The 288358-nt window shown below is 44.1% G+C and overlaps 1 protein-coding gene across 2 annotated transcripts; it reads right to left on the reverse strand.

Moving 5' to 3' along the window:
* Positions 1–22525: 22525 nt before the first annotated feature.
* Positions 22526–169000, reverse strand: ADAMTS18 (ADAM metallopeptidase with thrombospondin type 1 motif 18). Of its 2 annotated transcripts, XM_059876726.1 has the most exons (24): positions 168771–169000; positions 167902–168538; positions 167703–167793; positions 164479–164795; positions 98057–98339; positions 95306–95499; positions 94964–95047; positions 93288–93447; positions 92337–92442; positions 89997–90134; positions 87765–87918; positions 80242–80337; positions 77117–77265; positions 69704–69876; positions 66589–66719; positions 65624–65747; positions 63333–63577; positions 44960–45101; positions 42392–42518; positions 38561–38765; positions 36915–37100; positions 32363–32575; positions 27678–27825; positions 22526–24516 (listed from the first exon to the last, which is right to left on the reverse strand). In XM_059876726.1, the coding sequence occupies exons 1-24, from the start codon at positions 168998–169000 to the stop codon at positions 24401–24403; spliced, it is 4449 nt and encodes a 1482-aa protein (XP_059732709.1). In that variant the 3' UTR covers positions 22526–24400. The 2 variants fall into 2 exon arrangements, with proteins under 2 accessions (XP_059732709.1, NP_001179415.3); NM_001192486.3 differs by lacking the exon at positions 168771–169000 and having other exon boundaries at positions 24401–24516; positions 167889–167978.
* Between the last annotated feature and the right edge of the window lie 119358 nt (positions 169001–288358).

Consider the following 288358-nt stretch of genomic DNA (forward strand, 5'->3'; position numbering starts at 1 on the left):
GCCCGTCAGGCTCCTCTGTCCATGGGATTTTTCTGGCAAGAATACTGGAGTGGGTTGTCACGCCCTTCTCCAGGGGATATTCCCAACCCAGGGATGGAACCCACGTCTCCTGTGTCTCCTGCACTGCAGGCAGATTCTTTACTGCTGAGCCACCAGGGATGCCCATACAGATATATATATCCACTTTTTAAAAGATTTTTTCCCCAATGTAGGTCATTCCTCCAGCTCTTTGAAAAGGGGCTTCACTTCACCCACTTGTGTCGATGCCAGCATGATGTCATCTTCATTCTTGGGGAAAATGTCCTTTCTATTAGGACAGCCTGTGTCCACTAGATCAATGGCCCAGATGGTAGTAGGGCTTTGGGTGGTTCTTCTGCTTTTTTATATTGTAACAAAAGAAATCCTAATGCAAACCCTAATTTAAGTTATGGGAAGGATTTTGTTTAATCCACAAAAGCAATGAGAACCAGACCGGGGCCTGCAAGGAGGGCCAGACACAAAGGCTTAGGTTAAGGCAGGGGGATCAGCTTCAGTTCTGAGGTTAAAGATTGCGCTCTCTTTTGTGGCTTGGGCAGGCTCTTGACATCACTTAGGCATAGCGGACGCGTGGGGGAACTGAATCCTATGAATGTGCATGCTGGCTTCTGTTTCCCCTAAACTGTGATTTCAAACAGTGGGCTCAAATTCCCTGCACTACAGCACAGAGCTCCTCTCCCCAGAAAAGGCCTGAAGTGTTGATTCTGAGGTTGATTGGTCGACACACTGGAAAAGACCCCAATGCTGGGAAAGACAGAAGGCAGGAGGAGAAGGGGCAACAGACAGTGAGATGGCTGGATGGCATCACCGACTCCATGGACATGAATCTGAGCAAACCTCGGGAGATGGTGGCAGATGGGGGAGCCTGGCGTGCTGCAGTCCATGGGGTTGCAAGGAGTCAGACACGACTGAGCCACTGGATGACAGCAACAACTGTGTCCCTCTCCCCGCTCCACTGGCAATCAGCTAACTAAGCCCTGGTTGGGGCTTGTCTGGATCACCGCAGTAACTTCCGGTGGTGGTGGGGTCTTCATGCATTTGCCGGTGGAGGAGCATCAAAGATCTGGGCTGCCTCTGGGTGGTTGGTGACTTCACCACCCAGGGACCGTGGACCAGACACTTAACCCCTCCTGGCCCTGCTCACCGTCCTTTCCTGGGCAGCGGGTACAGAACCCCTGCCGAGAGCCCCCATGGGTGGGACAGCTCTGCTGGGGCCTCCTCCTCCCCTCACCTGCTCTATAATATCTGCAGAGCCTTGTGACTCTGTCTCACTCCGCCTTGCTCTCTGGCATCTTGGAGACGTGGCAAGAGCCTCCCTCTCTTCTGACAACATCCTTCCTCTCTTGCTTCCTGAAATGTACTCTTTCTTCCAGGCTCAAATCAGGTATTTTCACCCTAGTAGTTTTTCTTGATGTTCCAGGCTAGATTTCCCTCCTCTGTGTCCCCCTTGGACACCCCGGATTTACATCTCTCATAGCACTTAGGAAACCCCAAGTTTCCACCCCCAAGATGCCCATAGACCTGTGATTTTTCTACAGTCATTTCCAGGGTTCATTCTCCTTAGGATGGTTAATGTTAGTCTATGACATGGCAACCCACTCCAGGATTCTTGCCTGGAAAATTCCATGGACAGGGGAGCCTGGCTGGCTACAATCCATGGGGTCGCAAAGAGCTGGGCACGACTGAACTCTCACACATGCATATTGTAGTTGGTGAATGGACATGGTGAAGAATGCATCTTGTTTTTTAAATTTGATTATATTTAACACCAAAAACATTTTGTATTGGGGTAGAGCTGATGAACAATGTTGTGAGAGCTGCAGGGGAACAGTGAAGGGACTCAGCTGTAAAATAAGAATACGTCTTGTTTTTATACACCAGTGGTAGAGAAGTTCTTTCTAGTGAGAGAAGGAAAAAGTCTTGGTCTCTCATGAGCCAGGATAATTTACATATTCTACTCCATTTCACCTCTTCATTCTGATGATGTCTATGGTAACGATGTGATCTTTTGGTTTGATTACTATTGGAGTATAGTTGCTTTACAATCTTGTGTTAGGTTCTGCTGTACAGCAAGTGAGCCAGCGACATGTGCACACACATCCCTTCCCCAGCAGCCCTCCGACGAGCACCGAGCTCGGCCCCCCGTGCTGCACTGCAGGCTCCGCCAGCGATCCATTTCACACATGCTGCTGCCGACAGGTCAAACCTGACCTCCCAACTGTGTAATCTGAAAGAGGGAAAAATGGAGTCGCAGAGAGCTTAACTGATGCTGTCAGTTGGATCCTTTGGGAAGGAGACACTGAGAGGGAATTAGCAGTGCAAGTGCTTTTGTGTGTGTGTTTGTTTATGTGTATGGTCTGGGGGGTGGGGCAGAGGCTTTGACAAAGCACGGCCCGATTCACCAGGGAGCCACACAGCAACGATTGCCCGTGAGGGATGTCCCACGTTGAGCAGAAACGGTCCTCCCCCCGCCTCCCTGCTGTGCTCAGAGGCTGATGTGAGGAATGAGGGTCATCCCACTGAACGTTCTCTCCCATCTGTGCTCCCACCATGTTGAACCCAGATGTCCGAACAAAGCCACAATTTGAAACTGGGTCATTCTGACTTTAAAGTCCATTTTTTTTTTTTTACTACACTATACTTCTGAAATTTAAGGGGCCTCTTAAATATTCTGAAACAAAGTTTCAAAAATCTATTGGTTGACCAACATCCGCAAAATACCAGCAACAAACACGACACGCGAGTTTAAGCACCCATGTAAAAGAGCAGGGTGACCTGCTTGCTCACAATCTTGCTCCCACTGCTTTGTTTCTTCTGTCTTGAAACTGTGTCTTGGCAGGACCTACAGGGATCATATAATACACTGAATGGTTAAAAGTTATTAAAACTCCAGATGACTGAACTTACTGATTAAGCAACTGTATGGACATCCAAAGCACTTAGCAGGCCTCTCTTGGTGGCCAAGTGTTGTAACCCTGGGCGGGGAAGCAGGGGACTGAACAAGAGCTGGGATGCTTCAAGTCCTGATTATCCATGACCTCATCTTCATCACAGGCATCCCGGGACTGCGGCCTTCCCGCCGCCTCTTTGCAGGCCCACAGGGGCCATCAGAGTGAGAGGCACGCGAACTGTTACAGCGTGAGCTCTCGGGAGCACTCAGAAAACCACACATCGATTCAAAGCCTCATCTTTCAATCCAGTGCTTCAAAACAACTGCAGTGAGATGTGGACTTAGAGTGAAATGGGTTCTGCTTTCCCTCAGAGGGTTCTATGGCTCAGTCTGGGGAAGTCAGGTCTAGAAAGGGTAGGCGTGGCCAAGTCTCCATCACTCTGCTTCTCAGACCCCAACCTAGAGTTACTGAGTCCCTCTGGGGTCGGAGGCCATTATTTTTATTACTCATCTGTTTCAGCTCATCTCAAGCTTCGCAGGTGGCCTTAGTGGTAAAGAACCTGCCTGCCAATGCAGGAGACATAAGAGATGTGGGTTCTATCCCTGGGTCAGGAAGATCCCCTGGAAGAGAGCATGGCACCCACTCCAGAATTCTTGCCTGGAGAATCCCCAGGGACAGTGGAGCCTGGCAGGCTACAGTCGCAAAGAGTGAGACATGGCTGAAGCGATGTAGCATGCACACATGCAAGAGAAGGAGCAGGCTGATGGCAGGTCCTAGAGTCTTGAACACCATCCAAGTCTACATTGATCTTAAGAGTTCTAGTCCCCAGGTCACCAGCTGTTCAGTGGGAGAGACAAGCCTAAATCCCAGCCCAGTAGTCCACTAGAACTGGACTCTTCAAGTAGGCGGTCAGAGCTCTTCAAAACATGTTGGCAGCTGACCCAACTGGTGGTGAGCTTCCCATCACTGGAGGTAATAAAACAGATACAAGAGGTTATCAACAAAGTAGGCTATAGATAAGAGTTGTGAAGAGGGAAGGAGGTGGGAATCTGTAAGTTTGCTTGCAACTCCTCTGGAAATCGAACTCTCATAAAGGTAGACACAGACAATCCAGTAGGAAAAAATCATCGCAATAATTCAAGACTAATATCATATGTGCTATCACATTTCTTCAGTTCATGCTCGGGTGCCTAAGCATTCATTTTTTTTCTTTTCTTTTTATCATCTTTGGCTACACTGCACAGCGTGTGAGATCTTAGTTCCTTAACCAGGGATGGAACCCACGTGCCCTGCATTAGAAATGCAGTCTTTTTTTAAAAAACTTTATTGGGGTGTAGTTGATTTACAGTGTTGTAATAGTTTTCCTGGTGGCCCAGTTGGTGAAGAATCCGCCTGCAATGTGGGAGACCTGGGTTCAATCCCTGGGTTGGGAAGATCCCCTGGAGCAGGGCATGGCAACCCACTCCAGTATTCTTGCCCGGAGAACCCCATGGACAGAGGAGTCTGGCGGGCTGCAGTCCATGGGGTCGTAAAGAGTCGGACACGACTGAGCAAGCAAACAGAATGGTTTCAGGTGTACAGAAAAGTGATTCCGTTATGCACACACATATATCCACTCTTCTTAAGATTCTTTTCCCATTACAGAGTATGGAGTAGAGTTCTCTCTGCTATACAGTAGACACTTATTTATTTACTTATGGCTGTGCTGGGTCTTCATTGCTACACAAACTTTCCTCCAGTTGCGGTGCACGGGCTTCTCATTGCGGTGGCTCTCATGCTGTGGAACACAGGCTTAGTTGCCCGAGACATGTGAGATCTTCCCAGAGCAGGGGTCGAACTGGTGTCCCTTGCCTTGCAAGGGTGACTCTTAACCACTGGGCCACCAGGGAAGTCCCTAGGCATTTACTTTCTAACTCACAAATCCAGTTGCATCACTTCATTGCTAAAATCAACAACAGTCCCCTCTTAAATTTCCCTGTGCTCCACCCCGACTATAAAATCTTTCCAATCAGATCATCCCTTCACGTTTGGACTCCATCCCTCACCATTTTCCGTCTTATCTTAGAGGATGACATAAACTTGGATGCCACCTAAATGAACTATCTATTACAGTGAAGCAAATTACACCCAAATAAAGCGACTCTCAGCAATAAACACGTATTATCTCATAGGAATTCAGAAGTGGTCAGCAGTGCGGTTCTGGTTTGAGATCTCTCATGAGGTTGTGGGAAAGAGGTCAGGCCGTCTCAGTAATCTGAAGGCTGGGCTGGGGAATCAGCCTCCCAGATGGCTCACTCACATGGTTTGGGTTATTAACAGGAAGCCTCAGGCTCTTCATATCTTCATGGGGTCTTCTCTACAGGCTGCTTGAGCATCCTTACAACATGGGTACAGACTTCCCTCAGAGTGGGATCTCCAGGAGGGACCAAGACAGACGAGACCATAGTTCACATGGTCTTGGAAATAGGGCTTCCCTGGTGGCTCAGCAGCAAAGAACCTGCCTGCTGCTTCAGGAGATGGAGGTTTGAACCCGGGGTTGGGAAGATCCCCTGGAGAAGGAAATGGCAACCCACTCCAGTATTCTTGCCTGGAGAACCCCATGGACAGAGGAATCTGGCAATTTACAGTCCATGGGGTTGCAAAAGAGTTGGATGTGACTTAGCCATTAAACAACAATAACAACAAGCCTTGGAAACACGCATCATTTTGGCAATAACTTATAGGCTACACAGGTTGCGTTTTCTCGATGGAGCGGGAACTATAGAAAAGCAGGGCACTGGGGGCTTTCCTGGAGGCGGCCACCTCGCCCACAGCACTGATTCGCTGGTCTTCTCAGCTTACTTCCTTTGCCTCTTCTCCACCTATTTCTCTTCCAGCCATCCTTCTGGAAAGATCTCAGCTCTCATCACCTTCGTGGACTCTCTTCTGAATCCATTAAACCCCCAATTTTTCTTTTCTGTTTTCCCTTAACTGCTGTGTTACCTCTTATAAAAAGATGCAATTTACTGTAAAGTATTGTTTTCTCTCTCCACCAAGAGATATATAAAAGACAGAACCAAAAGGTATGTAAAAGAAAGGACCATTTCCTATCTAGTGTTTCTAATATTGAGTTACATTTTGGCAAGTAATGGATATTTATGGAATATATCAATGAATTAGTAGTGTTTCCTTCATCTTATCATCTCTAACTTACTTTTGGGGGACAAAATTAATACTAATGAAGGAAAGTACAAAATAGCACCTAATACACAGTAAAAGGCACCAAGTATAATTTTTTAAAATGTAAACCCTAAACCTAAGTGAAAGTGAAAGTCGCTCCGTCGTGTCCGACTCTGCGACCCCATGGACTATACAGTCCATGGAATTCTCAGGCCAGAATACTGGAGTGAGTAGCCCTTCCCTTCTCCAGGGGATCTTCCCAACCCAGGGATTGAACCCAGCTCTCCCACATTGCAGGCAGATTCTTTACCAGCTGAGCCCCAAGGGAAGCCCAAACCTAAGTGTAGTTTTAATAGGAAACAACTTTCTATAGGGAGAAGTTGAGGTAAAATGAAAACTAACTGTTACAGGAGGAAAAAGCCCTTTAAGTTATAGTGTCCAAGTTTGTCCTTTTGCGTATGGGAAAAGTTGAGGCCAGATTTTTCATGTCAGGAACTAGAGAAGAGGGTTAACTAACCTCGATAAAAAGAGAATTAGATCACTTGAGTAGATTTTTATTCCTTCATTCTTTTCATATCCAATAATCTCTAATTTCATCCCCAAAAGTTATACTTAAAGAAGAGAAACATAGAGTGAATTAAACTGAGTGAGTCAAAAGGGACAGGTAAAACAGATATGAACTCCAAAGCATTAAGAGAAGACTCAAGGGTTTGGTACTCACCTTAGGTAGAGAAAAGCTCTTAAAAAAAAGAGAGGAAAAAAAGCTTGGAGTTGTCCTCATTTGCCTCTCCTTTGAGCCCCAGTGTTCTCTGTTTTCAATGCAAAATCCTAACTTCCAGAGTGGGGTGGTTTTTCTCTGGAGAAAGAAAAATAAATGCAATGGCAGAGGCTTGCTAACTAAGTACTGAAGATCCATATTCAACAGTAAAACTGACTTTTTGAAGTAGGGCATCAAGGGAATTGGAAAGAGGACAGAGAGAGAACACTAACTTTTCAAATTCAATCCTAAATTTAAGCTGTATTTCCCCCCCTCATTTATGTCCCTGTCTCATTCCTCTGCGATTTTCACTATCCAAGAGTGGTTTCAATAGTTCTCATTGTCAAAAGAGTTTTGCCAATATCGATGTGAGTTTTCAGATGTTCCTGAATGAGAAGGGAAGTAGGTGTTTGTGGAGCTAGCGAACTCCAGTACTCTTGCCTGGCAAATTCCATGGATGGAGGAGCCTGGTGGGTTGCAGTCCATGGGGTCGCTAGGAGTCGGACACGACTGAGTGACTTCACTTTCACTTTTCACTTTCCTGCACTGGAGAAGGAAATGGCAACCCACTTCAGTGTTCTTGCCTGGAGAATCCCAGGGACGGGGGAGCCTGGTGGGCTGCCGTCTATGGGGTTGCACAGAGTTGGACATGACTGAAGCGACTTGGCAGCAGCAGCAGCAGCAGCAGCAGCAGCAGCAGCAGCAAACTCTAGTGCCCTGTGATATCAAATGTACAAATGGTGTGCAGGCAGGGTGTTTGCTGCTGGCTTCCTAGCAACAGTGACATACCTCTGAAGAGGCTTTGACATTGTTTTCCAGCAAGCTCCCTGAGGACCTCTTTCTCCCATCCTCACTGTGTCCCGTGTCACCACAGCGACTAATACTCAGCTCAGATGTTTCCAATCTTTGCTTGCTGAACCCACCCGGGGCAGATAAATAAATTTCTTCACCAGTTGCACTTTCAGGCCATTTGCACAATAGGCTGAAGTCATTCTTAGATTTTCAGTGAGAATGGAAACCATCGTAAAATTAGGGAAGATTCAAGGGCTTGGAAGAGCCCTTAAATGACCCATCTACAGTGTTGTCGGAATTGCATCAATGGTTCCAAGTCCCACCAAATATAAAAATAACCTGGGGAACTTGCAGCTCTATCCCAAATCAGTGGAATCAGAATCTCTGGAGGTGAGGCATGGGCATCACCTTTTTTACATTCTCTCCACCTTACTGCAATGTACATCCAGGGTTGGGAATCATAAGAGCTAATGATATCCTGGGTTCCAGAGGGTATGAAAATAAGTTCATGGAGAGAATTAATGCAGAGTAAAACCTAAACCCTAGATTCTCTGGCTTCCAATGTGGTCTTCCTTTCAATGCACTATTGTAATATACTTAGTAATTAATGCATTTATTAATGTCTGTTTAATTCAGGGCATTGAGACAGTAAATATTAAGAACTCTTTCTTAAAGCAGTGAAACTCAGGGCTTCAGAATCCTCAGTCACTAGAATATTGGATTCCATTATTTATAGTTGAGAATTGGGCTGAATTTATTATTTTTTCAGAAGCAGCAGAGCACTTAGGAAGCATGTTGGACTGCAAGTCGGGTAAACCAGTTTCTAGTGTCGGTCTTGCTATTCTCCGGTTTTCCGGTGACAGTTGCTCCATGTGTAGATGTGCTTTTGATGTTTTTGTGTGGGGAGGTGGACTCTGTGTCCAACAACTTTGCCACCTTGATCTCTTTTCACAGGTCAGATTTGTTGTGTCTCTCTACTGTCAATAAACTATCTGAAAAAGAAATTAAAAAAAAAAAATTCTATTCACAATACTGTCAAAAGCAATGAAATACTTCAGTCAGTTCAGTTCAATCACTCAGTCATGTCTGACTCTTTACAACCCCATGGACTACAGCACGCCAGGCCTCCCTGTCCATCACCAACTCCCGGAGCTTATCCACACTCATGTGCATTGAGTTGGTGATGCCATCCAACCATCTCATCCTCTGTCGTCCCCTTCGCCTCCTGCCTTCAATCTTTCTGAGCATCAGGGTCTTTTCTAATGAGTTAGTTCTTTACATCAGGTGGCCAAAGTATCGGAGTTTCAGCTTCAATATCAGTCCTTCCAATGAACACCCAGGACTGATTTCCTTTAGGATGGACTGGTTGGATCTCCTTGCAGTCCAAGGGACTCTCAAGAGTCTTCTCCAATACCGCAGTTCAAAAGAATTAATTCTTCTGTGTTCAGCTTTCTTTATAGTCCAACTCTCACATCCATACATGACTACTGGAAAAACCATAGCTTTGACTAGATAGACCTTTTTTGGCAAAGCAATGTCTCTGCTTTTTAATATGCTGTCTAGGTTGGTCATAACTTTTCTTCCAAGGAGCAAGGGTCTTTTGATTTCATTGCTGCAGTCACCATCTGCAGTGATTTTGGAGCCCCCTAAAATGAAGTCTGTCACTGTTTCCACTGTTTCCCCATCTATTTGCTATGAAGTGATGGGACCAGATGCCATGATCTTAGTTTTCTGAATGCTGAGTTTTAAGCCAACTTTTTCACTCTCCTCTTTCAGCTTCATCAAGAGGCTCTTTAGTTCACTTTCTGCCATAAGGGTGGTGTCATCTGCATATCTGAGATTATTGATATTTCTCCTGGCAATCTTGATTCCAGCTTGTGCTTCATCCAGTCCAGCATTTCTCATGATGTACTCTGCATATAAGTTAAATAAGCAGGGTGACAATATACAGCCTTGACATATTTCTTTCACAATTTGGAACCAGTCTGTTGTTTCGTGTCCAGTTCTAACTGTTGCTTTTTGACCTGCATACAGTGATCAAGACCATCCACAAGGAAAAGAAATGCAAAAAGGCAAAATGGTTGTCTGAGGAGGTCTTACAAATAGCTGTGAAAAGAAGAGAAGCGACAGGCAAAGGAGAAAAGGAAAGATATACCCATTTGAAGGCAGAGTTCCAAAGACTAGCAAGAAGAGATAAGAAAGCCTTCCTCAGCGATCAGTGCAAAGAAAGAGGAAAACAATAGAATGGGAAACACTAGAGATCTCTTCAAGAAAATTAGAGATACCAAGGGAACTTTTCATGCAAAGATGGGCTCAGTAAAGGACAGAAATGGTATGGACCTAACAGAAGCAGAAGATATTAAGAAGAGGTAGCGAGAATACATGGAAGAACTATACAAAAAAAGATCTTCATGGCCCAGATAATCACGATGGTGTGATCACCATCCTAGAGCCAGACATCCTGGAATGTGAAGTCAAGTGGGCCTTAGAAAGCATCACTATGAACAAAGCTAGTGGAGGTGAATAAAATACTTAGGAATAAATTAAACCAAGGATGTAAAAGACCTGTGTGTTGAAAACTGTAAGACATTGATCAAAGAAATTGCAGATACAAATAGAAAGATATCCCATGTTCATGGATTAGAAGAATTAATATTGTTAAACATGTTTATTCTACACAGAGTAATCTATGGATTCATTGCAATCCCTATCCAAACTCCAATGGCATGTTTTCCCCTACAGAAATAGAAAAAAAATTTAATATTCATATGGAACCAAAACCCCCCAAAGAGTCAAACCAATCGAGGAAAAAAGCACAAAGCTGGAGTCATCAGTTTCTGACTTAAGTGTATCACAAACTACAGTCATCTCAATTGGTTCAAGTTTGTTGCTTCTTCCTTTTGCCTTCTCAGATTTGCTTCTTAGCCCCTCTAGTAAATTGCTTTTCATTTTGGTTAATGGACTATTAAAATTCCAGAATTTGATTCTTTTTTGGTAATTTCTATATCTTTATTGACAGTCTCTATTTGGAAATTGTTCTCTTAACCATCAGTCTTATGGTTTTCTTTAGTTCTTTCGGCATAATCTTCTTTGATTTTTAAAAACACTTGAAATAGCTAATTTACAGCTTTTGCTTACTAAAGTGAATATCTGCATTTCTTCACAGAAAGGAAAGGAAAGGAAGAGAAAAGAAACTTACGCCTTGGCTATTGGCTTCTTCGTGCTTATCTCTCCATGACACTGTGCCTGTGTGTGTTTACTCTCAAGATTGTCAGGCAACTGATTTTCCTATTTCATCCAAAATTTGTCTGATTGAGAGTTAGTCTTGAGGAGACAGATCATCATCTTATAAGTGGAAACCATAGGGCAATTTTAAAACAAATATTATTGGCTTGTTTGTTTTTTTTAAACAACATTCCTCTCTTTTCTTCCCAGGTGGCACCAGTGGTAAAGAACCCACCTGCCAGTGCTCGAGACATGAGAGGCAGGTTCGATCCCTGGGTTGGGAAGACCCCCTGGTGGAGGGCATGGCAACCCACTCCAGTGTCCTTGACTGCAGAATCCCATGGACAGAGGAGCCTGGCGGGTTACAGTCCATAGGGTTGCAAGGAGTCAGACACGACTGAAGCGATTTAGCACACACGCACCTCTCTTTCCTAAGTGGAAAGATTTTTATTACCTGAGACAGACTTGTATTCTAAACCCAAGTAATATCATGTTTTGCTCTGTGACCTTAAGAGAATTATTTACCTTTATCAAACCTCAATTTCCTCATCCTTAAAAGGGAGGAAGTGATAATAAGGGATTTGCTGTGAGAATTAAAGGAGAGAATGCAGATACAGAGCCTGGGACAATATCTGGCACATGGTTGGGGCTTGGTAATTATCAACCCACTTTTCTCTGTGCAGCAGTAAAGGCTTTGGAAGGGAACTGAGCTGGTTGGTGATGATTATCTGGCTACTGCATTTGAAGGCTGTAAAACCAACATCTGAGTTGATAAGATTAACTTGATCACTGCTAAATCTCCCTGCCACTTGGTACCAGGGAAACTGAGACGCCTAACTCCTGAACACCATCTTCCAAAAAGCAGGTTTTCACAGGATAACTCTGAGAGACGCTTTGTGCTGGGAAACAATACCCGGAGTGTGCCTTCCAGACAGAGAGTACAGTAAAGGAACACATTAATCTGCCCCCAAATCCTATTTCATGTCTTCCGGACCTTGCACAGGGGAGATGGGTGGAAACAATTGATCCATTGAGGATCGCAGGCTCACCTCCAACTCAGCTCTCTACCTGGGTGAGTGGATTTGGATGGGGAACAAGTGCTTTGGCCTCAGCCAAAGGTGGTTTCCTGCTCCTTGGCTAAGGCTGGCAGTTCAGTGACGAGATCTCGTTAGCAAGGCTGCCACTGGAAAAGACGTTAGCAGTGCCCACCCGGTCAGGATTTAATTAATAATCACACAGGAACTGACTTCCTCCCACTCTGGGAGAAGGAGGAGTTGGGCAGCCGGCCATCCGCAGGCTGCCAGCTCTCAGCATTTGAGGGCCTCAGCTGTGCACTTGTGCCAGGAGGCGGGCAGCTGAGGGTCAAACGACCCTGGGCCTCACGAAATCTCAGTTACGAATAAACGTGGTTCTCAGGTTGTTTCCTGGAGAGCTTCAAAAACCATAAACCTGCCTTTTACCCTTCAAATCTCCTTTGCTCTGGCAAGAAGCATCTGTTGCCTTCTTTATACTGATTCTGTCTTCTTTTTCTTTTTTTAAGTTTTACTGAAATATAGTTGATTTATAATGTGTTAATTTCTGCAGTACAGCAAAGGGATTCAGATATATACATATATATTCTTTTTCTAAATGTTCCTTTCCATAATGGTTTATCACAGAATACTGAGTATAGTTCCCTGTGCTATACAGTTGCTGTTCAGCCGCTAAGTCACGTCCGATTCTTTGTGACCCCACGGACTGTGTAGTCAGCGTGGCTCCTCTGTCCATGGGGTCTTCCTGGCAAGGATACTGTGTGGGTTACCATGTCTTCTTTTTCTTGATTGTCATTTGTTTAGGTACCAATTTGTTGAGTATTAGGGTCCAGGCACTCCCATTTGTATTGTGGGAGTATTAAGGGCACAATGCTTAACTGAGCATTCAAACAATTCTAGTTGCTATAGTTACTCCTGATTAGGTCAGTCACCAATAAATGAATGACATGTGGGTTGAGAGTCTGTGCGGGGTTGAATTGGGGAGGAAATTTCCAGTGGTTTTCTGTACTTGCAGGCAAGGTGGGTGCAGACTGTGAGAGCATGACCTTAAAAGCAAGAATGCAGGTGCTGGCTTTGGGAACAAAATCCCACCACAGACTGGTGTGGGAAGAAGCGACTCAGGATTTCAAGCACGTGGCTAGAACAGCATGTCGTCTCTGCTGCAGCTCTATGCCTCTTTTGCTGAGCACTCATCCTGGTTGTAATTTTTTGGGTTGGTCTGTGGGATGTCTTGGTTAATAGCTGTCCTTATCCATGAATATAAACCCAAAGAGAGCAGAACACTGTTTCTCTTCAACCTTGCAGGATCCAGCGCATGTGGTGCCAACTTTCACTGAATACATGCTTCAATGCCTATTCCTAGATATGGAAATGGAAGCACAAAAGAAATCAAGTGATGTTGCCTGTAAGCAGATGGGTACTCAGAGGGAATTTAAGATTTGAATCTGAGGTGTGTGTGAATGCAAATTCTTTGTTCTTAATCAACATAAGGGTGTCCTTGTGAATATAATGCCTCTGTACAAAATGTCTGTGAGCCTTGGCTCTTAAGAAAACCTAGAAGAGTTAATAATAATTATCTTACATTGTTGTTTTAAGATTCAGATAACTACAGAAATTGAGATTAATATATGGAAAATACCGAGCACGCCCCTTGCACGTAGCAACTGTGTGTTAATGTTCATTACCATCATCATCATCGCCGATTCATCATTGCCTCTCCCTGCTGTTCCCACTTGATCATCTTATTACATTGTTGTTTTTGGTTTTCCAAGTAGGTCCTAGGAAAATTTTATGAAAATAAGCAAAACATTTACTTTTCATCAATCACTCTTAATACATTATGGACCAGAGACGTATTACAGCTATAGGCATTAACTTCTGCAAAAATCCTCCAGTCAGTAATATGTTAAAACATTTTAAAAGATCTGTTTCATGGAAAGCACATGATATGAAAGAATACTGTGTCCAAAATACCTTCCCTGGGGTATACCTCTTTTTCTCTTTTAATGTGTGGGACAGAAGGGAGTAACATCAAATTCATTTTTTTTCTTCCTTCCACTCTCTCCAACTCCAGCCTTATCATAATTTCGGGGGGAATGGCTGGAAGTGTCAGATGTAGCCACGCCTGCCAGACTCTTAGAGAGTTGATTGAATGAGTGAGGCAAAATGCCATGCGCAGCCTCCATCTCCCTGTTTCTACAACTAGATTTCATAACTTAAAAAAAATATATGTATTTATTTGGTGGTGCCAGGTCTTAGCTGCTGCATGTGGGATCTAGTTCCCTGACCAGGGGTTGAAAACCGGGCCCTGCATTGGGAGCATGGAGTCTCAGCCAGGGGACCACCAGGGAGCCCCAGATTTCAGAACTTCAGCAATGCTTCCCATCCTACTCTTGCCCAGCAGAAACAGACTAGCTCCTGATAGGCCCTTATCCTTGAGTGACATCCCACCAAAATGAAGGGCTGACTTCCAGTCTGCTTAATTTCCTCACACAATCCAAGCAGGGACAGGGGGGTTTAACTATGGTTACTTCAGTTCTTTGTTTATCAACAGGTCAAACACTCTTTCAGCATATACGTCCATTTTAAACATATTGATTCATGATATTTCTTGGGTGCAAACATGCTTACTATCTGTGTTCTAAATATTGATACTGTGAATGTTTCTCCTTTTGGATAGAGCGTAGGGAATCCATTTAGAAAATGTTTAAAATAAACATTAACATTGAGCTTATCCTTTTCATCTCAGTCATCAAGGTAAACAATCACAAAAAAATTAGAAACAATCTGATTTAGTTCTCTTTTTCTGGCTCCACAGAGTTCTCAGTCATAGATTATTTCAATCCTATAGTAAAAGTCCTATTGAATTTTCTGAATCCCTAAAAAAAAACCAAAAACCCTAGACTACAAGGGTGAAGAGGCAAGAGACTATGTCTGTCATGTTCCCCCATATATCATCCACTCAAGAAATGGTAGGTAAAGACAATACCACACTAAACAAGACAGAAAAACCCCCTACCCTCATGGACCTTCCATTCTAATTGTGAGTTCAGTACCAAGGACAGTGGCTGAAGATTCCCGTTCTCTGGTTGAGTGAAATAGCAGACGCGTGAATGAAGTTGCCCCTTGTGTACACAACATTTGTTTGGGGCACTCTTGAACCAGGGAAATGGGGGCATGAACAGTACAGGAATAGTTAGTGCTACATAGCAAAGTTCCTAGGTGATCACAGGTGTGATCAAAGACAGTCCTCAATTCAAGCATATCATTATTCAAAGAGATTTTTATATCTCAACAAAGAGGTATAATCTACATGCCATAACACCCACCCATTTAAAGTGTTCTATATAAGGTATTTTAGTGTATTTATAATACAAGGTTTTGTCACATTCAACACCTTTCCTAATTTATGACTCAAAGCAAAGTCCCTGAAGATAGCAGCCTTTGGAAAGGAAAGCGGTCAGATATTTTAAAGAACTGGCTCTTTCATGAGGTCGCCTTTGCCCTGTGTGCAGAAAGCATGACAACATTTTTATGCTGCTTATGGTCCCAGAGTATTTCTTTTGAGGAAGGGGAACTTAATATCATATGAACTTGGCAGTGTTTCTTATTAGGCTTCTATTTGAAACACTACTCATTAGAATTACTTCTTCCCAGGTGGCGCTAGTGGTAAAGAACCCACCTGCCAATGCAGGCAACATTAGAAACGCGGGTTCCATCCCTGGGTTGGGAAGATCCCCTGAGGAGGGCATGGCAACCCACTCCAGTATTCTTGCCTGGAGAATCCCCTGGACAGAGGAGCCTGGCGGGCTACAGTCCACGGGGTCGCAAAGAGTCAGACACGACTGAGTGACTGAGCACAGCACAGCACTCATTAAAATTCTCTGATGTCTCCAGAGTACTTGTTGATAAAAGCATTTGCTTACCAAGTGAAAAATCAAATATAATACAGTTAAGAGAATACTTGCCAGAAAATGACCATATCTGACTGTACACTTGGACTTACCATTAACTCTCTGGGTAATTTTAGGAAAGGCCCAGGACTATTTGGGTCTCAGTTTCTACATTTGTAAGGGAGAGAGAATGAAACGATAACTACCTTCTCTTCCAGGTCATAACTTTTATACATTTATTTGAAAGCAGAGTACTCTGCTTAATTAAAATTGGGCGATTTTATTATTTTAGGACCCCCCCCTTCACATTCACATGATCCTGATTCGCATTATGTGATATTGGCAACAATACAGGGAAAACAAGCATTTTCAAAGGTTGAGTGGGGTGAATGTAAAAGTGAAGACGTTTTTAAAACAATCTTAGGACTCTATGACTTTGGACTATCGCCAGATTGCTTCATGAATGAACATCTCATATTTTTTAAGAATCAGTCCCTTTGGGTAAAGAACAGGATCTGTTTCCATTCTCAGCCCTTGAACTGCAGTAAATGCTCAATAAATGCTTGTTGAAGAATGAATATATTTTAGATAGCAAAAATGCAGGAAATAATGTTAGTTTAGGCAGAGCGAACTATATAAGAGGGTCCATATGATTGTATGTTAGAAACTTAGTGAGACCACAAATGCTAACTCCCACGACAGTGTGAAAAGTTTGCCTCCTCACCAGACTTCTCTGCTTGTAATAAAAACTCTGCACCATGTGGGCATCATAACAAAGGGATTTACTGAATACAATTATTCTTTTACTGCTTTAAAAAAATGCCGATATATAAATAGACATTCATTTTAAATATCTGGAACCAATCTTAAAAACCCTTAATTTAATAAAATTAGATATTGAACCAGAGAAATCAGAGGCCCAGAACAGCACAAACCATGGAATTAACCTGTTTATTCTCTAGCATAGCCCCAAAGCATCTTCTGGTGGGTCTTCCCTATATTACAAAAGATGTTTCTTTTGTCTTCTGTTGGACAAAGCTTAAGCTTCTCTTATTTTCACTCAGTCGAGTCAGCCAGTGGATTTCTGGCAAACTGTCAGGAAGTGACAGTTGGCCTAATTCATAAAAATGATTGATTTACCTTCTGGCACCTAATGACCGGGCAGGAAACCGGAGGAAAGGCTTCCTTCTGCCTTGACTCTGGCTCTCAGGAGTACCACTGTCTCCACTGTGGGTTTCTTCACTCACACACAAGAAGCCCGGGGAGTGATTCCCAGAAGACACTTTCCATTGGGGATTCAATGGCTTCTGTCTTTTAGGCACCCTCCCACCCATTTTTAAGAAAATAGATGGCAGTACCCTAGCTCTTGCATAAGGGTGCTTGGCTGAGAGAAATGGCCGATTTCCCTCAATCCTGAGGTTCTATTGCCCTCTGAACCCCTCTGTAGACTACTGACATGCTCGGGAGCGGGAAGAGAGAGGAGGTGAGCATGGACCTTGTCCCTTCCTATAAATCCTTTTCTTTCTTTCTTTCTTCCTTTTTCTCTCTGTGCTGGGTCTTAGTCGAGGCATATGAACTTTTACTTGTGGCATGCTAACTCTGAGTTGTGGGCTTTCCTGGTGGCTCCGATGGTAAAGATTCTGCCTGCAATGCAGAAGACCTGGGTTCGATCCCTGGGAAGATCCCCTGCAGAAGGGAACAGCTACCCACTCCAGTATTCTGGCCTGGAGAATTGCATGGACAGAAGAGCCTGGTGGGCTACAATCCACGAGGTCACAGAGTAGGACACGACTGAGTGACGCACACACACACACACACAACACATGTCAGATCTAGTTCCCCGACCAGGGATCGAACCCATGGCCCCTGGATTGGGAGTGCCGAGTCTTAGCTACTGCACCATCAGGGAAGTCCCCCAAGATATCTTTGCTTGACCCAGCACTTACCAACACAAGAGTTTCCCAGTTGAAACATACACTCTGAGAATACACCAGAGCCCTTCATTCTCAGCTGACTGTGGGCCACACACTGCAGAGTTGCATTGGAGGGCGTGGTGCCCAGGGGCCTCCTTTGCCTGCACAGGGCAGACGGACCCAGGGCACCTCTTTATTTGCCCTAGACTTAAACTAGCTCTTTCTTGAAGAAACATGAATGCCTTTAAAAACATAAATGCCCAGGTCTTACCCCAAGCTTACTTAAGTTTCTGGAATGAGGCCTGGGAAGTTTCTGTGTAAAACACATCCTTAGGTGATGGTAACATAGCTAGTTATTTAGAAATCCTTGTCCTGAGACTTATTTCTAGACACAACTTGACTTTCAAAGGAAGTGGGGTAGGGGAGAATGGACCATCTTTCCAAGAAATAGGAGACACTAGGCCCCGTGGTATATGAAATGGAAGTCTGCAAGAATGGGAGACTTCCTAGACCTTCTGCCAAGGGCTGGCGGTGGGGGCTGCTCCATCCTTCCTCTGCTCCAGCCACATGAAAGGAGAGGAGGGGTCAGAGACAGAAACGTGTCTGGGCCTTGTCTCCACCGGAGCAGCTCCTGGCCCTGGTTTATCTTCAAAGGCCATCTCCCCCAGGGCTCTGATCAGTAACAGAGAAAGGCCACTCTTTGTGCTGGATACCACACTTAGCAAGTCTGCTGGCCGAGAGGATGGAGGAGTCAGAGCACCGGGTGTTTATTTAGACCATTCTGAGCCAGGGTTTGGGCGCTGCGGTGCTAACACTTGGTAATGCCAGCTGATGTCCTAACCTGTTTGGGGCATAGGGAGCCGAAATTGGGAGGCCAAGGTGATAGAAGAAAAGAGAGCTAAAAAGAATCTGGGCTTCTGGGGAGAAATGACCTACAGGATTTCCTTTTCCTAGACCTTGATGCCTCTTTCTCATCCCAGTTAGCATGCTGGGAACAATTCTTGAACATCATTCATTTGTTCCACCAGTCAACAATTGTATAAATTACTAATTATGAACTCAACCGTCCCTTATGAAACAGAGATTAGGAAAACAAATAGTTTGCAAGTATCTCATCATAATGTTCAAAGAGGATGCTGGTTTTGTGCATGGGTAAGGCCTTTACTATGACCAGTGCGTTCTCTTGGCAAAACTCTATTAGTCTTTGCCCTGCTTCATTCCGTATTCTGAGGCCAAATTTGCCTGTTACTCCAGGTGTTTCTTGGCTTCCTATTTTTGCATTCCAGTCCCCTATAATGAAAAGGACATCTTTTTTGGGTGTTAGTTCTAAAAGGTCTTGTAGGTCTTCATAGAACCGTTCAACTTAATTCACCCATTCCAGTCCATTTTAGTTCGCTGATTCCTAGAATGTCAACATTCCCTCTTGCCATCTCCTGTTTGACCACTTCCAATTTGCCTTGATTCATGGACCTGACATTCCAGGTTCCTATGCAATATTGCTCTTTACAGCATCGGACCTTGCTTCTATCACCAGTCACATCCACAACTGGGTATTGTTTTTGCTTTAGCTCCATCCCTTCATTCTTTCTGGAGTTATTTCTCCACTGATCTCCAGTAGCATATTGGGCACCTACTGACCTTGGGAGTTCCTCTTTCAGTATCCTATCATTTTGCCTATTCATACTGTTCATGGGGTTCTCAAGGCAATAATACTGAAGTGGTTTGCCATTCCCTTCTCCAGTGGACCACATTCTGTCAGACCTCTCCACAACTGCAGATGGTGACTGCAGACATGAAATTAAAAGACGCTTACTCCTTGAAAGAAAAGTTATGACGAACCTAGATAGTACATTCAAAAGCACAGACATCACCTTGCCAACAAAGGTCTAGTCAAGGCTATGGTTTTTCCAGTGGTCACGTATGGATGTGAGCGTTGGACTGTGAAGAAAGCTGAGCGCCAAAGAATTGATGCTTTTGAACTGTGGTGTTGGAGAAGGAGAGTCCCTTGAGAGTCCCTTGGACTGCAAGGAGATCTAACCAGTCCATTCTGAAGGATATGAGCCCTGGGATTTCTTTGGAGGGAATGATGCTAAAGCTGAAACTCCAGTACTTTGGCCACCTCATTGGAAAAGACTCTGATGCTGGGAGGGATTGGGGGCAGGAGGAGAAGGGGATGACAGAGGATGAGATGGCTGGATGGCATCACTGACTCGATGGACGTGAGTCTGAGTGAACTCTGGGAGTTGGTGAGGGACAGGGAGGCCTGGCATGCTGCGATTCATGGGGTCGCAAAGAGTTGGATGCGACTGAACTGAACTGAACTGAACTGAACTGAAGGCCTTTACTGTTGCTTTGCAGAAACTAACAAATAACTGGATACATTTAGAAAAATGCATTCTGGATATTGCTCCTGATGGTCTCTCTGTGCACAAAAACTTGTTGAACAATTCTAAATGTCTAACTATCACCGTCAGTTCAGTTCAGTTCAGTCGCTTAGTCATGTCCGACTCTTTGCAACCCCATGAATCGCAGCACGCCAGGCCTCCCTGTTCATCACCAACCCCCGAAGTTCACTCAAACTCATGTCCATTGAGTCGGTGATGCCATCCAACCATCTCATCCTCTGTAGTCCCCTTCTCCTCCTGCCCCCAATCCCTCCCAGCATCAGAGTCTTTTCCAATGAGTCAATTCTGCATGAGGTGGCTAAAGTATTGGAGTTTCAGCTTTAGCATCAGTCCTTCCAATGAACAACAAGGACTGATCTCCTTTAGAATGGACTGGTTGGATTTCTTTGCAGTCCAAGGGACTCTAAAGAGTCTTCTCCAACACCACAGTTCAAAAGCATCAATTCTTTGGCGCTCAGCTTTCTTCACAGTCCAACTCTCACATCCATACATGATCACTGGAAAAACCATAGCCTTGACTATCACCATAGGTACAATCAAATGGGTATAATTTGCCTTTTCTATGTACAAATATGAATTGGTATTCAAGGCCAAAATCATCAGAATTTTATCTTAAGCCTACTGATACTAAACTGAATATTCCAGAGGGACTAGGTGCAGTTCACTTACTGAGAAATGTTTCTTAGGTATGAATTCTGTGCAGCAGTTATAGTGACTGTATTTTATTTTTAATTAAAATTAAATGTGAATACTATTCAATGGGCTTTTATTTGCCTTCTATTTATGGGAAATAATATGGATTTTCCATTTACAAGAATTATAAAAAGTTACTTTTTAAACCGTATTTTCTTTAGTTCACATCATTTTAAGTTAAATAGATACAGTTAAATAAAAAAATTTAGTAGAGGTATTTTGGGTTTCCAGGGAAATTCAGGATTATAGTAAATGGATGACAGTAGTTCATGAATCAATTTATTCTTGGTCCCTTCTGGAGGGGTAAGGTACAGCCACCCAGGTTGTACTGGTGACGTCACTTCAGATGTTCCGAGCCTCAGCATCAGTGGTGACCACGCAGGAATTGAGGACTTAAGATCGTCGGGAAAGGTAAGGTGAAACAGATGAAACATGGAATCTGCATACAGATTTTTATAGGTTCTAAAATAAACCCATGTGGGACATAAGTAAGTGGCCTCTCCTACATCGCATTACCATTCATGGGTTCTGTGCTGTTAATTCTATAAACTGTCTCCTGCATGATACACGCTGCTGTAAGATCAGCCTTCCCATGGCTGACATACAGAATCCACGCTGAGACCACTGTTCCTCTCTCTCTCCATTCTAACGGACTTCACGTTGCAGGCTCCCATACTCAGGTCCTGTTGCCCAGGAGATACTACCATCCCACAGAGAAACGGTTATTAGAGAACAGCAGTCATCTCTGTGTGTCCTTTATTGAGAATGCAGGCTAAGACGGAGCGTGTTGCCTCCATCCTCAACTCCCCACCTCGGGTCATCCCCGCTCTGCCCAGAATTCTTCTGCTCAGAATTGCTGGATCATTTTTTGTCACACCCTCTTCACGTGTGTCTCAGGGGCCATAATAGAATTCTAAGGCTCAAATGGCCTTCTCTGTCTTTTTAAAAAGGACACCATCCTGTGGTTGTTCCTGACTCCTTCTACTCCTGATGTGGGCATTAAATGAGATAACATGATTGCTTTTATTAATAATATGACCAAAAGGTAGAAGGTAGGAAGGTATACCTTTTTTGCCATCTATTCTACTTTTCATTATTAACAATAATTTTTATGTTTGTAAAATAGTGACCATTCACTTTAAAATCCTCTTAAATATATTTTTAAAATATGCATGCATTATACATATATATATAAAATCTCAGATATGCAGAAAAAAATAGTTTATTCAGGTCATTTGGACTTACTTTGCTGAGAGAGTTTTTTATTTCCCTCTGGTCTGAAGATGTGAAATTTAGAAAACTTGAATAACTTGCTTTTTAATTTATTACTTAGGTTTTTTTTCCCTTTCCTTGCTCCTTTCCCTCCCCCTTTCTTTCTGCAAAGATTTTCAAGTAGGGGGAAAAAAAAAAGATAGAAAACCCACTACATTTATGGTTTATCTAACTTGGATGATTTCCATAAATAAATGATTACATGACTCGTAAGAGTAGAAAAAAAAATAATTTAGTATTTGCATGAGATGGTAAACGTCATGTGTTTCATCCCAGTGTTTAATGGTTTCTAATTTCCTCAAGCACAAACAAACAAGAAAAATGATTAATGTCTTCCCTCCAACCTTTTCTCAGCTTTTCAAGAAATTACTGAGATTCTTAATCAACATTTATACACTTAGATCACCTTGGTAATGACCAGCTTCTTGCTAACTTATTCAAGAACTTAACAAGTTTCAAAGGCAAAGAAACAGAACACTTTATTATAAAACTTATAAAATAATTAAATATTACACATATATTTTGACTTTTCTCTATAACCCATGTTTATTTATTCAACACTTTTCCTCAGAATTAATTCACTTCCTCAAAGAAGCAAGTGAGAACACATAAGAATAGGCTATTAATAAATTAATTTTCCATAACATAATAAAAATGATAATTATATAAAGAAACAAGTTGAAATTTTTTTCAGAGGGTAAGAGGGTAGTGATATGGAGGCCTATATTTATTTTTATGATAAAATGGCCACTATTCTAGGCCAAGTCCAGGAGACAGAATATTCTAATCATTATTTCTCTGAGATTTGAGAATGTATGATTTTAATTAGAATGGAATAAAGGACGCTCTAAATTTAACAAACCACTGTCTGGTTGGTTATGCTGAGCGGGCAAATCCCTGTTTGAATTGGGACTTTTAAAAGCAGTAAAATTGGGTTACATTCATCAAAGACATTGAGGAACAGAGTAGAATTATATAAATATGCCCTTTATAACCACATCTCAAAAAACTACAGAAGGACACTGTCTTGTAAGTTACTTTGGTTTTGGCAAAATGATGTGGTGTTTTTCCCATGGAGAACAGTTGTAAGCTCATTAGTGCCTACCAACAGCTGGCTTCTGAAGACTGAAAATATCATCTGAAAGATTACAAAACACTCGTTTGTTGAAGTGTCCTGGCATATTACAATTTATTAATATTCACATAGTGAGAAGATGGATGGATTTCTCAATTGCCACCGTGACTTTCCCCTTGTTAACCAAATCCTAGGGCAAATTTAAATATGTCAGTTGCTAAGGAAAAACCCACAAGTGGCCTCTAATCTTCCAAGCATCTCTGATAATACGTGGGGAGCACCATGAGTGGCGTTTTCCTGTCCTTCCAAACGGGACTGTTTTGCTCTTTGTCTCCTCTTAGGTTTCTACCAGAAACACACGTGCTGATTCCCCAAGAGCAGACCTGAGGCTCCCGAGGACTTGTTCGGCTAGCACCAAAAATGACGAGGTTGACAGAGTGTGTAGGGCAACAAGGTTTTGTGGTTATTTTTTTTTTCTTTTCTTTTTTTTTTTTCCAGAGTGTGAAGTCCAATTAAGTGGAAATCTTAACTTGTCCACGTTGCCCTGTTTTCAGAATATTCCTCAGAATACTTTTCAAGTTGTGAATTTTAGTCTTGGAGACTCTCTATATAAGCAGAATATACTTTAAACGAAATAAGAAACAACACCACACACACACACACACACACACACACACCCCAGAGAAACAGGACATGAAGCTTGCTAGTCCAGCAGCAAGCACCATCGTGAGCACCACTCGGCGTTTGTACAACTCCAGGTCCAGGGCGTCCACAGTTCCGGTCAAACTCTGAGCTCTGAGCAACAGTTAGGCAGCGTGTTCCCCACATCGGATTACTCCAAGTCTCAGTCCGTGACTTGAAGTCCGAAAGGACATTTCCAAAACCCACCTTCTGAGGTTCCCTGGGGTGGGGTCTGTCCCCACAGTTCACAAGCATCTCCCTTGGTCAAAATTCAAACCTGTTCTCTCTCATGGCAAGCCATCACCTCCTTCCTGTAACAGTGCAAAGCAAAGCCGGTCTGTTTTTGTTCTATGCTTCTGTGAGTCCGATTTGTCATTGCTTCCCATTTTCAAGTGCTTCTGAGTACCATGTGTGTTAGGGAAATGAACAAGCAGGCTATTCTCGAGAGCAACCCCTCCAACATGGCGGTCGGCTCACACGGGGTCTGCAGTGTTCAGCTTTCGATGGGAAGGGGGCAGGTCTCTGCGGAGGTTGCGAGGTAAGACCCTGGCCCTGCCAGGAGGGGAGGGCGTCGAGATCAGCTCTTTCTGCTGCATGACCTGCAGCACTGCTTGCCATAGAATTTGTGGTTGCAGACGCCGTGCTGAGGAACAAGACGACACCAGCCGAAAAAGTCTACACAGGATGGATCCTCTACGGTGAGAAGAGACGTTCGGCACATTAGGACAGGTTCTCAGCCTTTTCCTTAAGGTGAGGGCCTACGGACAGAGACTTGGGGTCAACTTGCCTATGGCCCCCCGGGGTTCTTACATGAGACATGAGGACTTTGTGGGGGGAAAAGCAGGATGAAGGCACCCAGAGGCACTCTGAAAGTGAAAGTGTTATTCGCTCAGCAGGATCTGACTCTTTGCGAGCCCGTGGACTGTAGCCTGCCGGTCTCCTAAGGCTCTGTAACCACTAACAAAATATAAACACGTTAGGGTTACTGGCTTGCAAGTGGATGTTTAAAAAAAAAAGTCATCTCCAGCCTGAGCTTAATGTCTGATCCCCCTAAATAAGCTGGAGACTACTGTTGTGCCTCCAAGGCATGTCCCCTAAAAACAACATCCCCGAGGATGTTGTTAAAACACTGGTTCTGTTTCAGAAGGCCTGGGTTGAGGACCCAGATGTTTTTTTTTTATTTCTAACAAACACCCTAGGGTTTCTGCCCCTACTCCAGGCTCACTACTTTGGGGAGCAACGAACCTCATATACTGAGGGTTCGAAACCTAGATTGAAGGCCCAACTGTGACATTCTGTGCAGGTTTAAATCAAATCTCATGGCCAATTTGTGAAGACGTGAACTGAAGCCAGCACAGTCTTTTTCAACTTCCTTCCTTGTGTAGGATCACAGGTGTGATTATCTACTGGAAGCAGAACAGGGGCATCAGAGGCTTTGACCCCAAAGGCCCTCAGGAGTCACAGAACACACGTGGAGGTGTACATCCATTTTTCCTTCTGTAAGCATAAATGTGTGTTTTAGGAGTTAGGGCTCAGTCCTTTGACTGGATTTGCAAGGAATTTTTTTTTAACTTTAGAACTATTTAGGGTCTACCCCTATACGTGAGTAAATGCTGTCATTCAGAGCTGGAATTTCCTCCTCTATGCAAGTCTTAAAGTCACCCTCAAGTCCCCGCAAACTGCACACCACCCACGGGTATCCAGTCACACCCCTCCTGAATCCACCCTCACCATTCGCCTCTGAGCCCTGGGACATGGCTCAAAAGGCTCTTTTTTTTCTGTTGCTTTGCCTATTGCCCTCAATTTGTATCTGGTCTTCCTATGAACTGCTGACAGCTCCTTCCTTAAGCCTTGGTTCTTCTGCCTAAAGCTCCCTTTCACGCAGACACTTCACTCCTCCCACCCCCAAAAGGATTAGCCTCGTAATCCTTTTGAAACGGGTGCACATCCCTGGCACATCCCTGCCCCTAACCCTCCCCCTGGATCCCGTTCACCTGGAGTCAGAGGTACAGTCTCTACAGTGACTCACAGGATCTGGTCCCCAGGACGGCAGAGCCACCTCATCCTTTCGTTTCCCTGAAGCCTCTGCTCAGAGGTGCCCGCTTGGTTCTGCCTTCTCTGACCTCCCTATGAGAACAGCACGCCCCGTGGCCCCCAGGAAGGACCACCTCTCCCAGCTTTGTTTCCCTACGTCCGATTTACTGGCATTTATCACATCACGTGTGTTTACCTATGGCCGCCTCCTCTCCAGAGCGCGGCAGCCTTGAGCAGACATCTGACTTTCTCTCACTGCTCTGCTCCCAACACCTGCCACAGCGCGGCTGCTCAAGAAGCACTTGTTGAAAAAAATAAATTCCCTCCACCTGACGGCCAAAACAACCAGTTCAAGCCATACTGACTCTCCGCTTGGGTAGCAGGATGAGATGGAGTTGTTCTTTTCTTTCCTACTAGTAAGTCCTGGTTATATTCTGAAGGTGGAGTCTAGAGGATTAGCTGACAGGTGGGTAAAGAGTGTGAGAGAAAAAGGAGAATCAAGAATGACTACGGGATTTTGACCTGGGCATCTAGAAGAACGGGGTCATGTTTACTGAGATGGGGGCGGGGTGGAGGCAGGCCCCAGGAGACTAGTTTAGGATATATCAACAGAGATACAAGCGTGACATGAGAGGAAGACTTTGCCTGTGTCTATATGTATATAATCTTCAAGTTCAGTTATTTTTTAATACAGTGTCTTATACCCCAGTGCATCAGCATATACCCTAATCAATCAGAATGTACATGTGGATCAGCTTCTATTTAGACTGGAGAGATGACCCTGTTGATGCAGTGGAAATACTGGAGGACAAAAAGCACTATCACCACTTGCCCCTCCTGAGATAAGCATGGAATTGCAACATCTAGCTTCTGCTGGAAGCTAGATACAAGTCAGGAGTCAGACGTGAGGTGTCTCACGATGCTGTCAAAGGATTGCATTGGGTTATAGTTGTAATAATGATTACTAATAGCTGATTACTGAGTGTAATAGAGGATGAGGTGGTTGGATGGCATCACCGACTCAATGGACATGAGTCTGAGTAAACTCCGGGAGTTGGTGATGGACAGAGAGGCTGGTGTGCTGCAGTCCGTGGGGTCGCAAAGAGTCGGACACAACTGAGCGATTGAACTGAACTGAATAGCTGATTATTTGCACCTCTGTTATGAGTCTGGTATTTTGTTTACACTACTAAGGACAACCCCAGAGCGAGCTTTACATCCTACATGCAAACAATTGGCAAGTATCATTGGCTGGATCTCAAACACATCCAGCGACTCCCACCGCCATTACCCTTGTGGGACCTCGTCCCCTCACTGGACGTGGGACCTGCCTCCTGCAGAGAGGAGACAAGTCCTCGTTCTGTTCTAGGCCCCCTCCTCAGTGTAACTTCCAGGGATCCTCCTGTGCGATGGGGATGGGAGAACTGGGAGGAATCCCCACCTGAGGAAAACTAGAGGCCCCGTATTTGGCCAGGAAGAAACGCCTGGGCTGTGTCCTGCGTGTCTGTCTTCTCATTTTACTCCTCTTGATACAAGGAGACCTGCCTCAGGCAGGAGGCCTGAGACAAGGCCCTCTCTTGGAAAGCCTTCCCGAGTCTCCCTCGCATCATCCCTGGCACCAGCTAGAGCTCACCACCATTGGGGACTGCCCTGGATGTATGTGCCTTGCACAACTCTCAGGAGGGCTCCTCTAATGTCGACTGTGATGTGAATGGCACCCCCGAGAGTTTGGGCAGGAGCTGCATAACTGAATATAGCAGGTGTTGGACAAATACTCCAGACAGGAGGAAAACCGACTTGTGCGAGGCGGGGTCCTTTACCTCTCTTGGCAGGAGCTGGACAGAAGTTGGTGTTACAGGCCCGCAGCACTGGAGGCTTCTGCCGCAGCAGACAGCTCGAGGAAGGCCGGCCCTGCTGGACGCAGTGGACGGAGCGTGTCTGCACCCCTCCGCCACAGCTAACGGTGCACTGCAGGAGAGGGAGGAAGCGGTCAGGAACGGGCCCTTCCCCATGCCACTCACAGCAGGGAAAGAAACCTCCGTGCCTCGTGACATTGCCAAGGCGCCTGTCGATGAAACAGGGACTGTCCAGAGCTGGGCACATGAATCCACTCTCCTAACACGTTTTGGGAGCCGTTTGATCTGATTAGAAGGCTCTGAAGCAAATGCCATCTGCTTCCCCCGAGACTCTGTGTCTCCCAGTCAAGTAACTCAGGCAGAAGAGAGGTTCCAGGCATACAGAAGCTGCCACAGGAATGCAGAAGCGAATACAGACACTTCCAGCCAGTTCATCACAGTATTTAAAGAATTCCAGGCAACCTCTGCAGATACAATAGTGGAGGGGATGGTTCAGAACTTGGACAGCCAAAGAAATATAACGCTCTGAGACAGCTTAGGAATTATGGCCTCCCCGCCCAGCCAAATTCTGAGACAGCGTGGTGGGTATTGTGTTTTGAATTCAATTATCTCACTGTCCAACTGAAGGTAAAAAAAAAAGACTAAAAAGGACTGACCAGTAATTTTTTTTCCAGGCACACACACAAATATATTTCCTAACAAAAGAACAAATAAGAAAATATTATCAGAGAAAAGACAGCCCTTTAAATTAATGTTTACATGTATTTTGCTTTAAAAGAAGTTCGCTACCAGTTCATTATCCTTATTATTTTTTCCTATTTTATTGTGGACAGGTGAGGATGTCCACTTGGGACAAGCATCACTATGCTGAATGGCTTTTGAGAGGGAAAAATATGTTGTGGTAAAAAGAGTATGAGTTTTGGAATTATCCCTAAATTCAAAGATAGCTGTATCCCCGTTACCAAATCATCTCAGTCAAGATGGCTAACTATTTTTGTGAAGAACAAGACAGTAACTATTTTAATTTGTTAATTGAGGTATAGTTGATGTACAATATTATGTTAGTTTCCGGTATACAACAGAGTGATTCAAAATTTGTATAGATAATATTCCATCTATGGTTATTATAAAATATTGGTTAATCCTGTGCCTTTGTAGATTATATATACACACATACACAGATACACACATATACATATCATATATAATAGTGTGTACCCCTTAATGCCACTCCCCCTCCAGTAATCACTGGTTTGTTCGCTACATTTTTTCTATTCCACATAAGTGATAAACGGTATTTGATTTTCTCTGACTAATTTCACTAGGCATAAAACCCTCCTGGTCGATTGATGTTGTTGCAGATGACAAAATTTCATTCTTTCTTCTGGTTGAGTTCTTCATCCACTCATCTGCTGATGGGCACTTAGTCTGCTTCCATATCTTGGTCATCGTAAACAATGCTACTATGAACGCTGGGGTGCGTGTGTCTTTTTTAATTAGTGCTTCCGTTTTCTCTGGATACATACGACATAGGAGTTGAACCGCTGGGTCATAAGGCAGTTCTAGTTTTGTGAGGAACGTCCATACAGTTTTCCCCAGAGTACCAGTTCACACTCTCACCAGCAGTACACAGAGGCTGGCTTTCCCCCACATCCTCACCAACATGTGTCATGTTCTTTGCGACGATAACCACACTGAGCAGTGTCCGGCGATGTTTCCCTGTGGGTGTGATTTCTCTGATGATTAGCAAGGCTGAGCATCTTTTTGTGTGCTTTTTGGCCATCTGCATCTCATTGGGAAAAATGTTTATTCAATTCTTCTGCCCACCTCCCTTTTGACTGGGTTGTTTTGTTTTTTGACACCGAGTTGTTTATATGTTTTGGATATTATCCCCTTATTTTTCACAAACATTTGCAAATATGTTCTCCCAGTCAGTAGGTTGTCATTTCATTTTGTCCATAGATTTCTTTGCTGTGAACAAGCCTTTAAGTTTAGTTAGACACCCTTTATTTAGTTTTGCTCTAGTTTCTCTTGCCAGAGGAGGCAGATCCAAAGAAAATATTGCTCCACTTTATATCCACGGATGTTCTGTTTTCTTCTAGGAGTTTTATAGTTTCTGGTCTGACAGCTCAGTCTTTAATCCGTTTCGAGTTTACGCCGTATATGGTGTAAGAAAATGCACTCATTTCTTTCCTTTACGGGCTGTGGTCGTTTCCCCAGTGCCACTAACTGCCGATACTATTTTCTCCACTGTCTACAACGGCCTCCTCTGTTGTGGATTAATCACCCCTAAGTGCATGGGTTTAACTGCGGTAGGGTCAGGGTTGGGGAGATGCCGCCTCCTGAAGCACTCAGCCAGGTCCTGGAGTGAGTGCCAGCCCGGGGTAGGCAAGGCCGGGTCCTGGGGTCCGGCGGCAGAGCCCAAAGAAGGTGGCCGGCCCTGGAGGTGGTGGCCAGGGAGCGGTTTTCTGACACAGCCGCTGCGGGGTCCAGCATGTCTCGGAGCTTGTGCAGGGCTGGATCCCTGGGCGGCAGGAAGCCAAGGTGCCTCCAAGCTGGTGCGGGCCACGGTTGTCCTGAGGCTGGGGTCCGTCTGCTGGTGGGCAGGCTGTGTCCCACCGCGGAAGGCTGGGGTCCCTCTGCTGGCGGGAGAGGCTGGGTCTGCAGCTACAGCCGCTCACTGGGAGGCTGGGCTTGGCCTGGGGACTCCAGGCTAACAAGCTGGAGCGGGGATTACAGAATGGTGCTTGTGGCAGGACAGGCCCCCAGAGGGTCTGATGCCACTGTCTCTGCCCCAGGGTGTGTTCCAGCTGACATCTTCTCCGGAAGACTGCAGGATCGGCGGTAGGTCTGCACCTTTCTCAGCGTTGCTTTGCCCGAGACCTCAAAGCACATCCTGTAAGAGCGGTGTGTCTGTTTCCCACAGCACTCTGGGACGCCTGAACGTGAGCTCCACTGGCCTGCAAGCCCAAACCTTCTGAAGGCTCATCTGCCTCGTGCAGACCCCTGCTCTGCAACTGTGATTTTTCTCTGAAATGTGCCCTGCGGCTTTGTCTCTCCCACCCATCTCATCGTGGTTCCTTCTTATATCTTTAGTTGTAGAAACTCTTTTCTGGTGAATGTGTTAGTCACTACTCAGTCATGTCTGACTCTTTGCAACCCCACAGACTGTAGCCCGCCAGGCTCCTCTGTCCATGGGATTCTCCAGGCAAGAGTACTGGAGTAGGTTGCCATGCCCTCCCCCAGGGGACTTGTGTCTCCTGCATGGCAGGCAGATTCTTTACCATCTGAGCCACCAGGGTAGGTTCTGGTCTTGGCCTCAATTGCTGTTCTGTAAATAGCCATTATTTCGGCGTGCCCGCAAACCCCTACTCTGCCATGTGGGCAACTCTCGTCTCACAGCGCTAAGTATTTTATGCTTTATGGGCCATACGACCTTTGTTGTAGTCACTCACCTCTGCACCAAAGCAGCCATGGACCACACACACAAATGAGGACGGCTGTTGTCTAATGAAAGTTTATCCACAAAAACGGGCCGCAGTAGGCGGGGGGTGGGGGGGGTAGATTTGCCACTGGTAATCATTTGCTTATATCTGATCTAAATAATTCTGCACGAATCAATTTCCAAGTCTGTTAAATGAGTAAAATAATGGTAGAAAATTTTTAAAGAAATCCAATTTCATGGTGAGGCTGGCAGCACCTCTCAAGCCAGAGTTGTTTTTTCTGAAGAGCTATGTAACACCTGTTAGCTATAACAATGCAAGGGCCAACCAAACCATAGCTTTGGATTCCTGAGGACACGTTGTTCTCTCAGACTCAGCATCCCAAACCAGTCCCAGCTCATAAGCATCAAACCAACGCATCTAAAGTTTCTTCCAAGTCTTCTGAGGAAAAGGACACCTGTAACATCTGAATTTAGAAGTTGTGTGTCCTTGGCTGATCAACTGCCTAACTCTGAGCTTTACCAGCCTCATCCACAAAACAGGGACAATAATACCCACAAATAAGACCACTTTCCCAATGTCTCAGCTGGTAAAGAATCCACCTGCAGTGCATGAGATACAAGACACGTGTGTTCCATCCCTGGGTCAAAAAGATCCCCTGGAGGAGGAAATGGCAAACACACTCCAGTATTCTTGCCCGAAAAACCCCTTGAACAGAGGAGCCTGGTGGGCTACAGTTCATGGGGTCACAAAGCACAAATGAGTGACTAAGCTCACAACATCACCTCCAGGATGAAGGGAGGAGATAGACAGGTGTACAGGATGTAACACAGTGCATAGAAATGGCTGGACAAATGCTAGCCATCATTGATATTACTCAGAAACACGAGAACCGAGTCAGTCAAGACTCATGAGCAGACTAAAACACAGAAGACTCTAGTGGTGGTTTTAATAGCAGCAACAACTATGAACATTAGCAAGTACCTTGGGACTAACTGCTTTGTATTACTTATTCATTGAAACAAAACAGAAAAGAAAACACCTAACTCTGCACAATATTATCATCTCAGTTTTATAGATGTGAAAATGGAGGCTCACCGATGCTGGAACCTGCCCAGGGACTCAGGTCGTTCGGACAGGTCCCTAACAGCAGTTGTAAACGGAATCTTGCTTAACTTTAACCCCCCTCAGTCTCTGTGTGCTCACCTGTTGCCATGGCGATGAATACCACCCAGCGGCCAGACTGTACACTGGATGGGCGGGACACGCCCCCCGGCTGCAGGTTTCCTCCAAGTCCACGTTTGGTTTCTTAATATTGCGGCACCGTCGCTCGGGGAGAGTTATCAGCTTGCCTTGGAAGGCCTTCTCGCTGCATTTCATCTCCCTCTTCCTCACTCCCAGACCACAGCTCACGGAACACTGTGGGGCAAGAAAGGAGGCGTCAGGGTGCGGGCTCCACCATCCACGTGTAATCAGAGGGATGGGACTAGGGCAGGTCAGCCACAGCCCACCAGGCTCCTGAAGGCAGGGCCTCAAGTCCCGCAGGCTACAGAAGCCAGAGGACTGGAGTTACTTTCCCAAGGGCACAGCATGGCTCAGCACCACAAAATAAAGGCAGGCGCTGCCATGACACGGCACACAGGGTGAGCGAGACAGAGCCCGAGAGAAAGATGAGACCAGCAGAGGATGAGGTCAGGGTCACTGTGTCGTGGCCAGATGTCCAGGGCAGGAGGCAGGGCGCAGGGACTGGGCCTACAGGCAGTTCAGGGGAAGAACCACAGGTAACAAGCAACTGTCCTTCATCTTTACCTGCCTCTCTCTTCAGCTGGGATATACACTGAGGCTGTGTTATGGCAGGAAAAAAACAAAAAGAGGATGGAGGCTGATGAAATAAGTCTGAGAAAACCTGTTTTTTTTTTTTTTAATGTGACTGACTGCTATTTTATTTAAATATTTCCTTACTTCCACTATACAAATTTTCTTTTTCAAAAACTTTAAATTTTGTATTGGGGTACAGCTGATAAGCAACGTTGTGATAGTTTCAGGTGAATAGCAAAGGGACTCAGCCATATAAACACATGTATCCATGTGTATACATGTATCCCAAACTCCCCTCCCACCCAGGCTGCCACGTAACACCGAGCAGAGTTCCCTGTGCTCTACAGTAGGTTCTTGTTGGTCATCGGTTCTCAATACAGCAGTATGTACAGGTCGGTCCCCAACCCCCTAACTATCACTTCTCCCTAGGCACCCATAAGCTCCTTCTCTAAGTCTGTGAGTCTGTTTCGTAAGTTCATTTGACTTTAGATTCCACATAGAAGGGATGTCACAGGATATTCTTCTCTGACTTACTCAGGACTACAGTCTCTAGGTTCATCCATGTGGCTGCAAATGGCATTAGAGAAAACCCGTTTTTAAGTATTTTAAACAGTATAATGGGATACTGTACAGGGCCTTGATGAACTGCATAAAGCAGTAAGAAATGACATCAGCATAACCATCATCAATCATGAAGGCTGGGGATCAGATCAAGACGGCAGAGAGGCAGGACGTGGTGCTCCCCTTCTCCCCCGAGACGTCAAAACTAGAGTTTGTAGAGAACGAGTCTCACGGAGCATCTAGCAAACGCTGGCAGAAGACCTCAGACCTCCGAAAGGGTAAGAAAATCTGCACAAAACCAGGTGGGACAAAAGAGGGGGAAAAAAAGAGGAATTGGGCCAGGACCTGCGCCTGGGGAGGGCGCTGTGAAAGGGGAAAGCTTTCTGTACCCCAGGACGCCCCCCACCGGCAGGGAGGTCAACCAGGACCCAGGGGAGCTCTGAAGGGGGCCCAGCAAGCAGGGTGTAGAGGGCAGAGCGTAGAGAGACCTCCGGGTGCTGCCGGCCTCAGACGCTCCCCCGCGGGGCTGGGCAGGCGCTGAGGCTCGGCTCCCGAGGGCAGACCCGGGGGAGGACGGGGGCTGGTGACGGGCAGCCGGTAAGGGGACCGCAGCCAAGGGAGAATGGAAGAAGTGTGGCTCACCGCCACCTTACACCAGAGAGGCGAGGCACCACCGCGGGCAAGCGCGGAAGGGGGCGGGCTGCCGTCGGAGAGTCCTCCGCCCCTGTGATCTCAGGCCCCAAAGTCCTAGGATCCCGCAAGGCTACCATTTCAAGTGGAAGGAGATAAAGAATTTCTCAGACAAGCAAAAAGCTAAAAGGATACTGCAATACTAACCCTCTCATAAAGGAAATTCTGAAAGGTCGTCTCTAAACAGAAAAGCAGCAAGAAGATACAGGAAGAAAGAAATCACAAACGGAAAGTAAATCCGCCTAAATTAGCCAGTACGCAGATCAAAAGGAAAAACTATCTGTGAGAGCAGCGACACATGCACGAGCAACAAAGGACACACAAGAAAATGGAAACAAAGGGACATCAAAATCATAACATGTGGGGAAGGAGAGGAAGAAGATGATTTTTTTTTTTTTTTGGAATGTGTTGGAGCCTATATGACTACCTGTCTAAAGCAAGCAGATATAGGGAGGGGTTAACATACTTGAAAAACAGGGCAACCACAAATCAAAACCATAGAATAATTCACAGAAACCAAAAAGAACACAAGCATAAACTAAAAGGAAATCATTAAACCACCAGAAGGAAAGGAACAAAGAAAGGATAAAGCAGATGTGGTCCATCTATATAATGGAATACCACCCAGCCATAATCAAGAATGAAATCATGCCATTGGGGGCAACATGGATGAACACAGAGATCACCCTACTAAGTGAAGTCAGTCAGAAAGACAGAAGCAACCACCATACAACATCATTCATGTGTGCAATCTAAAATGTGGCACAAAAGAATATCTACAAAGCAGAAACGGACTCACAGACACAGACCTGTGGTTGCAAAAGGAAGGGGGGGAGGAAGAGGGATGGATTGAGAGTTTGGGGTTCACAGATGCAACCTATTACATTTAGAATGGATGAACAAGGGCCTACTGTATACAGCACAGAAAACTAGACCAAATTCCTGGGATAAACATAATGGAAAAGAACATAGAAAAGAGTGTGTGTACGCGTTTATAGCTGAGTCACTTTGCTGTACAGCAGAACTTAGCACAACACTGTAACCCAACTATACTTCAATAAGAATAAATAAAGAAGGATAACACTGAGCTTCGCACTTGCAGCAGCGCTGTGAGGGAGCTGCAAGCGTGTGCTCCACTGTGCAGACGAGGAAAGGGAGATTTAACTCGAGGTCGGATCTGTAGTCATCACTGAAGGCTGCCTGTGAGTGGGCTGCCTCTGACTCAAGCCCAGGCCTTTAGCCATTTGGTTATAACGTCTCAACGAAACTGAGAGAGGAGGGGAGAGATGGGCGCCCTGCTCTGCACTTAGCCACACAGAAGGGAAGGGCACTGATGGGAGAAACCAAAGCTGCCGGGACAGCAGCCCCTCCTCCCTGGACCCCCGCCCCCAGGCCCCACCAGTGACCTTTTCCTTCCTTGGCCACTGTCTTGCTCACTAGGCTGTGGACTCCGTAAGAGCATAGACCTCGCCTTAGGGGTTACTGATGTGTACTTCCGGTTTGATCTCTGCTCAGGTTTCCTCTGCCTGAGAGCTCAAATGAGTGTCCCAAGTTGGGAGTCTAGGAGGCATCTTCAGGACTTCCTTCTCCCTGCCCAACAGATGCCTGAAGGTGCCCGCAGGCCTCTTTAAGAACTCTCAGAAAAGACAAACACTGTATATTAACGCATATATATGGAATAGAAAGGTGGTAATGACCATCCTACGTGCAGGGCAGCAAAGGAGACACAGACGTAAAGAACAGACTTCTGGACTCGGTGGGAGGAGGAGAGGGTGGATGATTTGAGAGAACAGCACTGAAACATGAATATTACCATATGTAAAAGATAACCAGTGCGAGTTTGACGGATGACGCAGGGCACCCAAAGCCGGTGCCGTGACAACCTGGAGGGGTCGGGTGGGCAGGGAGGCGGAAAGGGGTTTCAGGATGGAAGTGACACATGTAACCGATGGCAGATTCATATTGATATATGGCAAAAACCATCACAATACTGTAATTATCCTCCAAAGAAGGAAAGAAAGAAAGCACTCTCCAGACCCTCCTTCCTCCATCCCTGAAACATTTCATCTTTCGTTTGCATCCTTGCAATATCCATGCTGGCGCCTTTTCCCGGCTCTGGGCTTGGGATCCTCTCTCTCTGAAATGAAACCCTGATTGTTCCACTGCTTTATTTAAACTTTTAATTAGCTCCCCCAACGTTAACAGGATATATTTCTAGTCTGCCACCCCACACGATCACGATCTGTGCTTGATGAAGCTTCCACCTTCTACCCATCCCCATTCATTCCTCCTGTGTCATACTCCTCAGCTCTGCCCATATAGGGCGCACCCTCTGTCTGAACAGCCCCGACTCCATCTTTGCCGGATTCCTGCTCATCCCTCAGGCTCAGTATCCCTGGGAAATCTCTTCTGCCAAGCTTAAGCTCTCCGAGGCAATCACAGACCCCATCACAGCACTCCACTCGCCTTACCTGTATTTTTATACACAGGCTTTCTGCAGTTTGGTACCTCCACCGTCCATGCATCGCCTCATCACTGAGATGGGTGTTTTACAATCGGGATTTCATGGAGAAATCAGTGGGGAAGGATGAACAGTAAGTAGCTACCTGGTGTATATGTGCAAGCCTCCAGATGCTGGTGGATGAGCTGAGCATTTCAGAAACCCCCAGGAGTGCATCTGACCTCCTACCTCACTCCACGAAGAGATGAGCCACTGGAGCCGGCTGTTCTTGGGACAGCGTCCGAGCACGCAGCCCTCCTGCGAGTCCGGTCTCGCGGCGCCAGCGCATGCGCTCTCGGGCACGGCCTCTGCCACGGCAGCGCGTCTGCACGTGACTTCACGCTTCCGCACTCCTCGCCCACAGGTCTTCGAACACTCGAGATTAAAAAGGAAAAAGCCATTAAATGCCAGTCTCCAGTGACCGTGTTGCAGGTGAATGCTTGGAAAAGCATTGATGCAGGGTTTACAAAGCTATTTTTAAGCACCAGGACCAAATGCCCAGTAAAATTCCTTGTAGTCAGCAGGAGAAATCTTTCCTCAATCCAGAGACTCTGAGTCCAGGTTAGATCTCCTTCAACAATCTGAACACTCAGGGGCTGCTGTGTTGTCCCAGGTCTGAACACATGTTTTAGTCTTCATGGAGAAGAAGAGAGGGTTTCTGTGCAGAGCACACATAACAACCTGGAAAACGGCGCAAGGCCTATAACACAGTTTGTTGCTGTCACTGTGTCTCTCTCTGGCACAAAGCAGAGTCAGTTTGGGCATTTGGCTAAAGAGGATATTCAGTGATTTGGAGAAGGGGAATCATAGAAGTAGAATATGTTTGCCAGCAACGGCCACAGACTGTGGCACTCATAAAAATGGGTTGGGGGTGTCCAACTCTTGCCCTTCTGTCTGTCTTGTCTGTCTGTTTTATCCTCTGCTATCTCTAGGCTGGGCACTGTGCTAACTCTCAGGGAAAATTAAGTCAACACTCATCAAATGTTTGGGAATAACTTTGCATGGCCAGCTAATGCTCTTCTATTCCTACCATCTTGACCTTCATAAGACCTGTGAAATAAGGAAGGCAGCAAATTATTCCCTGGTTTTCAGATTTGTGGTTCAAAAGTCTTCTAAGTGATCCCAACAGCTTTTGAACCACAGCTCTGAAAGCCAGGACAGAAATTATCTCATGGGGTGGTTAGAGGGTCATGTGATACAGGCTCTGGTATATACTTATGTGTAGCATCACGCAGAAGGCATTAAATGACTGTTTGTGGTTGCCTAAGTCTGATAATATCAGTGTCCTGTCTCCATCTCCCTTACAAATACGAAGGATGAGACTTCCCAGTGGTCCTCTTGCTATTACCCCATTTTTAAAGGGGAAGCGTCTGAGGGTCACGTGATGAGTCAGCCACCTGTCAAGTTGCGGAGATGAGCAAATATGTCTGACGTCAGACCATGGCTCTGCACCACGGAACATCATTCATTCATGGTGCTGACATCTAGGTGGTTAATTCTTATTCAGTAGAATTCTTATTTATATTTGTGACTTTCTTTTTCCAGAATGGTAAAAATTTTCATCTGCTTCTGAAATGGGTTTCCAGGGCCATGGTCTCTAATGGCAGGTGGGTCCTTTACCACTAGCGCTGCCTATCCGGCTGCATGACCATCACCAAAAAGGCTAAAAATCACAAAAGATGCTAATTAAAATGCCCATTCACATGACTGTGTGATTCCCATGAAGGTATAAACAGCTGAGATCCTCTGGGGGGAAGCAGAGACACCACCTGTATTTTCGCCTCCCTCCTTTTTCCCTGGGAACGGGACTCACGACTCCAGTAATTCCCACTTACCTGAGACCAGGGCCCAGGGCTCCATTCCGGAGGGCAGGCATGGCTGTTGCAGGCTTGAACCTGAGTGGGTGTGCTCACCGGGCAGAGAGAGTGCAGGACCGCCTCCTCCTTCTGGAAGGGCTTCTTCTGGACGCACTGCACCTTCCGGCTCTGCTGGCCTCCCGCACACGACCTGCTGCAGGCGCTCCACTCGCCCGGCTTCCAGCTTTCAGGGAGAGATGGGATTACTTCCGGGGAAGCTAAGACTCTGCATCATCAATGCCAAAGCAGTTACTGTGAAAGATTAGCCACCTGCTGGAAGCCTTTGCTCCACTGCAGAACCAACAACCAATAACTGATTCTTCTTCTATAGATTTGCAAGCCTACACAGTCTGTTACCCCATAGTTCTGGGGAAAAATACATTCCTGCCATCTACAGGTGAAGAAGTGTGTGCTGTTTAGAATTCTGAGCGATTCAGTCTAATTTACTGGGATCTTAAACCCTGTGCCAGAGACTCTCCCAGGCTTTAGGGTTGGAAAAAATGAATGAAGCCAGGCTCTTCCCATTAAGTTGCCTGTGGAAGTGGTGGCTGTGTGAACACATCAAAGCAATACTCTCTGATCATTTCTATAATAGAAGTTAATACAAAGTAAATTAATGAGACTGTTGACACAAGATCAGTGAAGAAGGGAGAGGTGTGTGTGTGTGCGTTCACACATGCAAAAGAGAGACACATTGAGAGAGGGTCTCACGAAGAATGTTTCTAAATAGGCCGTTCCCCCAACCTCTTTTTCTGATTAGCCTTAAACTCTACGGTTGCATTGGAGGAATAACCTCAAATTCCTTATTTCAAGATTTTGAGCTCACTTTTTTCACAGCTGTTGTATCTGAGACTTGGTGTACACTAAAGAGTAATCATCTGAAACCGTGAATCCTTTTCAACAACCACCTTGGATTAATTGATATTGTCTGATTCGAAGGCCTAGCATTAAAAAGATCTACCAGATAAGATGGTGACACATTTCAAAGCAGCAGAGTCCAAAAACTGTTCACAAATGTTCCAAGTTTTATTTGAAAACATAAAACATCATGAAGACCAAATATGTTTTTGATATACCTCTGCGTTACTGCATTTGCCTAGTCCTGCGATTTTTGCTCTGGCTCCCCAACCCCCAAGCCCAAGTTGTGAGGTTAAACACCTTTCTGTTGGTCTAGAGAACTTGGAAAATCCCAAGGACGGCAGAGCCTTGTGGGCCGACGTCTATGGGGTTGCACAGAGTAGGACACGACTGAAGCGACTTAGCAACAGCAGCAGCAGAGAACTTGCCTGGAGAAGGCAGTGGCACCCCACTCCAGTACTCTCGCCTAGAAAATCCCATGGACAGAGGAGCCTGGTGGGCTGCAGTCCATGGGGCCGCTAAGAGTCAGACATGACTAAGCGACTTCACTTTCACTTTTCCTTTCACACATTGGAGAAGGAAATGGCAACCCACTCCAGTGTTCTTGTCTGGAGAATCCCAGGGACAGGGGAGCCTGGTGGGCTGCCATCTATGGGGTCGCACAGAGTCGGACACAACTGAAGTGACTTAGCAGCAGCAGCAGCAGAGAACTTGCCATACAAGTTCTAGGATTACAGGTATTCTAAAACACTGCATAATCCATGTTATCTAATTCAGTGAAAGAAAGATGATAGCAAATGGTTCCTTATATTTGTACAACACTTTATCTTCCAGTAAGAGGCAAAGAAAAGATATCTATGATCATGAAAGTGTGGGTTTTAACATTTGCCCATACGGGTGGCATTTTTGTCTGCCAGATTCAAGTTTCTTTTCTTACACGGCAAATATGATGAATTTGGAAAAGTACTAGAAAGAGCATAACACTTTTTTTGTGACACGCTTGGTTCTCCACACGCAGGCCCCAGGCTCACTCTCCATTTCAGGATCTTAGTTTCCCCAACCAGGGATCAAACTGTGATGCCTCCTGCCATGGAAGCATGGAGTCCTGACCGCTGGACCACCAGGGGAGCCCCCTTACTGCTTTTCTCATGTGTCGTTCTTACAGCATGTGTCTCAAGGCATCTCAGTTATTTGTTTGCACATCCACCTCTTCCCTTAGATGGTGGGTTCACTGATGGCAGCAACTACTAATTACTCATCTTCCAGTCCTGAACTGAGGACCTGGCATGCCCTCAGGGCATAGGACATGGTTGTTACAGGGAAAATAATGGGCTTAGATCAGATGAACGCCTCTGTCCTTAGAATTCTAATGGTCTAAGGCCTGATACCTAGTATATCCCTGCTGAAGAACAGTCCCTAAAAGATCCCATTACTCGACAGGAAATACTGTGATAAGTAAGAGGTGGCAAAAAGGGAAACAGCGAAAGAGCCCGTCCACTCCACCACTCCAGCTCTGTAGTCATTGCAGGGGAAGCTTTGCTTTCAAATAGCCAGAGAACCTTGTCACTGCCCAGAATACTGTTTCTGTTAATACATGGGGTCATCAGGAAAGTTCTAGGAGGTAAGCATTACCGATGCTGTCTCCCTCTTCATGGATGTACATATGAACGGGGTCCCTGTCTTTCCTTGGGCTTCCCTTGTGGCTCAGCTGATAAAGAATCTGCCTGCAATGTGGGAGACCTGGGTTTGATCCCTGGGTTGGGAAGATCCCCTGGAGAAGGGAACAGCTACCCACTCCAGTATCCTGGCCTGGAGAATTCCATGGACTGTGTAGTCCATGGGGTTGGTCAACAATGGTGGAAAGGAGGCTTTAAATAAGAAGACAGCAGCTTGCCATTCAAGTGTTTTGACAATCCCTACATGTACATAAACATATACAAACCCATCTAAAGGACAGATTATTCCACAAGGGTCGATAACACTGGTTATTAGGGCCACTGGATATGTTTACAGCCAGACATTTCTTGGCAAAAGAGATAAATCCACAGAAGCCCCTCAAATTTCTTTCTTCTTTTTGTGTTCAGGATAGAGCTAGTTCCAAATTCTAAGAGAAAACCCAAGTTGACAGTTGGGTGTAGGGGATCGGTGGGTAGCTGAAGCCCCAAACAATTATGACATACACTCTTGACAAGGAAAAATAGATTACACAATATAACTTCATCACCACAAAGCAAACACTGCTTATTAAGATGATCAGGGAGATCAGGGAGTGCAGCTCTGCTTCTGAAGAAACTCTGTCAACTCTATATAAATACATTTGGCAGAAGGTAACTCAAACCAGAAGAGACTCCATTTGCCTTGGGAACATTACTTAAAATTAGTGTTCAAACAATAGCGTGGCTAAAATCAATCCCGCTGCAAACCCACTGAGATCCCCACAGAGTGTCCTCATCAAAAACGGGGTTACTACTCGGGCTGCAGTCCTGCCTTTTGACTTTATGTCTTGCTACTGTGTAATTTGCATGTGAGGTTTCACGGGTTGCACAGTAATACGATTTTTAAATTCTTGGATGACTCTATAAAAGTTGAGTGCACAACCGCAGGGAAATTTAGGTTTCTGTGTTATTTAAATATCTGTTTGATTTAGTTCAGAGAAGAGGGGTCTCTAAAGGTTAAAAAAAGATGCCTTTATGCCTTTTTTTTTTAACCCCAGGATTACACTGGCATAGACAGGGTCTGAACATCTAAAGTAAATTTGTGTTTTTCAAGTTACATATTTTAATGCCAAATACCATCTCTTTCTTCTATTGACTTTTTAGAGGGTGAGGGTTATACTTTCTATCTTTGAATCACTTTTGATCAGAGGCATTGACAGTGGCTTCAATCATCTCACATCAACAATAAAGTACCCAAGTACAAGTGCAACCAGAGAGACAGTCCCAGATGACTTACTAGGCAGGGCAGGAGAAGGCATTGCACATTTTGGGTTCAGTTGCTGGCCTGGCTCTTGCATTGCAGAACGAGGAATTGACTTGAGTGTTCTGATCTCGTAAGCAAACGGCCTTGACACTTATGTAACCTAATAAGACATCAAAAGTTACCAAGTGAAAACTACAGATAACCAATGCCATTTAGTTTCCAAGTTTAGCTTCCCATGTACCAGGGTTCTGATATTTTACTGAAGACAGAATCCAAATAGTGTGTGAAAACACTTTAAAAACATCTACAATACATGTGAATCCCACTTCTATCTCCACCTCCCCTGAGATAACTGCTTCCATAGTTTAATATTTTTAACATGCAGCTTCTTGGTATTCGAGACCACCATGGATTCTAGAATCATACAGTGATAAAAACGACCTTTTGAAAACAGGGCCGCTGTAAAGGGAAATGTCTCACAAGCTTTAATTTACATTGCACATATCTAATGAAAAAATGGTCTTCAAAGAACAGTCACGGGGGAATTAATTGTGGAAACTCTAAGATTCTGCGTTTTCATGAGGCAACTTTTATTTCCATAAGACTGTGGAGCATATATAAACGGAAACTTGCACTCACCGACCATGTATTCAAACCTGTTCACACAACTCTGTTTTTTGTTTCTGTCTGTTAACCCTACTGCCTGGCTTTCAATGTTCATTTTTGGACCTCTCATCAGAGATGTACAGTTTTCTGTGAATAACTGTATTTGACAGCTCCCCGTATAGGAAGCCTGCCTCCTCTTTTAATTGTTTTTATTCACATGGACTTTTCCTTAAAATGGAATCTGAGCATCAATGAAAAGTCACCCCTGCTAGAATGATTAGGTTGAAGTGGGTTTATATTCAGGGAAAGGAAAGTGAAGTCGCTCATCGTGTCCAACTCTTTGCAACGCTATGGACTGTAACCTACCAGGCTCCTCTGTCCAAGGGATTTTCCAGGCAAGAGCACTGGAGTGGGTTGCCATTTCCTTCTCCATTATGTTCAGGAGGAACTGATCAAAACATCAGGACTCTCTACAGTTAAGAGTTTGCTTCTGGATAATGTATTCATTTGGACTCCTCTTATGCCTCAGACCCACCATGGTCTGTGAGTCACAGGAAGGGGATGCTAATTCAAGGCAAGGCAGAACCCCACAGTGCATCTGCCCAACGTCATCCCTTTGATTGTCTTTATTCCCTGTAAGTGGAAAAGGGACTCTCTCTCCTTTCCAAGAAAGTCTGCATTCCCTGGATACCAAAAAATTACTGAAAATGATCTTAAAGACCATTCAATGTATGAACAACCGATTACACTCAAACACTACATCAAAAAGAGCATAAAGATATGGCTATAGCATGGTTTCTGTTCCTTATAAAAAGATCAAATGATATGTGTGGCATGTATCTGAGTATGTTAAAACACATGCATTTTTTATGTTTGCTTGAGGAAAAGAATAGAATGATACAGACCAAAGTATTAACATTGGCTACTGCTGATTAAAGGATTATGGGAGATTATTTTCTTCTTTATAGCATATTGCTTTTAAAATGTGTATTAATAAAAGTATATAATAATTAAAATATTAATCATTTATATTAAACATATTTATATAATATGCATATGAGATATATATTTATATTAAAATTATTCTATCTTTTTTAAAAAAGAAGTAATCCTCCTACTTTGTTAACTAGCACGGGCAGCCAAAGCCCAGGCCTCAGAGACATAAGAATTTCTTCATTTTCTCTATTTCTGCTGTCTCTGGTCCCAAGATGCCCCATTTCACCCAGTGGAAAGGACACAGTAGGAAGCCCTGCTGTCACCAGGCACTCTGAGCATGAGGAAGTGAGAGACCAACCTTCACGCTTTGGTTTCATGTCATGGACGTATTTACGGACTTTCAGCCTTCTTCCCAAAGGGGCAAGTGCAACAAAGACTGACTTACCAACAAATATGTGATATTCTTAGGTCTAAATAAAATGCCTCCATTCTACTCACTGAGGGGATGGCTGTGACTCTTCCTTCCTTACGAGGGTTATTTCTCAGATTGAATCCACTTGCCTGCAGAGATTCTGCTGACATCACCCCTCGGGGGATAGACTACCCCTCCTTCACGTGTTAGCTCGCAGCCTTAAGCCCGTCTGGCGTGTGTTTTCACTGTCTATCGCTTACCTTCTCTAACTCCCCCTGGAAAGTTAACAACAGAAAAGCCAGGACAGAAAGAAAGAAAACTCTCGGCAGACATATCAACCCATCAATCCTCATATTTATAATAAAGGGACACGTGTTTATATTTTTCCCCCCTGGAAGTTTCAGATGCATCACTTTCAAGTCCTGGTTGTAGTTGACTTGAGATTTGCTTGAGCTGGTTCCTTTCTATTAATACATAGGAAAATCCCCAAAGAGTACAAATAATATTTGATTTTTTCCCTCTAAATAGTGACAGTTCTCATAAAGATAGTTCTTTTGTTGCTTATTTCAACCAGACAATTGAAAGAGGTCTGGAGTGGGAGAACCTGTTTTAAGAAAAGACATGGAAGACAGAATTGGGAAACCTACCTCCCCCACAGGAGACGGAGCAATCTGTCTGCACTGTGCTCCAGGCGTAGCTGTGTCTTTTTGAGGCTGGCAGAGTTCCATTCGTGACCTTGGGAAGTGCATACTTCCAAGCTATTCCTGGGTTTTTGCCTTGCATGAGAATCTGGACAGTATAAGATACAAATCAGAGATCAAGACGCAGGTCAGATCCTGGAATTCCAGAAACCTCACTGAACATTTTAAAGCTATTTATACAACATTTTGGAATCAAGAGTGCTGGGAGAAATATCAATAATGTCAGATATGCCGATGACACCACCCTTAGGGCAGAAAGTGAAGAAGAACTAAAGAGCCTCTTCATGAAAGTGAAAGAGGAGAGTGAAAAAGTTGGCTTAAAACTCAACATTCAGGAAACCAAGATCATGACATCTTGTCCCATCACTTCATGGCAAATAGATGGGGAAACAATGGAAACAGTGAGAGACTTTATTTTCTTGGGCTCCAAAATCACTGCAGATGGTGACTAACAGCCATGAAATGAAAAGATGCTTGCTCCTTGGAAGAAAAGTTATGACCAACCTAGACAGCATATTAAAAAGCAGAGACATTACTTTGCCAACAAAGGTCTGTCTAGTCAAAGCCATGGTTTTTCCAGTAGTCATGTATGGATGTGAGAGTTGGACAATAAAGAAAGCTGAATGCCGAATAACTGATGGTTGTGAACTGTGGTGTTGGAGAAGACTCTTGAGAGTCTCTTGGACTGTAAGGAGATCCAATCAGTCCATCCTATGGGAAATCAGTCCTGAATAGTCATTGGAAGGACTGATGCTGAAGCTGAAACTCCGATGCTTTGACCACCTGATGCAAAGAACTGACTCCCTGGAAAAGACCCTGATGCTGGGAATGATTGAAGGTGGGAGGAGAAGGGGACGACAGAGGATGAGATGGTTGGATGGCATCACCGCCTCAATGGACATGAGTCTGAGCAAGCTCCGGGAGTTGGTGATGGACAGGGAGGCCTGGAGTGCTGCAGTCCATGGGGTCGCAGAGTTGGACACGACTGAGAGACTGCACTGAATGACATTTTGATCCCAGAGCTGGTTCATGTCATTGTTCCCAAGTACATTTTATGTTGACTGGAAGTCTGCCCATGACACTTTAAATGTGTAGCTCCAGACAGTCAAAGCTGTGATGTGGAAAGCTAGTAGGGGACAAGGACATTTGCTATAAGCCCATGACCCTCAATTCTGGGTAAAACCAATTAAGAAAGCAAGAAAATAGATCTTTACATTATGTTGAAGGGAGGCCAAACTATAAAGTGTTAACCCTCACATTAAACTTGAAAGCCTAGCATGGTTCTCACACACACTGGTGCCCCACAAATAATGAAAGTGTTTTTCATTCAGTCACGTCTGACTCTTTGTGACCCCATGGACTGTAAGCCCACCAGGCTCCTTTGTCCATGGGGTTTTCCAGGCAAGAATACTAGAGTGTGTAACCAACCCTTTCTCCAGGGTATCTTCCCGGCCCAAGGATCAAACCTGGGTTTCCTGCACTGCCGCTAGATTATCATCTGAGCCACCAGGGGTTGAAACTCAATCTACATATATAAGTTTTTAGGATTGATTCTGGCCCACAACTTATAACCTGTCTCCAGGATGCCAGCAGGTGTTAGGCACAAAAGAAGCACACATAAAACCTAAGAATAAACACCCCACTTAGAATCACCTATCACTAACTCCAGAATCCAAGCAGATGGCCAAAAGGACTTCCAAAGAGAATTTGCCCAAGAGTCTATGTCTGTTAACTGTACTGGGATGAGCAGATAAGACAAAAAGAAACATGATCAGAAGTAGGGGTTGGTACTGGAATGGATTTGACCTCAAAGGGGCAAGGACCCTGGATAAATCTGACCCTAACAGGTGTGGCCACTAAAAGAGCCATCATTTATAGGCACTTTGCGGATGTCAGACACTCTGTTGGGCTTTTGCACTGCATTATCTTAAAAGAGTCCTCTAACAACTCTGCTGCTGCTGCTAAGTCGCTTCAGTCATGTCCAACTCTGTGACCCCATAGATGGCAGCCCACCAGGCTCCCCCGTCCCTGGGATTCTCCAGGCAAGAACACTGGAGAGGGTTGCCATTTCCTTCTCCAGTGCATGACTCTTAGCGACCCCATAGACTCCTCTGTCCATGGGATTTTCCAGGCAAGAGTACTAGAATGGGGTGCCATTGCCTTCTCCAACTCTAGAATGTAGCTAATTTTTCACAGAAAAAAAAAAAAACCTGAGAAGAAAGAAGTTGTGCAAGATCACACAGGTGACTGGTAAATGAGTTTAAAATAGAACTTAGACACTCCAACAAACTGTGCCTAAAGAATGCAAGATATCATCTTGTTTTGTATTTACTTTTCATTGAAGTATAGTTGAGTTACAATGTTGTATTCATTTCAGATGTACAGAAAAGTGATTTAGCCATACACATACAATACACACACATATATATATCTATAACTCTCTGTCTATATATATATATATATATATATATATATATATTCTTTTTCAGATTCTTTTCCATTATAGGTTATTATAAGATAATGCAGTTTCTGGTGCCATAAGTAGGTCCTTGTTGTTTATTTTATATATAGTAGTGTCTATGTATTAATCCCAAACTCCCAACTTATCCCTCCCCCCTTTCCCCTTTGGTAACCATAAATTTGTTCTCTGTGTCTGGAGATCACTTTCTTTTTGGTGTGGGCAAACACGTTATTGGCCTCCTTTGCTGATCCTCTCTTTTCCTAACTATGTCTCTTTTTTCCTTCAAATTCAAAGCATGGGTAAAAATAGCTGGTTCTCTCCATCCCATGAGTCTTGCGGAAAATCTGTTACCACCAGAGCTGGGCATTCATGCCCCCAAAGCAAAGCAGATTTCCAGTTAAAAATAGGAACCCCTGGCTCTATCTCTGTCTGGTGGGACCCCATCTCAATTAAAGCTGGGTGGGTGGCCACAGTTCAAGGACCTCCATCGTGCCAGACCACTCCTTGGGCTGCTATGAAATGGCTTCCACTCTACTATCAGCTTAAATGTCTCCAGAAGTATCATGGCTTACTCTGAAGATTCCATGGTGTAGTCATCCTTTGTCAGCTAACAAAACAAAATATTGGTGCCTCCCAGAAAAAAACCAAACTGTTAACAGACGGGTCTTTGTTTCCCTCACCCCCATCCAAAGCAGAAACCAAACAAAACACAACAGGCAGAACCATTAAAATTGACAAATGCCAAATTCTCATTAGTCACCAAGGAAAACCTTCTCAGAATCAAGGTCTTAGGAGGATGCCAGCAGGTGTTAGGCATAAAAGAAGCACACATAAAACCTTAGAATAAATACCCCACTTAGAATCACCTATTACTAACACCAGAATCCAATACAGTGGAGTTGCGTCACACACGCATCTCAGACAGACATTTCAAGTCCAGGTGCTCTGGGTAAAGAAATCCGCTCACTTATCTCCACTTTCTAGGACCACCAATTCCCTGCTGCATTCAAACTGGTTCCTGGCTTCCACTCCCATAGGGAAAAGGATCCCCAATAGAAATGCAAAGAAAATGAAAAATAACAAATGTATTACTATTACAGTTTTACAGCCAATGGCCTATAGGACATACAGTTTATATTTGTTGGTGGGATGTGTTAATGCATTCATTGAATGCACAAGTGAATATGACTCTCAACTTTAAAAAAAAAAATCAGGGACTTCCCTGGTGGTCCAGTGGTTAAGAATCTGCCTTGCAATACAAGGAACACAGGTTCGATTCCTGGTTGGGGAACTAAAATCCCGCATGCCTTGGAGCAACTTGGTCCTGGCGCTACAGCTACTAAAGCCCACACATCACAACTAGAGTCCATGTGCCGCATGAAAGGTCCCGGGTGCCACAGCCAAGACCCGAGACAGCCAAAAAAACCCAAATCCAGTGGCTCACAGCATCATTATAATGTCTCTGCATCTGGAAGGTCGGGCTTCTTAGGCGTAGTGGTGAAGAATCTGCCTGCCAAGCAGGAGACTCAGGTTCCATCTCTTCTTTGGGAAGATCCTCTCCTAGAAAAGGAAATGGCAATCCACTCCATCCCATGGACAGGAGAGCCTGGTGGGCTACAGTCCATAGGGTTGCAAAGAGTCAGACATGACCGAGCGACTAAACAATAATCTGGAAGGTCACAGAACTGTGTGTGTAATCATGTAGGCTAAAAGACAATATTTGTATAAACCCGCAGAAAGCTGACTGTAGAATTTATTTTAACATCAGCTCATAAAGGCTTCTTAAAGAAAGTAATTATTTAAACAAATAAATGCCAAGATTAAATACATAAAAGATGAGTATTTGCCAATCACATTATTTGCTTCTCAACGATAGTTAAAGCATTCTCTGCCCTTTTCTTTATCCTGTATGAGGATCAAAGTAACCAAGAATGAAATACACAGCAGCCATCTTATCTTTTACCATCTTATGCCTGTACTAGCCAATCCTTTAGAAACAGACTGTCTGGCTAAAACAATCTCTGTGAGTCTGTCCTTCACCCCATTCTAAAAAAAGACTAGACTTTGTTTTTAAAAAGTCAATTCCACCCTCAGGAATGGCTACATAATTTGTGTGTGTGTATGGTGGGGGGCGTGTGCCCAGGGCAAAATGGAAATGAAAGGCCCCTTGTTTAAAAAAGTGATTAAGGATTTCAAGTTGGTGACAACAGAGCATTAAACCAATCACAGGGCACTTCTGAGCCCAAGGTCCCAGTGACTGCGGAGTCCACATCCACGAAGCCACCTCAGCCCGACCTTAAGGCCGAGGTTTTCTCATCTGCATCAGTTTAAGACACAATTAAAAAGGTTCCAAGTTCTAAATGGCCCCGTGGTCTAATGCCGGCTTTGACCACTCTTCTCAGAGGGAGAATGAATTTGGCAGGTCTGTCTACACCTGAGTGACCACGACCATCGCCTTGACCGCAGACAGCCTGTCCCACCCAAAGCTCTGCAGCAAGGGGACCTCAGGACGACGTGCAATAACCACACAGCCCAGATTCTAGGCGCCTCTGAAACAACACGTCATCTGGAATTGCTCATCCGCGTCACTGACATCTATTTTAAAATATTTTCAGCAGTCCTGTCAAGCGCCGTCAGTAACTTTCTTCAGCAGTACTGGAGAACACGGAGACCCCCCAGGTCCTGTGGACGCCACTCCCCAGCACCGCCGCCCCCCACACTGGCGGCCTCACAGCACACCATCCCAACGTGGCCCAGAGAACTGTGTGGCCCGGCTGTGAAGTGCACACATTCGGAAAGATCGCCAGCAATTCAGTCTACTTAACTGGACTCAGGCCACAGAATTTTTCAGCCAACTGGCATTGAGTCTCTTAATTTACAGCTGGCAAGCAACCTCCTTAAATGCTTCCAGGTCCACAGTAGAACTGTTTAATGTCTACCTTGAACACACAAACCACCTGACTTCAGACACAACACTCCGGCAGCTCTGACCACGGGGTGCGGAGTGATAAAATTTACAGCTTAAGCTGGAAAACCACAGACGGGGCTGGACTCGACCAGTTCCCCTCCAAAGGAGGGCATGCAGGTTCTGTTTGGGGTGCATACAGGTTAAAATAAAGGACACACTGAGTAATCTCGGGTAAATGGCTTGCTTTCACTCCCACTTTTAATTTTTAACATGCAAACTATAAAATGCCGTCAACCAGCTTCATCTCTGTTTCATCATTGAAGGCCTATGTTTTTCTTTTAAAGAAGTTGTCCTAATCCCATGAAATTAAAAGATGCTTGCTCCTTGGAAGAAAACCTGTGACAAACCTAGACAGCATATTAAAAAGCAGAGACATCACTTTGCTGACAAAGGTCCATCTAGTCAAAGCTATGGTTTTTCCAGTAGTCATGTATGGATGTGAGAGTTGGACCATAAAGAAGGCTGAGTGCCAAAGAATTGATGCTTTCAAACCATGGTGCTGGAGAAGATTCTTGAGAGTCCCTTGGACTACAAGGAGATCCAACCAGTCAATTCTAAAGGAGATCAGTCCTGAATATTCATTGGAAGGACTAATGCTGAAGCTGAAGCTCCATTACTTTGGCCAGCTGATGGAAAGAGCTGACTCACTGGAAAAGACCCCGACGCTGGGAAAGATCGAGGGCAGGAGGAAAGGGGACGACAGAGGATGAGATGGTTTGATGGCATCACCAACTTGATGGACATGAGTTTGAGAAAACTCCAGGAGATAGTGAAACTCCTGTTGTGCTACAGTCCATGGGGTTGCAAAGAGTTGGACATGACTTAGTGACTGAACAACAAACCCTCCCGTGGAAACTAAAGAGTTATAATTAGGTTCTAAAGACCAGCTTTTTATTTAGTGCAGGCTTGGAAGCTTATTTCTCATCTTCAATAATGTAATAATGCACCTGATAGCTTTAAAAAATAATAATAGCCATACTATGGTGTTTATGCCAGGTAAAGCATTGTACAGCATTATCTCTTTTACAGTTAATAATGACACCATGAGGAAGGCACAGTGCTATTAATACCCTAGTCTTGTAGATGAACACAGCTAGTAAGTAGAAAGTGGAAAAGGCAATGGCAACCCACTCCAGTACTCTTGCCTGGAAAATCCCATGGATGGAGGAGCCTGGTAGGCTGCAGTCCATGGGGTCGCTAGAGGTTGGACGCGACTGAAGCGACTTAGCAGCAGCAGCAGCAAGTAGCAACACGGGGAACTCAAGTTTCTGATACTGCATGACTCGCAAACTTGACCTCTTAACTCTCAAGACACTGCACCTCCAGCTCTGAAATGTCATGTCTAGGATTCTAATTTAAAATTCTCAAGACTGAAGGAACACTGAAAAGATATTGTCACTGGGATCCAATAACATGCTCTAACATATACATTTCGCTATCGGGTTCCAACCTGAAAATGTCCCTTCTTGAACATGCTGCTGCTGCTGCTGCTAAGTCACTTCAGTCGTGTCTGACTCTGTACGACCCCATGATGGCAGCCCATCCCTGGGATTCTCCAGGCAAGAATATTGGAGTGGGTTGCCATTTCCTTCTCCAATGCATGAAAGTGAAAAGTGAAAGTGAAGTCGCTCTGTCGTGTCTGACTCTTAGCGACCCCATGGACTGCAGCCTACCAGGCTCCTCTTGATTTAAGGATTTGTGATTTTTAATATCCTCAATCCATTTCCCCCTTCATTTACAGAAATGTTTGTTTTAAATACCATTTTAACAGCTGAAATTCAACCCACTTTACAGATGGACCCCTTCTGATAAAGGATGGATTTTACAGTACGTTACACGTTGACTAAGTCAGAGGAGGAATCGTTTTTGTGTTGTGAGTTCAATGATTCTGTATGATCCTGTGATTTTCTGGGAAGCCTCGTGATGTGAAAAATCAGCCAGTTGTCCCCAGCTTCTTGTTTGCTTCAAAGCCCGAAGAACATGAGCAGGTATCATCTCTGGGATTAGGTGTGAGTGAGTCGGATTTGACAGGACGCAGCACCACAAAGACCCCGACTGGGGCCTTGGAAGTCCATCTACGAGGCGGCTTCAAAGGTGTGGGCTGACACATTGAACCGAGACTACAATTCTAATTCAACTCATCCACATTCCTAGGAGTTTAGGGGAGAGAAAGAGCGCGCTCCAACCTGTCACAGAAGTATTTGCCGCGAATTAACTGGAGGCCCACACTTCAAACAGCGAACGGCAACCTGGGGAGAAGTGATGCGGCATCTCGGGAGCACGTCTGACTCGTCCTCCAGAGCCTGGGGTTCCCCGTCATCTGGTCTCAATTAGTCCTCCACTGCTTCTTGGCCTCTTTCGTGAGCCGTGTCTTCACTTTGTCCCCACTCCTTGGCTAATCTCTCTCCCCGACACTGATTCTATCCCGAGGCACATCTTTGCTCATCTCGGCCCCTGCCCCGTGGGGGAAGGGGTGCAGACAGCAGGGTCATGAGGAAGGAGCTTTATGAGAAGGGGACTGACCATGACGCTCCCACACCGTCAACTCGGTGATCAATGAGTCCGTCCACCTGGTCTCCCCCCCAACCCACCCATCATCGCCTCTGGCCAAAGAGTGGAGGAAGTTGTTTATGATAGTAATTTTCTTGAGATGTCTTTTTCTGCCTTGAATCTGGCCTGTGGCTAACCTATTTCTCACTTGCTGTCGTTACAAGCGCTGCTGTAGGGGTCAGCGGCACTCTCCCTTGGTACATGATTAATTGGGAATGGGCTTTCAAAGAGTTAAACACTCCCTTCTGGCCTCTTAACAGAGAGGGGAATAAAAAACCTTTAACGTGAAGGAGAGCTGTTATTTTTAAGACTTTTTTTTCCTCAAAAAAAAGGAATGCTGTAAAAACACAGATGATCATATTTCAGTCTTAGACTAGCAACCTGTGTTATCATGTCAGCCTAAATCACTGTTTATCAGACGGGGATGAAGTTACTTTATAATGAAACACTCATGATGAATTTCCTCACCTACCCTCCAACTTCACGACAGTTTGATGGAGAATGTGACTCATTCGTTGTTGTGTGTGCTTGTGTGTGACTGCGTGTGAGAGAGAAGCAGAGACAGAGAAACAGAATAAAGGAGAGGAAGAAGAGAAGGGAGAGGCACCTGGGAGGGGAGAGAGGGGGCAGAGGAGATGCAGGGGCAGGGTTGGGGGAGACAGCCAGCACGCAACAGCTAACGAAACAGCTGATCTTCAGTCGCTTCTACAGAGCGTTATCATCTCTAAGTAGACAGCTTCATTAATCATGAAAACAAAGAGAATGTATGTTTTAATTCTCATTGCCAAGGCCCTTTAAAATTATATACTAAATGGGCCTTTTGCATTGTACTTAAACAAAGGACAAAATTACTGACTTTATGTTACCTATATCTCAGTCTCGAAGCGGAAAAACATTAAGTTTTCAGCCATACTCCAAATGCCCAGCACATATATATATACATAAAATATATACATATACATATACACACATATATATATAATATAAACATACATACATATACACAGATATATATATATACACACACACACACACATGCTGCTGCTGCTGCTAAGTCGCTTCAGTCGTGTCTGACTCTGTGCGACCCCATAGACGGCAGCCCACCAGGCTCCCCCGTCCCTGGGTTTCTCCAGGCAAGAACACTGGAGTGGGTTGCCATTTCCTTCTCCAATGCATGAAAGTGAAAACTGAAAGTGAAGTCGCTCAGTCGTCTCTGCCTCTTAGTGACCCCATGGACTGCAGCCTACCAGGCTCCTCCATCCATGGGATTTTCTGGGCAAGAGTACTGGAGTGGGGTGCCATGGCCTTCTTCAATATATATATAATATATACATACATACATATACACACACATAGACATACAAATATATAAAAAATATATAATTTGTGTACATATGTATATATGGGCTTCCCTAGTGGCTCAGATGGTAAAGAATCTGCCTGCAATGCAGGAGATCTGGGTTCAATCCCTGAGTCAAGAAGATCCCCTGGAGAAGGGAATGGCAATCCACTCCACTATTCTTGCCTAGAGAATCCCATGGACAGAAGACCCTGGTGGGCTCCAGTCTGAGGGGTTGCAAAGAGTCAGACATGACTGAGCAACTAACATTTTCACTTTTCACATATATATGTATACACACACACACACACACACACACACTCTTCAGATTAAATGATTATTTTTCAACAAAGGGAGGAGTAAATTTCAACTCTGACCTTCGGTTTTCACATTTCTACCATGTCAGAAATGGTAAGGACCTAATAGAAGCAGAAGATATTAACAAGATGTGGCAAGAATACACAGAAGAACTATACAAAAAAGATCTTCATGACCCAGATAATCACAGTGGTGTGATCACTCACCTAGAGCCAGACATCCTGGAATGTGAAGTCAAGTGGGCCTTAGGAAGCATCACTACGAACAAAGCTAGTGGAGGTGATGGAATTCCAGCTGAGCTAGCTCAAATCCTAAAAGATGATGCTGTGAAAGTGCTGCACTCAATATGCCAGCAAATTTGGAAAACTCAGCTGTGGCCACAGGACTGGAAAAGGTCTAATCCCAAAGAAAGGCAATGCCAAAGAATGCTCAAACTACCGCACAATTGCACTCATCTCACATGCTAGCAAAGTAACGCTCAAAATTCTCCAAGCCAGGCTTCAACAGTATGTGAATGGAGAACTCCAGATGTTCAAGCTGGATTTAGAAAAGGCACAGGAACCTTTGCCAACATCTGTTGGATCATCAAAAAAGCAAGAGACTGTGTGGATCACAACAAATTGTGGAAAATTCTTAAAGAGATGGGAATAGCAGACCATCTGACGTGCCTGCTCAGATTACTCCTTTCTCAGATTACTCCTGAGAAATCTGTATGTAGGTCAGGAAGCAACAGTTAGAACTGGACATGAACAACACACTGGTTTCAAATTGAGAAAGGAGTACATCAAGGCTGTATATTGTCACCCTGTTTATTTAACTTATATGTACAGTACATGATGAGAAATGCTGGGCTGGATGAAGCACAAGCTGGAATCAAGATTGCCGGGAGAAATATCAATAACCTCAGATATGCAAATGACACCACCCTTATGGCAGAAGGCAAAACAGCCTCTTCATGAAAGTGAAATAGGAGAGTGAAAAAGTTGGCTTAAAACTCAACATTCAGAAAACTAGGATCATGGCATCTGGTCCTATCACTTCATGGTAAATAGATGGGGAAACAGTAGAAACAGTGACAGACTTTATTTTTGGGGGCTCCAAAATCACTGTAGATGGTGACTGCAGCCATGAAATTAAAAGATGCTTGCTCCTTGGAAGAAAAGTTATGACCAACCTAGACAGCATATTAGAAAGCAGAAACATTACTTTGCCAACAAAAGTCCGTCTAGTCAAAGCTATGGTTTTCCCAGTAGTCATGTGGATGTGAGAGTTGGACTATAAAGAAAGCTGAGTGCTGAAGGGTTGATGCTTTTGAACTGTGGTGTTGGAGAAGACTCTTGAGAGTCCCTTGGACTGCAAGGAGATCCAACCAGTCCATGCTAAAGGAAATCAGTCCTGAATATTCATTGGAAGGACTCATGCTGAAACTGAAACTCCAATACTTTGGCCACCTGATGTGAAGAACTGACTCACTGTAAAAAACCCTGATGCTGGAAAAGATTGAAGGTGGGAGAAGAAGGGGACGACAGAGGATGAGATGGTTGGATGGCGTCACCGACTCAATGGACATGAGTTTGAGTAAACTCTGGGAGTTTATGAAGGACAGGGAGGCCTGGTGTGCTGCAGTCCATGGGCTCGCAAAAAGTGGGACGTGACTGAGCGACTGAACTGAACTGAACCACTTCAAAATGTCATTCCTTATACAAGACACACACACACACAGAATTTAGCCATGTGGGGTGCACAAGCAACAAAGATCCAGTTTTCCTTGTGTTCTCAAACCCAGTCAAAAAATATGGTAGGTCCATATATAATATACTGAAAACTACTGAAACATAAGCTGAGTTTTCTATCTTTGAGATGACTAATGAGTGCACTGGTTCAATAAGAAATTCCTTAGACTCTCTGCCAGACTCATGCTGTGGGGGACAAGCCGACATACAGAAAGACGTGGAAATTATCTAGTTTATAATAGCTGTGTCTGTAGTGATCTCAGAAAGCGTGCAGTTGCCAAATCAATATTGATTTCTTTCTGATCTGGGGTGTGCATGTGTATGAGCTGTCTTCCCCTGGCTGAGGCAGAAATAGGATACAGGATCATGAAAATGAACTCCGTTTCTCCAAGTCATTTACATGTAATACATGTATATTTGTACTTTGAAATAAAAATTTGATTGATGGACTTAAATAATGCCTAAAATATTTAAGAACTCAATCATATAAATCCTTAATTTCCCTTAGGAATCTCCTCTTGGCCACCGAGGAAATCAAGAAGGCCAGCACAGCCTAAACTGACATCCACCTGTTGCAAATTGTGGACCCTGTGGGATCCAGGTTCCAAGGAGAATGAAGATTCTTTCCAAGAGACCATCTGAAAACGGGGCAGGCACGTGATTCAATGAGAAAAGTGAAAGTCTGTTTTCCATTTAAACTGAGCTTCCCTATGAAAGCATTCCATAAAGTTCTGACATATAAAGATAACCAGAAGCAGAGGACACTTCTATTTGATGTCAGGCCATGCACTTATTTCTTGGGGTTCACTCTTTCCCAGGACTATATTATCCTGCTGTGTACCAGGTAACACCCAGAAATAAGTGAAAAGATCTGGTTAATCCCCTACCCTGAACGGACAAGTTGCTGTTCCCCCAGATCAAGGTGAGTCAACTGTGAGCTAACTGGTCAGCAAGTTCTTATGTGTAAATTATTCACTTTGGGAAGGCAAGCCTTTTAGAAAGCAGACTGATTCCTCAAATGCAACTGAGGGGATCAAATTTCAATACTTTGAATGCCTTTCACTGTACTTACCTTTTAACGGTACAGTTCTAAGACTAGTCCTAAAAGATGAGGAAATCCAGTGGTTTTAAAATGTGTACTGCAGAAGCATTTCAGAGAACTTCAGATTATGATGGTGGTTTGGGACAGAAATAGGGAAGAGAGGCTGGCCCTGTCACTCTTGACTTGGGTCAGAGAAAGTCACTTGTCACTTGATTTATTTGTTGTCTCCATGGATGGTTTTTCAACTTGGAAAGAAGATTCTACTCTTTAAATGAATGAATGAATTTTCTCATCAGATGTCATTCATTCACTATTTTTTTTTTTGAGTGCCTATGATGTTCTAGATACTATGCTGACTATGGAAGCTACAACGATCTCTCAGCAATAGAGGGTTTCAGGCGCTTAGAAGTGCTTCAGGATAATGCTACAGGACACAGCAGAGGATATGAGTTTAGCCTGGGGAAGTTATTCCCCAAATTATCGTAAACTATCATCAGACAGTTTAAGTGCCTCATGCAGAGTGTCACAGTAGTGTTAGAGAGACCTGTATCACCAACAGTTTAAAGAGGTGCTTCCTGTTCAAACTCATGTTGCTTCAAAAAGAATGGGATCCACATACCAAAACTCACTCCACATTCCTTAAAGACCTGCAACTATAATGATTTGGTGACATGTTCCATTCAGTTCAGTCGCTCAGTCGTGTCCAACTCTGCGACCCCATGGACTGCAGCATGCCAGGCCTCCCTGTCCATGACCAACTCCCAGAGTTTACTCAAAGTCATGTCCATTGAGTCGGTGATGTCATCCAACCATCTCATCCTCTGTCGTCCCCTTCTCCTCCTGCCTTCAATCTTTCCCAGCATCAGGGTCTTTTCCAATGAGTCAGCTCTTTGCATCATATGACCAAAGTACTGGAGTTTCAGCTACAGCATCAGTCCTTCCAATGAATATTCAGGACTGATTTCCTTTAGGATGGACTGGTTGGATCTCCTTGCAGTCCAAGGGACTCTCAAGAGGCTTTATCAACACCACAGTTCAAAAGCATCAATTCTTCAGCACTCAGCTTTCTTTATGGTCCAACTCTCACATCCACACATGACTACTGGAAAAACCATAGCTTTGACTAGACATGATTTATGTCTTAACCATTTATGTATCTCCAATGTCTATATAGGGCTGGGCAGTAAGTAGGCACTCAACAGAAAGTTTAGTTTTTTGTTTTTTGTTTTTAAGTCAGACATTGAGAGGAAATAAACAGAGGAATATTGCTTTGAAGGTAGCTACCTAAATCAATACATGTCAAGGTAGTTGAAGACAGGAGTTAGCTAAGATATTTGGAGGATTTGACTAACATAAATGAATGAGCTATAAAGAGGGACCTTATCCTTACACTGTCATCTTGTTTTTTGGCAAACACACCCTTCTGCTGAATTTTACACTAAGAGCTTAGTGAACATGCAGTCATTTTAAGAGGCCAAGAGAGAAAGCGCTTTCTTTCACAGACATGTACTTTCTGTGGGTAGAACAGCATTTTCCATTTTGTTAGGTTCCCACACTTCGATTTCAGCATCCCATGGGATTGTAAAACACATTCAACATTTCATATTGGAGTGAACATATTTTTGGCTCCAGAAGTATTCATTTTGATTCAATTCGTAGTTGCATGGAAAGGCATATGAACTTTAACTTCCTTTCTTTAAAGGAGATGGCCGTGGATGGATGACTTGGATACTGATACATAGTCTAGTTTTTAGAAAATGTAATTTATTGCTTATTGTGATTTTTCAGTTTTTAGAATCACTGTGTTCTATCAATTTTGGAAAGGCATGAGCATGTGATAAAAACTGACCTGAAATTTGATCATATTCTTCTGAGAGCAATAATGTACAATTTAAATATTAAAGTCATTAACCCAAATTCTTTTAAAAGATAAAATAGATATAATACTAGGTTACTGAGTTGGATTTTTAAAAATAGTTGCTAGTTTTGAATGAAACCATGCCTCATTTAAAAAATACAAGCAAAGCATGACCAATTAATCATACAAGTTTCTCTGTGGATTATTTTCAGACAAGCCACATTCCAAGGACATCAACTGGATCTTTCATTGAATCTATGAGCAGAATGTGTACATAAAGCTGTTGCAAAAACAATAGCTAAGCAAATGTGACCTTACTGCATTGTGGTGAAACTACAATTTTGTATTAATAGAGATCTGTAGTTTTAATCGCATTTATATAGTAATGAAATTTTAGAAAACCATACATACCCAATTGAGTCTGGGAAAAGCTTTATGTTTTTATAATTGTATTAGATCTACCCAATTTTTCCCCTTACATTTTGATTTCTGCCCACACCCAAGGATCTGTCTGTATTTGCGAGGACAATCCAGCTGTTTTTGTTGGTTTGTTTTTTAGCCATGCCCTGAGGCTTCTAGGATCTCAGTTCCCCAACCAGGGATTGAACGTGGGCTCTCAGCAGTGAGAACATGGAATTCTAACCCCTGGATGACCTGGAATTCTATGTATTTGCAAGGAGATAGATGATGTACCTGACTGATTTTGTAGAACTCCATCACCAATGAAGACCATTCTTTTCATTTCTCAAAAATAGCCAGTAATCATTAGGAAAATGTTTAGACCCGGTGAACAGTCCAAAGATTTAGTTTTAATCAGAATTAAATAACATAGATAAATGAGATAAGAAGGGATGCTTAAATTAAGCAAAGCACAACTAAAAATTCTCAGCTTGAGGCTGGCATAGTGTTCAGTGACAATGTGTCCATTATCTGTTTAATTTGATCAAGACAGACAATGACAGGGGACATTCAGGTTCTAAAGATGAAAGTCAGAAGGAGCTCTGTGATTCGGCTTTGCACTTTCCATCACTTCTTGTCTCATTCTTTGTTGTGGTTTTCCTGCAGATAACTTATGTTTAACAGCAAACCTTAAATTACAGACAGAACTGTGAAAACCTACCGGAAGGGCTTTGTAATTATGAAGAAAATTGGACAGAGAAACAACAACAAAAAATGGTTGCTTGTCATTAAGCAGGAAAACACGTGTTTCTCATGAGGAATCATCTGGACTCGGTTCCGGTCGCCGGTGGCAGAAGCTGTGAGAGGTACCCATCTTCTGATTCAGTAATTTTCTAGCCACAGAACTTGGTTTGTGTACATTTGCTTAGAGATGGATCAAAGGCCTCATGGTAAAACTTAGGAGGAAGCCATGTTTCTCGAAAACTGATTCCCTGCAAGCTAAATATATCTTTAAAGAAAATATACCTTTTCTAAAGAAAAGACATTTGCTGCTCAGATGCTTGATAGAAAAGAAAACAAACATATCCATCTAAAAAATTAGGACTGAAAAACAAGTCTCAAATTCTTTAACCAGAAAGTTCAATTCCTATGCCTTCCATGTAATTACAGGCTGATTTCAGGGGCTGGATTCATTGTTGAGCTCCAAACTACCCTAAGATAAAATCAGTTTGATTTGGGGTTCCTAATTTCATCTTCTGAAATAAAAGAGCTGAAAGCTCTATGTCAAAAACACCAAAAAACCCTATCAAAAAATGGAGAGATCTAAAGCGACGTTTCTCCATAGAAAACATACAGATCGTCAAAAGCACAAGAAAAAATGCTCAACATTTAATCATCAGAGAAATGCAAACCAAAAGTACAATGAGGTATCACATTATGCCAGTCAGAAAGGCCGTCATCAAAAAAATCTACAAAAAATAAATGCTGGAGAGTGTGTGGAGAAATGAGACTGCCCCTACACTGTTGGTGGGCATGGAAATTGGTACAACCACTGTGGAGAACAGCACGGACTTCACTTTAAACACTACAAACAGAGCTACCATCTGACGCAGCAGTCCCACTCCTGGGCATTTATCTGGAGAAAACCATTACTTCAAAAAGACACACGCACCCCAGCCTTCTCTGCAGCACTACTTACAATAGCAAGGCACGAAACAATCTCAATGTCCACTGACAGAGGAATGGTACATATAAACAATGGAATATTAGTCATAAAAAAAATGAAATAATGCCACTCGCAGCAACAGCAACATGGGTTGACCAAGAGATGATCATGTCAGTGAGGTAGGTCAGGCTGAGAAAGGCAAATATCGTATGATATCACTTTTATGTGGAACCTTTAAAAAATGATGTGAGTGAACTTATTTACATAACAGGAACAGATTTACAGATTTAGAGAATGAACTTACAGTCATCAGGGGGGAATGTGGTGGGGAAGGTTGGTCTGTATGTTTGGGAGTTTGGGATTAACATGTACATACTGCTATATTTAAAATATTCATAGATAACCAATAAGGACCTACTGTGTAGCACAGGGGCTTCCCTGATAGCTCAGCTGGTAAAGAATCTGCCTGCATTGCAGGAGATCCCAGTTTGATTCCTGGGTCGGGAGGATCCCCTGGAGAAGGGATAGGCTACCCACTTCAGTATTCTTGGGCTTCCCTTGTGGCTCAGCTGGTAAAGAAAATTATAGCACAGGGAACTCCACTCAATACTCTGTAATAACCTAAATGGGAACAGAATCCAAAAAAAAACGATAGATACATGTATATGTATAACTGAATCGCTTTGCTGTACACCTCAAATTAACACATTGATAATCAACTATACTCCAATATAAAGTAAAGAAATTAAAAATGTATCACATAGCAAAAGCAATAAAAATAAGATAAAATAGGTCCTTCCGGGGGGTGGTGGGGGGGGGAGTTACATGTAGTCATACTTTTAAACTCTTTTTTAAATTCATCTTTCTTAGTAAATGTTTGATTAGTACCTTAAATAATAATAGTAATAGTTGAATTAGACTTGTTTCTTTGATTTGAAAAGAGCAGAGCAATATGACTAGCCTGAGAGCAGATATCATACTCATAGATGGAAAAGATTTGGACTCCAATTCAACTCTGCTTTTTTCCTAGCTACGTGAGCTAGGCAAATCTTTTAACATTTCTTCATCACACTTCATTGCTTATTTTTCTGGCAAGTCAGTGAGGCAGGGTTTCTGTCCCAGTTTTGCAAGTGAGAGATTGAAGCTGAATGTGACTAACGGGAGTGCTTGGTTACCTAAGTCCTCGGTACGCGGTGGCCACAGGGACTTCTAACGCCTGAGACATACCACATGCCTCTGAAAGCACACGATTGGCCCCATTTTATAAACTGGAGGAAGCAAACCCTGAGATGTGACGCGGACCAGAGACAAAGTCTCCGTGACAATTCTGTTACAGCGTCATTCGCAGATATGGTGGCTGTTTTCACTCTCCTCGTCGTTAACCATTTATTTTTTTCTCTTCTCACCTCTAAAGAAAACGGCAGCCAAAAAAGTGAGTTGGCTTGCTCTATAAAACTGTCTTGCTGCTGCTAAGTCGCTTCAGTTGTGTCCAACTGTGTGTGACCCCATAGATGGCAGCCCACCAGGCTCCTCTGTCCACAGGGTTCTCCAGGCAAGAACACCGGAGTGGGTTGCCATTTCCTTCTCCAAAACTGTCTAGCCATCAAGCAAGTGTTCTTTCCACTACGTCGCTCTGCCTCCAAGGCTGGCAGATCCCTGTAATGAATAACTATGAACAGACTATCCAAACGGCAGAGGCAGACAAACCGGAATCATGTAAAAAATGATCCCTGGGATCCCTCAGCAAACTGAACAGCCAGGTGGGCTGGTGGAAGGCTGGCATCTAAACGTGAAAGTTGGCACATTCTCCCGGGGACCCACTGGATCCCTCTTTCCCCCAGATGAAGGGGCTGTCTTTGCCCTTTGAGCTTTAGCCTGTTAGGACACAGGTATGAACTAGTGGCTCTTTAAGCTAGCTTAAATGGGGGTCGTCACTAGACACGCAGCAAGAGGCAGTGAGAGCTGAATAAAGAGAAGGGGCTTACTTCAAAGACCAGCGTCTCATTGATGGGGCCCGGGGCAGACAGGCATTCGGGGCGGTTGAAGGCACGCTGGTACTCAAACACGGTCCCCGCAAAGGCAAACTCCCCTGGCCAGTCGACGCTCCAGCCCCCTGTGAGGTAATACTTGTGACCAAGGCTTCGGACCGCGAGGTAGCTGGAGGATACCTGCAGCTCCTGGACCTCGACGCTGCGGGCGCCCGCCGGGATGGTGACCACCGGGTAATACTCTAAGTGGAGAGAGCAGAACATTTTTGTCACCCATGTCAGACACGGGGGACCCCGTCAGAGAGCCGCAGCGGCCCTCCTTACAGAGCGGGGCTCATTTCTACTCTTACGCAGTGAAAACACTCAGTTATTCCATTTTTCAAGTGGTAGGAACACCCGAGAGAGAAAATGATGTACTTTCCCCAAGTACATGCATGTGGACAGAAAACACGCTTCTCTTTTCCTTCATGGCTTTTCCCAAAAGCCATGAAACTCAAAGATGCTTTTTATTTTTAATCAATCTGGAAAAAAACTTGGAGCCACCTAGTCTCAACTGTGGTGTGCAGAAGACAGGGCTCAAAGCTCAATTCTACTCAAGACGGTGAGATAACTGCTTCAAGTACGCGTCTTATGTTTTAAGTGTGGACCATCTAAGTTCCATAATACAGGGACTTCCCTGTGGTCCAGTGGCTAACACTCTGCACTCCCAACGCAGGGGGCCCAAGTTTGATCCCTGGTCAGGGAACTAGATCTCACATGCCACAACTGAGACTGGTACAACCAAATAAATAAATACATATATTTTTAAAAAGTTCCACAATACGTTCTTTAACAAATACAGGTGGCACAGCATATTGAAATTGCTCAGCAGAAAGGCGTTTGTTGAACACACCTCTGGATGTTTGTGTTGCTAAAACTACTCATCCTCCTCTGCTCTTGCATAAGTAACAGTACGTGAACCAACAACTTCCAGATATTCAAGACGGATTTAGAAAAGGCAGAGGAACCAGAGATCAAATTGCCAATATCCAATGGATCATAGAGAAAGCAAGAGAATTCCAGAAAAACATCTGCTTCATTGACTATGCTAAAGCCTCTGACTGTGTGGATCACAACAAACTGTGGAAAATTCTTAGAGAGATGGGAATAGCAGACCACCTGACCTGCCTCCTGAGAAATCTGTATGCAGGTCAAGAAACAACAGTTACAACTGGGCATGGAACCATGGACTGGTTCAAAATTGGGAAAGGAGTACATCAAGGCTGTATATTGTTACCCTGCTTATTTAACTTATATGCAGAGTACATAATGTGGAATGCTGAGCTGGATGAAGCACAAGCTGGAATCAAGACTGCCGGGAGAAATATCAATAACCTCAGATATGCAGATGACACCACCCTTATGGCAGAAAGTGAAGAGGAACTAAAGAGCTTCTTAATGAAGGTGAAAGAGGAGAGTGAAAAAGCTGGCTTAAAACTCAATATTCCAAAAACAAAGATCATGGCATCCGGTCCCATCACTTCATGGCAAATAGATGGGAAAAAATGGAAACAGTGACAGACTTTATTTTCTTGGGTTCCAAAATCACTGCAGATGGTGACTGAAGACATGAAATTAAAAGACACTTGCTTCTTGGAAGAAAAGTTATGGCCAACCTAGACAGCATATTAAAAAGCAGAGACATTGCCAACAAAGGTCCATCTAGTCAAAGCTATAGTTTTTCCAGTGGTCATGTATGGATGTGAGAGTTGGACTATAAAGAAAGCTGAGCACTAAAGAATTGATTCTTTTAAACTGTGGTGTTGGAGAAGACTCTTGAGAGTCCCTTGGACTGCAAGGAGATCCAGCCAGTCCATCCTAAAGGAGATCAGTCCTGGGTGTTCATTGGAAGAACTGATGCTGAAGCTGAAGCTCCAATACTTTGGCCACCTGATGTGAAGAACTGACTCATTAGAAAAGACCCTGATGCTGGGAAAGATCGAAGGCCGGAGGAGAAGGGGACAACAGAGGATGAGATGGTTGGATGGCATCATTTACTCAATGGATATGAGTTTGAACAATCTCCAGGAGATGGTGAAGGACAGGGAAGATCAGCGTGCTGCAGTCCATGGTGTCAAGAGTCGGACACTTCTGAGTGACTGAGCAATAACAAAGCATCAAAAGCCATCATCTTCCATGCCTCATATGAGCTAGTGAAAAGCTGGATCGAATTTAGCAAGTCTCAGATTCATTTGGCAGCAAAGGACATGTCCCACCACTCACAGCACCGAATCTGCAGCATTTCTTACCATTTGCTTTGTGCTGGTTGAGGTACAGGCCTTTGTAAAACTTGCAAGTTGAGTTATCACCTTTGCAAACACCACAGGCATCTGAAACTGCTTTAGAGCCAAGTTCATGATCACATCCCACTGGCTGTGACCAAAAAAAAAAGAGTGAGAAAATCAAACATTTGAGAAGCCACTGGCTTAGAATAACCAAAAGGTATACATGGTTTTCTGTATTTACTGAATATTAGGAAGGTGATGCAGCTTTAGGATTAAAAGCAGAGTCTCAAGTTTGACTAGGGATTTAAATCCTTCCTCTGCTATTACTGGACATATGATTAGGGAAGTCACAAAACTTCTCTAAGGCTTACAGCCTTCATCTGTAAAACTGTGAAAAGCCACTACTGCTGTTAATGGGAGGGGAATTTATTCAGGCCAGTTCTACCAGTGAAACATAAAAATGCTGGGACCCCCCCACCCTGACACCAACCCAAGGACACTCACACTCCCTTAAAAGATCACGGAGGTCACAGTCAAACTGAAAAGAGAAAGTAGATACCGGAAGAAAAAGAAAAACTAACCCACAATAAACAGAAATGCTATTTCCAAGCACATTTACGAGGTTCTAAGCGTGTACTGCATGTACTTAGTGAACACGCAAGAAAAGTCTCCCACTACTGTTATCTCCATTCTTATTTAATTTTTACAACTTTCATGTCAAGTAGGATACACCAGCACCTCCGTATGTGGAAAGGGAGTGAAAGAGAAACTCAAATCACAGGACAGGGGTCATGAAAGGAAGGGGTCAAGAAAGTGAGCAGGGACTTGGAGATAAAAACTCACGTCCAGCTTGAAAATGTTACCCTTTTCCCTTCACCAGCTGCTCTTATCCAGACATAAGAATCTCCCGCAACACTTCTCCTGCTATGCATTTAATAGGAGGCAGCACAAGCATGACCACATATTCCAAAGCAGAAATGTTCTCTTACTTCACAGATCCCGTCAATGCAAACGTCGTTCTTGTTTGGGGAACAAGGAGTCCCGTCTTTCACCTTGCTGGACATGGCGAAAAAGAATTCAAAGTTCTCAGCCTTGCAGTACAGTTTACATCGGTCTTCCTCTAGAAGCAAAGAGATCAAACGAGGTCACGGTCAAGAGGAAATCCTAGGACAATGACGTGATTACTGAAAAGATGAGTTAAATTTATTTAGAAAGCTACTATGGTCAAGGTGGAAAGTGTTACAGTTTTCCATGTCGGTGTGTGCACGCATGGATGCCTGAGAGCAGATGTGTGTGGCTTTTAAAAACATGAACTCCTTTTAGTAATCCATATAATACTTTAACATTAATACATGAGAACTTTATTTTCCTAATCCTAAGAGCCACAATACAAGTGATTGGTGGCTTGTGTCCCTACCCTCCTTGGATAGTAAATATTTAAGACTTCACAGACCCTGAGGTCAGCTATTAATAGCATGTAAATGAAAGAGCATTGCTGTGTCACAATAAAACAATATTTAAAAAGACGGGTCAGGGACTTCCCTGGCGGTCCAGTGGTTGAGACTTTGCCTTCCAGTGCAGGGGGTATGGGTTGCTTCCCTGGTCGGGGAGCTAAGATCACATGTGCCTTGGAGCCAAAAAAATCAAGTCATAAAGCAGAAACAGTATTGTAACAAACTCAGTAAAGACTTCAAAAGTGGTCCACTTAAAAAAAAAAATGCTTTAAAAAAGGGTCACAATTGGCCCATAGGTCATAATTTTCTGATTGCGATTTAGGACAGGCACAATGATTTTAGATATTTATTCAGTCTCTTAAGAGGGAACGTTTTAGGCACTTTGGAAAAAAGGCATATGGCCAATAATGTTTACAAAACATATAGAAAAGAGTCAAATCGTGAAAAGGCAGAGGAAGTAAACAAACTCAGCATTAAGACTAAAGCAATGTTAGGTCTCTGAGAAGTTTTTGGTATCACACGCAAAAATAGAGTATTATCTTTATAGAGCTCTTGTTATCAGAAAGGCATTTTCGTGCCAATTTCTCCCATAGAAAGAGCCCTTTCCGGCCAGGAATTCCACATGACGCTGCTCACATGAGACTTGATGTGGGCGATGTTGTGTGAAATCCTTGACAACAGTCTTACAACAAACGTGTGAGCAGTTTGCAACTGGACACATTTCCCAAACCACTCCATAAAAGACAGGGTCAAAGACAGGAGCAAAGGGAAGTTACTATGGCCCAAATGTGCAGCCATAGGGATGGATTCCATTTTTTTTCTCACCTAGGAATTTTTTCTAATAGCATTTTTATTTCACGAGTCCTCCTCAGTGCATGTGAGATTAGGGAGCTAGAAAACATAGATACCCTCTCTTTTCTCCATCATTGCCAAGAATTAACAAGTTATAGAAAGTTCAGTGTTTCCACACAGGTTCCTGAGAAAGTTTAGGAACTAGTCTATTAGAAACACAGAAATTGGGGTGGGGGATAAATTAAGATAAATTAATTTAATAAATTAAATTTGGGATTAACAGATATGCACTGATACATATAAAATAAACAGCAAGGTCCTACTGTATAGCATAGACAGCTATACTCAATATCTTGCAATAACCTATAAGCGGAAACAATCTGAAAAAGAATATATACATACATATAACTGAATCATTTTCCTGTACACTTAAAACTAACAGACATTGCAAATCAACTATACTTCAATTTAAAAAAAGGAATACAGAAGAAAAAGCTAATCAGTGTAAGACAAGGACTGTCTAGATTTATGAAAAGTCTTTCCCTGATTCTTCCCAAGCAGCATGAATGTCACAGACCTTCAAATCATGGTCTGTCTTCTACGATTTTAAGTAAGTATTAAAGAGAGAAGAGGAAAGGATGCGAAAACCTTAACTTTTGTGTCTCCTGCGGTAGGATGATACCCTACCTGGGTATACCCTATGCCTGGGTGTATACCCTATACCATAGGTGATACCCTATGCCTAGGGTCTCTGTTTTATTCAATGTCCTTGCCTCTGCACGGAGCAGAGAGTCTCCCAGGAGGGGGTCCTCAGTCAGTATCTGTTGAATGAATGAATGAAATGGCAAGTTCCCTACCTAGTAAAGCTGCAATAATATTAGTGACAGAAATTTGAAACCAGAAAATATTTTGTAACATTTGCTGACGTTGAGCAAAGCTGTAGTATCACCTGATTTGTACAAGCTATTTAATACTTATTATAATGAGGTCTGATTACATCAGTTCTTTTTGGTTATTGATAATATAGGTTCATTTTGAGCTTTTGTACAGAAGCAGCCCTCTGTCTTATTTCCAATGAATTATCATTAAATCTGGTCTCTTCCCATTCTGCATATGTCTGAGTGGGATTCACATTTATCCTTTTCCAAGGGAGGGTAGATGAGTTTTGATACAGCGAGTGAATGGAAAAAAATTGATAGGAAAAAGAATGGTCTCAGCTTATTTTGCACAGAATTATTCTGTTTCTGTAACAGAAAGTACATTAAATCTGGTACTTATACACATGGTAACTAAATTTTGATATTGAGCCAAAATCAAAACAAATCAATGTAAAAGTTCAAATACAAGCTATTACTTTGCTATAGTCCCAAGAATTTAATATAGAGATATTTCTTATTCATGATGTGTGCGTGTGTGTGAGTGTGCATACACTCTGAAAATAGGTCTTCCCATGTCTGTTATCATCTACCATGTCAGTTACTGAGAATGGTGTCTCCATGGGGCAGATATGGTTTCATGAGTTTTTGGTCTGGACAGTTCATACCAATTGCAATTAACATCCCTGGGAGACTTAATCGCTGAAATGTCAAAAGTAAGTTTAGAAACATAAGTACATTCCAAACACATGACCTTTTCAACTTATACATGTGCGAGGCAAGGGATGTCTTGTGAAAAAAAAAATGTGGAAAAATAAACAAACCCACAGAACTGAATGAAAACCTGGGCCAGGACGGGCCCAGGGAATGAAAGGTAAACACTGAAACTCTTTTATACAGGCAGCAATTTTTTCTGTGCTGTTCATTCACATTACTGTTCACATGGAGACATATTTGTTTGAGGTTCATAGAGACCAAATTACCTTCCACTTTCATATAGGGTTTCCACTGGTAGAACCATCCACGGAAAGGCTTGCTGTTATACTCTGCACACTGCTGGGCTCGGAAATCCAAGCTGTTTTTATCACAAGGGTTAATATTGCACAGCTGATAAACACGGCTAGAGCCAGGACAGAACTTGCCGCCATACTGAGGCCTGACAAGAAAATTACAGCTCTTTAAATACCAGCAAGCAAAGGGCTCACTATTAGTCACAGGCAATATTATAGGGAGGGGCCATCATTATGGTCATGGTCACAGTGTATGGCAGTGGGAACAGTCTCTTACAACAGTGGAAATATGTAGCCCACAACCCTTCTTGTACCCATGGCAGACATAACTAATCAACCAACGATTTTTCTTTTTCTCTGATTTCTTTTCTCTGCATGGCCTTAGGGTAGATACAACCACTGTTCATCAATTGCCATGTTAGGTGAAATGTATTTGCCACCTCTGAATCCAATCTGTACATTCTGGCGACTTCCATAAAGACTGACGGAGGCATATTCTTGACACTCATCCTATTACCTCGTGTGTTAGGGAAATCTGCAAACACACCTAAATGTTCGTGTTCAGTGTGTGACACATGCAAACACACACGCCCCATTTGTTGGCACCAAAGCTCTTCCAGTGCAGATCCAGCCTCCTCCCCAGCTTGGCTCCCATCTCTGACCCCTCTCCTCTCCCTACAGTTTGCAGAGCACCTCCTGGGATGTAGAGATCACTGAGCTCCTTTGTAGAAGGTCACCAAAGCCCTTCCAGTGCAGATCCAGCCTCCTCCCAGCTTGGCTCCCATCTCTGACCCCTCTCCTCCCCCTATGGTTTGCAGAGCACCTCCTGGGATGTAGAAGGTCCATTAGGACACTGAGCGTATGACTTGCCATATCTTCCAGTCTAGGGTTGTCAGACTCATAAGTGCTTTATTCCTAGGATTCTAAACTCGGGGGTGGGGGAACATGCCCTTGTTTGTATCTGCGTAATTCCTTTTTAACATTGCAGGTGGCCTGCTCCTTTCCTGCCAAGCACAATGGGAAATGGGTTTCCAGAGTAAGGAATCCTGATCTTGCTAGGTAGACTGCAAAAACCAGAAAGCAAAATAAAAAAGGAGTGTCAACCCCACTGAAAAAAGTTACCAATAATGTCTTCTCCAGCATACTCCAGGCACAAAGAAATTACCTCTTTTCATTTCCATGAAATGGATTAAAAACCATCTATAGATCATCTCTTACAAAAGCTCAATGCAAACATGTAACACAGAAGAAGGATCCAAGTTAATAAATATATGTGATTAAAATTCCTTGTCTCTTTAGGAAGCACAGGAATGCTATAAAACACCTCTGGATTTGCTTCAGCACATTTGATCAAATCCTCCTATGCGAAAATGGATTCAACAGAACGGGGAAGTGTCACATCGCCAGAATGAGATTTTTAAGCTATTTCAAAACACTCTGGAACAGCTACTAAAGCATTTAGCAGTTATTGTGCTAGATCGAATCCCCCAAGAATTCTTAAACATTATCCAAAAAAGCATTTAGAAAAATCTTAAAGTGCCACATGAGAGCCTTCCTCTATTCCTGGTCATCTTTACAAGTCGTGCATAATTAAAATTGCCTCAGCGTAAGCCTTTCTAGTCTGAGATTTTACAAATAAGCTTCATTTAGACTATTCAAATTCAACAAAGTGAAAGAGGACCACCTGTGAATTCTTCAATTCAGAAAGTGGAAAAGACCTCATAACTCATACAGGGACTTCCCTGGTGGTCCAGGGGTTAAGAATCTGCCTGCCAATGCAGGGGTGTGGGTTGGATCCCTGGTCAGGGAACGAAGATCCCACATGCGTGGGGCAACCAAGCCCATGTACCACAACTACCGAGCCTGCGTGCCACAGCTAAGATCTCGCGTGCTGCAACTAAGGCCCAGGGTAGTCAAATAAAAAACCAGCAAAAAACCTCACATAGCCATCCCCTCAGTGTACAGATGAAGTGAAAGATGGCCGACAGCGCTTCTCAGATGTGCTGAATGGAGGTCACATGGCTAGAAAGAGCCAGAGCAGAGCTCCACCTCATGCCTTTGGGCTCCCCAGGATGCGGGTCCTGCTCAGCTGTGCCTGCACGGAACTGCGGTCAGCAGGCGGGGCCAGGCACAGGAAGACAAAGAGGGAGACGGGACGCCCAGCGCTTCGGGGGCGGGCTGCGGGCAGCGGAGCAGATCTGAAGGGAAGCACACTCTGCTCCTTGCCAGCTTTTCCGCAGGCAATTTCAGCCAGCCTCCCGATGTGTCGAGTGAGGACGGCTGTGATGATTACCTGAGAGACCGCCGGTAGAGCTTTGGGCAGAGGACCAATCAATTGTAACTATTTTAAAGTGCTTTCTACTTTTAATGACTAGCAAGAATTTGGAATTTGCCATCAAATCTTCAAATACGTTTTTTCCCTGCAACTTGGAACATGAGTATTAGGATAAATTAACAGAAAATTCTACCATGATGTCCCTTGGTACAATGAGTTCTGTATGATTAAAAACAAAAAACCCCCAAATATCTAGGTGCATGATTTTGTCTTTATATGAGACTACTATGAAGTATATCCATATTTGCTTCTGCATAATTTAGTCAGTCCTGACTACAAATGGTTATATTGTTGGTTGATCATTATATTTTGCAATGGCTGAGCATTACAAGCAGTTGGGAAGCTGTTTTTAAGAAGTATTTATATATGTAACTCTCCCTCCATATATACACATACACACATATACATTTATATAACATATATTTACATATGTGTATATATATACACATATACAGAGAAGGCAATGGCACCCCACTCCAGTACTCTTTTGCCTGGAAAATCCCATGGACGGAGGAGCCTGGTAGGCTGCAGTCCATGGGGTCGCTAAGAGTCAGACAGGACTGAGCAACTTCACTTTCACTTTTCACTTTCATGCATTGGAGAAGGAAATGGCAACCCACTCCAGTGTTCTTGCCTGGAGAATCCCAGGGACAGGGAAGCCTGGTGGGCTGCCGTCTATGGGGTCCCACAGAGTCGGACACGACTGAAGTGACTTAGCAGCAGCAGCATATGTATATTTATATACAATCAATCACACATGTGTAAATATACACAGACACAGATACACACACACATACATATAAATATTCCTGGACTTCTTCAAAGGCTTTCTCAATAAAAATACACGATGAGGAATATGAAGAAATCAGTGTTTTTTAAAAGCACAGTTGGTGATTCTGATAATCAGCTGAGTCTGGAATTTACTGGTTGGAAAATGGGCCAGAGATATGATTCAATGATTCTTCTGTTAGTCTTTCTCAAATGGATTCATAGTTTAGGAGTGTTCAAGAATGTTCTAGAGAGTTCTAGAATGCCTTCCCTGGTAGCTCAGCTGGTTAAGAATCTGCCTGCAATGGAGGAGACCCAGGTTTGATTCCTGGGTCAGGAAGATCCCCTGGAGGAGAGATAGGCTACTCATTTCAGTATTCATGGGCTTCCCTGATGGCTCAGATGGTAAAGAATACACCTGCAATGTGGGATACCTGGGTTGGATCCCTGGGTTGGAGAGATACCCTGGAAGAGGGCATGGCAAGCCCACTCCAGTATTCTGGCCTGGAGAATCCCATGGACAGAGGAGCCTGGGGGGCTACAGTCCATGGGGTGCAGTCAGACACAACTGAGCGACTAAGCACACACAGAATGCTTTAGCAAGTTTACTTATTAGGATTTGAATTGTTCAATTTGAATTTTCATTATTCATTTTCTTGAACAGAGTGTATAGGAATTTCACTAGGCTCTTTTCCAGGGAACCAGAAAAAAATGTTCCCAGTAAGGATGAAGACAGTGGGATCTTGGTTCGACTCCCCCACATCCAGCCTGGTGACCTGAACAAGGGCTGCCACTCTGAATGGGAGCCTCCGTCTCCTCTGGCTACCCATTTGCAAAATCATCAGATGAAACAACAGGTTTCAGCTCATGCATCTGTTCCACCCTGATTGACAGCAAATGCCTGGAAAAGTCTTTTGAGAAAGTTCCCGAGGCAGAGTAGAGATCAGCAAAACACAGGGGCTTTGGTGAATGGGTCTGTCACAGACATGGGGCAAAGACGAAGGGCCACATGTGCTGGGTCTGGCCATTCCAGGACCAGATAACCTTTCAGTCCTTTTGAAGCTGAAAAGTTTGATAAATCCATGAATCAACCAGAAATAATTCATTTTTTTATGAAACAAAATATGCTCTGGGAAAACCATCATTATGTGAAATAAAAAGCTCACATTGCTTTTCACATGAAGAAATGAAAGTACTCAAGCTGAGTGATCTGAACAGACCAAATGTTTCAACTGAATCAAGAAAGAAATCAGTAACTTGAAAGAGGAAAAAACCAGCCTTAGGACGACAACATGAACTAAGAATGGAGAACTGATTCAATTGTTTCCAAACAGCCAATCATTTACTTGCTTTATTTGTGACTTTGTGCATAATTAACCAAAATCCTGATTAGCCTCAATCTTGTTTGAGATGATAAAATTGCACCAAACTGAACCACTCGAATGATTAATTCTTGTATTAGGTGTTTCTAAAATTACAGTATGCTATTTCCAAGAACAATGTCTTGTTATAATAAGAGCTCTCAATCCCACAGATATGAGAGAGGCTTTAATTTAAATCTCAGGGGCGTCATTCATGCACTTCACCAGCAGAGCTATTGAATTAGGTAATCTCTTTCGTTCTTGGGAAAATATCGAGATTGTAAAATGTTGCGATGTATGAAAACCAGATCCACGAAATACGCTACAAAAATGAAAAGTAATAGAATGATTCTAAAAATTCTATCCAAGACACGGGCTATACTCAGTGTATGTGGAGGGTGGTTTTAATGATCTGGTCTAAACTGTAAATGCATCACAAGTCTTCCTTTCATTATAGTGAGTTACTGGGTCTGATTAGAGCAGAATGACTTAACAAGGGAATGACTGTGCCCCCTCAGGATGCTGGGCCACGTCTGGAGATATTTTCATTGCCATGACTTGGAAGTTGAGTAGGGAGGGGGAGTCGTCTTACTGGCATGGAGTGGGTAGAGCTCAGAACTATTACTAAACACCTTGCCATGTACAGGACAAACCTTCACAACAGAAAAATTTTCAGCCTAAACGTTAAGAGTGCCGAAGCTTAGAGATCCTACATCAGCCTCTGAGATATTCCAAATGCCACCTAACAAACGCTGGTCAAAGAATCTCCAAACCCTCCCTTATATTAGGGAACAAACTGGCCTCTTGATCCAGCTCAGATGCTGACTCAGGTGACTATTTGTCTTTTCAAAAATTTCCCTTTGCTGTAGTTTCATTATTTATTTACATTCTCAACCTACTAAACATCAGTGCTTACAATGTGCCAGGCACTTTATAAATACCAGCACTTATAAACACCAGCTCATATGAGGTAGATCCTGTCATTATCTCATTTTTTACAAACGAGGGACGTAGGGCAGGGCAGGGAGAGTCAGTTGTCCAAGGCCACCCAGCTAGGCAGGGGCGGAGTAGGAGGCAAACTCAGGTACTGGGCCTAAGAGCCTCTGTTCTCAACATCCATACCAAGTCATGCTGGAAAATTAAATCCACTGTTTTCCAAGGTCCCATCACTTTCTTCTCACTCCATCGCCTTCTCTCATGTCTGATTTCATCAGGAAGCCCTCTCCCCACTGCTTCTGAGGGCTGACCCTCTGTTACCCGTATTCCTGGTGAGTTTAGGACATGTGTGTGTTTGTGCCTAATCATGTCCAACTCTTTGTGACCCCATGGACTGTAGCCCACCAGGTTTCTCTGTCCATAGGATTCTCAAGGCAAGAATACTGGAGTGGGTTGCCATTTCCTCCTCCAGGGGATCTTCCCAACCCAGGGATCGAACCCAGGTTTCTTATATCTCCTGCATTGGCAGGTAGGTTCTTTACCATAGTGCCATCTGGGAAGCCCACAGGTTTAGGATGAAGATAATTAAAAACCACGTGGACCTCCGAACTTTCGCTGAATGTCCCCTGGATGCTCCCCAGTGTGCCAGAAACTCTACAGACACAATTTCCAATCTCCTCAAACCATCTGAAGTGGGTGTTCTCATCTCCATCTTATATGTCAACCCAACCTCCAAGTTCAAGCAACCTTCCCAGAGCGACGCCATTAATACGTGGCGGACCCAGAATCTGGAGTCACATCTTTCTGTTTCCAAGTCCTGAGCTCTCTTGACATCACGCCGCCCATCAGGAAACATATATCTCACACGCGCTGCATGGGGGAATTAGGGCGGAGGAAAGTAACATGACACCACCTTCTCTGCACAGAGACAGACAGCTCAGAATCTCAAGGCCACCAGATCAGAGGGTGCCCATGAGCCAGTTTCACCCCAGAGGTATTTGATGAGTCCTCCCAGCCTTTTATTTTTCTAAAGAAAATTGAATGTGTGGTCGATATTTTACAAATTAGGAAATTTCACAACATTTTTTTCAGATTTCTGGTTTCTCTTTAAAAATCAGGCATATCTGTCAACACGTGCTGATGTACATTCCTGCAGGGCAAAAATCCACATGCTTTCTCCAGGTCATCAGTTTCTCACACACACACGCATGCACTCACACACCGTCCACCAGCCAAGCTTCTATGTTCTACAGTATCCCAGGCATGCAGCTCTAATTTAGATGCCGAAAGTAATCCACCCCATTACTGGAATCTGTGATCAGCAGTCAGAGAATAAACTCCTTTGCTCTTTTCAGGTTTCTGCCCAGCTCACCTCCCCCAGCGCACTTGTTGCTGTTTAGTCGATAAGCTGTGTCCGACTCTTTTGCGACCCCATGGACTATAGCCCCCAGGTGGCTCAGTGGGTAAAGAATTCGCCTACAATGCAGGAGACACAAGAGCCATGGGTTTGATCCCTGGGTTGGGACGATCCCCTGGAATAGGAAATGGCAAGCCACTCCAGTATTCTTGCCTGGAGAATCCCATGGACAGGGAAGCCTGGCAGGCTGCAGTCCATGGGGCTGCAAAGAGTTGGACACAACTGAGCGACTAAGCAGCAGGGACTGTAGCCCAGCAGGCTCCTCTGTCCATGAGATTCTCCAGGCAGGAATACTGGAGTGGGTTGCCATTTCTTCCTCTAGGGGATCTCCCCAACCCAGGGATTGAACTTGAGTCTCCTGCAGGGGCAGGTGGGTTCTTTACCACTGAGCCACCAGGGAAGTGCACACAGTGTTTATATACAAACAGTAAAACCCTCGTTGATTGCTATTAACCAGACAGAAGAAAACCACCCTTAAAAACAGGCATAAGCAAGATAAACAAATAGGCAAGATGGAGCAGGCTGAAAGTTCGCATCTTACAAACACGGACTTTCTGTTGGAGCCTTACTTGGGGTTGTTGCAATGTCTCTCCTGATACCTGACACCTCCGCCACACGTTCGGGAACACTCTGACCACTTCGACCAGGCGGACCACTGGCCGTGGATGGGCCGGGGCCCCAGGTCCCCCAGCTTGACACACTGGCCTTGCCGACACCACTGTGAAAACAATGTGTGACATTCAGAGACCAGCTGGGAAAGTGGGCAGAAGTTAGACACCTGCGGGACAACGGGAAAAACCCGTCTGGCAGCAAACAGGAGGCTGCAGATGCTCTCAAGGCATTGCTAGCCACACCTGCCGGTACCCCCTGTTCAGCGCATGCATTCTGAATGGCTGACATCTACGGGAAAAGGCATCTGTCACCAGCGGGCTGAGTAGGGCAGGCTTTGTGAGCCATCCGGGTGACATGTGCAGATAAGGGTCCACCCAAGAGCCCAGGGAGGCAGCGCAGATGTGCCCATGGAGCCTGCCTTGACATTTGCAAACAATGGGGTGCAGAGAACCCCAGGCTCATGCCTTCCAAGGGAATCTGTTTTTCAGACAGGAACACAGAATTTATCATGATGATTATCACATGAGATAGACAGGTATAATTATGCATACATTTTTATTTCAAACCATCCCCATAAGAGCATTTCTGATGACACCGAGTAGCTTTCAGGCCACACAAACTGTGCCTCTAGGTAACCCTTTGCCCCCGTCTGTATGAAAGGTCCGGCTGATGACTTTGGGCAGAGTGTCCCTTCCAAACTAGCTCTGGGTCTCTCCTGGGCTGGTGATCTGCTCAAGTTCAAGAGCTGTTTTCTGTGCAGATCTTTCCATCTGTATTCTCCTTTGTCCTTCAGTCCAGTTATGCGGGTTCCCTCTGTCCCTTGGGGCCCCCAAGGAGTGGTTTTCTTCCCCCTGTGGTGCTTTTATTATGAGCAAGTTCTGCATGACTTAGCATGACTGCACACTTGCCTAAAAGCCGCTGCAATGAGATCCAAAGAGTTGGGGTTTGGATCATGCCAGGTTCTACCGAGGAGTGGGGGTTCAGTTACAGAATTAAGGGGAGGGGGTTTTCACTTTCAAATCTCCACTTTTCCCCTGTGACACCCTTGGCTTCGTGGCTGTTTGCTATTTGCAAGGCTTGGTTGCGAGTGTATTGGGACGAGGTCAAAAGAGGACTTCCTCTCAATTCCTTGCCATGTGCTTATGAGCTCCCCCAGTTCTCTTTCCCCAGATTCCTTGCCACTTCAGAGTTTACACGAAATCATACCGCATGCCTCAGAACTTTGAAGGGGGGATGATGGGTCATTTGAGGATTTTGTCAACCATAAGCATGAATCTGAACCTTCCCCACCAGGAATATGATTTTCCTGGGCTAAGCTCAGTGGTTGTGACAAAGTAACAACAGCCAACAACAATAACAGAAGCAGCTACAGTTTATGAAGTTGCTTATAGGTCCACAAGGATGCCACAGAAGGGTGGGGGAAACTTGATACAGTAACTAATACAACTCTCACAAAGCATGAAGCAGTGAATAACTGAGTGAGAGAAATTTAGCAAAGAAATACTAACTTGCTCAAACTACCCAACTAGCAACACAATTAGCAGAGACTGGGATTAAACTCAGTGGCCTAAGCTCCAATGGCAGAAAGTAAAGAGGAACTAAAGAGCCTCTTGATGAGTGTGAAGGAAGTAAGTGAAAAAGCTGGTTTAAAACTCAACATTCAAAAAACTAAGATCATGGCATCCAGTCCCATCACTTCATGGCAAATAAATACATGGGGAAAAAGTGGAATCAGTGACAGATTTTATTTTCTTGGGCTCCAAAATCACTGCAGACAGTGACTACAGCCATGAAGTTAAAAGACCACTTGCTCCTTGGAAGGAGTTATGACAAACCTAGACAGCATATTAAAAAGCTGAGACATCACTCTGCTGACAAAGGCCCATATAGTGAAAGCTATGGTTTTTCCAGTAGTCATGTACTGATGTGAGAGTTGGACCATTAAGAAGGCTGAGTGCCAAAGAATTGATGCTTTTGAATTGTGGTGCTCGAAGAGTCCCTTGGACAGCAAGGAGCTCAAACCAGCCAATCCTAAAGGAAATAAACTCTGAATATTCACCGGAAGGACTGATGCTGAAGCTCCAATACTTTGGTCACTTGATGGAAAGAGCCAGCTCAATAGAAAAGACCCTGATGCAGGGAAAGATTGAAGACAGGAAGGGAAGGGGATGACAGAGGATGAGATGGTTGGATGGCATCAATGACTCAATGCACATGAGTTTGACCAAGCTCTGGGAGATGGTGAAGGTCAGGGAGGCCTGGTGTGCTGCAGTCCATGTGGTCACAAAGAGTTGAACACAACTTAGTAACTGAACAACAACTATTAGAACATTTAGGTATTTCTAATCTAAGAGAATTTACTATAAGGGACAGAATGCCTCTATTGGGCATGTCAGAAGCTCATTGATGGCCCTGGGAGGGGAGTCTCAGATGTGCTGTATGGAGGGGCAGTCCTTTCTTTGTTACTGAAGGAAATACCTGCTTCCTGAGACTTGTCTATACTGAATCAAGTTTAAAAAGCAAACAGTCAAGGGGCTCCCCCAGCAGTCCAGTGGTTAAGAATCCGCCTTGCAATGCAGGGGGGCATGGGTTCAATCCTTGACTGGGGAACTAAGATCCCACATGCTGTGGAGCAACTAAGCCCATGTGTTGCAACTGCAGAGTCTGAGCACCACCACTAGAGAGTCCGTGTGCTGCGATGAAGAGCCCACACGGCCCAGAGGTGGTTCTGTGGGCCACAGCGAAGAGCTGACATAGCCAAATAAATATAAATTGTTAAAACAGCAAACAGACAATGAAACCCTCCAGCTCACTGAAAGAGAAACACTTAAGCCCAAGCCTCCATCTAAAAACGGAAAACAAAGGCAGAAGGAAAAAACCCTTCTTAAAAAAAAATGGAGCCAACTCGGCTATATTAGCTATGAGTTTTAGAAGAGCTGCTAAAGAATAGCTAGTTAATTGAAAGCGAAGTCAGAAAATAGATGCAGCCAAAGCATTCCGTTCTGAGGTCATGGTACACGTAGTTTGGGTCCACTGCGTTATTAAGTCTCTAGAACTAAAAACTAGCAAGTATGCAGTTTACCATACTTAAGCCACAAACGGTCCCTTCCGCGGCAGGCATGAACTTGGTCTCACACCTGTGGCCCACTCGGTGGCACCAAAGGGATTTGCAAATGTCCTGAAAGGAAAGAAGGAGCTGGTAAGTGTGATGATACAATAAAAATGAAAATATCCAAAGCTGTTGTACACCACATTCTGTTTTGAGGTGGCTGAAATGGGATGTTATCTGGAAAGGAGAGGCAAGTGAAGTTAGCGGTGGCAAAGTAACTGGTAAAACGTCCTAGCAAACGTAGAAGCAGGAAATTTCCACATTATCTGTATATTCATATGTGTTTAGTAATGACTAGGAGGTAACGATAGTTAACTTAGACACTTTTAACTAAGAGATTCAGCATAGCACCATCACCACCACTATTATCATCAAAGTAGAATAGATCAAGACCAGATTAATGCAACTCTGATTCAAAGCCTTGTTCTGCATTTCCCAGGTTGCATGAACTATGGTAAAGCTATAGAAGCCCTTTAAATGGCAGTTTCCTCATCTATGAATAAGTGATAAAATCAGCACTTGCCTCAGAAGGGTTATTCCCAAGGATGAAAGTGTAATGACCATTGCCTTCTTGACCTTTATAACTTTCAAGCATCTGGACAACTTCATTCTTACACCAGACCGATGAAATAAATTAACTCTCAAGCTAATTTATTTGCTTGAGAAGGAAATGGCAGAAGATGGGAGAAGGACATGGCAACCCACTCCAGTATTCTTGGCTGGGAAATACCATGGACCGAGGAGCCTGGCGGGCTACAGTTCATGGGGTCGCAGAGTCAGACACAACTGAGTGACTAAATAACAACAAGCTGGATTGTACTAGGCAGAATGATGCCCTCTCCCCATGCAAACAACCACATCCGAGCTCTAGGAACCTGTGACTGTCCTAGGTGATAACAGCAAAGGAGAATTAAAGTTGCAAATAAAATTGATGGTGTTAATCCATTGCCTTTGAGATGGAGATGGTCTTAGATTTTCCAGATGGACCCCAGGTAATCACATGGGTCCTTAAACAGAGAAGAGGGTGCCAGTAGAGAACCAGAGAGATGGCACTGTGGGGAGGACTCAGGGAGGTGTTGCTGGCTTTTGAAGAGGGAGGAGGAGGCCATGAATCAAGGGATACAAGCAGCTTTGGGAGGCTGGAGAAGGCAAGAAAATGCCAGCTCTTCTAGAGTTTCCAGAAGGAGCACAACCTCACCAACTCTTGACTGTAGACCAGTGTGATGCATTTCAGAAGTCTACCTCCAGAACTGCAAGAAAATACATTTGAGCTGTTTTAACTCAATCAGTTCATGGAAACTGATTCCAGCAGCCACAGGTAATGAATACTGTCATTAACATCATTTAGTGGTGGACACTAGTCCTTTACATTGGGATCCCCAAGCCCCAGGGCATGGACCAGTACAGGCCTGTTAGGAGCTGGGATGCACAGCAGGAGGTGAGCTGCAGGTGAGTGAGCGAAGCCTCATCTGTGTTTACAGCTGCTCCCATCGTGCTCATTACGGCTTGATCTCTGCCTCCCGTCAGGTCATTGGTGACATTAGATTCTCACAGGAGCACAATAAGTGCAATGTGCTTGAATTATCCTGAAACCACTCCGTTGCCGTTGCCATTGCCACTGCTCTGCTCCATGGAAAGATTGTCTTCCAAGAAACGAGTCCCTGGTGGCATGAAAGACTGGGGGCCATTGCCTTATATCACCTCATTTAGATGAGGGAACTGAGCAAGATGCTGGCACTCTCAAGCTGTCAAGTCACCAAGCTGGTAAGTGCCAAAGAGGCCGGATTCCAGAGTCTGGGTCCTTGACCACAGCACTGGATCTGCTTTCATTACCAACGGTTGTCAAAAAGCTCTCAACTTCTCTACCCCTTGACTGTCTATTTATAAAGTAAAGTGACTGAACCAGATTCCTTCCCGTTCAAAAGGTAAACTTGCTTTTCAGAATGACATCATAAATGGAAGGTCAAAATCACGAATCATCAGTCATTCTGTTTCATTTGCCACATTCTAGTGACCAAGGTCCATTTTGGGGAAAATTAACAATGAGGGAGAAAACAACATGATTTTTATGGTCACTTGTTGGAGCCCTGAAAATTCAATGAACCAGGCACCCAATTCTCCAAGCATTCCAGTTAACAGAGATTCCATGGTTAGAAACACATGGCAAGAACATACTTAGAAATCTTTGACAACAAAAGTGTTCCATTAGACAGAAAACATAGGGAAACAGGAGGTGCAGGCAGTGAGTCTTGTCTTGTGGGTTGTATAGTGTGTCTCTTAAAAAGAGAAGGGAAGGACCTCTTGATCCCTGGGTTGAGAAGATCTCCTGGAGGAGGGCATGGCAAACCATTCCAGTACTCTTGCCTGAAGAATCCCATGGACAGATGAGCCTGGCGGGCTACAGTCTGTGGGGTCACAAAGAGTCGGACACGACTGAAGTGATTTAGCACGCTTGCACAAAGTATTTCCAAATCTCAACACAGCTCATAAGACACTACATGGAAACGTTTCCCATGGAAATGGACCTGTCACTGACATTAGTAGAAAGCGTGAGGCAGCCTTCCAACTAGACGAATGAAGTTTACCATCTCCGTGCATTCCCATCTGGGTCACCCTGAATCCAAGAGGGACCAGTTAAGGTGGAAAAAACCCGTCTCTATCAAAACGAAACAGAGGGATGGGAGGTCACCATGGAAACAAAGCTGCAGCGAGAAAGGCTTTCAGAATTAAACTGCTTTCTCTCTTACAGCCCAGGTCAAGCCATAACACACACACAGAGCCAATGTGGCAGCCACCAAAATGGCCCCAGAGTGGACCAAAGCAACGGAGGCCCCAATCCGTGGCCAACGCCAAGCCACAGGGCCAAGGAAAAGGGGCAGCTGGAGGAGACCAGGAAAATCAAGCAAAACACAGAAACACAGGGATTCCAGAGTGAAATACGACTGGCTGTGCAAACATGTTATTTCTTTTGTGGTGGAGCACAGAAGTCAAGTGTAATTATAGCCAACGACGTGTTCTGACGACCCCAGAGCCTTCAGAGCAAGCTTTCTTTCAAAAGAAACAGAAATCAGAGTTTGCACTTTTTTCTTTCTTGTTCTTACCTCTTTTTATTTTTTCAGCCTATTCTTCTAACTTTTCCTTATCTATAATTCCTTAGTCTTAAGTCATAATTTAAGGGAAAAAGAAAATAAGCATGGAGACCCCAAAGGCCTTGTGTTGCCTGGATGTGATTTTTAAGGAGTCTCAGCGCTGTCCATTGTTCCATCTGGTCCCTGGGTGCCCACCTTCTCCTACTGTTTCTAATGATTGGATGCCCCTTTAAGGGAAGTATGAGATGCACAAAGGTTAAAGGTCTCTGCCAATCCAACTTTATCAAGCATCTCAAATTTAATACAACCAAAACACAATTCCCCAGCTGTCCCCCCAAATCTGTTCCATGTTCCACAGCTCACTTATGACACCCCCATCCTATCAGCTGCACAAGCCCCAAGCCCCAGAGTCATCTTTGGCTCCTCAAGAGAAGCTACTCCTGCTTCCTTGAGGAATGATGAGAAAGAGATAGAGGCAAAATTGTCCATGTTCTGAAAACAGGAGTGCTAACAATATGTGGGCTTTGATCAGATGTCCTTGGTGGCCCAGGGGTTAAGACTTAACGCTCCCAATAAAGAGGACACAGGTTCGATCCCTGTTCAGGGAACGAAGATCCCACATGCTATGTGGAACAGCCACAAGAAATATGTGGCCTTTGATTATCATTGTAAATCCAATAAGCAGTTACTGAGTATCTGTTAATACGTCAGGTATATGCCAGGCATTGCAGACACTCTATCTACTGAGGCAAGAGACATACACAGACAGTTAAAATATTAGTATCACAAGTCTGTGAAGGTGGCATAAAGGGTGAAAACAGAGCTCAGGGAAAGTGGAGTTTAAGTTTCCTTGGGGGAAAAACGGAGGTAATATTTGAGCTGAATCTTTAACAATAGTAATAATAAAAAAGAGAAATACTTGTCCTCATGGCCACGCAGCATTTCAGGATGGAAAGCACACAAAGACCTGTGGACACGGAACCAAGAAATGCCTGAAAAACTTACAAGCTCATCAACACAGCTGGACTCTAAGTCCCTGCGAGAGTTGCTAGAAGTTGAAATGTGATGTAGTAAATTTAGCAGATTACAAAGTAGCTGTGATTTAGATACTAGAAAGTTTCTGTTTATTCCTCCCAATGTCAAATTCTTTTTAAAATAATTTTTACTGGGGGTATAACTTCATGGTATATACCACTTCATGGCAAGTAGATGGGGAAACAATGGAAACAGTGACAAATTTTATTTTCTTGGGTCCCCAAATCACTGCAGATGGTGACTGCAGCCATGAAATTAAAAGATGCTTGCTCCTTGGAAGAAAAGCTATGACAAACCCAGACCAGCATATTAAAAAGCAGAGACATTACTTTGCCAACAAAGGTCTGCCTAGTCAAATCTATGGTTTTTCCAGTAGTCATGTATGGATGTGAGAGTTGGACTATAAAGAAAGCTGAGTGCTGAAGAATTGATGCTTTTGAACTGTGGTGTTGGAGAAGACTCTTGAGAGTCCCTTGGACTGCAAGGAAATCAACCCAGTCAATCCTAAGGGAAGTAAATCCTGAATATTCATTAGAAGGACTGATGCTGAAGCTGAAGCTCCAGTACTTTGGCCACCTGATGCAAAGAGCTAACTCACCAGGAAAGACCCTGATGGTAGGAAAGACTGAAAGCAGGAGGAAAAGGGGACGACAGAGGATGAGATGGTTAGATGGCATCACCAACTCAATGGACATGAGTTTGAGCAAACTCCAGGAGATGGTGAAGGACAGGGATGCCTGGCGTGCCGCAGTTCACGAGGTCACAAAGAGTCGGACAGGACTGAGTGACTGAACAACAACAACAAAATAACAGACATATGGGATTCCCAGGTAGAGCTAGTGATAAGGAATCTGCCTGCCATTGCAGGAGACACAAGAGACGTGGTATTTGATCCCTGGGTTGAGAAGATCCCCTGGAGAAGGCAATGGCACCCCACTCCAGTACTCTTGCCTGGAAAATTCCATGGATGGAGGAGCCTGGTAGGCTGCAGTCCATGGGGTCGTGAAGAGTCGGACACGACTGAGTGACTTCACTTTGACTTTTCACTTTCATGCACTGGAGAAGGAAATGGCAACCCACTCCAGTGTTCTTGCCTAGAGAATCCCAGGGATGGGGAAGCCTGGTGGGCCGCCATCTCTGGGGTCGCACAGAGTCGGACACGACTGAAGCGACTGAGCAGCAGTAGCAGCAATAAAAGTAGTTTCTAAGGACTGAGTGTGAATGCTGAAGTTTAGGAAACACTGGTATTACCTAACAAGGAGGAAGCACCCATGCTCATCAGTATGGGTGAGGAGATTTGTTTAACTGCTACTATTTAGAAGTTGGGTGGCTTTGGGCAAATGGAATTCTCTGAGCCCCAGTTAAAAAGCAGGTGATGATTCTCCCTTCAAAAGGCTTTTGTGAAGGTTGAGAAACAGTGAAATATGTCTCTAAGCAGAACGCCGTGTGTGGAGCAGAGGCTTGCTTAGCAGTTACTACAGGGTGATGGGCGGTGGTGGTGCTGCAATGGTGGGAATGGTGGTAGAGAAAAGGAAGAGACAGGAGAGAGGAGGGGAGGGAAGAGACACAGAGATGGGAAGAGCAGCTGCCAATCTCCATAATTTCCAGGTCTCCAGACACTCAGGATTCCCATATTTCTCTTTGGATACCAGGAAGCAACCAGCTTAAAAATGATTCTACTTTTTAGTGATGTTGAGATGATCAGTGGCATGGTTGTTGACCAATTAGAAGGATGTTTCTCCCATTTCTACCTCCTGGACTTTTGCTTTTTCCCATGTATCTTTTTCATAAAAAGATAAGTCTTCCTTTTTTTAATTTTAAATTTTATATTGGTGTATAGTTGATTAACACCCTGATTCAATTCCTGGGTCAGGAAGGGCCCCTGGAGAAGGGATAGACGACCCACTCTAGTATTCTTGGGCTTCCCTGGTGGCTCAGCTGGTAAAGAATCCGCCTGCAACGTGGGAGACCTGGGTTCAGTCTCTGGGTTGGGAAGATCCCCTGGAGAAGGGAACGGCTACCCACTCCAGTATTCTGGCCTGGAGAATTGCATGGACAGAGGTGCATCCCATTGACTGTATCGTCCATGGGGACGCAGAGTCGGACATGACCGAGCGACTTTCACTTTCAAAGTTGACTAACAATGTTGTGTTAGTTTCAGGTGTGCAGCAAAGATGAATGGATAAAGAAGATGTGGTATATGGATACACAATGGAATATTACTTAGCCATAAAAAAGAATGAAACAGTGCCATTTGCAACAACACAGACCGACCTAGAGATGATCATGTACTGTGCTGTGCTTAGCCACTAAGTCGTGTCTGGCTCTTTGTGGTCCCATGGACCGTAGCCTACCAGGCTCCTCTGTCCGTGGGGATTCTCCAGGCAAGAATACTAGAGTGGATTGCCATTTCCTACGCCAGGGGATCTTTCCAACCCAGGGATCGAATGCGTGTCTCTTGGGTCTCCTGCATTTGGTAGGCAGATTCTTTAACACTGTACCACCTGGGAAGTTTATCATACTAAGTGAAGTAAGTCAGAGAAAGACAAATATCATATCATATCACTTATATGCAGAATCTAAAAAAAAATGATACAAACTTATTTACAAAACAGGTAAGTGTTCCTTGAAAGAAAGACTTCACACAAAAATCTTGTTAAAATTACTCAAAAGAGACCTTGAATTTTTACATACCAAAAGAAGTTAGCTGCCAAAGATTGTGTTCATATTACTGTAAAAGGTATATGTATGCATTTTGAAGGGGTGATGGTCTTATATGAATTACATTAAAGGTGAGGGTAGGATGATTTAAGAGAATAACACTGAAACATGTACATTACCATACATAAAATACATGACCAGAGCAAGTTCTGTGCGTGAAGTAAGGCAGCCAAAGCTGGTCCTCTGGGACAACCCAGAGGGATAGGGTAGGGAGGGAGGTGGGAGGAGGGGTTCAGGATGGGGGGACACATGTATACCTGTGGCTGATTCATGATGATGTATGGTAAAAACCATCACAATACTGTAAAGTAATTATCCTCCAATTAAATTAATTAATTAAAAAAAAAAGAGTATGAAACACAATGAAATGAACAAAAACAGTTACGAGCATTAGGTGAAAGCCATTGTATCTAGATTTACTACTTGTGATAAAATCGTTGTCTACAGAGGAGGAATTTGGTATTTAAACCAGGCACGGTCTACAGGGGATAAGTCTGGATAATTCATCGACAGTAAAATTGCCACTTAATTATCACGCCAAACAAATGACATTTCAGAGGTAACCCAGACTCTAACCCTTGGCCTTAGCAAACCAAATGTTTATACTTCTGTTAGACTCTTAATGTAGGTTTGGAATCACAAGAAACATACCTTCACAAGACCAAGGCCGCATAACTTGGCTTTGGCCCCAAACTGCCACTTGCACTGCGTGTCGGCGTCGTACATCTGTCCTGGCAGTTTGTCTGGGTATTTATACTGTCCTGTTTGCTTGGGCTCATCCACCAGACACCCAGCCTGAGGTGTGCTGCAATAACACATCCTTATTAGTTCCCATGTTTATCTGTGATCTCGCCACACAGAACACTACACCTCTGAATGCATTTACGAAAAGGAAAATGTAACATGGCAAAGCAATAGGCACGTGCTTAAAATTAAGAGTGAGTCCTGTCCTGTCTAAGAAAACGAAATTTACAGGACCACAAAGTGTTTACGTGGGACCGGAAGTTACAGTTATCTGACTGGTTAAGCTTGGCCTGCGAGGAGATGGGGAACGTCAACTTTCCCCAACGGTCTCATTCAACAATATTCAACAAATTTTTACTGCGTGCCTGCTCTGTGGTGAGTACTAAAGTCATAAAATAAACTAGAGACAATTACTTGTCTCCACAAAGTTGAAAGTCATGCTGTGTGTGTGTTTGTTTTAAACAGATAATGGGGTGTGGTCAAAGATGTATTTTACCTCCAGTAATCTCTATGAGCAACAAATGAATAAGGTTTTTGAAAGAAATCAGGAGAAAGGATACAATGGGAACAAAGCAGAACGATCTCCCCGAAGTATGCTGAACTGGGATGTGTTGGAAAAAAGCACAGTCCAAATGGGGTGGATTTTCATGCACCTTATCTCCACTTACTTAAATTAATTAAACTAGGGCATCAGTGAGAGATAAAACAGCATGGTGGTTACACATGACTTTGGAGTCAGACAGATGGGGGTCTAGTCAACCAAGCCAATACAACCAACTCCTGTGTATCTGATTACTAACAGAATCTGACTTCTGTAAGAGTTGTTCACAGATCAAGCAAGACAAAGTAACACGCTCAACAGAGCACAGGAAGCATTCAAAGTTAGCTTTTCTTGTTCTTATTGTCATCATCAGCCGAAAGAATTTAACTATATCATATTCAACTTATAGTAAGAAATTCAATTTATACTAAGTTGACCTTGATTTATCATATTTATTGATTTTATTCTCACATGAGATAGGAAAGGTAACTTTAGGCCCCAGACCGTAAATTGAAAATTAGTAAGAATTTCTCCTATGTGACAAAGTCACATAGCAAAAGCATTGTTAATATTTCACTGTCCTTTGAGGCATCATTTGGTTTGACATCCTTCCACTGAATCATCCTTGCCTGTGTGTATGGCTAATTCTGTAAACATCTGCAAATAATATGCAATGGTACAGGTTAAAGAAAAAGTATTAAGAGTATTAATTCCCAAAGAAACTTGGTTAGTTTCCCTAATACCTGGTCAAGAGGAGATGCCTTTAGAACCTGAGTGTTCTTGTGCGTCAACATAGATTAACAAGATACATCTGCACACATGTAAAAAATGAGATACATGCATACATGTCTAATGCCTCTAGTGTTGCATAATGTCCAAATGGTTAAATATGTATTATATTTAATAAAATCAAAGGAAACTTCAAATAGTGTCAAGCTGGTGCTCATTATTTAATACAAATCAAACAGTGCTACCTTCCTAACTCCCATTTTACTAATGTAATAAATCTAGGAGTTCTGAGTTACTGAAGGAATTTTACATAGCTATCATGCCCTTTGGGTGTCTTTTGGACACCAAGTTAGCTCCTGGCCATTTCAAACAAAATAGCCAATCGCCACAATGCTCCATTCATTGTCAAACACTCTATTTTAGTACTTTTAATACTCTTATGACCGAGTTGATTGACTAGATTAAAATAATCAGTCACAATAGAAAGATAATACACCCAGCAACCTCTGGATGTCTTAGAGGAGACAGTTCTAAGCACAGCTTTTGGAGTCATAACAGATCTAAGTGTGTCTTTTGTCCTCAACTGACCGGCTGTAGAACCTTCAGTAACACTATTAACCACCCGAAGACTCAATTTCCTCAACTCTAAAATGAGGATAATAACAGGATTGACGTGAGGACTGACTGAGGCATTACGTGGAGAACATGTAACACGGTATTAGGCCTTCCGTGTATTTTTTTCAGCCACAGTCATGACAATATCATCATCATCATCAACCCTCCAAGTATTTGTTTTCAGTCTACTGAGCACCATTCACAGTCACTCCTCCAAACCTGGGAATGCCCTTGGCCCCGGTTTGTCTTCTTACCTAAGGAATTTCTTGAGGTACTGCCGGCTGCATGAAGACCATGAAAACACACCATTGTTTCCGGTCAGCGTGGGTGACATGATATTGCCTTCCGTTTTCCTGCAGGGGTTGCCTTCTCCATCATGAACCATGCCGAAACTAAAACAGAAAGCAAACAGAAAGGCTTCTGTGAACCCATTTTCCAAACTATAAGCAGAGGACGAAAAAGATGTACTGAGAATCAGGGAACCCAAGGGAGGGACAGAGTTACTGAATTGTAAGAAAAGAGAAGTGAAGTGAAGTGAAGTTTCTCAGTCGTGTCCGACTCTTTGCAACCCCATGGACTGTAGCCTACCAGGCTCCTCTGTCCATGGGATTTTCCAGGCAATAGTACTGGAGTGGATTGCCATTTCCTTCTCCAAAGAAAAGAGAGCTGGACCATAAAGAAGACTGAGCGCTGAAGAAGTGATGCTTTTAAACTGTGGTGCTGGAGAAGACTCTTGAGAGTCCCTTGGACTGCAAGGAGATCCAACCAGTCCATCCTAAAGGAAATCAACCCTGAATATTCATTGGAAGGACTGATGCTGAAGCTGAAGCTCCAATACTTTTGGCTACCTGAAGCGAAGAGCCTCCTCTTTGGAAAAGACCCTGATGCTGGGAAAGATTGAAGGCGCGAGGAGAAGGAGCTGACAGAGGATGAGATGGTTGGATGGCATCACCGACTCAATGGACATGGGTTTGAGTAAACTCCAGGAGGTTAGTGAGGGACAGGGAAGCCTGATGTGCTGCAGTCCATGGGGTTGCAAAGAGTTGGATATGACTGAACAACAACAACGATTCTGTTGTGACTCTCATCTACAAACCAGCCACTTACCCATTATTCCTCTCAGTTTATCAGGTTAGTAATGGCAGGATGGCTGTATACTGTGAGCTGATCAGTGAGGGACCCGGGGATTAAAAAAAATTTTTTTAATTAATTTTTACTGGTTGCTTCACAATACTGTGTTAGTATTTACTGTATAGCAAACTGAACCAGCTATATGTATACACATGTCCCCTCTTTTTCAGATTTCCTTCCCTTTTAGGTCACCATAGAACACGGAGTAGAGGTCCCCTAGTTATCTGTTTTATCCACAGTGGTGTGTAAACATCAATTCAGTCTCCCAGTTCATCCCACTGCCTCTTCCCCCTTGGTGTCCATACATTTGTTCTCTACATCACCTATGTCTATTTCGGCTTTGTGAAAAATAAGATCTATGCTACTTTTCTAGATTCAACATACACGTGTGAATACACGGTATTAGAGGTGATGGATCCACACATAGGTATTTATCAACCTCAACATACACTCAGGGAAAGCATTTTCCCAAGCTCCACTCTGCCCAGTTCAGTTCTTCTTTGTACCTAACCAAGAAGCTAAGGGGTTTGTTTGGGAGACAGTCTTTCTAAATATATTTGTGAAGTCCAAAGCAGAGGGAAATTTATGTATAAAGCATCAAAGGAAAGAGTAAGAGTCACAGAAATGGGAATAAGGTGGGGAGAGAGCAAAGCCATTCCTCTAAGAGGAAAAGGTCATTAAACCAGCACCTTAGTGTAGTTTTCCAGATATAAGAAATCCAATTGAATTGGATTTTGAACTTAAATTTTTTTAATTTTCTAACTTTGATTTGATAGCCTATCAGAAGATAATATGCATTTTCTTTGGTACATGTCAAAAGTTTTATCAAAATCTTATGACTTGTTTCCTTCATAATTTAACTATTAGGCCATGTTACTTACAGTCTGAACAACAACAGCAAAGTCCACTTACACACACAATGGAATACTAAGGAGTTATCACATGTTGTTCACAAGAGCCTTGACAATGACTGGCCTCTGTTTGGGCCCTTCTTTCAGTCAAGTGTGATCTTCCCTGGTAGCTCAGCAGATAAAGAATCTGCCTGCACTGCAGGAGACCCTGGTTTGAATCCTGGGTTGGGAAGATCCCTGGAGAAGAGATAGGCTACTCACTCCAGTATTCATGGGCTTCCCTGGTGGCTCAGATGGTAAAGAATCCGCCTGCAATGTGGAGACCTGGGTCTGGAAGATCCCAAGGAGAAGGGAATGGCTACCCACTCCAGTATTCTGGCCTGGAGAACTGCATGGACAGAGGAGCCTGATGGGCTACAGTCCAAGGGGTCTCAAAGAGTCAGACACGACTGAACAACTTCCACAAATGAAACAAACAGTCGAGTACTATCGTAAACCTTATATAAGATGTGTCATATTTATTCCACCCAGATCGATAATAATCATTAGAGCAAAGCCAATGAACCACCCAGCTGGCTTTCATATAAAGCGGTGCATCGAGGGGTCGCTTACTTGTGGCCTGACTCGTGAGCGATGGTGAAGGCCAGGCCAAGCCCTGTGTCCTCATTGATGGTACAGCTTCGGTACTTGCTGCACATCCCACTGATGGGGGCGAACCCTGTTGAGACAGCAATTTCAAGCCCAAAGGAAACACTCCTGATCATTTCCGATGCCCAAATGCTGTGCACACTTTTAGTTTAAAAGATGATTGTACATATATGAAACGGGTCGCCAGTGCAGGTTCGATGCACGATACGGGATGCTTGGGGCTGGTACACTGGGACGACCCAGAGGGATGGTATGGGGAAGGAGGAGGGAGGAGGGTTCAGGATGGGGAACACATGTATACCTGTGGCAGATTCATTTTGATATATGGCAAAACCAATACAATATTGTAAAGTTAAATAAAATAAAATTAAAAAAAAGAGGAAAAAAAAAAAGATGATTGTATTTTTTTTTTTTTTGCAGAAAAACACTAAAGGTATATGTCTCTCTGTCCCCTCTAAATAGATAAGAGTAGAACTTAACACTTTCTTTTTAAAGATACTTTCAGCTGAGTCCTTCAAAGTTCAAATAACTTTTTTAAAAAAGCATGCTTACTTAGGGGCACAGTTGAGTGCCACAGAGACTAGGCAGGCTCTTTTCAGCTATCCAGCTCTGCACTCAAGATGCTTAGGGAATAACCTACAACTTGCATAGTTAAACAATAATTGATCTCATGCCTGCAGGATCATCACAAAGTTTAATAAAGAAAAACACAACAGGAATAAAGCAAAGGGGCCCCCATTCCACACTGAGTTCAATTAAACAGAACAATATTCAGAGAGGGTACAATGAGGCTACTCCACAATTTAAAGATTGTTTCCTTAATAAGAATCCCAAGAGCCAGTCACCCAACAGAAAGTTTCCAGCCTGTGTTTTCAGCTGACATGGGTGTGCATGAAGCATGTGTTCATATCATACCTAGAGTGTCACATGGTTCATTTTTCCAGGAACAGATATCAAATCCCGTGAGTAAGATAGCATGGTCATGCCTCTTGCCATTCTTTCCAACGAGGGCAGACTGCCACTGACAGAAACTATTCAGAGACTGGTCCGCATGATGGTTGATCAGTAATCCTCCCTATGGGAAACCCGCACAAACCAAAGTGTGAATGTGTGACAGACGTGAGAATGTTGCATCACTCCATTTGTACAGGCAAACACAGAAGCCTCACGTTTCTGGAAGAAGGGTCAACAGGGGAAAACACTTGAGCTAAGGTTGGACATAACTGGTGTTTAAAACTGTTGCAGGTAAATGTTCACAATATCGGAAGTAACCACAGAGCACTGGTAGTGTGCTTTGTGGCCAGTTGTATTTCTATAACAAATACATTGGCATCAGTTAGAAACACCTTTGTCCGTCTCACACTGGTACCATCTTTATAGAACTGTTACTACTTTTACAATATAATTATTACTTAGTGGGGTAAAGTTCAATGGATCCTTCAGTTGAGCATGAGGACAGAACTGATCATGGCTTGCCTACTCCTATGTCCAAATTTCCAGGAAAGGGCTCAGCACATCATAGCTACAGTCCCTCAATCAATAAACTGAAAGCTTGCTGAATGGATGAAGAAACAAACAATTACAATATTCTAAAGGGTAAGCAAGGATCTACTTTTAAAATAATTTTTTAATCAAATTTTTCCTAAGAACTATTAACTTGGGTCAAGTTGAGAGTTTTTAGACAAAACCCTTAATCATCAGTGAATTAGGATGCTGCTGACTTTGAGTCCTTGGGGACAGTATAAGCGGTAAATTAGAAGTACCTCCCAAACAACATACACCTTTTCTTCTTTTCTAAAATTCTAAGAATAATTTGATACCTTGTTAACCTCAGGAGCACTAGAGACCTGGCAATTATATTCATTTTTGCCTCATCTCTGACTCTCTGCTTTGTCCATTCATTACAGATGAAGAGGAAAAGCCTTAGGGGACTTAAAAAATAGTCAGATTGGTAATGCCCACCTCAGAAATTACAGTTGTAACATCAAAACACCACAAAGCAGGAGGTGCTGTACAAGTTAACCCTTGATGATATGTTCTGCTTGCATCTCCCTGTAACTAAGCCAAGGCCAGTTAAATATCCCTTGTTTATTTTCTGTAGCTAAGGTGGTGCTGGGAGACAGTAAGCTTTTTACCAGAATTTTCGGATGACTTATTTTCAGTATATTTTCAAAATAGCCTTTTGTAATTACCCAGAATCTCCAACTTGCCAAATCCAGCTAACATTTAAATCTCCTACCAAATGTACTTTCCTTGTGAAGCCTGCATAATATTTTATAATATCTATCTTCTACTTTTTGTATTCATTTTACATTTTTGTAGTCATGTTACAGATGCACTTTTAATCATATTTTATATCACTGTATATCTACACATATATTGTATGTTTAGATATAAATTATCATTTTGTGAGGTTTTAGTATTTAAATAGACAACCCTATTGGATTGTACTTTCCTTGAGGGTAATTAGAAATTTTCAAAGTTGAATTTTTAATGACAGTTCCATGGGGTGGCAACACAGCAGGTGTTCGCTAAGTGTATCCTGAATGGCAGAATGAATGAAGAAAAAAGAAACGCAGTGTGGCACCTACCGGTTCTTGTTCCAGAAGAATGAGGCTAACCACGACAATGTTTATATCACTTCCAATGGTCCCATCTTTAAAGAGGCTGGAAACCTGTTGAAACAAATTGAAATCAGAGAAAAGCAAAAAAAAAAAAAAAAAAATTTTTAATTTCCAAAACTGCAAGGGAATATGAGCAAGTATGCATTGATTTGACCAAATATATTTATGTAGGAAGGCAATTTCCTTCCAACTTAATTTCTTTCAATACAATCACGTGGCTGCATCTGCTGTTTAACTCACGCACGGGAACTCCATGACTCTGAGCTGTCTCAGGGAGGCAGAGGGCTGGGGTCCTGACTGTCTCCGTACCATGTTCATGACCGTGAGAATGTACGTGGTGACATTGGCCTTGCCATGCTTCTCCACCATCTTCTTGTCTGCTACCACAAGGGTTTCCACGTTGAGGCCCTTCTGTGACTTGCCAGCTGACCTTCTGGGCCGTCCCGAGCTCCCATATTCATCAAACCTGAGATAGGTGTCCTCTGTGGGAGGCTTAGGGGCGTCTACAGGGAACAGAAGAGCATTTGGAAGGGCCGTCAGCAGAGCTCAGCGGGGAGACAGACAGACATCTCAACAAGGGGAGGAGGGAGACCACGCAACAAGCACTTTACTCATCTCCTGACAGATGATGCCACTGCACCTGTTCTGAGACTTTGGATCTAATCTGTGGTCAAGAGAGACTCTCAGTAGAAGGTGCAATGGATGGACAGACAAATGGATTGAGTAACTCAAAAGTGCTCTCCAAAGAGTCAAAGAAAAGAAGCTACAATTCTAGCTGGAAGAGTGGGTCAAGAAAAATCAGTATTGTGGGAAGAATCTTTAAAAACATAAAATGCTCATTTTATTTTATTGCTTAGAAACTGCAGACACAGACATTTTCCTTTGCTTCTGAATTCATTATCACACTTTGTATTGCTGCTGTTCTTGTTCAGTCGCTAAGTCATGTCTGACTCTTGGCAACTCCATAGGTTACAGCAGGCCAGGCTTCCCTGTCCTTCACTATCTCCCAGAATTTGCTCAATGTCATGCCCATTGAGTTGGTGATGCTATCCAACCATCTCATCCTCTGCTGCCCCCTTCTCCTTTTTTTCTATATACAGGTTGTATATTATTTTTTAACTAAAGTTTACAAATATGTATCCTGTAGAATGCTGCCCACGTTCCTGTTTCATCAACACCAACTTTAATATAGTACAAAATAAGTGGTCAATAGGACTCTTTGACCCAATATTAATTTAGTTGCTGTGGAAACAGAATAGTCAGAAGTCATATTTAAAATTCTATTAAATGCTTTGTAATAGATAAGGTGCTGGCATGGATATTGGCCAGTGTCTGAGCAGAGACCTCAAAGTACCTGTTAGATTAGGCACCATCCCTTTAGTTAATGGACAGTGACAGATTCAAGGGTTGCTGGGAAGGAAAAATGCATTTGGAAAGCTCAGGACTGTATGTACTACAGATCCATTTAATACTATAACAACTGGTACAGTCATTATAGTGAAGTCAGCACTCCACAGAGAAAAATGAAATGATCAAATCATTTAGAGCTCAATTTAAAACCTCAATTGGCCATTTTGATAAATGACTCTGAGTTTCAGTTTCCTTATCCATGAAATGAGGATCATATCTAATCATAAAGCTGCTTTAAAGATTAGCTTTTATATTTCATATCAAGTATGTGTCATGGCCACTATGAATATCATCACTATCCTTAATACCACTAGTATTACAAATTCACGCCAAATAGATGTTCCTTAAAAAGGATATTTCAGTAATACCAAATCCCCGAAACCAATTCAAGTGCTAGACACTGTCTTTCACGACTGCTAGTGATCACCCACTTCCTCTGCTCCTGGGTACCACCCAGCCGCCCTGCCCAACTACATAGTCACACGCTGCTCACGGCTCCGGAGACTGTGAAATGCGGCTGGTGCCACGGAAGGAATGGGATTTTTAATTTTGTTTCATTTTTATTAATTTTACTTTATATTTAAAAGACAGTATTTGATTCAGCTATTTAAAAAACTTTATATAGGGAACAATTTGACTGTGTAAGTCTACTTCTCACCTTTAAGTTTTATAAAATCTAGATACAGATTAAGCATTTCTGGTGAGAATTTACTGTCTGATTTGGAATTGTTCTCTAAGTGTAAAATAAATGGATTTTTAAAATTTAATATGAAAAAATAATATAAAATACATCATTTAAATTGGTACTTCATTGGTTATATTGATGACATACTGAGATGATATTTTGTATATATTGGGTTAAATAAAATATATCATTCATGCTAATTTACCTATTTAAGCATTTTTTAATGTGGCTACTAGAAAATTTAAAATTACATATGGGGCTGATGTTATATTTCTGTCGGACACTGCTGGTATGGAAAATGCAGTGTGCCCAGGTCACAAGCCAAGTCCAAGGCTTCTTATGTTCCATCACCACCTCCAATCAGGTGCCAGTGTTCTCATTAACTGGGAAGTCTGTTGAATTAGTTGCTCAGTCATGCCTGACTCTCTGCAACCCCATGGACTGTAGCCCGCCAGGCTCCTCTGTCCAAGGAATTCTCCAGGCAAGAATCCTGGAGTGGGCTGCCAATCCCTTCTCCAGGGGATCTTCCCGACCCAGGGATTGAACCTGTGTGTCTTGCATTGCAGGCAGATTCTTCACCATCTGACCCACCAGGGAAGATTCAAATCTTCAAAAGGAATACCTAACCATACCTGGGAATTCACCTCTGATCTCTCTCATCATTTGGAAGACTAGGTCCTTTTCTCACACAGAAAAGATACAGAAACTAAAATAATATTGGGACATACAATTAAAAATATATTAAAAGAGGGAAAAAAATCTTTCCAGTTTAACTGAAAAAAAAAAAAAGGATCCCCTAGTTTTTGTCTGACAGGGGTGATTTCTGGCTCATCTCCAAGATTAACTTCAGTGGGGGCTGAGCATAGCCCAGTTTTAACCTGCAAAGTCAGCACACCCAGTGATGCTTGGGAAAACCCGTCGAGGGCCCAGAGAAGAAGAGAACAAGAAAAGGTTTCCTTACATACATTTCTTGCGTCGTCCACAAAAATGCTGCTTTTGCAACCTTCCATGATGCTGTTCTCTCTCTGGACTCCAAGAGGTGTGGGGAGTGTGACTTGGGGGGTGACCCGCGGGGTTCCGGCCGGAGCTCAGGTAGCCGTGGCAACGCCGGATCTTCTCCTCCGCAGTCCTTTTGTACAGCACGTGAGGATGGTGGCCTGCGGGGGAGCTGTAGTTGTGTTCCTGGGCCAGGAGTTGAGGTAATGGCGAGATGAGGAATTCATTTTTTTGTGTCCTTATGAGGCCTGTCTAAAAAGCCAAACACAAAGGAAACATTAGGGATTCCTTGCATCCCTGTTTTGCGTGTGTAGATTTTCAGCAACTTCCTGTGTGCAGGCACCGCCCTAAGTACTGGGCACGGGCAGTATCATTTTATCTGCACCATGAGCAGCTGCCACTGTTATTACCCCCGTTTCACAGGTGTGAAAACTGAGGCTAAGACAGTAAGTAGGAAAGCTAGTATTGGTACCTAGAATTCTCTACTTAGTGGGGCAGTGCTGTTAACTTCTATTCTAGGCATCTAATCTCGATGTTTGGGACTGAAGGGCTGAGTCATGTGACATTCTGGGATTCTCCATACTTAGGACAGGGCAGATACCATAGTCAACACTGGACATGGTGGTGTATTTAAAAATAGCCCCACCCTCCAAGAGCTTATGGTATAGACAGTAAAAACAAAGACATTCCATCTTGACTTCATAAGTGCTCAATAAAAGAACTACCAAGGATGGGAGAGAGAGGAGTGAGTAAATCTTGGTTATCTTCAAGTGAGGGTCTGGAGAATCCAAAGGGTTACACCAACATGAACAGACAGATGAGCTCAATCAGGAAGAAAGAGGAGACCGGGACAAGCCCATCCAATCACAATGTCACTTTCAAGTTAACGGCACAATATGTTTTTGTACCTGAAATTTCAGACACAATACACCCCTGCCTTCCCCCCACATGCATTGTACTCTCTCTTCTCTGCATTTGTTCAGGATTTCCCTGATCCCCAGGCACTCCTGTGAAAAGTGTGGTCTATGGACCAGCAGCCTCAGCCTCACCAGCACGCTGGTTAGAAATGTGGACTCGCAGGTCTCTCCCCAGACCTGCTGACTCAGAATGTATGTAGATCCCTGGGTGATTTGTCTGCCCATTGACACTTGAGAAGCACTGATACAGGCCAGCAGGGCTTCCCAGGTGGCACTAGCTGTAAAGAACCCGCCTGCCGATGCAGGAGACATAAGAGACGTGGGTTTGATCCCTGGGTGAGGAAGATCCCCTGGAGGAGGGCATGGCAACCCACTCCAGTACTCTTGCCTGGAGAATCCCATGGACAGAGGAGCCTGGCAGGCTGCAGTCATGGGGTCGCAAAGAGTCAGACACGACTGAAGCGACTTAGCACGTATGCACACACGCATAACACAGGCCAGGAGCTCTTAAACTCTGTTGAATGTAGGAATGCCTGCAGATCTTAAATATGGGCACACACACACATACAGGGTCACTCACTCCCAGGCGGAATTCCATCCTATCCAAGAGTGACTCTCTTGTGATTCATGCGTCAGAATTTTTTCAACTGCCTCAATGATTATCCCAACGTACAAATGAGTTTATGACCTAGGTCCTACCTTCCTCAGGTGCAAAACAGAGAGAAATTTTCCTCCCCAGACACCTAATAAGGAGAGATAAAGTAACCACTGCAGAAACCCTTTACACACTTTCAGTCCCAGTTTAGATGACTGACGATGACGCGTGATTGAATCAACCCACATTCACTGAGCGCCAGCGAGGTGCTACGCTCTTGGATAAGGGCTAACACACACCTGGGCAGGAAACACACACGCACACACACGCAGGGCATGCGGCCTACTGGGGAGCCAGACGTGAATAGTCAAGAATGTAAGGGGGTGAGGCCAGGTTACCAAGGGAACAGAGAGAGGTGTGGGGGCATCACCAGGGGCGTCCCTAGGCCTAACTGTAACCCTCTGTTAGGATTCAGCCTCTCCCTCCTAAAGGAGCCCCGGGATGTATGTGTGATGCTGATTTCCCTTTCGGTTTAGGAGTCTGCTGCCTTCCGGGGTGTCCCCAGGCCTAACTGTAACCCTCTGTTAGGATTCAGCCTCTCCCTCCTAAAGGAGCCCCGGGATGTATGTGTGATGCTGATTTCCCTTTCGGTTTAGGAGTCTGCTGCCTTCCTAAAGACTGTCTCGTGGGGACTTCACTGGTGGTCCGGTGGCTAAGAGTCTGTACTTCCACTGCAGGGGGCACAGGCTCGATCCCCAGTCGGAGACTAAGATCCCACCTGCCGTGCAGTGCTGCCAAAAAAAGAAAAAAAATCCTCAAACAAAACAAAACAAAAAGCCCCACCAACAAACAAAGAAAGACCGCCTTGTGGTCTGTAGTGCCAGCATGACGCTTGCCTTTGTTCAGCAGATACACACTGAGTATCTAACTCATAGCCCAGATTCAGGCCTTGACACAAAGAGAAGCAGAAAGTCAGGAGACAGTCCACATTCGTGCTCTCGTGGAGATGATGGGACAAGTAATCGGCAACAAAAATTTGAGGAGGTAAAATCTCACAACCCCAGAAATCTTGCCCATCTGCTGTACCTTCACTCAGGCTGGATCTCAGCGCAGTTTGCCCTCTCTGCCCAGCCCAGTGCCAAGCTGCAGCCATGCTCATCCCTCGTTTGGGCACTCTACCACGTCTTCCAAATCCCCCTCGTCTTCTCCACTACAATCCCCCGACACCGGCCAGCATCCTCGGCCAAGAGCATCAGCTCACACGTGCTGACATCCCTCTCAGACCTGATTCCCTTTCCCCGGGTCACAGACCCCTCCATCATCTGCCCCCGCTGGAGCCTGGCAGCTGGGTCTGCCCTCCTCTCCTTCCTACCGTTCTGAACAGGACACTTCTGTGGCTTCTTGAATCAACAAATCCTTCACCTGAAGGGGTGAAAGCAGCATTTGCCACCCCAAATGCACCTCCTGGGCATGAGGATTAGCCTGAGCTGGTTAAACAGCAGGCACCAGAGGAGCTCTGGGCAGCCAGCAGATGGGAGCCTTTTCTGAGAGCATTTCCCCTCAAAGGGAAATCTCCATGTGTCAGGCCAGGGGTGGGGGCTCCCTGTTCTACCAGCAAGGAGAGGTTGAGTGCGACTCCAGAAACTTTTATCTACTGAGAAGGTTCCACTTTAAATGTGTGTGACAACCGTACCCTTACTTACTGGGCTTTGCCTGACAGGCTCACGTAACTGCCACCTACTCGGTTCTTTCTTTGGTTTTTAGGTGTTTAAGGGGGGTGGCTTCGGTCTTCTGGGGGAATTATTCAGCTTTCCTGGGTCTCTCTCATGTACACAGGAGGTATGTGAAGTGTTGGTCGCTCAGTCGTGTCTGATGCTTTACGACCTCATGGACTGTAGCCTGCCAGACACCTCTGTCCATGGGATTCTCCAGGCAAATACTGGAGTGGGTTGCCATGCCCTTCTCCAGGGGATCTTCCCAACCCAGGGATCGAACCTGCGTCTCCTGCATTGCAGGCAGATTCTTTACTGTCTGAGCTACCAGGGAATAACATGTATATAATAATATATAATTATTATTATATTTTATATATATATTATATATATTATATATATAATAATAATATATAATAATATACATGTTATTAAACATCTATCTGCTTTTTTCCTGTTAATCTGTCCTTTATTACAATGAGGACGGGGTCCGGGAGGAGGGGTTTGTTGGTCACAGCCAAGAACCTAGAGGGTAAAGGGAAACTTCTTTTCGTTGTCTACACACTCTTAATCAATTTTGCACATCCTTTTCCTATGCCCGGCCACCTTCTTCCCCCAGAGACTCACTGGTGTGGCCTTCTGGTGCTTTTTGCTTTTGTCTCAGATTAAACAACATCTTCCCAGACAGACAGGAGTCAGCACCCTATTGAAAACTACCCTTCCTCACTTCCAGCTACAGTTTATGTGCTGTGCATCCATCTTCAATGAAGGAAACAAAGAAGATGCAACCTTCCTATCACCTCTGACAGAGTTTGAACATCCACACTGTATATGGGCATCCCTGGTGTACGCCACACATCATCAGTCAATAAATAGATGGCTATCAGCCCACAGACATGTGTGGGATAAGCAAACAAGTCACCTGAAAAATCTCAGAATGGAGCGGATGCTGAAGCTGGGCATGCCAACATCCTCCTCCCTTTCCAGTCAGGGAAACCAGAGCTAGGAAATGACATGCTCAAATGCATAAACACCATGAACTCTTTCTCTCTTACAGATGTTGTAAGCAGACTGATTACGGGTTTCCCAGAGAAAGAGAACCAGGCGTGGCTTTCTTGGCATAAGAGAAGCCATTTTGGCCTAAGGCGTTCTGTGATCTAAGCCCAGTCACCATGCTTGCCCTTGAACAGGTCTTGGGAGTCAGTGATCTTACAGGAATAAGGAAATGCAGGCGGTCAAACAACAGTGCAGTGACAAAGCAGGGTCTCAGTTCCTCCTCAAGGGGTATGTATAATTTTTATCTTTGAGGCCTACGGGATTGAAGGCCCCCACCCAGGTGCAGGATGGGATGATGACGTTGACCCTCTTGACTTCAATCAACTAAAACATGGACCTTGGCCTCAGTTCTATACTGAATTCTTCTCTGCCCAAGCTCCCTCATGAATATGCATGTACTATTAGCTTCAAATTCTCCAGTTTTGCTGTTCAGGGAAAGATCCCTGCAGAGAAGGCAATGGCACCCCACTCCAGTACTCTTGCCTGGAAAATCCCATGGACAGAGGAGCCTGGTAGGCTGCAGTCCATGGGGTCGCACAGAGTCGGACATGACTGAAGCGACTTAGCAGCAGCAGCAGCAGCAGAAAAATCCCTGATGCTTTGGGAAAGATCCCTAGTGTGCTGCTTACTTGCTGCAAATAATAATAAATCCTTTCTCCCCATCTTCTCCCAGCATGGCTGGGACTATTGGCTCGATATCCACCAAGAGGCAAACCCAGTTTTGGGGGAACAGTGTGAAGCCAGGAGCCCCCCTGTAACCCCTATTTAAACCTCAGGGCCACCTATGGGGCTCTCAGCTGGAAGTCCAGGTAGAATTCAGGCCCCCCTGTTTCTGAGCAGGGCCCTCACACCTCAGCCCTGGGGCCCAGTGCCCTCACTTCTCCAAGCTGCGTGAAGACAAAAGACCCCATTTACAGCCCAGAGGACAGAGTGAACAGTTAAAGGGGACAAAAAATATAGTGAACTATCCATGAAGGCCCTCCAGCCTTACTAACTTCCTGACTTGGTTCAACTCATATCAAAGGCTTAAGCCACTCAACTGCCTTAACTGGAGGAACCGGTTTGGAAGCTTTCTCTTTACTCCTTATTTCTTGAGAACTGTAGGCATCTGAAATGCAGAGTGACTTCTGCACTAAGAAAGCAATTTTTTTAAAATGGCCTCTTATATTGGGACCAACGCACGAGGCCCAAACAGCCCTCCGTATTTAATCCAGTTTTGGGCGACGAGGACAAAACTCCAGAACGATTCTTTATAACAAAACGAGGATTTTACAGAGCTGCATGTTAAGGAAGAAGAATGTTCCTTTTTGGGAGTTCAGTCTGATGGAAAATAATGGAGTCTAACCCAAAATACTTTTTATGGTTTAAAACATAAACCTAGCACCTCTAAGAGGAGCCAGCTATTAACTACAGAATGTGTGAAGCATTTTGAGTGACTGAACACATGCGATGTTTTAGACAAAATGTGGCCTGGAAGACAAGACCTCTGGTCCCAACAGGCTTCCAATTAAGTGGGCAAAGCAGGGCTGAAACAAGTGAGATCACGAGCAAACGTTCCGTTGTGTCCAGTGTGGAGGGAAAAAAGCAGGACTCTGTGATCGAAAGTGAAGGTCGCTCAGTCGTGTCCGACTCTTTGCAGCCCCGTGGACTATACGGTCCATGGAATTCTCCAGGCCAGAATCCTGGAGTGGGGAGCCTTTCCCTTTTCCAGGGGATCTTCCCAACCCAGGGATCGAGCTTGGGTCTCCTGCATTGCAGGTGGATTCTTTACCAGCTGGGTGACAAGGGAAGCCCATGATTCTATGAGAGAGATAAGATCAAAGAGTGAGAGGAGAAGAGAGACTGATTTTGGAAGTTTTTAAATATTTTTTAAATTGAAATACGTTGATTTACAATGCTTTGGGTGCATAGCAAAGTGATTCAGTAATATACACATGCATACACACACATATATGTACATATGTATGTGTGTGTGTTCAGTTGCTCAGTCACGTCCAGCACTTTGTGACCCTATGGACTGTAGCCTGCCAGACTCCTCTGTCTATGGAATTTCCCAGGCAAGAATACTGCAGTGGCTGGATGTTCAGTCCTTGGAGGAGGCATGGCAACCCACTCCAGTACTTTTGCCTGGAGAATCCTGTGGACAGAGGAGCCTGGCGGACTACAGTCCTTGGGTCGCAGAGTCAGACAGGACTGAAGTGAAAGCATGCACCCACAGTAAATGTAAACATAAAATAATAGAGTCATGGCTTTTGAAAAAGAAAATTAAGAGACTTGAGCGTATATGAGGAATAGAGAGACAGACTCCAGGTGAAAAGCCATGGAACTATTTCTGGTCTCATGGCCAGAGATGAGTCAAAGTCTGGTGACACTATGCTGAGAGCATATGGCCCCTAATCACTTCCTCAGTTCTCTGTAAAGTGCGTCATGCTAAGAAACTGAAATAGAATTTTCTGCCATCTGCATCTACACACGCGGAGCTGGTTTAACAGACAACCGGGACAGGCCCTCACATGTGGACACATTTTGGAAAAAGAATGTGTGTTCAGGATTCCACATTACTGTCAAAGGGGAAAAAAGTCTCCTATACTTTGGGACAAAAAAAAAACCCAAAATAGTTATGTCAACAAAAATCTAGCATTTCTCATCCATTCATTCATATTAATATGAACATCAGCAGGACTCCAATACAAAAACAATGTGGAAGGGGATTTATGCTTTCCAGATTCATATACACAGCAATCTTTCTTAAAACTCTGTGAAGCCCAGTCCACCAGCATTTAATCAGATGCCATCAGTACACTCACACTGCTCACAGCCTGGTGACGGGGGTATGAAGCTAACAAGAGCCACAACACACAGTATCTTCAACCCGGTGAAGTGCCCTTTCCAGCTTTTATCTCCTGAGGAAGTTTACATACCTCTCAAGAACAAACCTCTCATTTCCCGAGTCCCAGATTTGTAGAAGGAGAGTAATAGCATCTCCCTTGGCAGGTTTTTAGAGAATTAAGTGAGTTAACACTTTTAAAGTGCTAAATGCAGTGCCTGGCACAGAAAACACTCGAAGTGTGTTTACTGTTACAATGATTATATTTGATCAGATGAGGGACGAGAGCCTTTTTCTAAGTGTGTATTATAACTGTCCCCTTCAATGGGACCTGCAACCCTGGGAAGTGGTATCAGTGTTCCGTTATTGATAAAAACAATGAAAGGATTAAATGCACACATGCTCAAAAACGCACTCAGTTTGAGTAAGTAGCCACGATCTGTGTTTCAGCATTTATAAATTAATCCAAGTGGTTTAATCACGATCCTCGCCAACCCGTCTTCCTTTCTGGCCCCATCTGGAGGACTGTTTCACTGTTTCCTGCGTACCAGACCCTCTGCAGAGCATTCTACCTGCAACATCTCATCGGACTCTCACAACAGTTCTGTCTGATGGGTGCTTTACCTCTCGTATTCCAGGGCCGTCTGAGCACTCAACCTTTCCTCAGCCTTAAACACTCTTCCTATTTGTTGTTCTTTAGTCGCTTCCATCGTGTCCGACTCTTTGCAACTCTATGGACTGTAGGCCGCCAGGCTGCTCTGTCCATGGGGTTTTCCAGCAAGAGTACTGGACTGGGTTGCCGTGTGCTCCTCCAGGGGATCTTTAGGACCCAGGGGTTGAAGCCATGTCTCCTGCATTGGCAGGGGGTTTTATTTACCGCAGAGCCACCAAGGAAGCACACACATCCTATTAGGAGTCAGGAAAAGTTCCAGAAACACTGAATTGAAATGTACTAAGAGAGTACAACTTAAATGTTCACATACACACACACACACACACACACACACACACACACAGGTAAACAGGTAGAGTTACGGACATATAAACTAATGGGGGGAACAACTACGTCACAGCTGTGGATGTCAGGGTATGTAGTGCTCAACTCTCTGGGAGAGGTAGACACAGATTAATACGGAAGAGAAACCACATCTTCCCAGCCCTCAGACAGCTAATTATGCTCAGTCGTGTCTGACTCTTTGTGACCCTTTGGACTGTAGCCTGCCAGGCTCCTCCATCGATGGGATTTTCAGGCAAGAATACTGGACTGGGTTGCCACTTCCTCCTCCAGAGGATCTTTCTGACCCAGGAATCAAGCCCACGTCTCCTTCATCTCCTGCACTGCAGGCAGATCCTCTACCCCTGAGCCATCGGGCAAGCCTATACGTTGACAACCGACAGGAAGGACAGATGACGAAGCCGCATAGCCCTTACAGGCAGTGCGATCATGAAGATCAAGGCAGGAGCCATCTGATAGCCTCGCATCATGGGATCCTCTGTTCTGGCCCGCCCTCAAGAATCAGATCATTTCAAAGGAAGCTTAAGGAAGGATGCCATTTGGCAAGCACGTGACTGCTGTAACGGCTGTTGGGTAATTGTGAGGGTCCAAGTGGAGAGAGCTGGCACATCTGGGTTTCACAGAAACCAGACTGGCACCAAACTTCACGTGGGACCATGCGGCCAGCCCTTCCCCCACATCACCAGAGGCTTTGGTGCAGTGTCTGTTAGTAACAGTCCTCCTCCTTCACACATCACGTCAGCATCCTCTGGAAGATGAGGGAGGAGCGTAGGCTAAATGTCTGGGATGAGATGCTCAGAACTAACATCCAAGTTGTGTTTTAAATGGCAATTTCAGAATCCAAATCTGTGTTCCCAAGCTCAATACTCCATCTTCTTCGAACAGCACCCTACTGGCATTCACATTTCGGTTGCATTCACAATTTTCACAACATTGACCTTAGAGTTCCAGCTCAGTCCTGTTTCACCCCAGGTGGAGAGTTAAAGGAGTGGTCTCCTATTTCACCGCTCTGTTGGCAATCCCTATCCTCTGGTGCTCTGAAAACACTTTTCTCAAGCATCAGTTTGAAGAGGTTCACATTCAAGTTGTGTTACCACAAGATAAGTGCTGGAACAAGGAATGTGGGATTCACACCACTTTAGTCTAGGCCACTCTAAAGACCAAAGATGGATGGGTCATGGTGGAAAGCTCTGACAAAACGTGGTCCACTGGAGAAGGGAATGGCAAACCACTTCAGTATTCTTGCCTGGAGAACCCCATGAACAGTATGAAAAGGCCAAAAGATAGGACACTGAAAGATGAACTCCCCAGGTTGGTAGGTGCCCAATATGCTACTGGACATCAGTGGAGAAATAACTCCAGAAAGAATGAAGGGATGGAGCTAAAGCAAAGCAACACCCAGTTGTGGATGTGACTGGTGATGGAAGTAAAGTCCAATGCTGTAAAGAGCAATATTGCATAAGAACCTGGAATGTTAGGTCCATGAATCAAGGCAAATTGGAAGTGGCCAAACAGGAGATGGCAAGCGTAAACATCGACATTTTAGGAATCAGCAAACTAAAATGGACTGGAACGGGTGAATTTGACTCAGATGACCATTATATCTACTACTGTGGGCAGGAATCACTTAGAAGAAATGGAGTAGCCATCATGGTCAACAAAAGAGTTCGAAATGCAGTACTTGGATGCAAACTCAAAAATGACAGAATGATCTCTGTTTGTTTCCAAGGCAAACCATTCAATATTATGGTAATCCAAGTCTATGCCCCGACCAGTAATGCTGAAGAAGCTGAAGTTGAACAGTTCTATGAAGACCTAAAGACCTTCTAGAACTAACACCCAAAATATATGTCCTTTTCACTATAGGGGCCTGGAATGCAAAAGTGGGAAGTCAAGAGATACCTGGAGTAACAGGCAAATTTGGCCTTGGAATATGGAACGAAGCAGAGCAAAGGCTAATAGAGTTTCGCAAAGAGAACGGACTGGTCAGAGCAAACATCATCTTCCAACAACACAAGAGAAGACTCTACACATGGACATTACCAGATGGTCAATACCAAAATCAGACTGATTATATTCTTTGCAGCCAAAGATGGAGAAGCTCTATACAGTCAGCAAAAACAAGACTGGGAGCTGACTGTGGCTCAAATCATGGATTCCTTATTGCCAAATTCAGACTTAAATTAAAGAAAGGGAAAAGCACTAGACCATTCAGGTATGACCTAAATCAAACAAACACCTTACAATTATACAGTGGAAGTGAGAAATAGATTCAAGGGATTAGATCTGATAGATAGAGTGCCTGAAGAACTACGGATGGAGATTCATGACATTGTACAGGAGACAGGGATCAAGACCATCCCCAAGAAAAAGAAATGCAAAAAGGCAAAATGGCTGTCTGAGGAGGCCTTACAAATAGCTGAGAAAAGAGGAGGAGTGAAAGGCAAAGGAGAAAGGAAAGATATACTCATTTGAATGCAGAGTTCCAAAGAATAGCAAGAAGAGACAAGAAAGCCTTCCTCAGTGATCAGTGCAAAGAAATAGAGGAAAACAATAGAATGGGAAAGACTAGAGATCTCTTCAAGAAAATTAGAGATACCAAGGGAACATTTCATGCAAAGATGGGCACAATAAAGGACAGAAGTGGTATGGACCTAACAGAAGCAGAAGATATTAAGAAGAGGTGGCAAGAATACACAGAAGAACTGTACAAAAAAGATCTTCATGACCCAGATAATCACAATGGTGTGATCATTCACGTAGAGCCAGACATCCTGGAATGTGAGGTCAAGTGGGTCTTATGAACAAAGCTAGTAGAGGTGATGGAATTCCAGGTAAGCTGTTTCAAATAAAAGATGATGCTGTGAAAGTGCTGCACTCAAGATGCCAACAAATTTGGAAAACTCAGCAGTGGCCACAGGACTGGAAAAGGTCCATTTTCATCCCAATCCCAAAGAAAGGCAATGCCAAAGAATGTTCAAACAATTGCACTCATCTCAAACACTAGCAAGGTAATACTCAAAATTCTCCAAGCCAGGCTTCAACAGTATGTGAACCAAGAGCTTCCAGATGTTGAAGCTGGATTTAGAAAAGGCAGAGGAACCAGAGATGAAATTGCCAACATCCACTGGATCATCGAAAAAGCGAGAGTTCCAGAAAAACATCTACTTCTGCTTTACTGACTACGCCAAAGCCTTTGACTGTGTGGATCACAAAAAACTGTGGAAAATTCTTTAAGAGATGGGAATACCAGACCACCTGACTTGCCTCCTGAGAAATCTGTATGCAGGTCAAGAAGCAACAGTTAGAACTGGACATGGAACAACAGACTGGTTCCAAATCAGGAAAGGAGTACGTGAAGGCTGTAAATTGTCACCATGCTTATTTAACTTATATGCACAGTACATCATGAGCAATGCTGGGCTGGATGAAGCACAAGCTGGACTCAAGATTGCCGGGAGAAATATGAATAACCTCAGACACCACACTTACGGCAGAAAGCGAAGAAGAACTAAAGAGCCTCTTGATAAAAGTGAAAGAAGAGAGTGAAAAAGTTGGCTTAAAACTCAACATTCAGAAAACTAAGATGATGGCATCTGGTCCCATCACTTCATGGCAAATAAATGGGGAAACAATGGAAACAGTGAGAGACTTTATTTTCTTGGGCTCCAAAATCACTGCAGATGGTGACTGAAGACATGAAATTAAAAGAGTGTGCTCCTTGGGAGAAAAGTTATGACCAACCTAGACAGAATATTAAACAACAGAGACATTACTTTGCCAACAAAGGTCCATCTAGTCAAAGCTATGGTTTTTCCAGTAGTCACATATGGATGCGATAGTTGGACCATAAAGAAAACTGAGCACTGAAGAATTAATGCTTTTCAACTGTGGTGTCTGAGAGTCCCTTGGACTGCAAGGAGATCCAACCAGTCCATCCTAAAGGAAATCAGTCCTGAATATTCATTGGAAGGACTGATGCTGAAGCTGAAACTCCAATACTTTGGCCACCTGATGCGAAGAACTGACTCATTAGAAAAGACTCTGATGCTGGGAAAGATTGAAGGTGGGAGGAGAAGGGGACGACAAAGGATGAGATGGTTGGATGGCATCACCTACTCAATGGACATGAGTTTGAGTAAGCTCCGGGAGTTGGTGATGGACAGGGAAGCCTGGAGTGCTACAGTTTATGGGGTTGTGAAGCTCAGTCCATGAGTGAGCAACTAAATTGAACTGAACTCTAAAGCCATCCCTCGGTAGCCTGTCTATTCATCGGCCATCCTCTTCTACTGAACGGCAGGTACGATGGCTCCGATGCTAGTCCATCAACAAGACAGCCAACCCTTCCCAGGGCTGTGGTGAGTGCTGTCTGGTTGTTTCAAATGATCTCTTCTCAGTTACTTCACTGTATTTAGTGTTTTTTGCCTAAGGGTGATCTCTTCAAACTATTCTATAAAAACAAAGCCGACCTTGTCATTCTTCATTTAGTTTCATTTTTTTGTACAGTTCTGATCCCTACTTGATGGTCTATCGTGTAGCTGTTTGGGTATCTGTTTATTGTCTGTTATTCTTATTAGCTTCCTAAAGCCTAAGTCTTGTCTCTCTTGCTAATTTTCATGTGACCAGTGTTTACCACACAATTGTAAAAGTGAAAGTGTTAGTCACTCAGTCGTGTCTGACTCTTTGTGACCCCATGAACTGTAGCCCACCAGGCCCCTCTGTCCGTGGGATTCTCCAGGCAAGAATACTGGAATGGGTTGCCATTTCCTTCCTCAGCGGATCTTCCTGACCCAGGGATCAAACTTGGTCTCCCACACTGCAGGCAGATTCTTTACCATCTGAGCCAGCAGTGCTCAGTAAATACTGGCCAAAAAGTTCATCTGGTTTTCCAGTCCAATGTTACCAAAATCTGAATGAACTTTTTGGACAAGCCAATGGTGGTGTTAGTGGTATAGAACCCACCTGCCAGTGCTGCTGCTGCTGCTGCTAAGTCGCTTCAGTCGTGTCCGACTCTGTGGGACCCCGTAGACGGCAGCCCACCAGGCTCCCTCGTCCCTGGGATTCTCCAGGCAAGAACACTGGAGTGGGTTGCCATTTCCTTCTCCAACCTGCCAATGCAGGAGACATAAAAGACACAGCTTCTACTCCTCGGTCAGGAAAATCCTCCGGAGGAGGAAATGGCAACCTGCTCCTCTATTCTTGCCTGGAGAATTGCATTGACAGAGGAGCCTGGTGGGCTACAGTCCATGAGACAGCAAAAAGTGGGACAAGACTGAGTACACACACAATATGGAATTGTGGAATTAAGTAATGAGTTAGAAACAAGGCAACATGCTTGGTACTATGAGAGACAAAAAAAAAAAAAACCCAAGCAAGACACTGATGCCTGCACTTCAGGATGCTGCTGTAACAGGAGACAAACATGTCACCAATTAACTAGATGTATCCTTTTCCTTATTTACCTTCTGGCTTGCCTCTCAAGTAGGCTCCTCACCATTCTGCAATGAATGAGATAACATAAAAAATTCTGTGGGAATAGAAAGTCTGGGGACACCACCTCTGAGGATAATATTCCAACTCTTGTATTGGACAGTGAGGGATGGTTGAAGATTCAGAAGGGAAAAGCTCTAGGACTGATCTGTGGAATAGAAAACTGGTTGGACCCAAGATGTCAGGACTCTTGGCCTCCTGTAACAGTGGATAAACTGACTTGACCCTTTGTATTCTGCCTGGCGTTATTGTGAAATATCCCAAAAATTTAGACAAGAAAAGAACATGACATAATGAGCCTACATTAGCTGACATCTATCTAGTTTGTCAATTCTTGTTATAAACCATCTTTGGCTTTGGATTTCTTTTTCATTTTTTAAAGAGCCTAAATATTATAGCTAGAGGTATTCCGGTATTGAAACCTAAACTCTCAGGATGAATTAAGATGAATATTTTCATATAAGGTTAGTATCCCAGGCTATCAAAAATCTAATTCCTCACTATTTGAAAATAACAAATATATTATTGGTATCTTTTGCTACTTAAATTATTACTATCCAAATTTATTTGGTTTCTGAGTTTGTAGAGTAATGCATTTATGTGGTGGTGGTGGTGGTTTAGTCACTAAGTCGTGGCCGACTCTTGCAACCCCATGGATTGTAGCTTGCCAGGCTCCTCTGTCCATGGGATTCTCCAGGCAAGAATACTGGAGTGGGTTGCCATTTCCTTTCCCAGGGGATCATCCCGACCCAGGAATCAAACCTGGGTCTCCTGCATGGCAGGCAGATTCTTTACCAACTGGGCTATGAGGGAAGCCCAGTATATTTATGTAGCTGGTGCTTAATACATGTTTGCTGTAAAACAGTGATTTTCCTACAAGGAACACTTGACAGGGGTCTCATGACTCAGCTGGAGCTGTATAAATAATGTCCACTGTATTGCAAGACAGCAGAGCAATCATTTCTGGAATAAGTGATGCTCCTCCATTCCCAAGGCTGCTGCCTATTGATGCACAGCATCAGGAAGACACATGTTTTTACTTGTTTCTGTAGTGGTGATCATTACTGTCAAGCTCTCGGCCCCACCTTTCCTTGCCTCTGACAGCATCCTTTTGTTACAAAGACAGCTGGAACTGGAAGCCATGCCAGTAACCAGCTGTTAGCGACAGTGATGAAGTCTGCACGTGGCAGCATCCCATTGGACAGCTGCACAGAGGAGCCAGATGATTGACAGGACTTCCCAAGGTCTCCTGGCGGTGGGGTGTAAGAGCCAGGGATGGACACCATATTGGAAACGCCCGGTCCCAATTTTCCTCCACTATTTATTTTCTCCTTTCCCTCCTCACCCCCTACCTTAAGGTAAAACCAAAGAAAATAACCACAGGATTACGGGATGTTAGCGATCATGTACTTCATCCCCCTGGATTTACAGGGAAAGGAAATGAGATCAAGGGAGGACAAAGGGAATACCCCAAATCTCACCACTTAGGAGAAGCATGTTGTTCTGCTTCTCGTCACCTTCACGAAGAGATGAGACTTAAGGGCCCTTCCACATCTGAAAGTCTATTCTTTTGATCAGTTGGTATGACATGCAGGGGGCTTCCCTGGTGGCTCAGCAGTAAAGGATGAGCCTGCCAATGAAGGAGATGTGTGTTTGAAACCTGAGTCGGGAAGATCCCCTGGAGGAGGAAATGGCAACCCACTCCAGTACTCTTCCCTGGGAAATCCCATGGACAGAGAAGCCTGGCAGGATACTGTCCACAGGATCACAAAAGTGTCAGACATGACTGAGCAACTAAACAACATGAATGGCATGCGGTAACTTACTGTCTTGCTAAAAACAATTTCTGCGTAAGATCGCATAAGCTGGCTTGGGAGCCTGGCACACACATGACAATCAACGTGCTTACTGATAGTAGTAATAGTTGAGTCACTAAGTCATGTCCGACTCTTGTGACCCCATGGACAGTAGCCCACCAGGCTCCTCTGTCCATGGGATTCTCCAGGCAAGAATACTGGCGTGGATTGCCATTTCCTTCTCCAGGGGACCTTCCTGACCCAGGAAGTGAACCCAGGTCTCCTGCACTGCAGGCAGATTCTTTACCAACTGAGCTACAAGGGAAGCCCATTTACTGATGGCGCTGCCTAATATCAGAGCCCATTCACAGCCCTGAGATCTGATCTTCAACCTGGCTGAACACTCAGCTTAAAGATGCAGACACCTGTACCCAACTTGGCCCTTCTAGAGTCTAAATTTCTAGAGTTTGAAAAGCAATCTTCTAGAACACTTTTTCCAGTTTATTACAGTCTCCACCATCCCCACTGTCCCATGTCTCTCATGATACCAACAGTCTGGCTCCTGCGGGCATCTGGCTTTGTGACCTCTGCTCTAATTCAATTTACACTTGACGTGCAGCTTATGTAAAGAGTTGTGCCTTGTTTTCCAAGGCGCTTCTTTTTCCTTCTTTCATATCTGCCCAATCCCCTAGCACAATGCTAACTCCCCATACAAGCCTATTAAGGAAAACACCTGCTTATAAAGAGTCTGTGAGTAAAAGTCGGTCAGTCGTGTCTGACTCTTTGAGACCCCATGGTCTATACAGTCCATGGAATTCTCCAGGCCAGAATACTGGAGTGGGGAGCCTTTCCCTTCTCCAGGGGATCTTCCCAACCCAGGGATGGAACCCAGGTCTCCTGCATTGCAGGCGGATTCTTTACCAGCTGAGCCACAAGGAAAACCCAATACAGAGTCTATATCGAGGAGAAAAGAAAAAGATCTGGGATTCTGAGTCTGTGCTGGTTACAGAGTTCTGAATCTTATCTGGTTACAGATATTTCATCTGTGACCTTGGACCATTCGCATGACTTACCTTAGTCTTAGTCTCCTCATCTGTAAAATGCGAACCACAGAATTGTATTTTTCAGCATTACGTGGGGTGCTCCTAGGAAACGCCTGGAGAGCACGCTGCGTGGTGACAGACATCCGTGAAGAGACCGACGCACGGTCCCTCTTCACACGAGGCCGGTAGGCAAACACAGCCTTCTTAGAAAACTGGAATAGAAGCCTCGTTTATTTACCCCGTGAGGTCTGGGAGTTTGCAAATACTTGGTGCCTTCATGCAGAAACAAACTACAGAAGCCGGCAACTGGGTAAACATTTCTGCTCTGTGAACCTAACTTGCCTTCCATAGCATCCAAATTCCTACTCTAAACACATGCTGGGGAATAGAGGAGGGAGCCTGGGGCAAAAATAGCAAAGGACTGTTTGCCTTCAATTAAACGAATACTCTCCATCCAGATTGAGCTTCAGAGAGACATAAACAAGACAGAATGGAAGGCAAACACATACACCGTTAGCTCATTAATATAGCCCGGGGATTAACTGAGTGTGTGCTGTGACTCCCAAGCTTTCCTCACGCTCTTGCAGATCCCCTTGGCTCATCCAACCATTATGTAACTTCTCTTCCAGTTACAAGCACAAGAGTGGCAGGAAACCTGAAGGGGTTTTCTTGTCAAAGGTTGGGTCACTTCCATCTACTGTCAGGAGTCACAGATTAGTCTGTCATGGGGCAAGGATCAGTTTACAAAGTTATTCAAATTGTCAGGTGGCACAGGCCACCCTTGAACTAAGATAAGCTGTATTTCAATAAACCAAGTATGTACGGGCTTCCAGACACCTGATCAAAACAGGTAACTAGGTTAGCCGATGCAAACTATTATGTATAGAATGGACAACAATGCTATACAATCCTACTGTATAGCACAGGGAACTATATTCAATATCCTGTGATTAAACCACAGTGGAAAAGAACATGAAAAACAATGTACATGTATGCCTAACTGAGTCTCTTCACTGCATGGCAGAAATGAACACAGTGTCATTCAACCACGTGTGTGTGCTAAGTCACTTTAGTTGTGTCTGACTCTGTGTGACCCTGTGGACTGTAGCCCGCCAGGCTCCTTTGTCTCAGTTTCCCGCGGACAAATGAAGGACACAGACTCGCTCTGAGCATCAAAGACGACAAAATAGGGAAACCATTTAGGACAGTGGCTGACACAGGGAGGGCTGGCTGGCTCATTTCAGATGCCGCTTCACTGCCTCAAAGTCCTGGGCTTCCCAGTGGCTGGTTGGTTGTCTTTCCCACTAGCATGGGGGTAGCAAAGTCGAGGGGCCTTGTATGTTCTTGCTGGTTTTCATTCCCTAGGCTTCCCAGCACCGAGAGTATCTGATGTATAAAGGCAAGCTAGGTGTCCACCAACAGATGAATGGATTGAGACAATGTGGTGCACACGGACACTCAACAAACCCGTGACTGTAACAAAAGAGCAGACTCACAGATATCGAGAACAAATTAGTGCTTACCCATAGGGAGAGGGCTTCCCTAGTGGCTCGGATAGTAAAGAATCCGCCTGCAATGTGGGGGACCTGGGTTCCATCCCTGGGTTGGGAAGATCCCCTGAAGGGAATGGCTGCCCACTCCAGTATTCTGGCCTGGAGAATTCCAAGGACTGTATAGTCCGTGGGGTTGCAAAGAGTCGGACACAATTGAGCGACTTGCACTTTCACTTTCGGTAGGAGAAGAAAGGAGAGGGGAAATATAGGGATTTAGAGGTACAAACTGTGAAGTACAAAATAAGCTACAAGGATATATTGTATAATACAGGGAATATAGCCAACATTTTATAATAACCGTAAACAAAATATAACCTTTATACTGTATATCTATAACATAGAATACTGTACAGCAACCACGCTTCAATAAACCAAGAGCAGCGTTGGACACGTGGCAGATTATAAGTATTTGTTGACTGAATGAGTAACGTCCAAACGATGCTTCTGCGGCGTCCACTAAGGCAGCTGGCAGCAGTCAGCTGAGCAGGCATTAGGTGGGGAGCCAGGGCTGTGACTCGGTGATAAATAAAAACAAACGTATCCCAAACTTTGTATTAGCTCGTTCCACAAAACGTATATGAGATTATAGCCTGTATGAGGAGCTGGGCTTTACTGTGCTACTTTTGTTGAGAGGTCGCCGGGTGGGGTCTGGATAACTCCCCACAGGACAGCATGTGACGGTCAGATGAAGTCATTCAACATATACTGAGTTTTTACAATGGGTGCGATGCTGACCGAGGCCCTGGGGATAAGGAATGAAACAGTTCTGGCCTCTGACTCGGGTGCTCTTCACCAGGGAGACTAACAGCTAAAAAGACATCCCAAGACAGTCTCCTTCTCCTCACCCGCTTTGTCCCCAAGGAGCTTGGAAACCACTGGAGGGGCACCAACAAATTCTTGAGAGAGGCTTCTAAGAAGGGATTTCTTAAGCTCAGCCTTTAATCTTGTCGGAGACCAGATGAACAAGGTGGGGGTGGGGGTGGGGGTGGGGTGGATATCCAGGTGAGGGAGCAAAGGTGGAGAGAGAGAGGGGAGAGAGACATTCGTTTGCCTGCAGCTATTTGACAGGTCATGCATAAAACGGCCCTGTGCTTCGGCATGCCTATGCTTTTGGAAGTGGAAAGGGGCAGACTGTGTCAAGTCCCCAAATAGGAAAAAGCTGGTGTATACACACGTGTGATTCCAAACAAAAATAACACGATCAAGAAAACTTACATTCAGCTGACACAGAAAAAGCCAGAACTTTACAGCTTTCAAAGGGAAAATGTCATTTGGCTCATTAAAGCTAAGGTCTGTGAGCTTTATCCTGAGGAAAAAAATGGAGATTAATCGGGGACTTAATCCTGGGGGCAGTTAATGTGGCTCCGATGTGGAGGGTGGATGGAACGAAGATAGGAATGAAGACAAAGAAACCCAGCAGAGAGTACTGTCTGGGGTTCTGCAAGAGAAAATGGCAACAGAAATGAAGTCATGGTGGTAAAGATGGCATAGAACAGACAAGTTAACAAGAAGAACAAAAAAGAACGTGGACTTGCCAGGGTTTAATAATTGGGAATGGGTAGTTAAGAAAAGTACTCGTATCTCTTTTGCAGGCAACTGGGTAGATCAGCGGTATAAGGAGCCTTTGGTCTTGAGTTTTTAAGAGTCATTCAGCCCTGCTAACTTCCTACAGACCACCCCTAAAACCTGTCAAATCTATACTGTTCAATATGGGGACCATGGGCCACATGTGGCTATTTACAAGGTGGCCACCCTTAAAGTCTTTACTGAATTTGTTACAGTACTGTTTCTGCTTTATGTTTCTGGGTTTTTGGCCTCAAGGCATGTGGGATCCTAGCTCCCCAACCAGGGATCGAACCCGCATGCCCTGTGTTAGAAGGGGAAGTCCTAACCACTGGCCCACCAGGGAAGCCCGAGCTACTTAAATTGAATTCATTAACATGAAATATAAGCGCAGCTCCTCAGTCCCACCAGCCACACTCTAAGTGCTCACTGATCACACGCAGAAGCGGCTACCGTCTTGGACAGCACAGGAAGATGTTGGACACACCATGCCACCATCCTCAAATTAACATTATCCAGTAAATTTTCCTTAATCCCACGCATTGATATTTTGTTTTCCTTTTTAATCTAAAAGATGTCAAGCTACTTCTGAAGACAAGAATCTCTATCTACCTACCTGCATAAATTAAATGCCACCACATAAGTGCATTTGGAAGAGAATGGTGGCAGGATTAGACACCAACCCACAGAGAAGACTAGCACAGGCTTGCCCCAAACAAGCTGGGACCTGTAACATCAAATAGCAAGTCATTCTTTGGGTGTTCCTGATAAAGTACCAACAGCCAAGGGAAGGGAGAAGAGCAGGATCCAGCAAGAAGATTCTGTCAATATCCCTTTTAATACCTGCAAAGAGGCTTATGGACAACCTACAACCTGCTGGGGTTAGAAATAACACGAGTTACAGCATCTGAAAACAGTAACAAAAACGACGACAACTGTATTTGATTTCAAGTTCAACAGAAAGTTAAGGTACTGTTTTCCTCATGCAGAGGGACAGCCACAGGGACTCAGGACTTCATTTCAGATCAGCTGACAGCTCAACCCTCTTGGGCTTCCAAAGAGCCTCACGAAGAGATCAGTCCACATCGCTGGAGAAAGTGGCTTGGGGAACTGGACAAAGGGGGCTTCACTTTGAAAATGTAAATTCACACTGCTGTTAACTAAGAAAATAGTTCAATTGACTACCTATGTTCATGGAGACTTTACTACCAGGAAAGCAGTCCCTTCTACATGAAGGACACTCAATCACGCTACAGCGCTTGCACACACGCTAAGTCACTTCAGTCGTGTCCGACTTTTTGTGACCCTATGCACCATAGCCTGCCATGGGATTCTCCAGGCAAGAATACTGGAGTGGGTTGCATGCCATCCTCCAGGGAATCTTCCTGACCCAGGGATCAAACCCACATCTCTTGCATCTCCTGCACTGGCAGGCAGGCTCTTTACCACGAGCGGCACCTGGGAAGCCCATTGTGGAACAGCAAATCAAACAAAACTAATGAGAAGCATTCAGTCGAATTGCTGATCACATAACAAACGCCAGGCACAACTGGTAATGTTATAACTGGAAAGGAGAAAGGAGACAATCAAGGTCAAAACTCAAACATTTTCCACTCCGAACACTTGGGTGGTTCCTGTTCGGCTCAGAGCAAAGGTCGGGGTACTCATCACAGCCTCCATGGGGGTGTCATGTTAATTTCATGATTTTCGTGATCTGAACTCACCCATTCTTCTTTGACTTCATTTCCTAATGCTTGTCCTTCACTAACTGACCACCTGCCACTATACTGGCCTGATGGCTGACCCTGAAATATACAAAGTATAATGTTCCTGTCTAGGGCCTTTGTAAATCCTGTTTATTCTGCCGAAAACACTCTTCCCAACTTGGCGTACACCCTCATTTCCTTCCTGCTCACCTCAATGTCAGCAAGACCTTCCCTGACCCCCATGAATGAACTTCCTGCCCCACCTCATCCCTCACCTTTACTTTCCTTCCTAACACTTGACCTGCTGCTCGATTATCAGTGCATTTACTTAGGGTCCATTTCCTCCCACTAGAGTTTAGGCTCCAGCGGGGAGAAATCAGCACTGGGAAAGCCCTTAGGCATATTTAGAACCATTCTAGAGAAATGTCATGGACAGCATTATGATTCCTACCACTGTTACTACAACTACCAAGGCCAGCAGAAGTTCTTTTTATATGGATGAAGCACTTATCCCAATGCCCTAGGCAGGGTGCCAAGCTGCTTAATCTCATTTTCTTCTCCTAATAGCACTCTTGGGTGGGAAGAATACCATTAATATTTTGTAGATGAGAAAGCCGAGCCTCAGAAAAAGTTGAGCCACTTGCCCAGGGCCACCCAGCTGGTAGAGTAAGGCAGGCTTTCACTAGCCATTGGACCCCCAAGCTTGAGCACTAAACCACAATAATCTAGAACTTTCCACCACACTCCGTCCAAGTTTTACATGGAATCAATGAGTTTTTAATCTCTAGACATCCTTTATTACATCGGGTAAATAAAGCTCCTGCCACTTGACAGCAAGAGAAGCCAAGAGGTTAATTGACATACTGTGTTTGCCATAAAGAGAAATTTGAAATATCAGCAGAAAAAAAACCCCGTATCAATATGGCTTCAAACTGCTGCAAATTAAAAACAGATCACCGCCTTTCTACAAAAATATGACTACACTTCAGCATAAAGTCATTTAAAAATAACTATTTCCAGACGCCATATGGATTATGGACCAGTTTCACATTATTAGTGTAATTTTTGAAGGAAGTTGTTATCAGAACCGCAGGGTTGAAAAATCATTTTCGACTAAAACCGCAGGAACTCTTCAAAGGGAAAAGTCTTAATGGGAAAACAAATGTTGAAGGTAAGGCAGCAGGTCGAGAGAAAGCCTGCAAAGTGCAAGTTCTAAATTCCAGTGCAAAGGGGAAAGCTGGATTCCGAGAAAGCGTGTCAGAAGCGGGGACTGGCTTATTTTGTAAACCAAAGTCAAAGACCAGGTGAATTCCAAAACCATTATTGTGTTCAGAGAGTTCATATTAAAGGACACCCCGGCTTTGCTCGCTAAGCCTGTGCCGATCTGCACTGCTTTTAAAATGCTCACATTATGCCAAATCTAATACTATTATTTCCATCAGCAGAGAAAAGAAGAGAAAGCCATTTTCAAATCTGTTGGGGGCTTGTGAAAGAAGAAAACTTATCTGTGTGGAAAGGAGGAACTCTGTGCACTTATCTATTCTGACACACTGTTGCTGCTTCATTGCCAAGTCCTGTCCGACTCTTTGTGACCCTGTGGACTGTAGCCCACCAGGCTCCTCCGTCCATGGGATTTCCCAGGCAAGAATACTGGAGTAGGTTGCCATTTCCTTCCCCAGGGGATCTTCCCGACCCAGGGATTGAACACAATTCTCCTGCATTGGCAGGAGGATCCTTTACTGCCGAGTCCCCAGGGAAGACCTATTACTGCATAAGTGAAATATAAATATATAGATAGATAAAGAGAAAGAGATATAAAGATATATGAAGGATGACAGGATCCTCATTTTTCCAACTTACCCTACCTAAGTACAATTATAAAAACACGTCCGAGTTCCCAAATGCTGTAGCTAGAATATTACTGTATCATAGGGTCTCTTCTTCTCTGTCATCATTTTCATCAACACCATCACCCAGCAGATTACATTCACAGAAATGCATAAGTATCTCTATTCCAAAGAGCCCCCTTTTGTTTGACAAGCTGAATGAAATCATCGTCATGAGACATACAGGCCTTGAAGAATTTGGAGTCATTAGTTTATCGATGATAACTGAGTCCAAGAAACTCAGTAAGTTTGTGACTGCACAGAATACGAGAAGAAAACAGAGCTCATTTATTTATTTGGCCACACGGTAGGATCTCAGTTCCTCGAACAGGGATCGAACCCATGTGCCCTGCAGACGAAGCCCAGAGTCCTAACTAGCAGACTGCCAGGGAAGTCCCAACAGAGTTTAAAAAAAAAAAAAAAAAAAAACCAGGAAATTCTGATATTGAAGGCAGAGGAAGTTACATACTGATGATAGAGAATAAGTCGCCCATACTAAACACAGAAAGATTTCACACTATCCAGATGCATGGGTTGTCTGGGAAACCCAAGGAAGCTAGCAACACTGGGCCACCTTCCTGAGAAGCTAGAGATGACAAGGAGCTGCCTCTTTAACTGAGACCCGGGCCCCCTGTGCCTCAGTCTCCCGAGTGACTCCTCCGTGCACTGGTGCACCGAGCTAGCTTTATTTGTGCCTCCTGCCTGAGTCAGGATTTGCACGGGGCACACCTGATCTACAGAATGATAAGGGTGGGAAACTGGGGAGAAAGGGTCGAAAGAAGAGCAGGGAACCCAGGGGAGGGGTGTTACTAGCATTCAGTGGGAGGAGGCCAGGGATGCAGCTTAACGTCCCACAGCAGCGGCCCCACCCCCACGGCAACATCTCGCCTGGACTAAGCTCAAGCAGAGGCTGAGAGCCCGAGCTCCGATCAGCGCCTTAGAACCATGTCGGAAAAACCGCCATGTCTAAAACATATTTCCCACGTCTCAAGCGGAGTTGAAAACTCTTTTTTCCCTTCTTTACTGGTGGAAATAATAGTATTAGATTTGGAATAAAGTACCTTAAAAAGCAACGTATATTGGCACACGTTGAGTCGACAGTCACATACTCAATAGAGGGTTTCCAGATGGTCATGGTCAGAACTGCCAAACATTTTGGAAAGGCTGGATAATCTCAGGGCTGAGAGGGAATGGGCCGGCTTTAGCAACAGGGAGGATGTGATCACTTTGGTCATAAGTTTTTTTTTTTAATTTTACTTTAATATAGTTGATTTGCAATGTTGTGTCAATTTCTTCTGTACAGCAAGGTGACTCAGCTATATATATATAAATGATAAGTATTTAGTTTTAGATAAATATATAGTATCATATATATATACACACACACACACACACACACGTATATGTTCGTTTTCATATCTTTCCCATTATGGTTTGTGGCAGGATATTGAACGTAGTTCCCTATAGCAGGACTTTGCTGTTTCTCCATTCATATGTAATAGTTTGCCTCTGCTAATCCCAAACCCGCACTCCTTCCCTTCCCTGCCCCTCACCCGCTTGGCAACCACAGGTCTGTTCTCTGTCAGTCTGTCTGTCTTTGTCTTGTAGATATGTTGATGTGTATCATTATTTTATATTCCACATAGAAGTGATACATCTGGTATTTGTCTTTCTCTTTCTGATCTACTTCACTTAGTAAGATCATCTTAGTTCCGTCCTTGTTGCTGTCGCTGGCATTACGTCACTCTTTTCCACGACTGAGTAGTATTCCATTGTCTACACACACCACGCCTTCTTTACCCATCCATCTGTCGATGCACATTTAGGTTGTTTCCGTGTCTTGGCTACTGTAAACAGTGCTGCAATGAACACTGTGCTGCATGGATCTTCAAATTACAGTTTTGCCTGGGTGTTTTTATAAAAATTTAATTTTAGTTCATTTACAATGCTGAGTACAGCGAAGTGAAATCACTTATATGTGTACGTATTATATATGTATCATTATACACATATTCCTTTTCATATTCTTTCCCATCTTGTGTTTATTACAGGATACTGCACATAGTTCCCTGTGCTATACAGTAGATCCTTGTTGTTTATCTATTTAATATACAGCAGTGTCGCAACAGTTTTAAGGCACTGGCCTAGATCTTAGGTTCTCAGCCTCTGCCTTATTGATATTTTGGACCAGGTGAAACTTGCTGGGGACTGTGCTGTGCTCTAAGATGCTGAGCCCCACCTAGCCTCAGCCCACTAGATACTAATGGTAACCCCTTCCCCAGATGGGACAAGCCAGAATGTCTGGGTGTGTGTGTTAGTTGCTCAGTTGTGTCTGACTTTGCAGCCCCACAGAGTGTAGCCTGCCAGGCTCCTCTGTCCATGAAATCCTCCAGGCAAGAATATTGGAGTGGGTGGCCATTTCCTTCTCCAGAGAAGGTTCCTGACTCAGGGATCAAACTGGGGTCTCCTGCATCTGCAGGCAGATTCTGTACCATCTGAGCCACCAGGAAAGCCCCAAATGTCTCTAGATACTGTCAAATGTCTCCTGGGGGACAGTTTTGCCCATGGTTGAAAACAGATGAAAGTGAGTTAAGGAGTAGAAATTCAAGCCTGAAGAGAAGGATGATTGAAAATATGTATCTAGAAGTTTGGATTTGATAAAGAAAAAGCAGGCATAGAGTGACAGCCACAGGGAGACAAGGGGTGCACAGAATGATTGCTTATTCATGTACAGATGCAAAGACAGCAGTGACAGGAACCTGAGCACCAGCCATCAGTGCTCTGACCTGCCTGGTGTCCCTCCATGTGGGCCAGAAGCCACACCTCCTGGGGGGCAAATGCCTTCCAAACCCTGCCATTCCATGTGATTCGGGTGCTAGGTGGCCCCACCACTCTCTTTGGGAGCTGCCACTTTACCTGGGTCCTGAGATGAACCCATCTTGATCCTGGCTGTGGACAGTCAGCCCGGGGTGTGGAGCTGGATCTTGTGGGAAAGGGGCTGTCTCTAGTCAGAGATCATTAAACTGGTAGGAAGTGAGACCAGGACTGTTCTGGCCAGACTGAGGGGGGTCCAAGCAAGAAGGCAACGTGGAAGGAAGGAAGTGGACCCAGGAGATGGAGAGAGACCAAGTCCTGATGACATTCTCTAGCACATGAATCCAGCAGAACCCCAAACCAGATGCTCCTTTGTTCACTCGAATCAGGGCAGTCAAGCTTCTCGCTCTTGGAAGCTGCAGGAGAGTTAAGAGTTCTAAAATTTTCAACTTTTTGTTTTCTCTAAAAAAAAACACACAAACAAACTAAGTGGGATCTGTTGTTTCTTCTCACTCTAAATAAGGTGTTACAACCCTGGAAAGTTAGTTCATTTCTCTGACCTTCGGTTGCTTCAGTTATCAAATGGGAAAGCTGACACTGCAGCTTTTTTTTAACAGAGTTATCCTGGGCCGTAAGTAAGTTAACGCTGCCAGACACCATGCACAGTCCCCCGGGTGATACCAATGCTCAGTACAGAATACATGCCGATAGGTACCATGCAGCATTCAACCATGACTTAACTACTAACCCTGGATGGGCTTCCCTGATTGCTCAGTTGGTGGAGAATGTGCCTGCAATGCAGGGGACCCCGGTTTGGTTCCTGGGTTGGGAAGATCCGCTGGAAAAGGGATAGGCTACCCACTTCGGTATTCTTGGGCTTCCCTCGTGGCTCAGTTGGTAAAGAATCCACCTGAATGTGGGAGACCTGGATTTGATCCTTGGGTTGGGAAGATCCCCTGGAGAAGGGAAAGGCTACCCAATCCAGTACTCTGACCTGGAGAATTCCATGGACTGTATGGTCCATGGGGTCGCAAAGAGATGGACACGACTGAGCGACTTTCACTTTCACTTCAGCCCTGAATATTCACTGGAAGGACTGACGCTGAAGCTCCAACACTTTAGCCACCTGATGCCAAGAGCCTACTCACCAGAAAAGACTCAAAAGCTGGGAAAGATTGAAGGTAGGAGGAGAAGGGCTGACAGACGCTGAGATGGTTGGATGGCATCACCAACTCAATGGACATGAGTTTGAGCAAACTCTGGGAGTTGGTGAAGGACAGGGAAGCCTGGCGTGCTGCAGTGCGTGGGGTCATGAGGAGCTGGACATGACTCGGGGATGAACAACAGCAAAGGCACAACGATGCAAGACAGTCGGAGCCACTGTGTTTACCATGTTTCAGCTGCCAATGGCAGGGCTGTACTTGAATCGATTGACCAGTCCTTCAAAGCAGGTGATAATATTAACTCTGCTTTAGAGACATGGACACTGAGACCCACGGCATTTAGGTCATTTGCCAGCACGTAGTGGAACTGGAGTTTGTACCTGGTTTGACTCCAGACCCTTAATAACTGTGTTACACTGTTCCCCTCAGACTCTAGAATTCACAAGTTCTGTCTCCTTCTAGAACAGTCAGAAAAAAACAGGTAGAAAAGGACTTCAGTTATTTAATGAGATGTTCAGTTTCTTAGGTTTCCTGTTACAGCACAAAGTATGACCCAACACTTGCTTCCCATCCAAAGAGAAGGCTATTGCACGGGAAGGAGCCTGCCCCTCCTCGTCTGATCACACTGGTCCTTTTCCTGGAGGCAGCCACAGGGACCAGCAGGGTTCATTACCCCGACAGTCCAGAGAACCCCTTTCTAAAGACATATTCTAGCAGAAAGGAGGCTCTTCTAGGTCCTGCAAACCCCTGGGTGTAGCTTGAAGCACTCAAGCATGGGGAGCAGAGAACACAGCCCACTTTTGAGTGCTGGCTGAGGTTCCTAATGGGGCTTTAAATTCTGAGCGTAAATTTTAAGTTTCAGATTTAAGCAGAATGTAAACAATGTTAAAAAGCAACCTTGAGTGGGAGAGTGCTTACATGCCTTCTTATCTTCTTGATATACGAACTGCATTTGAGCAACATGGATAATTAAACTAAAGACTGCATAGAAGATACATTTTTATGAAACAAAGAAATGAAGGCTGGATTAGCACTCTTGGCTCCGCCAAAACAGAGTTTGAGCTTTCCAGTTCATATTCTTACAAAATCATCCCAACTCTCTGTAGTTTCAAGAGATGCCTGGCTCAAGACCAAGGGCTCCAGCCATGGATGAATGCCCTGAATTCTTTACCTCTGCAGCTGGCTTCCTCCTGGGAAATGTCCCAGGATATCATAAAAACATAGTCTCTATCAAAGCACATGAAACAATCATTGGGCAGGAGTCACATGGTGATATATTATTAGTAATTATTTTTTATCATAATTACTATAAATTATAACAAAGAAATCTAATACCTTAACAGCTTCTTACGTGCCAAGCACTGTTTAAAACTCTCTACAAGCATTAACTCCATCTCACATTCAATATGACTATGAGATAGATAATAATAATCATCAGCTTTATAGTTAAGACAAATGATGCATAAAGAAGCTAAGCGATTTGGACAAAATCACAGTGCTAAAGAGAGGAAAAGTAGAGGAATTTATCATTAAGAGGTGTTGATACCATTAAGAGGTAGAATGGTAGATAGAAGTCTGCTGCTGCTGCTAAGTCGCTTCAGTCATGTCTGACTCTGTGTGACCCCATGGACTGCAGCCCACCAGGCTTCTCCGTCCATGGGATTCTCCAGGCAAGAACACTGGAGTGGCTTGCCATTTCCTTCTCCAAGATACAAGTCTAGAGAGATTTTATCCCGGGGCTAAAATTTGACATTATTGGGGATAATAATGCAAGCACTTATTGAGTATGCTTTCTTTGACTCAGTTCGTTTAACCCACATAATATCTAGATGGAAGGAATATGTTATCCATATTTGGAGGTGGGCTGTGAGGAATTGAAGATTTAAGCCATTCTTCCAATGTCACAATTCTGTTAATATGCAGAGACAAGATTTGAACTTAAGATTGTCTAAAGTCAGAGTCGGTGCTTTAAACCCACTACATCACACTGCGTATGACATATGAGGAAATAGATTGGAGGTCTTGGGGACCCACAGGTGTTAGAAGTCAACATTTCTTTTGCTTCTGGGCATCTGGATACCACTGCCTGGAACACAGCCTTTTGCCTGTGTTCCAAGCAGGTCCTCTGAACAATGTCTAAATGGTCTTCATGTCTCAGCCAGTTTATTTTCTATTACAGGACACAGCCATTGTTTCATTCAAAATATATGTGTGGGTACTTGTATATGCCAGGTAATATGAGCAAACCAGACAGAGTCCTGCCTCACAGTTCATGAGGTCAAGTAGAACAGAGAAACAATAACCAAAGGATCACACAAAGAAGAATCTCCTAATTACAAATGGAGATCAGAATCTTGGAAGGAAGAGACATGGAGGTGTGAAGGTATAAAACAATGGGACTTGAACAAATCTAGTTTGGAAAGAAGGCTTTCCTAAGAGTATGTCCTGGAAAAGAGGAGGTCTGCAGGAGAACTCGAGTTAGGTTTGCAGCCAATTCTTCAGATGTTGGTTCTTGTGCCTTGAAAGTCTTGGCCTCTAAAAAGACTGTGCCTCCTTGTGGGGAAAAAGAGGAGGAAGTAGTGGATCAAAGAGCTAGGCAGGAATGAATCAAGAGCTTGAATTGAGTTCTGCATCACTGCAAAAGCCATCATAAAGCTCCGTAAGACAATGGATGCCTGTGACCAGGGAGAAGGAAGTGCTTCTGAGGGACAAGAAGAGAAATTCGGAGGTTAACATTACCTCCATTAACATCAGGGTCACAAAATATCAGGTTTGAGAGAAAACAGATTTTGAGCGCAAACCTCAATTTCACCTGACTATATTATCAAATGGATCCAGGGCTTCTAAGTTAATAACAGAACCAGTAACAGCAACATAATTATAAGAAGAGAAGAAACAAAGCCACAGAAAATGTACAGTAAACTCCAAGGCTAATGATTGTTTAAAAATCAATTTGGGAAACAATAGTAATCATGCTTTGACTCTCAAATACATGTAGATGGGGCAGTTAAGAATGCTGAAGTTTCCTGTTGGTTCTGTTTGTGTAATGAAAAGCTATAAACCCTCAAAGTTCAATTCAGGTCATTCTGTCCACCTACTTTTCTATTTATTTCTTACCCAGTTCATTCTGTGATCCTTTGCAGCTAATGTGACTGATACTATGCAAAGATTATAATCTGGCCTTTTTCCTCAAAGGGTTACCTATCAGGGAGTAAACAGGTAATTGCCATGCAGCATGGTGACCAAGGTAAGCCCTAAAAGCACAAATCTTGAGTCCTTAACTCAGCACAGGAGCATCAGAGATTTCGGGATGAAAAGGATGTTTGAACAAAACCTTAATGAAAGACAACACCAGAGCCTCCAGAAAAACAGTTTTAAACACAGCTGTTAATTGCCTGAGCCATGCGTGAGGACAAAATTCCAGCTGATTTTGGGCAGATCTGACTGAAACGGACGTTGAAATCCAGACATGGGGAATGCAAAAGAGAGACTTAATATAAGACTTTGTCTTGAAGCAGTATTTGGCCACCCCCGTGCTGAGACTGGGAGAGAGAATCTGGGCATTCCAATGGTGTGTTGACAGCTAAGTGGACCGAAATTCATGTCCAGACAAGCAGCTCTTGGAAAAACGTATCCAAAATTTTTCAGTCCTGAATGAAAATCAAACTGAAATAATGGAATTCTTTTCAATATCTTGAGCACCTCTCCAGTCCACTTGGGAGAACATCTTGCAATGCCCAATCCATCATTCAACGCAGCCCCAGTTCCAATCATCAATAGAACAGGTTCATTTATTTCCGTGCTCTCAATGAGCAGACAGGCTATAACCAGGTTTCAAATTCATTTAACATTGACGTATACTGCTTAGGAAATGAACTCTTCCAGTGTGTTATTAACAAGAAGCCAGTATTATTCCTAGGATGGCTATTCCTCTGCCTCAATAGTTGAGAGGCTTTAAGTGGTTAAGTCCTTACATTAGGCAACTAACGCTGCCATAACAAAATAACCAACTGAGTTGCTTCGACAACAGAAGTTTATCTTTTCACAATTTTGGAGGCTGGAAGTTTCCAGTCAAGATGTCAGCCAGTCCAGGTCCTGGTGAGAGTTCTCCCACTGGCTTGAAGACAACCACTTTCTGCTTGGTCCTCATATGGTAGAGAAAGAGCTCTGATGTCTCTTCCTCTTATAAAGGCAACATTTCTATCAGATTAGGGTCCCACTTTTATGACTTCATTCACTTTTCATTACTTCCTATCTCCAAACATAATCGTTTATAGGGACAGACCTCCAACATATGGATCCTGGGATGCAGGGAGACACAAACATTCAGTTTCTAATGCCTAATGCTTCAGTTCTTCTTCTGTAAGAAACTTGGACCAAGAAAAACACTCTTTAAATTACTAGCTATATATAGAAGTAATTTGGATAAGGAAATGAAATGTCCCACTGTCTTAAGTATAACTCTTCATTAGGAAAAAAAACAGCATTACATACCAAATAATTATACCTCTTTACAGTACTTGTGTGGCTTCTTTGTTTCTCATTTCCTCATAAAACCAGCCACAAAATAGGTATTAGGTAGAAATTTATGTTGGCTAGTCCCATCATACCCAAATTCTACTTCTCTTTCTTTTCTACAGTGTCTTCAATAATTCAATAGAAAAGTAATAAAGACATAAATTGAGTTAATCTTGTAGTAGACCATCCTTTCCATTAAGAACTAGAAAAGCATTTTAAGATGTCTTCAGTTCAGTCGCTCAGTTGTGTCCAACTCTTTGCAACCCCATGACTGCAGTACTCCAGGCCTCCCTGTCCATCACCAACTCCTGGAGTTTACTCAAACTCATGTCTATTGGGTCAGTGATGTCATCCAACCATCTCATTCTCTGTTGACCCTCCTCCTCCCACCTTCAATCTTCCCCAGCATCAGGGTCTTTTCAAATGAGTCAGTTCCTCACATCAGCTGGCCAAAGTATTGGGGTTTCAGCTTTAGCATCAGTCCTTCCAATGAACACCCAGGACTGATTTCCTTTGGGATGGACTGGTTGGATCTCTTTGCAGTCCAAGGGACTCTCAAGAGTCTTCTCCAACACCACAGTTCAAAAGTATCAATTCTTCGGCACTCAGCTTTCTTTATAGTCCAACTCTCACATCCATACATGACCACTGAAAAAAACGACAGCTTTAACTAGACCAACCTTTGTTGGTAAGGTGATGTCTCTGCTTTTTAATATGCTGTCCAGGTTGGTCATAACTTTTCTTCCAAGGAGCATGCATCTTAATTTCATGGCTGCAGTCACCATCTGCAGTAATTTTGGAGCCCAAGAAAATAAAGTCTGCCATTGTTTCCATTGTTTTCCCATCTATTTGCCATTAAGTGATGGGACCAGATGTCATGATCTTAGTTTCCCAAATGTTGAGCTTTAAGCCAACTTTTTCACTCTCCTTGTTCAATTTCATCAAGAGGCTCTTTAGTTCTTCTGTGCTTTTTGCCACAAGTGTGGTGGCATCTGCATATCTGAGGTTGTTGATATTTCTCCCAACAATCTTGATTCCAGCTTGTGCTTTACCCAGTCCAGAATTTCTCATAATGTACTCTGCATATAAGTTAAATAAGCAGGGGGACAATATACAACCTTGATGTATTCATTTCCTGATTTAGAACCAGTCTGTTGTTCCATGTCCAGTTCTAACTGTTGCTTTTTGACCTGCATACAGATTTCTCAGGAGGCAAGTCAGATGGTCTGGTATTCCCATCTCTTTCAGAACTTTCCAGTTTGTTGTGATCCACACAGTCAAAGGCTTTGGCATAGTCAATAAAGCAGAAGTAGATGTTTATCTGGAACTTTCACTTTTTTGATGATCCAATGGATGTTGGCAATTTGATCTCTGGTTCCTCTGCCTTTTCTAAATCCAGCTTGAACATCTGGAAGTTCACGGTTCATGTACTATTGAACATGAAGTCTGGCTTGCAGAATTTTGAGCATTACTCTGCTAGCATATGAGATGAATGAAATTGTGTGGTAGTTTGAGCATTCCTTGGCATTGCCTTTCTTTGGGATTGGAATGAAAACTGACCTTTTCCAGTCCCGTGTTTTCCAAATTTGCTAGCATGTTGAGTGCAAGCACTTTCACAGCATCATCTTTTAGGATTTGAAAGAGCTCAACTGGAATTCCATCACCTCCACCAGCTTTGTTTGTAGTGATGCTTCCTAAGGCCCATTTGACTTCTCATTCCAGGATGTATGGCTCTAGGTGAGTGATCACACCATCGTGGTTATCTGGGTCATGAAGAATTTTTTTGTACAGTTTTTCTGTGTATTCTTGACACCTCTTCTTAATATCTTTGCTTCTGTTAGGTCCATACCACTTCTGTCCGTTATTGTGCCCATCTTTGCATGAAATGTTTCCTTGGTATCTCTAATTTTCTTGAAGAGATCTCTTGTCTTTCCCATTCTATTGTTTCCCTCTATTTCTTTGCACTGATCACAGAGGAAGGCTTTCTTATCTCTCCTTGCAATTCTTTGGAACTCTGCATTCAAATGGGTATATCCTTCCTTTTCTCCTTTGCCTTTCACTTCTCTTTTTTTCTCAGCTATTTGTAAGGCCTCCTCAGACAATCATTTTGCCTTTTTGCACTTCTTTTTCTTTGGGATGGTCTTGATCCCTGTCTCCTGAACAATGTCATGAACCTCCATCCATAGTTCATCAGGCACTCTGTCTATCAGATATAATTCCTTGAATCTCTTTGTCACTTCCACTGTACAATCATAAGGGATTTGATTTAGGTCATACCTGAATAGTCTAGTGGTTTTCCCTACCTTCTTCAATGTATGTCTGAATTTGGCAATAAGTTCACGATCTGAGCCACAGTCAGCTCCCAGTCTTATTCTTGCCAACTGTATAGAGCTTCTCCATCTTTGGCTGCAAAGAATATAATCAATCTGATTTCAGTGTTGACCATCTGGTAATGTCCATGTGTAGTCTTTTATTGTGTTGTTGGAAGAGGGTGTTTGCTATGACCAGTGCATTCTCTTCGCAAAAATCTATTAGCCTTTGCCCTGCTTCATTCTGTACTCCAAGGCCAAATTTGCCTGTTACTTCAGGCGTTTCTTGACTTTCTACTTTTGCATTCCAGTCCACTATAATGAAAAGGACATCTTTTGGGGGTGTTAGTTCGACATCTTTTGGGGGTGTTAGTTCTAGAAGGTCTTTTAGGTCTTCATAGAACTGTTCAACTTCAGCTTCTTCAGCATTACTGGTCAGGGTATATACTTGGATTACCATGATATTCCCTTGAAAATGAACAGAGATCATTTTGTTGTTTTTGAGATTGCATCCAAATACTGCATTTCAGATTCTTTGTTGACCACGATGGCTACTTCATTTCTTCTAAGGGATTCTTGCCCACAGTAGTAGATATAATGGTCATCTTAGTTAAATTCACCCATTCCAGTCCACTTTAGTTCACTGATTCTTAAAATGTCAGTGTTCACTCTTGACATCTCCTGTTTGACCACTTCCAATTTGCCTTGATTCATGGGCCTAATGTTCCAGGTTCCTATGCAATATTGCTCTTTACAGCATCGGACTTTACTTCCATCACCTGTCATATCCACAACTGGTTGTTGTTTTTGTGCTGGCTCTGTCTCTACATTCTTCCTGGAGTTATTTCCCCACTGATCTCCAGTAGCATAGCAGGCACCTACCGACCTGGGGAGTTCATCTTTCTGTGTCCTATCTTTTTGCCTTTCCATACTGTTCATGGGGTTCTCAAAACAAGAATACTGAAGCGGTTTGCCATTCCCTTCTCCAGTGGACCACATTTTGTCAGACCTCTGCACCATGACCCGTCTGTCTTGGGTGGCCCTACATGGCATGGATCAGTTTCATTGAGTTAGACAAGGCTTTGGTCCATGTGAGCAGATTGGTTAGTTTTCTGTGACTGTGGTTTTCAGTCTGTCTGCCCTCTGATGGAGAAGAATAAGAGGCTTACAGAAGCTTCCTCATGGGAGAGAATGACTGAGGGGGAAACTGGCTACCTCCCCTTAAAATCTATTTGAAGATATTACAGAACTATAAAGATACTCAGAATCATAAGGGCAAAGAGTCCAGAGGAAGGAAAAGGCTGTTAAATGACCTCAGCATCCTACATTATTTTCCCCTCAAAACATTCAATGAATAGGCTAAAAACACAAAAGCAACTGGTAAGAGACAAAAACCATAGCCCGGTTTTCTGCTGCTTCAAGAAAGTAGGAGGACTAAAACGTGTGTTTGGAGCTTATAAACATATCTAAGACCTGAAGAGCCAAATCCCATAGAGAAGAAGAGCACAAAGGAGAGAGTGCAATGGTCTGAAATGCTGATCTCTTTCAGGGATTCGCTACGTCATAAATGGTGATGATTTAGAGAAACCAAAGGGAAAGTTAACAACTGAAAGTTTGGAGGAACTAAACCAAGGTCTTGGTAGTTTCATGGGGAGATAAAAAGAAGGCTGAGCTGATTAATCACCGAAGAAGATGAAGACTAGTGAAAATTCCAGTCTTCAGTGGAGCACCTGGAGGTTTGCCTCCTAGGTATGGAGGAAAACTGGAAGCACAGCTGACTCTAAAAGACCGCAGTTCAGCCTCAAAACAGTTCATTGGATTAAATTAGTATACCCTCACCTAACTGTTTCATGAAGTTAAAGGTTCATCTAGCATCATTGCTCATGTATACCATTCACTATTTACTTAAAATCATAAGGCATAAGAGGCAGGACCAAAGAGGGGGAAAACCCCAGAAACTTAGAAAGAGATCCACAAGTGTGGTAAATATTGGTGTTTTTAGCCACAGACTTTAAAGAACTATAGATAACATGTTCAAAAAAATATGCATCAAGTGAGAAAATTTCACTGGAAAACAAAAATTTATTTTAAAAATCAAATTTGAGAAGTTATGATTCAAATTAAGGACTTTGTTTTAAAGTTTAAAGTTTAAAATTGTTTTAAAAAGATTCAGACACAGCTGAAAGGAGGATTAACATTTTGGAAAACAGGCAAATGGAAAATGTTTAATATACACGTTATTGGTATATTTTAATGAAAATATATATGTAATATATATGCAACTGAAGCCTCAGAAGAGGAGGTGAGACAATAAGTCAGATGAAACATGTGAAAAGATAATGATCAGAAACTTTTCAAAGCTGAACATGACTTCAAACCACATATCAAGATGCATTATAAGTCCCAAGAGTTTAAACAAAAAAAAAGTATCCAGGCACATCACAGTAATACTGCTGCACACGGAAGGTGTAAAAAATATTTTAAACAGCTAAAATTAAGACAGTAAGACATAGTACCTTAAAAAAAGTAACAGTAAGAAAGACAGTAGTTGATAGGAACAATAGAAGTCAGGAGGTAATGGATTAACATCTTTAACGAGCTGAAGGAAAATACTGGCCACCCTAGAGTTCTAAATCCACTGGAAACAAACAAAAATCAAACACATTTCCAGACAAATCAAACACATTTCCAGACAAATCAACACTGAGAGAATTATTTGTCACCATCAGATGTATACTAAAATAAATATTAATGCAATTTCTTCAAGCATACTACAGAGGAATGAATACACACACTTACAACACAAATGCGCACACACACACACATATTTATTCCCAGATGGAAGAATGGAAATAAGAGAGAATGAATAACGAAGTGAAACGGGTACACATGGGTAAATCTAAATGAATATTAATGTTGCAAGCAATAATGATAATACCTTATTGGGTATAAAGTACATATAAAATTAAAATAATAATAACCTAGCAGAGGGCAGATGGATTTCAAGCATTCTAAGTTTACTACAATATAACAGAAGCGCTAAAGGTGTTCATTTATGTTAGGCTCTAACAAATCAAAGATATATGTTGAAATCTCTAGGATAATACTATGAGAATTAAAAATAATTCACAACTAATAAGCTGAAAAAGGGAAAATAGAACAGTAGAGATAAAAATAATGATTAATCCAAAATAAGGTGAGAAAGAAGAAAAACCAAAGCAGAAAGAGTGGGACAATCTGAAAACAAATAACTAGTAACAAAATATCAGAATGAATTTTAAAAACTTTACTATGTAATGTTTATAAATGATTCATCTTAGAATAAAAGATACACATTTCTAGTTATAAAATAAATGTCATGTGCAATGAAATATACCGCATAGAGAATATATTAAATAACAGTATGGTGACTCATGGTAACTAGATTTATCATAGTGGTCATTTTGTAAAGTATAAAAATATCAAGTCACTATGTCATATACCTGGAAGGCAATGTAATATTGTAATCCAATTATACTTCAATTAAAAATTAATTAATAAATTAAGACCTCACCTCAAAACTAAGGACAAAAATATGTAGAAAGTGAAAGGATGGAACAAAGTTATACCACAAAAACATCAAACAAAATAAAACTGCTGCTGTACTAAACAAAAATAGACTAAGGCAAGAAGCATTACTTATAGATAAAAAGAGACATTTCATATTTTAAAACAGCTTATCAGGAAAAGATAAAAAATTTACATCTGTATTAGCCCATCCCAGAAATTCAAAATAAAGCAAATTTTGTGAAACTAACAAAAAACAGATAGCTTCACAACGACAATGAGAGACTTTAATATCCATCTATCAAAAGCTGACAGGTCAAGTAACCAGGAAAATCAGCAATGACAGAAACGATCTGACCAGCAGGTTACTATGAAAGTGAAAGTTACTATGAAAGTGAAAGCTGACAGGTCAAGTAACCAGGAAAATCAGCAATGACAGAAACGATCTGACCAGCAGGTTACTATGAAAGTGAAAGTGACAGCCGCTCAGCCGCGTCCGACCCTTTGCAGCCCCACGGTCTAGACAGCCCACGGAGTTCTCAGGCCAGAATACTGGAGTGGGTACCCTTCCCCTCCTGCAGGGGATCTTCCCAACCCAGGGATAGAACCCAGGTCTCCCATACTGCAGGCAGATTCTTTACCAGTTGAACTACAAGGGAAGCCCAAGAATACTAGAGTGGGTAGCCTATCCCTTCTCCAGCAGATCTTCCTGACCCAAGAATCGAACCAGGGTCTCCTGCATTGCAGGTAATTCTTTACCAACTGAGCTATGAGGGAAGCCATGGTTAATATACTCGACAGAATTGGTGTACACATAATAAGTGAACACATAAGTGTACACATAAAAAGTGAATTCACATTCATTCCAAATACAAAGGCATCAGTTATCTTGAACCCAAAAAGTGACCACATCCTAGACCATAAAGCAAGATTCAATAAATTTCAAAGAGTGGACAAGTGGATGGATGTTCTAAAAATCGCTGTGAAACTAAACTAGCAATCAAAAGCAAAAAGGACTCGAATACCTTGAAATGTCTGCAAGTAATCAATTCATTTCTAAATTATCCTTGAGTTAAAAATGATATCCAAAGGGGATTATAAAATATTTTTAATAAATGACAATAAAGATTTAATATATTAAAATTTGTGATGTATAGATAAAGTAATATTTATGTTAAATGTTTAGTTGTAAAAGCATAGATTAGATTAGTTGTAAAAGCATAGATTAGAAAAGGAAAAAGTTACAAAGCAATGACCTAAGATTCCCCGTTACAAAAAAAATAGCAAATTAAACCCAAGGACGGTAGTAGCAAAGTTTTTTTTCAATTCGTTTTATGAAAACAGCCTCACTTCATTACCCAAGGATGTAATAAGAAAAGTTACAGACTAATTTTGCTCACAAACATCCATAAGAAAATTAAATACTTCGAGATCATAGTCAACAATGGTCAAAAGTGATAGTACATCATGGCCAAGTATAAGTTTATTTCAGGAAAGCAAGGTTGAAATAATACTTGAAGAAACCAGTATGCTTAATTAAAAAAAGATTCATATGATCTCAACAGATGCTAACATTTTTAAAAAATAAAATTAGCAAACTACAAATAAAAGGGACATTATCAATCTACTGAAGTATATGGACAAAGACGCCGACAGTTAACATTATGCTAATGAAAAAGTAGAAATATTCAAGATCAGGACTGAACCACTTATATTCTACATCATTTATAAGGTCCTTGATGTTGCAAGAGGCAAAATAATAATAAAATAATAACAATAATAATAAATTCAAAAAGATAGGGAGAAACTGTCAAAGACGATTTCATATAAAGAAGTAAAAAAAGTATAAGTAAATTTCTAAAATTGAGACGTGAAGGATTTCCAGACAAAACTCTGTAGGCAAAAATCAATTTCACTTCTACTTATCAACAGCAAAAGTTTAGAAAATGAAATAAGTGCAAATATTCCATTTTAGGCAGCATCGAAAACATCAGTCAAGAAAAATAATCTAACAACCTCTATAATGAAAATTACAAACCATTACTGAAAGAACTTAGAGTTAAACAAAGGAGATACACCATATTTATGCATTGAAAAAGAGCATTGTCAAGATTAACCTATAAACTCAACAAAATCCAAGTAAATATCCCAGTGGCATTCTAATGGGAATTGGCAAACTGATCCTAAAATGCATAGCAAGGTGCAGACAGTCCAAGCTGGTCCTGAAGGATAAAGATGTAGGACTTACATTACTATCGATAGATATCAAGACAAGTTAGGGAGCTGTGATAACTAATGAAGTGTGGTATTAGAAACAGACTTTTAAAAATAGAATAAAATAGAGAAGGAACAGAACAGCACGTACTCTGTCACATGATTCATAAGAAAGGTCCCCCTTCCACACAGTACACTTAGAAGATTCATCTTTGAAAGGAACAGCGCTTGCTGATATCTCCAACTGGGAAGAAAAGGTATCTTGTCCCACTCCCCATACCATTCACAAAAATAAATTCCAAGTAGAGTAGAGACTAAGTGTGAAGGTAAGTAAAGCTTCTAGAATTTTACATTGGAAAACATCTTGATGATCTTGGGTATAGGAAAGGGGTCTACCTAATACAGCATGCCAAAGAACGATCAATTGGGAGACATTAACATTAAGAATGTTATTTGTCAAAAGAAACCATTAATGGGATGAAAAGATGACCCAGAAAGGTGGAGGAAATACATTTATCCAAGAGATCCCATCTCCAGATAAACCAATAGAAAAATGGCAAAAAGAAAAAAACCAACCCCAATGGAGATATTTGATAAAAGGATATCTAAAGGTCTAAGGGAAATGCAAAATTGCAGTACCATATACTCCACACACTCCAGATTTGTTCAAATGAAAAAAGACAGGAAAACAAAAACAAACGCCAAGTGCTGGCAAAGATGAGGATCAAGGGGACACATATACAGCTCGCGGGAATAACGTCAATCGGTAGGCTCACTGCAAAAACGGACAGTTCCTAATGATGCTGAATTTGCACCTGCTCTATATTATGACCCAGAAATTCCATTTTTCTAGATGTCCAGCAGAAATGACTACATGTTTAAACCATAAGACCTACAAAAGAATTCTGACAGCAGCATTCCTTGTATAGCCCCAAACCAGAAACAAGCCAAATGTCCATCAACAATAAAGTGTGGCAATTAATATAATGGCATCACATATTGGAACAAAGCAAGTGAATAATTGACAGCTGTGTACAACCAGATGGATGGCAATCACAACAGACTGCTGAACAAAAGGAAGCTAGTCAACGAAGAACATTCCATGGAGTGTGTTTAAACAAGGTTCAAAATCAGGCAAAAGGAATCTTCTGTGATAGAAATCATGATAAGGATAGTGTTTGAGGAGTGAGGCAATTAGGTACAGAGGGGACAGATAAAGGCTTCAGGGGTGCTGGTGACCCTCTAAATTCCATTTATTTAATAGCTGACAGCTACATGAGTGTCCACTTTGCAAAATTTAACTAAACTACAGATTCATGATTCCTACTAATCTTTCTAATTTATGCTATTTCCCCCCACCCCTCTCTCTTTTTTTTTTTTTCATAAAGCAAAAAATGGAAACATTCTCTCAAGGAGAGAAGAGGCATGCAGGATTTCAGAATCACCTTGTAAACAGAATGGCAATATTTTAGTAAAAAGCTACATGGCCTGAAGCCCTGTTGCTACTGACACAGACAACAGCAGAAAGCAGAGATAAGAACCACATTAGAGTCAAAAGGAGCATTTAACGGGGGGCTGGCTTAACTCTGCAGAGAGTAACACAAAACTGTTCACCTAAGCTGATATGACAGGATAAACAGCCCCACAGACACTCTGCCCTCAGTAGCTGACTCAACAGCCGAGGCTGACAGATTTACAATAGACCTGAATCCTCAGATCAAAAACTGTGCTCTGTTTGGGGCTTGATGACCTACAGTATACACTGAAACTCTTAAATCAACACGTTTATGGCATTTACGGCAAGGCACTCCGACGGGTCTTGCTTGGTCAAACAAGCCTCGTCTTGAATCTGAGTTCAGCTAAAAGCTGGGCTATGAAAGGCAAGCTTTTGCTAACAGGAGAAGACAAGTGCTCTATTTCTGTTCAGCTGCTTAATGGAAATCTTGCTTGCATCATGGGAGTAAAGAAAAAAAATTGGCATAAATGTACAGAGATGTACTTAATTTTTCAGACCTATCATATCAGTGCTAGAAAAGACATTTACCCAGTGACCCCATAGCTGCTGCTACTGTGGTGGTGCTCAGTCGTGTCTGACTCTCTTAGAACCCCATGGACTGTAGCCCGCCAAGTTCCTCTATTTATGGGATTTCCCAGGCAAGAATACTAGAGTGGGCTGCCATTTCCTTCTCCAGGGATCTCCCCGACCCAGGGATCGAACCGGCATCTCTTGTGTCTATAGCTTGCCAGGCAGACTTTTACCACCGTGCCACCTGGGCAGCACCTCTGTGAATGTTACCAGAGCACAATTCAGTGTCTGTCTGGGTTGGATCTAAGTGGCACCCACAATACTGCTTTCTTGAGGGACAATGACACACTATATCATAGCCATTAAATATGAATGTTCCGTAACAGTGTTTTTTAAACCATTTTGACTAAAAGCCATGTTTAAAAAATTAGCATACACAACCCATGCATTTTATAACCTGCCTCAGTGTATGCACACATACATATCCACACTGCAAAATTTTATGAACCATACTTCCTAGATATCAGTAGTCTGGTATTGTCTCTTTATGCTAGTTTTATGCTACTCTGTAATATTTCCTTTCTCACTAGTGTTTGTTATAATAATTAAATTGATTCATGACCCACTAATTGATCACAACTCGGAAGTCTGAAAAAGGTATTTTCTCTAGGAAACCAGAATTTTTTTTCTCAAATTGGTGAGCCAGGCAATGTTTTTCTAAACTAGCATATATAACTGACATATAACATTATGTTAGTTTCAGGTATACAACATAATGATGTGATATATGTATATATTGCAAAATGCTCAGCACCATACATCTGGTTAATGTCCATCGCCACATGCAGCTACGTTTTCTCTCTTGTGATGACATCTTTTAAGATTTACTCTGGGATTTCCCTGGTGGTCCGGTGGCTAAGACACTGCGCTCCCAATGCATGGGGCCTGGGTTTGATCCCTGGTCAGGGAACTAGATCCCACGTACAGCAACTAAGATACAAACACTGCAAGTAAAGATCCTGCAGCTGTAACCAAATGATCCTACATGCTGCAACTAAGACCTGGCACAGCCAAATAAATGATTTGTTTTTAAAAAAAGATTTACTCTGTTAGCAACATTCAAAGACATGATATATATTATTAACTACAGTCAACCATGCTGTACAATCCTATCCCAGGCTTTTTTTTTTTTTCCATTTCACTGATTCTGCAAATGTGGTGAGCACGAGAATTTTGAAACTGTCGATGTCAAGGATTCCAGTCTCAGAGGTTCTAATTCAGTAGATCTAAAGTGGGGAATATGGAATTTTAGCCAACCAATCAATAAAAAAGGAATCCTTTTGGTTTGCTTTCATTGTGAGGAAGCTTCAAGATAGGAGACGAATAGACCTGTCTTGTTCAATACAATAGCTGTTACCGGCACTTGTAAAGTAGCCGGTCTGAACTGAACATGCAGTAACTGTAAAATGCAAACTTGATTTTGAAGACCTGTGTGTAAAATAAAAATAAAGTATCTCATTAATCATTTTGGTATTGGTTATATTTTGCAATAACATTTTTGATATACTGGATTAAATAAAATAGACTACCAACACAAATCTCACCCATTTCTTTTGCTTTCTTTTTAACATGAGTACTAGAAAATTTGAAATGACACATGTTGACTTGCATTATATTCTACCAAACAGCACTGTGCCAGAGCAGAGATGGAATTCCACGCATCAAAAAAAGAAAGAAATAGAAGATTTCATGGGGGAGAAAAACCCACTTCTGCTGTCATCAACTCAAAATAAAAAATCCACTGCAGACTAAAATTAGATTCATCAAAATAAATATCTTCAAAGACACAAATGAACGGCATATGAATGTGGAACCATATAATCCATCAATAAGCAGTCCTGGTTTACAACATCGTCCCACATGTCATCGTCCCAACAAATCACTGAGAAGTGGTTTCACAGTGTGAAGTCATCCTCTAAGCCAGCTGTGGAGGCTCTGTCTCCCTCCCACTGCTCACTGACAGGCATTTAATGCGCTCACTTGTACTGGCTGCTTGAAAGCCATGTGCAGTCACGGTTGGCAGACACGGAAAGGTGTGTAGCAACAAGACAGCTGAAGATAAAGTAGTGAATCAACAAGCTAGATGATGCACCCAACACGCACTGTAAAGAACACATACTGGCAGCTCTAGAGACAATCAGACTCTGTGCATCGGGCATTGCACACAATGAACGCTGACCACGAAGGGTGTAGGGCAAGCTGCCCAGTGCCCTGGCCTGTCAGCTACTGCACGCTGAATGCCTGGTTGCCTTACACTTGTTTTCTCCGGGAGTCTATGAGCTCTTCATAGAAAGTGTCCAGAATTTGTTCATCCCTATCGTAGTTAAGACTTTCAGTTCAAAGTGAGAAGTTAAATTAGATTAACTGAAAAAAAGAAAAAAAAGGGGGTGGGGAGTTATGGCTCATGGAAAGGCCAAGATACTTTCATTTCAGGCATAACTGGACGTCAAGGCTGTGATGACCTTATTCTAGGTGTCAAGACGGCTGCCACTCCAGAGTTAGAGGGCATCCTCTTCGCTTTCCCCAGGTGTCCCAGAATTAATTTTATTGGCTCTGATGCTGTTAGATGCCCCTGAGCCAATCATTGCAGTCAAGGACAGCTGATGTTCTGATTGGAAAACAGAGTCACCTCCATCCAGTTCCAAGGTGCAGGTAAGGAAGGTTCATCCCCAGGGAAAACTTCAGCGTTCTTACCAAAAGACTGGGGAAAGGGATGCTGGGCAGATAAAAAAGTACAGGTGGCCAGTGCTGTTATCTGTATCTCTAATCTGATATATAAAGGATAAAAAGATATATAAGTTATGAGTGTTATCAATGAATGCACACATGCGTAATATCTAATTCATGATGTATGTCAAACATGGAAATGATGTATGTATTTCTAAATCACCAGGATATTAAGTACACACATTCATGTAATGAGTGGTCATCAAGTGTCTACTATTAGCCAGAGACTATTCTAGCCACTGGAGACACAGCTGTGCAGCAGCAGAGATGAAGCTACAGGCTTATGGAACCCAGATTTAAGAGGGGAAGGCAGAAATGCACAGTAATAAACAAGTCAGTCAGGTAGTGATAAAGAGGAGGAATGAAAATAAAGCAAGGTCAGGGGATGTCGCGTGATGGAGTGTCAGGGAGGAGCTTTCTGCAATAATGGCCTCTGCACAGAGAACCGATGTGCCAGGAAGTGGTAAAAGCAACTGGGTGACTGTCTGGGTGAAGAACATACAAAGTGCAGGCACAGGAGAGGGGGCCTCTGGGAATGCTGAAAGGGCCTGGACATCAGAAGGGCTGGGGAACAGACGATGGGAGGAGAGACTGGACCTCAGCCCAAGGTTGCCAGACTACACAGGGCCTTGCAGACCATGGTAAGACACTTGGATTACACCCCATGGGTCGTGGAAAGCCACTTGCTGGTGGGGAAAAGGAAGGTGAAATCACCTGGCTACTTGAGAAAAACAGCTTCTAGGAATAGGCGTTAAAAGAGCATCAGCAGATGGAAGCTGCTGCAGGAATTCAGATGACAGTGGCCCAGGTCACAGTGGTGACAGCGAAGGTGATAAGTGGCTGGAATTGGGTACTGAATTGACCTGTGGGCAATGACACTTACATGGACATTTGTATAAGATCACTGTTGTTTACATATCCTCACAAACTAGTGTGTGTGGAAGTCTCTCAGTCGTGTCCGACTCTTTGTGACCCCATGGACTGTTAAAGAGCCTGCCCATCACACTAAAAATGAGTCTCATCCCACTCCTGCGAATACACCTGGGGAAAACCATAATTCAAAAAGATACCCCCCCCCCCCGCACTTAATGTTCACTGCAGCACTATTTACAATGGCCAGAAATGGAAGCAACCTAAATGTCCATCAACAGAAGAATGGATAAAAAAGATGTGGTACATATATACAATGAAATATTACCCAGCCATACAACAGAACAAAATTTGGTAGACAAGAATGGACCTAGGGACTGTCATACAGAATGAAGTAAGTCAGGAAGAGAAAAATATGGTCTATTAACACATATGTGGAATCTAGAAAAATGGTATAGATTATCTTGTTTGGGAAAGACCCTGATGCTGGGAAAGACTGAGGGCAGGAGGAGAAGGGGAAGACAGAGGATGACATGGCTGGATGGCATCACCGACTTGAGGGATATGAGTATGAACAAGCTCCAGGAGTTGGTGATGGACGGGGAAGCCTGGTGTGCTGCAGTCCGTGGGGTCGCAAAGAGTCAGACGCACCTGAGTGACTGAACTTAACTGATCTTATTTAGTGGAAACAGAGATACAGACATAAAAAACAAATGTATGGTTACCAACGGGGAGAGGGAAAGGGGTGAGATGAATTGGGAGATTGGCACTGACATATATACACTACCATCAGTTCTGTTCAGTTCAGTTGCTCAGTCACACCTGACTCTTTGTGACCCCATGGACTGCAGCACACCAGGCCTCCCTGCCCATCACCAACTCCTGGACTTTACTCCAACTCATGTCCATTGAGTCGGTGATGCCATCCAACCATCTCATCCTCTGTCATCCCCTCCAATCTTTCCCAGCATCAGGGTCTTTTCAAATGAGTCAGTTCTTCACATCAGGTGGCCAAAGTATTGGAATTTCAGCTTCAACATCAGTCCTTCCAATGAATATATCAGGACTGATTTCCTTGGGGATGGACTGGTTGGATCTCCTTGCAGTCCAAGGGACTCTCAAGAGTCTTCTCCAACACCACAGTTCAAAGCATCAATTCTTTGGCACTTAGCCACAGGGCTTCCCTTGTGGCTCAGATGGTAAAGCGTCTGCCTACAACATGGGAGACTGGGGTTCGATCCCTGGGTCGGGAAGATCCTCTGGAGAAGGAAATGGCAACCCACTCCAGTACTCTTGCCTGGAAAATCCCATGGACTGAGGAGCCTGGTAGGCTATAGTCCAAGGGGTCGCAAAGGGTCGGACATGACTGAGCGGCTTCACTTCACTTCCTTTATATTCCAACTCTCACATCCATAACATGACTACTGGAAAAATAGCTTTGACTAGACAGACTTTGTTGGCAAAGTCATGTCTCTGCTTTTTAATATGCTGTCTAGGTTGGTCATAACTTTTTTTCCAAGGAGCAAGTGTCTTTTAATTTCATGGCTGCAATCACCATCTGCAGTGATTTTGGAGCCCAGAAAAATAAAGTCAACCACTGTTTCCCCATGTATTTGCCATGAAGTGATGGGACCGGATGCCATGATCTTAGTTTTCTGAATGTTGAGTTTTAAGCCAACTTTTTCACTCTCCTCTCTAACTTTCATCAAGAGGCTCTTTACATTTTCTTTGCTTTCTGCCATAAGGGTGGTGTCATCTGCATATCCAAAGTTATTGATATTTCTCCCGGCAATCTTGATTCCAGCTTGTGCTTCATCCAATACAGCGTTTCTCATGATGTACTCTGCATAGAAGTTAAATAAGCAGGGTGACAATATACAGCCTTGATGTACTCCTTTCCCAATTTGGAACCAGTCTGTTGTTCCATGTCCAGTTCTAACTGTTGCTTCTTGACCTGCATACAGATTTCTCAGGAGGCAGGTCAGGTGGTCTGGTATTCCCATCTCTTTCAGAATTTTCCACAGTTTGTAGTCATCCACACAGGCAAAGGCTTTGGTGTAGTCAAGAAAGCAGATGTTTTTCTGGAACTCTCTTGCTTTTTCAAAGATCCAGTGGATGTGGCAATTTCATCTCTGGTTCCTCTGCCTTTTCTAAATTTAGTTTGAACGTCTGGAAATTTATGGTTCACATACTGTTGAAGCCTGGCTTGGAGAATTTTGAGCATTACTTTGCTAGCGTGTGAGATGAGGGCAATTGTGGAGTAGTTTGAGCATTCTTTGGCGTTGCTTTTCTTTGGGATTGGAATAAAAATTGACTTTTTCCAGTCCTGTGGCCACTGCTGAGTTTTCCAAATTTGCTGGCATATTGAGTGCAGCATTTTCACAGCATCATCTTTCAGGATTTGAAATAGCTCAACTGGAATTCCATCACATCTACTAGCTTTGTTCGTAGTGATGCTTCCTAAGGCCCACTTTGCATTCTGGGTTGTCTGGCTCTACGTGAGTGATCACATCATGTGGTTATCTGGGTCATGAAGATCTTTTTTGTACAGTTCTGGGTATTCTTGCCACCTCTTCTTAATATCTTCTGCTTCTATTAGGTCCATACCACTTCTGTCCTTTATTGTGCCCATCTTTGCATGAACTCTTCCCTTGGTATCTCTAATTTTCTTGAAGAGATCTCTAGTCTTTCCCATTCTATTGTTTTCCTCTGTTTCTTTGCACTGATCACTGAGGAAGGTTTCTTATCTCTCCTTGCTATTCTTTGGAACTCTGATTCAAATGGGTATATCTTTCCTTTTCTCCTTTGCTTTTCGTTTCTCTTCTTTTCTCAGCTATTTGTAAGGCCTCCTCAGACAACCATTTTGCCTTTTTTCATTTCTTTTTCTTGGGGATAGTCTTGATCCCTGCTCCTGTACAATGTCAGGAACCTCCATCCATAGTTCATCAGGTATTCTGTCTATCAGATCTAATCCCTTGAATCTATTTCTCACTTCCACTGTACAATCATAAGGGATTTGATTTAGGTCATACCTGAATGGTCTAGTGGTTTTCCCTACTTTCTTCAATTTCAGTCTGAATTTGGCAATAAGAAGTTCATGATCTGAGCCACAGTCAGCTCCCTGTCTTGTTTTTGCTGACTCTATAGAGCTTCTCCATCTTTGGCTGCAAAGAATATAATCAATCTGATTTCGGTGTTGACCATCTGGTGATGTCCATGTGTGGAGTTTTCTCTTGTGGTGTTGGAAGAGGGTGTTTACTATGGCCAGCACTTTCTCTTGGCAAAACTCTGTTAGAATTTGCCCTGCTTCATTTTGTACTCCAAAGCCAAATTTGCCTGTTACTCCGGGTATTTCTTGACTTCCTAAGAAGACCTACAAGACCTTCTAGAGCAAACATCCAAAAAAGATGTCCTTTTCATTATAGCAATGAAATTCTGGAATGCAAAAGGAGGAAGTCAAGAGATACACTATGCTACTGTGTGTAAAACAGATAACCAATGAGAACCTAGTGTATGGCACAGGGAACTCTACTCAGTGTTCTGTGCTGGTCTAAATGGGAAGGAAATCCAAGGAAGAGGAAATATATGCATATGTGTGGCTCATTCACTTTGCTGTACAGCTGAAACACAGCATTGTAAAGCAACTATACTCAAATTTTAAAGAAAAATGTCTTACCTTATTTGCACTCTCATGGTTCTTTAAACACACCTTAGCAATTACATTAACTTTGTTACCCTGTCCTTATATGTCTATATATCCCTGCCACCAATCCTCCCCACAAGGACAACAGAATATCCTAGGATTAAAGATCCACATTATCGTTTTTGTATTTCTAAAATCTAGGATAGGACTTAGGCACACAAAACATTTATTTGGAATAAATGTTTTGGGTCAGAAGGATGGGTTGATGGGTGGAAAAGAGGAAGGAAGAGAGAGAGAGAAGAAATACTAGCAATTCATTATTGAGAGCTAAGAATATAGGCCCTGAAGTGACCTTGGCTTTGCTTACCTGGTATATTTATAAAGAGACTGAGTAATTTAAAGAATGTTGCAAATTATATAAGACCATTGTACTATTCACTCTTGGATGAAGGGTCTATTCAAAGAAGGGATGACAGGAATAGATTCAACGATCAGGTAAGCCGGTAAATCTAAGCGTATGAGAAACTTAGGGTCCTCACCTAGCATTCCAATTAAAACAGAGTTCCAGAGCACTGGCTTTGCCTGCCCTGCTTCATGCATCAAACTTGCACTGGCCACCTATTTTACATATGGTGATATAGATGTTTCAATGCTATTCTCTCAAATCATCCCACCCTCACCTTCTCCCACATAGTCCAAAAGTCTGTTCTTTACGTCTGTGTCTCTTTCAATATATGGCAACATGGCAAAAATCACCACAACATTGTAAAGCTATTATCCCCCAATTAAAATAAATTAATTAAAAACAAACAGAGCTCCAAAATTCCCTGAGTACCTTGCCTCTCCAAGTACTAAGAAATTAATGCATAATAAATCACCCAATTTCATGCAGGTGATAGAGAGATCTAATATATCTTTACAAGGTTCCTAGGTTGAATGTTATTGCTCAGTCACAAACTTACGTCTGGCTCTTTGAACTGCAGCATGCCAGGCTTCCCTGTCCTTCACTATCTCCTGGAGCTTGCTCAAACTCCGGTCCACTGAGTCAGTAATGCCATCCAACCGTCTCATCCTCTGTCGCCCCCTTCTTGTGCCCTCAATCTTTCTCAGCATACGGGTTGAACACACAATCACAAAACACAGAGAATATTCCCACTTCATCCCCAGAATTGCCCACTGCCCCCAACCTTATAGATGAAGAGAATACGCACGATATTTAACTTCTGTCTAAGCTCAGATGCAAATTCAGAAACAGAATCCACATTTCTAAACTACATCCTCCATGGGTAGGTTCCCTCCTGCATAAGAATGCAAGAGTCAATCTTCTTATAAAGATATCTTTGTGCCAACAGAGATCCAGCTATTTTCAGCAGGGTAGGCTGGCATTCTGTGAAATTCAAAACAAATACATATTTTTAAATGTATTTCCAGACAGTTTTTCTGCTTCCAGTCAATTCACTCTCCAGCCCCCATATATCACTCATCTTGGTCTCCCTAGCTCAATTCCTCCAAAGTAGGTGAAGTACCTAACATCGTTATTCTTTATGGCATTGAGATCAACAAGTATACCCTGAAAAAAATTAGGCTTACACAAATGCATTCTGTTAAAGAGGCTAGTTTGTGATAGTTTTGTATCACTGGTTCTTCCTGGTTGTCCCCAGGGAATACCTGGCCATGTCTGGAAACAGTTTTGGACACAGCCAGGGGGGTACTACCGACATCTCATGGGTAGAGGCCTGGGATGCTTCTGAGAACCCTACAATGCCCCGGACTGGCCCCTCCCCACCCCTGCAGTGAGCCCCAGAAGTCCATCCACACCCTCAATGGTGCGCCGAGAAGCCTTGGGCTAAATATCACAATTACTGCACAACTGTGAACAGTGAATATCGAAGGACGCTTGCTTCTTCTCCTCAACCGCACTATCCCACCTGCTCCATGAGGAGCTGATGGATAATCTCAGACATCCAGATTCTGCAATGGGAAGGGACTCATCACGTGTTCACACCAGCTGCAGAGGAAGCCCTCTAGACATTTTCTGCCTTTGTTTTTCTTTCTTTCTTTCTTTTTTTACTGCTCTAGAAGAAATTACCACATATTTAGCAGGTTAAAAATAATCCCAATTTATTAGCTCACAGTTCTGCAAGTCAGAAGTCTGGGCACAGTGTGACTGGGTTCTAGGCTAGGGCTCCTGCCTGAGCCAGGCTGTGTTCCTTTCTCTGGGAAAAAGTTCACTTTCAAGTTCATTCAGGTGGTTGGCAGCATTCAGTCCCTTCTATTTGTACAACTGAGGTCTCATTTCCTGGCTGGTCATCAGCTAGACGCCACATGGTCCCCTCCGCCTCCAAAACCAGCCATGGAGAATTTTTCACATGTCAAATCCCTCTAGTTATGATACTCTCTGACTTTCCTGACTCTGTGTGATCATAGGATAGCTCACACGTACCTGGACAATATCCCCATTGTAAGGTCAAGTGATTTGATGCCTTCATTACATCTGCAAAATCCCTTCCCAGCAGCACCTAAATTAGCACCAGTGAGCAAATCACTGGAGGGTGTGCACACAGCAGGGGCTGGGAAGCTCGGGAGCTCACTTAGAACTCTATCTCCCACAGGTTTTACACTTTATCATTATCTCATTTAATCTTACAGTAACCCTTTTCAAACGGGAGTAAAGGGGGCAGGGAACAATCTCTACAAGAATGACACAGCCCTTGAGGATACAACGTAACCCGATTAGAACCAGCGAGGGCCAAGATGGCAGAAGATTCGACTTCCAGTGGAGCCTGAGCCTCATCATGGGCTCATTGTAATATACTAGCACGAGCTAAACAACACAACCCACCGGCGCCATGACGGCTCACAGGCCACCGTAAAAGACCAAAAAATGGGCGCTGGTCCAACTGCTTAAGGGAAATCTCTGTCCCTTTCTCCAGACAGTTGGAACAATCCTCCCACTATTAGCCTATGAACTTACCCAACTCATAAATACTAACCGCTCTGTATCTCGGGGCCTCTCGCCTTCTGCGATGGCCCACACGCTGTCTGTGGAGTGTGTGTCCCCAGGGTCACTCACGCCTTTTGAGATGGTCTACATTTTGTCTATGAGGTATCTCTCTAAATCAATCCACTTCTTACCTATCACTCTGTCTCTCACTGAATTCCTTCTGCGATGAGAGAAAGAACTCAAGCTTCATCAAGTCCTAAGGCCAGGTGTGTGACCTCAATGAAAAGACAGTGGGTTCAAGTCCCAACCCCTGGGTTCCAGTCTGAACCTGAGGTGTACAGTTTCACTTTGAAGCTGTTGTTTTTTTCATCTCTGCTTTACAGACAAAGAAACTAGATTCTCCGATAATTTGATGATGTCCCAAAGCTGGGGGAAGGATACATGGGAACTCTCTATTATCTCTGCAACTGCTTGTGAATCTGAAACTATTTCAAAATAAAGTGTATTCACAAAGGATAATTTCACCAAGATCACGTTAACTCTTAAGTGAAAGAGAGAAACTTCTCAAATCCCATGCATTTTAACATACCATCCTGCCTTCTTAAACTACTGCACAAAGCATTTCTAAGGTGATAGCATCTCTAAAGCCTCTGGGGACATTTATCTAGAGCAGGGGTCCTCAAACTTGACTGCACATTAGAATCAACTGGGGAGTCTTTGAAAAACTGGGGAGTATTTTAAAAACATAGGTATCTGGCCCCCATTCGCAGCCATTCTGCTTTCCCTTGGATCTAGGCATTTGTATTTTTTAAAGCTCTATATGCTGAGACTCATTGATCTTGATATTATTTTAACACAAAAGACAGTGTTAAATATATACCATTAAACAGAAATTAGCATTTGCTTCACACAGGAGTAAAGGATCTTTTAAAGGGATTGGCATTCATCTTACTTCAATGCCTTTTACTGGAAAACAATGACTGTAAAACCCCGAGATAAGACTAAGCCTTAGGGAAATACATTAGCGTATTTAAAGAGTGAGAATGCATTTCAGCAATATTTTCTTTTGGCCGCATCTCTGTGCTGCCTAAAATAGACCTAAACTCGACAATCGAGGGGGAAATAAAAACTGTGCCTTATTCATCCACGGAGAAATTCATCTGGGATAACTCTTCATTCGCCTCCTGCAAGTGACAGAGTAAAATACGAAAGGGGGTTGAACCGTGAAGTCGCAGAATGAACCCACAGACACTGCAACAGCAGGGCACTGTGGGAGAACTCGGTAAATCATCAGAGATAATCTCCTTTGACGAGCTTATCTCAATCCCTTTCAAGTGCTGGTTCTAAAGAAGGGTGTGCGCATAGCTGACTTCCAGTAAATTAGTGATGTGCACTTTATAATTTATACTGGAAAGCATGCCCCCTTGACTTGCGGTGGTAATAAGGGCAGATAAGATATTCCAAAGCTCAGTGGTATGAATAAGCAATCAAAAGAATTCAGCTGAACTTGAAATCCTCCCATACATCAAAGGCATCCCTTCAGGAGAGGTGAGCATGTAGTCCAGACAGAACACGCTCTCCAGACTTGCATTATGGTATTTGAATGAACGCGGCCCTATAATTGGATAGGAAAACCGTGGGAACCGACTTCCACGGGAACGACTTGATCTAATCGAGGAGGAGCTCCCGGGTTTGTGGACAGAGATGTGTAGGAAGTCCAGGCAAATATTTTGGGTCCTGAGAGCCTTCATGTGCACTGTTAACATTAGTCCTGTTTATACTTGGACTTCAGGAATTAATCAGTACCATTTTCTCTTAAATTGTTTACTGTTGACGGTGGGAAACCATGCAGTTTTACCAGCACGCATGCTCTGCTGGAGAGAACTGGTTTACTAAGTGACTGTCTTAGGCTCACGGAAGACAAAATGAAATGAGTTCTCAGTAACCCTGCATGCTATACAACCAAGGTGAGCGTGGTACTGGGTGGATAATGTCAATATCAGTAAGTCCATCTCTGGCCATAGCTAATATCCCGCCTGTGTTTGGCATCCCAGCTTCTCACAAGGTGGGTCTTTCTGTCTCTCTCATAAAATATAGAATTGGATACAGCTAAGAAGACCCATACACATGCATACTTTTTCAGCAACAGCAAACAAACTAGAAACAAACATATTAATTATAAGGGTGTGATTAAATATACAGGAATTAAAAGAATAACAAGGAACTTCAAGACACACATTATTTTTAGGTACTCCTTCTTCATCAAAAAAAAAAAAACAAGTTCAGAAGAAGTATGGACTAACACAATGTGTGTGTGTTTTAAGGCCACACACAACAGAAAGAATCAACTCCGGTTTCAAAAAGAGCTTCAAACTGACAGGTAACTGTGAAGCCCTTGGCTTGCTGTGCATCCCAGACCGCCTTCTATCCACTAATTCACATGCCAATATACAATCCAAAAGCTGATTTAGTCTTGCTTGGACACAGAGGGTTTGAGTGGGGCCCTCTGAGGCTTACAGACAGGTGAGAGAGCAAATAAAGCCCAGAGCTCCACGTGCTTGTTCCCACATATGATGTCAGTTCAACCGCAGAGTCACTGCAAGTCACGTGTGACACCAGACACCCAGGGCAGCATCTGAATCATGTCTGGAATTTGGGGGTCCTGCACGTGGAGGTGCAACAAGCAGGAGGAGAAAGAGCCGAAAGGCTGACAGAAAGAGGACCGTGATGATGGGATTCGGTAGCTTGGGTCCAGCCTTGGTGGAAGTACAGGTGGGGAGGGGAAGAGGTGGGCGGAGGAAGCGGGTCGGCGGTGGGCGGAAGGGGTGAGCGGGGAGAAACAGGGAGGCAGAGAAACAGAGAGACAGACAGGAGGAGGAATGAGAAAGACTGCTCCAGAGCCAAAAATACACATTTTCTTATGCCTAACTGAGTTCAAGATGGAGTTTTTGTACTTGCCACTGAAGAGTTTTATGATACAGAAACAAGAACCCTCTGTACATCTGGATTCACCCCAGCGACCCGCGCCTGCCCCCTCGAGAGCACACACACAGGCTTACGCTAGACAGAGCCCTGATGACCACACTTGGAAGGTGTGACACATTCCAAGAGCAAAAACAATTCCCAGAGGATGTCCCACTAGTCTTCCATTTCCTGCAGGCAAGCTTCTTTGCAGACTCCTTTAGGATAAGGATTCACAGTCTCCGGTGCCCCCGGAACAATCTGTGAAGTTTTCTTGCCTTTATTTAAGTGGACACCCAGGCTCCACCCAGACCTACTGAATTTTCAGAGGTGGAGCATAAATATATATAGGGCTTTTTTTTTTTTTTTTTCCTCCTGAAGTGCCCAGGTCTTTCTGAAGTACATGAAGTAAACTGCTACTTCAGACTTTGAATAGCAATATGCCAACTGATAGTTAAATATCATAAAGGTCTCGGTCTGTGTCTTAGCTGAATCTTCTACTCCACGACTCCAGTTTTTAAAAATTCGATATGTGCTCAATCAATATAAACTTTTTATTACCTAGGCTAAAACTTCCTTACCTGTGGGTGGTCAGGAGGACTGGCACTAGCCAATTCTGCTGCTAATAATACCAATTACTGCTTGATATGTTATCGCCACTGCCCATGTTATTACTATGTGCCTGCCACTGTTTCTAGCATTGTACACAGAGCATTTTTTCTTTTGATTAAGCATCCATAACCCCCTGAGGAAGGAACTACCATTATCCTCATTTCGCCAGTGAAAAATCAAGCCCAGAGAGGGTAAACAGTTTGACCTGGGTCACATAGAAAAGGCCAGCACTGGGATTTCAAGGTCTGAGCTCAAAGCCATTCCCCACTGCCCTGATTTATCATATGTGCCTTGATCCCAATCTTTATTGATTTCTTAGCTCCTTCCTCTTTGATTCTTTATCTCCCTCTCATTTTCTGATTTTATGTCTTCATCACTGATCAAGTGGTGGCTACCTTCCCCCATAACATCCCCAGGATTCTCACCGGTATGACTGCCAACATCCAAGGGCTCATTTCCTGTTCTCAGGAGCCTGAAAAGGCCTCGGGCCAGGAGTTTCAATGACCATTTCCTTCCTAGATCCTCTCCTAGACCAAAGTCAAGAATCTTCAAGGAACTACCATGTGACCCAGCAATTCTACTCCTGGGTCTATATCCGAGAGAAACAAGCACACTAGTGCAAAAAGATACATGCAGCCCAGTGTTTACAGCAGCAGTATTTACAAAGACGTGGAAGCAACCTAAGTGTCCGTCGGCAGATGACTGGATAAAGAAGATGCGTGTGTATGTACGTGTGTGTATATACATACATATAAACACACAACGGAATGCTTTCCAAAAAGAACGAAGTCTGCTCCTTGTAGCAACATGGATGAACTTAAGAGGGTTTTATGCTTAGTGAAGTAAGACAAAGACAGACAAATACTATATGATATCACACAGGGAATCTGAAAAATACAAGAAACTAGTGAATATCAAAAAAGCAGCAGGCTCCCAGACACAGGGAACAAGCTAGTGGTTATCAGTGGTGGGGGGTAATAATGGGGAAGGGGTGTGAGAGGTACAAGCGTTTATGTTTAAAGTAGCTGCAAGGACATATTGCACGACATAGGGGATGGCGCCTAGAGCCTTTTAAAATTGTGAGTCACTGTCTTATACACCTGTAACTTCATAATACTGTTCACCAGTGTGTGTCAGTCGCTCCGTTATGTCTGACTCTTCACGATCCCACGGACTGTAGCCTGCCAAGGCTCCCATGAAGACAAAGGGAGAAGACAGCCATCAACAAGCCAAGGACAGAGGCCTCAAGAAAAATCAACCTGTTGACACCTTGATCTCAGATTTCCGCCGTCCAAACTTTATTAAGCCCCTCAGTCCTGTGGTTGTTTGTTATGATAGCCTGTGTTGTTTAGTCTCTAAGTCGTGTCTGACTCTTTTGCAGCCCCATGGACTGTAGCCCACCAGGCTCCTCTGTCCATAGGATTCTCAAGCCCAGAATACTGGAGTGGGTTGCCTCTCCCTTCTCCAGGGGATCTTCCCGATCCAGGGATTGAACCCAGATTTCTCACATTGCAGGCATATTCTTCACCATCTGAGCCACAGGGAAGCCCCGCTGTATACCAACTACAATTCAATTAAAAAAGCAAGCTACAACTAACAGAAGAGTAACTGAGGAAGGAATTCATCATAGATCACCACAATCCTGAGAGAGAAAGAGACAGTCACCACTGCCCACTTTACAGATGAGAAAACTGAGGTGCAGCACCCAAGATTCACAATTCTGGTGCTTGGGAGACTGATCTCAGCAGCCATGCTTTAACAGGCTGAGCACACAGGGAGGAAGGATCAGCATTTTGCCTTCCCATGAGAGCACCCTTCATATCAGCCTGGGGATCCTGCTCTCTGGCAAGAAGCTTAGCAGTTAAAAAAAAGGAGACTGGCTGGCATTTTGCAAAATGTGTTGTTCTGAGCAAATTATCATCTTCACAAACCATGTCTGAAGAGGGCCTATAGAAAAGAGGCAAAAAAAAAAAAAAATCTTTTCGCCATTGATGAAACAAGTCAAAATCTAAGAAAACATCTCTGACTTGGGTCAGCCTATGTTCAAAAACTTGTAAATAGAATCCAGTCTAATCCTTAAATTCACGTGATGCTCTCAAGTGACTGAAAAGTTGCAAGGGGGTGTGTGTCAGGCAGCAAACCTCTGCTAGTTAACGAGGCCTCCCAAAGCAGAAGAGCCTCTGCTTTCTTTCTGCCTGTCTGGACTAAGGTCATTTAACTTCAGCCCTTTGATGAATGGAAATCAGCTTTCTAAAGACTACCGGCCAGCCAGCAACAGCAACTCAATGGCGGAACTTTCTGAGTCATAAAACACTTCTGAAAAAGAGCGAGATCAAAGCATCCCTACTGAAATCCAACTGCTTCCAAAGCTCCTTGCAGGGACCCAGGCTCTCCAAAGAATGGTCCCTTCAGTCATAGTCCAAAAAGACCACCACCAGGAAGGAGACAATGGGGACAAGAGGGCAGCCAGCCATGGAGGAGAAACGCCACTTATGGTTTAATGGCTGGGGACAAAGCAACAAGAAACGAAAACCAAGTGACGAAATCGCAACAAAGGCTGGAGGGACCTTGTGGTACCCACTCCACTCGGAGCCCCTGATGTGATGCTGAGGCTAGAGCCTAATCCAAGACTGGATAGAAGACGCCAGAGGAACAGCACAGCTCTCTACCATTCTTGCCAGCCAGATCCGCTGCGGAGGTGACTAATCAGAGGTAAAGAATAGATCTGGGTGGAGATGCAACACAGGGAGCATCTTTGTATGCCTCTTCCCTGGATCTTCATGTTGTGAATGGAGCTGAGTCTCCAGACTCCTCAGTCAAGAGGTACATTTTCCCAACTGGTGGGCATAGTAACTTGATTCATCAGGTACTATTAAAGTGAAAATCATCTTGCTGCTGCTAAGTCGCTTCAGTCGTGTCCGACTCTGTGCGACCCCAGAGACAGCAGCCCACCAGGCTCCCCCGTCCCTGGGATTCTCCAGGCAAGAACACTGGAGTGGGTTGCCATTTCCTTCTCCAATGCAGGAAAGTGAAAAGTGAAAGTGAAGTCGCTCAGTCGTGTCCAACTCTTAGTGACACCATGGACTACAGCCTACCAGGCTCCTCCATCCATGGGATTTTCCAGGCAAGAGTACTGGAGTGAGGTGCCATTTTCTTCTCCGGAAAATCATCTTAGACCTAATGATTACTCTTCCATGGTGAAGCCTGGAACCCTGGCAAGTTGTTGATGGAAGTGTGGCTTAAAAGGGAGGTGGGCAGGGAAGTCATCAAGTTCGTCAAAATTCAACCTCTTGGAGCTGCACCATGCATGTGAGCATTAAAAGGTGAGAAATGTATGAGAGCAAGGACATTTGCTTAAAGTTTCCCAAACCTTATGGGAATATATGACCATGAAACCACCCTTTGATGCCTCAACACCTCTTAAGAGTCAGACATCAATACATAATATTACAGTATCTCTTTTGGGAATCATTGCTTTGGTGATTTTCTTGCCTCTGAGTGTTAGTTGTTTAGTCCTGCCCGACTTTTTGTGACCCCATGGACTGTAACCAGCCAGGCTCCTCCATCCATGGACTTCTCCAGGCAAGAATACTGGAGTGGGTTGCCATTCCCTTCTCCAGGGGATCTACCTGACCCAGTGTCTCCTGCATTACGGGCACATTCTTTACCATCTGAGTTACCAGAGAAGTCTACTAGACTATGAAGAGAGGTTCCCTAAAAAACAGGTTCCATGATCAAATTAGTTAGGGAAACTTTTAAACAGAGTTAGGCAAAACCTATAACATAGGGCGTTTCTGACTTGTTAACATGCTAATCTAAAACCATCCTCCATGAACCATTTGTTCCAGGGCTCTGTTGAATAATAGCTTAATTCAAAATCAAATAGTAATTTCTGGGTCTCACATCTCCACTCCATTTCTCCCTTGGAAAGAAATGCTATGAAGCAGAATACAGCATCCACCTTTTTTCCCCCCATGGCATGCAGGATCTTAGTTCTCTGACCAGGGATCAAACCCATGACCCCTGCAGGGGAAGTATAGAGTCTTAACCACTGGACCATCAGGGAAGTTCCTACAGCATTCCCTTTGCTTGCAGCTTTCTCCACCCTGTGCTCCAAACAGTGCCTGACATAACAGAACTTCATCAATATTGAATGATATAATCTTTCCAGTCAATTCTCCAAATATGACATTTCCATTAAGTTTCAGAAACAGGCTCACTCTATAAGACCAACAGCAAATGTAAAAAAAAAAAAAAAAATTTGCCTACATGTTCAATGTCCTAATCCAATGGTTCTCTCATGTTAGTATGTACTAGAATCATTTGGAAAATTAAAAAACACATATTCCTGGGCCCAGTCTCATTGACCTTCTGTTGTACATAAAGACATTGAAAATTTCAATACCTGAAGTGAAGCTGGGGCTTCCCTGATGGCTTAATGGTAAAGAATCTGCCTGCAGTGCAAGAGAGGCAGAAGACATGGGTTTGAGTCCTGGGTCGGGAAGATCCCCTAGAGGAGGAAACGGCAACTCACTCCAGTATTCCTGCCTGAGAAATTCCATGGACAGAAGAACCTGGTGGGCTACAGTTCACAGGGTTGCAAAGAGTCAGACACGACTGAGCACACACACATGCAAGTGAAGCCAATGTGGCTGATCACACTCTGAAAATTATTGTCTTCCTGATAAAAGAGCACGAAAGTTCCACTCTTGGGGGCAGATGCATATCTTAGATCTCCTCATATGCAGGAAGAAAGACACAGGTTTCTCCTACCATCCCAGAAAACAAAACTGAGAAATACAGATGAAAGGCATAAGAGGATAGGTTGTATGTAGTTCAGCATTAAGATGAAGGGTCTCCTGACAACGCATGGGCTTCCTGGATGTGATAAGCATTTCATCTAAGTGGTACTCAGGGGAAGCTGGGTATAGTGTAAAGTATGCGCATGGCAGAGAGTGATAAGATCCAGTTCATCTGCAACCCTGAGATTCTGGGACACAGTTTTGCAAACTCAGATAATGTTCACAGGCTGTAGGGCCACCAGGTGTAGGGGGTGGTGCTGGGCTGGAGAGAGTTAGATCCTGCTGAAATTCAAAATTTAAAAAACCACCACCTCCAGAAATAATGGTAGGCAGGATTCACAAATAAAAGTTTGCAACTCCTGTTTGATGGGTTATTCCAAGTAAATAAGAATTGATACTTTCGAATTGTGGTGCTGGAAAAGACTCTTGAGAGTCCCTTGGACCGCAAGGAGATTAGATCAGTCAATCCTAAAGGAAATCAACCCTGAATATTCATTGGAAGGACTGATGCTGAAGCTCCAATACTTTGGCCACTTGATGCAAAGAGCCAACTCATTGGAAAAGACCCTGATGCTGGGAAAGATTGACAGTGGGAGGGGAAGGGGGCAACAGAGGATGAGATGTTTATATGGCATCATGGACTCAATGGACATGAGTTTGAGCAAACTCTGGGAGATAGTGAATGACAGGGAGATCTGGTGTGCTGCAGTTCATGAGGTCACAAAGAGTTGGACATGACAGCAACTGAGCAACAACAACAAACCACCTATTTAACTTATGAATAAAATGAGATCTATCATGGGGGGAAATGGCAACCCATTCCAGTAGCCTTGCCTGGAAAATTCCATGGATGGAGGAACCTCGTAGGCTACAGCCCATGGGGTCTCAAAGAGTCTGACACGACTGAGCAACTTCACTCACTATCATGGGGGGTAGGTACATTTTAAGAGAATATTTTGAACAGAACTTAATTGTAAATTATTAAATTCCCTGCTTGAGAAATCATAACTGGAATAGGTGTACATGCATATATATTCATACATATTTCAGTGTTAAAACCCTTGGGCTTCCCTGGTGGCTCAGTAGTAAAGAATCCACCTGCCAATGCAGGCTCAATCCTTGGGTTGGGAAGATCCCCTGAAGGAGGAAATTGCAATCCACTCCAATATTCTTGCCGGGAAAATTCCATGGACAGAGGAGCCTCGTGGGCTACAGTCCATGGGGTCGCACAAGAGTTGGACAGGACTGAGCGAGTGTGTGCACACGTGTGCGTGCACGCATACACACACACACACACTTTAACCCTTCCACCCTTTCTAAGCCTCTCCCGGGATTCCCTAGCCATCAAGAGAATGGCTAGCTTTCCTGTCGGTATTCTGTTCTCTAAAGGTGACTTCTTACTTTTTAACACACACTGATGCAGACTAGGAAGTTGCCAGGACCTTGAAAGTCATTCTGTTGCCAGTTGTCCAGCCCCACTCTCGGTGAAACTCTGATGTAGACATTTCAGGGGGAAGAAGAGTCATCTCTCTGTCCCCTTAGTGAAGTGATTCCTCAGTTGGAGCCTCAAGTCATCTCCCAGTGCTATTGCCCCTCAACAGTGTTTCATATGCAGATCAGCACTGTGTGAGGTGTATAGCCATGCTATCCAAGATAAGTTGGCAAAGGTGTTTTTGCTCAGAATTCTTGCTTCTATTCACAAAGGGAAAAGCGCCACCATTACACCACTTTGCTTTTACAAAAGACGTTAACAAACAAAAACCCCAAAGCAAAAATGGCGATGAGTGTTCATCTGTTGGTTTTCCAGTGAGCCCTTACAGAGGCAGCACTCACCCCCAGCAGGGAAGGGGCACCACCAAGCCCCCTCCAGGAACCGCACTCAGCACCTGTGCATCAAGCTACTGCAGCTCTGAACCGCGACTGTGGGCCGCTGTGCTCCAGGCCAGTTTATTCTGTGCACTCACTGCCAAGACGTGTCCTGAGGGAACTGCTTCTTTGCTTTTGTCATTTTGGCTCACAGAAGGCTTCATAGAAGACTCTACTTTCCGATAACAGAGAAAACTTATATACTATTGCTTGTCCATATATGATCTATTAATAGAGCATAAAAGAGGGTATAGAAGTGGCCAGTAGGCATAAGAAAGGATTTGACTTCATTAACCACCAGAACAATTCAAACGAAACCCATAATGTGGTACTGCTTCACATCCATCAATGGGAGTGTCTAAAATGGAAAAGAGAGATCATAGCAAGTGTTGATAAGGATCTGAAGCAACTGGAACTCTCACACACTGCTGATGGCAGCGTCAGCTGGTTCAACCACTCTGAAAAGCTGTTTGGCAGACTCTAGCAAAGGAGAACATATATATTGTACCCTATGACCCGGAAACTTCAGTCTTCGGTATGTTTCCAACAGAATGTGTCTGTAAGTTTACCAAAAGGCAGAGACAAGAGTGTTTGGTAGTACTTCTCACAACAGCACCAAACTGGAAACAATTTCAACAGCCATTAACAGTGAGAAACAATATAGATCATTCATACAGAGGAATATTGTATGACCCTCCCTCAAGTAAAATTGTTTTAAATGGATGAAATCAAGCTATGTTATAAATTAGGTTAGTGGTTACTTCTGGCGGGCAGTGACTGGAAGGGGATGAGGGATGGGGAGTGGTCTTTCCAGGCACTGGTAATGTCCTATTTGATCTGGCTGTTGGTTACAGGGATGTGAACTTTGTGAAAATTCATTAGGCTGTACACCATGATTTTTGCATATATATATGTGCAAATATATATATCTATATATATCTTTCTGTATATACACTATACTTCAATAGAAGTTACAAAAATTAATACAGAGCAGTGTCTCAGCTTTTTCATTTGGGGTTTAATCCTCTTCCCTGTTTTATTTTTCTTTTTGTTTGATTAAGAATGGCTGTATGGGTTTATATTTTGCAGTTCTTGGCAGGACATGGGGAGGTGTATGATGCAAGAGAGATAAGCTTGATACCTTCCCCACCCCATACCTAGTGGGCCCTGATGGGGTAAACCAACTGATAATTAGACTCAGATGCCTAGAGATGGCAGTAGTCTTAGAAATCATTTCACATGGTTCAGGAGAGGAAACTGAGGTCTAGAGAAATAAAGTTAATTAAGTATATGTGGCTGGTTTGTTGAAAGAAACAATGTGAATTCCGTGGTTTCAACTTACATTGGCATTATAAAAAAAGAATGAAATACCACTTGTAGCCACATGGATGGACCTGGAGATGATCATATTAAGTGAAGTAAGTCGGAAGGAAAAGGGCAAATATCACGTGATATCACTTATATGTGGAATCTAAAATGATACAGGCTTATTTCCAAGACTCACAGACTTGGAAAACAAATTTATGATTACCACAGTGGAAAGGTGTGGAGGGGGGCGGGGGTAAATTAGGAGTTTGGGATTAACATGTATATACTACTATGTATAAAAGAGATAATCACAAGGACCTACTGTATAACACGGGCAACTCTACTCAATATTCTGTGATAACCTATATGGGAAGAAATCTGAAAAAGAATGGATTATACATATACATATAACTCAATCACTTTTCTGTACACCTGAAATACAACACCGTAAATCAAATTATAGTCCAAGGGGACAACAGAGGATGAGATGGTTGGACGGCATCACTGACTCGATGAACATGAGTCTGAGTAAGCTCAGGGAGTTGATGATGGACAGGGAAGCCTGGCGTGCTGCAGTCCATGGGGTCACAAAGAGTTGGAGACGACTTAGTGACTGAACTGAACATATAAGAATTGAATTACAAAGTAAAAACAAACAGAAATCAGATTGGTGTGCAAAGGAAAAACGTATGCGGTTCCCAGATAGTGCAGTGGTAAAGATTAGGAGTTTGTGATTAACATACATGCACTTCTATGCATAAAACAGATAATCGAAAAGGACCTACTGTATAGCATAGGCAACTCTACTCAATATTCTGTGATAACCTATATGGGAAAAAACTGAAAAAGAGTGTGTGTGTGTGTGTGTGTGTGTGTGTGTGTAAACTCAGTCACTTTGCTCTACTCAATATTCTGTGATAACCTATATGGGAAAAAATCTGAAAAAGAGTGTGTGTGTGTGTGTGTGTGTGTGTGTGTGTGTGTGTAAACTCAATCACCTTGCTATATACCTGAAACTGACACATTGGTAAATCAAACTATTGTCCAACATAAAATAAAAATAAAATTGAAAACATAAAAACAAAATCAGACTGGCATGAAAAAAAAAATGTATATTGGCCTTATACACAGGCAGACGTGGTTGCCGATGACTCCTTTCACTTCCATCCCGAAGATGAAACCGTGTAGCCCGCCTCATTCTACATATGAAGTAGCTCTTTGTTCCCTCTTCTAAAGTGAATTTCCTTCTTAGGAGAAACAACCCAACATCTATGCATATGGGATCAGATGATCAGGGTCAGACTTCCTATCACTCATAGAGAGTGGAATCCTGAGCTCATCCCACGTGAGGCGCCTAAGTGCCTTCCTAGAACTGCTGTAGCTCTTTGCATGTAGGAAGTCACGTCACCCCCACAGCCCTGCAGTGTAAACCCTCTTGCTATTCCCACTGCAGAGATGAAGACGCTAAGGGAGGTGCATAGCTTGCTCAAGGCCCTTCTAGTAAGGGCTAGTGTGAAAATGACCTTGGACAGACTGCTCCTAACCGCTGGGTTATGTGGAATGGGGTGGTGTAAGCCACTGTGATGGAGGGCCTAACCTTCTGAAGATGTCAGGATACTGAAACAGAAGAGAGGAGGATGCTTCCAAAAGGTCAGGAGACTCATCATCACCCAACCAACCAACACAAGATATATTCACAGGTGTGGGTGCTGCCTGTGTGTGTGTAACCAGGTTAGAATATGTAGTCACCAGTAAGCCATATTGTTCATTTAAACAGATGCAGCTTAGTTGAGAACTGTTAAATCTTTGCTTCACTCTATAAAGACCATACCAAAACATTGTAACTCTGATTCGATGAACCATTTTAGTTATGTGTCAAGCCACAACATGGGGGGCGGGGGGGAAGTTAACGTAATAAAGTTTCAGCTAGCCAAGAATAGGGAAGTCGTCATAACCAGCGCCTAAGATCTGCCCTCTTGCTCGGTCAGAGTGTATCATGTATATTATTAACTACATGCTGAATTGAGTGTTCCTCCCATTTTCCTTCTTCTAGCCACACCAGAGCGAGACCACTGTGTGTCTCAACACACACACACACACACACACACACAAACTGTTCTGTCAGTTTATAGACACTTCCCAACTGTAACACAAGATGGCATCAACCCAGATCGCCATTTACTGATGCACAGATGCCTGAATCCTGAGACAAGTATCATTTATACTAATATTACAGGTCTCGAGCTCAACAGAGAGGATCACACAGGAGGCAATAAAGCTTGTCCCGAATGCTTTTAAATGCCCTGCCTTCCTGGATGTCACACTTCACCCCACCAGCCCCCAAACACACCACATCACATTCTAAAAGGATGTCTCGCTTGCAGGACAACACTAACGGATTAGTGGAAAGAAAACAAGAGGCCTCTCTTCCACAGGGAAGGTTGGGCTTCTCAGGGCTGTGAATGTACTCCTGCATTAAATAACAGTTTACCCGGTGTCAGAGCACTGTAGAGGCACGCAGCTTGCTAGATTTATATAAAGCCTGGTCTCTCAAGACTTTCCAAAGCGAATGGCATCCATCAAATTAATTTCCTCAGGGATTGTCTCAAACATGGAGAATGAAGAGGCCCAGACCAATAAACATCAAAAGAACGTTCTTAAATGGTAACTGAAGTTCTATTAGATTTTCTTTATCTGGGAGCAGCTTAGATTAATTCAGCTGAAAAGATTCTATGTATCAGAGCTGACAGTGTGAATATGTAGAGCTGGCTGCGAGAGCACTCGGTATTATAGACATCTGTTCATTCCAGTTACACAAAACGCAGGCGAGAGGGAGTCGGGGTGCTTACCAAGCCGGCGCACGTAGACACAGCGACGGAGGACGAGCTGTCGTTTCTGATAAATCCCTGATAGAAACATCTCGGCACCGCGGGTTCCCGAGTCTCTGAGGCACCATCTTTCCCAAGTACCTGGACAATAAAGTGACTGCTCAAGATCGCCGAGGGCTTAAGTTCTAAGTGTAGTTCCTGTCCAAATGCTGAAAATCGGTAATGCAGGGAGCTGCTGGCACTCTGCGCCGACCGCTTTTTCCTGCCGTTGTGCAAAATGTCGTGGGAAATATATGACCCGCCCGAGTCCACTTCTACTGGCGTGACAAAGACGTAATCTGCAATGGGAAAGGTTTGGCTGTCAGCACCCGAGCCCAGGACGCCCCGGGGGCCCCTTTCCCACAGGCTGGCAGTGAGCAATGCACAGCTGAAAGATATTTGTCTCCACTGCCATGCACCTAGATGATATATCACTCAGAGCAGCTCATGACAGGGAGAATTTTGTGATCTTGACAGTTAGCTCCGCCACAGTCATTCCTCCAGAAACTAAAAGTCAAGCACCGTCTTGCTGAACGTCAAGAATGTTCGTGGAAAATACCACGACGTTCATGGTAGGCAGAGAGATGGACTTTTTATATATCCGTCATGGAGTCATTCACACATCAAAGTCGACTTGGAGGAGACAATATTATAACCATGGAGCCATAAAGTCAAAGAAAGGAACTTTCCCCCCAAGATGATACCTCTGTTTAAACTACATTGGGAGCATTTGTGTGTGGGGGGGAGAGGGGGAGGGGAGGAAGATGGACAGAGCTTAAATTTCAAATATAACTCATGGCGCTGAGTAACTTGAGATGAATCTCAAGTAATTAACAAGTAACTGCCGTTTTATGCTTCCAATATTAATTATACATGATAATAAAAACTCCAGCACTCGCATCACCGAATGTTTTACAGCAAGCTTTCCCTGGGACAATTCCATTTAATTGTAAGCATAAAATAAAGTGGATACATAAAAATGCCTCCGAATTGTCAGGACTTCCTTCTACAGTCTGATGTTGAAAACTGCTCAGACATGTTGGTGGGGGCGTGTCAGATCAGGGGACACCTGGAAAGACGTGTTTAAAAATACCTTCCCCATTGCTCCCTAGAGCAGCACTAATTGCTGCTTGTCCCGGAGAGCAGAAGTTAAACAACAATTTGCTGCTTGAAAAAAAATGAGGCTAGCACACTGTTTCTATCACAGGACATTGAAACTGAAAAGTATCGTCCGCAAAGTGACTTGGAATATGCCCTCCGTGCATTAAAAAACACTCTGGGTTTCCACTTTCTAGGCACAGAATGGGAAACTAATTTGGATAGTGTTTAGAAAGATTCCAAATAACTAAGAGGCATGTTTGAGTCACTTGGGTCCTTGGTTACTGGAGGAGGAAAAGCAAGAGGAATTTCCCTTTTCCCAAAATAGTCAACAACTGAAAAAGAAAGAAAGAAAGCTAAAGAATGAACAGAAGCCCTGTAGCTAGCAGGGATCAATGAGTGATATTCTATTTGGTCCTACATTTGAATTAAAAAAAAAAAAATCCCAATACAGCAATTTTCAATGGTGTTCTTCTGTATACGAATCATCGGAGACACAAACTGCTTGAGAAACTCATTCTTACAATGTTCTTGCCATCCTTCCCATTTTTTCTTCACTTCTTTAACTGGAAATACTATCTAATTGACATGCGTATTAAAAAGCAATTGAAAAACATGTTTTTCTCTTAACCTTAAAAAGTTGAGCAGCACACATACCATTTCCCTTCAAAACTTCTACTATGGTGTTTTCCGTGTACAAGGCTTTTTGATGAAACACAGCAAGAAAACACCTCCTCCCTCCCCCAGGCTAAAACCTAATTGTCAAAATCACACATGCTCCTGACAGTCTCTACGCTACGTTGATTCTTACCTCCTTGTGCAAAGCCACCTGAAGCTCTGCCTGCTCTTAGCTGGGAGAACACGCAGGAGCCTTATCCAGCCAGCCTTCCTCGGATTAGCCTGCAAAGCCCCCTACCAGCAGAGACACCTGCTGCTGGTTTGTTTGCAAAGGGAGGGTGAACCAGTGGGCTGATGGTAATATTCAGTGCGTCATGGGAAGAGGGGCACTCAGAGCCCCTGCAGTGAGTGATCTGATTAATCAGCCCAGGGGCTGCCTAACATGAGGTGCTTACAGGTGGAGACTGGAATGGAGGGGATCTCAAGCCATTTGGCCCTGATGAAACAATGAGGGGTTGTTTTAGAAACTGCAGCCAGCTTTTCTGGTTGGACAAATGGTGAATTTCTCAAGGGCAAATTCCTGGCTCTCCTGGGTCCCCTCACTCATCCACTCCTGGGTGGCACGGCCTTTTCCATGACTCTGCCATCCTCTCCTCCCCATAAGGATCCCTGATTGCCCGAGAGGAGGAGATAAGGCCGCGGAAGGCTGAAAAAGTGATAGAACCCCAGCTGGACATCAAGGTCTTGCTGTAGAAACCTTGGGTCAGGAATTAGCTGTTCCCCAGCAGCTGATGGGAACAATGGAAACAAGGATTTTCCTTCCAGGTGCCAGGGAGAAGTTAATAAATAACAGAAGTAAAGCGTGTTCTGGATGTTTGCAGCCAGGAAACCTCAGAAGAGGCACCCCCCTCCCCCACCCCTCGCCCCCCAGAGAAGCTACCTGCTTTCCTCTGGTGATCTTTGGGAATCAATGATACAAGAGAAGAGAAAAGGGAGTAAGAAGATGGGAAAAGGATAAAAGGAACAGGAGTGGAGAGGTGAGGGAGGGAAGGTGGGGGAGAGGGGAGTTGGGGGGGTGCTGAAAATGGAGGAAGAAGGGGACATGTTCTTTCTCGAAAGAAGAAGGAAATGGAGAAAGTGCCTTTTGATAGCAGCCACCTGGTCAATGTCCATTCACTTTCTAATTTCTCACCGCAGCACAGATTTTTTTTTTTTTTTTTAAACCACCCGTCTGTGAACGAGGGAAAGGGGGAAAGGACTGTTTTCTCCTTAACGCGACTTGCAGCTTGAGGCCCTGATTCCCATGATAAATTCAAAGTCCTGGCCACATTCCCCCTCTCCAAATAGGACCCGTGTATCCAGGACACGCGCACACCTGCCACGTGGGGGAGAGGTGGGGAGTTGTTCTACCTTGTCTTTCTTTGTAAGGAAAGAAGGGACAAAGTGCCTGGAAAAGCTCTTCTCGGGGCGGGGAGGGGGCGAATACGAACCGTGGTTTAATCCGCTGCCTTCCCCGCCGCGGCTGTCACTGGCTAAGGCTGCGGCGACCGACGCGCAGCAGAGGCAACACAGCTGGAGCGCCTGCAAAGGAAAAGGTGACCCGGCGCGTGAGGGCGCGGCGGGGCCGGCGTCCCGGGCCCCCCCAGCCGGCGGCGCGCCCCTCGCCCAGCACCTGCCTTAGCCACGCGCCCGCGCGCCGCCGGCCCCCACGGCGGGCCCGAGCGGGCGGCGGGGAGGGCGCACGCGAGCAGGAGGGCGCACTCCATGGTCAGGGGCGGGCGCGGCGGCTGCGGGCGGCGCGCATTCTCCCCGCCGCCCCGGAGCGCGGCGCTCCAGGTGCGGCGCCAGGTGGGAGCTGCCGTCGCCGCTCACATCGCGGGCCGGGCGCCTCGGGACTCCCCAGCTCCGGCTCCCGGCGCCCGCCCGCCCGCCGATGCCGGCTAGCGCCGAGCCGCCTGCTCCTCCCGGGACGCCCCGGGGCCGGGGCGGGCGCGCGCCTCGGAGCGCAGACGGCTGGGGCACTGTGTCCGCGCCCGCCCTGCGGTCCGCGCGTCGCTCTGTGTCGGGGTGAGCGTCTGAGGCTCCCGGGTCCAGCAGCGCCAGCTGGCTCCCCCGGCGCGCCGGAGCCGAGCGCCCGCCTCTCCACCGCACGGTGATTGGCGACCAGCGGCTCCCGGGCTCGTCCGAGCCCCCGGGCTGGTGCGAGGGCGTGGGATTCCCCGCTCCAGCTCCGAGGGAGGGGGCGCAGGGGGAGGAGAGGTTGTGGGGGAGGGAGGGGAAGGAGGGACCGGCCGCCCAGGGAGGGAGGGGAGCGCCCTGGGCCAAGCTGGGAAAGCGTCACCGGAGCGCGAGAACTGAAGAGCCGAGCGCGGGGAGGGGGCCGTTCAGGTGAGGGGCGCCACTCCTCCGGCTGCCTGTGCAGACGTTACTTTTGCAAGTCTCCTGGCTAGACAGCCTAGGTACGGAGCGTTCTCAGAGCCTCCAAAGGGCCAGGGACTCTCCCCTGCTTCAACTCGCTTCCCGCGGGCCCTCTCCTTGCACAGGTGAGACTTACTAACCCCTTGATGGGGACGAGGAACTGCCAGGCTAGGTGCACAATGGCCTCGCTCACCCAACGAGTAGTCCCGGTAACTCGCACATCTCCGGCGGCCTGGGGGGCTGCAAGCAAGAGCGTGTGAAAACCCAGGCTGGCCGGCGGTGGCCTCGCCTCTACCAGTGACCGCGTTTCCAGCTCCTCAACCTGGCCCCGGACCCCACAGCCTACGAAGTGAGCCGCCGCCTTCACCATGGACGTGAAGCCCGTCTGCGCTGTGCCTGTCGCGTACTCACCACACTTATCTGATCTTTTGATCCCCACTGTTGGCAGGGATAACAAAATATATCCTCCTCACAGGCTAATGGAAAAGACCCTCAAAGGGTAACTCAACCATCAGAGAACAAAAATGACCACAGAGACCCTACAGGAAAAGAATGGGCCCCTCAATTAGAAAGACTAGCAGAATCTAATGTAGTTAGGGGATGGAAGAGAGCTCAAACTGTGTATGTGACTGTAAGATGTCTGTGTGGAGCTGACATTTCAAGTAAGAACAAAGATCAGTTTTATAAAGAAAGAGACGAGTGCTGTCTTGCGTGTCAGCTTAAGAGAAGGTCCCCAAGTAGGAAATGTACCTGCCATGGCTTGCCAGGTGGCGCTAGTGGTAAAGAACTCGCCTGCCAATGCTGGAGACATAAGAGACCAGGGTTCCATCCCGGGGTCCGGAAGAACCCCTGGAGGCAGAAATGGCAACCCATTCCAGTATTCTTGCCTGGAGAAGCCCCACGGACAGAGGAGACTGGTGTCCTACAGTCCATGGCGTTGCAAAGACTCAGCACGGCAGCAACTTAGCACATAGCACCTGCCTTGATGGGAGGCTTACAGGCCAGATGCAGGAACAGTAGACTGTCAGATCAATAGAATCTTGTTGGCCTGGGGGTGGCGGGGTGATGCACAGAGGAAACTTAGATTTAAGAGCAGTGTGTGTGTATCTCTGTGTGTGTGTTTTCGGAGTCCTGAAATGCGTCAGTAAAAATCAACCTGGGGCTAGAAAAGCGGAGAAAGTGATACACCTTCTGCAGGGGGTGGGGTGGGGACACTTTGGAAAGGGTTTCCCACCTTTCTCACTTTCCCGCCTTCCCACCTTCCCACCACTGACTTGCTCAGTGGTTAAAAAAAAAAAAAAAAAAAAATCCACCTGCCAATGCAGGAGACACAGGTTCGATGCCTGGGTTGGAAAGATCTCCCAGAGGAGGAAATGGCAACCCATTCCAGTATTCTTGCCTGGGAAATCCCATGGACAGAGGAGCCTGGTGGCATACAGTCCATGGGGTTGCAAAGAATCAAACATGACTGAGCACAGTGAGACAAATCCAGGTTAAACAAATCACTTGTGTTTCACAACAATCTGTTAAAGATCTTGTGGCCTACATTTGATAATCTGCAAAACAGGAGTAAACATTAATACAGCCAAAGGGTCTCCCAAGGATTCAGTTCAGTTCAGTCCAGTGGCTCAGTCGTATCCAACTCTTTGCGACCCCATGGACTGCAGGACGCCAGGCTTCCCTGTCCATCACCAACTCCTGGAGCTTGCTCAGACTCATGTCCATCGAGTCAGTGATGCCACCCAACCATCTCATCCTCTGCCGTCCCCTTCTCCTCCTGCCTTCAATCTTTCCCAGCATCAGGGGTCTTTTCCAGTGAGTCAGATCTTCACATCAGGTGGCCAAAGTGTGGCTGCATTGGGTGGCCAATGCCAAGGATTAAGTGAATGTTTTTTCCTGAGCCCTTTCTAAGTGAGCTTTAAAAATATGATTAGGGAATTCCCTGGCTGTTCAGTGGTTATGGCAACCCACTCCATTAGTCTTGCCTGGAGAATTCCATGGACAGAGGAGCTTGGCAAGCTACAGTCCATGAACTCGCAAAGTGTCGAACATGACTGAATGACTACACTTTCACTTTCTTTCGTTTCCAGTGATTAAGACTCCACGCTACCCAATCTAAATGTCCATGGACAGAGGAATGGATAAAGAGGATGTGACACATATACTATGGAATATTACTCAGCCATTTAAAAGAAGGAAATAATACCATTTGCAGCAAAATGGGTGGACCCAGAGAGTGTTATACTGAGCGCAGTTAAGTCAGACCGAGAAGGAGAAATAGTGTATGACATCCCTTATGTGTGGAATCTAAAAAGAAATGACATAAATGAACTTACCTACCAAACAGAAACAGACTTCAAGAATGAGCTTATGGTTGCTGGGCGAAGGACGGGAGGAAGGGATAGTTAGGGAGCTTGGGATGGACATGTATACAATGTTATATTTAAAATGGATAACCAACAAGGTCCTCCTGTATCGCACACGGAACTGTGCTCAGTGTTATGTGACATCCTGGATGAGAGGGGAATTTGGGGGAGAATGGATACATGTGTGGCTGAGTCCCTTTGCTCTTCACCTAGCACAACGTTGTTTGTTAATCAACTATACCCCAATACAAAATAGAAAGTTAAAAAAAAAAAACTCTGTGCTTTCACTGCAGGGAGTGCATCTTTGATCCCTGCTCAGGAAACGAACATCCTACAGCCTGTGCAGCACAACTAAAAAAATAAAAATAACAGTTAAAACAAAATAGATGATACTCTGTATTCCTGTTACTTCATCCATCCTATGTCAAACTGGAACACGCATGAAATCACCCCTGATGTTGGCTGGAAATGGAGATGCCTGGGGCACCGGCCATGGACATTCTGATTGGGTAGACTTGGCCTTGGGCCCACATATGTATTTGCAGCCAGCAGGTGCATGTGATTCTGACAGAGGTGACTTCAGTGCTTCTAAAAGTTGGAGGGGTATGTGGCTTGTCCACACTCGGCCCAATAAAACTGTGTCCCTCATCAGCATTTCTCCAGTGAGACATCTTTGTGCGAAGTCATACACACCCCCTTTGGTCTTGCTTCTTTGCAGCCAAGAATATAAGTTCTTTTCCATGGTCAGGGCTTGAGTCTCAGAGAACACTTTTTACCTGTGCTTCTCACCCGTAGAACCTTTGACCCTGGGGGCTGGATAATCTGGGGTGGGGGCTGTCCCACACATTGTAGGACACTGAGCAGCACCTGTGGCCTCTACTCACTGGATACCAGTAGCACTCCCGCACTTACGACAAAGTGTCTGTGCGTTTGCAGAAGACCGGGTCCACTTTCTTCTGCTGGGCCAATACACAGACTGCAAAGCCACCACTTCTGGGATGATTTTCCATGTTCTAGGAACTAGCCCTGCAATATGTATAAATTGCCTCTAGATGGTGACAGAGAGTCAGAAGCGCATGGTCCTTTAGGTTCTGAATAGCAAAGGAGCATTTAACTTCTATGCAGAGTACATCATGGGAAATGCTGGGCTGGATGAAGCTCAAGCTGCAATCAAGATTGCTGGGAGAAATATCAATAACCTCAGATATGCAGATGACTCCACCCTTATGGCAGAAAGTGAAGGGGAACTAAAGAACCTCTTGATGAAGGTGAAAGAGAAGAGTGAAAAAGCTGGCTTAGAACCCAATATTCTAAAAACTAAGATCCTGGCATCCAGTCCCATAACTTCATGGCAAATAGATGGGAAAAAATGGAAACAGTGAGTGACTTTATTTTCTTGGGCTCCAAAATCACTTAGACAATGATTGCAGCTATGAAATTAAAAGACACTTGCTTCTTAGAAGAAAAGCTATGACCAACCTAGACAGCGTATTAAAAAGGAAAGACATCACTTTGCCAACAAAGGTCAATCTAGTCAAAGCTATGGTTTTTCCAGTAGTGATGTGTGGATGTGAGAGTTGGACCATAAAGAAGGCTGAGTGTCAAAGAATTGATGCTTTTGAACTCTGGTGCTGGAGAAGACTCTTGAGAGTCCCTTGGGCTGCAAGGAGATCTAACCAGGCCATCCTAAAGGAAATCAACCCTGAATATTCCTTGGAAGGACTGATGCTGAAGCTCCAATACTTTGGCCACCTGATGCGAAGAGCCGACTCATTGAAAAAGACCCTGATGCTGGGAAAGATTGAGGGCAGGAGGAGAAGGGTCGACAGAGGATGAGATGGTTGGATGGCATCATTGGCATCATTGGACATGAGTTTAAGCAAGGTCTGGGAGCTACTGAAGGACAGGGAAGCCTGGTGTGTTGTAGTCCATGGGGTCACAAGGAGTCGGACACCACCGAGTGATTGAAAAACAACAATCAGCTTCTGAAATATTCAGATTTATCTGAATTGACTTTAAAACTGTAAGAGACCATAAAGAGTGTGTAAAGTTCATACTAATCCATCTCAGTCCATCTGAGCTGTTGTAACAGAATACCACGGCCGCAGTGGCTTAGAAACAACAGAATGTATTGCTTACAGTTCTGGAGTTTAGGGAGTTCAAGATTAAGGTTCCAGCAGGTTTGTTTGCTGTCTGGTGAGATCCTGCTTCATAGACTGCCATTGTTTTGCTGTGTCCTCATGTGGTTGCAGGGGCCAGGGAGCTCTCTGCAGTCTGTTTTCTAAGGGCACTAATCCCTTTCATGGGGGCTCAGCCCTCAAGACCCAGTCAGCTCCCAAAGTTCTCACTTCCCAGTGCCTTCACGTTGGGTATTAGATTTCACTATGTGAGTGTGGGGCAGGGTCACAAACGTTGCAGAAACCAGTGGGGAAAAGAGAAAGTAATTGCTGTCTTGGTGTATTCTGTCAAACTAAGCCCAGAGCCATGCACATAGCCGGCATTCAGTAAATATTTGTAAGAAGGAGGGAAAGACATGGCAGGGAAGTGGACATGAAGAGGCACACCTAAGAATATCCCCCCCGCCTTCCATCCTTTAAAATCAACAGCACACTTCTAGGCATTGATTTCTCATCTTTTTACACGGACATCAGTTTAACCTTTTTTCCCCAAGATAATATGCTTCAAGTCAAGTACCTCCTTCTGGCCAGAGCAAGAAATAAACAGTGATCCCTGTTGTTGATTCACTTTTCCCTTGGTCTCTGCTGTAGGAGGAGGCAAGGGTCTCCCCCACAGAAAGAAAGAAACATTTAGTCTCCAGCACCCCGGCCCCCATCAACTGACTTCAAGGAGGAACGCTGTCTCTCCTCCGGAGTTTTACAGCTGCCCTGAATGGCCTGTCAGGTTTTACTGAACAGATTTCTGACAGTTTCCTGTAGAAAGTAAGATGTCCAAAGCCATGTGTCCAACGTAGAGCAGGAAAAACGAGAAACAGAGGACAGGACTTGACTTATTTCAACACAGTAGCCAAAAAGAAAATAAAGAGGTGGATGTGGATTTCAAGCCTTGAGCCCTGAGAGGCAAGGGGGCATCCTTCTGGCCAGTGTCTCGGAAAACAAGGTACAGTTAACCACACTGCCCTCAGAGCGGGGAGATGGGGAGAAGCCCAGAAAGATGGGCTTCCCTGGGGGCTCAGACAGTAAAGAATCCACCTGGGTTCAATCCCTGGGTTGGGAAGATCCCCTGGAGAAGGGAATCCCCACTCCAGTATGCTTGCCTGAGAAATCCATGGACAGAAGAATCTGGTGAGCTACGGTCTATGGGGTTGCAAACAGCTGGACATGACTGAGCAGCTAACACACACATCCAGATAGGTAATGTGTTTCCTTTACTGCACGAAATAAAAAGTGAAATTCGAACAAATGACATGCATAGGCTGATTTTTGTTGGCAACAGGAGATTATCCACAAGCACAATTTAGAAATTACCAACTGCTCCCTCAGCTCGAATTATGTTCAGTCTTCCATGGCGCTTTCCTGGGACATGGGCACTGATTTCTTCTCTTTGCCATGTATGCCTGTCCCTCTGATGAGGGTTCTTCTATTCATCTCAGCTTCCCTTGCTCTGCCTACACCAGTTGCTCCCCAGCTCTATTTTCAGCCTTTTCCCAAGCCCTACAATTAAAAGTAGCTTGTCTGCCCCAGGCTGAAGAGGCATCGTTTCAACTAGACTCCCTGTTCCCACAGGCGAACTCGAGGCCAAGTTCTGCACTCTCTGCGCAGCGAAGGGTGGAACATGTACTTTGCAAAAGCTCTGGAAAAGCTCAGGCTGCATGAGAAAGGGAAATGACTTTGGTCAACATGAAGTATTCGCTCCTGTCCGCCATCAGATCTCATCACACGCAGGCTTAGACACCTGCCCCCGTGACTCCCGAACTCACGTCTTTAACACCAGCCCATCTGCCCGAAGCCTGGGACGGCCAAGACGGGAAACGACCCCTGCTAATCAGAATCATCTGGGCAGCTGTTAGAACTGACATTCCCGGGCATCGCCATGCATATTCCAATTACGCGGGTCTGGGACGCGGCCCAGACGTCTGTCGTTGAACTAACACCTGGGTGTTTCTGATGTAACTAAATAGATTACAAGCCCGTAGCTGCGGCCCACTGTACTTACACCTCCATGTGAATGCCAGTGCCGCTGCCTAGCCGACAGCACTGAAAGCTTCTGGAATGCCTGTGACTCATTTCTTATTCACGGAGGAAGTAAAGAATAACAGAGAGAATCAAGGACGGGCTTGAGATTGGATCCTTGACGGAGTGATGAGCCAGAAGGATTTGCTGTTTGATTTGATTTTTGAATTTTGGAGACAGTGCTTTGCTTTCTAAACATCTCTATCTCTTTTCTTCTGGTTTAATCCATGATTTGTTGTTCAGTGGCTGAGTCATGCCTGACACTTTTGCGACTCCAGGGACTATCACCTGTCAGGCTTCTCTGTCCATGATATTTTCCAGGCAAGAAGACTGGGGTGGGTTGCCATTTCCTTCTCCAGGAGATCTTCCTGACCCTGGGATTGAACTCGTGTCTCTCACACTGGCCGCCAGGTTCTTTACCACCGAACGACCAGGGAAGCCCCTGATCCATGATTTAGACAGGCCTGAACACTGTAACACTTTCTTTTAGGCAAAAAAATCATTGGCCAAAAAGGTAGAGTCTGGACTCATGTGACCTGCTATCACTGCTGTTGATCCCCACAGTGTGGGAGAATGAACCCATCTTCCAGCTGGGGTTGTCACAATATGTGATTAAGCCTGGGTTTGTCAACAGCCATCCTCCTGAGCTGTAAAAATGAAATCCATCAAGTAAGAAGAGGAAAATAAACATGCTCCAGTTTAAGATCAGGATTCTTGTACCTGCTCCTTTCATCCCTGAGTTCAGTTCACTTCAGTCACTCAGTTGTGTCTGACTCTGTGCAACCCCATGGCCTGCAGCACGCCAGGCCACCCTGTCCATCACCAACTCCCAGAGCTTGCTCAAACTCATGTCCATTGAGTCGGTGATGCCATCCAACCATCTCATCCTCTGTCATACTCGTTTACTCCCGCCTTCAATCTTTCCCATCATCAGGGTCTTTTCTAATGAGTCAGTTCTTCTCATTAGGTGGTCAAAGTATTGGAGTTTCAGCTTCAGCATCAGTCCTTCCAATGAACATTCAGGACTGATCTCCTTTAGGATGGACTTGAATCTCCTTGCTGTCCAAAGGACTCTCAAGAGTCTTCTCCAACACCACAGTTCAAAAGCATCAATTCTTCAGTGCTCAGCTTTCTTTATGGTCCAACTCTCACATCCATACATGACCACTGGAGAAACCACAGCTTTCACTAGACTAACCTTTGTTGGCAAGGTGATGTCTCTGCTTTTTAATATGCAGTCTAGGTTGGTCATAACTTTCTTTCCAAGCAGCAAGCATCTTTTAATTTCATGGCTGCAGTCACCAACTGCAGTGATTTTGGAGCCCAAAAAAATAAAGTCTGTCACTGTTTCCATTGTTTCTCCATCTATTTGCCATGAAGTGATGGGACCAGATGCCATGATCTTAGTTTTCTCAATGTTGAGTTTTAAGCCAACTTTTTCACTCTCCTCTCTAACTTTCATCAAGAGGCTCTTTAGCTCTTCTTCACTTTCTGCCATAAGGGTGGTGTCATCTGCATATCTGAGGTTATTGATATTTCTCCCGGCAATCTTGATTCCAGCTTGTGCTTCATCCAGCCCAGCGTTTCTCATGATGTACTCTGCATATAAGTAAAATAAGCAGAGTGACAATATACAGCTTTGATGTATTCCTTTCCCGATTTGGAACCAGTCTGTTGTTCCATGTCCAATTCTAAATGTTGCTTCTTGACCTGCATACAGATTTCTTAGGAGGCAGGTCAGGTGGTCTGGTATTCCCATCTCTTGAAGGGTTTTCCACAGTTTGTTGTGATCCATACAATCAAAGTCTTTGGTGTAGTCAAGAAAGCAGAAATAGATGTTTTTCTGGAACTCTCTTGCTTTTTTGATGATCCAATGGATGTGGCAATTTGATCTCTGGTTCCTCTGCCTTTTCCAAATCCAGTTTGAACATATGGAGTTCTCCGTTCACATACTGTTGAAGCCTGGTTTGGAGAATTTTGAGCATTACTTTGCTAGCGTGTGAGATGAATGCAATTGTGCAGTAGTTTGAACATTCTTTGGTATTACCTCTCTTTGGGATTGGAATGAAAACTGACCTTTTCCAGTCCTGTGGCCACTGCTGAGTTTTCCAATTGCTGGCATATTGAGTGCAGCACTTTCACAGCATCATCTTTTAGGATTTGAAATAGCTCACCTGGAATTCCCATCACCTTTACTAGCTTTGTTCGTAGTGATGCTTCCTAAGGCCCACTTGACGTTCCATTCCAGGATGTCTGGCTCTAGGTGAGTGATCACACCATCGTGATTATCTGGGACATGAAGATCTTTTCGTACAGTTCTTCTGTGTATTCTTGCCACCTCTTCTTAATATCTTCTGCTTCTGTTAGGTCAGTACCACTTCTGTCCTTTATTGAGCCCATCTTTGCATGAAATGTTCCCTTGGTATCTCTAATTTTCTTGAAGAGCTCTCTAGTCTTTCCCATTCTATTGTTTTCCTCTATTTCTTTGCACTGATCACTAAGGAAGGCTTCCTTATCTCTCCTCGCTATTCTTTGGAACTCTGCATTCAAATGGGTATATCTTTCCTTTTCTCCTTTGCTTTTCACTTCTCTTCTTTTCTCAGCTATTTTTAAGGCCTTTTCATTTTGCCTTTTTGCATTTCTTTTTCTTGGGGATGGTCTTTTTTTCAATTAATTATTTTAATCGGAGGCTATTTACTTTACAATATTGTGGTGGTTTTGCCATACATTGACATGAATCAGCCATAGGTGTACATGTGCCCCCATCCTGAACCCCCCTCCCCCACCTCCCTCCACATCCCATCCCCCTGGGTTTTCTCAGATCACCGGCTTTGAGTGCCCTGTTTCATGCATCGAACCTGGACTGGGAATCTATTTCACATCCATATGTGAAATACATGTTTCAATGCTATTCTCTCAAATCGTTTCACCCTCACCTTCTCCCACAGAGTCCAAAAGTCTGTTCTATACATCTGTGTCTCTTTTGCTGTCTCACATATAGGGTCATTGTTATCATCTTTCTAAATTCTATATATATGTGTTCATATACTGTATTGGTGTTTTTCTTTCTAGGCTCCAGTTTCATCCACCTCATTCATTAGAACTGATTCAAATCCTTTCTTTTTAATAGCTGAGTAATATTCCATTGTGTATATATAGCACAACTTTTTTATCTGTTTGTCTACTGGTGGACATCTAGGTTTTTGGGTATGGTCTTGATCACTGCCTCCTGTACAATGTCACGAACGTCCATCCATAGTTCATCAGGCACTCTATCAGTTCTAATCCCTTGAATCTATTTGTCATGCATGCTCTATAATTGTAAGGGATTTGATTTAGGTCATACCTGAATGGTCTAGTGGTTTTCCCTACTTTATTCAATTTAAGTCTGAATTTGGCAATAAGGAGTTCATGATCTGAGCCACAGTTAGCTACTGCTCTTGTTTTTGCTGACTGTATAGAGTTTCTCCATCTTTGGCTGCAAAGAATATAATCAATCTGATTTCGGTGTTGACCATCTGGTGATGTCCATGTGTAGAGTCTTCTCTTGTGCTGTTGGAAGAGGGTATTTGCTATAATTGTGCATTCTCTTAGCAAAACTCTGTTAGAATTTGCCCTGCTTCATTTTGTACTCCAAGGCCAAATTTGCTTGTTACTCCAGGTATCTCTTGTCTTCCTACTTTTGTATTCCAGGCCCCTATAATGAAAAGGACATCTTTTTGGGGTATTAGTTCTAGAAGGTCTTGTAGGTCTTCATAAAACTGTTCAACTTCAGCTTCTTCAGTATTACTGGTCGGGGCATAGACTTGAATTACCGAGGTATTGAATGGTTTGCCTTGGAAACAAACAGAGATCATTCTGTCATTTTTGAGATTGCATCCAAGTACTGCATTTTGTACTCTTGTTGACTATGAGGGCTACTCCATTTCTTCTAAGGGATTCTTGCCCACAGTAGTAGATATAATGGTCATCTGAATTAAACCACCACCATTTCAGCCAAGAAAACACTTTCCAACTTCTTTCCCCTTTACGTTGGTCTGTATTGGGTTTCAAAGTCGTCCTGTATTTTTGTTACGTGACCTTGAATGCAAAGTCTTTACATGCTCTTCTCTCACAAAAGGTGAACTATCCTTATTTTACATGTTTTTTTCTTCATCATGGTCAAAATAAAATGTATAAAATGCCTGAGACAGAACCCCAAACCTCCTGCACTTGATAAATGATAGCTGTTCTCCCCCACCCCCTTTTTTTTTTAACTTCTCTGAACTTTATTGCTGTAGCCACTTCACTTCCTGGGCTTCCCTTGTGGCTCAGCTGGTAAAGAATCCACCTGCAATGCGGGAAACCTGGGTTCGATCCCTGGGTTGGGAAGATCCCCTGGAGAAAGGAAAGGCTACCCACTCCAGTATTCTGGCCTGGAGAAATCCATGGGCTATATAGTTCATGGGGTTGCAAAGAGTCGGACACAACTGAGTAACTTTCACTCACTCACATGCCACTTTCTGAGGCTGTGAACTGTGGCTCAGAGATGGATGCCATCTGAATATTCTTTCATCCAAACTCCAGGCTGGATCCCAATATCTTCCATTCAATTTCAGGACTGCAGCTCCCAGACACAGTGCCTGGGTGTGCATTCAAAAAGAATGCATCCATAGGTTTGTTTTCAAAGTCTGTGCGTCTGTCTCGGTTTTGTAAATTCATTTGTATCATCTTTTCAGATTCTACCATGTAAGCGATATTATATGATCTGTCTTTCTCTGCATATATACCCTTCTGCACCAGCATTCAAAGCAGCCAAAAATTGGAAGCTATGCAAATTAGGGCAAGAGTACCCCTCTGGGCTATTGAATCCTTTGGGGACAGGATTAAGAAGTCTATAACCTACTGGATTTCATTTCAACTCAAGCCCAGACAGGACATGACCATCCACACTGCCAGGCTAGGTTGCAATCTTTTCCTAGGTCTTCTCTTCTCTCGGCTTGGGAAAGTGACTGGGAACAGAAATTGATTCATTCGTTCATTCCACTGCTGTATACTGCATTTCAATTTCTCAATGACTGATTTCATCATCCCCCCATCCATTTCCTCAGCATCCTTCCCATGTGTTCCCATCTCTCAAGGTGCTCTGTCAAAAGGCTGGAGCCTGCAGGTGAAGGTACTCGTATGACATCCTTGGTCATCCACCCTTCACTGCTTCTGCCTCCAGTCTCCTGAAACTGTCCCCACCAAGGCCAGCCTCCAAGGGGTCGTCTCAAAATCATGAGATGACAAAAGCTGTTTAAGAATACAGGGACATGAAACGTGTGGGCCCGTTCCTTTCACTCAAAGAGAAAGAGAACCCAAACCCTTGGCAGTGTGTCTTCTTTAAACTGTTGTAGCATCTGAAATTCACGATCACCATCTCCTTCTCAAAAAAATCTCTCACCTGCTCAGCTTCGAGGTTGTTACCTTGTCCTGTTTTTCCCTTTCTTACTTAATTTCCATCAAATAATCCCCCTGCCCTTTTTAATGCCCTTCAGTGTTGACAGCTCAGTTGGTGAAGAATCCGCCTGCAATGCAGGAGACCCCGGTTCAATTCCTGGGTCAGGAAGATCCCCTGGAGAAGGGATAGGCTACCCACTCCAGTATTCTTGGGTTTCCCTGGTGGCTCAGTTGGTAAAGAATCCGCCTGCAATGTGGGAGAACTGGGTTCAATCTCTGGGTTGGGAAGATCTGGAGGAGGGCATGGCAACCCACTTTACTATTCTTGCCTGGAGAATCCCCATGGACAGAGTAGCCTGGTGGGCTACAGTCCATGGGGTCACAAAGAGTCTGACATGACTGAGCGACTTTCACTTTTTTACTTTCTCTTCAATGTTGGTGTCCACAGGCTTTCATTCCTCCCCTTGTCTTTTCTCTCAAGAAACTGCCTCCATTCCTGGATGTACAAATCCCACCTGATGTGCTGGTGGCTCCCAGATCTCATTTTCCAGCCCAAATCTCTATTCCTATCTCTAAACATATGCTCTCAGCCACTTACTGGACATTTTAAAGTGTATGTATCAGAGGCACCTAAACTCAGCAATGTGCCAGGCATAAACCATCAGTCACTCTCCGTGTGAGACCATCTGCCCAGAATCCCAAGTTGGGGAGTTTGGGTGCCTCCCTCAGATGTGGGAGGCAAACCGAGGAGGGGGAGATTTTTTTTCCCACTGATCAACTTTTTAAACTTTTTAAATACAGTTTTAGAAGCTCACTTTTCATTTATGCTAAGTTGCTTCAGTCGTGTCCGACTCTGTGCGACCCCATAGATGGCAGCCCACCAGGCTCCCCATCCCTGGGATTTTCCAGGCAAGAACACTGGAGTGGGTTGCCATTTCCTTTTCCAATGCATGAAAGTGAAAAATGAAAGTGAAGTCGCTCAGTCTTGTCTGACTCTTAGCGACCCCATGGACTGTAGCCCGCCAGGCCCCTCCATCCATCGGATTTTCCAGGCAAGAGTACTGGAGTGGGGTGCCATTGCCTTCTCCGCTTTTCATTTATAGTTATGACGAAATGTTGGCTCTGTTCTCCACGTTGTACAATCCACCCTTGTAGCCTGTCTCACACCCAGTGCCTCCCTCTCTCCAACCCCTATACCGCCCTCCTCCCCACTGGAGACCACTAGCTTGTTCTCTGTATCTGTGATTCTGCTTCTGTTTTGTTATATCCACAAATTTGTTGGGTTTTTCAGATGGGAATGGGGACATACTGGTCACCAAACCTGCTTTAGAAATGCCTCTCAGTCAGTCCTTCATCCTCATCATGACTGCCTTAACTCAGGCCCTCAGCGTGTCACCCCGAGACTTGGAGAAGGAGGTGTCTCATCCAGGACACACTCCCCTGATCACCCCTGCTGGGCTGGGCTGGGCTGGGCTGGGTGAGACCCACCTCCCTGTGTTCCCTCAGCCTCTGATTGGTCAGTGAGACAAGCATGGAGGCTGTGACCCCACCCCGACCCCCACCGCCTCTTCTGCTGCTTAGAGCAGAGATGACACTCCTGTAATCTTTGTTTCCAGTACCAAGAACAGGGTAAACTCATGGTGTGTGTGTGTGTGTGTGTTAGTCAACCAGTCGTGTCCAACTCTTTGTTACCCTGTGGACTATAGCCCACCAGGCTCCTCTGTCCAAGGAAATCTCCAGGCAAGAATACTGGAGTGAGGTACCATTTGCTTCTCCAGGGGATCTTTCCAACCCAGGGATCTAACCCGGGTCTCCTGCACTGCAGGTGGAATCTGTACTGTCCAAGCTACCAGGAAAGCCCCAAACTCACAATAACATTGTTGGATTGAAATCTCCTTTCCTGGAAGGAAAACAACCTGGCCTGCTGAGGCAGACTCTCTATCCCACCTTCTGGGCCAGCCTGGACCAGGGAACATTATCAACCCTGCCTCCTGCGAGGAACAAAATCCACTACCCAATAGGTGCCATACCTGCCTGCCAACCAGTGCCAGCTGTTTTGACTGATTTCACCCCCTCCTTTACTCCCCAGTTTGGCCTCATTTTTATTCCTTTCCTCACCCTCCAACACACAATGGTCTTTCTTTTATCTCCCTCCCTTCCTAATCAGACCTGACGTTTTTGTTGCTGTTTGAGTAAGTCTAAAGGCCTTGAGGCTCACCCTGATCTTTTTAACTGTGCTCAACCTGGGTGCACCCTGGCTGCCCCCTGCCCCCCGACCCCTGCAAGAGATTCTGGGTCTGAATGTACATTGGGAGTATTTTTAAAGGTCCATGGCTCCAGGTGAATCTAAAATGCAGCCAGTTAAGACTGTTGTCTGTTCCCTGCATACTCAGAGTGCAGTTCCCAGACCAGCAGCATCTCAGACCCAGCTTCGGACCTGAATCTCATCCTGAACCAGTTGATAACCTGCGTGAGATCAAGGTCCTCAGGTGGCTGTACGCACATGAACTTTTCAGAAGAATCAAATGGATATGACACTGACACCTACTGGGTGAACTTAGGTAGTCCCCTGCCTCCGTTTCCCCATCTAAATGATGGCACTAAAAATAGCGCTGTCTCCCAGGGATGGAGGAAGGAGTAAAAGGGGTCACTGTGGTCATCAGGGGAGGGGCTGGATGAAGCACTTGATAAGTGGCAGCCTCATTATCATTCATTTCTCCCTGTCTCACTCCATGTCTTTTCCTGCTTCGTGGTTGGAGGAGGCCAAAGCAGGTCCACTCTTTATTTCTAGGATCCTTCTCTGTTATGCTGGGAAGCAGAGCCGACAGAAGGCTGACAGATGACGTAATCACATCCAAATTAAACATTTCCCATCTGAAGCCCACAAAGAGGTCGCGGCTCCCTTGGTTCACCTGCATCACCCAAAGCCAGCATAACCTGGGCTTCTTGAGGCCCTGCTGCCCGATGACACACTCACCCACCTGCCGAGAGCGCTCCGTGACGCCTGTACCCCATTACACAGGCGTGCTGTTTCCAGAAGCTGTGTGGTGACTGGGCCCCACCACGCCTGAGGCTGGCGTGTCCACAAGGCTGCCAGGCACTGTTTCAAGACGCAGATCATTTAAAACCAGCAATTGGAACTCCGCTGGCTTTTGCGAGGAATTAATTGAAGGAATCCAAGATTCCAGAGGGATCATTGTAAAAAGGATGGGGAGGGGGAGATTTTGAATGTTTAAAGCCGCCTGGGATCTATCTAGGGAGGTTCCAAACATCGGGGTTGTGTCCAGTCTGCAGCCCAGTATTTTCTAGTGCTCTCTTTGGGAGAGGTCAGGCCTCCCCCATGATTGGATGGAGTCTCTTTGAAAAGCTGACATTGAACTGGGACATAATAACAGCCTCGGGACATCAGAGCCCTGGTGCCTGGCCTGCAGTCCTAGACGTTTTTATGTGCATCACATTAAGAGCCTCCATCTCCCTGGACAAAGCAGGGAAGCTCCTCCATGGTGGGTGGCCCCAATTAAACCCTGTGCCTAGTGAGTTTCCGCCAAGGCTGACTGGAAGGCGGCCAGGGCTGATTAGAAAGCAGGCACCTCAAATGGCCCAGTGCGGCCGTAATGAAAAGCCCTGGAAAACTGCTAAATGACACAGAGGAAAATCATTACAGTTGAGCCTCCTCCACCCCACCCCCATGCTCCCTAATGCCTTAAAAAAAAAAAAAAAACCTTCTTCAGAATTGCCTAAATATTGCTTTGCCCAATGAGTTAGCTGTACAGTAAATGAAAGATCTCTCACAGACATACAGCTTTGAACACACTGCTCTCATTAGCAAACAGTTCTCTGGTCTAAAAAGCACAGAAAGGGAATGCACACAAAAACAAAACAAAAACAAACCCCCTCTTAAAAAAAAAAAAAAAAGGAGATAAATTGCCACATACACCATAGAGCTGACAAGCAGACTTAGAATGTTTGCAAATCTTGATTTAATTTAAGAACAGTAATAAGTGTTTTTTTTGAATAGTGACAAAACCAATACGAACTCTTTTTGAAAACCTTGGAAAAGAAAGTATGATGAGAGAATGAAAGTAATTTATCACCCGCCCCTCAAAGATGACTACAAATAACATAGTATCTTCCTTCTGAAAGCCCATTTTGCGTAGCTGAGATTGCATCCGATATAGTGAACGGCTTTGTGTAACTACTGTTATATGTGGCATACGCTGCAGGTATTAAAATGCTCTGGACCATCACTGTCAATAGCTGGGACAAAATCCATCAGAGGAGTGTGACATAGCACACTTAGCAAAACTTTGGAAGCTCTCTTGCTGTGGGGCAGCTGAGCTGTAATAATCGTAGCAGTGGTGGGGATACTGACACCATCACGCCCAGAATGGGGAAGGGAGGCAGGGACTCATATTCCTGAGTTACACTGGGCCAAACATTATGCCAGGGAATGTTCTGAAGGGTTCCTCATTTAATCCTCCAACAACACTTCAAGGGGTTATTCCAATCTCCTCTGACATAGAAGGAAACGTGTTCATCGATAGGTGAGGTCACTGGCCAAAGTTCCTGAGCTAGTGAGACAGCTGGGAAGACAACGTAAATGCATCAGGTTCTCCCTTCGTCCTCCCGCCTCGTCCACTGGCAGATGAAAAGCAGTATCTCCTCAGAAGAGCATGAGTTTGGCGTCTACTCCTTGCTTGTGAGTACCATGCAAAAGATAAGCACCCACTGAACACATGTCCCACAGATAGCCTTCATCCTACTTTGAATCTCGCTCACAAGCCTAGTGATTCAACCCACAAAACACAATGTTCACGAGGCCATCTCTTTTCCCAATGAAAATTTTAATTTTACATATGAAAGGTATCATATGTTGTTAATAATGTACAACTAGGAAAACAGAAGAACAAAGGCAGACGCGTGTCTCAGAAAGTTCCACTGCGATATACAGAGACTCGAGTTTGGTTGATAAAGAAATAGCAGAGACGACAATGGTAATCAAAGTTACTCTCACTAATGGGCTGCTTACAGTAGGGCAGCACCATTTCAAGAACAGAAACATCAGAGTGTTCTGTAGCATAGTATCCTAATCTAGAAGATGAAAGTGAGAATGTCTAATGCACAAAGAAATAAGTAATCCCCTACTGGTAAAACGGCAACCCAATCCAGTACTCGTGCCTGGGAAATCCCATGGCCAGAGGGGCCTGGCGGGCTACAGTCCGTGGGGTCTCAAGAGAGTCAGACAACCGCCCCCCCCAGCACTGACAAAATCTGGGCGAGTGGCAGTGGCAGAATTTGAAAGTGGGTCTGTTTTCCAGAAACACATGTAAGGTCCATCTCAGCATCTTTTACTGGGTAGCATGAAGCATGGAGGGCTTCCCCAGGGCCCAAACGGTAAAGAATCTGCCTGCAATGCAGAAGACCTGGGTTTATCCCTGGATTGGGAAGATCCTAGAGAAGGAAATGGCAACCCACCCCAGCGTTCTTGCCTGGTGAATTCCATGAACAGGGGAGTCTGGCATCCTACAGTCCACGGGGTCGAAAAGAGTCAGGCGTGACTGAGTGACTAGAAAGGAAGCCTTGGACCAGTGGTACAATATCCCCCCATCCCCATCATGCCAGTAGGAGTTTCAGGTTCCAGGGGGACTTAGTGGAGGAAAGAACTATATTCTTGGGGTCTAGCAGTAGATGTCTATAGACCCATCCCTGAATGCTTAGCCAGACAAGATCGCAGCTGGGAATGGACAGCATTTCAAATTCATCTTGAACTTTCAGCAGCACATTGTAAGACACACTCATAATTCACCCGGATTATCTCTGGGTGCCAGAATACTCACCCAGGCAAGTCATGGGCCTGAGGCAAGATAGTGTAGCTATGCTCAAATGAACGGGGAAAGCCGTTGAGAGAAGCGAAACTTTGAGGCCTGCTAGAGGATGGAGGAAATTGAGGACAAAAACACAGACCTGAAGACAATATCTATTGAATGGATGCAGTATAATGTAAAGACAAGGAAACCTGAACAGGTGCAAAGAGAGGAAACTGTATGAAAAGGTAACCTCAGATATTAAAATTAGTAGGTATTAGATTTTTATAGCTCTTTAACTTTGACCCTTACAACAGCTCTGTGAGGATGGTAATATAAATAGCAGTTAATAAACTCTAAGCTAGCACATAGATTATAGTCTGTGTGAATCTTTGTTTTTTTTTTTTTGGCTGCACTGCCTAGCATGCGGGATCTTAGTTCCCTGACCAGGGATTGAACCTGAGCCCCCTGCATTGGAATGCAGAGTCTTAACCACTGGACCACCAGGAAATCTTTTTAACTCCATCATTATGTTAAGCCAGATGTTTAGACTTACCCTGTCCCCTAGAATGTGACCACAGTGATGTGACCCGTGAACCCTCTGTATCGAATGCTATTGGAAGTCGAGTGGTCTTGCCAGAACTGGAGAGACTTCTAGACATCTGCTCCACACGTTTCTTCTGACTCCTCCTGAACTCTCCACACCCCCCACACCTCCACATTTCTTCTGACTCCTCCTGAACTCTCCACACACTCTCCCCTCATCCACTGTCCTCTCCCCTGTCCTGAATCAATCCAGACAGGGAACCCAGCACCTCTTGTTTGCCCAAAACTGCTCAAGAAAGGCATTTGTGTGTGCAGCAGTTGTCATTGAAATTTGGAGACCCAAATGCTTTTTATTTTTGATTGTGGAAAAATGCTGTCTTGGTCAGGGTTCTCCAGAGAAACAGAAGCAATAGGACACAAATAGAAACGCAGAAGGAGAGTTAGTACGAGGGATTGGCTCACCCAGTTATAGAGGCTGAGAAGCCCCACCATCTGCCATCTGCAAGCTGGAGGCTCGGGAAAGCTGTTGCCACAGTTACAGTTCAAGCCTGAAGGCCTAGGAACCTGCCGGGGGTGGGTAGGCGGGCAGGGTCTCAGTCCTGGTGCGAAGGCCTGAGAACCAGGAGCGCTGATGTCCAAGTGCAGGGGAAGGTGCGTGTCCCAGCTCAAGCACAGAGAAGGAATTTACCCTTCCTCCCACTTGGGGGACTTTTTCTTCTTTTTAGGCCCTTGGTGGCTTCAACAATGCCTACACGTATTGGTGGGAGCTGATCTCTGAACCCAGGCTACCCAGGCAGATGATAATCTCTTCTGGAAACAGCGTCACAGACACACCCAGAAATAATGTCTTATGGCTTATCAGGGCATCCTTAGCCCAGTCAAGCTGACACATAAAATTAAGCATCGTGAGTCCACACAACATATAATTTGCATTTCAGCCACTTGAAATTGTGCAATTCAGTGGCATGCAGGATGTCCACAACGTGGTTCAGCCGTCGCCAGCATCAGAGGGGTTTACATCATGGAGGCCTAAGCTGATTTAAAGCAGATATTGTTTTTTTACAAGTCACCAGGTCACCCACCCAGTGATGTGAGATCTCCCTAAATCCAAAGACTTCTCTCCTGGCCTCTCCTTTTCTCCTGTCTCTTGTTTGAAATAATTCAGCCTCCACCGCAGGCCTGGCCTATCCCAGCAGATCAATAACTCATGAATGGATCCTGCAGAAACAGAAGGTCCTTCATTCCCTGCTTCACTCTTCAGCAGAACAGAATAACCAAAGTGCTGAGGATTCAGACGCCTTCTCTGCTCAAAAAGAAGCTGGAAAGAGGTGGATTTCCTCGGGGCTCTGAAGGGTGCCGTCTCACTCAGAAGGAAGAAAGATTAATCATCGGTTTGAGCTTAAGATTAAAAAATTATTGTTGTTGTAAACTTTTAAAATATAAAAGCTGGAATCCATTCTCTCAACCATGGAGCTAGGAGTGAAACCAAGCCAGATCTTCTCATTTTTAGTTCAGACTGACCGAAAGGGTCCATTTATAAAGGTTGACCCAAGAGACCATGATTGACAGGAGCCTGAGCTCTGATTTCTCAATGGGAAGCCTTCTACGCTATTCCCCACCCTCCACAATGGACTGATGACCCTGCTCTTTGATCTTTAAACACTCAAGATTTTTATCAAACCAAACTTGGGTTCACTTGCCCATACACAATGAAGCCAATCTACTGATATTGGATTGTGGCGAAGGAAAGTGCAGAGTTTATTGCAAGGAGAGTTGGACCATAAAGAAAACTGAGCACCAAAGAATTGATGCTTTCAAACTGTGGTGCTGGAGAAGACTCTTGACAGTCCCTTGGACAGTAAGGAGATCAAACCAGTCAATCCTAAAGGAAGTCAATCCTGAATATTCATTGGAAGGGCTGATGCTGAAGCTCCAATACTTTGGCCACCTGATGCAAAGAACTGACTCATTGGAAAAGACCCTAATGCTGGGAAAGACTGAAAGCAGGAGAAGGGGACGACAGAGGATGAGATGGTTGGATGGCATCACCAACTCGATGGACATGAGTTTGCGTAAACTCCAGGAGTGGTGATGGACAGGGAGGCCTGGCGTGCTGTGGTCCACGGGGTCACAAAGAGCTGGACATGACTTAGTGACTGAACAACAACAAACAAGGAGGATGGGTAGCCTGTGCCCTAAAACCCTGAACTCTCTGATGGATTTCAGCAAAAGTGTTTTTAAAGGCCAGGTGAGGGAGGGGTATCCCAAGGTATCTGATCAGCTTGTACACAATTCTCTGATTGGTTGATAGTGAGAAAACAGGGTAGTGTCCCTGGGGTTAATCTTTAGGTGCCAGTAGGTTTGGGGGCTACTGATCTGATCAGTCTCAGATCGTGATCTGGGTGTTCATGATTATCAAGTACCTAAACCTTCAACTTGGTGGTGGTTTTAGCATCTATAAAACAACTTAGGAAGGCGACATCAGATACTATTTTCTCAGTGCTTCAGAGAGGAGCTAAAGTGGAGGACCTGGGAGAGGGGGCTCCCCAAGGAAGGCCCCAGGGGGTCATGCTGGGTTACAGCATTTCACTGTGTCATGGCACGGAAAATTAAACCAAAAGCTAAAAGAAAATGGGACTGTTAACCTACTGGAGTTCAAGCCTCTGAGATCTAGGGGCTATGCTAATTCTATCTTAAATGGTGGTTTTCAACTGAGGACATTCCCTCTACCCAGGGGACATTTGGCAATGTCTAGAGACATCAGGGGTTGTCATCACTGGGCTAGGGGTTGCTACTGGCATTTATTGTTCAGAGGCCAAGGTGTTGCTAAACGTCCCACAGTGCACAGAACAGAACCTCCACAACAAAGACTCATCCAGTCCAAAATGTCAATTGTGCCCAAGTTGAGAAACCTTGATCTCAAAGTTTATTCATCCAGCAAATATTTACTAAGCGCTGTCTACGTATCACACCTTGTCCTGAGGGTGAGAAAACCCGTGCCTGTTTTCTTACCATAATTATTTGTGTAATAATAGTCAACACCCAGCGAACGTTAAAGGATATAGGGTCCCATGTTAACTCTTCACATATCTAGTCTTATCTCCTACAATCTCCACGATAACTCTGTAATGTCATCATCTCAAATGACAGAGTAGAAGACCATAGAGGTTAGGCCATATAATTTTCCTAAGGCAGCACAGTATCTGGCTCAGGTTTTAGGATTCCTAACAATCACATACAATCGCTACCAGAGAAAAAGCAATTAGGAATCACAGTATATACTTCATAGGGGTGTTGTAAAGATTATTTATGTTACCTTTTTTATTTAGTGACTCCACAAATATCGCAGGTTTTCAAGGCTAGAATCTTTAGAATGACTTTTGCTATGGTGGGTGGTTTGAGAGGAGCTAGACCTGAGGGAAGAGAGAAGACAGGGCGTCTAAAAAGGGACTGTGATCACAGGAAATCCTGAATACCAGATGATTCCCCAGGGATGATAAACCTCTGCTGAAGATCCTTTTTAGGAGAATGAGCGTGTGTGTGTGTGTGTGTGTGTGTGTTGGGGAGGGGAGACTTAGTGGACGGCAGAAGACAAAGAATTCCGACAGACACTATTGATGAGGAGAGTGTGGACCAACCGACAAAAGAAGCATCTCTATTTCTCAGAATCTCAATCCACCCCTTTCCAGTAAGTGTTTATCCCTCTCCACACGCGTGAAGAGTTCTCTGCACCCTCTCCTTTCACCGGGATCCTCTGAGAAGGAGGAAGTGTGCAAATATATTAACGGTCATTTTGTAAAAAGAAACGGGGAGGAGCCAGGAAGTCTGGAAAACCCCTCAGCCCCTGATGTGGGTCTGACACCCAGGGAAGGACAGAGGGAAGGATGCGGCGGTGGGGGCGGGGGAGAGGGGAGCAGCTTAGACCTCTGTGCAGTCTAAAGAAAGGAAAGCGAAGTCGCTCAGTCGTGTCTGACTCTGCAACCCCATGGACTGTAGCCCATCAGGCTCCTCCATCCATGGAATTTTCCAGGCAAGAGTACTGGAGTGGGTTGCCATTTCCTTCTCTAGGAGATCTTCCCAACCCAGGGATCAAACCTGGGCCTCCCACACTGCAGGCAGACTCCTTACCATCTGAGCCACTTGGGAAGCCCACTGTGCAGTCTAAGAAAGCTTCTAAGGAAGTCTCCAAAAGACCCTGGAAGAGGACTTGGGCCAAAGCCAGCCGTCAGAGGTGTGTCCTGTGCTTCCTAGGGATGAGCCTGCTTTAGTGTCATGCACTGACTGCTGGCTAACGGCCGCCCACCGGGAGTGTGGCCTTGGCAGGAAGGCAGCAAGGGGTTCAGGGCATGGCAGCTGAGCCCTCGGTTAGCTGGTTCTCTTCCCTGCTGTGCAATGTTTGTGAGAGGTATTCCCACGGCCACCACACTGATGTCTAATAAATGTCTCACGGAACACCCATGGGACATCCCTAATGGTCCTGTGGTTAACAATCTGCTTTCAAATGCAGGGAATGCAGGTTCAAGCCCTGGATGGGGAGTGGAGACCCCACACTCTGTGGGGCAGCTGAGCCCCCGGGCTACGGCTAGATAAGCTCGAGTCCCACAACCACTGAGCCCACGTGCTCTCAAGCTGTGCTCCACAACAAGAGACACTCCAGCACAGCCTCCCTCTCCCCCTAAAACACCCACAAATGCTCTTTCGATTCAACTAGACATGCGTGTCCTCAAACACACGCCCTTCGGGCAAGCAGTGTGCCACCTGCCTGTCCTGGGAACTGAATTGGAGCCTCTGTTTACCTTCCCGTCTTAGAACCAGTGAGCTCACCTGCTTGCAGGACACGTGACACCTGCCCCTCTCCGTGCACACACCCTCTCACTCCACCCACCTCGCCCCTGAATGGCCTCGTCTGCGGTTTTGTTTCCTGTTAAAATCTGTATCTCCACTTCGATTGTCTGGCCCTTCTGTTTCTTTATGAAGCCACGAGGCCCAGGATAAGAAGCTATAAACACCATAATCATGTGTAAACAACACCTCTCTCAGATGAGCTCCTAGCAAAGGAGGTGGTCCTGTCGTCACTCCTCTCCTGCGGGCCATGCCCACCCTCCTGGGGCATCAGGTACGATGGGAGGGGTGTGTCTGAGCTGCTGGACCCTGGCCAGCCTGCTGAGAGTCCTTTGGTGGGATCTGAAACGGGGGTCAAGTGGGGCAGATGGAGGTTAGGGGCTTTCAGGATCCTCCCTGAGTGCTCTGTAGGTGGCCGCAGGGCGCTTGACTCAGATCCAGGAGAGGCACCTGGCTCCAGGCTGGCAGGGAGCCAGAGGCAGAGGGTATAAGCTTGCTGTGAACGATGGTGTCTGGACTCAGAGCATGCTTTATTGTTGTGTGTCTCTTTAAAACTAATTCCTCAGTGAAAGATGTTTGAAACCTAAGCCTTCCCAACCTCCCTCTCCATTTTATTGTCAGTTGCAGACACTTGTCCCTGTTGAGAGTGAGGAGTCCTGCTAATAAGCAAATCCCTGCTGGATGCTGAAGGCCTGAGCAACACCAGGCACAGCTGCTGAAAACTGGGGAAGCTTCTCCCAGGTCTAGGAAACAGCAAACCTGTGCATCCCCCAGAGCATCCCAGGCTGTGCTGCATAGAGCAGTAAATGAAGAAAGGGGGTTTGCTCAAAAATGTTTGGACTACATGCGTGTGAAAACTGTCTTCCAAAAATGTATATGGGGTAGCACAGTGGCCTCAAAGCATGGTCCCCAGACCACCAGCAGCAGCAGCAGAATCACCAGGAAATGCATTAGAAATGCAAGTTCTGGGGCTTCCCTGGTGATACAGTGGGTAAGAATCTGCCTCCCAGTGCAGGGGACACGGCTTCCATCACTGGTCCAGGAAGATCCTACATGCTGTGGGACAACTAAGCCCATGGGCCACAGCTACTGAGTCCACATGCTGTAAGTACTGAAGCCCCTGATCTAGAGCCCGTGAGACACAGCTACTGAGTCCACATGCTGTAACTACCAAAGCCCCTGATCTAGAGCCCATGAGACACAGCTACTGAGTCCACATACTGTAACTACCAAAGCCCCTGATCTAGAGCCCGTGAGACCCAACTACTGAGCCATGTGCCACAGGCACTGGAGACGGGAGCCGTGGAGCCCATGCTCCACAACAAGAGAAGTTACCGCAATGAGAAGCCCACACTCTTCAATGAAGAGTAGCCCCGCTTGCCGCAGCTAAAGAAAGCCCATGTGCAGCAATGAAGGCCCAGCACAGCCAAAAATAAATAAATAAAACAAATCTTAAAAATAAAAAAGAAAGAAATGCAAAGTTTGGACACACCCGACCTACTGAATCCGAAACTCTGGGGATAGGCCCCGGCACTCTGTTTTATCAAGATTTGCAGGTGGTCCTGATCATCGCTCAAGAGTGAGCATCCCTGCTCTGGAAACAGTGAGTGTGTTTTCACCAATAACTAAAACACCCGACAGTTTCATCTGTAAGAATTGCTTCATCACAGCATGCTGGTTCAAATATTTACTGAGCTACTACTATGTTCTAGGCTCTGGACTTGGCATGGGAAGATGTCACGGTAATTCAAGACGCACAGTCTTGTTCTCACATGTTCATATTCTAAGCAAGAGAGTGGATGTCAATCAAATACACAAGTGAGTATATAAGAACCAGTTACTTAATTTCCTATAAATAAAACTGACACACCTGATTCGGCATGGGAGATGAAGAAAAGCTTCAGGAGGGAGCTCTGCTTAGAAATAAAAAGGAAACACAGATATTAGGTTGGTAAACTTCTAATGCAGGTGGCTTTATGGGCAAAGGAAGCAGCATGAAGGCATTGGGATGAAGGAGGGTCATTTAAGGCACTGACAGAATATCAGGGCAACTGACATGCAGAGGTCAAAGCGCAGAGGATGAGAACACGGGATGCACAGAAGAGGCTTGAAGCTGTGCTGAGAAGCTGTTCTTTATTAGGAGATCCATGGCATCCACCGAAAAGTTGGAAGACGGGCGGGGCAACGTGAGAAGATCGACAGTGATCGAGACGCGGAGGATGGGTGGGGAGGGCCTGGGGGTGGGGGTCCACTTAGGATGGCAGTGCAGTTGTCAAGGCCCCAGATGAGGGCCAGGGGGTGACAGTGGAGATTTAGAGACAGGGAAGGAGCTGAAAGGCATTGGCAAGAGCCGATCCCAGGGGGACGGGAGATAAAGGTGTTTACAAAGAGTCCCAGCAATCCCACTACCAGGCATATAGCCAGAGGAAACTGTAATTCCAAAAGACACATGCAGCCCGGTGTTGCCTGCAGCACTGTTCACAACAGCCAGGACATGGAAGCAACTTGAATGCCCATCCACAAGCGAATGGATAAAGAAGACGTGGTGGAGATTTAAAATAGAATATTACTCAGTCATAGAAAGGAATGAAATTGGGTCCTTTGTAGAGATGTGGATGGACCTAAAGACTGCCACACAGAGTGAAGTAAGTCAGAAAGAGAAAACCAAGTATCGTATATTAATGCACATATGTGGAACCTAGCAAAATGATACAGATGATATTTGCAAAGCAAATAGACGAAGAGAACAAACTATGGACACCAGGGGTAAGAGGGGAGGTGGGATGAATTGGGAGACTGGAACGGACACATACACAGTACTGTGTATAAAATAGATACCTGATGAGCGCCCACTGTGTAACACAGCGAACTGCTCCGTGCTCTGCGGTGACCTAAATGGGAAGGAAATCCAACACAGAGGGGGCTGGCTCCCTTTGCCCTATAGCAGAAACTAACACAACATTGCGGGCTTGTGCGTGGGTGGGGCGGGCAGAGGCCCGGGCTGCGCGCGCAGGGGGAGGTCGCCCGGCCCGCGCGGTCCACGCTAAAAAAAAAAATAAATAAAATAAATAAATAAATAAATAACTCTACTTCAATAAAAATTGATTTAAAAAAGTAAAGTTTAAAAAAATCCATCAGTGATATGGGTGGTGGGGGGAAGAGTTCTGTTTCTGGCCTCACAGCTAGAGGAACGGGGATGTCATTCAATGAGGTGACGACCCTGAGGAGCATCGCGTTTCAGACAAGGTGAGCTGAGAGGTGAGACACAAAGAAGGGGGTTTTTCGCGTGTTGAGTCTGGGCTGTCCTTGAGACTGACAGGTACACGCCTGGAGTAGAGTCTCATAGGAAAGATCGGGGCTGGAAATATCAAAATGTGAAGTGACTCACACGTGTGTGTCCCGGTGGGAAGCCGCGGAGTCTGCAGTGAGAAGACAGTAGGTCTCGGGACCCATCCTGCAGGGACTCCAAAGGTTTGTATGACGACATGAAGAAGGAAGAAGAGGAGGGGGACATGGGGGAAGGATGCAGGTAGGGCAGATTGCACCGCTGATAAAGCTCGGGTTCTGCCGTCTGAGCCAGCTACTGTTTCCTTTCAAGCCTTAGTTCCTCTATCTGTAAAACGTTGGGGAAAGCAGCCCAAAAATCAAGCACTCTATAGCGAGAATTACTGATATAATGTTTAATACATAGCAATGAGCAGCAACCATAGTGACCCTTGCCCTGAGCAATGTACAGAAGACTCTTAATATTATTTTTGGAATTATTAACAGGAGTCAATCCATCCCTTTTCTCAAAGGATTATTTTGCTTATATCCACTTTACAGTAATAGAATTGGGGGGGGGAGGGTGTGTTTGAGTTTTTCATTCCGATCAGTAACCTTGGGCATTCATTTTGAGCCTCTAATCCTCTTTGAAGAAATTGGGAGGAAAAAAAAAAACAACAACCAAGGCTTGATTTCAACATAGCAAGTATTTTTTTAAAGAGAGATTAGACTATCTTCTATGAAACTATTCTCTTAAGGAAGTATTGCTCTGCAATTCGTATGTCAGAAGGGATTATGCCAAGTTCTGTGCACAAGCTCATCACTTGAAAAGAAAAATCTGTACAGAGAAAGAAATTGAGGCACAGAAAGGTCAAAGAACTACTCAAGGCCACTTGACTAGTGAATGATGAGGCCGGGGTTCAGAAAAAGGCTTATCAGACTCCAGACTAAGCTTTTTTCTTTAAACATGAACCAGGAGTCAGTTTTGTAGGTCTCTCTCTCTCTCCCTCCAGTCAACAAATAATAATTCTTCATCCTTGTTGGAAAAAAAAAAAAGTCAAGCACGATCATACGATTACACAGATAGATACTGATAGATATGAAACTTTTTGTGAATTTGAAGGAAAATAAAGTGTTAGTTATCATCATTGTTAAAGACTAAGAAAAATGAGCTAATTACAATGATCCACTTTAAAGTGATTTTATCTAGTGTGAATATCTTACTAGTTTAAAGCACAAAGCTGTACAATTAAGAAATAATTCTGTGTGTCCCTGAGAACCTTCTGGAGCATGAGTGATGGGGTGCATTCCCCACGATACACTCAGGTAGAATGACAGCGGGTTCGGGGAGAAAGACAAAAGGAAGCAAACAATGGCTTCGAGACGGGGTGGCTCCAGACCCCTCATCTCCAACTTCTTTTTTCAGCTTCCCAAGGAATCCCCATGGGGCTTGACTCGGTTGCCTGGGAAACCCTGGTCTGCATAACCTGATCACATGGCATCCCGTGACATATGGAAGGGCCCGCCAGCCACACCAAGGACCCATCACAGACATGTCATCACAGACATGTCATCCTAAGTCAACATTTCATGTGCTGTGAGCTCGGAATTTAAAATTCAACAAGTTATCCATCAGGAAGAGAAGGTATCACAAATAAACCCCACAGTGCTCTCAATTCAACAGTGGATTTAGGAACATGTAACACTGTGGTCTCATGTATACAGGCAAAAAAAATGCAGCAAAGCCAAATGTTTAGTTTCAAAAAAAAGGAAACTTCTAGTCAGTTCTGCTCCAGTGTCTTCTCTGTGGTCCAATTAATCAAATCAGAATGGATCTAAATTTGGTAGCCACTTGCCAAGCCCGCAAAAAAAAGTCTGATTCTGATTATTAAATAAACAACTCCCAAAAAAGGAGGTGTTATGGAGAAAGACAAATATTTTCTTCCCCTGAATTGCAGTGTTTTGAACCCCTCCCATGAGTTGGTGGTAGGAAAAGACTGAACTACTAGAAATTGAGGATCTATCACATCACATTTTATTCCAAACATAGCATATCCAAATATCTAAATCACCCCTTTAAAAACTTTGTGTTATTCTTTGTCTTACATTTTAAAGAAAATAGTTATGACACATTCTTGGATGATCTAGCCTTTGGCTATACACTTCTTTACGGAGCTCTATAAATTAGTTGTCTCTTCAATGTAAAAGTTTCAAAGCAAATACTAATGAATTCAATTTTGCTAACAATCTTTTTGATGATTCTTTATGGTATAAGCCAGAAGTCTTGTCTCAACAACCTTAAGGCTGCCTTTGTTGGGATACGAATCAGCCAATTTAGAGCAGAGTTCCAACCCTAATGGCTACTAACTGTCTTTGGGAGAATAGCCTGCTCTGGTCTTTATAGTCATCATATGTAAAGGGGCAACGCTTTATGACTGTTGAACATATAAATGAAATAGGAAATGGGGAACCTTGTGGTTGAACAGGGAAAAAAATTTGGATGGATAACACATCACATTCTCAACCAAACTCTCCTACTGGGGATGTGCATGTGTGTGGAGGTGGGCATTGGGGAATGGGGTGGGTCAGTACACGGAGGACGGGGGCTCCCACTCTGTATGTTACACACTTCCAAACCAGCTGAGCATGTTAAGATGAACATGCTTCACACATACATGTCAGTGATCAAAAAGACACAAGAGCAAAGATAGCAAGAAGATACAAGGTGCCTGTGGAGGGAGATGCTGGTTCTTGACTTCTGTTCTGAAACACAGTGGAATTAAATGTCTGGATCCATGTCCAGAACTGTTGACCCTCTGCTGGCTGGAGGCTGGCTCGATTCTAAGATGAACTGTGCAGTGGAGTAAGGAAAGGCAGAATCTCGGATACTCTGGCCCATCTGAGCCTCAAACTGCCTCCCTGAGCAGTTTGATATCCTCGCTGGATGAAATAAAAGAGAGAAAAGAGAGAGAAAAGAACAAGAAAACGTAAGCTCTGTTGATCACAGCTACGGTCACCAAGCTGTTACTATCTATCATTAACATTGACTGAGATTTTGCTAGGATCTGGGGGTGGTGGCTTAGCAATTTTTAAAAATAAATGTCTCTCCTGATGGTTGCACAACTGTTTGAAGAAGGCAGTATGCTCCTCCCCAACTGCATGTGGGGAAAATGATCCTGAAAAGGTTAGGTAACTTGATCTGTAGTCACAGGGCTAGCGAGTTGTAGGGCTGGAAATAAAATGCCAGCAATCTGGAATGTTACATGGGATTAAACAGCAGGAGCTCAAAAGTACTAAAGCAGAGAAGTTGGCAAATTGGTCCTTTCTGAGTATAGCTGCATTTCTTGTGGGCTTGGCTTATTCACTCATTGAATTTTTCGTGCTGGAAAGGATGGTGCAAGACTTTGAGCTCAGAAAGAGAGTCAGGAATCTTTTCCACATATCCATGACAGATGACCTTCTATTCTTTGCTTCAAGAGCTCCAGTGAAAGGAAATTCAAGTTTTATGCGGATGGGTCTTTGCATGGTGGGATAACTCTTGGTCGTACTTCCTTAAAGACAGCAGAAATTAGGGACTTCCCTGCTGATCCAGTGGCTAAGACTCTGAGCTCCCAACGCAGGGTCCTCGGTTCGATCCCTGATCAGGGAATTAGATCCCACATGTCACAAGCAAAACATCCCACGTGCTGTGACTATGACTCAGCACAGCCAAATAAATAAATATTTAAAAAAATTATGCAGGAATTAGTGGCTCCACAAAATGCATCAAATACCTTAGTTCTTATAACTGGAAACCCACATCGTTCAGTCTGTTTCCTCTTCCATATGCTGAGGCTTAAAATGTAAGTAGACAATGCTTGTGTCCTCAATGAATTTGGATGGCTTCTCTGGGGCAGAAAATAGTTTATGGTTAGGCAACTTATTAGCCCTAGATTCGAATCTCAGTTTGGCCTTTTGCTACTCTTTAATCTCTAAATAACTTCCTTAAATTGACCCTCAGTCTCCTCATCTGTAAATTGATGAACACAGAACACACATTGTAGGGCTTTGGGGGAAGAAAATATATTAAGTTTCCAGCATATTACAGAATAGCAAGCTAGTGCTGTTGGCTTCCTGCTCCCTTTCACCTTCCTCTGATTTCTCTCTAGTTTCTTTAATGAACCCCTTGAAATGAGAGGCGCCCATCTGTACACACAACTCCAGGGATGATGCTGACGCAGAGGTAGAACCATCAGACCCCACAACATAAACATCCCTGACCATTTTCAATTTAAACTCTCATGTCTCCCATGGTAAACTTACTGATTTGACGAATGGCCCCCAAAGCAAGATGCCCTTTTCTCCCAATCTGCATTCCGTTTTTGAACAGCGTTCCCGCCTGTTGATTTCACCATGCCTTGCTGCTGTCATCTGTGCTATTAGCAATCCCTCCCTGTTTTGTGGCAGCTGAAAATGTGATAAGCATACTTTGGACCCAAGTAACTGATAAAAAAATGACAAACAAGACGGAGCCAAGGGAGTGATCCCGCGTCGCCCTGCTGCAGACCTCCTACCAAGTTGACAAGCAGTCGTTAATCAACCTCCTCAGTCATCGGTGATTCTATTCAGAGGTCCCACCATCTAGTTCCCATGTCATAATCCTGCACACACAACCACCAGGGCAACTTTATCAAGTCCTTCTCTGACACCAAGATGCATTTGTCCCCTGAGCCACCAGCCTCATAGGAAAACCACCGATATGTATGTAGAGTTATTTTGGTACAAAAACAGGCTGCTATAGAATCAACATATATTTGTAAATACTCATCGGTCTAAAGGGAGGCACCTGGTTCTTTAGAGATTACTTCCCTTTAAAAAGATTGAGCCACTTCTTCACTTTTGGGACATGACTTCAATAGATAGTCTCCCCTTTAGAACACATGGATATTTCTAGTCTAGTGGCATCTTTCCTAGTTTCTACGAAAATTCAAAGGTTGTAGAAAAGTACACTAATGAATTTTCAGATCTCAGCATTGTTTTCACAAGCCCTGAAGGAAGATACCTGCTTTTCTCTATGTGATCATTATCTTCTTCCCTATCAAGGAAAGTTTCCACTTTTCAAAAATATGTTTGATCTTTTCTTTGCTGTGAGAAGACAGATCCATGAAGCTTCATTTCAGACCAGCATATTTTGTAATCACTGATACACTTTTACATTTTGCATTTTTAAACTAGTATCAGAATATATCCCTGTTTGTGCTGTTTCATGCCCTAGTGGTAGAATTAAGCAAAGTTGGCTACATCAGCTACCTGGATCATAATGCAGATCTTAAAACACTGAAAGACTAGCAATTATAATGTTTAAATTCAATTTTTGTATGACTATGAAAAAGTCTTATCTGTACTAGTTAAGAATTACCTTATATCTACTTGAATTAATTATTTCCTTGATTTTAATTCCCTTGAGACAGAGAATTGGGTCTAATTCATGAGTATCTTCATTCCTCTTAAGGTACTGATGTATTACTGCATGCATGCATGCTAAGTCGCTTCAATCATGTCTGATTCTGCGACTCTATTGACCATAGCACTCCAGGCTCCTCCGTCCATGGAATTCTCCAGGCAAGAATTACTGGAGTGGGTTGCCATGCCCTTCTCCAGGGAATCCTCGCAACCCAATCAAACCCATGTCTCCTGTGTCTCCTGCATTGGCAGGCAGGTTTCTTACCACTAGCACTAGCTGGGAAGCCCTGATGTATTACTATTTATATTTAAAATAACGTACAGTGCTCATGCAAATATATTGTTGAAAACTACTCTTGCATTAAACATACTGTTCATTTTTCAAATGCTTAATTCTAATAGAGACCCTTCTCTTTGTATAATATTTGTCCCATCAAGCCTTAGATTTGTGGCTTGCAGATGGCTAGACAGAAGACATTTCTTACATCAATTTCCCCAGTGGGTAAATTTAAAAAAATTGTTTCACTTAGCTTTGTTCTTCTCATTTTGATATAGGGCAATTAGATTTTCTGATGTGGCAACCTTACATCATTTTTTCTACAGTATCCACTTTATACATTTATCAGACAGTTGGTTTATGAGAGTTATGCAGAAACCCATAAAGGCAGCTCTCAATTTTTTAAATGCAAACTGTGAAACAGCTTTAAAATTCACTGAATTTGTCTTCCACTAAAAAAAAACAACAACAAACCAAAGACAAATTATGGAGAATGCGTTTGTTCCTAGCATGATAGATGCAGTGGTAGAGGCAAAGATGAGTAAGACATGGCCCTTATGTTCGGAGACATGTAATTGCGGAGGACAAGGGGGGAAAAAAACCCACAGAAAAAGGAGGCAGAATATGGGAAAATATCCTGAGTATACAAAATGCTATGTGCAAAAGCTGGAGGAATGAATTTGGGATTAAAACACTCTGCATGGGGCAGGAAGGCAAGGTGGTGGAGTTCATGGTGATCAAGATTTAGCAAAAATCCCAAAGAGACATTGTCTCTCCTGCTCAAGTTAGAAAATGGTACAAATAAGATGGATTGCTAGGGAATCAAAAATAAACTCTCTCTCCCTCCCTCTCTCTCTCTCTCGAAGGACCTACTCCTACTCTTTGTTATTTGCTGTTTTTTTTTAAATCTTTTTAAATTTGATGTTGGCTTATACTTGATCTAGTTTTGTGTTAGTTTCAGGTGGACAGAAATGTGACTCAGTTATATACATACATAAATGTATTCATTTTCAGATTTTTTTCCCATATAGGTTATCAGAGAGTACTGAGCAGAGTTCCCTGTGCTCTGCAGTAGGTCCTTGCTGCTTGTCTGTTTTGTACACAGCAGTGTGCTGAGACTGTGCTGGGAAGCGCAGTGACTTGGGAGTTGAGCTGGGGGAGCAGGCAGCATGTTGCACAGATCTGCTTTGGGTGGTGCTTTCCCAAGGAGGAGAGTGTGGTCTGGTCTCAGAAGGATGCTGAGAACTGGGCTGGGGTTCTCGCAGTCCTGCAGGAGTGCAGTGCGGTTTCTACCCTGAGCTGCGGCCATGTTTTGTGTCGGGCACTGGGGACTAGAGGATCCACTTGTCCTTTTGGTGATCGTCAGGCGAGTTCACCAAGGACCACGCGTTCGCATCTTCTTGTTTCTCCTCGGCCACCCAGAAATCCCACTGTGGCCAGCCCTCGGTCTGGAGCGTGGAATGTATGCATTGCTTTCCTTTCCAGGATAGCTGATCAGCATGCCTGCCACCTTCCCCAGCAAGGAATGTTGTTTATTGATTTTAAGTCATTCTGGGAACCTACATTCCACGGCAGCTTGTCAAAATACTGTTCAAGTTAATATGTCATTTGATTACCCCCTCATGGCTGCCAAAGATTCCTTAAATTTGATCCATAAATAAATAGAAATCGCATCCCTTTTTACCCTTTACCTTTTCTCCCTCTAGTGATAAACTACTCAATCGTTCAAACTTGAGTGATTAATCTTGAAATGCATAATACAAGGAAGTCGGGAGATGTGAGTACAAATCTTGCTTCTGCTACTATGGGCAAGTGGCATGGATATGAGTGTGGTTTTCAAGGGAGTAAGAATTAACTTTCTCCTAGGGCTTGCAATCACGGGTCCTGTCTAATCATTCAGGTGTGTGTGTGTGTGTGTGTGTGTGTGTGTTTGTGTGTGTGTGTGCATGTGCACTAAGTCACTTCAGTCACGTCCAACTCTTTTGCGACCCCATGGACTGTAGCCCGCCAGGCTCCTCCATCCATGGGATTCTCCAGGCCAGAATACTGGAGTGGGTTGCCACGCAGGTGCCAGAGGCATTATCAACTCCTCAGGGTTGACACCTGATCATTCAGTTTAACTAGCTTCTCTCTTCTCCAGTCACTCTCTATCCTCTTATATTCTGGCATTTATTTTTTTTAAATGTATGTTTATTTTATTTTCATCATACAACTTGTTGCTGTCTACTTGTATTTATTTCCTGTTTCCTTTAACAGATAAGTAAACTTCATGTGGGCAGGAGCCTTTCTGTGTATCTAGTATCTGGCACATTATCTCCCATAAGCTAAGCAATGTCTGTTGAAAGTAAAATTCAACGAATGGGATTTGGCAATGGATTCTTAGTGACGGCTCTGTCGTGGGATGGCTTGTGTCTACCTCAAATTAAACACTGATGCTCTAACTTCCGATACCTCAAAATCTGACTCTGTTTAGAGACAGAATCTGTAAAGTGGTAATAGAGGCTAAATGAGGTTGTACACGTGGGCCCTCATTTAATATGACCAGCATCTCTCCAAGAGAAGAAATTTGGGCACACAGAGACATCAGGATGTGCGTGTGCAGAGAAAAGCCAGGTAAAGAGGGGGCAAGTGGGCAGCCATCTGCAAGCCAAAGAGAGAGATCTCAGAGAAAACCAAATGTGTTTTCATTATGGCAAAACAAAAAGCCAGAGGTGCTTTGTTGCAGCAGCCCTAGCGAACTAATACAGACTCTCAAAGCATGGGCAACACCCACAAATAGATAAATAGGACTTGCTCAGAATTAAGAACTTCTGGGTGCCAAAGGATATTGTTAAGAAATGGAGAGGACAATCTAAAAAATGGGGATTAAATATATTAAATATATTAAAATAAATATATAAAATATATAAAAATTCCTGGAGGAGGGCATGGCAACCCATTCCAGAATTCTTGCCTGGAGAATCCCATGGACAGAGGAGCCCGGAGGGCTATAGTCTATAGGGTTGCAAAGAGTCAGACATGACTGAAGCAATTTAGCACTCACCATAAAGAATTTCTAAAACTCAGCAACAAGAAGACTGGCCAGGTCGTGCTTAGTCAGTCATGTCCAACTCTGCAGTCCTATGGACTACAGCCTGTCAGGCCTCTGTCTGTGGGAGAGACAAGTATTCTTTCCCAGGCAAGAATACTGGGGTGGGTTGCCATTTCCTTCTTCAGGGGATCCCTTCCCGACTCAGGGATTGAACCCATGTCTCCTGTGTCTCCTGCATTCCAGGCAGATTCTTTACCTGCTGAGCCATCAGGGAAAGGCAAGAAGACTAACAGCCTAATTAAACAGTTGGTGAAATACCTGAGTAGAAGTTTCTCAAAAGAAGATATATACATGGCTAATAAGCACATGGAGAGAAGTTCAACAGAGTCACTAGGGAAATGCACATCAGAAACAAAGACATGAATGACTTCATGTCTACCAGAATGGCTATAATCAAAAAATGGAAAATAGGAAGTGTTGGTGAGGGTATGGAGAAATTAGAACCTGCATACATCATTTATGGGATCATAAAATACTGAGGCTACTGTGAAGAACAGTGGTGCTTCCCCAAAAAGCTGAACATAGAATTAAGATTCAGAGGTTCCAGGGAATATATTCAGGGATATATTATGGCTTTGGGACTCTCTCTCTCTCTCTCTCTCACACACACACACACACTATCTATCTATCTATATCTATATAAAATAATCAACAAAGACCCACTGCACAGCACAGGGAACTCTACTCAATAATCTGTAATAGCCTATGTGGGGAAAGAATATGAAAAAGGATGGATATGTGTTTAGAATAACTGAATCACTTTGTACACTTGAAACTAACAACATTATGAATCGACTATTCTCAGTCACTCAGTCGTGTTCGACCCTTTGTGACCCCATGGATGTAACCTGCCAAGCTGCTCTGTCCATGGAATTTTCCAAGTGAGAACACTGGAGTGGCTTGCCACTCCAGAGGATCTTCTTGACCCAGGGATCCAACCAGCGTCTCTTGCATCTCCTGCATTGGTAGGCAGATTCTTTACCAATGTGCCACCTGGGAAGCCCCAACTCAACTCTAATATAAAATAAAAATTAAATTTAAAGAAGCAACATACCTACAGGAATTGAAATACGTTTGTTTCATGGTCTGTGGTTTGGTCTATTTTCATATATGTTCCATAGACACTTGAAAAGAATGTGTATTTTTCTGTTATTGGGTAAAATACTCTAAAAATGTTGATTAGACTAGGGGAAAAAAAGAAAGATCCAGAGATTCCAAAAAGAATTGAAAAGATAGCAGCCACAGTCCTGAAGACCCACATCCTTGCATTCCTGTTCACTTGAAGTTCATTACCCATCAGCAGTATTTCCTGCCGTTATCAACAAAACATTTCACAGTATCATCCTCCTCAAGGGCCCACCAACACTCTGATATTAAAGCGTACTATTTAGAAAGAATAACAGGGATTTTTCTATCAAACCTCTCTGCCTCTAAGTTTCACTGCTGCGTATAGTATTTTGACAATTTGTGGACTTTCTCACGTATGTTTTGTGTGACTAGGAAGGGCCTGACTTCAGCAGGTATGTAGGAATATCAGCTCTGCCAGTTCCCAAGAAGCTTGATGAGTTTCCAAAATGGCTCAGAGGGATGGCTTGTCCAAAGCTTGGTCCTAGCGACCGAGGCTTCTCTTCTGTCACGCTCCAGGAAGCATTGAACAAGACCAGAATTGTCTGAGATAAACTAATTTCTATGGAAGACCTGTATAAAAACCAAAGCAAATGGTGATAAGATGGCATCCTGCCCTTTGCAAGGAAATCCTTCTAATGGCCAGGACTGATTTCACCCAGCAAGGCTTAAACTGTTGAACTGGACTTCTGGTTAGGCACGGGGGAACCTGCAGTCTCCATTCCCTAATGTGGAGAATGCTTACTAGGCAGCACTGGCAGTGATTTTCAGAATCAGATGATTTTCAGAAGTACATGAACAAAGTAACAGTGAAATCTCAGGGGCTGCACAGAGCTGAAGAGGGACTCCTTTTCTCTCTTGCTGGTTACATCAACGGGAAGTGTTTTGGCTCAGAACTAGTAGAGTTTAATACCTCTCCATTAAAAAGAGAGATTAGCAAGCATTAAAGAAAGAACAAGCCTGAGGCTAGAGCCTTTGGCAGGCAACAAGGTCTCATCAGAAGGTAATGGTGGGGGGTGGAAAAAAAATACAATGAAAATAATACAATGTTTAAAATTTTATTATAGCAAATGATGTAAGTATTACTTTGTAAGTACTTCTATTGTGGAAAAAAAAGTGAAGTGGTTTAAAGACAAATAGTAAGTAAATATTAGTACACAGGGTCTTCTAGACATATCCTGAGGGACTCTCTTGTTTCCCTCTCATCTACTTTTTGCTCCTGTACTTCCAACCCGAGGGCAGAGAACAAATGTGGGGAATTTTGAATCTTCAGAACATTCTACACACAATAGAACAATGGTCTCTTGGCAGTTCCTTTCTTTCTTTCTTTCTTTTTTTTTTTTTTTAGAATCATGGCTTGTTTTAATTAGAGGATCTCAAAGGTTTTTCTTCAGGAGGTACTTGCTCATTTTTCAGATAAGATTCCTGGGGCTCAGAGAGGTCATCAAATTTGCCCAGATTCACATAATCAGCAGTGGAGCCAACACAAGGACTCATGGCTCCCTGTTCACCATCGGCCCAGTAAAGCTGCCCAAGCAGGTTTGGGGCACTCTGCCACTCTGCTCAGTTCCAAGTGCACTCTCTTCCTGCGAACTCTAGCCTGTAGGTACTGGCCAACTGGGAGAGGAGGAGCCCCAGCTTGCCAGCTCCGAGGCAGAGACCATCTGGTGTGTGAGAAAGACGCGTGATGATGCACTCAGGGAGGAGGGGCACCCAAAGCCACAGGAGACCCTGCAGTTCCGTTCTTCCCAAGTGCCTGGTGATGGGCTCTTCCTCCCTAGGACACGGGAGTCTCCACTGTGTTTACTGTTCCCACAGCCCAGACCCAGGGTGGGCCTTCTGTGACTGTTCCCAGCCCCACCCCGTCTAAACACGCAGCCCCTACTGAGTTCTCCTCAGCTGGCCCAGCAAGACTTTTCTGAACCCTACTGCTGATAAAAGCCAAAGCCATCGCAACAAATGCCGGAGGGGTCTGTGTCCTTTTGTTTATTAGATTTGGTCCTACTGACTGTTAAAAGTCCACTTACGTTTTCACCTCCCCCCAACTCCAATTTTTTTTTTTTTTCAGATGAGAAATGACCCTAAGGAAAATTGCTTCCCAGTCTCACTTGTCCAAACAGGCATCGTTCCACTGAGAGTGACATGTATATGATTGACTCATGGATGCTGTGTATGTATTCAGATACGGAACACTGCAAAGATTGCACTGACCTCAGTGTTTTCCCTTTGGGCTTTTCTTTTCTCAGACGGTAATCAGGGCAACTGAGGATTTTGTAAAAATAAGTGCTTTGGTGTCATTGAAGAAAAAGCACATTGATTTGTTTCCAATTCGTTAGATCAGCAGGAATCGCATGTAAAGTCTGCCAGAATGACACCTGAGATGGGCTAATGCATCTTTCTGGAAGGGTATGTTATGAATATTCCCTTGGGTACCAGAGCTCGCTCTCAGCCATCTTGACCAGCACTCTCTTACATGTAGCCAACATGAAATGAGGAATCATTTGGCTGAAGAGCTACGAAAAGAGGGGAGCAATCCTGTGTCTCTCTCCTCTTCTGCTCTGATGTGAGACTTCCTCTTTCATTCTTCAAGGAGGCAATCTGGATGAAAGTGCCTGATATGGAAAGAAAATTCCTACTAGACTGTTGGCGACGGGCCAGAGATCACTTCCTGACATCACCTGGTACTCCAGCAGAAGGCTGCAGATACACAGGCTCAGGGGCAAGACAGTGCAGCTCCCAAGAGCAGGGCTGGGAAGTCAGGCTGCCCTCACTCGAGAATCCTGGCTCTGATACCGACCGGCTCTGGACTTGAGGCCCTTCACCTCTTCAAGCCTCTGCTTCTTCATCTTCAAAGGGAGACTATAACAAGATCTTCCCCACAGGTTGTGCAAGGAATCTTCCATGCCCTTAGTATGAGCTGGTACTAAGCTGTTATGGTTCTGACATACACATGCCAACAACAATAAAAACCATCAGTTTGTTTGCATGGGACAGCCTTTGCTCACCCTGTCATAAAAAAAAAAAAACAGGTCCTAAAGTCTCTCTCTTGCCTAGTGTATTTGAAACAGCAGCATTCTCGTCCCAGCTCCCCTACTAATTCACAGTCTTTGAATGGAGTAAATTCTCCTTTGTATGCACAAAGACTCTCTTGGTTATAAGTGAATCCTAGGGATAGGGGAGCCTGGTGGGCTGCCGTTTATGGGGTTGCACAGAATCGGACACGATTGAAGTGACTTAGCAGCAGCAGCAGCACAAACCAATTTAAAAAGAATAGGATTTATCAGATCATGCAACTGGGAGGTCCAAGTACTGGCTGCAGGCACTGTGGGACCTGGAGCTGATGAATGGTTAAACTCTGAGGACCTACATTTTCTGATGTCTTGCCCCCAACCCCGCTGTACTCAAAACCTTGGCTGTGCTTCTCTTGAGTGTCGTCAGATCCTCTCTACTGCACACAAGTTTTTTTTGCATGGTTTAAGAGATGGCTCCTAGATAACTCAGATTCATGTCTTCTAATTCTGTATCCCCAAAGATAAAACCCTTTTCTTCCAGCCCTAGATGAACAAAGTCCTAGGGAAGAACTTGGAATGTCTCAGCTTGGGGCATGGAACTAAAAGCCAGTTGCCACAGTTGGAGGAAGGCGGTTCTCATGCTCAGCTGGGTCTGAAGGATATGCCTGATCGTGTCTCAGCTGACCCACAGTGAGGGAGGGGAGCACATCCAAGGAAGAAAAGAGAGTGTTGAAAGTAAAATTAACCGTACACTTTCACTCATACTCAAGTGTGCTTAGTCGCTCAGTCATGTCTGCCTCTTTGTGACCCTTTGGGCTGTAGTCCACCAGACTTCTCTGTCCATGGGACTGTCCGGGCAAAAATACTGGAGTGGGTTGCCATTTGTTCCCCCAGGAGATCTTTCTGACTCAGGAATCGAACCTGCGTCTCTTGTGTCTCCTGCATTGCAGGCAGATTCTTTACCTGCTGAGCTATTCATTGGATAATTTCACTCAGAGTATGAAATTCTCCACGTTGAAGAATTAATTTCTAAATGCTGGTGGTTCTTATTGAAAGCACATGCCAGAATCAAGTATTTTAATTTTCAGTCTTTTCTTTATTTTCTCAATCTTTTCTTTGTAACTCAAGATTTTGCATATTGTCTCCAGTCAAGAGTTCATTTGTTTGTTTGCAACTTTGAGACCCACTGAGCTAGAAGACTTCACTGAGAAAGGAAGAGATGACAGTCAGTGGTATGGTCCCTGTGTCTGGACCATGTGTTCAAATGTCCCTCCTGACTTAATGTCCAGGTCCTAAAGGAGCAGGGAACTGGCCTCTGGGGTTCCAAAGAGTACCCTGGAGCCTATTTTCAAGCCCAATTCCTCTCCTTTCACCCCAGAGCATTTTAAGTGATGGGAATACACAGCACATGGACTTGTATAAACAACTCTTTCCGAGAGACAAATGGGATGAAATCTGGGCCGTATTGCTTACAAACGGTATAACACAGGTTATGCTTCCTGTCTGAACCTCGTATTCTTCTGTAAATGGGGGTGGGGTTAGCGCTTTCAAAGGCTCATTGATAAGATTAAATAAGATCTTGGGAAGCATATCTTTTACTTCCAGACAAGATGGATGAACAAGATTTACCCACCCACCTGAAAAAAAAAAAAACAAAACTGACAAACAAAAAGACAAAATACACGGAAAAACTATTTTCAAGGCATTATACACCAAGTGACCAAAGAGAGTGATGCCTGAGAAGTGGGAGATAGATGAAGCTCATGCTATTATTGCCCCAGTTTGCTTCTGATGAGGGGGAACCCTGGAGAAACCTTCAACTCTTTAGTTGACCACTGAGCTGAGAGTCCAGGGAGACCAAGGCAGCTGGAGCATGCAGACCACCAGGACTAGTATCTGCAGGGAAGAGTTTTGGAGGGGGAAGCTGCACTTAGAGAGAACCCCCAAAGAGACAGTCACTCCTGTGTGTTCCGTAGAGTAGAACTCAGTACAAGCCTGTAAGGAAACTGGCAAAGAACAAGACAAAGAACCACTGAAAGAACTAAAGGGAACATTGCCGGGTACTTACACGGAGCCAGGAATAATGACCTTTTCCCCAGTGAGAACTTGTATTTCATGGGGCGTGGGGGAGAGGAAGATCTTGCTTTAATAGGGGGAAATAATTAGCTCTAGACTGAGCACTGCTCCAGACCTGCCTAGGAAACCATCCACGCCAAGTTCCAAAGTGATCGAGTTGTTCCCAAGTAACTTCACAGCATCCTATAAAACTTTCAAAAACACTTAAGAGAAGGACAAAAATATCCATCACCGAAGAAGGTGAAATTCACAATGGCTAGCTTCCAAACATTCCCAGGCCCACGATGAAACCAGAAAATAGGGCCGGAACTGAGACTAATCAATATGCTGAAATGGATCAAGAACCAACACAGATGTTTAACACTGGCAGACACAGACACTATAGCAGTTATAACTATATTCCAGATGTTCAGAAGTTAGGTTTTAATCGATGATGACTCTGACTGACAAAGACATTTTATATACATAGATAAATGACCCGCAGTGAACTTGTAGAGATGCAATCTATAGTATATAAGAAGAAATAAACCCTGGATGAGATTGACTTCAGTAATCTGAAATTAGACGTAACAGGAGAAAAGATTAGTGATCATGGAACTCTAGCAATACAAACTCTTCAAAATAAAACTCAGAGGGAAAAAAAAGAGAAAAAGAAAAGATTATCAATGAACTGAAGGACAATTTCAAGCAGCCTATTTGATATGTGACTGTATTCTGTAAAATTAACAGGATAGGTGGGAGAAGAAGATATTTGAAGCGATCAAGGCCACTTGTGTTTTTATCCCAACTTAATGAAAACTATGTTCCACAGATCTGAGAAACTCAGTGTTGCCCTAGCACAAGAGAGATGAGAAATATACAAGGGCACATCTCAATCAAAACTTGCTTAAACTCATCAAAATCATAAACAAAGTGTGCTTATATCAGAGATAAACAGAAACTCTTAAAAGCAGCCACAGAGGAAATGAACTCTGTATGGACAGAAAAACTAAGATAAGGATGTAAGCAGATTTCTCATCAGAAATAATACAAGACAAGGAGGCTTCCCAGACTGGTAAGTAGGTCATGCTGCCATCTTGGTGTTCTGCCATCTACAAAGTTCACAAGGTTGGAGCTGTTTTCCCATCCACAGGGAGAGTAGAAAAGGAAGCAGAGCCTGCTCTAAGGGGCATGACGTGAAAACATGTCCACATGACCTCTGTTCACACATCATTGGCCAGAACTGAGTCCCAGGGCCAAAATCGGCTGATGACAAAGCCTGTAAGCCTCTAGCCTCAGGGAGGACCACTGCTCAAAGGAGAGGTACGTGTTTATTGTGGGGTGATTTCCAGTAGCTACAGTAGAATCATGGCCCTATTCCCATTTTTTCTTTTTAAAAAATTTATTCTATTGAAGCATAGTTGATTTACACTCATTTATTCTCTATCCAGCCCCCTCCTTATGTGGCCAGTTAGCAAATGTGTGGCTGCTCCTTAAGGCGTGATTCTCCATAGGGATAGGAACCAAGCCAATTTGGTATATTCCTGCCCAATGCTTGTTTTTGGTTGGTTGTTTTGTTCTTGTTTCTTTTAGCTTTATCCTCTTTCTCTACATTACTTTTGAATATCATTATTGAGATATACTCCACATACCATCCTGTGCACCCACTCAAAGTGTACATTTCAGTGTATTTAATTATATTTGGAGGATTATGCAACCCATACCATCACCTAATTTTAGACTTTTTTTGCTACCCTCAAAGAAACCTCCCACCCATTAGTAGTCACCCTCTATTTTCCCCTCCACTGTTTCAACCTAGGAAACAAGTAATTTGCTTCTTATGCTTTATGATGCATGAAATAGCAAGAAATCTTAGTCCCCAGGACCTTGTATATATCTAGTGGAAACTCAGTAACTATGTACTTGGTTTATACTTATAATCTTTTTGCTGTTATTATACCTTCTAAGGATACCATATGTAAAATAGATAGCCAATGGGAATTTGCTGTATGACTCAGGGAACTCAAACAGGGGCTCTGTGGCAATCTAGAAGGGTGGGATGGGGAGGGGATGGGAGGGAGGTTCAGCAGGGAGGGGACACGGGTGTGCCTGTGGCTGATTCTTGATGATGTATGACAGAAAACCACAGCATTCTGTAAAGCAATTATTCTTCAATTAAAAAATAAGGAGGCAAAAAAAAAGGCCAAATAATAAAAAAAAAGATTCCTTCCAAAGATTTTTTCAAACACATAATGTTACCGAGTGGACTTTATCACTTTTTCTAGAAGCCCTGAATAAACAAACAAAATCCCACTGCCATATGCGCCAGCAACCCCACTACTAGGCATATACTCAGAGAAAACCATAATTCAAAAACATGCACGCACCCAATGTTCATAGCAGCACTGTTTACAATAGCCAGAACGTGGACGCAACCTGAATGTCCATCAACAGAGACATGGATAAAGATGCGGCACATGAATATACAATAGAATATTACTCAGCCACAAAAAGGAATGAAGTTGGTTCATTTGCAGAGACATCGATGGGCCTAGAGACTGTCAGATGGAGTGAAGTAAGTCAGAAAGAGAAAAACAAATGTCATATGCGAGCACATATATGTGGAATCTAGAGAAATGGTGTAGATGATCTTATGAACAAAGCAGAAATAGAGATACAGATGTAGAGAAAAAACGTATGGATAACCAAGGGCAGCAGGGGTGGGTAAGAGGAATTGGGAGATCAGGGCTGACACGCATATACTGTTGGTACTGGGTATAAATAGAAGATACTGCACAGCCACTCTGTTTAGTGCTCCGTGGTGACCTGGATGGGAAGGAAGCCCCAAAAGGAGGGGATACATGTGCACGGACGGCTGGTTCATTTCGTGGCACAGTAGAAACTAATACAACACTGTAAAGCAACTGTGCTCCAATACATTTTTTTTTAACTTTACATAATTGTATTAGTTTTGCCAAATATCAAAATGAATCCACCACAGGTATACATGTGTTCCCCATCCTGAACCCTCCTCCCTCCTCCCTCCCCATACCATTCCTCTGGGTCGTCCCAGTGCACCAGCCCCAAGCATCCAGTATCGTGCATCGAACCTGGACTGGCTTAAATCCCACGATTGGGCAGCTATTTGTGAGGCCTCCCCAGACAACCATTTTGCTTTTTTGCATTTCTTTCCCATGGGGATGGTCTTGATCCCTGTCTCCTGTACAATGTCACGAACCTCATTCCATAGTTCATCAGGCACTCTATCTATCAGATCTAGGCCCTTAAATCTATTTCTCACTTCCACTGTATAATCATAAGGGATTTGATTTAGGTCATACCTGAATGGTCTTGTGGTTTTCCCTACTTTCTTCAATTTCCATCTGAATTTGTCAATAAGGAGTTCATGGTCTGAGCCACAGTCAGCTCCTGGTCTTGTTTTTGCTGACTGTATAGAGCGTCTCTATCTTTGGCTGCAAAGAATACAATCAATCTGATTTTGGTGTTGACCATCTGGTGATGTCCATGTATAGAGTCTTCTCTTTTGTTGTTGGAAGAGGGTGTTTGTTATGACCAGTGCATTTTCTTGGCAAAACTCTATTAGTATTTGCCCTGCTTCATTCCATATTCCAAGGCCAAATTTACCTGTTACTCCAGGTGTTTCTTGACTTCCTACTTTTGCATTCCAGTGGTTTTTCCTGTGGTCATGTATGGATGTGAGAGTTGGACTGTGAAGAAGGCTGAGCGCCGAAGAATTGATGCTTTTGAACTGTGGTGTTAGAGAAGATTCTTGAGAGTCCCTTGGACTGCAAGGAGATCCAACCAGTCCATTCTCAAGGAGATCAGCCCTGGGTGTTCTTTGGAAGCAATGATGCTAAAGCTGAAACTCCAGTACTTTGGCCACCTCATGCGAAGAGTTGACTCATTGGAAAATACTCTGATGCTGGGAGGGATGGGGGCAGGAGGAGAAGGGGACGACAGAGGATGAGATGGCTGGATGGCATCACTGACTCGATGGACGTGAGTCTGAGTGAACTCCGGTAGTTGGTGATGGACAGGGAGGCCTGGCGTGCTGCGATTCATGGGGTCGCAAAGAGTCAGACACGAATGAGCGACTGATCTGATCTGATCTGATAGGGCAGCTGGTAATTATCTCATTTTGTCTCCACCCCACACCTCTGTGAAGGGAAAAAGGATAGCTCCCATTTGACAGATGGAAACACTTGAGTCTGGCTTTTCTCTAGAACTGGCTGATTTTGAGAATCATTAACCCAACTTGCTCAACACAGGTCTGTCTGAATCCTCAGCTTGAAAGTGAAAGTCGCTCAGCCATATCTGACTCTTTGCGACCCCATGGGCTATACAGTCCATGGAATTTTCCAGGCCAGAATACTGGAGTGGGTAGCCTTTCCCTTCTCCAGGGGATCTTCCCAACCCAGGGATCAAACCCAGGTCTCCCGCATTGCAGGTGGATTCTTTACCAGCTGAGCCCCAAGGGAAGCCCAAGAATACTAGCGAAGAATGCAAAAACTGTTAAAATGTACATCTTAGCAAACATTGTCCTAACAAGGCTCTTTTGGCCTGGGTGCACGACCTGTTACATAAACAGTGTTTGTTTTTCAGTTGAACCGTTACAACCTGCTGTCTGATGCACCCGCCAACCACCTTCCTATCAGGGCTTCGATCTGTGCCATCAATTTCCCCAAAGTGACATAAATATCCACACCAACACTCAGAAAAACTGGACATCGTCACAGACAAGAATTTTTCTATTCCTTAAGCGGTTTCCCAGCTTGCTCTCACAGCTGGCAAGCTGCCTCTGTTCAGTCACTTGATATTCTTCGACTTTTCTTACAGTAAACTCCGCAAACAACCAGAAGCACAGACGCCCTGCCCTTCCTAACTGTGTCCGGCTCTGGGCACATGCAAGTGGGAGGGCGTTCAAGGTTCTGCTTCCTCACAGGTCTCCACAGTTCGGACCTATTTGCATTGTTGTACTATAGCCACTTAACATACCAAAATGAAAAGAAAACTTGTTTTCAAGTATCTATTTCGTAGCTTCTGGTTCTCTCCCTGAGCCAGAGAACTGCCAAATGCTGGTGTCTGCACCGCACCTCCTTTCCAGCTCCTCCCTTTTCCGGGGGAACAATGGTCTTTCTTTCCAGACACCTTGTGGAAAGGATGGGTGAAGCGAAGCTGTGGCTGGTGACGGCAGAAGCTGCCTCAGAGGTTTGGGATGAGTGACAGACAGGATGGTGAGAAGGTCTGGGAGGAGGGCCCCGCAGACCTGCTCCTGGAGACTTTGAAGTTTGGAAGGCACGGGGAAGGCAGCCAGGGAAAACTCAGATACACTCACCCAGTAATTGATTATTCAGCTGCATCTCAGAAACACACAGCGTGGTGGGGCTGACAGCTATTGTTTCCTTTTGCTGCCTTTGGGGGGCGGGGCGGTGGAAGCCAAGGAAATTCGGGGCAAAGATGAGGACTCAGGGGACTGGAGGTAAGAAGCCATCCAGCTCACAAAGCCTATTGTTCAGGTATTTGCAAGCCTCCTTTTTTTTTTTTTAAATCCAGTCTGAGATGGGCAGTGGTGTAAAGTAGATCCTGATAAGAAGGAAAAGATGCAGCCATTGATGAATGTGTGGAGAAGAAGGAAAAATGAGTGCAGACATTACGGACAAGTGGAATTTTTGTGGGCTAATGATTTTTCAATTCTTTGTGGGGTGGATGATATGAATACACCATAATACGTTGCGTGCACAGGCTCTGTAAGATAATGAGTATCGATCGTGACCCACCATGCTTTTATTCCACTGTTAGTTGACTTTCACTTATTTGTAAATATACTACAAAAACAGCTTATGAAATTTTGCACCACTGTTCCCACCAATGTAATTTTCTTGTAATTTTTTTAAACAGAGGAACACATGTCCACAATAATTTTTGAATAACAACTTCCATTGGTTGTTTTTCATGAGCATAATGGGGTGAACCTTTCTAGCCTGGAAAAGAAAATTCAGAGCTTCTAGGACAGTGATTTTTTTTTTTAATTGGAGGATAAGAGGTATTACTTTGCCAACAAAGGTCTGTCTAGTCAAGGCTATGGTTTTTCCAGTAGTCATGTATGGATGTGAGAGTTGGACTATAAAGAAAACTGAGGGCCAAAGAACTGATGCTTTTGAACTGTGGTGTTGGAGAAGACTCTTGAGAGTCCCTTGGACTGCAGGGAGATCCAACCAGTCCATCCTAAAGTAGATCAGTCCTGGGTGTTCATTGGAAGGACTGATGCTGAAGCTGAAACTCCAGTACTTTGGCCATCTCATGTGAATAGCTGACTCATTGGAAAAGACCCTGATGCTGGGAAAGATTGAAGGTAGGAGGAGAAGGGGACGAGAGAGGATGAGATGGTTGGATGGCATCACTGACTCGATGGACATGAGTTTGAGAAAGCTCCGGGAGTTGGTCAAGGACATGGAAGCCTGGTGTGCTGTAGGGGTCAGAAAGATTCGGACATGACTGAGTGACTGAACTGATAATTGCTCTACAATGTTGGCTGAGTCATGCCATACAACAACATGAATCAGCCGTAAGTATACATGCAGCCCCTGTACGTATACTTTTGAACCTCCCTCCCACCCCTTTGGGTTGTCACAGGGGCTGGGTTGAGCTCCCTGTATCATACAGCAACCTCTCCCTCGCTATCTGCTTCCCATACGGTTAGGTACACGTTTCAGTGCTGCTCTCGCAATTCCTCCCAGTCTCTCCTTCCCTCTCTGTGTGCACAAGTCTGTCCTCTGTTTCAGTACCCTTATTCCTGCCCTGCAGATTGGTTCCTCAGTACCATTTTTTTAGATTCCACATGTATGCATCAATACACAAGCTTTGTTCTTCTCTTCCTGACGTGCTTCACTCTGTATAACAGGCTCTAGGTCCATCTTCCTCGCTGGCACTGACTCTCAGGACAGTGACTTTAGCTTGCGGTACATGAGTATTGTGGGGAGGATGGAAAATGGGAACATGTAGACCAGATTTTCTCAGAGGAAATGCACACACACACTTGGAATGATTTTTAAATCATCTTACTGCTTAGATTTAATGTTGTTCAAAGAACTTATTCTATATGGAAAGTTCAAGGTTCAAGCTGTTCAAGCCTGTTACAAAATGGATAACACTGACCCAGTAACAAGTTCAGTTCAATAACTAGAAGCTCTGAGTTTTCTTTTCCAGCCTAGAAAGTTTCACCCATTATGATCGTGGAAAACAACCAATGGAAGTTATTATTCAAAAATTATCATAGACATGTGTTCATCTGTTTAAAAAATTTTCAAGAAAATTACATTTACAGGTAGACTGATACCCAGAATGACTGATGAAGGGCAACCCAGACACTGGGAGAGCTGAGACTTGGAACCAATTACTCTGATTCCAAATGCAACCCCCATTTCACAGTCTTTATGCATTTGATGGCTATATATTTTGGTGTTTGTCTTAATCGGCTGAAAAAAGAAACATGAAGAGCCTCTGAATGGCAGTTGATGTGCTACAGAAGTAGTATGTCTTCAGTGAGTGTCATTGGTTTATGCTAATCATTGCCTATGCACTTTGTATGTATCATCTCTTTTAAACCTCATATCTGTACTACAAATCACCCCCACTTTGCATGTGGCTCACTCAGCATTAGTGCTCATGGCAATTAGCTGCAGAACACACGCTTGTAACTGCTGGAGCATATGAGTATCTAAGATCACAGTTGTTTTCTCTCTCCAACAATGTGGGCTCCAGTTTTGGGAGAACTGGAGTAAAATTTGACCATCATTCCTTTCCAGTGTTTCAACAACTGCATGGACTGCCTCAGCGTGTAATGAGCTGAACATTGCAGAGGGGAGCCAAGTAGGTACACAGTGTCCGTGGGGGAAAGATGTCCATTCCAGGGTGAAGCCATCAACCTTAGGTCTTTTCCAATAGTGGATGTATATGAGTCTCAAGACTTGCTTTCCATGCCTTGCCTCTTGGCTTTTGATCCACTCATTTTGGCTTTCCCACTTGTGTTTCTCAGATTTTGGTGTCTGTTGGCATCACCAAGGTATATATGGTGCTGACCATACTGCTGAGCTGCCTTCACAAGATATGTGAATTCTAAGGAGAAGGATTTCTGAGAGTTTAATACTTCTTTTTCTCATCCCAGTGAATCAGGCAATAAACATACATCATTGAAAGAGCCAGGTATTTTCTTGGGTGCTTGTTGAAGGATGCTAAGCCCATACGAAAGTAAGGAATCTTTGTTTGGAAGCTACCTGACTCATAGAAATTTAGTAGCATGCTGGAAGTACAGATTATTTGAACTGGAAAGAACTTGCCTATCAACTAAAAGTCACCTTCATTTTGACATATGAGAAAAACCAGAGAAAGCAAGCAAATTGCTCAGTGTCACACAGCAAGTTGGTGGTAAAGTCAGCCTTAGAACTTTGACTGGCTGAGATCATCACAGCTCCTTCCTTCCAGACATCTGTCCATTCAACAAACTTTTGTGAAAGATCTTGCTGTTGTCTGTGCTAGATGATGGCGATTCAAAGATGAAGACTCCCCATCGCCTCTTTGCAGAGTTTATAGTATAGAAGGGAGAGAAACACAAACCTGGTAATTACACTCATCTGCAAAGAACTATAATAGAGGCATATGTAGATTCTATGGAAACACAGAGAAGACAGTGGCTGGATTTCTAGGGAAGGCATCCTGGCAGGAGTTACACTTTGTGGGATGAGTAAGAGTTTGTTAGGCAGCCTTGTAGGAAAGACAGAGGCAATTTAGGAAAATGGCCCAGACATGTGAGAGGCCGTGTGCAGATGAGAGAGAAAATCTTCCCTGGTTCACATGTGTGCTGAAAAGAGATGGAAATAGCTGAAAAGGTAGGAACGCTGGCTACACCAGAAGAACATTTGGGATGTGGGATCTGTGGGAGACCTCCCACACAGCGGAATATATGGAAATGTGGTCAATCTGGAATAATGTCTTACAGCAACCAAAACTATCGAAAGACCTGTCTGTTGAACTTGCCCTGTCTCATTCCACATCAGTCGCATCTTCCAAGATGGTTGTTGGCATCAAGAAGAGCCTGAAAATCCCTAAGAAGGGGGAGGGCCAGGGAAGAAGAGCATTTCCTTCAACATATCTCTTTATGGAAGCAGCTCAAGGGTGTGGTCAAAGACATATAATTTAGTGACACCAAGAGACACCATAATCTGAGACAGACAAGTGAGGAAGCCAAGATGAACGTCTCAAAAGCCAAGAGGCACGTTATAGAGATTAAGACCCACAATACACAATGGCTTGGCTGTGTTTGCGACTCTATCAGAAGGTGTGAGAATCTTTTTGACTGAGCCAATTGTTATATATGTAAAAGGCTCATTTCAAGGGGGTCTAAAGACCACCATGATAGGAAAACACACTCCACATGGTCAGGGTGGTAATAGAGTGGACAGCTCACTATCCACTCTGAGAAGTCCCATAGACCTCAAGGAACCAGCAAGCTACTTGGTCTCTCCATCAAAGCCATGGCCTGATGCCAACAAAGCCAAAATGAGGAGTTTACAGTTCCAGAACGATCACATGTCTCTTTGAGGAAAGAGTGGCTGGGTTTACTTTCTCTTCAGCATCTATCTCTGCCTAGACATGCTTCATTTTTCTGTTTTTTCTCCAAAAAAATTTGCTTCAGGTCAGCAGGAGAGAGGAGATTTTGCTTAACTCAAGAGTTGGCATGGACAAGCCAGACAACCAGAGTGGAATAAATTTTGAAAGATCCAAAATGTGGGGTCAAATGACCAGCCAGAGTTACTGAAAACAAATTTTTTTTTTTTTCCCACACAAAGTCAGTGACTACTCTAAAGCTATTAGGAAGTCTAATAGCTGCCTATAAGTATCTGATTTGATGCATTTAAGGAGCCCTACATGTCCTAATTTTAAATACATGTGCATTGTGATGGTTAACTTTGTTTGTTAATGTGGCTGTGCTATGGTGCCCAGATATTTGATCAAACGTTATTCAGGATGTTTTTGCAAAGGTGTTTATTGGGCGAAATTAACAATTTAAAGTGATGGACTTTAAAGCAGATGACTTTCCACGATGTGATTGGGTGTTGAAGGCCCATCAGTTGAAGGCCTTCATAGAACAAAGGCTGTCTTCCCCCAAGTAAGAAGGAACTCTGCCAGAAGGTCTGTGTTTGGACCCAAAGTGCAGCTCTTCCTGGGTTTTCAGCCTGCCAGCTTACCATGCAGGCTTTTCATTTACCAAGCCTCCACAATTGTATAAGCCATCTCCTTTAAAAAATACCTTGATAGATAGATGATAGTTTAGACTGACAGAGGATAGATTAGGTAATTAGGTGACAGATTGGATAGATGATGAAAGGAAAAGAAAGAAAGAAAGAAATGTCAACTACAAATTGGCACTGGCCATCTACCTCTGCAAGGATTAAAGATTAAATCATGTGCTACTGCAGCTGTTGACCTTCAACTACCCCTGAAAGGAGTTCAGGGTGGAAAGCAGAAACGAGGCACTCTGTGGATGTGGAAAAAACTGGCAGGACAGGTCTTCAGATAGATATTTTCAGGAGCTGATTTTATGAGCCCAATTCTTGTATCTCCCTGTATCTAGAAAAGCACTGAAATCCTTTACGGTAACAACTGTTCCTCTTGACTAGCAAAGCCTCACAAGACTAGTAGAAACTGTCTGGAAAAATATATGCTTGATTGTATGTATTCCCGCTTCACCAAAATCACATGTATGCTGACCTTTCCCCCCTGCCTCTTTGGGACAGTTTTCAGCGATACCTGAGGTGCTATCATCTCACGGGCTGCAGTCCTCATTTTGCCCCAAATAAAACTTAACTCTCAGCTCTCACGTTGTGCATTTTTTTCCAGTTGACAGAAGGAAGATACTCACATCCCATTGGTTCTGTTTTTCGGGAGAACCCTGACTGATGCACACACACACGTGCGCACGCACACACACAGAGTCATACTACATACCTACTGAATGTTGGGCCACACACCAGATTGTTTGTATCTGCTGAATTCTTGTAAGTACATTGCTGCTGCTGCTAAGTTGCTTCAGTCGTGTCCGACTCTGTGCGACCCCATAGATGGCAGCCCATCAGGCTCCCCTGTCCCTGGGATTCTCCAGGCAAGAACCCTGGAGTGGGTTGCCATATCCTTCTCCAATGCATGGAAGTGAAAAGTGAAAGTGAAGTCGCTCAGTCCTGTCTGACTCTTAGTGACCCCATGGACTACAGCCCACCAGGCTCCTCCGTCCATGGGATTTTCTAGGCAAAAGTACTGGAGTGGGGTGCCATTGCACAAACTAGCTATTATGATCTCCATTTTACAGGTGAGAGAATTGAGACTCGGAATTATTAGCTAACGTGATCATAGCTCCCAAGAGACAGAGCTAGGACTTGAACTCATCTGACCAAGACATTCTGCTCAGCTTCTGAAGTGATGACAAGTAACCAGGCAAAATGAAACAAATTAAGAGGCAGAATTTGTGAAGGGAGAAGACCCACAAGTGTGGAGTCATCTCCCAATAACCATCACCAGTGAAATCATTCACAATTGGAAACGACAGGCTGCTGGAAGAGACGGGGCTGCCCTGGCAAAGCCAAGTGCACCCAGATGCCTCCCTCTCTGTGCCTCTGCCCATCTCCTGAGCTGCTGTGATGGGTTTTGGTGGGTGCCGGACGTGCCCTGGAGAGAGGGAAAATTCATGGCAACCCAAAAGGAGGACAGTTAGGTTTCCCATTAGCTCCCTTCATGACTTCATCATTGACTGTTTCTCTTTGTTGCAGTATTTTAGAAAATTACCCAAGACAGATTTCTGGAATAGATGAGACTTGGAGATCTTATTTTAATGAAGTACATTCCACTGGAGAGCAAGCCTCAAGACTGACTCATCAGAGGAAATGGGTTCTTGGGGCAATGCTGATGGATGCTGGAAGCTGAATCCCAGCTCTGCAATTTTAATCTGGGTGGACATGGATATGGGGCAATTCTCCCAGTTCGTCCTCAGCTCTCCAGGCCTAGCTTAGAAAAGGGTGGAGGAAGACTATTGGTCAGCTTCACTTCCTCTAGCCCACTTCCTTCCTCTTAGCTTTCTCCCAACAAGCTTTGCCGCCAAAGGGAAGCCTTCACCCAGTGCTGATTGGGAGCTAATCTTGACTGTTCCCTGGCTTAGAAAGGGCTAACGCAGAGTGCCCCAGGACGAAGTCATGGGGGACATCTTTGTACCTAGAGATGAGCATTCGATTATCTCAGCACTGGTGTGAACCCCTTCGTTCTCCATTAGCTTAGATAACCCAGTGTTGACAAAAGGATTGCCCTCCTTGCTCTCTGCAACGTGCATATTTATTTCCAGCCTCCCCCAGATTTTCCACTCCTGTGTTTTTGCATCCCATACTTGTCTCAGAGCTCTCCAACTTTGACTGGGTTTTGTTTTTAGTTCTCCCTCTGTATAGTGTTTAAGTGGTCCCCGATGGTGTTCGGATGTGATTTCATATCATGAGAATGGTGTGGCCATATCAATGAAGCATTAGGGTGTATCATAAATCAACTAGAGTTTGGGGAAACGATGACAAGTGTGATTTATAGGCTGTTTCAGCTCTGATTTCCATATAGTTATTCTCTGATTCACAATTATTCCTTGGAGGAATAGAAAGTAAAAGAAAGTACAGCGTGGGTGGTAGATTCCCACCCCAAAAATCCATGATAGTCATGATCTCCATATAGGAAAGCAGATATTCATGCTTTTCAAAGGATGAATGCTGTCCACGGCAACTGGGAAGCAGTCCGAGTTGGAAGAAGTGAGCCAACTAAATAGCAGTTTCCCTTGACCTAGGTAAACCAAGACTAATTTTACATATTGGTCAAGAGTTAGAAAATCGTCAATAATAGGTGGCAGGGTAAGACCCCTTAGAATTTAACCTAAGCTATCAATATGTAAAGTATATAAATGCTGATGATCAACTTTTGTTTACATTAAATGGAAGCAGAAAACATGATTGATTTTACTAAAAGCCACTTGCTCACATGGTAAAGAATCCACCTGTAGTGCAGGAGATCCAGGTTTGATCCTTGGGTCTCAAAGATCCCCTGGAGAAGGGAATAACTACTCACTCTAGTATTCTGGCCTGGAGAATTCCATGGACAGAGGAGCCTGGTGGGCTACAGTCCATGGGGTTGCAAAGAGTCAGATGCAACTGAGCTACTAACAGTATACAGTAAGCACTCAATAAATTACATTAATAAGTATACTTTAAATATTAAGTTAAGTATACTCCATCATGGTATAAAGGACCCGCACCTTTTGCAGATGCTCAAAATCAGTGGTTTGGGGAGCATTTTAAATTTTATTATTATTCTTGTCTCACTATAAGTCTTTTTGCATTTTTCAAATGTTATCTTACCTGGGACCCTAATATATAAAAGTGATCAAAGCAATTACGTATATGCTATTTGGGGAAAAGCTCCCCAGCACGTGCTCCCAAACACAGCTTCAGAGCCAAATACTTCACTTGGAGCGAAATGCAAACTCTATGACTCTAAATAAACTCCAACTAAAATGTTAAGGTATCAACTAGACATGATTTGGATAGAGAAACTCAGCCTTTTAGGCAAGTTCAGAAGTGCATTAAGGGCGAATCAGGAAGAAATACTTGGCATCCACCAGGTTTTTTATTTTCTTTCAAGTTCAGGTCATACTATACAGTAAGCTGAGTCCTGAGTGATCCCTTCCACTGAACTTTAGAGACAGAACAGAAGAGAAAGAGGAAAAGACCTCTGCTATTTGCATTTATGTTCAGACTCTTTCAGACCCAAGAAAAGAGTCATTGGAAAACTGAGTTTCTGTATGAGTTCTATGATATTTTTCTTAAACTTCTTCTGTCCGGTCTTGCCAAGTTCTTGCTTCAACCCTCTAGGCTGGGTTGACAGCAGTTGCTCTTTTGTCATGTTGGCTAAATGTAAGCAGGTGCTTCCAATCCAGTGTGATGCTAAAAGATCCCACAAGACATCCTTATTAGAGATCATGAGAGTTGGAGCAAAGATTTGGAGTGGTTGACTCATTCTAGAAGCTTCTTTCCCAAGTTCCACAAAGCCAGCGCTGTCTGCAGTAGGTCTATGCTAACATCACAACAGGGTCACACCCAGAAATTTGCCAGGCCCAGAGCTCCTGGAAGCAGCTGATGAATGGCTAGGCCACCCTGAAGCTTGTATCTCATCCCATAAACTCCCTTCTGTCTCAGTGGACCTTGAAACATCACTGTGTGAAAGTCATCTATTGCTACATAACAAATGACTACAGACTTAGTGACTTAAAACAACAGTTTGTATAGATCAAGAATCCAGGCACAGCATAGCTGGGCCTTCTGTCCTATAAGCCTGCAGTCAAGGAACCAACCAGGGCTGGGATCTCATCTGAAAGCTCAACTGGAGAAGGACTGGCTTTCAAGCTCACGTGGTTGTTGACAGAATTTAGTTCTGGAGGACGGTGGATTGATGGCCTTTAGTTCCTATCTGGCTGTAGGCAAGAGGTCATCCTCAGGACCTTGCCATAAGGCCTCACATGAGGGCAACTCACAATAGAGCAGGCTGCTTCACAAAAGCAAGGCAGCAGGTCAGAGAGTGTGAGAAAGCAATCACAATCTACTTGTAACGTCACCTTGGTAGAGACCTACCACCTCCTCTGCCATATTCTGTTGGTTGGAATAAAGTCACTAGTCCTGCCCACACTCAGTGGAAGAATATCATCCAAGGATGTGAGTACCAGGAACTGGGGACCCCAGGGGGCCATCTACAAGGCCACCTGCCACAGTCACTATTTGCTGTAGGAACGCATTTGAAGCAAAGGAAGAATTTGAGATCAATGCATTTCCATATAAGGCATTCAAGCCCCGTATCTCCAGCCTTCCCATAGGCCACTCCCCTTCTGTAAGCCTTCTCTGTCTTCAAACACATTATGTCTACAAGCTTGATGGCCATCATGCCTGCTTGTCTCACTGCCTCCAAAGCTCTCCTCTCAGCTCTATCCAGGACCCTGTCAAGATGTCACCTCTCCTCCAAGTCCTGACATGAATATCTATTGGATACTTATTTATTGAACTCCTACCAGGCAGCACTAGTATCAGAGAATCTGCCTGCCAATGTAGGAGACATAGAGATGTGAGATCGATCCCTGGGTCGGGAAGATCCCCTGGAGGAGGCATGGCAACCCATTCCAGTATATTTGCCTAGAAAAATTCCATGGACAGAGGAGCCTGGTGGGCTACAGTCCACGGGGTCGCAAAGAGTCGAACACAACTGAACATGCACGCAGAACAACAGGACTAGATGTTAGGCTTTGCCTGGAACCCCACCACACCCCAAGGAAAAGAAAAATAGAATCCGTGATCTCAAGAGCTCTCTATTCAGTGGAAGAGACAGATGAATAAGCTGTCCTCAGCTCACCCTGTCGCAATTACTATGAGAAAGGTAGGAGTAGGTGCAGAAGAGTAAACTAGGGTGTGACATGGTTGGATGAAATCCACTAATCTACCCGTAAGTCAAAGTCATATTCCTCGGGTCGGCACAAAAACTCTCCACAATTGGTACCATTTCACCCCTCTTTTCTTTTTCTCACCATATCATCCAGTCACAAAGAGGATAAAGAGTTAGATGTGATGTCCATGCTGTGCTTGTCCCCACTCCCTTACATGTGTTTTCCTCTCTGTTAAACATATTCCTTCTTGCTTGTTAAACTTGTCTGCATCTTTAAAAGACTGAAATCAAAAGCTAAGCCTGCTTTGGCCTGCTGAGGGCCTACAGCACAGTACCGTAGACTGGGTGGCCTAATCAACAGACATTCATTCCTCGTGGTTCCGGAGGCTGGGAAGCCCAAGCTCAAGGTGGCAATGGATTTGATCGCGGTAGGGCTCCTTTTCCTGGCCTGCAGACAGCAGTATTCTTGCTGTACTTCCTCTGGCAGAGAGAGGGAATTCTGGTGTCTATTCCTCTTCTCGCTGCTGCTGTTTTGCTGCTAAGTCCTGTCCGACTCGTTACAACCCCGTGGACTGTAGCCTGCCAGGCTCCTGTGTCCATGGGATTTTCCAGGCAAGAATACTGGAGTGGGTTGCCATTTCCTTTTCCACTTCCTCTTCTTAGAAGGACACTAATATCATCATGAGGACTCCACCCTCATGACCTCATCTAAGCCTAATTACCTCCCAAAGTCCCTATCATCGAATATCATCGCACTGGGAGTGGAGGTAGGGCTTCAACATATGTTTGGTGGGGGAACACAGGCATTCAGTCCATAACAACTCTTCCTTTTAAGAGCCTTCTCTGAATCCTTAGAAACTTAAGCAGCTACGTACACTGTGCTTCTGTAGCCTTTGGTGCTTAGCTGCGTTTTCCTCTTCTGTGGGCACAGGGCAACAGGGCCCTCCAGCAGTGCTCAGTGAACACTCGGGAAAAACACACAAAAGGGCAGAGAAGCCCTTCCCCAGCGCTCAAGCTATTCCCGATTCACCTTGACCTTTCTTTTCAGCTCATGTAAATGCCAACTGAACTTCCGGCTGCCTGAATCTTAGCAGGAATGTTTGCAGTACCCAGCCATCCTATAGTTGGTGAGAAGTTCCAACATATTCACCCAGAAATTAGAAACCTGAACACCCTTGACTCTTCAGAGTGTTTCATGTGTTAGAGTCTTTGAATCCCAGTCTGAATTGGATACATCTGTCTTCAAAAGAACTTCAATTCCAACATGCGAAGCAAAGAGAAAAACGGCATCCTTGCAATCGGAAGGTGGGTTCCCAGAGTGTGAACTTCTCTGTCTGATTAGGATGGCTTCCCTATGTTTAGGGAAGCTAACACTTCCCTAAGCTAAACACTCAGGCCAGTGGTGTTTCGATCCATTATCAGTGTGCTTTAAAGAATTGCTTTCTTGCCAAGTTTCTCTGTAATCGTTAAAAGTACAAACTTACAGTACAATGAATCATCTTGGAATCTCCAATGTATTTCAGTGTATATTTCACCTCATCCACTATTAGAAAATGACCCAGACAACTAAGATTTATTAGACTGAAGATGAAAGCAAATCAATAACTGGGAACTTCTCCTATAGTCTGGTCCTGTTATGCATTCCTTCAGCAAGTACTGCTGTGACTGTCCATTGTACAGCATTAGATAAAACGCCTAACGTAAAAAAAAAAAAAAAAAAAAAACACACCCCTGGACGTCTCATATGGATGTTTCCCAGAAATGAAGTGTTTCAATAAGTCACCAGTAACCTATTCTGTTTCTACACTCATGGCTTAAAATCTGTTTTGATATTGTTCAAAAAACAACAATGAACCCATGTAAACAATTCTTAATTTTACAGTGCCCAAGGGCAGATCCTCGGCCTCACACCTGTAAACCTCATACCCCTTCTCTTTGTGTGACCGGGTCACTTGAGCTACCTGGGTTCTTGCGCTGCTCCAGAACCACTGAAACCAGGATTTCAGGCAGCTTTAGTTCAGCACTTGAGATGTGACTCTGCTCAGAAAGTGAGCCTTCTGCCCTGTCCTGCCCCGTGACCCAGCACTCCTCCCTAGTACTGCTCTGATAAAGGCACGGCCCCTTCACAACAGCTGTCATTCCCTTTGCTTTTCCTATTCTGCTCTGCAGTGGCTTCTCCTACTTGTTGCTACCCACCCCTAGCATGTCTTAATTCTGCCTCTTCTCACGAGAACTGCGGTGATGCCAGATCCTTCACCCCATCTCTTGCTTTCACTGACAAAAGAATGGAGAAATACCCTGACCCCAGAACTACTTTGTACCTTTCTCCATAAGCAAAAATGAACCTTCCTTCTTGAAGTGGAAAAGAAAAGCTTCCAGTTAATAGAAGGTTCTGAATGAGACGCCTAAGATTCTAATACCAAAACTCTCCTAAGATTTTAATACCAAAACCCTGAATGGCCAATGACTATTTGTTAATGTTGATCTGAAACCCACAGAATTCCATGTTTGGCAAAATAGCAAATGCCATGAATGCCAGGAATTTCTAGAAGCTGGAAATTAATGAATGTCTATAAAACTTTGAACCATACACATCTCCTCACAAGAAATAAAAGAACAGACTATACAAACATTCATCCTCAATGCCATTGTTTCAATCGGTAATATTTAGGTCATCTGAAATAGAATGTCCAATACAGAGATACGATAAAGGCACACAAAAGACAGAAATGATATGGACCTAACAGAAGCAGAAGAGATTAATAAAAGGTGGCAAGAATACACAGAAGAACTATACAAAAAAGATTTCCATGACCCAGATAAACACAATGGTGTGATCACTCACCTAGAGCCAGAAACCCCAGAGTCTGAAGTCAAGTGGGCCTTAGGAAGCATCACTACGAACAAAGTTAGTGGAGGTGATGGAATTCCAGCTGAGCTACTTCAAATCCTGAAAGATGATGCTGTGAAAGTGCTGCACTCAATATGCCAGCAAATTTGGAAAACTCAGCAGTGGCCACAGGACTGGAAAAGGTCAGCTTTCATTTCAGCCCCAAAGAATGTTCAAACTACTGCACAATTGCACTCATCTCACATGCTAGCAAAGTAATACTCAAAATTCTCCAAGCCAGGCTTCAAGAGTACATAAACCAAGAACTTCCAGATGTTCAAGCTGGATTTAGGAAAGGCAGAGGAACCAGAGGTCAAATTGCCAACATCCATTGGATCATCGAAAAAGCAAGAGTTCCAGAAAAACATCTACTTCTGCTTTATTGACTACGCCAAAACCTTTGACTGGGGATCACAACAAATTGTGGAAAATTCTTAAAGAGATGGGAATACCAGACCACCTGACCTGCCTCCTGAGAAATCTTTATGCAGGTCAAGAAGCAACAGTTAGAACCGGACATGGAACAATGGACTGGTTCCAAATTGGGAAAGGAGTATGTCAAGGCTGTATATTGTCACCCTGCTTATTTAATTTATATGCAGAGTACATCATGAGAAATGCTAGCCTGGATGAAGCACAAGCTGGAATTAAGATTGCCAGGAGAAATATCAATAACCTCAGATATGCAGATAACACTACCCTTATGGCAGAAAGTGAAGAAGAACTAAAGAGCCTCTTGATGAAAGTGAAAGAGGAGAGTAAAAATGTTGGCTTAAAACTCAACATTCAGAAAACTAAGATCATGGCATCCGGTCCCATCACTTCAAGGCAAACAGAAGGGGAAACAATGGAAACAGTGACAGACTTTCTTTTCTTGGGCTCCAAATCACTGCAGATGGTGATTGCGGTCATGAAATTAAAAGATGCTTGCTCCTTGGAAGAAAAGCTATGACCAACCTAGACAGCACATTAACAAGCAGAGACATTACCTTGCCAACAAAGGTCCATCTAGTCAAAGCTATGGTTTTTCAGTAGTCATGTATGGATGTGAGAGTTGGACCATAAAGAAGATTGAGTGCCAAAGAATTGATGCTTTTGAACTGTGGTGTTGGAGAAGACTCTTGAGAGTCCCTTGGACTGCAAGGAGATCCAAACAGTCCATCCTAAAAGAAATCAGTCCTGAGTATTCATTGGAAGGACTGATGCTGAAGCTGAAATGCCAGTACTTTGGTACCTGATGTGAAGAACTGATTCATTGGAAAAGACCCTGATGCTGGGAAAGATTGAAGGCAGGAGAAGGTGATGACAGAGGATGAGATGATTGGATGATATAACCAACTTGATGGACATGAATTTAAGCAAGCTCCAGGAGTTGGTGATGGACAGGGAGGCCTGGCGTGCTGCAGTCCATGGGGTCACAAAGAGTCAGATATGACTAAGTGACTGAACTGAACTGAATACAGAGACAGACAGATAAATAGATTGATAGACAAATAGGTAGATAAATATATAAAATGTAGATGGATGGATAGATAGAGATGATGAATGAATGGATGGGCAGGTAGATAAATAGGTATTGAGCTATATAAATTGAGAGATGGAGAGACAGATAAACTGGAGATCAGTTTTGTTGAATAAACTAACACTTTCCCTTTCCATCACTACCAATACTCATAAGTTATCAGAAAAAGGGATCTGACACGACTGACCAGCTAAACATTAAAAAGGAGATTTCAGGCTGAGAAGCTGTGTCATTTTTCTCCTTGTGCAGTCCCAGCCAGAATGGTAACATGGAACCTGAGGAAACAGATGCTAAACTCATGCAGCAGGTCCACTTCTCATCAAGGTGAGGGTAGGGCCAGAGCCCTGGTCAACAGCAGCCCTCTAAGTCTTCCTGACTCTGGACCCTTCAAAGGAGCCAAAGATTCAATCTTCTTGCCCTGCCTGAGAAATCAAAGACAATAGGGATCGGCAAAGCAGAAACAGGCCAGTGGAGTAGAGTTCAGCAATCTCCATTCTGAGAGCCAGGCATGGAGCAGAATGTCCGATTTCTCCGCCTCCCGCTCTGCCCAGCCCTCCAAAGGCTGGCCTCGGCCCATCCGGAGCGAAGAAAGACAAGGCATCTCTGGGAAGGAAGGCAGGGGAGGCACTGACAGTGACTGATAAGTTGCGGACTCAGTAAAGCTGGCAGCAAGTGGGAGCCATCTGAGGGGCAGGCCCCAGGGAGGCGCAGACACGGGGAAAGTAAGCGAGGAGGAGCAGGCTGGGAGTGCGGAGTGCGTTCTGCATGAGATTAATCGAGGCCCAGTGCAAAAGAGAAAGGAATACCCAGGTCAGAGAATAAGCGCTCCACATAAAAATCAAAGAAATTACTTGACTTCGGGAAGAGGAGAGGTTGGCCAGCTACAAGCCTCCCACCAAGATGACATGTGAGCTTTCTTCCTTAAGGAGCCCAGAGGGAAGCTTGGGGAAAGCCAGCTTCTGTTTGTGCAACTTTGCTCAACATATTACATGTCACTCATTCTCAGGCCAGCCTTTACCCTGATGCTCTCTGAAGAGACGCGGGCCACACGAGAAAACGTCTGGTCCTCTTTTGACTGACCCAGGGCCAGAGTGCAATCACACGCCAAGGCAGGTGATAAATACAGGCAGGATTCTCTCAGCACCTATTAGATGCCAGACATCTATACCCTGTGAGGTAGGCACTCTTAGCCCCATTTCACGGATGAAAACATTGAGTCTCGGGGATAATAAGCCACCTGCTCTTGGGAATTGCCTGGCGGTCTGTGCTCCAAATGCAGGGGGTCCAGGTTTGATCCTGGACAGGGAACCAGATCCCACATGCCAGAAATGAGAGTCCTCATGCCACCACTGAAGATCCTGTGTGCCTCAACTAAGACCCGGCACAGCTGAATAAACAAATAAAATAAATAAATATGAAAACATAAGCCCCTCGCCCGAGTTTGCAGCATGAATCACAGGCAGATCAAAGTGTGAACACCAGCAATCTCAGCTGCACTAAGTTCCAAGGACTGTGTTCTTCCCACCATAATCTTGTCTCTGAATTAAAAGCAGGACAGGGGCTGGGCGAAAGGGAGGAGAGCAGAGTAGTTTGGTGGTCTCTAAACTACGTCTGTAGTGCTTTATGGCTTCCCTGGTGGCTCAGACTGTAAAGCGTCTGCCTACAATGCGGAAGACCTGGGTTCGATCCATGGGTCCGGAAGGTCCCCTTAAGAAGGAAATGGCAGCCCACTCCAGTACCCTTGCCTGGAAAATCCCATGGATGGAGGAGCCTGGTAGGCTACAGTCCATGGGGTCACAGAGAGTCAGACACGACTGAGCAACTTCACTTTCACTTTCATAGTGCTTTATAACCTGAACACAGAACAGGAGCAGGCAGTCCGTTAGGAGACAGTTTTCCACGAGTCTTACATCTTGTGAGCAAGGGCACTGACTGCCTTTGTTATGCAGCATCTCCTAAAGGATGTCCAGCAGACAGATTCAGAAGACACAGATAATACCTCCCGTGGCAGCAAGGGGCAGCTTGCTTACTATCCAGCAGAAAAGGTCAGCTTCTGTGACAAGCCCTACAACTGGGGCACGTGTCACCTGGCCCTCTCGCACTGCCCTGTGAGTGCCAGGGTGAGGGAAGTGGACACAAACACAGAGCTCAGACAGCTTGCTACGCCGGGAGTCGTGAAGTCCTCGGTCACTGACCCAGGAATACCACGTTTGCTGCCAACATCCATGAAACCTTGACAGACTAACTGGCAAGTAGGGTAACATCTCAGCCCCCGCAACACTGAATAGAGGAGGCTAGATGAACATCTTCCTTCTTGTCTCCTGGCACCAAAGCGAAGTCGAGATGTTCCCATGTGGTACATCAGAACGTGTTCTGGTACCTCATGCATCCTCAGGCAATGCAACCTGGGAGACATCTCGAGTGCTCGAATGCTAATAAGCCATTCCCACCAGGTCCCAGTTACTGAGGCAACACCTTCAATTCCCTGGGTGAGTGAAAGTCGCTCAGTCGTGTCCGACTGTCCGACTCGTTGCAACCCCATGGACTATACAGTCCATGGAATTCTCCAGGCCAGAATACTGGAGTGGGTAGCCTTTCCCTTCTCCAGGGGATCTTCCCAACCCAGGGATCGAACCCAGGTCTCCTGCCTTGTAGGCGGATACTTTACCAGCTGAGCCAAAAGGGAAATCTAGACTGCCATATATCTATAATACAGTGAGGTACTTGACCAAGTGCTTAAGGATGGCAGACACTTCTGAGAGACTTAGGAACATCACTTCACTGAGTCTTGAAAAGGCCTCTATGAATTAGGAGTTATGGCTCTCAGAAAGGACACTAACTCATTCGGATCACATAGCTGGTGCCCACATCTGCCAGAGCCCATGCCTGCATCCCGGATGACTGTCTTCTTCTGCTAACAGTGAATTCACCATTATTCTTGAAACATATTCCCTTTCAATTCTTAAAACACTTCTTTAGATGAGGAACTCTGGGCTAGTATGAAGAGTCAGTTGCCATTCAGGGTGAAAAAAGCTTACTTAGTTAATGAGGAACACTTGTTCAAGCAGAGAAGAACACCAGGGCAAATGAAACTTTATTTTTTCTCCTTAATTATCTGAAGTCCATGTTAGGGTAATCCAAACCTCCCCACAGAGAGGATGCAGTCTGCATAACCACCCCTCCTTTTTTTTACCCTTTTGGAGGGAAAGAAGTGGTGAGGCCAACAATCTTAGGCAGTGAGAAGGCCTTTTGCTGGGCCAAGAGATATAACCACCTCCTCAAGCTCATGCTGGAGTCAGGACTGAGGCCAGGCTGCAAAGACGGGCCTTCCTGCTGCTTACGTGGCCGAGAGGATAGGTGTCTGACGAAGAAGAAGCGTGGGGGTGAAGCAGGCGGGTGTTCAATGGGGGGACACGGAACCCCTACGACATGCCTGCCATGTTCTGGGGTAACCCTTCTGTCGCCTATGCCACACCATCTGCATGTCCACTCTTGGGGTCGGGCATCAACACCCCCACTTTGCAGATACAGAAAAGGGATGCTGTGAGATCAGTGAGAATTCCCAAGGACGATCAGCCACTAAAGTAGAGCAGGGGGTGGAGCTAACCTCTGTCCGGATTCCTTCTTCTTCCAATACTCCACAGCCCTCCTATATCCAAGATTCCTGGGTGGGGAGCTTTACAACCAGAAACAGGCCAAAGTTCTCATCGGGTTGTTCAGTGTGTAAATGTCTACATGGCCAGTTTTCATTCCATCCCGTCATAGAGGGCACAAGAGTCATTTGAGTTTATTGGTGCAGAGGACTTTCTGAAATGGTGCTGCCCTCTTACATGACCGCACGCGGTCCGAGTCACGCTAATGAAATGTCATTTTATCTCTGGGGGCCAAGAAGGGAAGCTTTAACGCAGTGAAACCAGACCGGGGTTTCTGGAGCTTGGGGCTGGACAATTCTGTGGGTGGGGGAGGGCTGTCACACGCATCGCAGGATGTTTAGCCGCATCCCCAGCGGCGCCCCCTCCCCCAGTCTGTGATAAAGAAAAGTGCCTGCCGGTATTGCCACAGCTCCCTTAGGAGGGGCTGCTGAAAACCACTGGATTGTGAAACAGTAAACTAGACAGACACGGGTCCAGATGCTTAAGTCTACAACTTTCATAGCTTTGGGAAAGTTGCATACTCTCCTTGAGACACTTTCTCGTGTATAGGATGGAGATATTAATTCCTAACTTGCAAAGTGATTGTGCCAAGATAATGCATATGAGGGGCTTCCCTGGTAGCTCAGCGGTAAAGAACCCACCTGCCAATGCAGGAGACACAGGTTCGATCCCTGGGTCGGGAAGATCCCCTGGAGGAGGAAATGGCAACCCACTCCAGTGTTCTTGCCTGGAGAATCCCATGGACAGAGGAGCCTGGTGGGCTACAGACCATGGGGCTGCAAAAGAGTCAGACGCAACTAAAAAACATGGGCTACCCTAACAAACAACCACAGACTGAGGGGCTTAATACAGTTTGGATGGCGGAAATCTGAGAGCAAGGTGTCAACAGGGTTGATTTTTCTTGAGGCCTCTGTCCTTGGCTTGTTGATGGCTGTCTTCTCCCTTTGTCTTCATGGGAGCCTGGCAGGCTACAGTCTGTGGGGTCCCCAAAGAGTCATATACAACTTAGGGGCTAAACAACAGCAACAAATGCATTCGAAGCACATTGTATATGGTCTTCAGAAGATGCTCAGTAAATATAAAAATAATTACTTATTTTGAAGACTTCTGATTAACTTTTATAATACCTACCTTTGAGGATCTTGTTTCCTTTATCCCTGTAGAAGATGAGGTACAGTCTTTAAAATTGTTGCTGCCCATTCCATACAAATGGATCTATCCATTATATTATGTCCGCTATCTCCTTTTACTATTTTAAAACCTCTTTATTGAGGTATGATTGACATACAAAAAATCTGTACGTATTGAATTTTTTGTTCAATTTGATGAGTTTGGAGATAAGTATACACCCAAGAAAACCATCACTGCAATCTATGCCATTAACATATCCATTGCATCTTAAAGTTTTCCTTTAATCTTGACAATAGTCCTACAAGGATGGCGGTGCCATCACCATTTTAAAAACAGGGAAGCAGTTTTAGAGACATGAAGTAATATACCCAAGCTCACACAGCAAGAAAACAGGGTTCAAATACTGACTCTATATCACAAGATATCTTCCAGTATCTTATCTTACTTCCATACATACCCAAGAGGCACTTATTGAATTCTGCACTAAAAACTGCTGAGTTTACAAGGAAAAATAAGCAATTGCCTTAAGTGGGATGAAGACATTTTCTATCAGGGGAAAAACAAAGGGTTACAAGAGCACAGAAAAAGCATATTTATCTCATCTGAAGGGTTCAAGAAGGTCTGCAGAAAACATACAAGGAGAATCACGAGTTAGCCAAACAGGAAGAAGACAACAGTGCAGATGAAGCTGTACACGCGCAAAGTCCTAGCACTGAGAGAACAAGACGGGCGCACAGTCGGCCCTCAATCTGCCTTCTGCACAAGGGGTCCAACCGACTGTGGATCAGAAAATATTTTAAGAAAAATTCCAGGACAATCCAAAAAACAAAACTCGAATTTTCCATGTGCCAGCAACTGTCTGCCTTGTAGTTATAAGTACTTATATAGATGTGCATGTATTAGGTATTATAGGTAATCGAAAGATGATTTGTAGTATACAAGAGGATGTGTATAAGTTATATGAAAATACTATACCATTCACACAAGGGACCTAAGTGTCTGTGGATTTTTGTATCCATGGGTGGAGGGGGAGCGACTCCTGGAACAAATCCCCCAGGGATACCAAGCTACAACCCTAGTTCACAATGGAAGTTTGGAGAACAAGGAGAGGAGAAGTTAGGGGTGAGATGGGAGGCAGGCAGCGGCTAGACAACCAAGGGATGTGCCTGGCTGGCATGTTTAGAGCTCTACTTCTGAGGCAAGGAGCTTCTTGCCAACTCTCTCCTACATCCTATTTCTCACATCAAACCCCTCCAATCTCTCTTCAGTAGCTTAATGGGCTATACAGGACTCCATTCCTTTGTGAAGGCAGCGGCTGTGAAGTTGACCTTCCACACTTTGGCAAGTGGAAATGCTCTCCTGGTAAAGTTGATCTCAGTTACCAGGTCCTTTGGCCAAAAGACCTAATGGAGAAAAATGAACAAGGTTGCTGGGCTTTCTCCAGGACCTGCGACAAGCCACACACCACCAGCCTTTTCCCAGAAGCCTGCATGAAAACAGACGCCTAGCTCAGCAGACAGAGGCGGTGTTCCCGGCAAGCTGATGGTAGGGAAGGAACACGGACCTGCCAATTTGGGGGGCCAGGGTGATGCTGGGAGGGTGACTCAGCACAGATTTATGAGATCCGATCTTGCCAATCTTGGCAGACACTCAGAGGCCAAGGCTCCTTGAAGAGGAAGGCTCCTCAGCAGGACCTCCAGCTTATAAGGGATTTTCATCATGACCAGCCGACAGGCCACCCTGCTCCTCGCACTTTAAACCTTTCAAATAAGAAAGGCCAATTACATTTCAGGCTTGAGAAAGCTAAACTATCCAAGTCACCTGTTCTGTAACATACATACACAGAACACGGTGGCTGGGCTGAAGGCAGGCTAGTGGAGTTTGTTTTTCTCTCATATCCCCAGCACCTAGAGCATACCGGGTGCTTGGTGAATGGTGGGGGACAGGAAGTGAACTTGTAATCCTTACGGCAGCCGAAAAACATATCTGGTCCATCTTGAAGTTTCACAGCTCCAGTCACTACCAATAAAAATATGAGGTGTCCAGAATTATTGTCGTTGTTCTGTTACTCAGTTGTGTCTGACTCTTTGTGACCCCATGGACTGTAGCTCCTCTGTCTGTGGGATTTTCTAAGCAAGAATACTGGCCTAGGTTGCCATTTTCTTCTCTAGGGAATCTTCCTGATCCAGGAATCGAACCCCTGTCTCCTGCTTTGGCAGGTGGGTTCTTTACTGCTAAGCCACCAGGGAAGCCCCCAGTATCCAAAATATCCATGGATTAATCATTCCCGAAGTATATCAGGTGGCATTGGTACTTGTGTTGAAAAGAACAGGGCAAGTTGGATAAAGACTGCCCTAGGGGAGAAGACAGGAATAAGAAAGAACATCGGAGTGGTCTGTAAGGTAAACACACAAACATACACACTAAAGTCACATATTGTTTAAGTGTAGAATTTTTAAATCACCATGTAAATAAATCATTTGTGATATAAAAATGCCCTTGGAAAACTTCCTAAAGGAGGAAGAAAAGAAAAGGCTGAGTAAAAGGGGAAGTAATGCCATGTAGCCAGAAGTGATGTGTTGCTGACGACCATGGACAAGGCCGGAGAAGGCCATGGCACCCCACTCCAGTACTCTTGTCTGGAAAATCCCATGGATGGAGGAGCCTGGTAGGCTGTAGTCCATGGGGTCGCTAGGAGTCGGACACAACTGCGTGACTTCCCATTCACTTTTCACTTTCATGCATTGGAGAAGGAAATGGCAACCCACTCCAGTGTTCTTGCCTGGAGAATCCCAGGGACAGGGGAGCCTGGTGGGCTTCCATCTATGGGGTCGCACAGAGTCGGACACGACTGAAGCGACTTAGCAGCAGCAGCAGCAGCAGCATGGACAAGTGTCTTGGGATGGACCCTTGGTCCGAGGTGAGGGGCAAGGTTCTACTAGATTCTTCTTTTCTGCCCAGTCAAATTTCAGGAGAGGAGATGAGTTACTGGAGGTTCCACTGCACATTTCCCAGTTCCCACTGATGACCACACACAGTGAATTGATTTTAAGCTTGTCTAACAAAAAAAAGTCCAGAAGTTTCTCTAATTAAAAACCAAAGATATTCAAGAAATTGCCCCTTTGTTATCCTGTAGAACAGACTTTGAAGGAAGGTTATGTTTGGCTGAATCTGGGGGCTCTACAATCTACCTGACCCTCTCATCAGGAAAAACACAGAAAGTTCTACAGAGGTTTACAGTTCCCTAGAAGTGCGTCCATGGGCCTTCCTCTAGAAAGAAAAGGTTTGCAAAGTAAATTAACTGTGCTTAGCAATCACTCTTAGAAGTAAGTAAAAGTCTTGACTCTAAATTTCTTCTAAATAGCTTTGTTTCCTCTGGATATGTTTCCATTTTGATAAAGTGATTAAAAAGCCTTATTAGATGATGTCAAAGAATCACCTCCGGGATTTTTATTCTTCATTATTTTTCTTCAAGTTTCAAGGGAACCAAAAGGTTGCATGAGTTTCTCCCCGGGTGAACTCGGACAAGACATTTCCCCTTCTCCAAGTGCAGTTTCTTTATCTGTGAAATAAAAGGACTGTGCCTTCTAATCTCTCAAACTCCTTCCAGCTCACGAGAGAAGGAATGCTTCCAACCCAGACCCTCCAGAAATTCTGATAAGTCTTCCCTGGAGAGAAATCAGTGGTTAAATTTTGATCTTTACGTGAACAGAAGAGCAAAATCCTTCTGCAGACAAAGCAAGAAGGAGCAGAGGTGCTGTTTCAATGGAGAACTGAAAACAAACCAGCTGTCTCATTTTTCCCCTCAGCCTCTCCTTTGAGAATTAAAAGCTATTCTTGCGTCTTAAAAAACTCCTCAAAATTATCAGCATTGGCAGAAAATAACCGTAATAAACTGCAAAGATCTCTCAAAGCGCCCGAGGAGGAGGCAGAAGCAGGTTCCCTCTTGACCCTGTTCCTCTCTCTCTTGGCGATTACTTTTCTTGTAGGATGAAGCCTGGCCAGGAATGCGTAGGAAGGGAGAAAGAAAAGATGACTCATCATTTGTCGGCGATTGTTCCAGGCCAGGAGTTGTGCATATGTTATTTCATTTCTCAATGGAATTTGTTTGAACGATGAGGAAAGGGAGATTCGGTGGTGATAAGAAATTTGCATAAAATTATCCAAATAGAGAAGTTGACTCATTTGATAAGACCCTGATGCTGGGAAAGATTGAAGGCAGGAGGAGAAGGGGACGACAGAGGCTGAGATGGTTGGGTGGCATCACTGACTCAATGGACATGACTTTGAGTAAGCTCCAAGAGTTGGTGATGAACAGGGAAGCCTGCAGTCCATGGGGTTGCAAAGAGTCAGACACGACTGAGCAACCGAACAGCAACAATCCAGATAGAGAACATGAGGACAGGGAGGTCGACCTGAGTCTGTCTGCTATAGCCAAGCCCCAAGTACTTTTCACTAAACCAGGAAGATCTGGTGTGTGAGCACCACAAAGACGCTTCTGCATCTGAATGCAAAGATGTCCTAGTGTGTAACATGTTACTCAGACCTGTAATGTCCAACACAGCCCAAAGGGCCCTGGCTGATGACCACAAAGACCACAGCAAGGGATGACACTGGAAATCCATGGTTGGCGGGACAGAGAGCATTATTCAATGACAAAGTGCTCAGTGAAGATGAGGAAACTGGGCCAGCCTTCTCCATGAACCAGTTACGAACTTTGAATAACTGCTTAACATCCCGAGGCTCCTGTTACTTCCTTTACAATAGAGATGAGTGGTATCGTTAGACCCCTTCCTCAGTGGGCCTTTGTGATTATCAGAATAGTATACATCAAGACACTTTTGAAAGAATGAAGTAGTGCTTCATGACTGTCAGTTTTGAGAAGTGTTGACATACATTCTGGATCTTTAGTTCCAGCCCAACACAACTAATCAGACAATTACCTAACCTAACTATAATTCACTTTTGGTTGTGTCTATATTACCTTAATGAAGAATATAATAGGAGGGGAGTCCCTGGTGGCCCAGTGGTAAAAAAAAAAAAAAAAAAAATCCACCTGCCAAGGTAGGAGACAAGGGTTCGATCCCTGATCTGGGAAGATCCCACACACCGCGGAGCAACTGAGCCCGTGAGCCACAGCTACTGAGCCTGTCCTCTAGGACCCAGGAGCTGCAGCCACTGAAGCCCACGTGCCCTAGAAGCCTGTGCATCACAACTAGAGAATGGATCCTGCTTGCTGCAATGAGAGAAGAGCCCACACAGCAATGAAGACCCAGCACAGCCAAAATTAAATAAATAAAATTTTAAAAAATATAATAAAAATACCAACAGATTCAGATACTATTCCTTTAGAATAGTTGAATGTCCCCGGACTAGTTAGCACCACAATCACGAGTTTGTAGTTTCACCCAGGAGACTGAAACTTTTCTTTATTTCACAGTGAACTTCTTGAGCCGAGCTCACATCTCTCTCTCAGGCTTGGTTTCCAAATGTCAAGTTGTGGTAAGAATGCAAAGTTCAGAGCTCCCTGTCACTTAGCTAACAAGCAGTGTTATGACTCAAACTGAGGTCTGCTTGACTTAAAAGGTGATGTTCTTTCCACAAACGCTACCCTCCCTCCTATAGCAACAAAGAGCCAGCATGGGAAATAAAGCCTGAAATTCCACTTGTCTGATTAATACAGAGTGCCTATCTGGAGATTTATGTTTGTTTTTCTACTAAATAAATGGTTACATTTCCCCAGCCAAGAATACATTGGGCTAATTAATAACAGCCCTCTTTCAAAGTCTACGACATAGAAAAAAATTCTATCCCCAGGGACCAATCCCTCACAAAGGCCACAGAGAGACCATCTCAAGAGTTCCTCATTAAGAGACCCTTGAGAGCCGCCACACACTGACACCCTGTTGGCCATTCACACCTTAGCAAAGATTAGCACTGGTGAATTGTCAAGCAGAAAATAGCGTGGGGTGGATGGGTGGATGGAGAAGGGAAGAGGGAGGAAGAACACCGAGAAGGAGGAGGGTGGGAGGCTGGTGGGACCGTGAAGGAAAGGGAAGACAAGCTGAGAACCTGCAATTTTCCAGGTCCTTTCTGAGTAACGTGTACACAGCGTCCCTGAACAAAATATACTATTAAATTTTTTGTGCATTGAATACTGTTTGTGCAAATATTCTAGATCAACTTTATGAGCTGTCCCTTACAGGCCATAAAAAGCAGTCTGATTAGACTTCTTCCCTCCTTCTCCATTCACAGTTAGCTTTCCTAACCCCAGGTTCTGGCAATCACTGATCTCTGTAGGAGTTTAGCTTTTCTGGACACTTCACATAAATGAAATTATACTGCAGGTAGCCATTCTTATCCGACTTTCACTTAAAATACTGCTGTTGACCTTCATTCATGTTGCAGCATGTCTCTGTTTTACTCTTCTTTTCTTTCTGAGTAGTATTCCATTACATAGACATTCCACATTTTGTTGATCCACTCATCTCTTGATGAATTATTTCCATTGGAGGGGGGTGTTTACTAGTAAAGTTTCTATGAACCATTATGCACAAGTCTTTGCATGAAGGTATGCTTGTATTTCTCTTGGGTGAGTATCTAGGAGTAGCATTGTTGGGTTGTACTGTATGTGACTGTTTAACTTTTCAATTAACAGCTCTCAAAAGTGGTTGCACCATTTTACACTCCTAGTCTTCCCTTTTCAACCCACTAGCCAAAGAAAATATTTTGATTATCAGCTCAGTATCCTCTTCCCTTTTTTCTTGCTCACCAGAGGTAAATTTGAAGTAAGCAACAAAGTGCTGAAAGAAAGAAAAGAAACTGCTTAACATTTTGGGGCTAGAAAAGCATACTTTCCCTATAGTACTTGCCTTCCTTCATGTACACACACATAGACCTCCAACCAGGGGAGTTAAGAGAAGGATCCTAAGGTGGACAAGAAACGTGACTGGAAGAGGAGGCAGGATCAGTAAGTGTAATTGTAAGCTGTGCATTTAGGTTGTGTTCAGCATCCTTCCAGAGAAGGCAATGACACCCCACTCCAGTACTCTTGCCTGGAAAATCCCATGGATGGAGGAGCCTGGTGGGCTGCAGTCCGTGGGGTTGCCCAGAGTCAGACACGACTGAGCGACTTCACTTTCACTTTTCCCTTTCATGAATTGGAGAAGGAAATGGCAACCCACTCCAGTGTTCTTGCCTGGAGAATCCCAGGGACGGGGGAGCCTGGTGGGCTGCCATCTATGGGGTTGCACAGAGTCGGACACAACTGAAGAGACTTAGCAGTAGCAGCGTCCTTCATGGCTTCCCAAGGGGCTCAGTGGTAAAAATCCGCCTGCAATGCAGGAGACCCAGGTTTGATCCCTGGGTTGGGAAGATCCCCTGGTGAAGAAAATGAAAACCCATTCCAGTATTCTTGCCTGAGAAATCTCACGGACAGAGGAGTCTGGTGGGCTACAGCCCACGGGGTCTCAAAGAATTGGACACAGCTTAGCAACTGAGCACACAACGTCCTCAGGTTGATGCCGGTCACACCTGGGCACGATGAACTGTGATCGTGAAGGTGGTGCTGCCACAGGATGGAACCACAGGAGCTTCTGGATTCCAAAGGGCCCCACGCAGACAAGGGAATCAGAACTTAGTAGCCGTCTGACTTAAGCAAAACACAGCAGAGTCAGGTCTGAGTCCCAGGCTTGTCCCATTATAAGCAGAAGTTGGGAGTCTGGTCCCTGCCCTTCACAAGTCGCCCCTACCCCCACACTAGCCTTGCGTGGACTTAAGCTCATACCGTGTAACACAGCACATGTGACAGGACTCTGACGGCACCTGGGTGGCAGTATTTTCATGATTAGTTCCTCTACAGACAAGGCTGATAGCCAATCCACTCAGTTCAGTTCAGTTCAGTTGCTCAGTCGTGTCCAACTGTTTGTGACCTCATGAATCACAGCATGCCAGGCCTCCCTGTCCATCACCACCTCCCGGAGTCCACTCAAACTCACATCCTTTGAGTCAGTGATGCCATCTAGCCATCTCATCCTCTGTCATCCCCTTCTCCTCCTGCCCCCAATCCCTGCCAGCATCAGAGTCTTCCAATAAGTCAACTCTTCACATGAGGAGGACAAAGTACTGGAGTTTCAGCTTTAGCATCATTCCTTCCAAAGAAACCCCAGGGCTGATCTCCTTCAGAATGGACCGGTTGGATCTCCTTGCAGTCCAAGGGACTCTCAAGAGTCTTCTCCAACACCACTGTTCAAAAGCATCAATTCTTCGGCGCTCAGCCTTCTTCACAGCCAATAGGCATTGATAAGTCTGTACTGGTTACTTAAGGATTGAAATGCTTCTATAATAGAAACCAAGTGGTTTGATGAAGAGTCATTTCCTCTATGGCTTTTGCCTTCTCTCTAGAGCCCCTAGATGCCCCCTGGTGCCCCAAACAACATCTCCAGGTGATCCAGAAACCGAAGGGTTAAAGCCTGGCATGGATGGCCCCTGTTTCCCATCCCCCAGAGATGTGAGTGGCATCCGCTCTGAGTGGTGCTCATGTTCTGTTGCTGCTGCTGCTAAGCCGCTTCAGTCGTGTCCGACTCTGTGCGACCCCATAGACGGCAGCCCACCAGGCCCCACCATCCCTGGGATTCTCCAGGCAAAAACACTGGAGTGGGTTGCCATCCTGTTGTTAAATGGTTTACCCTCAGCACTTTCTACAGAAAAGCTAGAGAAGACACTTGAGTTCACATAACCCACTTCCTTGACATCTCTGGCCCATGCATTCTTATCTATTCTTACAGACACTACCCTTTACCTAGAATACACGTGAGCTGCTCATGGTTATAACAAAACATAACAGCCACTATCACTTAGTAAGTGTCTACTGTGTTCTGACCCTTTATGAGTACAATACCATTTGATCCCCAAAGAAAGCTACAGAGTGGGCTTTTTGCTCTGATTCTTTAAGTGCCTGAGACCCTTTTAAAGCATAAATATAAATAACATCCTTAAAGCTAACATCTGGGCTTCTTCATGGTGAGTCTTTCTACCAAGTCTCACTGTCTTTGCTGATCTAAGGTAATGGAAGCTATTTAAAAATAACCTCTTGGGACTTCTCTGGCAGTCTAGTGGTTAAAATTCTGTGCCTCCAGTACAAAGGGTACAGGTTCAATCCCTGGGCAGGGAACTAATATTCTGCATGCCATGTGGTGTGGCCAAAATAAAATAAGAACGACTTAACTAAAAATTTGAGAACCATTCTCAAGTGTTCTGATTCACTAAAAAAAATGCTAACTTTAAGATGTCATCTTTAATGGATTTACCAACTCATTACAAGACTGCAAAAGCATTCAAACTCTATCCTGGCGAGAGCCTGATGGCTTCTCACTACGGTGGGGACTGTAGTCACACGTGCTGGGAATGTGGAGCCAGCCTCTTTGAGCACGTGAATAAAATCATTCACTTTTGCAGTCCCACTCTTACATTTGTGTTTTTTATTTATATTCCCAGCCATCATTTTTTCATGCTTTTACACTCTCTTGTTATAAAATAATACATAGATTTAATGGAGACAGGCTTTGTCACAGTAAGAGGCCTGGATTTAGTGGTTTCTAGGGGGGAATTATTTGGGATAACTAATTGAAACCAAAGTGCATTTCCATTCCTTGCCTGCAACAATAAACACTAGGTCTTCAAAGGCTGACCAAGTTTCCAGTGATTCCTAACAATAGCAGTTGTCATTTTCAAATGATGGTCCTTTTGAAACGCCAAGTGGAGTGAAGAAAAAGTGTGTGCTATTGCTGATTAGACAGGAATATGACTTGCAGAGGCCTATGTTACTCTCTTGTCTGCAAATTTTCTGCCCTGATTAATTACAAAGAGTGCCAGAGTGTGTTGACGTTAGTTAAAAGCATTTGCTCTTTCCAGCCTGTCGTTATACCCGAATTAAGGATTTCTGTGTCGAGGTGAGGTCAGGAGGGTTCAGATCTGTTTTCCACTGATAAATCTTTCTGTCCCGTAAGGATTAAAGGAACCCAAGGCTTTCATATGTAAAACTAATACATGATCGCCTGTGTGTATGTGTCTCCATGATCAAAGAGCGCTTAGCCAAGTGGGAATGCCTCAAAGAGATAATAAGTGATTTGTTCACTACAAACATTACAATTATCTATTCCTCTACAAAGTACTGAGAATAAATTCTCTAATCAGAGTTAATTAGCATCCTTGTTGCTCTGGGTTTAGCTGGCTAGCTCTCTTAAAGGTATATGAACGTAAAAAATTAGGTGCCTTTTCCAAGCCAACTTCTTAAACTCTTCCACAGTTAGTTGGAGGAACTGCCCGCTCCTTAGCTTCAACCCATTTCCTGCCATTTGATGAAATCAACTGAACAGAACTCACTGGGACCGTCCTCCATACTTACTCTTCCATGCTTTTATTGATGGACTGCCTGCTCTGTGCCAATCACCTTTTAGAGAGCTTCATACCCTCAAATCCGTGATCCAACAGAGGCTCCGTAAAGAGCAATGAGCCCTGGGTGCGCTGGGAGCCAAAGGAGAGGGGCGTGTGGACAGAAATGACGTCTCTAAGGAGGTGAGAGTCAAGCTCAGTTTGGAAGAATGATAGGAATTTGGTAGGTTTCTGGGAGGAAAGAGGACATTTCAGGAACATGAACAACAAAGCCATGTGAACTAATCACAACAACAAACACTTATTAAGGGCTCTGTGCCATATACTGTGCATATTTGATTCATTGAATCTTCACCCAAAGTGCTATAATGTAGGTTCTATTAGTAGAGCTTTAGAAAGAAGAGGAAATAGAGGGTGAGGAGGATGAAGTGACTAAAACAAGACATGGAGTTGATAAGATGCAAAGTCGAACCCAGGCCATCTGACTCCCGGGTCTGTGTGTTATTCCAACTAGATGTGAGTGCGTGCGCACACATACACATACACACACACACAGAAAATATTTGTCCTCAAAGGACTCTATTGGGATAGGTGAGGATGCTGCTGCTGCTGCTGCTAAGTCGCTTCAGTCGTGTTCGACTCTGTGTGACCCCATAGACGGCAGCCCACCAGGCTCCCCCGTCCCTGGGATTCTCCAGGCAAGAACACTGGAGTGGGTTGCCATTTCCTTCTCCAATGCATGAAAGTGAAAAGCGAAAGTGAAGTCACTCAGTCGTGTCCAACTCTTCGTGACCCCATGGACTGCAGCCTACCAGGCTCCTCTGTCCTTGGGATTTTCCAGGCAGGAGTACTGGAGTGGGGTGCCATTGCCTTCTCTATAGGTGAGGATAGGTACTGAATTTTTCCTGCACTTCCTACATTTTCTGCATCAAAGAGCTCTACAAAGAAAATGCAACCACCACCAGAAGATGAAGAGCTGAATGTAGCTGACCACCCAATGACTCATTTTTGTCTTAAAAACAAGAAACAACACACAGAAATGCTTCCCGACGCACCTGATGCCTGGGGAGTGTTTGACTCAGGGCCCAGCCTCCCCTCACCGCCCACCACCCCCGGAAGTCTCTTCCTCCAGATTTTCCAAAGCCCTCCCATCGCAGAGGCTCCTTCTCATCCTCGGTACAACATGGGACATGGATTGTCAAGAGGCGGGTGGGTTGTGATTATTTTTCCACACAAGTGCAGTTAATAGTGACGAATAACCAGAATGGACTGTTCTCTGCTCTCTCAGTCACATGAAAAAAGTTTGGGGTTAAGAATAAAATGCTCGCTCATATTTGGCTTTACAATTGTGTCAAGTTCAGAACCATGCGCTCATAGAAACAGTCCAGGGCCTGAGGAGTACCTATCATTGTATTTGTCATCTGCTTTTTAATGCTCTTTTCTTCTCTCATCCTCCCAACAGCTCCCCCAAATACGCATTATTATCTCTGTGTAATGAATGAGGAAACTGACGGCTATACAGTTTCTGTGACTTGTTGATGTTGACATCCTCCTGGTAATAACAGAGAAACAGGATTTGAACCCAGATTTTTTTAAACTGTGAATGCACAGTGGTAACCATTCGTTCTCGAGAAGCTCTCCCTCAGCTTTAAATAGGTGGGACATGGCAAAATCCAGGCCATTTTCCCTTCAGTTAATTTGGAAGACAGCAGTAGAGACTACATTTGGAGTAAAAAGTCTTTAAAACGAAAAATCCCTCATGGCATGGGGGAGTTTAGTTCCCCAACCAGGGATGGAACCCGGGCCTCCTACAGTGGAAGCACAGAGTCTTAACCACTGGACCACCAGGGAAGTCCAAAGACATCTTTTTTAAAAAAATTATACAATGCTGTGTTAGTTTCAGGTGTATAACAAAGAGCCTCAGGTGTGTGTGTGTGTGTGTGTGTGTGTATACATATATATAATTTTTCAGATTCTTTACCATTACAGGTTATTACAAGATACTGAATATTGTTCCATGTGCTATACAGTAAATCCTTACTGCTTATTTTATATATAGTGGTGTATATCTATTAATCCCATATTCCTAACTTATCCTTCCCTCTCCTCTTTTCCCTTTGGAAACCACAAATTTGTTTTGTATGCCTCTTGTAAACAAGTTTATTTGTACCCTTTTTTAAAAAATAGATTCCACATATAAGTGATGTCATACGATATTTGTCTTTGTCAGACTTACTTCACTTAGTATGGTAAAATCTGTGTTACTGCAAATGGCATTATTTCATTCTTTATGGCTGAGTAATATTCCACCCTATATACGTACCATATTTTCTTTATTCATCCATCTGCTGATGGACATTTAGGTTGCTTCCGTGTCTTGGCTGCTGTGAATATTGGGGTGCACATATCTTTTCAAATTAGACTTTTATCTGGATCTTTGCCCAGGAGTGGGATTGCTGGGGCATATGGTAACTCTATTTTAGTTCTCTGAGGAACGTCCATGCTGTTTTCCGCAGTGCACTAGGGTTCATTCTGATGTAGAACAAGCCCGATTTCTGTACGTCTGGACATATAAACGCCCTGTATGCGATTTCTTAAGCATTGCTAGAAATGGTCAAGTTGAGGCTTTACCATTCTTCCCCAGTTTTCTAAATAGTTGTCCAAGTTATACGATCAGCAAATTATGTGCACTCATATGTGCACATTTGTTCTGAAGCTCAGCACAACTGTAATTTGGGCATGTGAGTAATTTCTACATGTCTTTGCCAGAACAGAAGAGACAGTGTTGGACTTAATGAATGCGTTGTCATGATCTTCTTTGCGTTAACTACCTGCCAGTATATTGCTGGAGAAGTGACCCACTTATGCAACCCCTCAGGGTCTGCCAAGGCCTTTCACATGCATCATTTTATTTCATATTTACAGTGGACTTTGAGTCAGGCGTATCAATGCAGAGATGCTTATCTCCAGGCTACAGAAAAGGAAACTTGGTCTCAGAAAGGTTAGGAAAACTGTTAGAGACTTTGCAATTAAAAGATAGGGACACTAGGTGTAAAATATACAACTATTGAGAACATCCCATATAGCCCAGAGAACTCTACTTAACGCACCGTGGTGATCTAAATGGGAAGGGAATCTGAAAGGGGGGAGAGATATATGTATACATATGGCTGGCTCATTTTGCTATGCAGTAGAAACACATAACATCGTAAAGAAACTATACTCCAATAAAAATTAATTTAAAAGAAAAGAAGGGGGTACCTATTCCAAGGACAGTATTATTTCCACTATACCATACTGTCTTCTCCATCAACCACTGCCCAAGAGGAATCAATGACACACAGACCCTTACCACACAAGTTCAGCTTACCACCAACCCACAGGGTTCTTAATGCTGCCCTTACTAACTCCAAATGCTGAAGGAAACAGGAGCTTAAACCAGTGGTTCTTGACCAAAGGTGAGTCAGTCACTGTTAGTTGCTCAGTCACATCCAGCTTGTTGCGACCCCATGGGCTATAGCCCGCCAGGCTCCTCTGTCCATGGAATTCTTCAGGCAAGAATCTCGGAGTGGGTTGCCAACCCTTCTCCAGGGGAATCTTCCCAACCCAGGGATTGAACCCGGGTCTCCCCAATTGCAGGCAGATTCTTTACCATCTGAAACACCAGAGAAGCCCCTGACCAAAGGTGATTTTGGCAGTGTCGGGGGGATATATTGTTGTCATAGCTGGAGAGGATGTTGGTACTGGCGTTCAGTGGGGAGAGGTCAGGGAGGCTACTGAATATCTTACAACACACAGAACAGTACCCTGCAGCAAAGAAGTGTTTGGTCCCAAATGTCAACAGTGTTGAGGCCGAGAAATTCTGGCTTAGATGAACTGTCCTTAGGATGATATGAGAAAGGAAGGAATAAAGGAAAGGAAAATATTTTCCCCATTGATACAAGATAATTCTGCACTGTGTAGGGTGAGCTATTTCCAGTCTTATGAGCTGCTCTGTCTTCAAGGACTGGGTGGTAGGTAGGGGAGAAGGATCTCTTAGTATTTTCCTAGGAGAGAGTCCCTGCTCTAAGCTGAGAATAAATAAGAAAATGAACTTCAACATACAGAAATCTACTTTGCAGCTCACTTTTCCCCCCAAGAATGCATTTACTCAATATTGTTTGAGTGCTGAATGATAAAGTATCCATGGTGTGTATATCCGTGATACACTAAAGAACATATGGGCTGATCTCAAGATGAACACAGAAAAATAAACATGTCAATTAATGACAGGAAATATTAAAGGGGAAAAATCATTTAAAATGATGTCTATACTGGATTTTTAAACTTTAAGACCAAAGTGCATTTCTTGGGAATTTTTTTAAATCATGAAATTCTATGAAAAGAGAATCTGCAGTAGATTCTTCCTGTTTGAACAATTTCTCTTTACCATTATCAAGGAGTTATCAAAATATTTAAAGTATTAACAATTTGTTAATCCAATATTTTAACTGTAAGCATAAACAGTTTGTAATTTGTGAAACTCAAAGCTAGGTTGAAAAATAAGCTTAATGTAATTTTAAATACATGTCTTTTTCCAAAAGTGTAATTGCCAAGCAGTTGGTAGCTGGGATGAGGGCTTCATTTTCACCACGAAACTGTAAATCCATCATCAGTGAGAAGACTGTAAATTATGCATTCAGGGGAAATTCCTGTCGCTTAGCCTGCTGGGGGAATCCAAGAAAAGCAGTAGGAAAAATGACTTATTACCTCTGCACGCTGACCTGAAACTTGCACAGATAGTTCATTGCTAGAGAGAGGGACTGGCAGAATATAATTCAGCAGCAAAGTCCAAAATGAACTTCTAGGACCCATGAAGAGGGGACAGGGGAAAACAGATTTCGGTGTTGCATTTTTTATCTCCCAACTGAGCAACTGAACTGAACTGAACTGAATTGAAGACACCTCTAGAAAACTAGTGTGTATTCCTTGAAATACAACAATTTCACACATTAGGATCTGCCAAACCATAGCTGAGAAAGGAATCAGGTGTTGCCTGAATCTTCCACATATGTTCTTGGCAAAAGCATATCTCTGTATATTAAGTGCCAAGTGAATAACACCCAAAGTACACGAAAAATTAATCAACTCCGAGGCGATTAGCCAAGGTTTTATCATAGGCTGTCCAGACAATAAATTCAATATTTAACAAATGAAGAGATGGGAATGAATCTTTTCTCGTGGACCAAGGATAGTCCTTCCCTTTGATTAACTCAGGCTTGAGTCCAAGGGTTTGTTGGTCATCTCTGAACAGAACTGGGACCACAGTTCTGTTCAGAGACGTAAGATGTAACTTACACAAAGTACTGAAAGTTATTTTTCTGAAATATGAAAGTATTAGCAACTTTCTCATAGGTTAGCCATATTGGTTAAACTAGATGACGTATGTCGGAGAAGGTGATGGCACCCCACTCCAGTACTCTTGCCTGGAAAATCCCATGGGTGGAGGAGCCTGGTGGGCTGCAGTCCATGGGGTTGCAAAGAGTAGGACACGACTGAGCGACTTCACTTTCACTTCTCACTTTTCTGCATTGGAGAAGGAAATGGCAATCCACTCCAGTGTTCTTGCCTGGAGAATCCCAGGGACGGGGGAGCCTGGTGGGCTAACGTCTATGGGGTCACACAGAGTCGGACACGACTGAAGCAACTTAGCAGCCCTGCAGCAGCAGATGATGTATGTAAAGCCGCTGGTCCATAGATGTGTCCTGTAAATAGGTTTAGGGTGAAGGTAAATAAGAGAAGAGGTTTATGTGCTTGTTCCGCATAGGCCCAGAAAACAGACACAGAAGGGATGGGAGAGGATGAAAAGGAGAAATTTGGCTTCACTTGGAAAAATGAGTAGGAATTTGGGCCATACGTGCGACCAGTTTGGAGACTAGGTTTAAGAAATCTGAACTTGTGTGACATTGGGTGAATAACTTGACATCTTTGAGCTTCAGTTACCTTGTCTGTAAACTAGAAATAGCATTAGTACCTTTCCCAGTGTATAAATAATACAAACAGAAAGTTTAGGATGGGTCTGACACATTAAAAATACTCTCAATAAATGTCAGCTATTATGCTTTTTATTACAACAGTTACGACAAGAGAGCATGATCCTCATTCAAGAGGTTGGGAGAAAGAATGAACTCTCACCATTGATCATATTTAAGCAGAACCTGGAAACCCACAATTTAATAAAGCCATAAAGAAGATGTGGTACATATAGACAATGGAATATTGAAGTGAAAGTGAGAGTCACTCAGTCGTGTCCAACTCTTTGCAACCCCATGGGCTATACAGTGCATGGAATTCTCCAGGCCAGAATACTGGAGTGGGTAGCCTTTCCCTTCTCCAGGGGATCTTTCCAACCCAGGGATCAGACCCAGGTCTCCCGCATTGCAGGCGGATTCTTTACCAGCTGAGCCACCAGGGAAACCCAAGAATACTGGAGTGTGTAGCCTTTCCCTTCTCCAGGGGATCTTCCCAACCCAGGGATCAGACCCAGGTCTCCCGCATTGCAGGCAGATTCTTTACCAGCTGAGCTATCAGGGAATTACTCAGCCATAAAAAAAAGAACAGAATAACTCCATCTGCAGTAACATGGATGGACCCAGAGACTGTCATACCAGGTGAAGTCAGCCTGACAGAGAAGGACAAGTATCACATCAATTGTATGTGAGATCTTAACAAAGAGTACAGATGAATATGTCTACAAAGCAGAAACAGAGTTATAGAAAATAAACTTATGGTTACCAGGGGGTAAGGGGGGAGAGGGATAAATTGCGAGACTGGGATTGACATACACACACTACTATATACAAATAGATAACTAATCAGGACCCATTCATAGCACAGGGAACTCTACACTTCTGGCCTGTATGGGAACAGAATCTAAAAAAGATTGGATACATGTATATGTGTAACAGAGTCGTTTTACTGTACAGCAGAAACTAACACATCATTGTAAATAAAATATACTGCAATAAATTAAAAAAAAAAAAAAAAAAAGAAAGCCATGCCTTGGCAAAAAGGTTGCTAAGACCCCAAGCATCTCTTGATCCTAGTCATAACTGGAAGCCGAATTCTTACCTGCTGAAACGTGCAGGAGTTTCAGAAAGTCCTCCCACTTTAAAATCTCAGCAGAGCAAAGTCATAAAATTGCACTTATTTTTCTCGCCCCTTTTTGGCAGCCAGACCTTTTAGCCTCCTGCAACTCACTCCCCCAGACCTCGGCAACATCTTAGAGGATTTCCCATCACAGTACCTTCTAATAAAGAGCAAGACAAATTGGTAGCTGGGGGAGAGAAGTGTCGTGTGTTACATTTTGTGCTCATTTAACAAGTCCATCTGTGATTTACAGCCCAACAGAGGGGTAGGGTTCTAACTCAGGAGGAAGGCAGCTGGGTGAGCATAGGTTGTGAATGAAACCAGCAGCACCACAAAGCAGCTGAGACACTTGGCTATTTCGTTTGCTGGAAGTGGAAGCTAAGAAAACAACAGGGATGCCACAGAGGAGATCACTGGAAGACCTGACGAAACATACACAAGCAGAGTGGGACAAACCGCAAACATGCACAAGCAGTTTTGCTTGTTAGCCCTAAAAATCATGCTGGACACTGTCTGGACCTCATACAAAATTTTGTCTGTGAAACTTCATCTGTAAAAGTGATTCTGATGGGGGAAAAAAACTTCAATAGGTTTGTAGTTTTTATATGCTTCCGCTCTGTTGTCAAGCTTATATACTTCTTTTCAAAACCGGACTGTCCCAGATCTCAAAATGTGGGAGAAAGGTCGCAATTTTGAGGCAAAAACCATCACAATATTGTAAAGTAATTATCCTCCAATTAAATTATTTTTTAAAAAGAAACATTTTGTTAAACCTTTTGGTCATTATTGTTCTAAAGGTGCTCGTGTATCTTCTCAGCTTTCTGTATAAAAAGATGTAACTTTTTTTTTAAACTAGAAGATCTTGGGACATAATTACATCTTAACTAAGAAGATGATATATTTTTTAATCAAGCTATAAGTTGTTTATCTAAATAATGGAAGCAAAAAATAAATGCTTTCTTTAATATTACCTGATTTTTTTCCCCATTACACACAGATGGGTTGCATTTCAGATTAAAATAAAATAAGGACTAGAAATTAATTTTTAAATTTTATGCAAATTGTAGCCTGCCAGGTTCTTCTCTCCATGGAATTCTCCAGGCAAGATTACTGGAGTGGATTGCCATTCCCTTCTCCAGAGGATCTTCCCAACCCAGAGATTGAACCCAGGTCTCCCTCATTGCAGGTAGATTCTTTACCATCTGAGCCACCAGGGAAGCCCCAAACCAAAAGTGCAATGAGGTACTACCTCACACCAATCAGAATGGTCATCATTAAAAACTGTTCAAATAATAAATGCTGGAAAGGGTGAGGAGCAAAGGGAACCATCCTACACTGTTGGTATGTTGGTGTGGCTGCTATAGAGAACGGTATGGAGGCTCCTCAAAAGACTAAAATTAGAGCTACCATATGAACCAGCAATCCCACTGCTGGGCATACAATGGGACAAAACTAGAATTCAAAAAGATACATGCACCCCTATGTTCATAGCAGCACCATTCACAACAGCCAGGACACGCTGCTGCTGCTGCCGAGTCGCTCCAGTCGTGTCTGACTCTGTGCAACCCCAGAGACGGCAGCCCACCAGGCTCCCCCGTCCCTGGGATTCTCCAGGCAAGAACACCGGAGTGGGTTGCCATTGCCTTCTCTGAGCCAAGACACAGAAAGAACCTAAATGTCCATCGACAGATGAATGACTAAAGACGCAGTGCGTATATACAATGGAATACTACTCAACCATAAAAAGGATGAAATAATTCACTGGTAGCAGCATGGATGCAACTAGAAATTATGCTACTAAGTGAAGTAAGTCACAGAGAGAAAAACAAATGTTATGACATCACTTACATGTGGAATCTGAAAAACAATACAATCAACTTATTCACCAGACAGAAACAGACTCACAGACATAAAAAACAAGCTTATGGCTACTAAAAGGGAAGGAAGGAGGGAAGAAAGAAATTAGGAGTATGGGATTAATAGATAATACATCATTTCTGTGAAATAAACAAGGGTTTCCTGTGTAGCACATGGAACTCTATTCACTGTCTTGTAATAACCTAAATGGAAAGGAATCTGAAGGTGATACCTGAAACTAACATAATATTGCAAATCAACTACAGTTTAATAAATAAAAGAAGAAAAGAAATTTTATTTGGCCCCATCTGCTTTCAGAATTATTGGAGAAAGAAATGGCAACCCACTCCAGTGTTCTTGCCTGGAGAATCCCAGGGATGGGGGAGCCTGGTGGGCTGCCATCTATGGGGTTGCACAGAGTTGGACACAACTGAAGCGACTTAGCAGCAGCACCGGCAGCAGCTTTCAGAATTGGTTGAGAGAAAACTAAAGGAGAACATGGAGTTTGAAACAAGTTTTCAGCATTTAGTATTTATAGGCTTTTTGATGATGGCCAGTGTGAGGTGATACCTCACTGCAGTTTTGATTTGCATTTCTCTAATAATTAGCCATATGGGGCATCATTTCATGTGCTTGATGGCAAAAAAACCCTTTCTTTACTGGGAAGAAAATAAAAAATAAATGACAACTTCTCGAGTGCCTATGAAGTGTCTCACCCCACACCAGGTATGGTACCTGTGCATGACACTGGCCATGACCTCAGAAGACAGAAGGGAGCCAGAGCCCCACGAAGTCAAGCAATGTGGCCGTCACGAGAAAGCTGGAAACAAGTCCATTTGGCTTTCAATCCTGGTCTTTCTCACTAACCATGGCTGCTCCCTGAAAGTCTGTCTTCAAAAGCTATCAGCCATTTGCAATAAGACAATCTGATCAGGTCACTTCTGACTCAAATTTAAATTTATGTTCGGTCTTGGAGCAACTGGTTTCCAGCTCTACGCCCTGACCCTGGCCACATTAGACCTGGCTTCTGCTACCCTCAGGAGCATCTACTAACCGATGACTTCAGGAAATCAGAGAATAGGTGCTCCAGGTGCTTGCATCTCAGGAGGGCTACGTGGAGGTATTTGTTCCACACGGGCTTCTGCTGAGATTAAGACCCAGTGGTCACGAGACTTCTTGACAGCGATTGTGTTATTAGCTGTCTTCCATTTCCTGTCTCAGCTTCCCTGATAGCTCAGCTGGTAAAGAATGTGCCTGCAATGCAGGAGACCCCAGTTCGATTCCTGGGTCAGGAGGATCTGCTGGAGAAAGAATAGGTTACCCACTCCAGTATTCTTTGGCTTCCCTGGTGGCTCAGCTGGTAAAGAATCCACCTGCAATGTGGGAGACCTGGGTTCAATCCCTGGGCTGGGAAGAGCCCCTGGAGAAGGGAAAGGCTACCTACTCCAGTATGCTGGCCTGAAGAATTCCATGAACTGTATAGTCCATGGGGTCCCAAAGAGCTGGACATGAGTGAGTGACTTTCACTTTCACATTTCCTGTCTCAACTATCCTGTCCCACATGGAATGCTTACACTCAAATCCTTTCTCAGAATCTGGTTCTGGTGCAACCCCAAAAGCACCAGAGCAAATTTGGAGTTACGTGCACACACTGTTCATAAATTCAGTCACATGATTGTAGGATCACACCCATTTTTCTAAACCCTTCCGTACTTTTTTAATTAGCTAAAATTATGCCCCTGAAGGTGATGCTCAAAGTTAAATACAACACATTATTGTCACAAGTACATTATTTTGAGAAAATACTTTAGATTGTGTTTGGGTTTTTGCAGCTTCTAAAGAGTCTATCAGTTTTTCCATTGTTGCGAATACAGCAGGATTAATTATAACCAGCCTTCTGCTGCTGCTGCTAAGTCACTTCAGTCGTGTCCAACTCTGTGCGACCCCATAGACTGCAGCCCACTAGGCCCCGCCGTCCCTGGGATTCTCCAGGCAAGAACACTGGAGTGGGTTGCCATTTCCTCTTCCAATGCATGAAAGTGAAAAGTGAAAGTGAAGTTGCTCAGTCGTGTCTGACTCTTAGTGACCCCATGGACTGCAGCCTACCAGGCTCCTCCGTCCATGGGATTTTCCAGGCAAGAGTACTGGAGTGGGGTGCCATTGCCTTCTCCAACCAGCCTTCTAAAGCAAAACAAAAAATAAAGATTCAAAACATTTCACATGTAATACAAATCTGAGTTGGGGATAAAAAATTCTCAGCTTTCCAACCATATGTCAGAATGAAAAGCAACCAAACAAGCAGGACTAAGAGGAAGATGGTGGTGATGATGGAGGAGAGGTGGAACGGAAGTTTGTGGGGAGGGGTGTTTTCATAGCTATTCAAGGGCAGGTGGGTCTATTACGAACAATAATTTTTTACGAGAATGTTCTTATCAAAGCTGGGAAAAGAAAGGATGGGAAGAGGACATATATAGGGAATGGGGATCAGTCTGCCAGAAGCTTTACTATTCTATTCTATCAATGACTACCTTATACAAGATTTCCATGAGGACCATTATCACCATTTATATGGGATGGAACAGTCTGATAGTTTAATAGAATTAAGACACAGTTAGCAAATGGAAAAACCAGAGTTCAAACTTTGAGTGTAATAGACTCTAAAACCTGCTGACATCAATAATATAGTAATACTACTGCTCTAGCAAACTTGCATGGAAATTACATCACATCAGAATTTGCAAAGAACTTTCATTAAGACTGAGAAAGAGAAAGGCAGGTCCTGACACCTGGGGACTGGGCTGGTACTGTCAGCCGTGTCTTGGTGTCGGTAAGAGCCTCCTGGTACTGGCAGAAGGTTGTGATATATTCTTCTTGAGAAAAAACAATTTCACAGAACCCCAACATTGGGGAAATGATCGTGATGGAGCAAAACAAACATGATCACTCCATATGGATCACTCCATTATGGATCACTCCATAATCAGGGCTGAGCAAAGACAAAAACAACCATACTCTTCAAACAAAAAGTGGTAATGATAGTAATATTCATTCATGCATTAAGAAGACCAAATATCACCCCTCCTGGCAAATATAAATGACTTCTACTTCTTTACAATTTTAGTTTGAGCTTTTCTTTGTTCCACTTGTCTGCTATCAATAGTTTGAAATTATTAAATATATAATCAGAGAGTTATCTTTACATCCTGATAGCATCCATCCAGGGCTTTGCCCTAGATATGAAGAGAGTTCTAGCTTCCTAGAACTTTCCCACCATCAAATAACACAAGCCTTCTAACCCTTTCTTACAGAGAAAATCCACAATTCCTAATGCATTCTACCTCATCATATTAATAGCTAATTAATAAACTCTATTTGGTTCAACTTCAGGTTTATTTCTGGTGACCTTTGACCAAAGGACATTGAGAGTATGTAGGTTTGTTCAACAAACATTTTCTGAATCAGTCAGACTGGATATAAATCAGGCAGAAACTGATATAAATCCTACCCTCAAAAGGAGTACAGCAGTAGGCACTCTAAACTCAGAAGCAATTTTTAAAATGCATTGATAGAAAATATCAATAATTTAATAGCATACTCAAAACTCTCCTTACTGAGCTCACACCAACATGATACAAACATTGTCTCCAAGGGTATTTCCATAATATGAAAGAGGATGGAAGAGCAGTCTTCAGAAAAGATAGAAAGACAAAGAAAGAAAGGGATGGAAGAGAAATTACCGAGGACTCCTGGGTTCTCCTGAAAATAAAGCCTGAGTTAAGAACTTGAGACAGATTGAAATCCAGGGATCAGTAGTGAGGGGGCCAGGGAGAGGGAGAGAAAGAGGGAAAAGCAACTGAAGAGCCTGTTATTGATGCCTCTGGCTGCCCAAATGTGAAGCCCACCTAGGCACAAACCCCACCTTGATACACAGAGCCCTAGTTTAATATTAAATACCAATCATGAGATAGCTGACGGAAGTATCTAATATAGAAATTAGAGAAGACGAGATAAAGAGAAAAAGAAAAATGACCCTAGAGGAAACAGAGATAATGCAGAGAACAGACGATAACTAAAAAGCAAAGTTTTATTAAGGTTTTGAAGAAATTTTAAAAACTTATAATATCCATAAAACATGTACAAAGAAAGAACACCCCAGAAAAACCTGAAGATTGAGGAAATCTCCAAGAAAACAAACTTAGAAGACAGAGAGACAGACAATACGAGATGTATGTATTTTCTAAGAAATATGGGAGCACCAACAGAGAAGCCCCAATATCCAATTTATAGTGTTTGAAGAAGATTAGAAAGAAAGTATCTGTTTCTAAATTTCACTAAGATGTACCCAGGCATAACCATTTTTTAAAGTCACTATGGAAGACTAAGGGAATGGCTTCCCTGGTGGCTCAGAGGGTAAAGCGTCTGCCTGCAATGCAGGAGACCTGGGTTCGATCCCTGGGTCAGGAAGATCCCCTGGAGAAGGAAATGGCAACCCACTCCAGTACTCTTGCCTGGAAAATCCCATGGACAGAGAAGCCTGGTAGACTACAGTCCATGGGATCGCAAAGAGTCGGACACGACTGAGCGACTTCACTTTCACTTTTCATGGAAGACTAGTGACAGAACATTCCATCCAAAAACATGTGTTAAAAATCAGTCAATAAATTTAAAAGGCAAGTAAACTAGTAAATATGCTCATTAAAATGTACAAGAAAAGCCTCAAAATTCCATTGGAAAATTTTGATCTAAAATGCGGACACTTCAGACAAGACCTACACAGGAAATAAAACTTTAACTAATACCTAAAATATAAATAAAAAATGACTAATGACAGGAATGTGTTTAGCTTAACCAGGAATTTTTAGAAAATGCAAATTGAAATGAGATTTTCTTCTTTATCAAATCAACTAAACTTAAAAGTCAAACATTTTTTGGCAAAAGAGAACTGGAACAGATACTCTTGATTTCCTTCTCATGGACGGCAAATTGGTACAAATTATCTGGAAAATAATTGTATAATGTGCATAAAATCCTTTAAAAGATGTCTTTTGTTTTCCCCAGTGATTTCCCCAACTCTATCCTAAGAAAATTAAACTTACATCTCTCTCTGTACTTTGTAACAAAAATATTCACACAGACAAAAAAAAAGAAAAAAAACCGGGAAAACTCAGACAGAGACATATATAGAAAAATGTTTATTATTTTGGCATAAACATTGGAAATAAGCTAGACATGGAACAAGCAGAGCAAGTGTGTAAAAACTGTGGCTCATCCACTCAGGTAGTTAACTAAGAGGATGTTTTAAGAGACTATTTAATCAAATGAAAAAGTGTTATTGATACTTTAAGCACTTCATTATGTAAAATTTTAAAAGTTTGTTCATTTTATGGGGTTTTCAACAAAATAAGTAAAAACATAACCAGAAGATTTTAAAAGGTGTTTTTGATAAGCTGGATGAAAAAAAGCAGGTTTCAAACTAGTTTATACAATGGGATAGCAATAAAATTATATGAATGTATGATACACACATGGTGTGTGGCAAAGGGAGATAGAGAGATAGAAAGATAGATGGATGGATATACTGCATCCTGGAAGGTAGGGAGACAAGACACCCATACATTAATGGTGAAAATTCCTGGGTGGTTGAATCATGATTAATTTGTGTTCTCTTCTTTAGATCCTTTGATTTTTTCCCCCCAACATACAATGAACCTATATCACTTTTAAATTAAAATCCAAATTGTTACTTTATAACTTATATTTAACTCCTTAATTCTTATGCAATTTATTTGGGAGTTTTATTTTGAGATTTTGTTAAATGACCAACAAATGAAAATCAACAGACAAAACCCCTGGATCTGTTTAGCCAGGTCTGTGGAGGAGGAAGCGTTAGGGGGATAGAGGAGGGGTGTGTGTGTGTGTGTGTGTGTGTGTGTGTGGCGGGGGGGTATTTCTGATGTGTATGGTCGGGGGAGATGCAGAGGACTGAGCCTGGAGTCCCCTGCCTCCACTTCCAGCCTGATGAAAAGAAAAGCATCAGGAGAGGAAGCACTCAGTGAGCTGCCCTGAGTCCCTCCCCCAGACACGTGGTGCTGAAGGAACTTCAGCGGTGGTCTGCAGATTCTAATTGCTCCCCCGGTAGAAGCTCTTGGAGCTGGCTCACACACATTAAAAAGTACACTTTTTTTAAGAAATAGAATAAGAACAGTCAGGTCTCAATTTCATGCAATTGTATCCTTCGTAATAGGCAGCTAAGTCACCATCTTACATCTGCTAATAAATTAACGGATTTTCTATCCTGCTTAAGACTTTTCACACAGGCGTCTTCACAAGGGTTGAACGTGGAGCCTTAGATCACAGCCTTACTAGTCAGGGTGACCACTTCTAGCTGTGTGGTCTCTCAGACAAGGTATTTCACTCTCTGGTGCCCATCTCCTCATCTACAAAATGGAGATAATAAAAGAACCTGCCTCCTTGGCTTTCTTTATGAGAAGTATATGACTGAAAATGTGTCAGGTGTTTAGAAAAGTGCCTGGAAAAAGAATATGCCCTGGGAAATGTTTTCTAGATTAGATAAATATAAGTTGGAAACATTTCTTGGTCAGACCACGCCTACTTATGCTTGCATTAGGAGCCAGCTGTCTGCAGTTATCACAAAACAAAGTCTTTGTTTATTCAAATACGAATAAATTTTAAAAAATGGTGATCAGCATCCCTTTTGCCCATCCCAAGTCCCAAGAAAGACAAAGCAACATGGTAACTTTTGGAACCCACCCAACAGAGGGGATGGGAGTGTTTCAGACAGGAAGCAGAGGGAAAGAGAGAGCTCGGGGAGAGACAGCGTCCCCTAAACTTAGAAAGGACAAAGTTTGGGATGACCAATGGATGCTGGGAGAAGAGCCCTGCTTCTTGGAAGCATCCCTAGAAATTGGTAGGGTCTCAGCTGGTACTATACAGCGAGCTGGTACTATGCTGCTGGTACATGCGGCATCACTGGCCTTCAGCACCGAGGTTCCAGGCCAAAGATGTGGAGAGGTGGGTGAAGACACCATAGTGATGCCTGATAGATAACAAGAACGAGGAGGAGCAGAAAGAGACCAAGACTCATTTATGGAGCACTTCCTTTCTCCCAGGTACTCTCCTTGCCCATGAATTATGATCATCGTTCCCATTTCACAGAAGAGAAAATCAAGAGATAACTTGTCCAGGGTCAAACAGACCTGAATTTGAATCCCAGTTCCTTGATTTTCCATCCACCACTGCACTTTGCACAGCCTCCCATTATTGGTGAATCCTGGGGCAGAGTATATGGCATGTGTGTCAAGACGAGGCTTTCTGCAGCTCAGCCGAACTCACTGCCTGGTCTTTCCTGCCAGATCCTGCAAAGGAGTCTATTCAGGGATTTAAGGCTCTGATGGCATTAATAGTCAGGGAAAGGAAGGATATGAGCATAGTAGGTATAACGCGAACACTAGCTCCTGTCTGCCTGGAGGTCATGTTGAGTGCCGGAATGGATAGAGCTTGTGGCGTGAGAGAGCCTGGGGTTGGATCCCTGGGTGGGATTATAAGCTATATGATACAGGGTCAGTGATACAAGCCACTTACCTGAGCCCCATTCACTTTTTCTGTAGTATAATTACTATGATTCCCATTTCACATAATACCTTCATGAGGGCTGAGGTAAGACAATGGCGTGAGATGCTTACTTGGTGTTTAATTAACACCCTGCCCTGCAGCTATTCCAAATATATACCCAAGTTTTCTTCTCCCCACCAAGACTAAGATCCAGGAACCTAGACCATAAGGGACACATCTGACTCCCCAGGAGCTAGACCAAACTCAGAACATCCATACAGACAGATCTAACCCAGGTGACCCCTTGAAGACCTCCCTCAGCTCTCCCTGAAATTCCCAGTGATTATTTAAAGTGACATAGGAGGAGAACGACAGGAGAGGGAGACAAAGAAAGTTTTCCTAACAGCTGGAAAAGAAAACAAAATGAAGAAAAATAATCCCCATGAAATTCTTACAGTTAAAGAATATAAACCACATTGTCTTTCGCTGGGGTCACAGAGTAAGTTCAAATAGTACCCAGGACATATCTACCTTGCGATTGTTCCAGAGCACAGACAGACAGTGTTAATCATTCTCTGATGGCTGCTCTGAGCAATGGCTTTGGCGAGTGAGAAAAAGACAAATTCCCAGAGCTGAAAACTGAAAAGAAACACTGCACAATCATGGGAATTAAGGGGAGGGGGGAGACAGTCTTGGACTGAGTTATTACATATCTCCGGTGAAGTCGTTCAAGGACTTTCCAGCTGTGAGCCGCTACCGGAAAGTCTGCACCGAGATTCTCACAGGAGAACCCCGTGCGTCACCGCAGAGTGAGCCCAGGCTATGACTAGACTGACGGTTCTCGACCGGGGTCAGTTTTGTTCCCCAGAGGACATCACGGTGTCTAGTGAGATATTTTTGATTGCCACAGTTGCAACTAACCGGTAGAGGCCAGTGATGCTGCTAAATTTCCTGTAAATGCACATAACATCCCCCCAGTTCTGTACTCCTCTCCCCAAGAAAGAACTTATCAAGCCCCAAGGGTCAACAGGGGCTTCCCTGGTGGATCAGATGGTAAAGAATGTGCCTGCAACGCAGGAGACCCAGGTTCAGTCCCTGGGTCAGGAAGATCTCCTGGAGGAGGAAATGGCAACCTAATCTAGTATTCTTGCCTGGAGAATTTCATGGACAAAGGAGCCTCATGCGCTACAGTGTCACCTAAGAGTTGGACATGACTGAGCAACTAACACTTTAACACACTCAAGGATCAACAGTGTTGAGACTAGGAAACCCTGAGCAAAACACGCAGAAATGCAAGTTCATTGCTGTGAGCAACAGACAAGATTTGACACTCAGACCCTGGCCCCCCATCTAATCCTGACTCCTCTGTTTCTTATGATGGCACTTTCCCGTCTTTAAAGTCACACGTCTTCTCAGTCTCCAGCCTATGCTTCTTCCCCCTGACACTGAAAACACTTTTCGAGGTACTTCACAACACTGTCTAGCAACTCTGCTTTAATTCTCATGATAACTTCATGTGGGATCTCTGGTTATGATCCCCATTTTACACACCAGCAAACTGAGGCTCAGTGGGGTTACATAAATTGCCCAGTGGCACAGTGGCAGAGCCAGTTAGTCAAACCCTGGCCGCTGTGATTTCAAAGCATTCTACTTGCAAAGCTTAACTTTACGGCCTGGGTAGACATGCAGGTCACTGAATACTGAGCTTTGTCCTTCTTGGAAATGGAAATAAGCATGGTTTTATAAAGTTGCATGTGTTGAAGACAGAATGAGGAAGGATCCTTGAAAACTCAAGCAGATAATCCCTGGGGCAATTACACCCAGGGATTTCCTCCAGTTGAGTAGAAGTTGAACTGAAAGTGCCCAGACTTTCTTCTAAGACCCTAGAGTCTAGCTAGTTCTTCAGGGCTTGAATCAAATCCTCTTCCCATTCTACACCTTCCTTGCCTTCTAACCCATAGGTGAACTCTTCCCATGCAACCCTACAGTCCTCTTTGGTATCAAATTCCAGGTAACCTTTTTTGTTGAATTCAACCTAACAGCATTTCACCATAAGTTTTCTGAAATAGGAGTTCTAGAGTCAGTTTTTAGGGTGACTCTAAACAGATGACGCAAGAGTCATAAATGCTTAATAAATATGTATTGGACGCACTTACTCAACAGGTAAGTGACAGAGGTAATAAAGCTTGTCTTTGTATAAAAAGACTTCATACACTTGATCTCGTTCGATCTCATGATAACCTGTGAGGAGTCCAGGCAGTGTTATCCGATCCTCCCATGTAACTCCTCCTCCCATCTCTTGGCGTTATTATTATATTTTGGCTTAAAGTAGCAATTTTAATCTCTCTCAGGATACTCCAGGTTGACCAGGCTCAGCTGGGTCATTCTTCTAACTCAAGACCCAACTGGCTCATTCACATATATGGTGTCTTAGTGGCAATGATTGGAAAGGTTGCTTAAGCAGGTTTGTATTCCCTTCTCCTACTCTATGGGTGGGGATTAACTTTCTCGGTCACATTCTCTGCCTCTGATGAATAGGGAGGTTGAACTTAATCAATGGTTCACAACTGTGATTTTTTTTAAGAGGATCCCTTCACACAAAACTTTATACAGCACCTTAAGATAATAAACAGAATCAGGGTCAGCATGAAGGAAGGGCAGTGGGATAAGCGTGGTTCTAGGAAGATGGAGTGGGGGGCCTGATTTTGATCCATTGTGATGGTTTCCATTATTACTGCTGCCCCTTTGTCTAGGTCACCCATGCCATCACTAGCTGCCAGATATCTGTAGGCAGCCTAACATGGCAGTATCCCACAGAAAAAGATGTCCTTCTCAGTGGACTTCTCCACTGACCATGTGTTCAACTGCAGGGAACCTTAACTCCTCTCAAAGTTAGCAGGTATCTCTAACCTACTAACTAGTAGGTATCTCTGTACATACCTACTCTGTGGGTATCACTGAGTCATCACATACTATGCCAGGTTCATCCTCACCCAGAAGGCAGCCTTGAAAAGAGATCCAAGCCAACCTCACTTGCTCCTCTTATCTTGCTTCACCCCATCACTTCCCCGCTGTGCCCCCATTCCCACCCCTTCTTGAGGAACCCTCACATGCTGCCTTGCATACTGCCATTCTTCTGTCTCCCAACCCCTGGATAACCTCCCTCCTTGGAAAAACCAACTCTTTAACATTTATAAGCACAGGCTTTCAAAAGAAAAATCCTGTTCAGTTTCCCCATCAACTTTTCCAGATATGATCGTATGGTTCATGAGTAAGAACAGAAACATTATTCCCTCTTCACCTTCCCTGAGTGTAGGAAGGAAAAAACCCACTCATCTCTTCATTCCATTATTGCTTTGGTGATTAATCAGAAAAAGTTCGGTTTTCCTAAAATTCATTTTTTGTCTTACTGGTTTCTCCATCTGTGCCCCCACCCCCACCCCACTCTGCATTTCCAAGCTATCCACCAGGAAAACAAGAAAAAACATGTAGTTACACAAAAAAGCAGTTCTCCCTAAAGTGCACGATTGGGTCACGTGGAGGGGGGGGAGATGAATGTGATTCTGAGCTTGGAAATGTGCTTCTTTATGATTATTAATGCGGATGGCCTGGACGTGAAAGGATTTTGCAAACACAGCAGTTTAAAAACTGTATTTTCTGCCTTGTTTATGAGGCATCCATCTATACATAATTCAGTTCAAGGGTTGAGATTTTCTGTTATTACGTGCCAGGGATTATTTATCACAGTGGCGAATAATTTCCCAGGACAAATTATCCTCCTCTTATCATCCAAATGGACTTCCCTTCCGCATCACTCATGTCATGTTGAAATCGAAGGCCATAAAGTTGAAACCATGACATAAGTCTTCCTTCGGATGGCAGCATATGGTGTGTGTTGGTTGGGGTTTTTTTCAAAGCACCATCAAATTTCCCACTGTCAAAGACTAGCCTCCCAACTTGGTCTTCACTGGTGACTCTGGTGTCTGAAGCTAATAGGAAATTATGCACTCAATAAAATATGAGATTGCAAGAGAGAGACAAAGCCAAAGTAAGCAGTAGTCCACCAGAGGAGAACCCACTTTCAACAGCCAGCACTTCACGTCTATCATATTGATTGAAGCCATCCAGAGGTAAAAACACAAGCTTTGAGATACGTTGAAATTTAAGGACGACGGCTGAGGTGTCTGACTCAAAATATAAGATGAATGTCCACAAGTCAGTGCCGGACTGCCCTAAATAGGTTGAAAATCTGGCCAGTTGGAATATTTGTGTGAAAGGAATACAAACTCTAATTCGTGAACTTCTGCAAGGGCATCAGCACATTTTTCTTAATGACATAAGGAACTGTTTATTAACGTCCATGAAGAAGCGAAAGACAGATTTAAAAAAATCAAAATAGGGACTTTTGGGAAAATAAATTGGGAAAATAAAACCAGATTTCAGGAAACCTCAATTTTCCAAAAAAAAAAAAAAAAAAATACTGTTCTTTCGCAAAGCCAACACAAAAAGAGGTCCAAGTGGAGTCCCATGATACGATGCAACCTGAGAAAAAAATATTGGGTTGGCCAGAAAGTTCATTCGGGGTTTTCCATACGATCATACGGAAAACCCCAGATGAACTTTCTGGCCAGCCCAGTAGTAAGAAAATCAAAAGATACAAAAGCAAACAAAAATCACCCCAATTCCTAAAACTTTCTCAGATCAAAGAATGCTATGCATTCATCTTTCTAAGGATTCTCTTTAGACATGATCTGTCAAATCTTCTGAGGTACGTGCCTGTTGTTTTTGCAAAGGAGCGTGTGGCTCATTTTCCCTTCAATGGAACATGTTTTTCAGATCCCTCAAACTTGTTTTTCTGCTCCTCTTCCACAAATAGGCTGTGGTTGCTAGGATGCATCACTGAACTCCATCAGGGTCACAACCACACATTTTAGAATCAAGTACCATATTCCTGCTCAGAGAGTTCCGTGGACTTGCCCAATGTCACACATCCGATGACTGAAACAGAAGCACTGGTCTAGAGCCAAGAACCTTGGATGCCAGCCCTGGAGCTGATACCTGATAAGCGCTACCCCTTAAGATAAAAATCTCATGAGGTTTGTACACATTTCTATCTTCAGAAGCAAACGTTTCATATGACCCTTGTTGCTTTATGAGTCTTCCGCACCCACGGAATCCTAAAGCCAGTTTCCCCATGAACTGGGACCACTCTTGTAGTATCCTGACATCTGAAACCCCTTTACCTCCCATCAACCATCAAGCCCCTTGTGTCTTTAAAGAACTCTGCAAAATCTCTTCTCCTCCCTCTCTCCCTCCGTGATGAGGTGTGAGCCAGGACTCTGCCTTCCCATTTCGAGGATTAGCACAGGGGCTGTTAAGCAGAAGAACAGAGAGCGGTGTTCATCGGGGACCTGACTGGGTGTGCTAGAGAGAGTTCCAGCTGCTTAGCATCTGCGCCACTGTGTCATCCTCCATAGGTCCCTGCCTCTGTGTTTGGGACTCATTAGGATCTCCCTGCAGAGTCATCAGCTGCTGACGTGGGAGACCTCTCTGTGATCGAATATCCCTCCGCTCTAGTTTAACTATAGAAATGGGAGCAGCCAAGAGCCCAACCTGGTGGGCTCTGAGTGTGTCAGAAAGCCTCCCTCGTCCAAGATTAGACCCTCAGCAATGACCTAAGGTTTCTACCACCACACACATCACCCCAAGGAACCTCTGAGACAAGCACATTGAAACAGTATTCTGTTACCTGCTGAGGATAACATGGTCTAAGCCTTAGAGCTCTGGACAAAGAAGAGCTGGGTTTCTATCTCAGCCACAACCCGTGTGACAGATGTGAGTTTCTTGAAAGCATGTACTCTCCAAGGGTCATTTTCTCCTTGAAAATGCTATGAAACCTACTTGTCAGTTTCACAGAGTCGAGGTCAATCGAGAAATTAGATCATGGATGGAAAAGCAATTCACTAAGTTTGACTGACATAAAATATACACCTAGAGGAGTGTGCCTTTCAAAAGTGCACACCTTGGTGATTCCTCCACCCTGAGGACACCTGTGTAACCAACACCTATATCAAGAAACAGCCTGAGTTAGAAGCATCCTCACCCCCCCATCCAACACCTTCCCATCGAGGGAAACCACTACCCCATTCCAATGCTAAAATGAACTGAGCCTCGCTTTACACTTTACCGGAAGGAGAGCATGCAACATGTACTGCCTGGTGTCCCTCTCTTGCATTCCACTTCATGTTTGTTACATTCAACCACGTGGTCCTGAGCAGCTTTAACTGCTGGTTCTCACTGTCATATGATATCCCATTACAGTTCTGCCTCAGTGTCCACGCCGAGGGGACTGGTGCCAGGACCCTACTCCCAACACTGATACCCAAATCCCCAGAGGCTCAAGTCCCTTATATAACGAGGCACAGCATTTGCATATAATCTACCCACATCCTCCCGTATACTTTAAATCATCTCCAGATTACTTATAATACCTAATACAGTGTGTATGCTATGTCAATAGTTGCTGGCATGCAAGAAATCAAAGTTTTTCTTTTTTAAGAACTTCCTGGGATTTAAAAAATATATATATTTTTTCTGCAGTTGGTTGAATCTGCAGATGCAGAACTTGCAGTTGTGGAGAGTCACTGTATGCGAACATACGGATTTTTTTTCAGTTCATTCCTACTGATGGGAATGAATGACTAGTGCGGCTAAGCGCTTCATAAACTTATATGAGATATACAAGTGTAAGATACTATTACCATTACTGTAAAGCCACACCTAGCAGACACAGAGGCCTTGAGAGAAAAGCATCAAGCAGTGAAACTGTAAAGGGAAAAAGAAGATCCAGGAGGAGATGTTTTCTGGGTGAAGAGAAAATATAAGACGTAAGGCACGTCACCAGTGTGAGGTGTTGCCAAGTGTTTTAAGTGTAGCCATTTATTTCAGCAAGTATTTTAGTCCCTACAATATACCAAATGCTATATGGTAGTGCATACGATGCTGGTACTAACCCTCTAAGGGAGGAAGTATAGGTGTTCTTACCTCGACAATAAAACTGAAGCCCAGAGAGATGTGTACTAACCAGCTGATGGCAGCAACTAGAGCGAATTCATTCATTCATTCAACAAAGATTGCTTGAGCTTTCAATACAGGCTAAACACTATGCAATATGTTAGAGATAAAATATGCAAACAGGTAGAAACTCTCCTGTCATTTACTTTTTCTTGAAGACCACTGAACAGTCACCACCCAGGGGAATGGAGAATTAGAACATCACTAAGTGCTTAAAAAGCAGAGGTACACAGTGATTCCAGGCCACAGCGAGTGGATATGAATGGGAGTAGGGGGAGAGACCCTCCTGAGGAACTGAAGGTAGCTGGTATCTGAAGAATGTGCTGGAGTTGACCAGGTGAGGGGAGAAAGCGGCATATTTCCAGGGAGAAGGAACAGGGCAGGCATGAGAGGTTTAAAGAAGCATTGAAGAGACCTCGACTCAGAAGCCACATTAAGGAGACTGTCTTCCTGCTGGGAACAGTAAGAAGTCATCTTCCAGGAGATGCCATGAAATTCAAAAAGGAAATGTGAGCCAATGTATAATAGTAGTTATACAACTCAGCTATGGAAAGGATACTGAAGTCTGCACAACTGAAATTTTAAGAAAAAAAGAAAATATGCTTTGGATATGTTTGATGGGTCTTACTTGGAGAGATAAACAGTGGAGTCATTACTCACTTCACAAAACCATTCACCGCTTGCAAAAGGAAGGGGCAGGTGGGTTCTCTGTCTTCCAGATGTCCGCCAAGATCTCCTGAATAGGGGGCGCTGGTTTGGCTGCCCATACGCACACTGACTGGACTTCCCTGGTGGCTCAGTGGTAAAGAAATGGCCTGCCATTGCAGAAGACGCAGGTTTGATCCCTGGGTTGGGAAGATCCCTTGGAGGAGGAAATGGTAACCCACTTCAGTATTCTTGCCTGGAGAACTCCATGGACAAAGGAGCCTGGAGGGTTATAGTCCATAGGGTCACAGAGAGTCAGACATGACTAAGCAGCTGAGCACACACGAATGCACACCCCCTGGGGCAGCAGATGGGGAGGAAGTGGCCACCAGACAAGGAGAAGGAAGAGGAGTTTCTTGACTCCACGGCCTCCACTGGCCCTCAGGACTGTGCTTCTGTGGCCACCTGCATGACCTCGGAGTCACCTTAGGGATGTGACATGAAGTTTCAGGTTTTCAAAAGGGTTTGAGGTTTCTCTGGCTGCCAAAAGACACTAAATTTGAGAGGCAAACTTTGCATGGAGCTCCCAGAAGAAGGGGCAGTGCCTGGATTACACCCAGGTCTTCACCATGCTGTGAAGGGTCTTCTCATTTGATAATAAATGAAATTTTTTAAGTCATCGCTAAGTATTGCAAGGGCCTTTCTCCAAGAATATGAGACAACCCTTATGTTTCCTATCAGAAGGGAGAACAAAAATAAGGCTCTACGATTTCTCACATTAGAGCTGGTGTCATAGACTTCTCTTTTGCAGTGTTTGGCAACCTTGGTGTATTTTGCCTTTTTATTAGTTACATTCTCAAGCCCAGCAAATGTTTGCCTTCACAATGTGTTTTGAATTAGATTCATGAAACCTATAAAAAAAAATAACTGGCTGGAATTAAGCTAATAAAGTCCTAAAAGACTGACGAACTGCTGCGGTTATGAGCATCAAGTTTTTTTTTTTCTTTTTTGAATTCTGGTACCTGAATTGAATATATATTTTTGTAGAATCATAAACTCTTAGGAATGAAGAGAAGAATTAAAAAAGTTAATTGGTCCCGTATTCCATCTGATGTTCGTGTCCCTTCTACAATGGCGCAGGTGAGGGCTTTTATGATCTCTCTGTTGATCAGACACCTAGTTACTTGTGGTCCATCCACCTCATTTTGGATACCGACTCTGTCGCTCAATATATCATAATCTGGCCTCATTTTTCTGATTTTTCTCAATGATCATTATATGCCTTGCTGAAAGTCGGAGGTAGTGTAGCCTTAGATAGATCTCTCTAATATTCTGAAACAAGGAAGGCAGAATTCACTTAAGATGACTGATTCTACTGACTCTCAGTTATTATGACTTCATTTTCCAAGTTTCTTTTATTTGGAGTACAGTTGATTTGTAATGTTGTGCTAGTTTCCAGTGATTCAGTTACACATATATACATGCGTTCATTCTTTTTCAGATCCCTTACCCACAGAGGTTATTACAGGACTGAGTAGAGTTCCCTGTGCTATACAGTACTCCTTGTTGGCTATCTATGTTATATATAGCAGTGTGTGTTATGTTAATCCCAACTCCTAATTTATCCCTTGCCCCGTGTTTCTCCCAAGTTTCTTTTAAAGAGTCTATTTACAGATCTCTGAACATGAAGACAGTCAGCTGAATTTAAACTGCTACCTAAATAGAGGATAAGCATCTTCACATTCAAATCTTTTGACCTTCATTATTCATTCAGCAAACATTTACTGAGCCCTGCTGTGTGGGAACCATGTTGGATCCATGGAAGCAGAAATGGGGGCCATTTTTAGCCCTTCAAGAACTCGCAGGCCAGTATGTCACATGAATAAGTACTGGCAAGTTGACAATGTAGAGAATTAGCTCAGAGAGGATTGACTGGGGGTTGGGGACCGAGAGAGGGCACGGAACGCAGGCTGGCTGGTGGGCAGGAGGGAGACTCAGAAGAAGCTTGGATAATAAGAGGGACTTGTTCAGAAGAGGTGAGAGGATGAGAGAACGGAATTCCCTCCAAGGGTAACGGTTTTCACAAGGCAGGCCACACACATACACACAACGGAATATTACTCAGCCACTAAAAAGAATGAAATAACACCATTTTTAGCAACAAGGATGGATCTAGAGATTATCACACTAAGGCAGACAAAGACAAGTATTATATGATACCACTTACATGTGGAATTTAAAAAAAAATGATACAAATGAACTTATTTACAAAGCAGAAACAGATTCACAAATAGAAACCAAATTGATGGTTACCAAACAGAAAAGAGAGAGAGAAATTAAGAACTTGCGATTAGCAGATACAAAGTATTATATATAAAACAGAAAAACAAGATCCTACAGATTCATCTTTTCATAAACTATAATGGAAAAGAATCTGAAAAGAATATATATTATACCTCAATCACTCTGCTGTACACCAGAAACTAACACAACGTCGTAAACCATTGTAAACACTGTAAACCAACGTAAATGTTACATGTCGTGGCTCAGTCGCTAAGTCATGTCCCACTCTTCGCAGCCCCATGGACTACAGCACGCCAGGCTTCCGTGTCCTCCCCTGTCATGTGGAGTTTGCTCAAGTTCATGTCCATTAGTCGGTGATGCTATCTAGAGCATCTGTCGATGCGCCCATTGGGCTTCCCTAATAGCTCAGTTGGTAAAGAATCTGCCTGCAATGCGGGGGAGACTGGGGTTCGATCCCAGGGTTGGGAAGACTTCCTGCAGAAGGGAAAGGCTACCCACTTCACTATCTGGCCTGGAGAATCCCATGGACCGTACACAGGCCATGTGCTTGTGAAGAGTTGGACACAACTGAGCGACTTTCACTTTCACTTTTCATAGCAACCAGCTATCTTTCGATTTAAAAAAAAATGTTTTTAAAGAAATAAGCCTGCCCCTGTTTGAAGATAATAAGATTATCTATATAGAAAATTCAAAGAATTTCTAAAAACCACAACAACAGGTTAGTAAAGCTGCAAGATAAATGTAAAAAGTCAGCTGTATTTACAATTAAAATTGAAATGTATTTTCAGTTATAATTTTCATATATTTATTACTAGTAATTACCAAATAATTTTGAAAAAAAATAAACAGAAGGAATTACTGCCTCCCCCACCAAAAGAAAAAGGAGAATTGGGATCTCGAACACATCTGGATGATCTAGGATCATTCCCCATCTCAAGGCCAGTCACATCTTCAAAGTCCCTTTAACCATATAAGCAAACGTATTCCCAGGGCCCAGGGATTGGAGGTCGACATTTTTGGGTGTATTATTCATCCCACAATGGTTAGACTGTCCTGGTTGGAGCACAAGTGGGAAATGGAGAGCTCTAATATCTAGAAACATTGCAATCTGCACAGACCACAGTTTTAAAGCAAATGACCTGAGCCCTTCCTCAGGTCATGGACAAAGAAACAAAAGTCCAGAGGCAGAAGTGACTTATTTTAGGACCCGCACAATTTTACATAGAGTAGGAAATGTCAGCCCACTCCAGTATTCTTGACTGGGAAATCCCTTGGACAGAGAAGCCTGGTGGGCTATATAGTCCACGGGATCGCAAAAGAGTCAGGCATGACTTGGTGACTTAAATGACGAACCAATGCCAATTTTATGGAAGATCTAGGATTTGCATTCACTCCTGCTCCCATGTCCTTTCCCTAAACCCACTACTTTAAAAGGTCTTCCCGAGGACAACACCAACAACCATACAAGGCAGCCTAGTATTTAGTATGGTACAAGTCACGGTCAAGACCGCCACGACTCTTGCAAAGTGAAGGCATATATGAGGTTGCCTTGGATCTCGGAGAGCTGACATTCTGTTATGAATTGGCAGTCTTCCACCCTGGAAATGTCTTCGTGAAGAAAATCCTGGTTGCTCAATAGCTAACCGCACATCATGATGCAGAAGTCTGTGCTGTCCTAGTAAGGCCTGAAGACCCCCGGCAGCGTTCACAGAGACCAGAAGGCTGGTACATGGTCCAGACCGCTTGCTCTCACATTCTTGGCCTCGTGAGCAACCCAAGGGCTCCCTCCACACCTCCTCCCTCTTTATTTCACGTCATTTACTGCTTTTTCCCCTTAGTTTCAGATATGAGCCACAAGTTAAAGACTTTGCAAAAGACTAGAATCTCTGACATTTGGGGGATCTGGTGTTTATTAAATTGGGAGATTTAAACTGACTGTGATTTGTTCTTAATTTAGAGCTGCTGCTGCTAAATTGCTTCAGTCATGTCCAACTCTGTGTGACCCCATAGATGGCAGCCCACCATGCTCCCCCGTCCCTGGGATTCTCCAGGCAAGAACACTGGAGTGGGTTGCCATTTTCTTCTCCAAGGCATGAAAGTGAAAAGTGAAAGTGAAGTCACTCAGTCGTGTCCAACTCTTCACGACCCCATGGACTGCAGCCTACCAGGCTCCTCCGTCCATGGGATTTTCCAGGCAAGAGTACTGGAGTGGGGTGCCATCGTAATTTAGAGCAGTGACAGACAAATGCCTGAAGTGTGTGTGTGTGTTTGTAGAGCATCCAGGATCCAGGCACACTTGGGGGAGTAAACAGCTTAAAAATCCAGGGAGCCATGCGGCTGATTCATGTCAATGTATGGCAAAACCACTATAATATTATAAAGTAATTAGCCTTCAATTAAAATAAATAAATTAAAAAAAAAATCCAGGGAGCCATAAGTTGGAGGAGAAGAAACCTCAACACACATTTGAACTCTATGGGTGGCTGGCCACAGCACAGGGGCCCCCATGGTCCTGATGCGGCCACAGCTGTGGGCTCACGTCTGGAGACTCCTGCTGGACTAAAATGCCTTTCAAGAGTAAGTGAGTGGATTGTTTCAATCTGCTGATCTCTGGAAAGACCCTGAGTCTGCCTCAGGGGAGACAGACGGCTGGGCCACACCCCCTCCCCCTGGGCCCTGGGCCTCTCCCGACCATGCTGGTAATAATCACCTGGCCTTCTCAAGGTGCTTCAGATCACTTACACCCACTGTGTGCCAGGCACTGCTAAATACTTTATAAAAATCTCTTAATCTTCACAACCTCTGAGCTGGGTAATATCCTAGAGTAAAACGAATTTCACAGATGGAAGGAATCACAGCTCAGAAATGTTAATTGCCTGAGACCCTGGCAGGTGGTGTAAGGTGGGCTTTTAACATTAGGCTTATCTGACTCCCAAATCTGTATTCTCCTCCTACCCCAGTCATCACGTTTACTCGGTCTTTACCCTCAGGCTAAACGCTGTGGGTAAGCTATGAATATAGACGTAAAGTCTGCCCACCAGGATATCTGTCTGTCTCAAAACAGTACACTATTTACTTATCTTTTGAGTCAGCTAGTATTCAAGGAAGAACATCCAAGGATTCAAACGTGCATGGGATCAAGGAGCTGCCTGTCTGCGTGTGGAGCTTTACATAGACTGGGAGGAGGGGCCCACGGAGTCAATGAAGCAACAAGGAAATACAGTAAACAGCTGCAGATGCTAATAAGTGCTGCTGCTGCTGCTGCTGCTAAGTCGCTTCAGTCATGTCCGACTCTGTGCGACCCCATAGACGGCAGCCCACCAGACTTCCCCGCCCCTGGGATTCTCCAGGCAAGAACACTGGAATGCGTTGCCATTGCCTTCTCCAATGCATGAAAGTGAAAGGTGAAAGTGAAGTCGCTCAGTCGTGTCCGACTCTTAGCGACCCCATGGACTGCAGCCTACCAGGCTCCTCTGTCCATGGATTTTCCAGGCAAGAGTACTGGAGTGGGGTGCCAATAAGTGTTAGGAAGGACCTAATCAGGCTGCCACAGTGGAGACCAGCCGCTGACACCGTCCCACAAGGAAACACATCACTTTATAAGGTAACAAGCTTCACACCTCCGGAAGTATTTAATCAGAGGCTGGGGGACCCACAAATGATCCTTCCACTGAGGGAAGCCACAGAAGGTTGGGGGAAAGAGAGACACGTCAACTCGATTCCTGGTGATGCTCATTTCAACCAGGGGCAAGACGGGACCCTCCACAGGGTTAGAGGAGGGATTCTAGAAGAAAGGTGTTACACTGTTGATTATTATTCATGAAAACTGGGTTGGTGCCATGCAGTGGTCACGTGTGAGTGACGGTGATGGAGCGGGACACAATAGAGGAGAAACCCTTCCAGTGAATGCAAGGGGGAGGGAGGGGGACACTCTGAGGCCATCACAGCAATGGCAGGAAAGGCGGAGAACTCTGGGTTCAGGCCGGGTTCAGGCTCCACCGAGATCGTTATCGGATCCTAATCACTCAGCTCAGCAGAGCAGGGCCCACAGGAGAAGGTGGCTGGCCATCGACACACGTTGGGTCCCAGTGCCCCTTCAGACCAGACGAATGTCCGGTCTGGGCAGGAAACGGTATAGGCACTTAAGGAGCACTTCATCTTAAGAGGGGGAACTGTTTCGCTTTTGTCAAGCTGGTTAATTTGTCCCAAATGTTAAAACCCTCTCTTTCTCTTGAAAGATCAGAGTTCAAACAGACAGGCCAGGGAGAGTTAAACCAATCACCTCCTGGGTCTCTCCTCTGCCCCTGGGTCCCACCAGCACATTCCCATTGAGGACACATGAAGGATTTTCACTCGCAGAAGGAAATAAAGTTTTGGCATGAGCTGGGTCTAAATGGCAGTATTCTATTAAACATTTGGTGCAGCAGTTAATCTGAGTCCAGGGGAAAGGAACATCTATGGTTCAGCTCAAACCTCTCAGCTCCCCAACCCTGGTGATAATGTCCCCAGCTCGTGGTTTCAGACCTGAAATTAAGAGTTCTCAGATTTTTGAAAACCCCTTTCTGCAAAGAGGAAGAAAAGGAGGCGTGTGTATTTCAAATTTTTAGAGTCTGGCAAAATTCCAAGACTTATTAAAACACACACCCATACACACATGCATACATGCACACAGGCAGCGCCAAGCCAGGAATTCTGCTCCGCTCTTGACATGCTTTTTCTCACGTAATCCTTACAACACGCCAGGAGGGGTAGGGACCTAAGAGTATTATCCCCCTTCCACGTTAAAACTAAGAGAACCAAGGTTTCAGGAGATTGAACACACTGCCCTAAGTTCACTCAGATGGTAAGTGTGGGGCCAGGACTCGGACCAGTTCTGTCTCCCTCTAGGGGGCTGGTTCTCAACCAACGGGGCCAAGTCTGCCCCACCTCCCCAGGGGACTCTTGGCAACGTCTGGAGATATCCTGAGGGGCAGATACCACTTTCATCTAGTGGGTTAAGGCCAAGAGTGCTGTTCAATATCAGCAAGAGGCTTGAGATGGCCCCTGACAATGAAGAATCATCCGGCCCTACGTGTCAACAATGCTGAGGCTGAGAAACCCTGATCTAGAGGCTGTGCTGTGAAACATTACCTTCCACCTGTTTTTCTGTGTTCCTATTAATCCTTTCCTCTCAGCTCGCATCCCTCTAGGATTTATTTCAACCGCACTGGACCACATGTGGTTGCATGAAGCCACCTCTGAGCCTTCCTGCCATGAGATGAGAAACATCACAGCATCACTGTAACTGGCGTGGTCTTCTCTCTCGTATATTTTGAACTGGGAGACACCTCCAGTCTCAGGGACAGCAGTCTCAGATCCACGTTGTCTCTTAGGATCCTGACAGGAACCATGCGAAGTCAGAAATGACCCATTTAACAGCCAAGGCTCTGAGCTGCCCAAGGTCAATCTGCTAGGACGTCCCAGAACTGAAACGGCACAAGTGCCTGGACTCCCCAGCCCGCATCCTTCCCAACGGAGGAAGCTCTCAGGTTGTGGTAAGTTTTGTATTAATTGCAAGGCTGGCCTTTGAAGCTCCAGCCCCACCCCCAGTGTTCTGATCCAGGAAGTCCGAACTGGGGTCCAGGAATAGGCATTTCTGACAAGCTCCCAGTGAGGTCTTGATGTAACTGTCACAGGGGCCAAAATTACAGGAACGCCATGCTCTTAACGCTGGATGTGAAGTGCATTTAATCCCCAAAATAAGAGCTAAGATACCAGTTTTGTTTACTTCATAGTAAAAATGACAAGTGGGATGCAGACGAGCACACGTATGCGTATATACCTGGAGAGGAGACAGGCAGCCTCTAGGGTCTCAAGAGGAATGATATAAATGTTTCCTTGAACACCATAAGGATTTGAGTTTTCCACCCTGGTTTTGCCATTGAGAGCTTTCTGATCTTGAGGATTCTCCTTAGCCTCCTAAGCCTCTATTCTGTCGTCATTTACTATTTGCTAATGAAGCAGATGGATGAGATGGTTGGCCAGCATCACCAATTCAATGGACATGAACTTGGGCAAATTGAGTGAGAGAGTGAGGCACAGGGAGGCCTGGCGTGCTGCAGTCCATGGGGTCGCAAAGAGTCGGACACGACATAGTGACTGAACGACAATGAAGCTGACTGATGCTGAAGCTTCAATCCTTTGGGCACCTGATGCAAAGAGCCGACTCACTGGAAAAGAGCCTGATGCTGGGGAAGATTGAGGGCAGAAGGAGAAGGGGCGACAGAGGACGAGATGGCTGGATGGCATCACCAACTCAATGGACATGTGTTTGAGCAAACTCTGGGAGACAGTGAAGGAAAGGGAAGCCTGGCGTGCTGCAGTCCATGGGGTCGCAAAGAGTCAGACACAACTTAGCGACTCAAGAACAACAAAAGGAAACAGAACTAAAATGAAGTATCTGCTTTTGAGAATGGTATCAGCATTAGACATTTATGTATGGAAAGCACTTAACACAGTACCAAGATCCACTAAGCTCTACTTGATAACTGCTTTTGGTTCTCATTGTTTCCAGGAAGTGCGTGAATTGAGTCTGTTCAGCTTAACGCTCTGCAATGCCGAGCACACCACACTTCCCCTCTGGCAGAGCAAAGAGGACCGTATTCCAGCAGCAGCTGCCTGACGAGATGGAGCACGGTGCCCCGACCACGCATCCCCCACCACGCATTCCCCCTGCCCGCTGAACCAGAATAAGCAGCATCGCCAAAGCATCTGAAATATTTTTAAATTTATAAACATGCCTAGAGCAAGAACCCATCTTCCCGGCTCTGATGAGAGAGCGCCAGCCGCCCCCTTCCCTTTGTTTCTTTTTATCTGATTGGACTGAGAGCAACACTTTCATGAATGAACTGAAAGAGAGACGTCAAAATCTGGCCAGATGATCGCGATTAAGCGTTTTCCTCTGGAATGACGTGATTATGTCTGTCTGAAACCTCCACCCGAGTCAAAGGCGTTCAGCTCTATCGGACGGTGGGAGCTCCTCCGAGTCCCATCACAAACGGTGTGGGGGTCAAGCGGGGCACAGAGGTGCAGGGATGGGCGAGGTCTGGTTCCTGACCCGGGGCAGCGCAGGGCAGGGCGGCCGGACAGGCGGTCAACTTCATTTCCATCAACACCTATTCACTGAGCTCTCGCCCCTGACTAGGCACTCACAGAACAGGCAGGACGTAATAGCAACGGTGCAGACGTGAGCCTGGTCCTTGAGATGCTCAGAGCCTGCGTCAGTGTCAGAATCATTAGGAGGGGACATTCAACAAGATACCCAGCCAGTGCAACTCGCCACTGCCAAGGTCATGAACAAGGAAGGGCTGAGGAACAGTCAGAGACCAAGGGAGATCAGAGAGACAGGAGGACTTCATGCAATATGGTGTGCCGGAATGCATCCAAACACAGGACGTTTGCGGAAAAACTGATGAAATTCAAGTCTGGAACTTAGTGAACAGCAAGGTCAATGTCAGCTTCTTAGTTGTGATGAATGTGCTGCAGTGGGTGTTTTAACTTGTGGGAACTAATGGAAAAGCGAAATGTTAAAGGTGGGGATGGTGTGGTGTATAAGGGAAACCTCTTATTACCTTCACAACTATCCTGAAAATCTAAAACTATACCAAAATAAAATGTATGTTTTTTTAAATCACCGGGGATCTTCTTATACAAAGGCATACTTCTCAGTTCTCATCCTAAAAACTGTGATTCAGTGGGTCTTTTATTTCTTAGGTTGGAAGCAATAAAACCTGACCCCAGTAACTGTCCTTTCTGAGACTGGGATGTTCAGTTGTCCTCATTAGATGAGATAATGTAGGTTGTCCTGACATGAGATATCATAAGTTCTTTCAATTTATTTTCCTTTTAAAATTTAATTTAGACAGAAAAGCACTGGGTGTTTTAGGTTGGCGGAACGAATGGGCAAAATCTTTGGAGTTTTTTTCTATCATTTCCTTGCGTAATGATCCGAATGCCAGCGAGAGAATGCGACGTGTCACTTTCTAGCCCTCAATGAGACAGAGCCAAGCCTCTTCCATGATTACGCAGAATGCAAACAGGGGAGGAGAAATGTCCCCTGGGAAATGAGGATGCTGTTTCTAGACGGACCAGGAATAAATACTGGGCAGCCCAAAGAACAGGTGACCTCTCCTGCAGGCAGGCTGAGGAATCACGCATTTTAACAGGAACCGTCTCCTGCCCGAGTGATTCTCTGGCAAGGGACTGAAGGCTCTCACTCAAGAGCTGCTGGCTGAGTGGGGTAGACAGACCCCAGACATGATACAAAGCAGATGCTATTTGTCTTCTAGGGAAAGCAGAAAATGTAATAGGAACCCAAAGAGAGAGATGGATCTTGCCCACAGAGATGAGGATAGGCACTATAGAAAAAGTGGTGATGTACTGGGTCCTGAAATATGGCTAAGATTTCAGAGGGTGGGGAGGAACAGTGTGAAGAGCTCCTTATTCATATTTTTCTTCCAAAATTAAAAATAAAGATCAGAGCAGGGGAGAAGAGGAGCCGTTGTGGTCCAGGGTGGCTGGATGCTGGGGGTGGGTGGGGGCGCATGTGGCCAGAAATGGGAGTAAAGAACAGCCCATCCCAGCAGGAGGAGGGTCCCACAAATGTCCCGGAAGGTGCTGCCCTGTTCCTAAGTTCTCCGCAGAGCAGTTCACTCAGGCCTTGCTACGCCCAGGCCTTCTGGTTCCCACTTGTGCCTGGGGAGGTTACCAACTCCCCTCCTGAGACTCTAAGAGGACCAGACTGGAGGCAGGGAGATAGGAAGGAGGGTGGCAGGATAGGACTCAGGACAGGTGATGGGGCCTGAGCTACAGTTAGTCGCCCTGGGAACTAAGGAAGGTGGGAGACTTGGCAGAATAAGGATGGCATGAGTTGGAGATTGGGTGGCCATGAGAAATGAGGGCGGGAACACTTCTGACTTCCCCTTGGGGGATTAGCGGTAAGTAGGTATGCTTTGCTATGGAGATGCCGCAGGTATGAGGTCTTGGAGCTTGGCCTCCATGCTCTGGGCAATGTCAGCAGGGTGGGATGCCAGAAGAGCTGTCCAGAAGAATCTAAAGAGCCAAGGTCCTTGCTGGGACAATGAAGTTGAGTTTCAAGGAAACGCAGAATTCAAGGGCTGGTCAGTGAGGTCTCCTGTCAAGACTCTCACACTCTGTTGTCAGAATCAAGCTGAGGAAAGAGGGTGAGAAATGAGATATGAGTGGTAAGTGAGTCCACAGCTCTGTGATACATGACTATATTCCCGACAGGAGTTTCAACCCATTTTACAGATAGGAAAACTGAGGTCCACATAAGAGACACTGGTGTGGGGTCAAGAAATATCTATCAAGTGCCTCTATTAAGAATCAAAGGTACAAAACTGCTCTTGAAGGGCATAGAGTCAAGTAGGGAACCAGACATGAAATAAATGAATATAAAACATAATGCCAGGCTGTTTCTAGAAAAACAGTGTGGTAAGTTCTGGGCAGAAGAGTAAGGAAATGGGCAGGCATGCAGACAGACATGCTGTCACACTGAGTTTCTCCCTTCTGATTCAGGATATCAAACTTGGTAACATTTAAGAGAAAGATAATCAGATTACTTAGATCATACACTGTGAGTTAACCAAGTAGAGTTCAGATCACGAAGGGAATATCTGCTGATGAGTGAGAACCATCAAGTCAACTCGAGTCCGAGACCCAGGGTTGAATCTCAGCGCTCTGCTGTGTGACTCTGTGCAAGCTCCTTAAGCTTTCTGAACATCAGGGGCTTTATCTATAGAGTAGATATACGGATGCTTTGAATGTTTATGCTGAGGATTAGGAAAAACACACATAAAGTGTTGGTAAAGATCTTCTTGTAGGTGGTCATATAAGTTGTTAAAAAAAAAAAGTAGAAACTTCCATTTCCTCTCCTTGGAAATGAGTCTGAAAACCCAGCCAGCACTGTCTACTCTTTCTCTTGACAATTTAAATTGAATTAAGTGGATGGGGATGATTTCATGTGAATACTGTAACTCAGAAGAAGCCGAGTATTACATCCTGCTATTTCATCCCGTAACAAGCCTTGGTTTCTGCAGTTGCTAAGATCTGACTGTCTCATTAGTCCTGCAATCCAATGAGCTAGTCCTCAGGCTTCCAGGACATTCATTTTGCTCATTACCCAGAGAGGCCGCTTCTAAAAAACCCTAACTGATTCACTAATATTACTAATATAATGAGGAGTGTTTGTACCCCCAGTATGGAATAAAATTACCACAAATCATTATTACACTAAGTATTAGTGTTATCTTTATCCAAAGTAGAAACTTGAATCTGACGCCTTAGACCACTCGGCCATTCCCTGGTGGCTCAGACGGTAAAGCATCTGCCCGCAATGCGGGAGACCTGGGTGCGATCCCTGGGTTGGGAAGATCCCCTGGAGAAGGAAATGGCAACCCACTCCAGCACTCTTGCCTAGAAAATTCTATGGATGGAGAAGCCTGGTGGGCGACAGTCCATGGGATCACAAAGAGTTGGATATGACTGAGCAACTTCTCTTGTTTTTTCTTTTATCCAAAGTATCAATAAAAATCTTAACTGGACCCTAGATTTGGGGATGATGGAAAGAGGTTGGGTCTCTACATAGATTAATAGATACTAGATTTTACCTCTCCCACCCAGTCCCATCTCCCATCATTGATAGCTGAGGAAACACCAAATGCTTTGCCTAAAATGCAAAAGACACTTTATCAAGATCTTGACCTTGAGAGGAAAGACTAAAGCTTAAATAACTTTCCTGCATGCCACAATGGACACTGAAAAAAATCCTGGATTTGAATGCTCATCCCAGAAGCACAGATCTCATAGGGAGAGAAGTGGGAACCCCAGAGATGCAAGGGTGCTAAGACTGGAAGGGCCTTTGTAGATCCGTCAAAGATCCCGTGTTTCTTGGACATGCATGTCTATCCCACGCCAAAGTCTGATTATATTGCCTTCTACTGCTGTGCAATGAGACTCAGAGATTGTTATGTTAGACGAGAATACACACAAATATCCAAAGATGTTTGTGGTCTCTTGCTTATCCTTAAGAATTTTCGCTCTTCAGTTCAGTTGGCTCTAGCTCTGTCTGCAGCTGTTCAGAGTTGACACCAACCCATATTACAGATGGGAAAACTGAGACCCAGATGGAGGCCCTGGTCTAGGGTCACAGTAAGCAAGAATCAGGGCCAATATTAGAGCCAGATCTCCTATTCTTCTAGCCCAATTAGGGAGATAAGCATTCAGGGCAGAAGAAAATATTGTGGTGGCTTTTGTTTGCTTTTGCTTTAAACCAAACATGAATATTTTTTGCAGATACGCTCTTTGGTTTTCGTTCTGTAATTTGGAGAAGGAATTACAGAAGGAATGCGAGCCATGCTTTTCTGCGCTGTGTGGCTTTCTTCATTCCCCAAGTCTCTGCCCGTGGCTGATGCAGGGCACACTGTGGTCTAATGATGCAAACTAAAATGACTGTTGTTTGTTTTGTTTTTTTTTTTTTTTAATCAAGGGCTGCTGGGTTGCTGGGCAAAGTTGAAATTTCTTGAATGGGCTTTGGTAGAAGAAATCTGAATCATCAAATATAATTCTAAATAAGATCTGTATCCCCTGGAGGCCTGGGATGAGAGCTCCATGAATACCCTACAAACATATCTTTTACCAGCTTCCTTCCACTTGAATCACCAGCCAATTAAAATCTTTGCCATTCTTTTTTTTTTTAATTAATATTGAAGATAACCCTTGAGACATATGGGTGTGTTTTCTTTATGCTTTATTGTGTCCCTCTTAAATAACTTTTAAAGAATCCACCTGCAATGCAGGAGACCCCAGTTCGATTCCTGGGTTGGGAAGATACCCCAGAGAAGAGATAGGCTACCCACTCCAGTATTCTTGGGCTGCTTTCCTGGTGGCTCAGACAGTAAAGAATCTGCCTGCAATGTGGGTGACTTGGGTTTGATCCCTGGGTCAGGAAGATCCCCTGGAGAAGGGCATGGCAACCCACTCTAGTACTCTTGCCTGGAGAATTCCATGGACAGAGGCCTGGTGGGCTACAGCCCATGGGGTTGCAAACAGTTGGACCTGACTGAGTAACTAACACACTCATAAATAATTCTGATTATATCTATATATAAATGTTTCCTCCTACATTTTCCTTTTACTCTTTCCTATGAAATTACATTATTGTGAACTCTTCCCAGATGTCATTTAAGAGAGCTGCATAATTTTTATCCTTTAACAGTTTCATAATCATACTTCAGTTGTGGGTACTCTAGATCGTTTTTGTTTTTTTGGCTAATAATTTAATTAATAAATATGAGCATTTTTTTCTTAGTCCTTCCAATAGATTATAAAAATGGAATAGCTGACGTGCCATTTTCCCTGTAAGGTGTGAATGTGGCCATTTTAGCTTCTTCTTGCCAGCCTTGAATTCCATGGACTGGATAGTCCATGGGGTCACAAAGAGTCAGACACGACTGAGCGACTTTCACTTTCACCATTCACATTGCCAGCCTTGGTGAATTTCATTGGAGAAAAAAAATGACGATTAATCTATTGAGAGTTCACCTGTCTTCTGTTTACTCCCTGAGCTGACCTTTTATCCAACCAGTTACATTCCTTCTTTGGTGAATACTTCTCTGTGCGCATGTGTTTAATGATCAAAGACTGTAACTGTACATTATTGAGAAGTATAGAGCAAAATACAATTACTGGAGGACAATTGCTCTATAATATTGTGTTGGCCTTGGGCATACATCAACACAAATCAGCCACAGGTGTACACGCGCCCCCTCCCTCCTGAAACCCCCCTCCCACCTCCCACCCCACCCCACCCCTCTAGGTGGTCACAGAGCCCTGGTTTGAGCTCCCTGAGTCACACAGCAAATTCTCCCTGGCTCTCTGTCTCACCTGTGGTCCTGTGTAGGTTCCCAGCTCTTCTCTCAGCTCGTCTCACTCCCTGCTTGCCCGTCTGTGTCTGCTGCTGCCCTGCGAGTAGGTCCAGCAGCAGCATCTTTCTATGGTGAACACTTTTCTCTTCTGCTGTCCTTCCATCTTCCAAGGCCCCCTCCTGACATCCTACGCCTCTCATTAAGGGTTCTGATTGTCCCCTAAGCACAAAGGATTTCTCGTCCTATTCTACAGTTCTGAGAGCCTAGAGTATAGTCGAATCACAGGAATTACATGTGGCTGTAATGAAAGCACTCGGGTAGAAGTATGATCTTTCCAAAGAGAGGATGAGCACAGCTTTGCTGCTCGTCCACAGGGACACAGTGCACGCGCGGTCAGTGAAGGGAAGAAGGAGAAGGGCAGAAGGCAAGGCAGGCTCACCTCCTTCTGTCATCGCCTCGCCTTCAGGAAGCTGGGGACCACAGCAAAGGAGAGACACCAAGACATCCGGGTCTGTGATCTGAGTAAGCACCTGCACTCCACTTTCACCAAACTCACAGGCTACCCTTGAGGTGTCGACACTGCCTCCTTGCAAACTACAGCTGTGACCTGGCCAACCTCTGAACACCTTGAAGGTTTTGCAGAGCCAGGGCTAAGTCATTGAAAGAAACCTACAAGGTACTCTTGGGATGAGCCAACTGCTGAATAAGCCAGATTTGCAACATAAAAGCCAATCCCATGGTAAACCACAGTGCAGAAAATGCCACATTTGAAACAAAACTGAAAGCTCATGAATGAGTTCTTCGAGCTGATCGTCATTTTCAGGGACACTTGTCATCGTCAGTTACATAAGAAGTTTTCTTTTCCATCTTCTTTATCGTATCTCACCAATAAGCAGAGGGTAATCACGCTTCCAGATTATGTTAACTACACTGAGTTCTTCCTAGACCTAGATGTGGGAAGAGAAATCATTCCAGCCTGTTGTTTTTAATTAACCTCTTGTCCTCTAGGCTTATCCCATCCCAGAAAATGAAAGCCATATATTTTAGCACATGTGTGCCAAATTCTATGTGTAATACAGTGGAAAATCCCTGGCAATAAAGAGAGAAGTTCTAAAATGACCCACAGTTCCCTGGGTCCCCAGAATCCTCTAGTTAACAATTTGCAAACCTGCAAACTTTCTTTAAACCTTACTTGACTCTCAGACCTCACAGTGTATCTCAAGGCTTCCTGAAACAACCCCACAGATCCAGTTTGTCGATTATCACAGGACCAGGGGTGAAGGCCAGGAGGAGAGTCTGTTGCTTCAGGAACAGTGATGTAAGGAATCTGAAACTTATATCCATTAGAGAACTTGAACCGTCATTCCAAAGACCAGTGGATCCAGAAGTCTGATAGAGTGAGTGAGTGAGTGATTGCATGTGTGTGCTGGGAGAGAGGCAGATTGAAGACGGCAGCTCTGAGTTAGTTGGCCTAACGCCAAACCCAGCAGGAGAGACCATTAAGAGTCCACCATCTACTTTAATGCTATGACATAATTTGCTATGACTTGCCCACCCCCAAGTGAGGTGTTCTGTTTTTTTTTTTTTTAAGATGTAGATATGGGGACTTCCCTGGTGGTCCAAAGGCTGAGACTCCATGCTCCCAACACAGCGGGCCTGGGTTTGAGCCCAGGTCGGGGAACTAGACCCCACGTGCATGCTGCAACTAAGATCCTGCCTGGTGTAGCCAAATAAATAAGTAATTTTTTTTTAATGTAGGTATATGTTTTGTCCTTACATAAGGAAAGTAGGTTGGAAGATATATTTGGGGTGGGGGGCAGTCAGTGTCCTAAAATCACACACTCTAAACACTATGGAGCTCTTCTTTGGAACCATTTCTATGGAATGGAAATAATGACAGCCATATCTAAAAGCTAAGCAGTGAGTGGGAAAGCTAGGATGTGAACTCAGCTTTTCCCAGGACATCAGGATCTGTGAGACCATACTCTCCATCCAATATTGATAACGACCCCTCTCGTGTGTAGACTGCTTTAAAGGCTTATGTTTTCCTACACATTGTCTCCGACAGTCTTGTCAGGAAAATTGTGACCTTTTCACCCTATTTTAGAAAGGAGGAGAGGGAGGCTTGGAATTGTGATGCTTTATTTGGGAAGATAACTATGGGCAACACAGAAATACAGTGAGCGAAACAGCGATCTGTCAGCGTGGAGGTCGCATCCAGTCTTCTGCTTCACACCTGGGGACACCATCCCAGCATCTGAGGGTGCGGCCAAGGCTCTGACGGCCCCGCCTCAGTCCTCCATAGCCCCTCTCCACCCCTGCAGCCTCCAGTCTCTACAGCTAGCCTCAGGGAACTCTCCTCAGCCCCTCTGTGTCACCATAGGATCCGTAAGCACTGGGCTCCCCCATCCACGCTCTTTACCCTCTCTGGAACTTCCAGGTTCCTACCACACCTCCTCCCATTTCCATCTGGGGAATCTCCACACCCTTCCTCTCTCAGTTTGCACCTCTTCCTTGAGGAGGACTTCCCTGAAACCCACAAGTGCAGACAAGAAGCCTCTCCTTTCTCCAACCCTACTCTTCCCTGACACAGCACTGTGTGGGCAATACTGTGATAGACTCTTTATTTCTCTATATCCCAACCATAAGCTTAGAATCTTCAGGAAGATGAGGGCTGACTCACAATGAATGGGTCCCAGTGATATGGCTTTTAGAGTGTCTAGCCCTTTCTCTGATAAGGTGATGTAAAGAAGCCCTGGGGAAGTTAAGGGGGACTGTTTGGATGAGGTAAGGCTCGAGTCTGATCTTAAATGGTGGACTGGAATTGCAGAAGGAAGGGGAGAGGAAAAGACATCCCCAATTTGAGAAATAGCATCTGGTCTCTGGAGCGTGGCATTTCCGTGGAACAGGGAGGAGCTTGGTCAAGCTCAGGAGGCAGCTCAGGACTTTGTGTTAGAGCCCATGCTCTTTCCAAAGAGAGTCCGGCATAATACGCACCCTGCTACCATGCTGATTTATCTATCAGTTCGAGTAGCTCTTGTGTGGAGTCTTCAGGGTTTTCTGTGTATAGTATTAATATCATATGGTCTGCATATGGTGACAGTTCTACCTCTTCCCTCCCGATTGTGGATACCTTTTTTAAAAACCATATTTTTTATATGGACCATTTTTAGCCTTTATTGAATTTGTTCTAACATTGCTTATGTTCTGGGTATTTGGCCACGAGGCAGGTGGGATGTTAGCTCCCTGATCAGGGATTGAGCCGGCACCCCCTGCATTGGGGACGCATAGGAAGAGCAAGGCTAATCAGTAATTCAGGTTGTTTTTCTCTGAACGACAGCCCTGAGACGAGACGGGCTGTTAAATCCTTAATAACTGGTTCCTGATGGAGGAGCTCTGGCTCATCGACAAATGGTGTAAACATTCCCACAGTGTCCACTTGCCGTGACGTACATACGTGGTGTGGCTGAGTTGACGCCATCAGCGTAACACCTGTGAGCTCAGGGTCGGGAGGAGTCAAGCACGGCTGCTCCTGTGACGGGGCAGGAGCCAGCGGCAGCACATGGCCGGCCCCGAGACCCCGAGGTGGGGCCCAAGACGAGAGCAAAGGGAACTGGCCCCGGGCCCCTGGGAGCCCTTCTCTGCTCAGATGCTCAGCAAGCACTACAGGTCCGCAGGAAG

Source organism: Bos taurus, chromosome 18, assembly GCF_002263795.3.
Source record: "Bos taurus isolate L1 Dominette 01449 registration number 42190680 breed Hereford chromosome 18, ARS-UCD2.0, whole genome shotgun sequence".
NCBI lineage: Eukaryota > Metazoa > Chordata > Mammalia > Artiodactyla > Bovidae > Bos > Bos taurus.

Coding starts and splice junctions, on each gene's coding strand:
- ADAMTS18 (XM_059876726.1), bottom strand. CDS start 169,000: ATGGTGAAGGCGGCGGCTCACTTCGTAGGCTGTGGGGTCCGGGGCCAG. Junction 168,539..168,770: donor TTCCTCGTCCCCATCAAGGG/GTTAGTAAGTCT, acceptor ACGCTTTCCCAG/CTTGGCCCAGGGCGCTCCCC. Junction 77,266..80,241: donor CCGTTTGTGGCTTAAGTATG/GTAAACTGCATA, acceptor TTGTTTTCACAG/TGGTGTCGGCAAGGCCAGTG.